The sequence below is a fragment of the Lytechinus pictus genome, chromosome 2, assembly GCF_037042905.1.
Source record: "Lytechinus pictus isolate F3 Inbred chromosome 2, Lp3.0, whole genome shotgun sequence".
Classification (NCBI taxonomy): Eukaryota; Metazoa; Echinodermata; class Echinoidea; order Temnopleuroida; family Toxopneustidae; genus Lytechinus; species Lytechinus pictus.
In genome coordinates this window covers 36,532,463-36,784,536 of record NC_087246.1, presented here as the reverse complement: position 1 = coordinate 36,784,536, position 252,074 = coordinate 36,532,463, and the positions used below count along the sequence as shown (strand labels likewise).

The 252,074-nt window shown below is 36.4% G+C and overlaps 9 protein-coding genes across 17 annotated transcripts; 5 read left to right on the top strand and 4 right to left on the bottom strand.

Annotated features, from left to right (window-relative positions):
- The first annotated feature begins 23,290 nt into the window (after window positions 1-23,290).
- Window positions 23,291-109,014, top strand: LOC129254298 (dynein axonemal heavy chain 5-like). 2 transcript variants are annotated; one of them, XM_064115674.1, is made up of 73 exons: window positions 23,291-23,423; window positions 24,367-24,454; window positions 26,659-26,691; window positions 28,045-28,202; window positions 28,965-29,105; window positions 29,966-30,181; window positions 30,802-30,978; window positions 31,519-31,635; window positions 32,091-32,198; window positions 34,019-34,328; window positions 34,725-34,861; window positions 35,500-35,585; window positions 38,438-38,759; window positions 40,086-40,292; window positions 40,536-40,707; window positions 41,503-41,648; window positions 42,052-42,211; window positions 42,511-42,789; window positions 43,167-43,351; window positions 43,770-43,887; window positions 44,882-45,018; window positions 46,367-46,568; window positions 47,629-47,864; window positions 48,344-48,562; window positions 48,801-49,102; window positions 52,324-52,564; window positions 53,818-54,017; window positions 54,909-55,062; window positions 56,033-56,196; window positions 56,598-56,805; window positions 57,318-57,479; window positions 57,953-58,177; window positions 59,195-59,367; window positions 60,080-60,258; window positions 61,203-61,390; window positions 61,832-62,026; window positions 62,839-62,973; window positions 64,270-64,678; window positions 65,507-65,748; window positions 66,355-66,495; window positions 67,226-67,469; window positions 68,496-68,638; window positions 68,927-69,061; window positions 69,572-69,694; window positions 70,663-70,876; window positions 72,143-72,252; window positions 73,350-73,636; window positions 74,044-74,236; window positions 74,536-74,666; window positions 75,583-75,736; window positions 76,003-76,167; window positions 76,573-76,799; window positions 77,110-77,332; window positions 78,225-78,326; window positions 79,154-79,396; window positions 79,833-79,961; window positions 82,976-83,062; window positions 83,750-83,887; window positions 84,695-84,822; window positions 90,322-90,490; window positions 91,366-91,521; window positions 93,352-93,507; window positions 94,023-94,205; window positions 94,747-94,990; window positions 95,252-95,366; window positions 96,573-96,763; window positions 97,492-97,779; window positions 98,503-98,732; window positions 99,942-100,094; window positions 100,809-101,051; window positions 101,586-101,878; window positions 102,281-102,803; window positions 108,160-109,014. In XM_064115674.1, exons 1-73 carry the CDS (start codon window positions 23,352-23,354, stop codon window positions 108,544-108,546), a joined length of 13,851 nt encoding a protein of 4,616 aa, XP_063971744.1. In that variant the 5' UTR covers window positions 23,291-23,351; the 3' UTR covers window positions 108,547-109,014. The 2 variants fall into 2 exon arrangements, with proteins under 2 accessions (XP_063971744.1, XP_063971745.1); XM_064115675.1 differs by lacking the exons at window positions 23,291-23,423; window positions 24,367-24,454; window positions 26,659-26,691; ... (7 more) ...; window positions 34,725-34,861; window positions 35,500-35,585 and adding an exon at window positions 36,498-36,536.
- Window positions 109,015-115,936: 6,922 nt separating this feature from the next.
- LOC129254301 (guanine nucleotide exchange factor MSS4-like) lies at window positions 115,937-121,611 on the bottom strand. Its single transcript, XM_064115672.1, has 2 exons — window positions 121,395-121,611; window positions 115,937-120,299 (listed from the first exon to the last, which is right to left on the bottom strand). The coding sequence occupies exons 1-2, from the start codon at window positions 121,605-121,607 to the stop codon at window positions 120,060-120,062; spliced, it is 453 nt and encodes a 150-aa protein (XP_063971742.1). The 5' UTR covers window positions 121,608-121,611; the 3' UTR covers window positions 115,937-120,059.
- Window positions 121,612-123,170: 1,559 nt separating this feature from the next.
- On the bottom strand, window positions 123,171-134,114 carry LOC129272119 (protein FAM210A-like). The gene is made up of 3 exons (XM_054909354.2): window positions 133,896-134,114; window positions 127,281-127,768; window positions 123,171-126,428 (listed from the first exon to the last, which is right to left on the bottom strand). The coding sequence occupies exons 2-3, from the start codon at window positions 127,748-127,750 to the stop codon at window positions 126,131-126,133; spliced, it is 768 nt and encodes a 255-aa protein (XP_054765329.2). The 5' UTR covers window positions 127,751-127,768; window positions 133,896-134,114; the 3' UTR covers window positions 123,171-126,130.
- A 35-nt stretch (window positions 134,115-134,149) lies between these two features.
- On the top strand, window positions 134,150-158,606 carry LOC129254304 (uncharacterized). The gene is made up of 10 exons (XM_064115671.1): window positions 134,150-134,273; window positions 139,317-139,500; window positions 140,335-140,554; window positions 143,066-143,120; window positions 144,540-144,584; window positions 148,735-148,834; window positions 150,718-150,875; window positions 152,419-152,586; window positions 153,404-153,546; window positions 155,611-158,606. The coding sequence occupies exons 2-10, from the start codon at window positions 139,317-139,319 to the stop codon at window positions 155,669-155,671; spliced, it is 1,134 nt and encodes a 377-aa protein (XP_063971741.1). The 5' UTR covers window positions 134,150-134,273; the 3' UTR covers window positions 155,672-158,606.
- Window positions 158,607-163,043: 4,437 nt separating this feature from the next.
- LOC129254305 (cytochrome c oxidase subunit 4 isoform 1, mitochondrial-like) lies at window positions 163,044-178,526 on the bottom strand. 3 transcript variants are annotated; one of them, XM_064115667.1, is made up of 5 exons: window positions 178,087-178,498; window positions 176,406-176,472; window positions 170,025-170,254; window positions 167,477-167,608; window positions 163,044-163,805 (listed from the first exon to the last, which is right to left on the bottom strand). In XM_064115667.1, exons 3-5 carry the CDS (start codon window positions 170,242-170,244, stop codon window positions 163,669-163,671), a joined length of 489 nt encoding a protein of 162 aa, XP_063971737.1. In that variant the 5' UTR covers window positions 170,245-170,254; window positions 176,406-176,472; window positions 178,087-178,498; the 3' UTR covers window positions 163,044-163,668. The 3 variants fall into 3 exon arrangements, with proteins under 3 accessions (XP_063971737.1, XP_054748731.1, XP_063971738.1); XM_054892756.2 differs by lacking the exon at window positions 176,406-176,472 and having other exon boundaries at window positions 178,087-178,526; XM_064115668.1 differs by lacking the exon at window positions 176,406-176,472 and having other exon boundaries at window positions 178,046-178,127.
- A 171-nt stretch (window positions 178,527-178,697) lies between these two features.
- On the top strand, window positions 178,698-185,562 carry LOC129272141 (protein SYS1 homolog). 4 transcript variants are annotated; one of them, XR_010298428.1, is made up of 5 exons: window positions 178,714-178,804; window positions 180,735-180,907; window positions 182,007-182,074; window positions 182,400-183,130; window positions 184,401-185,562. XR_010298428.1 is itself a non-coding variant. In XM_064115670.1 (4 exons), the coding sequence occupies exons 2-4, from the start codon at window positions 180,746-180,748 to the stop codon at window positions 182,635-182,637; spliced, it is 468 nt and encodes a 155-aa protein (XP_063971740.1). In that variant the 5' UTR covers window positions 178,698-178,785; window positions 180,735-180,745; the 3' UTR covers window positions 182,638-185,562. The 4 variants fall into 4 exon arrangements, 3 of the variants coding, with proteins under 3 accessions (XP_063971740.1, XP_054765350.1, XP_063971739.1); XM_064115670.1 differs by having other exon boundaries at window positions 178,698-178,785; window positions 182,400-185,562; XM_054909375.2 differs by having other exon boundaries at window positions 178,711-178,799; window positions 182,400-185,562.
- Window positions 185,563-191,802: 6,240 nt separating this feature from the next.
- On the bottom strand, window positions 191,803-219,964 carry LOC129254306 (snake venom 5'-nucleotidase-like). 2 transcript variants are annotated; one of them, XM_064115665.1, is made up of 16 exons: window positions 219,563-219,964; window positions 218,072-218,169; window positions 214,847-215,000; window positions 209,869-209,955; window positions 209,483-209,622; window positions 206,905-207,030; window positions 205,883-206,005; window positions 204,770-204,935; window positions 199,147-199,242; window positions 198,426-198,593; window positions 197,006-197,178; window positions 196,271-196,473; window positions 195,397-195,632; window positions 193,802-193,992; window positions 192,964-193,116; window positions 191,803-192,378 (listed from the first exon to the last, which is right to left on the bottom strand). In XM_064115665.1, the coding sequence occupies exons 1-16, from the start codon at window positions 219,660-219,662 to the stop codon at window positions 192,166-192,168; spliced, it is 2,427 nt and encodes an 808-aa protein (XP_063971735.1). In that variant the 5' UTR covers window positions 219,663-219,964; the 3' UTR covers window positions 191,803-192,165. The 2 variants fall into 2 exon arrangements, with proteins under 2 accessions (XP_063971735.1, XP_063971736.1); XM_064115666.1 differs by lacking the exon at window positions 218,072-218,169 and having other exon boundaries at window positions 192,076-192,378; window positions 219,563-219,644.
- Window positions 219,965-224,465: 4,501 nt separating this feature from the next.
- LOC129254307 (UDP-glucuronosyltransferase 1A8-like) lies at window positions 224,466-232,369 on the top strand. Its single transcript, XM_054892759.2, has 5 exons — window positions 224,466-226,040; window positions 227,549-227,605; window positions 228,041-228,206; window positions 228,796-229,015; window positions 230,950-232,369. Exons 1-5 carry the CDS (start codon window positions 225,177-225,179, stop codon window positions 231,221-231,223), a joined length of 1,581 nt encoding a protein of 526 aa, XP_054748734.2. The 5' UTR covers window positions 224,466-225,176; the 3' UTR covers window positions 231,224-232,369.
- Window positions 232,370-232,920: 551 nt separating this feature from the next.
- Window positions 232,921-239,655, top strand: LOC129272151 (UDP-glucuronosyltransferase 1-2-like). Of its 2 annotated transcripts, XM_064115663.1 has the most exons (7): window positions 232,945-233,130; window positions 233,966-234,043; window positions 234,609-235,548; window positions 236,535-236,591; window positions 237,355-237,520; window positions 238,158-238,377; window positions 238,747-239,510. In XM_064115663.1, the coding sequence occupies exons 3-7, from the start codon at window positions 234,685-234,687 to the stop codon at window positions 239,018-239,020; spliced, it is 1,581 nt and encodes a 526-aa protein (XP_063971733.1). In that variant the 5' UTR covers window positions 232,945-233,130; window positions 233,966-234,043; window positions 234,609-234,684; the 3' UTR covers window positions 239,021-239,510. The 2 variants fall into 2 exon arrangements, with proteins under 2 accessions (XP_063971732.1, XP_063971733.1); XM_064115662.1 differs by lacking the exon at window positions 233,966-234,043 and having other exon boundaries at window positions 232,921-233,130; window positions 238,747-239,655.
- The last annotated feature ends 12,419 nt before the right edge of the window (window positions 239,656-252,074 follow it).

The following is a 252,074-nucleotide window of genomic DNA, read 5'->3' as shown; positions in this document are numbered from 1 at the left end:
AAACCATTTAACAAAATAATGTATCATACAATATATCAGGGTCACATTCAAATTGTAGGCCTAATTAGTATCTTCAAAATTTATAACATTTTTAATATTCTTTATGATAAGATACATATACTCTCATCATTTTATTTGTCTTCTCTAAATATCCATACAATTTTCATTCTGCTCAATCGAAACTAAAAAAAGTGGGGGGAAAATCTCAAACATGGGATATGAGATCGTAGATGGGAATTCAGTCAAAGCTGCAAAATGCATTGTCAATCAATGTCGCTGTTTCCTGAGTAATTGTGGTAGGATTACATTGATGCTAGGAAGTAAGAAACACGTACAGACATTCGAAGACAAACACAAACCAATGATATCATTGAAAAGGTGAAAGAAGCAAACTGGAGATGGGCAGGACACCTATAGGAAAGGAAAGATGATAGGTGGTCAAAAAGGGCCACAGAATGAATGGGCGGAAATCTCAGGGGGGCGTGTACCCCTCACCTTCTGGAAAGGGGGGGGGGACACCATATCAAATGTCGCCCCCTCCACCACTTTTTGTGGTCTTTTACGATGAAAACTGCATCTTTAAAAATTGAAATAACGTAGTCAAACTGCTTACATTTTGCCAAATTTGCATTCTAAAAATGCAAAATTTCTCGCGCGGGAGCGGAAATCCATTCCTACAAGACTTTTGCCATGACAAATCCTACGTTTTATACCCGGGGGGGGGGGGGCACTCGACCAAAAAAGTGGTAGGGGTGTGCCGCGGGCGAGGCAAAAAACGGGGGCCTTGGAGCGGGCTTATTGTAAAAAGGAGGGTCCTCGGAACGGGCTTCGGAATTACAAATGTTTGTGAAAACGGGGGTCCTCGGAACGGATCTCCGTATCTCTGTGAGTGCGTATGCTATCCCTATGGAACGGGCAATCGTGCATGACGCAGCTAGCGCGGCCTCCGCCGGGTGCGCTCGGGCTTAGGCGATGGTCGAAAAGCGCTCTACGGCCGCTTTTCACCAAAATTGCAGCTCCTTGTAGCAGATCATTGCGACCGGAACGGCGTAACGAAAAATATGCGAAGCTTTGGAACGGATTTCTCTCTTCTTTTTTTCTCGATAAGAAGGAAATGCTATGCCTTGGAGCGGCTTTCTTTGTTCTTTTTCTCAAAAAGACAAAAATGCTATGCCTTGGAACGGAAATTTGAGTGTAAAAATGGGGGTCCACTATGCATTATATACTGAGTGCCCCCCCCCCCCGGGGTTTTATATAGCGTATTGCAAATTTAAGGTTATATCCGCTGCATCATGAAAGTATACGTCCATTTTTTAATTGTATGATACCAAGGACTTTTAAATGTGGTTATAAATTCGATCATAAACCAATCAAAACATTCGAATAAACTGGCGTGATTGTGGGGGGGGGGGGGGAGGGGGCACATCCTAGAATCTTTGTGGAAATGGGGGGCCAAAAATATAGGCATACCCTATACTTTAAGTTGTGTACGATATGTTACTGATGACATCGACCAGATCAATTATGTTAATGAAACACTGAGGCAAGTGAAAACAACAATATTTCTGAACTTTACAACTTCATCCGTTTATCATATAGGAGACTTTAAATCACATTTATTCTTTAACAATCTAATAGATATTTCAAATATGAAATTTTTAACAAAAATTTTAACGTTGCATCATCTCCCGATTTAATCTTAAGGATTATTCAAAATATTTCCTTAATGCAATTTTTTTTCTTTTAATTTTCATCCTTGTACTATTTCCACGTTTTTGGTATTATAATGGCTTGTACTCAATCATTCATATAAGCACCCGTAATCCCGATAATCATGATCCCTTTGTTTCATTCTTATATCTCACCTTTAGCAAATGAGTTTTCAATGAACAAAATATGGATTGTTTAATGCTTATTTGCTCTTTATATTTCATTTTCCTTTTCTTCTGAAGTTTAATTCATTGATAATTTTACCTTTATCACCCTCTGTAATGCATGCACATCATTTCAAACGTCTGAAGCAACTTTTTCAAGGATCGCTCACTACACTCACTCGCTGCATTTCTCCCATAATTAGTTACACACCTCTTGAAAGACGATTTTGGTCATCATTCTGTCTTCTGACTACTGACAATTCGCTCGCCCGCATTTTGATATTTTCTTTAATTCATGACTTTATATCCCAACAAATCCATCACAATATAGCCATAGAAAAAATTGTGATAAACCTGTAAGAAGATAGTAATGAACCTACACATATATACGTATATATTGCCCGTGACCTACTTACACACCATTTGAAAGAGGTTTTTGGACACCATTTTATTTTCCAACTACTGAAAATTGGTTCGCCATCTTCACTAATTTTGCTCGCATATTGTTATTAATCGTAATTCATTACTTTATATCACAACAAATCAATCCAATACCTATATAGCCATCGAAAAAAAAAAAATCGTTATATATAGGCCTTGAACTGAAAGATGGTAGTATGGTATCCCCAAATTTTGAATTTTGAGGTCAATATATTGCTATCACCCCCCCCCCCCTGCTCGGAACGGATTTACTCCAACGCAATGTAATGTGGACGAGTTCGCAGTAGACGAATCGGCAATTTACCAATTAGACGGGATGGTTGCAATGGCAACAGGAATGCATTATGGAAAATCCATCAATTGAAATGTAGGTTTTCCCGCTCAATTTCACATTTAAATCACCTAATTTATTGTTAAGGCCATTCAATTTCGCGATAGCCATGATTGCCTCTGTTATTTTTCATTGTATTTCATTATTTGTTACTTGAATGTGTTTTCCGCGCCAAATAACTATTATCAAACAAGTCACTAGAATTTAGATAAACATCAAGAATAACCATTTTCCGTGCGTGGGTTCAGTATCTCTTCAAAACATTCTTCAATTAAGTGAATCAAGTGATTTTTTCATAAAGAGCATGCAGTTTAAGGAATGGACATTCGAAGTAATTTTTCCACATGTGAATTATTATATTTGCAAAATATTTAAAAAATGTGTTATTTATATGCTTCAAATGGGCATTCAAAATCAGATGTTGCATGGCGTGGCAGCTGTTAAGTCAAACGAATTGTGGTATAGGCAAACATGTTTTAAATTAGTGCGTATCAGGACAACTACCCCCTGGACAATTACCCCCGTACAATTACCCCCTGAGGACAATTACCCCCCCCCCCGGACAATTACCCCCCGGACAATAATACCCCCGAGGACAATTACCCCCCGGACAATTATCCCCGATGACAATTACCACCGAGAACAATTACCCCCCCCCCCCAGGACAATAACCCCCAGACAAAATTGAGTGCACAGAGTCATATGACGGCCGTACATTTGACGTAAGAAGTACTCAAGGCATTCTCGAGTATCTTGGAATCAAACGAACACCAGTAAGAAAGCTGTAAAAAAGTGAGCTCCATCTGCAAATCTTTACAAAACCCAGTATTCGATCATAATTTTTATGTCACACCGTAGCATAAGATCATTCGTTTTTGCAATCTTCGCAGTGGCGTAGCTACGGTGGGCCAGGGGGCATGTGCCCCCCCCCCCTGAAAAAAAATTGGGCGGAGCAAAAATAAGGAGGGGAGAAAGAAAGATAGAAGGCAAAAGAAGAGCAAAATAAGAGGAGGAAGAGGAGTGCATAAAATATGTTAAAGGGAAGACTTTCTTTTTATGTAACTATATGAAATTTTCGCTCATGCTTCGCGCTCGCATTGCCTATTCGATGAGATTCATATATCTTGCTCAATATAGGCTGATATGGAGCTTAAAATATACAAAATATATTTCAGCTCTGAAATCGATCTTTCATTACTTTTTTCATTTACAGATTTATTTTTTCAAGTACTCTGTAAAATGTCCAAATATTATTATTTTCAGCTCACGCTGAGCGGTCGCATTATTTGATTTGCCAAGTTCCTATTGTTTATTTATAGGCCTACGTCTTTATAAATTCTTACAAACCGTCCTTAAAATGCACCTTAAACGAGTTGTATATGCTAAACACTATCATTATTGCCAATTTTGTATTTAAAAACACTGTATATGATTATGTCATATTGTTTACAATTTAGTAATTTTGGTACTTAATTTCCTTCTTTAACGTTTAATTGCTTTCACCCTAAAATAATACACACAAGAACACCTTGTAATTTTACCATTTAGGGCCTAAATTGTAAAATTGCAAGATGTTCTTGTATGTCTGTTTGCATAAAGTTTTTTAAAGCTTATACTGTATTAAGTTATATAAAGCCATATCTTAATCTAGAATGTGCACCAATTGTTTCATAATTCTTAGCTTCTTGTTAGTTGAATTGTTTTAAAATAGCAAGTTTATAGGTCCTACTTGTCAGCGTTAGTGTTGATGGTTGCGTTATCGACTTTCGATATTTCTACCTATGAAGTTGTCTTTTTAACGTTTTATCTATTTGCCTGATTTTTTTCCAGAAATTAAACCCAAAATAAATACGAAAATCAGATCAGTTGGAATCAAAGATATTCAGCAATTGTGATTATCATGTCTAATCGTGTCCTTTCATGAATGTTCAATTGTTCTATGAAAACTTAGTATGAGGGCCAGATTACATATTTTCTGATGCATATATGCGTAGCCAAACGGGAGATTTGAGGCGCAAGCCCCCCCATTTTTTCATGATGCAGAAGGCGCCGCTAAACAAAACAAAAGGAAGAAAAAAGGCGGAAAAGGAAGAAAAAAGGAAAGAGCAAGGGAAAAAGAAGAGAGAGAGAGAGAAAAAAAAAAGGAGAAAGAGCAATATAAAAGAGAAAGAGGAAGTTAACATAATTTATTTATTTATTTATTTATTCATATTTCACCAGGGTAGCTCATTCAACAAAAGTTGATCTTCCATGAGGCCCTGGATAACAAACAATACAAGTATATACAATTAAAAACAATCAATGGTGATAATACATATACAATCATCAGTCCATATGATATTGTTAAAATACAGACGTATAAAGTGATAACAGTATTATATAAAATAATATATCAAAAAAGAGATGATAGTTCATAGCATCAGTCCTGAAAGGGGAATGGTATTGCATCCCAGTTGATCGGCCTAGGCAAGATTGAGGAAATGTCTTTTAACAGAGAGTTTGAAATTATTGAGGGTTTTAACATTTTTAACACTTTGTGGGAGACTATTCCATAGAACGCAGCCATCATAATATAAAGCAGTTGTATAATAATCAGTACGGCATTTACCTATAACTAAATCATGATGAGCACTTTGTCGAGTATTTACATTATGAACTTTAGAAATTTCTTTAAAAACATTTTTAAAACAATCTGCTGATAAGTCATGAAGACATTTATAAATAAATATACACCTGAAATATTCTACTCTTTTCTTAAAAGGCATCCATCTTAAACGAGTAAACATTTCATTAGAGGGGGTGTATATATATTACAGTTTAAAATAAGTCTTGCTGCCCTCTTTTGCAATTTAGTCAACTTATCAATTTGACCTAAATATCTATTCCCCCAAATTTCACAACAGTAATCCATTTGTGTTTGAATGAGGCATACATATAATAATTTCATTGAAGCTTCATCAACATATGGTTTGACTCTTCTGAGCATGGCAAGTCCTGCAAATACTTTTCTACATACATAGTCAACATGATTGCACCATAACAAATTATCATCAATAATAACACCAAGACATTTAAAACTATTACACTTTTCAATTTCAATACTTTCATACTTAATAGAAATTGCACTATCTTTTAATACATTTAGTCTTTTTTTACTCCCAATGATCATATATTTGGTTTTATCAACATTTAAACATAGCTTATTTAACTTGATCCACTTAGTGATTGCATCAAAATCATTCTGAAGTTTTACTTGTATTTCATAAATAGACGTAGCACTTACATATAGTGTAGTATCGTCAGCGTACATTACTAACTTTCCATGATTCAAAACTTTTAACATATCATCAATGTAAATCAAAAAAAGTAAGGGACCTAATATAGATCCTTGTGGAACTCCATGGGAAATACATCGATCATTTGATTTAGCATTTTTTATCGCAACATATTGTTTTCTGTTATTTAAATACGAATCAAACCATGCTAAAGACAAATCACTTAAACCAATATTCTTCAATTTATTCAACAAAATAGACGTATTTACAGTATCAAAAGCACGTCTTAAATCAATGAAAAGTGCTCCTGTAATTTGACCTTTGTCTATAGCATTTAACCAATCATCAGTTAAAAAACCGAGGGCCGAAGCTGTGGAATGGCCCGGTCGAAAACCGAATTGTGCTATGCTAAGAATATTATTGGAAATCAAATAGTCATATAACTGCTGATGGACAATTTTTTCAAAGATCTTGCTTATAGTCGGTAAAATAGAAATTGGTCGAAAATTGCAAACAGAATTAAAGTCACCTTTTTTTAATAATGGAAAAACCTTAGCATACTTCCAGTCATCGGGAAAAACACCGGATGCAAAAGATAAATTAATCAGCCTCGTTATTGAAGAAACTATAAAAGCTTTAGATTTTAGTAAATATGTTGCATCAATATCATCAGATCCTGTTGCTTTATTAATATCCAACTTTGAAATCAATTTCTCAACGCATTCTTCTTTAACAGGCTCAAAGTTAAAAACACTTGTAAAAGTCGGATCCAAAAAAGTATTAATACAATTATTTTGATCATTTTCAACATGTGCATTCATCTCTTGTTGGGATTTAGTATTAATTCGAATGAAATAATCATTAAAAGCATCAGCAATATCATTATCTGAATAAAAAACCATTTCATTGTCATATATAATAGATGGAACGGACGAACGTTTAGTAGGCAATAAAGATTTAAGACATTTCCACATTTTATGCATATCATTAACATTATTCTTTATTTCATTTTTAAAATATTCTTTTTTACTTTCAAAAAGAGAAATATTGACCTTGTTTCTGAGCCTTTTGTAAGTATTCCATAATCCTTACACAAAATATTTTTCGAAAAATCATTTTGTGATGTAATCTTTTTTTTCATTTTCAAAAATTTACAATGAACATTGTCACGTTGCCTTATCATTTTTCTGATGTCAGCAGAAATCCATGGGAGTGACCGATTTTTAACTCTTACCGACTTCTTAGGAGCAACTTTGTCCAAAATATGAATAAAAATTGTTTTCCATGTTCTCCAAAATTCATTTACATCACAAATATCCTTTAATTTAGACCATTGCGCTGAATCAAGAAGATTAAATAATTGATCTTCGTCAAAATCTTTTGGACGGTAAGTTATCGTTTTAGGAACAGAAATACTGGTATTAGAATGTAATTTACGTATTAAATAAATCATATAATGATCACTAACAGAAGTGAAAATGCAACCATGCTTGATTATTCTTGAAGAACGAGTTGTAAAAGCGAGATCAATGATTGTAGATGAATTACTTGTGACACGTGTAAAGGTGTCAATTAACTGAACGAAACTGTACGAGCTCATCAAATATTCTAATTTATGATACAGGTACAAATCCTTCAATTGACTGTAATCACAATTTAGATCTCCTAAAATGAGTACCTCGTCAATTGAAGTATTGTACGAGCAAATTGATTCCAAACTTTGTTCAAAGCTTTCAAAAAAAGAAACATCGCTTGACGGGGGTCTATATATACTAATGACTAAGATACTTTTCTGAAAAGATAAAGTGATTTGAAGACATATCATTTCTAAATCTTGGTTTTCAAGGTCGTACCTTCTGGTACAAAAAATCTTATCAGATACATAAACGGCTACTCCTCCACCGTGACGTGTTCTATCCTTACGTTCAACCCTCAAACCATCAAGAGAAATCTCTTCATCAGATATTGAATTATCACAAAAGGTTTCATTAACACAGAGAACATCAATGGAATTGTTTGACAAAATATAACGAAGTGACTCGATTTTATTGACAAGACCCCTGATATTAACATGCAAAAACACATTTCCTTTCGGTAATTTGGGAACTTTGCCATCCACAAGATTGAAAGATTTTGAACATTTATCAATAAGGTAATCCCGGGAGACAGTAGGTCTATCTAAAGCGGTAACAGACGTAATCTTCAAATTATTGGTAGCGTTATTATCGTCTAAGTCATGAACAGAATTAGTTTTGTTGTTATTATCATTTAACTCGTTGGGTACATTTAAAGTAACCTTGGAGGCACTCTCTTCTTGGCCACTATCTTAGTACATGTTAAATGGGCAGATTTTATGCTTGTGACCAGGCTGTAAACATTGACGGCACAACATAAGATAAAGTAGAAAATATTTCGAAAACCTGTGCCATCGAACAAGACTTACAATGGGTCCCGCTTGATTCTAACATCGATGCAGAAGAGAAGGGGGGATTTTCCGGGGGCAATTGTCCTGCGGTATATGTCCTCAAAGGTAATTGTTTTGGGAAATTGTTGGGGGTGATTGTCCGGGGTAATTGTCCGGGGGTTAATTGTACGGGGGTAATTGTCCAGGGGGTGATTGTCCTATTTGTTATTATTGTCCTATTCGTTATTATTTCTGCTATTTCCACAATTAAAGTTTGGTCAGGGTGAACTTCCCCTTCAGGTTTTTCTTTTTAAATAAATGACATTGAGCACAAATTCATGGGCCTGCACGAAATTGCTGATCAGCTGTAATCTGTTTTTTTTTCCAGAGGATGTCGATCAAGAGGAAGAATCGGCAACGGTCATTTCTTGATTCGGACTCAGGTTGCATTAATGATTTCTTTATAGACGTACGTTGAAACTCAAATAAAAATGAAGGAAATCACCCCTTCCTCTTAACCCCCCCCCCCCCCGGAACTGAACAAAACAAAGAAAAGAGAGAATGATGCATTGCGGGGAAGCATGCAAAATGTGAGCCTGAGAGATAAAAAAAAGAATAACAAACAGAGGTCATTCTTTGTTGTGAAGTACATATTTTCTCTCTCACTACAGGGGCCGCGGAACCGGGGGGGGGGGGGGGGCTGGGGGGGCTTCAGCCCCCCACTTTTTTCCAAAACCGTGTACAAAAACGTAAAAATGACCATATGATTGTGATTTTTAGCATGGTCAGCCCCCCCACTTTTGGCTCAGCCCCCCCCCCCCCCACTTTGAAAACCGTTCCGCGGCCCCTGCACTATATTCATACCCAAAGCAATTACAGTCTTCTTCTTGAGACCTTGGGCTTAACAAGCAGCTTTTTACTGTCGCCGCCCCATCTTAAAAAAACTTTTGGTCAATCAATCAATAAACAGCATTGAAGTGATAACGTCAATATGTGAGTTTGGACGAATTCACTTTAAAATAGGGTAATACAATTTTTAGATTATTATTTTTAAATTATTTTCCTGACTTATTTCAATTTAATTCATTTATTTGGATTGAATTGAAATATGTGCATATTTCAAAAGTCAGGTAAAATAAAAATTGACTTTATTATAATTATTACATTAATAATGTTTTTTGTATCTATAAGTTTTTACCTATTGATTCAATCGACGAGTCTATTTACTTTTTATTATGCAAATTTCGGTCTCGTTGGAGATTGTACACAATCGATTTCAACATGGCGCAGAAGTTACGCGATAATTTCTTTTAACGTCTTTTTAAATTGTTTTCTGTAAACTTTGTAATGCATGTGAAGGATAAATATTGAACATTTTGGAGAGAGTGTCGTTCTTGACAGGATAACACTCTTTGGATAGCAGTCATGGCTGATACAGAACCAAGTAAAACGACGACAAATCGGATAAAACAAAGTTCGAAAAGACATGGACCGGGCAGTGCTGACCCGAAGAACAAGACGCGTTTGGCCGCCTTGGCCCCCGGGGAGAACCTGAAAGAGAAGCAGGTAAGGATTTGAGCCGCTGCGAGCAACAAATTTTAGCATCATGCCCATGTTCACATCCACTGTCAGTGTCAGTTTAATATTGGGTCATGGTCAAGATACATGTAGTCATCATTCATTTACAATTCGGAATTAATTAATATCAAATCAAACATCTAAGTCAATTATTTTTTTCTTTAGGCCTTGTCCTTTTTGGGTAGGCCTACTACTACTAGGACAACAACAAAGTTTAAAATTAAAAAGCTCTTGACTTGAGTCCTGACTAATTTGTCATAAAAATAATCCTCGAGTCCTAAAAAAATAATAAAAATTACTGACTAATTTGTCATAAAAATACATAAAAATAATCCTCAAGTCCTAAAAAATATTAAAAATTACTTAAAAGTTACAGAAATTTCATATAATAAAGACTTTATTTCTCGATTCTCCCCAGTCCCAGAAATGCAAACCTTACATTGTCCGTGTCCTTGGCTTGTGATACAGTTGAGTTGGTGGTGCTCAAGAGTTAACCTGACCAGAAAATGGACATATTTTAAGTGTTCAAGTTCTGCAAATGTTTTTTAGATATTTAATTGTGAAGTCGGGTAAAAAAAATAAAGCAGCTGGGGTCAGTAAATGAACACCACTGCTCGATGATTATAATAATTAATAGAAATGGGGTTGACAGGCTTACCTTGCAGTGGAAACAGGAATTCAAAGGAGAGTTTCCTAACGTCTGTTCCGTCTGTTGCAAGCCAATAAAGTCAAATTCACCGCAGCATGGTTGCTGACGTCACAGTTAGACATTTGGGGGTGGGGTAGGGAAATACGTCGCTACTACAGACCCCCCCGTTTTGAAAAATTTTGGTCATATTTCCAAAATAATTAAAAATGTGGACAAAATTCGGCCACCCAATTTGGAGCGACTATTTCCCGTCGTACCCTCCATAAATTTCCACTGGAGAGCACTATTAAAAAAAAAAATTTTTTTTAAAAAAAAAAAAACCTCCCCCCAAGAACACAGGGGCCGAAACTCTGAAAACAAATGTGGATCAAAACGATCCAATAGGCCATATAACAAATCAAATTTGGAAACCAAAATAACACCAATTTAGTATCCAAAAATGGCCAAAACACATTGGGAATTTGGCGAATAAATATTATTTTCGCCTTAACATTCCCTCATAGAAAGGAGAATTTTCTAATGGGCAATTTTCAATTGACCGCCAGAAACCAAAAACCTAGCTTTATCTAAGCGGTTGCCCTAATGACCAGATCACAACGCCAAATAGCGTTGCTCCGAGTCTCCCGAACAATCTCCGGGTATTTTCCTCAGAGATAATCTATCTCCGAAGCAATCCCTGATCCAAGTCAGGGTTTCCCAAGGATTTCATCTTGGGGAAATCTGCTAATTCCAGGATCCCATAGTCTTCTCTGACGGGTGTCAGGCAGTGCCACTGGCTGTCCCTTCCAGGAAGGGAATCCTGCTGAAATACAGCAGGACGAGTGCATATTGGCTATACCAGTATGGACTGATCCTGGATTACAGAATTCTAGCTGTATCAATGGGTCAGCTTGACCCAACAGCTCAAAAGCCATTTTCCTATGCTTAATGAGCCGCCTATCCTGGGAAACCGCATCCAGGTTTTGTGAGACGGACCCAGGAGTTTCTGGGCTAAGCATACAGCTTTGCTCCTGCCCTACAGTATTGGGCAGGCTTAGAGGAAACTCCTCCAAGTCTTCACTTCCGGAGTCTCCGGAATGGCCTCCTGATGACATATGTATAAAGGCCATGGAACTGGTACTAAGGCGGCAGACAATAACGTCTACTGGATCCGCCTCCAGCTCTTTCTCTGACATATTCACCAAAGATTCACCGGCTTGTATACTCTGATTCAGAGTAACCGATGGAATTGATTCGAGAACTGTTGAGAGATCTATGAGATCACCAAGATCTGTATTGAGATCTATGAGGTCGTTCAGATCTGTATGGAGATCAATGAGCTCTCCAGGATCTGTATTGAGATCTATGGAATCTCCCAGATCTGTCTCGAGATCAATTAAGTCACCAGCAATCATCTGTTCTTCAGGATTGCCGGGGCTTGTGCACCATAATGATACTTCAGCCACAGCATCTATACCCTGTTGGTCGCTTACTGGTGTAGCCGGATCTATTCTTGACCCGGATTGGCCGATCTGTTCCTGGGTCGAGATTCGGCCATCATTCCCGACCCCACATCGTTTCCCTCGAGGTCAAGGAAAGAAACTGAGGGCATTTTATTCCTCAGTGAATGGTCTCCGGAAAGACGCGTCTTCATTGCCTCGATGGATTTGCATAGCTTGGCCACACTACTGGAGATCATATCCAGTTGGCCTTCATACCCATCCAGTCGTTCGACCAGATTCCCCATGCCGATGGGGTTGAACTGGTTGGTTCTTGTACCAGTAAATGTAGATTTTGGAAGGGCATTCCCTGTATTGCTCTGCGGACAGTTAGGAATTGGATGGACTTGGTTTACTATCCGCTTACAGGGATTATCTGCACTAGTTGCAGCCACTCTTGCAGGCTTGGTTCGGCCAAACACAGCATTATGGGAGTGCTGGGCCCAACGGATGGCCTCAGCTGCCGATTCCACCGACTTGGGTCGGTGATTCAGGGCTTGGTACCCCGCATGGTGATCATATGCACCTTGGCACATGCGAAGTACCAGCTGCTGCTGGAGAAAACTCTCCGGACTACCCGGGAATGCGCGAACTGCAAGATCTTGAAGGCGATCCACCCATTCCTCCAAAGACTCACTGGCCTCCTGTTTGGCAGCCATAAATTCCAATTGGGAGGACTCGGGTAGTTCTGAAAAGTTGAACCGAGCAGCCATCTTCCGGATAACCACAGTGAAATCCATAGCTGGATTCTGTGCAGCCAATCTATCATAATAAGCAAGAGCTTTGCCCTCAAGGCACCAACAAAGATAGGCCAAGCTTTCCTGGCCATCCCATTCTTGGTCTGCTGCCAGAAGTGAGAACTTCCGAAAGAATGGATCCCATTTTGTATTACCGTCAAAAGAAAGGCCTTTTGGCAATTCCTGAAAGAATATGCCTGCCCGTGAGCGAACTCTAGCACTTGCTGGTTGGGGCATGTGCCCAAAGACTGGGGCATTTGGAGGCACCGCTCGAATATCAGGATAAGGCGGTGTATGCCCCGGGTTAACATAGTGAGGAAGATCAGGCCTCTCATTTTGAGGAACTGATGAACTCTGCGTGGATCCGAGGTTGTCATCTGAAAAGGGATTGTCCCGCCTCAGGAAGGAGCTCAGCGTTGCGCTGGCCCGTAAAGCATCACCAGCCATAGCACTGTTAAAACTTGATAACCTACTACCTCTAGTATGATTAGGAGGTGAGTGTAAGTCAAATGGAAGTGCCTGCTGATTAGAGGATCCACTAGGAGTATTAGCTACCACCGGATCTAATTCCGGGATAGTTTGAAACCCTGTCGAACTTTCAGCCGGTTTAAGCAGAGTGGCTCCGCTCTTAGCTGTGGTCGGCACAGCGGGAATGGAAAAATCCAATCTTTCCACCTGGACATTTCCCAGGCTTGGCAAAGACGCGAATAGGTCTGGAGTTATTACCCCATCATGCGTCCGGGTTTCCGCAATGACCGCGAGACCCGCTGTAGTCATACCGGGCACGGTCGCTAGCTCCAAAAGAGAGCACGAATTAATTGGTATATGGCCCGATTCAGCCATTTTGTGGGTTACTGCAAAGCCCACAGAATTTACCCAAAGAAAATCAATTAACAGTGACCACTATTGTTGGAGTAGAAGGTACACCAATGCTTGAATTACCTCCTGTCTATTAAGAACTCCAGCACGGTATGCTCGTAACAGAATCCTTAATATCCGTAACCTGCCCTGTATTTCAATCAGAAACTGTTGGTTAAGATTATCATTCATTTATTAAAACAATTAGATAAGTATGCAGGTTTAATTTGCTATCTATAAAATTCCAAACTTTAGTAAGTTAATCGGGTTCAAATACCCGATGATAAATAACCTGTTGTCAAGCCACAAACAGAAGGCTCAACCGTGAATGAGTTATCCCTCTGATATACAAAAACTTCTGATTAAATTCCCCAAAATTATTAATCAGCAAATTTAATATATCCAGTTAATAATCCCAAAGTCTTGGGCTTAGACTAGTAAATTGTAATGTAAAATATTAATCCCCAAAAGAAACTAGTTCAGCCCTGTAAATATTTTGTACCAGTAATTGAAGTAATATCCCAATTGATAAAACAATAATTATTTTAATTCACACCGGATAAATAATTGATCCGATTATAAATCCCCAAGCCTAAATCAAGGCTAACACTGGCCTGATTTTATTTTCAGCTTGCCAGTTGAATTAAATGTCGCTAAACACGTAGGTAAGTTTGACGTGATTCTGATCAGAATATTTTTATTTTATTTAAGTGACGATTGCACGACGCAGCTTTGCACAAAACAAGCCGACGCGCAACTTCCATAAGTTAGTTTTCACCCAAGCATACACACAATCACCTTTAATAAAACACACCACAAAATAATAGTTGAGCCTAAATAAAAACTAACACCCTAATTAGAATCTAACTAGACCCAGATCTAATTATTCCAAAGAATAACTGTCAAAATACTGACAAAGATTCACTGCTAGACTTCAGCAGTAGGCTGCTCCTGGTCACACCGTCCGACGGGAACACAACCTATAACTTTAGCCACCGAAAAATAATCAGTGAAACAACGATAACTCTGCCGGCCTCAGTCCAGTCTAAACCACTTCTGGGTCCCACCCATCGGAAGTAATTCACACCACTGCCAGGCCACAGAGCCACGCTAGAAACACTGATAATTCCTTCCGAAAAAGGCAATGTCAATATTCTATAAATAATTCCCCAGTTTTACCAGATCTAAATGTAAGTTAGACCAGAGTCTATAACTTTTATTTTATTTAAATAATGATTAATAAAGTCTGAAACCAAGACTACACAAACACACTAGTCCAATCACTCCGCAAACACACTTTAAACAATTTAAGTATCCCAAATATTAGACCTTAAAAACCCTAAACAGTTCCAAAATTTATTATTTAGATCCCGATTAATAATGATCAAAGTCTGTGGTGAAGACTAAGCCCCAAAAATCTTGATAACCGATTCCGATAATATCGGTCTAACCTGAACTAATTCAAGTCACCGCAATAAGACCTAAAATTACAAAAAACAATATTAATTTCCAAGATTGTCTTTCAAAATGTTTAAGTTGATGACGATAGTAATTAGACGATAGTCACCCCCTCCCCTCTCCTAAATTGAAAGGAGATATCCGCGGTCAAAAAACAATCACACACATCCACGAAACAACCACCACAAAATCCACTAAAATCACTGCAATCTTCAATAAAATTTCACTAAATACTAAGGCTCAATAAAATCTAGATTCGAAACTGTAAGATTAGAAACAAAACAATATCAATCACCAGAAAAGAATCTAAAAATAAAAACTTCAAAACTTACTCTAAAAACCACCCGAGAGGTCTTCAATGCCGGCAAGTCCGGATGCCCTCGGTTGAACGGCCCGCGCGGATCCCTACCGCACGGCGCAATCCTCCCTGTCTCCGGCCTACTTGCGGTGATGCAGTGAAGCACTCAAAACCCAATGTGGGTCCCCGAAAATGATTGCAAAATTACGGTTTGTCCATGACGCCAATAAAGCAGCTGGGGTCAGTAAATGAACACCACTGCTCGATGATTATAATAATTAATAGAAATGGGGTTGACAGGCTTACCTTGCAGTGGAAACAGGAATTCAAAGGAGAGTTTCCTAACGTCTGTTCCGTCTGTTGCAAGCCAATAAAGTCAAATTCACCGCAGCATGGTTGCTGACGTCACAGTTAGACATTTGGGGGTGGGGTAGGGAAATACGTCGCTACTACAAAAATATTAGATTCAACAATAAAGTTTGTTTCTCTTGACTCGCAGAACATTGCTTGGGTGATTTAAAGTCTGGGGTGGTATTCTGAAAATTGTCTTACATGTAAATATTCTTGTAACTTTTCTTGTAACTCAGTAAGATAACAGCTCGCTAAAATTGTCTCAAATCGGTATTCTGAAAATTGTCTTATCTCTGTAAGGACGTGCCCTATTTTATCTCTGACACGCCCAATATTTTATCATCAACCAATCCGAATGAATTCTTTATATGCTTAGGTCAACCAATAGAAGCGTCTCTTCTGAAAAATAATTTGAGCGCGTTGTTGATAAGAGGCGTAATTTCCTTGCGCCCCCGACGCTTATGCTTGTGCGCTTCTGTGCTAAAAATACTTGTGGCTCTTCTCAAAGACATGTGTTTTCTCTGGAAAGATTCTCGAATACCAATTTTTAATTGCTGAAAAGTCTACCAATCTGTCTTTATAATGTCTTTGGAATGTCTCCTTTTGTAGAACATGATGTTCTTACGGGATGTAGCAAGAAATTATTATTGCAGACGGACAAATATCGCATGCAACATTAAGTTACAATAGCCCCATTATTCCCCATACCTCTTGTTAATTTTCTTCTATTTTCCAAGGAAGTTAACAGTATGCAAAGATAAGAGAGTTTTCAGAATGCCTTTTATCTCGATAGGTTATCTTGTGCACATAAATATTTATGCGCCGTTTTTAACTTACGCATAATTCTAGCTCTGACATCATACGCGAAAGTTCCAAGAAAATTTACAAGAAAAGATACAAGAATTTACAGAATACAGATTTTATTGCAACTCTGAAGATACAAGAATATTTCTCTTAAGACAATTTTCAGAATACACCCCCTGGTGTTGGCCTTGGTGTTGATGTTGAAATTTGGATTGCTTCCCCCAGCTCCAAAACTTATTCAGAGTTTGTAAAACTGATCCAGATCACTATTGACATAACAAAAACTAGTGAGTCACTTTTCGGGACCATCTTCATTTTATGTTTGGTGTTATAATCGTGTAAAAATTGACCTAACATCAACACCAAAAGGTCAACACTGAACTTGATTATATTACCCATTGTACGACTGCTAGGTCTATTTGTAGTGTGTTTTTGTTTGTACTACACGAAGGGCTATCCAGATGAGTGCCTCAGCCTGGGGTTATGCCTGGGTGTCCAGAGCTTTACCATACAATTGGATTTTCTTGAGGCAGGGGTACCACAATAATACCTCAAAACACCCCCAAATTAATAAAAAAGGAAATCATGCACCAAACTCAATTCTACTGATGTTTGTCCACAGACTCTCTATCATCAATAAGTAGTAATTCAGGAGCTTGACCCTGAAAAAAAAAGGAAAATAGAGTCTGCTCTCTCCCGTTCAAAATTGCACACGAAATGGCAAACCGGTACCGATGGGCCCATGGGCGCATGCACAAATTCTGCACAAAGATGGGCGCATGCACAAATTCTAACTGAAGTTAGCGATCAAAAGATCTGCCTGTGGCCGCAGCAGCTCTCCCTTTTGTTCGCCTGATATTAGTCCATTTCAAAATTACGACAATTCGAAGTAATTTTTATATGGATTGAAGTTAGCGACCAAAAACATGCAAACAAACGGGTGAGCTGCCGCAGGCAGATCTTTTGATTGCTAACTTCAGTAGTTCGCCATTTTGTGTGCAATTTTGAATGGGAGAGAATGGACGCCAAATCATTTTCTGTTTGTGTTGTGCACATAAAATGCATTGAGAAACATCAGATAAATTTGGAAATGTCACAACTTGTTTTATTTACATTCCATTGTGATGTTTAATATATTTAATAGCATAGTGCTTGTTTGATACTTAAAAAAAAGACTTTGATAGGATGGACCTCCCCATTTACTGTAGGTTAAGGGGCAAAAGCAACAAACAATAAAAAAAACAACAATAAATTGGATACAAATAAAGCAGTACCGTATTTCAAACTTTAGCTTAGTTTTGCCTCTTCTATCTCTACTCATATTATTCTACTGAGCTACTCATAAAGTTATGCATACTACTAGTACATGTACTTGTACCACATACATGTAAAAATACAAAGTAGTATGCAAAGGAGAGAACAAAAACAAAAAAACCCATACAGCACAGTGCACTCCAATTTCAGTACATATAAATTCCATTTTCTCATCCCAAATTATTGTGAGTCAGTAGAGACCCTCTTATGAAATAGAAAAAATTGAACAAATCTTAAATGTACGGTAATAGAAAGTGTGTGACATAATGTTGACTCCTCACTTGCATGATAATACATGTACTTGTATGTGCCTGTTTATCATCTCACTGTTTTGTAAATATTAAAGAAAAAAATTAAAATGCCTTTAAAGTTAATTTTTTGTAACATTTTAGTGTTATTTTTGTTTGATTTTTTTTGGGTAATACATGTATATAGTATCATTCATTTCAAACCAACATTCTGATTGAATGGACTTCACAAATATACTTTTTGAATATTTAAGATTGTTGCTTTTTAGACATATATGACAAAAGAAAAGGAAACTAGAATTTTAATTTGTCATGAGGACGAATTAGGTGATCTGTCTCTGATTCTCATGATCACGAATACAATCACCTTGTTTATCCAGATTAATATTCTGATCATTATGATGAAAACTGAACTTTTATTATGAAACGAATGTGTTGAATACTTGGGAAAATGGGAAATGAGAAAGTTATGTGAAAAATTTTCTATATACATGTATGATACATGTTTTATGAAAAAAGGGATTTCAATCTCTTTTGTTGTGCAATATTTTCATTTTATACCTTGTAATGGTCATAAAAGACCATACATCCGAAATGGTGAAAAGAAAAAAAAAAAAAGAAAAAAGTTCACCCTTGGACTCGAACCGGTGCACCTACATGTATGACCTCTTGAGATGTAAGTCTGATGCCTTATCGATTGAGGCAATAATTCAGAAAGAGTTTGACCTCAGCTACAAAATATCGAAAATTGGGCGAAAATCAACTAATATTTACACAGTAAGAGTCAAATAAATTTGCATAATTACAATGACGTCAGAACACATAAAATTACAATTTTGGGTTCTGACGCCATTTTGATGACGTCATGACATTATGGAGGGTCAACTGAGATATTGAATCATATCTACGGTTCATACTCTTTCCGAATATGAAATAAAAATTGGGGGTCAAGTGACCTTCTGAGGAGCTATAATAAAGTAAGGAAATTTTTGCAATTTTTTTAAATGCTTACAATGACCTGAAACGTACTCTACTACTTTACTACAGTTTGAGCATTCTGAAATTTTGACGCATGCGTATGCATGTCATGACCTTTGATGATATGAACAGTTGACCCTTGTAAATATGAAAAATACTTGACCTACATGTATGAATGATTTTTAATTGTTTATAATATTAATGTTCATTATTGTAAATAGTATAAATGTAAAGTTATCTGTAAGACACTCCACCACATTCTTTATTCATATTATTATAGGTATTAGTTCTAGTGATTGTATTATATATATTATTTTATTGTTTATGAAAAATTGAATCACTTCTTTAAATTAAAGCAGGCTCATGAACAATTTAACTTTCACTTGTTGTACATTCACAATGCAAAGTATTGCCACCGTTCACTGCCACAAAATCTATTCTAGAGATGTACATCTCGTTTTTGGTGAATATTTGTTTAAAGCTTGATTTCGAGTATCTCCTAAGCCCTCTAACAATACCCCCAAACACAAAGACTTCGCTTTAAGAAAAGAATTGAATTGCAGGACAGACAATCTGTAGTTCTCTACTGACAACTGAATGAGGTTAACATTTAATCTGAAACTGGTAGATTTTTATTTAGTTAAGCTCTTGTAGAGTCATCGTGCTCTCTATTCTTTATCACAAGATCTGTGGAGTGCTTGCTGATGAGGTACATGTAATCAAATATCTTTCAATTTGTGCATCACGTAGCATCATGTCAATAGCAACAAAGGTCTGTTTTGCTTGAGGATGCCAATGAAAACGAGGTTTGAAAACAGAGGATTTGGAAATCATGAAAATAAGAAGAGCCATGGTACCAGATATATGATTTTCTTTGCCCCATTTAATGCCTGAAAAATCCCAGTACATAACACTTGTGATTTTGTTTCCCTAAGGAAAGCCATAAAGAGTCAGAGAATGCCGGATGGCAGCTGGTACTCTTACAAATTTGCTAAAAATATCTTAAGACATACACTTACATGTACAGTTGATATAAATGAGGTACATGTAGATTTTGATAATTTCAATGATGTGATTTTAAATGGATTGTAATTGCATCATATGGCGGACGATGTGTGTTTGAAACTGCAATGATCGCCTTGATTTAGTTTAATGGGAATGTACCCAAATGAAACATATTTGGTGAAATGTATGGATGAGTAACAGTATTGCAAGTAAACATTAAAAGTAAAGCATTACCAGTACTTAGCTTAGGTTTTGGATCATTGCTTCATCGGACTCTGCTTTACTTTTCACTTGAAGATGTGTGTTTTAAACCTGAGGGTGCATATTCTCGTTGGATAATGAGTTTAAGTTTGTTAATTTGGTTAGGAAAGTAGATTGATTTTGAACCCCAACTCATTCATAGGTTTACAATGTAAATGGCTAGACCCTATTGAGTATAGCCTACTTTTTGAACAATTGGAATATCAATTACTCAAAACAAGTTGATGCCTTGATTTTATCAAGGGTAGCTTACTGAAATATACATGTAGCCTTTGTTACCACATCAACCACATGAGCCTTAGTTTATATTAAAGCTTAAAGCTTGTTGGTGCTAGGCAACGCACCCAATCACTAAAGCATGCCAGAGCAAACACAATGGGTCCATTATTGATATTAACTGTGCAGCATTGGTATCAATGCATAGTAAGGTCGTTCGTGCATAGAGTACCTTTTCAGTATTGACAATTTGAGGGCTCTGAAAAAAATGCAATTTACGATATTAATTTACACTGCCTAGCGCATGAATTACTAAAGATGGGTCTGTGCATTTTACGGTGGGTATCTTTACAAAATATTGCAGGTGTGAATATAACATACAATATGTTTGAAGCTTCATGGAATCTCTTGTCTTGCTCAAAATAAAATGACAGATGCTGAAGTTTTGTTTAAATAATTTGAAATGATTTTGTTATTGCTGCGTCTCATAGACATTGTTCTAACACATGTAGCTTCTCCCCCCTCTGTTGCGAAGGAAATTGGTTTTACCCGAGAGAAATGGGTTTTGTTTTTATGATGCATTTCACTCTGATCAGTTCTTGTACCATATATATACAGGAAATTACACTCTCATTCATCTAGCCGTACTGTATACAGGGAAATATGAATTATGCCCTGAGGAATATTACTGGGATTTATCAATTTAGAATATATTTCTGATTCGAGAAGAGATTATATTTTGGAAATATTCTGATGCAATTTGTAATTTATCTTGTATATGATGGATAGTCATGCTGAAGAAGCATTTAGGCACTTCGCTGGAAAAACAAAGGTATCGTAAGTCTGTTGGAATTTTATAAAATGAAGTCTGCCGACTCTTGTTTACTTAAGTACATGATGACAGTGTACGTAACTATCACCATAACCACCAGTAATTAAGTGCAATTCTTGATCACATGGATTTGTGAGTAAGCAATTAATTTGCTTAAAGCAGAAATATTCAATTTAAAATTATAGTGAGCTTGTTATTGAATCATAAATCATTCATATCGTCTTTGATGTAAATTTAAGGTATGAGATAATGCAAATTGGTGATACAAAAATGTACTAATAGAAAAAAAAATTGTATAAAACTATGTCTCTAAAATTTTGAACAACCTTTCATTTTACAGTAAAAAAGTACAATGGCTGTTTCAAAACCAGTTCCTTACCTGATCGATGCTGAATTCATCCTGTCCTAGTGCTTTGTTTCTTCTTTTATTCAAATGTACTCTTTCTAATTTTATGTTTCGGGGTAATTTTAGATAATATATCAGTTTGTGTGTTTTATGTTCTAACTGGTTGCCACTATTATTGTGTATTTGTATGTTTTTAATTGGGAATACATGTACATGTACAGTGTGTACATGTTAGTATACGTGTATGAATTGAATTGAAAAAAAAAATACCAGGGGGTTAATATGGAACCATGGATTCTATTTCCGCACAGTATAACATGATTGAACTCACTCTGTTATGATTACAAGACCTAATTTATAGCATTCTTTGAAACACACCTCACTGGAAACCTTATTTCAACAGTTACATGTACAATTTACTTCTAAATCTGATAAGAAATTGATCTAATTTAAACAGTTGGGTGCATACAGATACAGTTAGCATGACTAAGCATTTATTGTTGATTACTACAGTGTATTATTTTGCCCAACTTTTATTCATCTTCAGTGATATTATTTTACCCATCAAAGCATCTATTTTTGCCCAGCCAGTACTTTGACGACCAGTCATAGACAAAGATTTTATAGATGATATAACCAGTCATATATTTTTGAAGTACTTGTTTGAGGGGTCATCATAAAAATGATTTGTATTCATTTATTTCATAAACAGACAATGCTTTGCCTTGAAAATAAAAAAGGGGATAAATATTGGTGAATATCCATGAAAGATTTCAAAAGTTATTAGAATTTTAATTTCTTTATTGTTGACTTCACATGCAAGCAGTTTCACATCACATGTATAATTAATTTAAAAAAATAAATGAAATGCCATTTTTTTAGTTTTAACTTTTTTATTGTACCTTTAGTATTTCAACAGACAAATTATTTCACACCCGTTTCTGTAAGAAGAAAATGTGTTGTCATCATGAACCATTAAAATAATTGAAAGTTATGCATTTTATATTACAAACATATATGTAGGGCAACTGTTCGTAGGACATCACAAATAAAATACTTAAAATTCTTATAACTTCCTTTATAATTCGTTAATGTTAATGTGAACTTCCACTTTAACAAGACACATTTGTTTTGGTGTTACTTATAAAGCATACTGTATGTAGATGTTGACAGTTGGTACATACATGTTTACGTACCTTTTAAATGTACAACTTTAACTATTTTCTCGAATATTGGTATTTCGTATATTTGTACAATTCTGTGCATTTATATCTTTTGACATTTCATGTCGAGGATTCAGACCGTATGCAAATTTTGTTTTCAAAGCACACAGTGAATTGGTTTAGAAATTGACAACATCGAAAAACTATTTTCGAAAATGAATATAACAATGTAAGGAATTTACTATCAGCGCCATGTTTTTATTTCAAATTGGTACTTTTGAGGGTTGATTTTCATAAATTGAGTACATTGTAAATAATCAACTCGTTAAGATAGTTCATGATTATAATAACATGGTATTCATTTCTTTTTTTTTCAATGAATATTGCAGCAAAAACTGAAAGAAGAGCGTGAAGCAAAGAGGGCTCAACTCGACGTTCGTCATGAATTTATCATGGAAGCCGTGGCGGATTCCCTCCATCTGGAGAGGGGCGATGTGGAGGATGCCATATTAGAAGGCAATAATGTAAGTTGCTATGGTTACTAGTATAAACATAGGAAGTAATCTGTGTCTGGTACTGTGTGGTAAAGTGCCTTCACTGTGAGACTATGCTGACAACATATTGAAAGTCTGAAACTGGCAGATCTACAGTATACAATATTCCCTGTATTTAAAGGTCAAGTCCACCCCAAAAAAATGTTGATTTGAATAAATAGAGAAAAATCTAACAGGCATAACGCTGAAAACTTCATCAAAATCGGATGGAAAATACAGTAAGAAAGTTATGACATTTTAAATTTTCGCATATTTTTCTCAAAACAGTTATGTGCACAACTCGGTGATATGCAAATGCGAGTCTATGATGCCCATCACTCACTATTTCTTTTGTTTTTATTGTTTGAATTATACAATATTTCAATTTATACAGAATTGACAATAATAATGTAAAACTTGAGTGAACTACATAATGTTAAACAATGTTAATTCCACAAGTTCAGGGAGGAATAAAGTTCGATTTCAAATGCCATGTGTGAGAAAATTTGAATATTTCATATTTCAGATAATAAAATACAAAAGAAATATCGAGTGCGTGATGTCATCAGTCCCCTCATTTGCATACTGGCCAGGATGTGCATATAAGTTATAACTGTTGTGAGAAATTAAGCGAAACATTAAAATGTCATGACTTTCTCATTTTACATCCGATTTTTATAAAATTTTCAGTGTTATGATTGTTGGATTTTTCTCTTTTTATTCAAATAAACTTTTTGTTGGGTGGACTTGTCCTTTAATTAATAAAGTGTCTATATTTTGCAGACTGAAGAGATTTCTTCTTATGATGGTTTCGAGTGTAATTGATTACCTTTCCTACATGTGTATTTTCATTTGTTCTATATTCCTCCCCTCATTTTTTTATACTAATTAAATCTCATTTTGGTTTTTATCTGTATTCATTTTTTTTACATAGATTGAGAAGATGAACAAATTCTTTGATTCTGAGACTGGTGTCAGTACACATCTCATGTTCTTCTATCAAGAGCCCGATTCTGGGGAAAGTGAGTATAGTTCCAGAATAAACGACTTCACTCTTATCATGAATTGCATGTTTTACCACATTGAGCAGGTGTAGAGAGGGAAGGGGACGTCAATACCAGTGTCTTGCTAGATCAATAATGTCCTTGCACAAGACTACCCTCCCCCAAAAAAATAAACCAATAAGAATACACCATTCACAAAGGCTAAGAAGATGTTTGAAGAGATGACTGAACAACATTAAAAATAAAAGAATATCAAATGCCTGCCTGTTGTATCTTGTTCCCATGAATTGTCTAAAATACATGTTCTTTATGTACAATGACCAAAATGTAGTAAAAAAAAAACTTTTGGCAATGATGACGATAATAGTTGCCATAGTGTTCAAGTTCCCATAATCATAAATTCTTTGGGCTTTCTTTTAAAAGTTGTTGATAAGAATGATAGAAGCTTAAAAAGGGGAAGGTAATTGAAAGGCAAGTCCACTCCAATAAAATGTCATCTGAATAAAAAGAGATAAATAAAACTTGACTAATGTTGAAAAATTCATCAAAACAATTGTAGTATGAGGAAATTATCATATTAAAAGTTTCACTTATTTTACACAAAGCGGTTACGTATTTACAACCAATTGATGTGCAATTATGACATACACTTGTTTGTTTGTGTAGAGGGTTGGACGTACATATTTTACGGAATTGCCCTTTTAAATCCAATTTTTATGAAATTTTTTTAGCAAGCAGTATGCTTATTTGATTTTGTCTTTTTATTCAAATCAACTTTTTGTTGAGGAACTTGCCAGGTACATGTATGCAGTGTTTAGAACTTTGTATCAACGGCTAAAACATGTGAATAAGGCGTATTATGATCATTATTGATATATTTATTGAAAAATACTGTTGATTGCTATACTGAAGACAGGTGGGAAGCATTCTATTGGTTAGAACTTCATTCTGTTTTTTATATAATGCACGTCTAGGGACATACTTAGCAAGTGCTATGCACTATAAACACACTGAACATATTCATTATTATTATTATAAAATACCATGTGCATGGATGTAGGTGGAATGCAATTAAAACCAAACTATGTAGTCTCCAGGTTTTCAATCAACACGATTCGTAATTTATTTCCAAGGCAGCTGCACCAGGGCTGCTTTTATGTGGTGATGCACATTCTTTTAAGACATGAATGATTGTGCAATCCTGTCTACCACTTTACATTAATGTGCTATTTTTATATAAAACCAAAAAGAGGAAAATGGATCGTCTGATGTATGCAACACCACCTGTCTCATAGATTGTAAATGCATTGAAATGATTGCAGGAAGAAGTTTGTTGCTTGAAGGATTTTTCATCTTCCGTTGCTTCAAGTCTCATTATTAAGTGGTTAATATGTGAGAGGAAGACGAGAGGAAAAATAACACATGAAGTTTGGGGCAAATTTTCTTCTGAAATACCAGAAAGAGCCTTGGAAAATTTAAAATAGAGCCCCTGAAATGTTCATACTTGTCGGTTCAAGTTTGATATGTAATACAGTGTAGCAAATTTTGGCCGGTGAGCTAAACAAAAGTAGCCCCGGAATTTTTTTTTTTTATTATCAATTTTTTCAACTGAGGGGTACATTTCATTTGTATGAGCTTTTGTTAATGGTTCAGGGATTCAACAGAAGATTTTTTTGTGTTCATCCTAATAGCAAGTCCATATTTTTAATCAACAATGTTGGGCCGGGACAAAAACTTCATACAGAACTGAAGAAAAAAATGGGCACACCAATATGGTAGATTTTTTCAGAGCAATATAGAAAATGGGGGAGAGAATCATTGAATTCTGTGTCTTCTGCCTGCATGTTATGACAAGTTTTTACACACTTTTGTATTAAAGTCAGTCAGGCACCACAGATAAGAAAGATCTATTAAAACAAATGCTGGATAGCAGGTGCATGTACATGTATGTATGTACTGGATTGTTTGTATTTTGAGAATTATGATTTTTCTCAATCCTTTGTGTTTTTACCTTGATATACATGTAATTCCTCTACTTTGTCAATGACATTCCTCTAAAGTTATTTTATGTATTTATATACCCAAATACATGCAATTATGATTTTAGGATGATATTTATAAAAAAATGATCAGTTAAAAGTTTTATACATGCACAAAAAAAGTCAGTAAAAAAAGAGGCATCATTATCAAAATGTTATTATGTTTGTTTTTGTTTTTTTTAGATGGAAAACATGCTTGGATGCAGGATAGTGCGGGTGAGTACAAGAAATTATAATGATGGATGAATAAAATCAATAATTCATTAATACCATTTAATATCAGTAGGTGACTGCAGGTGTTGACATGTACAGCTCCTGTTATTGACAGTGATTTTTATTCAATAAAAAAATGCTCATGTTTGTGACAATCTGGAAAACATTCTTTGATGACAACCGTTGGCAATCAATAAATGTATTTTTGCAGGTGTTGGCATTAGCTCTCATTTATTGAAATTTCTGTCTGTATTATTTTTCTCTTGACTACATATTTACGCGAGTTCTTTCACTTTTAGGAGAGTGGGTGTATAATTGATTTGAATGTGAGATGGATATTTGATAGAGTATTATGCTAGATTTATCTTTGATGAAGTTTTTGTCATGGTCTTCCACCCCCACACGAACAATAAGTCACCTGGGAAGGTTCTCTGTAAAGAGCCAAAATAGTAATTTTGTCTTCATAAAGTAAGAATGAGAAAATTAGTTAATGTGAAAGAGTTATTTTGCTTCATCATACTGTCAAAATTTGAAGTTGTTAAGTTAATAGATAGAAGGCATCACAGGCCTAATTCATTTCCCATAGACTCGTGTGTTAAAGTGGCACTTAAAAAGAATTCATAAAAAATAAGGAGGAATTAGAGGGTTGAATGTTTACTACCAGTGGATAGGATAAATGTCTGACATTCCATATCTGACTGGAAAAGGGTACCTCGACCTGCTCATTTAAAAAATAAATCAGCATTTATGAAGATTACACCTGACGGGATCAAATTCATCACTTGAGAGAGTAAAATGGCCCTAATTCTTCCGCAAGTAAAAAAATAGTTCCAAAGTAGTGATATATCTTTCCAATTTGGAAAAGGAAGTTCAGTAGGTACCCTCCCTAGAATCAGTGTTAGATTGTCAATCATATTCATTCATTTTTGTCAATCAGCAATATCAAATTTAAAAATTGAGCTATGGGTTGGCTCGAATGAATATCTTTTGCCTGCCAGTTGTAGTTAGGCCCGTGTGACCAGAAAATGAGATACAAGACTATTTTTTTCCTGACTGCTTTAGAAGTTTACTGAGAAAATACAGTGTGCACAGTTCATTCTTGAGTGATCCTCAAACTCCAAACCTCTGGTCACAAGGCCTGCAGCAAAGCAGAATTAAGATTTTATTTTTCCTGGCAATTTGCTGAACTACAAATGAAACGATTTCACCTCCTGGAAATTTTGAATTTAGTGCAAAACTTGATTTATTAGAAAAATTGCATCATTGTCGGATCATGTATTGGGCGACTGACTTGAGTATTCATCTAGATTTGAATCACTCTAAACCATGCATATTTTCCTGAATGTTTTCTTCCAGGTGAGCCAATGAGACTAGGTCCGCAAGGAACAAAGGCAAAGAACAATAAACCTAGGGTGTATGTAACTGATGGTACTGACATGCCTCTTAATGGAGTCTGTGTGTTCTTCCTCAGGGCCAATACTACCAAACCGGTCAACGAAGAAACCATTCATAAAGTATGCATCAATTCTTTTATGTCCTACATAAAGTAGTTAGTTAAAAGTAGTTTGAAATTGGTGAGACCACGGACATAGCTACCCTGTATAAAAATAACTAAATGAATAATTAATTGATTGAATGAATGAGTAAATAAATGAATGATTAATATAAATGAATGATTCAATAACTTGATAAATTGATGAATGAATTGATAAATAATCAATAATAAATAAATAAATAATTGAATAAGTTATTGAATAAATAGATAATACATACGTACATGTACATAGATTTTTTTTTTCCCCTCGTGTCAGAGGTTTTTATTCATTCAATAGCCAAGTTAACATGTATTAACATCCGAGATGTCGTCTAAAAGAATTTCATATTTAAACACATGCCATATAGAATAATTGTTGTATGGTTTACCTTGAAAATAATTAATCATATACATCAAATAGATTGCATATTGAGCATACACAAGCACTGTATTTATATATGTTGCTTGTTCATGTGTGAAATCAAAACCAACTATTAATAATTTTTCGTTTAATATAATTTTTTCTTTAAACATTAAATTAATCAAATCCACAATAGGTTTCCAGAAAAGCTTTACGCTTGGGCATTCTAAAACAAAATGAATAAAAGATTCTGTTGTTTTACAGAAAATACATAAGTTGTCTGTTACGATTTTCCACCTCCACATGTACATGTACATAGATAGATAGATAAATAAATAGATTAAAACATGATAATAACTGACCGTATTATTTCCTATTTAGGAGCTGATTTTCACTTCTCTGGATACCAATGGTGTTGGTTTACTGAATGCTGTTGAGAAGTACCTGGCTGAAATCATCATACCATTCCTCCGTACCAACACCAACGGATGGGGGCAGCTAGGTACCCCTGCCAATCAACAGGTGGGTCATATGAGAGCTGCCGTGGTCACCTAACCCATAGGCCTCCATTGCGACATAGGGTTGAAATCAAACTGTGGTCTTAAATTGTGGTTTAACTATCGATAGCCATTGTGACATAAACATCGAACAGTAGAGGTTCAGGTGATCTTTGTAGGTTTGCATGGTGGAGTCTGTAACATGGAGAAGGTTTGCGGTTCACCATGTGTAATATGAAGAAGGGAAGGAAATACAGGCAGAAAGGTTGAAATGGAAAGACGAGATAAAATGAACGGAGAAAATTAGAAGTATTCTTTTCTTGAAAATGAGTGAAGTCCTGAAAAGGACTGTAAACCAGATGAGATGAGCTGAATATGGCTTGAGTAGAGGTTCAATTTATCAGCTAATTCGACACTCAAATTATTGTTAAATGTCTGGGAATGATGAAGAAGATGATTGTCTTCACCATTGTAGAAATAGGAAAGAGCAGAGTAACCACAATAGATTTGCAGTGTCAACAAAATTTGAGTTCAGTTAACCATGGTCTAAGTTAAACCCGGCTTTAGAATACGGCCATAGAGCTAGTTTCTCATTATCCCGAATAATAGCAATTACAATAGGAGTGTGGTTTTAAAGAGAAAAAATCTAATGAACAGAAAGATGCCATTCCTGGTATAAGTATGGGGTGCCGTTCCTGAATAATTGCTGTTTAACTTGATCTAATCATTGCACACATTAACTTGGCAATGCAATGAAAGCAACAAAATCATTGTTACAAAATGACAATTGGCCAATTTTTGGTAGATTTGTTCATGTTTCATTAATTTTGACTCGTGAAATGTACCCCAAATGTGCATTTCCCACCTCTTTGTAATGGCTTGCAGTCACGTCAGGATTTCTTGCTGAGCCTGGAGGCTTTCGTCTCCATCCTGGGCGGAGCCAAGGACTCATTGGGAGAGCGCATGGATCTCAAGAAGTGTGAGACCTACGATGTCTCCAAGCTTACCAAGGCTTCTGATTACATCGCTGTGGCCAACAGCACCCACGACCTAGAGAAGGTGGAGGAGATCATGGCCGGGTGGATCAAACAAATTGAACAGGTTGGTATAGCTCTTTTTACAGAGAAATAATTGCCCATATACGGTACCGCAATGAAGATGATAATGATATTGCACATTTTGATAATGCCAACATTAACCATAGTGCTCAAGATGCTCCCATATTAACTTTATTGTATAGAGTACCTAAAGTGTGACGTCACAATGTCATGACCACGAACCATAAACAGAGTCATAGCTGAGGATCGTCTATACACATTTGTGTTTGCAAAAAATGGTGATGTGTTTTGTCCCTGGCTGTTACCAACTGCAGTTTTCATAGGTTTCCCCAAAGATGAAAGTGAAAAGCAAAAATGAATTAAGACAGTAAAGTTGGTATCAATTTTTAATGTCATTTTAGTGATCAAAATGATGTTGATCGAATAGCTTTTTGCTGCAATGACTTTGGCTCGTCTGAAAAATAGGTTGCAAGCGATGAAATTCCAATAGCAGCCATTTTCTCCTATGAGAAACATGCGCAATATAGAGCGATCATTTCTTTAGAACCAGGCCGCCGTGACACCATGGCAACTGACATCATCACTTTGGTACTCTATAGCTTTCATATGTCATTTGCGAAAACCTGATAGAAAATTTCTATAACATTCAAATGTCACAATTAGGTGCTAGCAGAAAGCGAACAAATGAGGAAGGAGGCAGACAACATTGGTCCGCGGGCTGAGCTGGATCATTGGAAGAAGCGCATGTCTCGTTTCAACTATCTCCTAGAGCAGATCAAAGGCCCTGAGGTCAAGGCTGTCCTGGGTGTCTTACAAGCTGCCAAGTCAAGAACTCTCAAGGTAGGTGGACTATGTGCACATGTGGTCTAGTGGTTCTAACTCTCTTCTTTTTATTAGTGGGTCGTGGTTCCAAATCCCAGCCATGGCACGTTTCCTTACCCACATTGTGCTGCATTCAACCCTGGCGGGTTGAATTGGTACCCGACAGGATTAATTCTGTGAATGCAGAATGCACTGAGTGCTAGAAATGGCCAGCTCGGGCTAGAACAACGGGTAATGATAATAGTTCACCTACATGTAAGATAGACAGTGCTATGTAAATACCTATTATTGTATCAAGTGGACTTTACTCCCTTTAAAGGAGAACAAGTTAGTGTATGTGAAAGCAGGAAAATCAAAGCATAAGACCAATGAAAGTTTGAGGAAGATTGGTCAAACAATAAGAAAATGATGAGCATTTGAATATTGGGATTGCTAATGCCATGTAGATCCTCCAATTGGCAATGCGACCAAGATCTGTGATGTCATGCAGGTACAACTCTCCCTTTTGGACACTGGACTAACTATATATGTGTGCACTTTTTCTTTTACTCCCTTCAGCAAAAATGGATGGAGCTTGATCGTCGTATCACGGATGCTGCAAATGAAGCCAAGGATAATGTCAAGTTTCTCTACACCTTGGATAAGTTTTGTGACCCCTTGTATAACAGCGACCCAGTAAGTACATGGACACCACTTTAGGAGCCTGAAACTTCAATGAATATGTGATATTTGTTTTGTGTAGTATACCCACAGTTGTATGTTCCAACAAACTAATGTCAGACATTATTACTTCGAACAAATTTTCCCACCTGTATGTGCTGCTAATGCACAGAGTTTTCTAAAATATGATCTAAAAATAGGTCTTATGTGGTTACACAGAAATTTGGTTTCCACTCGTTACAAATAATCAGAAATATATGACTAAAAACCAACTGTACTCACAAATGTAGCTGAACAAACTACAAAATTACCAATATGATGAACAATTATTGATTAACAAATTACTTGATAATCAAATCATACAGAATATTCAAAATCGTTCGTATCTACATCAACCATGATATGATATGATGCTTAGATTTTTTTTTCCAGAAGATTTAATATATTTGATGTATTCATTTTTTTTACAGGTTGGTATGGTAGAGACGATTCCTGGTTTAATCAACGCCATTCGTATGATTCATAGTATCTCCAGATACTACAACACATCAGAAAGAATGACATCGCTCTTTGTCAAGGTTTGCTTTCAAAATTATACACTGTATCCAGACATGGCTAACATTCCCTTTTTAGAGTACATGTATTTGTTCCTCTTTTTTGCTATGAATACACCAATACTTTTTTGTATGATTTGTTACTTTTTTTTTTTTAAATTTCCGATCATGGAGTATGTATTATACACAGCGCGTGACACTAGCGCCGATCTGACGGTCCCAGACCAGTAAAAATCACTGTCGGGCCGGTTACTTGTTGCATGAAAAGAACAAGTAAATTCTTGCCTACGAGCACATGTTTAAAAGGGTGAATTATCAAGTTTTCAAGTAGGATCATTTCACATGTTTTTTCACCGATCTCACTACAACAGGTTGGTGATTATTGCATTGAGACAAATTTTTAAAAATACTCTGTTTTGTCCAAAAAATACTTTTTTTTCTTCAAAGAATACTTTTGTTGTTGTAGAAGGTTGGCATGTCTGTCAGTATCTATCTATTATAATATATATTGAAAAGATTGTATGTTTGAATCGATATATCTGACATATATTCAGTGATAAAACATTAACCATGTCGGCTTCAAAATACTGGAATGACTTGCCACTTACAATTACTTCATCAGTAACTGCATGTCTTTTCAGAAGGCATTTATAACCTTACTCACTTGCAGTTTGTAGTTTGAAGATATCACGATTGTAAATAATTTTGATCCATTGTAATCTCTTCTGGCCTTATGGGAACAGCGTAGTATACAATAGTGATCATTATAGTAGAGTACCGAAGCGATGGCGTCAATTTTTGTTGTTGAATTTCTGTGTTTTTTTTTATACCATACCTCTGCGAGGCATGATGAAAAACATCCACAACCCAAATTTGATGGGAATTGGTCCATGGGGGCCCCAAGGTATGACCTTATGAATAAATAATTAGCATCACTGAAGTCAGTGTATTGTTGTTATGAACCACATCAATATATACATTGATTTCAGTGGGGCTAATTATGTATTCATGAGGTCATACCTTGGGGTCCCATGGACCGATTCCCACCAAATTGGGTTGTGGAGGTATTTCATCATGCTCAACCGAAATACGGTATCAAAAACGGTAAAATACCAAAAAAAGAAAATTGATGATGTCACACTTTGGTACTCTAAATTAACTAAGTGAAAATTGTCAAGATTTCAATATATTGGCCCTGTGTAGAAAGAGTTGCATTTAAACACAACTCAAAAAGTGTCAAGCGCAGTCCAAATACTCTCATTTCATCTAATGAAAGTCAAGTTGCATTTGATTTTTGGAGTTGCGTTTTAGTGCTGGGCAACATTTCAATATTATCAAAATTATGTGATACTGAGAAAATTTGTATTTGATAATGGTTTCTATATTATGTTTATATATCACGGTGACAAGATATGACCAAAATATTTTTGATTATGAAAAGTTAGTCACTATTTATTGACCAAAAAAGCAGGCACTCTGTATTGCTTTAAACCAACTCAGGACTTTGTAAGTTGATTCCCAAATGCCCGCTTTTAATGCACATGCACTGATGAAAGCCTTACTTTCATTTCTCCCTTCCCTGCTCTCATGGTACTGAAGCTCATAAAGAACACATATAATGAAGTTTCAGAGCTGGCGATACATCGTGTTATCGGCGATATTTTTCTGCCGATAATCGACTAACATTGAAATCAAATATTGACCAGCACTATTGCTTTTCATCGCAACTCTTTTTACTATTGGACCCAGCAAACAGCTGTTTTGAAAGGACAGTCACCCATTATATGTTATAAAACTTCTCTGTTGATCATCACCACATTTTCTCCACCTGCTAATCCCCACAGGTTACCAATCAGATGATCACATCTTGCAAGTCGTACATCACCGACGCAGGCACGGCAACCATCTGGGAGCAACCGCGAGAAGAGCTGATCCCCAAGCTCAAGAACTGTATCACCTTGAATCACGAGTACCAGGCCTGTTTTCAGAAGACCAAGCAGAAGCTGGAGAGCATGCCCAAGGAGCGCCAGTTTGAGTTCTCTGAGATGTACATCTTTGGCAAGTTTGACACCTTCGAGCGCCGCCTGGTCAAGATCATTGATATGTTTGATATCATCGAACGCTACTCCCATCTAGCTGATTCTCGTATTGAAGGTGAGTGCATCGTGGATTTACTCACGGACCTCATCCAAGAGCATCCCTGAAGTGCCCCGAAAATTTCATGGAAATACTAGAACAGAACCTTACAATATCCATCCATGCCAAGTATCCCTATTAAATAGGACTTTACCTATTTGGGGGAAAAGAAAATTGCCATTGTGTGTTCCTAATTCTGTGAAAAAAAATTGTAGTCTTGAATGGGAAATGTTCCTATTTCTGGAAATTTCTTCATAATTGTTTGTGTTTCTTTGCTGTCAGGGTTGGCAGGTTTGAATAATATCCATAAATTTCATGCAGCATATGACATGATACTAATGCCGTGGTACTAATATGTGCCTCCCGCATCCAGATGTAGACCAGTTTTGTGAGTTTTATTATTTTTCATTTCAGGTATGGATTCCCTGGCCAACCGATTCACCGTGGTGTACACGTCCATGAAGAAGAAACCTTATGATCCGTTAGACCAGAGGAAAGCGGAGTTTGATTCGGACTATTCTGATTTCAAGAGATCCGTCAATGACCTCCTGGTAAGACCCTTCATTTTGGCCTTTCCTAACAATGATGTACTGAATTAGACATACAGTGTAAATGCCAGTTGTGGTGACGATTTAAAAATATGTTTGAACAGATTCCTATAAAATGATGATCCAAGTGTTTGTATGTATGAATGAAAAATATGTGCAAAATTATTCTGGTGGAAAATGCATAATTGCTAAGGGAATTAGGAAAATTAGCATGACATTTCTTGTTGGTTTTGGGTCTATTTCCAAGCAATGATAATAATACACTGTCCCACATGTACTAGTATTTGTCTGTGTTGGCATTCTTCAGCCCTTGAATTTGCTATGAGTGCTACAGATTTGTGAAATTTTGACATTAGAGTGAGCAACAGAACATACAGATGCCATGGCTACTAAGAACAATAAGAATAATGAAAACATATTACCCATTCCAGAGGAAGACCAGTTTCTGTTTAATTTCATTTTGAATAAAACCTAAATTTACAAGCAAATATCGTTTGATTTGGGCTTCGTGACTGAATTTTATGATTGATTTTGCGATTGGTTGTTTAATGTCATCAGTGTAATCAATCACAACTCAAAATCCATTTTGAAGGTGTGTGTTACGAGGCATGTGATTAAAGTTCTTTTTTTTTCCCCTACAGGTATCGGTCAAGAATTTCATGGATAATATGTTGGACAAGATCTACAATGTACCCAGGGCACTCTTGACTCTACGCAAGTTTGAAAGGTAGTATGATATATAGTTTTTTAAAGGAATGTTAAGGTGGCATAAACAAATATATATGTTCAGGATATTACTTATCTACGCTAGTGAGTGGGATGATCATGAATGATGAATAAGTTTCGTTTCCCTTTTGTTGCTTTATTTGTGAAAAGAGGTGAACTTTTAGTATTTTGATGTCTAGTTTTCTTTTTCTGACGAAGTATCAAAATTCTCATGGATGCTTTTAAAGACCTTGGGTGTGTTTCCCCGAAAGTTTAGTTTGACGTAAAGTCAGGCTATGTGCCCAAGCACAGAATGTAAATGATTACGCAGTGGCACCCCTTCAGATAAATGGGCACTTTTGATTGGTTGGAAATGAAGTTGCATTTGATTGCAACTATTTCTGCAATGGCCCTGATCATTGTCTAATCATTGTGATGTGTTAGGTGTTGGCTACTTGGGGATTTAAATGCAAATTTGATCTCTCTTAGCGCTTAGTGAAATGGTCCTCCTGCAGGTTTAACAAACGCTTTTATATTCTATCCATCTGTTGGTACGTGTACAGTATTTACCTAAACTCTACTTACTCAACACTAATAAATGATATGTATCTAATCAAGTTGCTCTCTAAATTAACAAGAGAAAAATAATTTTATAGAAAATTAAATACATCAGCAGGTTTTTTTTCCATGAGGTGTCCATAACTTGCAAGTGACTTTATGCATGACTGGTGACTCTTTCTTGTGGTAATATATCCCTACCATGCTTATGTAGCTAGTTTAGCTCCTATATTAAGAACATGTTCCAGTCTCACATAAAGTCATGTGTAACTTTACAAACAGCATTATGGGTGGTGTCTCTTAAAGCACTTATCAAGCAATGTTTAGAATTGTGTTATAAAACTCCCTTTTTGCACATTTTTTTCATAAGATATTTACTAATATTGGAATTTGATGACCAAAGAAGGTTCCCAAGGTAAGGAGAAGTGTGCCAATGTCTTGATTGTTGCTTGGAATGGATAAATATTGGGTTCTTCTACTCAGAGAGTGTTTGGTATGGCATGAAAAACTGTTGAAAGGAAAACTTTCATTCAATTTCCAATTTTCAGTTTAATTTTCAATTCAATTTTATTCTATATTACAGTAGTAACATCAACAGGTATAAATATGATAATCAAAATACAATAATAATGCAATGATACATAAATAAAATTTGCATAATTAAATATAACAACCTGAGCCTGTGTTAAAAAAAACCCCACTTTATAAGGATATAGCATGCACTAATTGTCATGCTTAATAATAATATACTCTTTAGCATTTGTAAAGCAAGATTTATGTAGTTTCCAATACAAAAGCATGCTATATATTACCCTTGCTTTAGCTATACTAGGAACCACTGACCTCTTTGTTTATAAGATAAGCATTCGTATTGCATTTTATAACTTTGTGACATCTTAGAGACTGTCAGTTTTTCATGTCATATCTGAATGGATCCTGACTCTGGTTTCTTGGGTTTGCGAGTGCAGTGAAACGTGGTGGTTTAAAAGAAACACATTAAATTCAGTATGTGGGACTGGGTTTAGTGCAGTGTTGAAAGCAAGACTGGCGGCATCGATGTTGGGCAATATTGGTCCCCAATATCCATTAGATTGTAGAATTCAGTCATGAGATGTGATTTTTCTGCAAATCCTCTTCTGTATCATGTTTGTGCTCATGAATTCATATCAAATTCATGTTTGATTTATTTTCTTCATCCACTGCTATTTTATGGTTGATTGTTTGCACTACTCTATTATGTTCGTACATGTATTACATGTTTAATAGGAAGCTTTTGGTTACACCATATTTTACCTTTTGTTTAATTAAAAAAATAAAGAAATATCTGTAATAAATTTAGAAGTATTTGTTATCTCATCTCTCCAGAAATGCTGACTACCAGTACCAGCAAAATAACATGCTTATTGTGAAGAAAGGAACCACCCTTACAAAATGAGGGCAAATACTCTACTACCACATGAGACAAGCCTTTGGCAATTTTTATTCTTTCCTAGTTTGCACAGATCCACACATGTTCATTTTAAATAGCCTTATTTTGTTGATTTTTTTATCCTTTTGAAAAGAACTGTTTATGGTATCTTGGAAATTGTTGTATTGGGATTGCTTCTTGCCATCATCACATTTCAGAGTCCGTATGTCCCACTTTGTGAGGTTGGACGTTTCTTTTCCTTAATGGCACTCCTCCATACTGTCCTGTCATTTGGGTCAATGTGGGTAATGTTATTTTTTTCTATCTTCTTTGATGGTTTCACCCCATGTCTTGTGAGGTCTCCCATGTGAATTTCTCCCAGCAACTGAGAAATTTAGTATTCTTTGGAGCCAGTGGATCTCTTCTCCCCTAGCCACATGACCAAACCATCTCAGCCTTCTCTCTCTCTCTCTCACCACCTGTCCTATCCTTACCAGGCCCATGGACCGGAGAAGGTCTTATTTTCTCTTTCTCTCACATAATGATACCCTGCACATGTATCTGACCCTCCTCATCTCATCCTTTTCAATCACACCCACTTGATTTTGCTGCCCAGTTCTCTCTTCCATAGATCATTGCCAGGACGCATGGAAAAAATCTACCCTTTTTCTCCTGTCAGGTTATAGTTGCAGCTAAAATGTTGCAATTGTTGTCTGTGATAACTTTTTTCTTTCATCAAGATCATCTTGTCCTTGGACCTGTAACACAAATCTTAGCACTCGATAAAAGAACATATTTTTACGATTGACCGCATTAAATATAATGTACAATCAGTTGTATTTCATCATAAGATCGATTGCCAAGCTTTGTGCTACATAACCCTGTCCTATGAATTTCTCTCTTGACAGAGTCGATGTGCCAAACCTCGGTATCCACGAGAAGTATGCCCAGATCCTGCAGCGCTTCGGCCGGGAGATCGAGAACACCTCCAAGAACTATCAGCGCAACAAGAACGACCCTCCCATCGGACGCGACCTGCCACCCATCTCGGGCAAGATCACCTGGGCACGCCAGATGTTCCGTCGTATCCAAGAGCCCATGGATGCATTCCAACAACGCCCTCAGTTGTTGAATGGGAACGAGGCGAGGCGTATCATCAAGAATTACAATAAGTTGGCTAAGGTGCTCATGGAGTTTGAAGTTCTTTACCAGCGTGCCTGGTACAGACAGGTGAACAGAACTTGGTTTATCCTTCTTGTCTCTGACTAAATGTTTGTATTAATTGCATCAGGTAACGGTATAGTTATATAGGATCCTGTGGTATAAAATCTATGATGTCTAATATCCAATTGTGTTATTTTTAAAATAAATATTCTGCATTTTTTTCTCTCTCTGCTTGCCATAAATGATCATGAATATAATCTTTGGTACATTCTAAGTTCATCTGTGCCTGGATCCATACTTGATGACTGGGATTAGGGTAATGATATCTATGTAGAGCTGTAAAAGATGTCATTCTGATGCATTAAGTGCTATAAAAATTGTATATTATTATTAGTAGTAGTAGTATTCATTATATCCCTCTTATGAATATTCATGAATATTCTAGATAAACGATTGGTCAATTCGTGATCATGTGAAAAAATATGATTTCAATAGGAAAACATGCAAATAGCTCCATATAGTTTTCTTCTAGCTGGCAATGTAACTATTTTGCCCTCGGGGGAAAATAGTAATTACCAGACCAACCTCAGATATTTAATTCCCACTATATTTTTTCACAGCCCGATGTATTTGTATATTATTATAGGCTACCATAACCGGATCAGTCAGTACGATTGCAACTGCTGATAGTTTTAAAAGTTGTGCTATACCTTTGGAGTCTGGACAGGCAATATTCCATGCCTTTTCTGTTGGAACATGAACAAAAAACCCAGCATATTCAAACAGCTGTTGATAGTTCCTTTGCAAAGGCTGATAATCTAGTCTTATTCTTGATTTCTTTTCTGTAATTTCATTTCGTGTTTTCTTCCCCATACATGCTAAGGAATTATCTACATAACATAGAAATGTGTATTTGTATTTATATGTATTTTTTAATAGCCTATTTGGCTTGTGTAATAAAGTTGAATTGTATACAAATAATGCATGCAGCCGAGTGCGTTAGTAGTAATGCAGAGCACGCGAGGTTTCTTTAGATAGGTGCCGCACTGTGCACGAGCCGCTGGCGGCGAGTGCCCAGTGTGCACTATCTGAAGAAACCGAGCTTTCTCTGCATTTACTTTTATGCACGACAGAGCAAGTGCATTAATTGTTTTATAAAATAGCAACACAGAAACAAATTTTTAAAAGTTACAGTACAGTTTTGTTGGACTTCTCCCGGGACTCATACCGCACTGGTTTGCTTGAGTGTGCAATGTCAATTTTCGTTTTTCACCTTTTGCACTGCCGTGAAGTGCACAAAAAAAGTTGGATGTCATGTGATGCATATTGGCCAATCGCGATGCTTGAAATAATACACCTATTTTATAAAATCTTTTATTCCATCTTACCCAGGTTGAAGCTGTCAAGAGCGGCCTTCACTCTTCCCTCCTTGTACGTCATCCAGAAACCCAGGAGCTGTATGTGAACTTTGACCCTCAGATCCTCACCCTCATCAAGGAGACGGAATGCATGTACCGTCTTGGCTTGGAGGTGCCCATCGCAGCCAGGGCCATCTACCAGAAACAGAGCCTCTTCAAGGAGAACTACAACAAACTCAAGGTGATTATAGTTATGATAATAAACAATTCACATTATGATAGAATGTTCTAAGCACTTCCAAAGGTAGCCTGCTGCCTATTAATCAGTGAGATTGCGCATTGAATATCATGTGTGAGTCTGCACTTCAGCATGATTTGGAAGTCACACTGTACTATTTTTGAAACACTTCCCCACTTAAGTAGTCAAATTTTCATGTCCATTAATCTCATATTTATCTATTTTCATAAACTTATTCGTTTCCAGCTTCTTCTTGAGGAGAACAAGCGAGTTTGCAGCAAGATCCAACCAGCCTTTGAGCCCTTGATGGAATCCCACACCGACAAGCTTAATAGAATCCTAGATCCTGGACTTACTGCCCTGACATGGACCAGTATGAACATAGACCAGTTTGTAGATGAAGTCTATGCAGCTCTGGGTAAGTTGCGCCGCAATACTTGCCATCTGTCCTTATTTGATACGGGCAGTCCCTACTTGGGGAAAGAAAGAAAAAAATCATAATGACCCTGTGTCCCTACTATTGGGAAAGTTTGCCCATATGGTTGTGTAGAAAAGTGGGCAATGTCCTTCTTTTTCAATTGTTCTGTAATCCTTTGTACCCGTTTATGCATTGGCAAGGATTCTGAAAATTTGGTCTGAAGATCCTTTGAATAGGTTCCTGCAGTCTTTTAAATTTGCAGATGTGACATATCGTTTGATAAAGAGAGTGCATTACAAATTGACAATCAATGTGATTTCTAATCAATGGCATACTGGGCTAGTATTTCATTAACATTTTCAGTCTGGCAAATTGTCAGATATGTTGTATGAAAGGGATTTTGTTGTATGAAATATCTGACAAGTACTTTACCAGGGATTGTCTCATGAAAGTTGTCTGACAAGTTACCTCCCTGTGATAATTACCATAGTAGCAGTCAGAGGCTTCTGCTTCTTAGCCAATCAGAATCAAGGATTTCACTGATATTGTCAGCTCTGACAATTCAGCCAGTGCTGACAACTTTCATGATGTGCCCCTGGAATGCGCCCCATAGGTATTATATGATGGGGGCTTCGTGGTCTAGTGGTTATGGCTCTTGTCTTTTAATCTGAGGGACGTGGGTTCGATTCCCAGCCATGGCGTGTTTTCCTTCTGCAAGAAATTTACCCACATTATTATCATATTAGCTTATATGTGTCCATGTTAATAAAGGATTGACTTTCCATTATCCTCCAGGTGATCTGGAACTGTTGATGGACCGAGCCTCGGATCTGTGCCAGTTCCGCATCAACGCAGTCTTGAAGGAGATGAGTGAGACCCAGCTCTGTGAGCTTCCTGAAGATGAGTCCTGGACTACGGATCAGTTCCTAAAGAGAACTCAGGTAGGATCATCCTGACTTCTATAAAAAAAAAAAATGCAGTTCTCTTTGAGTCAGTGTTCCTTCTCAAGTCAAGGGGCTTGTTTTATAAGGAGTTGTGTTTGAGTGCAACTCAAAAATATAACTCGCAAGTCCTAAATGAGTGGTTGAAAATAAAGTTGCATTTGAGGTTTGCAGTTATGTTTGATTGAATCTCCTCTGTTTCAGTAGGAGTTGTGTTTAAAGACAACTCAAAATATTAAATTCGCAAGTTGGTAGAAAATCAGGTTGCAGTTGATTGCAACTCTTTTTGCAACAGCCCCAAAAAGACCTGGGTAATTTCCATTGTGGAAAAAGTGAAAAAAAAGTTGCATATCTTTTTAAAAGTTGACTTCCTTTCTCCATCTCTCCCATTTATCTTTTGCAGGAGTTATGTAATAAGGGAGCCATCACGCTCCAGGTGAAGAGTATCCAGGTGGAGGAGGCCGCTAATGAGCTCATCAACATGCTCCTTGCAGAGCCAGATGTTGAAGAGGAAGAAGAGGAGGAAGAGGATGAGGAGAGGGAGAAGGAAATTGAAGATGAAAGTAAGTTTCTCACTATCTTCTTTCTATTGTCTTTCTTTCAGAAAGGAATATTAGAAATGTAATTCTCCCACTGTTGATAACTTCCAATAATGCCTAAAATTACATTGTATTTCATACAATATAAGGATTCTTGCTACCCAGGTGGGTACCCATTAGGAATTTATTCCTCAAAAAGCTAACAAGCACTTTTTTTTGGCAAGCTATGCCAAATTGTCAGATTTGGCACAGTGTACAATACACTCAGCTACTGCAAAGGCAAATCAAATGATAATTAACGATATCTGTCAACTTTTATCCAGATGGGGAAAAGAAGCGCTCCAGCCCCACTCCTTCCCGCATGAGCATCCGTAGCCGCGCCCGCAGTCCGGGAAGCATCGCGTCCCGCTCTCAGTCTGCCGCGGCCATGACGGCAGCCAAGAAACGGCGGGAAAAGAGGGAGCACCTTGAAGAATCTGCCCAGGAGCTCCTAGCCCACTTCAACCATCGGAACCTCGATGCCCTTCTCAAGGTCACCCGCTTCACCATGGATGCCGTCAGGAAGAGGATAACCTCCAGCTCAGCACTCAGTTATATCACTGGTAAGTGCTCAGAGGGTGGTACAGCAGGTGTTGGTGTTGATACTGAAAAAAAGTGCATGTGTTGTTCAGCACTCAGTTGAATATACTGGTATTGCTGCTAAGTGCTTTATAGTGGGTGTCAAGTGTGGGTATTAATTCTGTGGGAAGGTGCATATCACTGGTGAGTGCTTAGTGGGTGTTAGGTTTTGGTGTTAATTATGTGGAAAAGTGCAATTGCTATTCAGCATGAGTGCTGATTAGTAAGGTTCTAGTGTTAATACTGTTGGAAGAGATCAGTACCAAGTGCTTATAGGTGTAGGTCCATGCAGTTACCTAAGCCAGTATTTCATGAATTCACAGAGTGTTGCATAAAATCTAATTTTGAATCACTTTTGCAGTCGAGCAAGGGGAAAACAAACGAAAGGAGAGTCCTTTCTTCCGCTGCGCTGTTGCTCTGGCCATCCCAAACATAATCATGCAGCCCACCCTCGATGAAGTACAACAGACTGTCAACAAAGCCGCACAGCTAGTTCTAGGAGTGGCAAAAGGAGTTGCACAGTGGAACAAGGAACGAAAATCCAAGGTATGTACACGACAGATGATATTAAATGAGGATAACAGAAATATTTATTAATGATAAAGGACATTTAGAGGCATTATGAAAATAAAGTAACATAGCACGTATAATACATGATTTTCTATACATAAATTTAATGAATATACATGATTTTTATTTATAGTTTAATTCTCATTTATGTTTTTTTAAATAAAATTATACGTGTGTGTGTAATGATTTTGTATTATATTTCTTTTCCTGTATTTAATAAAATTGAAATGAATTTGAATGAGAACAATCAGATTATTGGGGCCAAAACGTAAGTTTGAAGTAATTATTTTCATAAAATTGTCATAATATGATGTCCCAATCAGGATTGATCATGAATCGAATCATCAGCTTTTCCCCTCATTGCGATTATTTCTTGTATATTGTTAAATGGTAGGCTAAACAGGAAGCTGACATGCGTGCTGCAGCATTGCCTGACTCGGCTCGTCGCAGCAGTATCTCCAGTATGGCTGCTTCTGAAAGCTCCAGGAGTGATATCACATCTACCAAGAAAGGTAAAGACGTCTTCCATCTTCTTTTTCCATTTTGATTGGAAGGTTGAAAATATATCGTCATATCATTGTTTTCACAAAATGTCTCAAGAGGCTGAAATCAATGAAAACTTAATTTAAAATGAGTTATGTTTGATATTTGAATGAGGCTATCAAATATCAGTAACCTCACAAAATTGAATTCTCACTTGATTCCTTAGATCTTGTTCTATCGCGGTATAAATGATGTAATTCAATCACATACAATCAGAACTGGCCAATTCCATAAAGTATTTACATCTTGGGACAGTTTCGTCAATATTGTTGTCTGACAGATTGTCAGATCTGACAACTTTCCTTGATTTTGATTGGCTGAGAAGCAGTGTTGCAATGGTAACTGTCGGATAAAACTGAACTCATTGGATAAAACTTCTGACTCATCCTTTCATGAAATGCTTCCCTTACTTGGCTGACCTCCTATGGGACATTCCTGAAATGGTTTATCTCTGTTTCCTTGTTGATATAAATGGTTGTAATGCTCTCAAATTCTCATGGGTTGAGGGGTTTAAGTGAAGTACGAATGGGAAAAAATCGGGATATGGACGTACAAAAAAGGTTAATCATTTTATAGAATTGCACAGCTGCAAAACAAGACTTAACTCATTGCCAACTATGGACATAATCCCTCCTGTACCACATTTGATATAATGGTGCAAACTTAAGTGGGATTTTGAATGGACTATGCTTATTCAACCCACAATAATTTTTGATTGCTTTATTGTGAAGAAAATCTTTGTGTGTATACTGAATAATGTGATGCACACACATTACTATTGTGTATGTGTGTTTGTACAATGCACTCAGTGTTTGTGTGTGTGTAGAGAATGAAATTTTACTTTTTAATTTTGTCAAGTTGGCAGTCTGCTGTATGGTACTCTATTCAAACAAAGTGGGCAAAGAGTTTAAAATATTTAAAGGTGCTCTCATGGTCAGACCAATTTGCTGTTTCTCGTTTCAGGTCGTTCGGATGAGCTAGCTTCAGTGAACCTGGTACCCCAGGTACAGGTCAAGAACTACTTCAAGAATGTCAGCGAGAACAAAGAGATTGCCAAACTAGTCTCACTCCTCTCCACATGCGTCATGTCCACCAAGAAGGTTAGTGACATCAATTTTGAGTTGGTGGTGGTGGGTGATTTTATACCTGATTGCTAAAGGCCCTGTCACGTCGATCTGTGCAATCCTTGTGGATTATTTGCAGGGAATCACCCACAACGACGATCATAAGCTTGTTCAAAACTTTTCTGCAGGCAAATCAGACTTGCATGCGCTCCTGTGGGCAATTATGTGTGAGATATGGGATAAAATACTGTCAATATGGGTTACTTGTGGGTAGCAAACTAGTCATCCGCAAGTCACATGCAAGGATAGCATGGAGCAATGTGACAGAGCCTTAATGAAGCATGAAAGCTTTAGATTCTCTATGAGGGACCTGGCAATGAGGATTAATCATACCTGCCAACTTTTGCTGAAGAAAATTAGGAATCTACATGTATATCACGTTACCCCAGGACGCAAAGCGCCCTCCGAGCGTGCAGAGCATGCAAGGGGGGTAGGTGTGGGAGTTTCCTCCCTTCCCACGGTAGGGACTTTAAAAAAAATTAAGCTGAAAAGGGGCCATTTCCTGTTTTTTTTTTGTCATTTTCTCCGCACATGCCAATCAAGACCTAGCTATGTAAATGGTTTGCTGGCTGTCCTATGCTGCTGGCTATTGGAGCCAGCCAAACCCACAGCCACGGTCAGAGGACATCATCAGAGTGCTCCATCCTTCTTTTGTCAATACTTTTCTGCAGGCAAATCAGACTTACATGCGCTCCTGTGGGCAATTATGTGTGAGGTATGGGATAAAATACTGTCAATATGGGTGACTTGTGGGTAGCAAACTAGTCATCTGCAAGTCACGCGCAAGGATCGCAAAAAAACCCAAAACAAATCGTAACACATTGAACAAAATACCCAACGCGGCTCCGTAGCCAGTACAGCAGCGCGGTCATCAGCCCCAAGCACATCCCCAAGGCCAAGTGCCTAACCCGCAAGTTTGGCCGGGCGCTTGCATTTTGACACACTATCTTACTTGTCATCAACGCTGCTCATTCTCTGTTTTTTGGATGGTCTAGAGTAAGAATCACCTCTGTTACTGTGGCACTGGCACTGTGTAATCTGACAGACAAGTGAACCAGACAAGAACCAAGTGTCATATGAGGGCACTTCCATTAGATATGTGCATCCAACCTCCTATATGTTTGACATTTCTGAAAAATAATTGTCTGTGTTCTAGTTTATATGAAAGGTTATAATTCTCTCAATACATCATGGCTTGAGCAATTCATAGAGTGAAGTAAAAGTTTGGGGGGGGGGGGGATGAGGTTGGATGTACAAAAAGGTTCATCATTTTATGGGATTGCCTATTATCATCAGTAAATGTCTTTTACTTGTCCGCTTGTAGGAAGTGACTACTGCCCTGGAGCGGTTCGCGCGCTACCATCCTATCTGGCAGAAGGAACGGGATGAAACTGTCCAGGAATTCCTCAATCAGCAGCCGAAACTGAGTGACTTCCAGTCGACCATTGTCCACTATAGGGAGCTGGAGGACGCCATCTTGGCTGAGCCGGAGTTCTACAATGTCGGTGCCATTGCACTCTATACAGGTACTCATTAGCTAATAGTAGAGTTAGTACTTTTGGTGGTGTTTCGTATAGCTGTGTGTAACTTCTACATGACTTTACTCACTACTGATGACCTATTCTTGGGTTTTAATCAGATTCTTAATCATTTTCAGGCATGAGTAAAAATTTAAATGAAATCCATATTTTATTGTTCGAAATAGAAATCTGAAATAGAAATATTTCGAAAATTTTGCCCACTTGATCATGTGCCCAGCAGCCACTGTGCAGCATCAGATCGACGTTGCTCTATCCTCCAAATAGGCTAGCAGCAACTTCAATCTCATAACGTCTTTTTGTCTGACTCGGCTGGGGCTTGAACTACCGGCCTCCCAGTTGTGAGACGGACGCTCTACTAACTGTACCATCACACCGGTATCCTATTTGTTAAGGTTAAAATTCTTGTTCTCAACAAATATCTGAATGCAAAGTATGATATTTATCAAAATTTGATTGACCAAGTAAAGGTCCCACAAAGTACAATGTAGTGTTTCTGACTTAGCTCAAGAACCTATCATGCTAATGTCATGCGTGAGTTACAAAAAGTCTATGAAATGCCATCCAGTACCTGAAGTGATAGTTCTACTCAATGTTTTATATAGGAATATCCGGGGTCAATGATTTGTCTCAACATCTTTGGTATGGCAAGAAGCTATTTCACAACTTCTTTACATTGCATTTTCTGCTACTTTTTCTTTTTGCGTGTACCAGAAATGAAATTTTGCGGAACCATGTCACTGATTCTGACGTGGACATAGATTGTTGATATATCATTTCAAATATGTGCATATTTATATGTTTTTGCTTTCTAATTGCTTTAATTAGTATTCATATTCATGCCATGTCATTCAATGGGTTAAATGAACTTACAGTGTAGGGGTTTACAGTACATGTATAGGTGTTTAAAAGTGTCTAAGCTAGGTTTGGTGTTGTATCAACACCATCCTCAACCAGAATAACTTAACACTAATCCATGCTCCACCAATGGCAATACCACTAATCACCTACTAAGGTTCATCACCTAACTTTGTTCCAATATTGCCAGAGAAACTGAAGATCTCACTGACCACTGAGACCAAGGCATGGTGTGTGGCCTATGGTAAGGCCTGCAACGAGAAGTACCGCACCATGATGGAAGGTATCATAGAGTTCATTGATGACACCACTAAGAAACTCAACCGTCCTATCAAGGACTTGGATGATATCCGTCTGGCCATGAAGGCGCTCAAGGATGTGAGGGAGAATGAGATCCGTATCGACATGGCCATTGGACCTATTGAGGTAGGGTATTCAGGAGAGGTTTAAAATGGCCCTACAGATTTGTAGATTCTTTTATGCTACACCCTGTAAATCAAGAATTGAGAAGTTCAAATCTTGGAATCTTCACTGTGTTCCATTACATAAAGGTGTTTTGATCCCATGGATAAGTCCCCAAACTTTGAATCGCCGAAGGAGCAGTTCATGAAAAGTTTCGTCCGTAATTTTCAATCCTTGCCTCTGATTGGCTGGGAGAAAATTAGTTGGTGAAAATCAATGACAATGCTTGTGAATTAAGAATGGAGAAAAAGGGGGGTTGGACATAACAAAAAGGTTGTTTACATATATTTCATGGAATTGCTAAAAATTATATGATTTGGGGGTTCTGTGTCATCATCCCAGAATAGATCTGGAATTTTTTGAGTAATATATATTTTTTTAGATTGTTATGAGTTATGTGGATTAAATAGTGATCATGATTCTTTCTGTGCGTTTCATCTCAGGAATCCTACGCTCTACTGAACAAGTACGAGCTGCTGGTAGCCAAGGAGGACGTGGAGCGTGTGGACACCCTGCGTTACAGCTGGGCCAAACTCAGCTCCCAGGCCACGGAAGTCTCCCATCGTCTGCTCTCCATCCAACCAAACTTCCGCGGAGAGTTACTAGAGAATGTCCAGACATTCATTGTGGATTGCAACGACTTCTATGGCTCCTACCGAGATGTGAGCTCTTTTTGTAGTTATAAAAAAATATTTGTGCGTTTAACATAATTTGGTATCAGTGTTGTTAATAAGCTTTCTCATTTACTTGGTGTATGATAAAAATAGAAATGTTGAAATGGGGAAATAATGTTACTTGTATCCGATCATATCGGATATAATCCGGTGTTCCAGAATCTGTGACTTTGGCCTCTTCTTATTCATTGCTTTTGCCACTCGTCCTATTCTCGTTCTTTTCCAGAATGGCCCCATGGTAACAGGTCTGCCTCCCAAGGAAGCCAGCGACCGTCTCCTGATCTACCAGAACCACTTTGACAATCTCTACCGCAAGTACATCACCTACACTGGTGGTGAGGAGCTCTTTGGTCTCCCCGTGACGGACTATCCGGAGCTCCTGGTGATTCGCAAGGAGCTTAACCTCCTGCAGAAGCTCTACGGGTTGTACAACGATGTCATCGACCGCGTCAACGGCTACTACGACATCCTCTGGCTCGATGTCGACATTGAGAAGATCAACAACGAGCTCATTGAGTTTCAGAACAGGTAAGTCCGAGTGCTGTGTCAGGTGATGCATGTTTGAAATTGATATTAACATTTTTGCACTTCAATCGATTGATTTCTAATCTAGATGTTTGGGTTTTTGAAAGGATATTTCCATCCTAAAATGGTTTGTGTTTGTTAAATGTGTTCTCTTGGTTTTTTAAGATGCATGATCTGTTCATCAACATTTTATCAAACCAATCTTTGATAATATTGCATTTTAAAAGGCACAATTGATTTACAATTTTGATTTAATTCCATCACAAACCCTAGTATCATGATATCCTTAAGTATGGAACTCAGATGAGAGTAATTAGCACTAGAGTAAATGAGTAATCGCTTTAATCATGCATTTCACTTTTTGGGTGATTTGTTGTTGTTGTTATTTTAGTTGATACTTTGGTTCTTATTCTGAATTCTGGTTTCATTTAAATCCTGGTTTTAAGTTATGGTTTAGTTATTGAAAACCATACTTGATACAATTCTGTAACAGTACATGTTGAAGTTATCAGCTCATTTGACAAACAAATTGTAAATGTCTGGAAATAATATAATTAATCATTTTCTTCATTAAAGCATGAGGAAATAACAAAGTGAATGTATGAAAAAAATATGTAAACAAACTTTTGGAAGCTTTGTTTTTCCAATATTTTAGCAGAGATAGACCATGATCTAGGTAAAAATGGTCTTCAGAATACAGGCTTTTGAGTTTCTAATCTAACATTTTCTCACTCCACAGGTTTCATCTAATTTGTTTGTTTTTTAATTTCACAAGGTTGACCTGTTTTCACCCTTCATGGGTGCAAAGACTCAAAGTGATTCTATCTGCCTGAAAATATTGAGGGAGCAGTTATTTTTTTTGGCAAACGAACCGTGCTAGAAATCGTGGTCTGTTACGACTCGTTCAAGTGACAACAGACCGTGATTTCATGCTGTTCTTGTTGTATGCTTGAAAATTCTTCTACCTCAATAGCTTGAAGATGGGACAGATTTTTAGGAGTCACTTTGTGGTCTTTGCACCAAAGATCCCTCTAACATCCACTTCCTTCATGCACGTTGGTTTGCCCTGTTGCACTAATTGGTGGTGGGTTTGGATTGTGGGAGAAACCCTGTACTAACTCGTTTGCTCGTCACTGTGAAGACACGATTAATTTACATTGTCAACATCATCCCGTCACACATATACATGTACACACAGGGGCGGATCCAGCTTTCACCAATAGGGGGGGGGGCGAAAAAAATCATCACCCATATATTCTCAGATCGGGCGCCCAGAGATGATTTTTGATTGTTTCTTTTAGGGGTAGTCCTAACACTTCTTTTCTTTATTCTTTTATAACAAAATTAAAATGTAATAATCTCATATGCCCTATTTGAATATTGAGCGCAAAGCGCGAGCTAAAATTGTTGGAAATTTCATGTATTTTGTCTCGAAAATTGAACACTCTTGGCAGTGTTTGTGATCCTGAGCAAGATGCGTATGTAACTAGATAATTACTGCGAGCTCAAAGCGCGAGCAGAAATTTTTGAAGATGATAAATATTTCAACAATCCAATAATGCATGCGCGAAGGGCGAGCTAAATTTTTTGACATTCCGACCTAAAAAATGTGCATTCTAAGCACTTTTTGTAATCCTCTTTCTTTCCCCTTCTTTTTTTGTGTGCTCCGCCTAAAGGGGGGGGGGGGCCTGGCCCCCCTGGATCCGCCTATGTGTACAAACACACATACGATCTTGTAATTTGACAATCAGGGCCTCACTTATCATTAATCACCTAAGAGGGAACATGTGTTTGTGGTCTCATACACTAAATTTTTTTTAAATTTATTCCACTAACCAGGCTCAATTTGGGACATATGTGAGCATAGTTCACTAACTGGGGATGCTACCACCCTACATTCAAAACTTGAGTTTAATTGGCAGAAAAGGTACTTTTTACAGATCATGGGTTTATTCTATGAAACAGTTTGAAAGGAGATGAGGAATTGATTGGCATGGTTATCTAGGCCGGGGATGGCCCCGGTTTTAGGACGTCTTCGAATGGGTAAAATGCAAGAAAATGTCCTCAGAAGTAGATCATTGCAAACTCACATGCACACGCACAATAATCAATGACTCTGAAGCGTTGTTTTTATGGGGGCTTTGACACCATTTTCAATTCTACTCACTAATAGATGTTGTCCATGACACAGTATTGCTGGTGAAATGGGGAAAAAAGATCCTCAGGCTTAGTTCTCTTACACTAGTTTTTTATCCCTTTGCAATAAACAATTCTTGCCATTATTTGACTTGGTAAAGGTTTAAAATTCCTCGATTGGCACGCCTTTCAACACCTCCGTTACAAAGGTCATTTGAATAATAAATATTTCTCATACATACATGTATGTCTAGTCATTCCCCTACCTCACCCTGTTCCTCTTTCATGCTCTTATTCAAATATTACATCCCAGTTCAGCAAATAGACGTACACTTGGACCATTTCACATTGTTTGTCACTTATACTCTTTACACTTCCCCTGCAGGAAACATTTTAGATGAAAATGCAAGATTGCATGACGGAAAAGTTTTTACAAATATCTTGTTATAAAATTTTAATTCAAGTACATTAAAATTAAGGTATACACATTTTACAAACTCAATTTTCTGTCGCTCGCACCATTTCTTATGCAACATCACACATTGGTGATTGGTTCTTAACAAAATGTGCTGTTTGCTAACTTTAATGGTTTGATCCAAGAGTAAATAGTAGAAATTTGCATGTTTAGAGAATTTATTAAATTGTTGACGGTTTAGAAGTATATATCTTTCTATGATGTAGGCGTGACATCTGTGGAGAAATTAGTGGTTTGGTTTGATTTTGGGTGACTCAGAAGTTATGGAAACTTCTTTAGAGAGATTGATGTAAAGTGCATTGGTAAAATAGATCGTTCAGAATGATAAGAATTTTATTTGAAGTTACCTTGAAAAAACCCCAGACATGAATCTTCAACTTGAAAGAAATAGAAAGCGCATTGTGATAATGAATATGTTTTGTTAAGCACCTTATTACTTTTGAATTTATGCTCAAAGCACATGCGACTTGAAAGAACAGAGAGAGAGAGAAAGAGAAGTAAAACCAGTGATACACATACAACAAATGGAAAATATGATTAATGAAAACACAGAATTAGCCAATTACTTAAAAATATGAAATAACAAAAAAATAATAAAACCCTCCCCCAAAAGATGCCGCAAGCTGCCACGTGCACTGAAGGAGTGGCCCGCCTTTAACGATCTCAAGAAAACCATTGATGATTTCAATGAGACATGTCCACTCCTGGAGCTGATGACAAACAAGGCGATGAAGCCTCGCCACTGGCAGCGCATGGCTGATACTACTGGTCATGTCTTTGAAGTGGAGAGCGAGTCCTTCTGCCTCAGGAACATCATGGAGGCACCACTGCTACAGAGCAAGGAAGATATTGAGGTAAATTATCACTAATCTCAGGATTCCCAGCTCATCAGGGAAATCAGGGATGATTATTCTAATTTTTTCCAGTCAGGGAAGTTGATTAAAATGCCTCAAATCAGGGAAAAGTCAGGGAATTTAGATTGGCCCCAAAATCGAAAGCAAAAAAAAAATCTATACTGCAAATAGTTCACCGCAACTACATCAAAAACATGTGGAACTGGAAATGAGCTTAAATAATTATCATTTCATCAGGTAAAGAATTGGGTATTTTGTTTTCTTGATATGCTAGGAACACCTACGAACACCTAGTTCATCTACAAACCAGTTTTTCTATTAACCATTTGGTCAAGTTGCCATGGAGCCCATGTACCATTTAGTCTAATCTTCTGTTAAGCTGTACCCATTTTGTCTAATAACCAGTTGGTGTAACCCCACTTAGTTAAAATGACTAGAAGAACTATTTGATAACAAAAAAAAGTATACTAAGTGATTATTAGACCAAGCGATGATTTGAACAAATGATAATTAACTCATATCATAGTAGACTATTAGCCAAGATGGTGTTAAATGATCAGAGAATTAACAACTACTAGTATATGTGTGGATACAAACTGATCTTGAGGATAAAATCAATTTTGGAATACTATTTTAGGTTACATATACTTCAATTTTTTTAAACGATTGATTTGAATACTGAAGGAGAAAAAGGTTGTAATGGGATATTATGAATTATTTTTGTTTGAATCATCATCACCATACCATTATAAATATATGAATTTGAGCTAAACAATCCAAGATTCCTAATTCCTTGATAGATAATGCAAATCATTGTATAATTGTATCGTTTGTATCAATCTGAAGATTTTATACAAATCTTGCAATGTTTAATAGCAATATCGGTTTAGAACAGTACTCCTATACTTCTGTCATATGATTCCAGAGCCCTGTTATTCAAAGCTCAGTGATTGATCGTACAGTTGATTTGTACAATTGATAGCACATAATGGATCAGTGAAATCAATCATGAAAATCAGGGGGCTGATTCATGAAAGGACTTGTCGGACGATTCATCCGACAAGTCCTGTTTTATCTGACAGTTGCCATAGTAACAGTGCTCCTCAGTGAATTAAAATCAAGGAAAGATGTCAGATCTGACAACTTGTCAGATAGAAATGTTGATGAAACACTCCCCAGTCCTATGATCAATTGTAAATCTTTGTGTAACCTGGTCCAGCATGTCCTAACCATACCGTCTCCCAAACCCACAGGATATCTGTATCTCGGCCGTGAAGGAGAAGGATATCGAAGCCAAGCTGAAGGCCACCGTGGCCGAATGGAGCGCCAGGGACCTGACCTTCGGAAACTTCAAGAATCGCGGAGAGCTGCTCCTCCGGGGTGATAACACCACGGAGATCATCGGTCTGATGGAGGACAGTTTGATGGTGCTTGGTTCTCTGATGAGTAACAGGTAAATTGAAGGTGTACCCTGTGTAAAGATATCAGTTTCTGTTTCTTTGTTTCCATTTTCAAATAATCATTAAACACACTTAAATGAATAAACAAAACAGAATAAATGTCATTAAAAACACTCAATTATGAATGATACCATAGGAAAATGATTTGTATACATAAGAGGTGTTGCAATATACATTTAGATTATGAAAGAAATTACAATTTGCATATGCAAAGTGAAAATGCAGAGCTTGTATTGTTATGTCCTTCTGGACACAAATTGTAGTATACCAATAACCCTGTAATGTGTGTGGATGAACTATGCTGGAAGTCAAAAACTTCTAACCTGGCTATCAGTCATGCATGAAGGATTGTAATAAGTGTAATTGAAATGGTTTATTAAGAAAACTTCATCGCAGCTGAAGGCTGAATTGCGAAATTCTTTACAAGGTAAAATCCAAAATATATACAATATCAATAATCATAACAAAATGAATGTGAAAGTAATAAAATCGATTTTAAATGTTGAAATAAAAAAAAGGAATAGAGTACAATAATTGTATAAATGGGATAACAGTAATCTTGGATATTTGTAACCACAGTATGATTCTTTGGGGATAAAGTCAGTAATTCATGTGCTTGCATGAGTTAAAATAAAATTATAAACATAAGGTATTTCTTTAAAGAATTGAAGATGATATATAACTGTGCCAGAATAAGGGGGAAAATGAAAAGGATGAAATAATGCATATTTTTATACCTTTCTGTGATTATTGAAGTGTAAATTGCAATGTTTCAATGATCATGACTTTTTCTGAATTTTTTATGAGAGATGAGATAATATGCTTTAATTTCATTTCATATAAAATTCTGATGTGCGATATTTTTCACCCGTTGCGGCCCCTAGGTACAATGCTCCATTCAAAAAGAACATTCAGCAATGGGTGCAGAACCTCTCAAACACCAGTGAGATCATTGAACAGTGGATGCAGGTCCAGAACCTCTGGGTCTATCTGGAAGCTGTCTTTGTCGGTGGTGATATCGCCAAGCAACTGCCCAAGGTTTGTTTCAATCCACATATTTGTTGTTTGACGTTTTACATGATTTACCAACTCTCATGTCAGATCGCGAAGCCTGGCCTACCATTGTTGATTGATTGATTGATTGATTGATTCATTCATTCATGCGTCTGATTTGTAGTATAGTAGACTTTTAACTAAAAAAGCACATCCTGAACTTTGAAATGATATTAAACTTGAAAACTGTAAAGACTGAACAGTAGTTACCTACACAAGTATTGAATGTAGAAGAAATTCAGAGAGAGATTCTAAGAAGGAGAAAATAGCTCATTAGAATATGCTAATTTTTATTTTTTGAGGACCAAATTCCTATTTTGGCTATCTATAGAAAGCCTTCCTTGGCAACCAATTGTTGGTTTTGGGATAGTGGATCAGAAATAAAATATGACAATGGGTATATATCCCAACATATTTATTTGATCATCCAATGTGGCGCTTAAAATCTTAGAGCCATGGCATTTTGTCAGAGCCGTGTTATCCGCGTAGGAATCCTGTAAGCAGGTTATCATTGCCAGTCTTCACATTTCATCATAGAATATGCAGGAAAGTCAATATGAAAAGACACAGAGTTCCTTTACAGCAGGATTCAAGCTGCAAGGCATGGCACATATTATTGACATGGTCCCTTACCACTTCCCTTTAAGGCCTGTCACATCGTTCCGTGCAAGCCGTGTGTGTGACTTACGGGTGACTTTTTTTAGAGTATCTCGCACGCAGTTCAAGTCTGATTTGCATGCATAAAAGTTTAGAAAATGTTCAGCACTTTATTGTGGGTGAATTACGGGCAATGACAGAGCATTAAAGAAAGTGTAGTACTACATGAGTTGATATATCAAATGCGTACATGTGATTGTTGCTTTTTAAGAAAAAAGGGGAAAAAAGCAAAACAACCTTTTTGGGGTTAGTATATGGAAATATTAGTTCTGATTTTTTCATGTTATTTGTCTTTCAGGAAGCAAAGAGGTTCAGTAATATTGACAAGTCTTGGGTGAAGATCATGACAAGAGCCCATGAGAACACCAATGTAGTCCAGTGCTGTGTGGGTGATGAGACCATGGGACAGCTCCTACCTCATCTACTTGAGCAGCTAGAACTCTGTCAGAAGTCACTTACAGGGTAAGGATGGTGGTGGTGGTGGTGTTGGTGGTGATGGTGGTGATGGTGATGGTGGTGGAGGTGGAGATGGTGGTGGTGGTGGGGATGATAATGATGATGTTGATGGTGATGAGGATAGCAGTGATGATGGTGATAGTTGAAAATGATGATGAATTTGTTCATGGTGATGATGATGATGATAAGGATGGGGATGATAGTGATTTTGAAGATAATCTTGTGTACGTTTATTCAACACATTGCTATTATGAAAACATGTTTTTACAGGAAAAAGTTTAAACCTCAGGTGTGAATTAGGTTCATTAGATAAGTTTACTTGCGTTATGCAGCTATGCCCATATCTAGCTTTCATTTCGAATGATAATTTATGTGCTGTAATGTTTTCATACTTTACACTTTTACAGATATTTGGAGAAGAAGCGCCTCTTGTTCCCGCGGTTCTTCTTTGTGTCAGACCCCGCCCTGCTTGAGATCCTTGGCCAGGCATCCGATTCTCACACCATCCAAGCACATCTTCTCAGTATCTTCGACAACACCAAGACGGTCAGGTTTCATGAGAAAGATTATGATAGAATCTTGGCTGTGCAGTCTTCAGAAGGAGAATCCATCGATGTAAGTTTGCTTTGTGGGAAATATGAGTGTTCAAGCGGCTGAGTGATTAATGGTAGTTGAGAAAAGGGGATGTCCAAGTATTCCCTTCTCAGTATCCTTGACAACTGCAGTCAGGTTCCTTGAGAAAGATTATGACATGGTGTTAGCTGTAGAGTCTTCAGATGGAGAACCCATAGATGTAAGTGCTTCTGGGGGAAGGATGAGTTTTGACTTGCTATTGATTATCAAGTCTCTTGTAATATCCCCATAGATTTATGAAGATTGCTTCAATATCCCTCAGGATAACAGTCACTAAGTACTAAGTATTACCTGATCGAGTATTCCACCTTCAAGTTCTATAGCTAGACAATGCAGTAATGGCTTCATCAGGTAATGATGAACTGTGGCTTGCAATTGATTGACAAGTTTCTTGTAACACCCCCATAGATTTACGATGATTCCTTCAAATTGTCTCCTGTGATAACTGTCTCTGACTGATTATTTCACATTCATGTTCTGTCCTTGATCTACAGCTTGACAAGGCAGTGATGGCCTCAGGTAACGTTGAACTGTGGCTGATGCAGTTGATGGTGGTTGCCCAGAGATCTCTTCATGGTGTCATCAGAACCGCTGCAATGGCCATACAGGATTCCAGTCTGGAGATCATTGAGTTCCTCAACACATACCAAGCACAGGTGAGATATGGAGAGCAGTTCATGAATTAAACGAGTGATTTTCACTGATTCTGTGTTATAAGCTGCCAAAATCCTTGCATCTGATTGGCTCAGAGCGAAGTGAAAAGCACTTAATTTTTGATGAAGTTCTCTCATGACATCTGAAAAACTATGGCAAAGTGTTTTCCCTGATACATTCCTCTTTTATTGACACTAATCATTGAAAGTCTTCAAATGAATTAACTCTGATTGAAGCAAATTTATTCTTTTATTTCAAATCAGGGTTGTAGAGGCATTTTTGTGGTCATTGTAACAAAGTAAAAAAGGTTTGGAGATTAATCCTTTAGATTCCGTAGCACTTAAAGCAGTCTCAATTTGAGCCTTCATCAGTGAAAAATCAGGGAATTTAGTTTTCTGGAAGTTCTGGGGACCCTGACGTAATTATGAAAGATTGTGGATGATGATCTTCTTGATTCCTCTTGTCCTGTCTGCAGATTGGCCTCCTGGGAATCCAGATGATCTGGACAAGGGACGCCACCGAAGCCCTCAACAATGCCAAGTACGACCGCAAGGTCATGCAGCAGACCAACAACGGATTCCTGGAACTTCTGAACCTCCTCATCGCCCAGACGACACGTAACCTGACCAAGGTGGAGAGGCGCAAGTTCGAGACCCTCATCACCATCCACGTGCATCAGAGGGATATCTTTGATGATTTGGTGAGTCTCTTCTCCTCGGGTGCCATGGCTTTCTGTTTTACAAAGATTTACGATCAATGAAACGCTGTCCCCGCCCTACTGAATGGCTTCCTGTTCTATTAGCTATTTCATCTCTTTATGACAAGGGAGAAAACTCCCTTTTCCGAACAGGGCTTCCAGCCAATCAGGGAAATATATTTTGCTTTGTCAGGGAATTTTTATTGGCCAAAAATTGAAAGTCAGTCAGAATCTGTTATATTTTGTTGTATATCAAAATAACATCCAAAGGATGACTTGCTATGGTGGTTGTTTAGTATAGCCTCTTTGACTGCAGTACAAGTAGCTATAGTGCATGACATGAATTGGGAGGCCATTACATGCCTTTGTAATAGTGCTAATTAGTTTTAGATTACAGTGTGTTATACAGCAAACAGTTCGCTGAAACAATGTAGAAAACTTGTGAATGTGGAAATAATGTGAAATTATTATCACAGAATTTTGTGATTTCATCAGAGGAAAAAATCAGGGAATTTTATTTTCTTGAAATTATGGGAACCGTGCAAAGTGACTATTGGAGACTTGTATTATCTCAGAGAACTTTGGCATTCACGCATTTTTCAACAAAACTGGGATAACCCCTTTCAAGCTCCTTGCAGCTTTTTGGTTTTTTCCCATATTTCTCTTACAACATAAGTTTTATAATTTCAAATTCATATACCTATTCACTATATTATTGATTCAATTATTATGTTTTTATTGTTTGAACGTACATATTTTGTATTGGTTTTATCCTCAATCAATCAATCAATCAATCAATCAATCAATCAATCAATCAATCAATCAATCAATCAATCAATCAATCATTCAATCAATCAATCAAAGATTTGTTTAGAGTCATTTCTTATGATGCTTTACTGTTCTCTTGGAGGATTGCAACTGAATGCTAATGAAATATACATGTTTTCCTGCCAGGGGTTAATGAGACATAGCTTGGAATATTTCATGTAATGCTCATTGTAACACATTTACTCGCACCAGGTTCGTATGCATATCAAATCCACTTCGGACTTTGAGTGGCTGAAGCAGTGTCGATTCTATTTCAACGAGGACAATGACAAGATGATCGTCTCCATCACCGATGTGGATTTTATCTATCAGAATGAGTTCTTGGGATGCACGGAACGTCTTGTCATCACCCCTCTGACTGACAGGTACACTATCACTTCGGCAAAAACATTTTGAATAACTTGTTTGTTCTCCCCATACACAGACAGAAGGCCTGGGGTACTGCATAATAACAGTGCAAAATGGGTCAAAATGTTCTTAAACAAGGGATTTGTAATTGTCAGGCATTTTTTATTTGAATCACTAATTGTCAGCAAAATTTAGGTATCAGGGCACCTGTATTAACACTTAGATATTTATCAAAGCGATGCAAGTATAATAAAAAAAAAAATTACCTACTTTGCCAAGTTCACTATGTTCTCATGGTGTCACCACAGCATTCACTACGCGCACACACGTGCATGAACACATACTATGCAGTACTCTTCATGAGTCCCTTCATCACAATCTGGTATAGGCAACACTTCAGTCTCTAGATGAAGGTGGCCAGTGGAGCCAGACATAGTCTCAGCAAAACACCGACAACATATAGAGACTAAACCTTTCGGGTCTAAGTATCACTACAGATATAGTAAAATGTTATTCTTATAAACATGTATTTGGCATCACCTGTGCATGGGAGGCTGTGACCTGTGTGACCTAAATGTCTCACCTTGTATGTAACTGATCGGGGGTGTGCAGCTCGACCACTACGCTAGGGTATTACTCCTACTCTAAAATAGAAACAGTTATGTTGATTTTTATTTTGATTTTAAATGCTGATTAAAAATACCAACTGCCTTTAACCCCATCTCAAAGGTGTTACATCACCCTTTCCCAAGCTCTTGGGATGAGCATGGGCGGAGCACCGGCCGGTCCAGCTGGAACAGGGAAGACGGAGACGACCAAGGATATGGGAAGATCCCTTGGAAAATATGTGGTGGTTTTCAACTGCTCGGATCAGATGGACTACAGAGGGCTCGGTCGTATCTACAAAGGTTGGTTGATTACAAAAGATATGTGCAGTGTGATCTAAAAAAAACACACAATATGTTAGGTATAAAGGCCACCAGTGACCATTTGACAAACGAACAAATGAACCGATAACTGGATCGAATGAACTGTTGAGGTAGTGGATTGAGATGCATGTTTACCGCTCCTTGGCCACATTTCGTTAAGAGTTACAACTATGGTAATTTTGCCATTATGGCAACTACCATGGTAACAGGGCTCAGCAGCCAGTCACAATCAAGCTTTCCACGGGAGTTACAATAATGGCAGATTAATAATAGTCGTAAATCTTTATAAAACAGGCTCCTTGTGGATGGTTTGCAATTTGACTATTTGACTAAAAAATTAAAGTGTTATAATGATGTAACCTGTACTTGGGGTATACTATAGCTAAAAAGAATCTTATCTAAATCACAGTTATATTAAGTTTCAAACCTTTGTTTGGAGGAAAGGCCAAAGGGGATTGGCTCATTTTAGATTTCCTCAATGGATTCACTCCATGCTGATGAACAGACATCCAAGAAAGACAAAGTGTCTGATATCTGTCGGTCTGTATTGTGCTTTCATGGGAAGTAGATTATAGTTTGCTGATACCAAGCTTTGTGAGAAGCTAATAGACACCCCTGTAATATAGCTACAACCCTGTGGTTCAGCGAAACGTACTGCCTCACCAAATTGAATCACAGACATTTTATTGTTTGATTTGGCCATAAATCGGAGCAGGGGTAGTGAGGTAATGACTTTTACCTGATGAGTCAAAGAGGAGAACCAGTAACATAATATCCATTGTTGGTTACAAAAATCAATTTTACTCAGGGGGATAGAGTTCATCAGTTGATGGGTAAACACCCTGATTGGTGTCAAATTTTACATGAAAAAATAATGCTTGACAGTCATTTAGATTGATTTCTGATTTTACTTTCTTTCATAGGTTTGGCTCAGTCAGGTAGCTGGGGTTGCTTTGACGAGTTCAACCGTATCGATCTCCCTGTGCTGTCCGTTGCTGCCCAGCAGATTGCCATCGTTCTCACCGCCAAGAAAGAGAGGAAAAAGCAATTTATCTTCACTGACGGTGACAACGTTGATCTCAATCCAGAGTTTGGTCTTTTCCTTACTATGGTGAGTTCTGTAGCGATTCTGACTCTTGCCTTGTAATCATAAGGTTGTGGGTTTTGACATAGTAAAGGATTGATTATTTTACACCATTGCCCATTTATGTTGTGATTGTAGCCATGAAAGCTCAGTCGGGCAGGGGTTCCAGTGACCTTAGTTTGATTCCGACTTGATGCACTAGTGCCCTTTGGTAAGGTGTTTACCCTCATTACCAGGTCCCTCGGTTCTTAGAAGAGCATCTTAAGCCCTCTCTCCTCTGGTTGCTTGCTTACAAGCAGTCATGCTTTCTTGCATAGCATCCCATTCATTTAATCCTATAAAGTCTAAACCATAAACAGAACACTGCACTTAGAATCACCAGTAATAAGCACCTTATAAATGTTATGTATTATTATTATTATTATTATTATTAAAGAAATCCCCACCAATTTATCATCCTATTGACAGAATCCTGGTTATGCCGGTCGTCAGGAGCTTCCCGAGAACCTGAAGATCAACTTTAGGACAGTGGCCATGATGGTCCCTGATCGTCAGATCATCATCCGTGTCAAGCTTGCTAGTTGTGGTTTCATGGATAACATCATCCTCGCCCGCAAGTTTTATACCCTCTACAAGCTCTGTGAGGAGCAGCTTACTAAACAGGTAAGGTAATCTTGTGATGTTTACTTGGTGTTATTGATAATCACATAAAGAGCTTTATGGGACACTGTGTGGCGAGTCCTAGAAGGACTAAGAAATGTAGATAGAGGTAGAAGTGGGATGGAGAGGCGAGAAAGTGGAAGGTTCAAAGGTTGAGTATTCTCCTTTGAGACGAGTGTAGTCCTTAGAAGGACTCAGAGAAAATGAGAGGCTTGAGTGGTTTGGGAGATGAGAGGAGGCTGGCTTGAGTCGGCGAGTGGATTTGTAGAACAGAAGAGAAGAATCAATGTTGAATGTCCATCTTCAGGAGTGAGCCGATCTTGTACTCAAATGGGGCATTGCAAGGAAGGTTTGATCAATTACAAATCTAGTGGGATTCCCCAAGTCAATCTTATATGTCTTGGAGTTGTTTTGCAAATTTTGCAAATTTTGCAATGGGTTTGCTGATCTAGGCCCAGTCTTTTTACAAAGAGTTGTGAATGATCCAATCAATCACAATTCTGGAAGTCAGTCAATGTTAATTCTTCATACAAGAAATTAACACAATGCTCCTTTGGAAGCAAGGAGAGCACATAGATTTTCAATGAAATGATCCATGCAAGAGTATTAATCACAGTAAGAACACACTTTGAACTGACACGCACTCTAGATACTTCCGTCACCGATTTCCGAAGATGCGATTGATCAAAGCAATTGTAAATCTTTGCTATTTAGGGCCCTGTTCCTTACAACAGGGAGTGTAAACTTAATTCTGAGAGCTGAAAATGATCTACCAAATGTACTTAAGTCATTACCTCCATATTTGGCTTGACTAGGTTCACTATGATTTTGGTCTGCGTAACATCCTGTCTGTCCTGCGTACCCTTGGAGCAGCTAAGAGAGCAAACCCAGATGACAGTGAGAATACCATCGTTATGAGAGTACTCAGGGATATGAACCTGTCTAAACTGGTCAGTATCTTATCATAAGTCTATTTTATTTTATTGTAAATTGGTCAACTTTAACCATAAAGGTACAGTGCCACTTAAAGGAGACACTAATGCTAGCAATCACACATGATTAGAAAAAGAATGACATTCCCAGTGTGCTCCTGAATAAAAGCCATTTAAATGAATTGACAACAGATGAAAACAACACTTTTAAAAATACAAATTTACAATTTTTCAGAAAATAATCTTTTAAATCATTAATGAAATGAAAATGACTTTAAAAAAAATAGTTGTTGCCAATTTGAGGAGCAACAATAGCTGTGTACCTTTTAGTATTAAAGATTAGCCCTTCTGAACACATTTGCCAACAGGGAAAGTTAGATCAAGCTCAATTGCTGTGGAAAGGTGAAACATTTATGTTGGGCTTTCAAATAATTTCTTTTTTTCTTGAGGGAAAACTATATTTTAAAAAGGTCCACCAGAGATGCCCTTAGCAGACCTGCCAACCAGTACGTTTTAGCCGTATTTAGTACGTTTTTGCAACCAAAATACGGCAGTACGTTTTTTCTTTGAAAAATATGTTTTTTGTAAACTAAATCGTAATTTATTGAGAAAAATAATCTCTATATGTCTCTATTTCATAAAACGTGTACAAATATGGTTATTAGATCAATGTAATTTCAGGTAACTTGTTTTTTTCTTCAATCATTTCGTTCAAACCAGGGTGAAGATATACACATGTTTTAATTTTTTTTTTTCATCTGCAAGAGCAGTGCGCATTTTAGCTTGCATGCAGCTTGAGCGCCGCGATGAGCGAGTGCGCCAAGCATTTTATTATGAAATACACTTTTTTTTGGAAAAATACAGTTTTTTTTATCACAGAATACAGTTTTTCATTCCCAGAGGTTGGCAGGTCTGCCTTAGATTCAATCTATGATTAAGAAATAAAAAAGACTGTCATTTTCAGGCTGAAACATTTGCGTGAAGTTCCATTCAATGCATTTTTAGCTCAGTAGACTCTCAGTAGGCTTATAGTTATGGTGATTCTTAAATCTTTCAATTATAATTTTCTGCAGTGTATCTCCATTTTCCAATTGCTTTGAGGCAGTTCCTTCCATAATTCAATCCTATGACACATTGAAATTCATCTCAAATGGAAGAGGTGTGTCTTTCTCCATTTATTTGATATATCTTTAGAAAAGGAACCTGCAATCTTGATAGAGTTGGAAGAGGAACAAATATTTTTTTTTTCATTTTTGTTCCCCAGTGTAAAGCATCAAATTAGTTTAATTTTTTTGTTGTCTTGATGTTTAATAGGTTGATGAGGATGAGCCATTGTTCTTGTCTCTGATCAACGATCTCTTCCCTGGCATTGTCCTGGACAAGGCCGGCTACCCCGAGCTCGAGGGTGCCATCAGGATGAGAGTGGAGGAAGCCGGCCTGGTCAATCATCCTCCCTGGACTCTGAAGCTGATCCAGCTCTTCGAGACCCAGCGGGTCCGTCACGGCATGATGGCCCTGGGACCCAGCGGGGCTGGTAAGACCTGCTGCATCCATAACCTGATGAAAGCGATGACAGACTGCGGAGAGCCACACAAAGAGATGAGGATGAACCCAAAGGCCATAACTGCACCACAGATGTTTGGCAGGCTGGATGTGGCCACCAATGACTGGACTGATGGGATCTTCTCTACCCTGTGGAGGCGCACCCTACGAGCTAAGAAAGGTACTTATTTTCTTTTGACTAAGGAGACTTCTAAATTCAGTCGAAGTAAAATTTAACTTGAAATCATAACAGTCATTCACCCATTTTTCTTTCAAACATTGATACATTCCTCTTGGAGGCAATAATAGTTTGTCTCTAAAAAATAGGAAAATTAATGTTATTAATATCTAAAAGCATCTGACAAGACTTTAAAAGATTGTAATCAGTGATATTTAGGTTCTGAAAATGGCACAGTAATTAGAACATATGGTCATTTGATCTAAAGGTCATTTATTTCATGAAAATTGCTATTAATTGAGTATGCTAATATATGCCTAATAAGTATGCAAAATCATACTTTTTCATTTAACTCCCTAAATAAAGCTCAGAATGTTCTAATTTTTGGCATAGAAACTCTTTGTGGTGTTCTGTGCAAATGAACAAATGAAAAAATTGCGTTATCAGATCAATTTCTTGTATTATTTTTGCAATTTCTTATGGTTTTTTCTTCAATTAACTTTATCGGGGACTTGTTGAGATCATAAACAGCATAAAATAAATCTATTGAGACCAGCAAAAGTAAAAATAATTATACATAACTGGGTGTCGTAAATTTGGTTTCAAAAGATGCGTGTGACTTGAAAGTAAAAAGTCAGCAAGTGGCGCGGTCAAAAATTTTATCACAGCGAAAATATTGCGCGAAAATGTTAATCAATATGTCATAGAAAATACAATTTTGTTCATTGTTTAGCTTGCTCTTTTTATTGTATTTTCTTTGGTAATTTTTATGTGAAAAAGTTGCATAATTCAAATAAAAAAAATGAATGAACATTTAATAACCCTCTTCAGGTGAACACGTCTGGATCGTTCTGGATGGTCCTGTGGATGCTATCTGGATCGAGAACCTCAACAGCGTGCTGGATGACAACAAGACCTTGACACTGGCCAATGGTGATCGTATCCCAATGGCACCTAACTGCAAGATTGTCTTTGAGCCTCATAACATTGACAATGCCTCCCCTGCCACCGTGTCCCGTAACGGTATGGTCTACATGAGTAGCTCCGCTCTGGATTGGAAACCTATCGTAGAGGTGAGAGATTTATGAAGTAGGGACTTCCACATTTTTATGAGGATTTTTTTTTTTTCCTTTTGTATACATGCGCAGTGACAATAATTTTTGTGAAGTGTGAAGACTCTTCATTGAAAAAACACATCAGGGGGTGTTTCACAAAAATATAAGTATGACTTAGAGTCGCACTTAAATGTCTATTTGCATGCGGTATAAAAGGCAGGGGTGTGAGAGTTCAGATTTTTTTGTTTTGATTTTCAGCTTAATTTCAGCTTATTTTTGGCCTTCCTCTGTACAAAAAGTATGGGAGCTCTTTCTATTTCAGACTTTTTCAACACTCTTCAGCTTTTTTCAGATCTTTTTATTTGTGACCACTCACACCCCTTAAAAGGCATGACCGAATTGGTCAGATCATGCAAAGGGGACGCGCACTACTGCATATTGATCAATAAGATTGCGCGTTACATATCTTGTATGCGTCAGCATTTAAGTGCGACTTAGTCATACTTAAATCTTTGTAAAACATCCCCCTAGGTGACGAAAATACACGCAGCCAACAAAAGGAACACAACTACATTCTAAGATGTTTGTTAATGAAAGTTTGATTTACTTTTATTCTTCACCCAGGGATGGTTGATGAGCAGGAACCTATCCGAAGCAGAGACGCTGCGGAATCTCTTTGACCGATCCTTTGCAGCCATTTTGCAGTACACGGTTCAGAATCTTGTTTTCAAGATGAACGTCCTGGAATGCATGATCATTACACAGGTAAGTTATATATCAACACATGTGGATCAGAGTTTCCAGCCCATAAGGGAAATTGGGGAAGTGATTTTACTCTTTTCCAGTCGTGGAAATGTCAGGGAAATTTTTATTAGACAAAAAATAAAAATTAGTCAGTCAAACTTTTGTAGCATATCATAACAACATCCACTGGATGACTGGCTGTGATATTTTTTTTTAGTGTAGCCTCTTTGACCGCAGTGAAAGTATCTGTAGTGCATGATCTGAATAAGGCCTCTATATATGATTGTGTACACTAAAAAGCCAAAAGGGAGTAATGAAAATAGTTTTGAAACTGGAAATGAGTTCATCAGCAAAAGATCAGAGCAGGGAAGTTTGTTTTCTTCAATGCTGTGAATCCTGTTTATATTGTCACTATCCTTATAGACTTCAGTATTCAATGTTGATTGGAGAGTGTGCAGAGGAAAACCTTAAAATTTTATGTCCTAAGTTTCTTTACATGCTTTGAAATAAGTAAAAAAGTGATTGTATTCCCACCATGGCCAACAGTTTTAGGAACATGCGTCGTCATCAACATTGCAGCAATTAAGCAACCAAGATGCTTAAATATCTCAAGTGTGATTATACCATGAGCTGTGAGAGAAAGGAATATTTGTAGATCCTGAATGAAATATAAAAAAAAATCCCTTTCAGATTTCCATCTTCTGTTTCACAAAGCTTTATCATATGTTCCTTGAAATTTTCCCCAATGTAGGCCATCAATCTCCTGAAAGGTATGATCCCAAACAAGGAGGACAAGGACCAGGGTCTTTCTCCGGAACACCTGGAGAAGATCTACATCTTCTGCGTCATGTGGAGCATCGGGGCGCTCCTTGAGCTTGAGGATCGCTCCAAGATGGAGCAGTTCATCCGGGGCAACGAGGACATCAAGCTCAATCTCCCGAACATCCCGCCTTCCTCGGACCACACAATGTTCGATTATTATGTTGACGGTGAAGGTAGGGTCATGATTTATTTTGCTAAGGATTCGTCATTTAAATGTTTTTGTTTAATTTCTAGCACTATCCACTTCTGGCACCCTATCCATTGAGTATTCCTTTCTGGTTTTCAAAATTTGTTCCAAAAGTTCACTGCTTAAATTTGCATATAGCCAAAGTACCTTTTTTTGTCTTTTGTTATTGCGAAATGGACCAAGATTGAATATGATAGAGTGATAGAGTGAAATTTTCAAATGTTCTAAGTTATTCTCTACATCTACCCACTGTTGGTGTGTTTCGATTTCAGGATAGGTGAAAACATAATCATTTTCTTTAATATTGTTGACCTTAATACCTACATGTAATTAAAAGAATAGGAATTTTAATAATTTTCATAGAAATCGTAAGTCATTTGCTAAGTTTGATAACTTCTTCCATTGTTTGTCCATATTTCTTGGCTCTTATCAAAACTGGAGCAGGAGAGCCACTCATTAACATTTGCTGTCTGACAAAGTGTCAGATCTGACTAATTTTCTTGAATTTGATTGGCTGAGAAGTACAGATCCTATAGTAAATGTCAAATAAACAAAACTATGTCGAATAAAATATCCATGATTGTAATTCTGATATTATAATTTTCTTTCCTTTCATAAAGAAATCAAACAGCAATTAGATCAGATACTCCTGGGCCCCATAACACAAAGCTTTGCGATGAATAGAAAATATGAAAGAACGCTTCTGATTGGTTACCGGTCAGTATTTTGAGCCAAATGCGTGTGTAACAATGATCTTGATTGGTCACTTCCTTTAGCGATTGATCGCTAATCTTTGTGTTACGCTCCCCTGGAGAGTGTTTCATCAACATTTTTTCCTCACAAGTTGTCGGATGTAACAACGTTCCTTCATTTTGATTGGCCGAAAGGCACAGATCCTCTGGTAACTGTCGGATGGAATGTCTGACAAGTCCTTTCTTGAAAGGCTCCCAAGTTGTGTATTTTGATGACTTGTGGCGCAAAAATATGGAGTTCTGTATTCTGTTTCTTCTAGGTAACTGGTCTCATTGGGATAAGAGAGTAGAGGATTGGGTCTATCCATCGGACTCTACACCGGAGTACGGATCCATCTTGGTGCCCAACGTGGACAATGTCAGGACTGACTTCTTGATACAAACCATTGGAAAACAATCTAAGGTATGTAAGGGGGGAGTGAATTGAATAACACTGCTTATGTTCTCTCATTGACTGTGTGTTATGAAAAGCTAGTCTAAAAGTATACCTTTTTAGAAATCTATCAATAATATAGAGAATATATTAGCCTATAATTGTACATTTGTGTATAAGGAAACAAAATGTTTCGACAACTGACAACTCCGTTTCTGCACATTCCTATACCCTCTTAAGGAGAGCACTATGAGATTGTGATGTCATATGCATAAGGGCTATTGTATGAGTTTGCTGCTCCCTTCTCTCTCCCTATAGGCTGTGCTGTTGATCGGTGAGCAGGGTACAGCGAAGACTGTGATGATCAAGGGTAACATGGATAAGTACAACCCTGAAGTACACATGGCCAAGAGCTTCAACTTCTCTTCAGCCACAACACCTATGATGTTCCAGGTTTGTTATAGGAAACTTCTCTTTGAATTAAAGGGATTGAGCAATTTTTACTTTACCATCATTGTATTTTTGTATAAACTGTTGTTGTCAGCGTGTTTGTATTTTTTTAGTACTATCATTGTATTTTTGTATAAAATTTTGTTGTCAGTATGTTTGTGTATTTTTTTAGTACTTGATGGTTACACAAATGAATTGAAATGAGGGCAATAATATGATACATCAGAGAACAGTGTGAGCTTATTGGATATGCTTATGGAAACTTGGGCAGATTTATTAATTTGACTCTTAACCCTCTCAACATAAATTTTAAGGAAAAAAATATGCAACAAAGAAAAAAAAAGAAAGAAGGAAATTTGAACAAATAAGATCTTGTATGAATCATGGTCTGAAACGATTTAAAGTCTTTCTTGTAAATCTAATTGTCAGGTGATTTGACTTCTTTCTTGTACATGTAGTTCTATATGTTTAATGGCCAAAATGATTCTTTTTTTGTAATCGTGTGTTATACAGAGAACAATCGAGAGCTATGTTGACAAGCGAGTAGGTAACACCTATGGACCTCCCGCTGGAAAGAGAATGACTGTATTCGTTGACGACATCAACATGCCGATCATCAATGAATGGGGTGATCAGGTGAGTTTTTGTCTCACCTGCATAGCAGAGCGAGACTATACATGTAGGTGCCGCTATAGGTGACGGCGGCGGCGGGAGCGTTGTCAACATGAAATCTTAACCAAGGTTAAGTCTTTGAAATGTCATCAGAACTTAGAAAGTATATGGACCTAGTTCATAAAACTTTGACATAAGAGTAATCAAGTATTACTGAATATCCTGCCTGAGTTTCAGGTCACATGACCAAGGTCAAAGGTCATATAGGGTCAAGAACTTTGGCCATGTTGGGGGTATTTGTTGAATGGCCATCATGACTTTGAAAGTTTATGAATCTAGTCCATGAAACTTGGACATACGTGTAAGAGCAATCAAGTATCACTGAATATTCTGTGTGAGTTTCAGGTCACATGATTAAGGTCAATGGTCATGTAGGGTCAACAAACTTTGGCCATGTTGGGGGTATTTGTTGCATTGCTATAATAACCTTGAGAGTTTATGGATGACAGGCGCTTAAGCATTGAAGGAATTCCTGGCGAAGAAAACAAATCCAATTATTATTCCCAGACAGTTGTGAATGAAATGTGTTATGGATGGGCTGATAAACCAAATCTGTACTGATAGAGATATGTTTCATAATGGGCTTTCCACAGTTAAATCACTTTAGACCAGAGTTGAAATTAAAACTGACTTCAAATAATTGCTCCTAGTCTCTAGATTTCATTTTATTGCACATTTTATTTTCATGCCTATTCAAAAGATTTTAATGGAAATATCATATATGTATTTTTTTTAATGTGGGCTAATGTTTTTGTCATTTCAAATTCCAGTGTTTCATAAAGTCAAGTGTAACTTTAAACGACTCGGTGAAATTCCTGAATGTATGTCCCGCCAATAACAATCCTAATATTATAGCATGTATAAAGCAGTTTGTCTAGTTGCTTATTGGAAAGTACTGTTTATGCGACCCCTGTATTCCCTACTCCCACTAGATCACCAATGAGATTGTCCGTCAGATGATGGAATTCAGCGGATTCTACAATCTGGAGAAACCAGGAGACTTTACCATCATAGCAGACATCCAGATGATGGCTGCCATGATCCAACCTGGAGGAGGTCGCAACGACATTCCACAGCGTCTCAAGAGGCAGTTCTCCATCTTCAACTGCACCCTGCCATCCAACTCCTCCATCGATAAAATCTTCGGTAAGAATGAGCCTGGTGTTATGGGAGGGGAAATTGGTTCTGGCATGCAGACAAGTTGATCAATCTCATTTGCTCAACTTGAAATGAGGCTGGTATTGGAAGTAAGATCACTGCCGGTGTTTGGCCTCAGTTGGCAGAGCGTCCGTCTCACGACCGGGAGGTCTGGAGGGAGTTCAAGCCCCAGCCGCGTCAGACCAAAAAGACATTAAAAGATGGGAGTTGTTGCTATCCTGTTTGACGTTCAATGATTTAACCCTAATTCTCCCGGGGCGGGGGGGGGGGGGGGCCATAATGGCCCCCCCTCGACAATTTTCGCGATATATCTGCTGGGCAAAATTTTTTGACCTCGCCGCTCACTGACTTTTTACTTTCAAGTCTCGCGCAAATTTGTGACGCCTGGGTACGCGATTACGACATTACGCAACACTATGTAAGTGCATGTCAGACCCAAAATTGCTCATAAACGTGCTTTCATGTACAAATCCAATGCAAATTGTATATTTAGCCTAAATTCATAAATGTATCATTATTTCTACTTTTACTGATTAAACTTAATTAGTTTTGCCTTTTTATGATTTGAATTGAATAAAGTCTGGAATGATTTCCATCGAAAAAACAATAAAAAACAAAAAGTAAAAAACAAAGAAATACATAAGAAAAAAAAAAAAAAAAAAATACATAAGAAATCCGTCTTGGTACCATAATTTTTTTCATTCACAATTGTTAGGAATGCTTAAAAGAATATTTTTACCAAAAAAAAAGCATTCTAGGAGCTTTATTTAGTGAATCAGAGCAAAAAGTATGATTTCATGAATAAATTTGCATATTTAATTCATATTAAATAAAAATATATGAATTCAGTGAAATTTACCAATGCAACTGCGTAGATTATGTCATTCTTTACCATCATGCAAATTTTCGTTGTGATCGCGCAATCTGCGGCCGAGATCTTAAGGGGGGGCCATAATGGCCCCCCCCCCCCGGGAATGACCAGAATACCCCAGGAGATTTAGGGTTAAGGGATAGAGCAACGTCAATCTGATGCTGCACAGTGGTTGCCTGACCCATAGGGCAAAATGACTTTTCAGAGTATTTCTATTTCGAACTATAAAATATCAGAGACTTCACTAGGCATTGAGTTACATGTATTGAAATTGGTATTTTTTTATAAGCCCTTATTCATTGATTTGAACTTTCTGATTCATGCTACCATTGCATAACATCAAACTCGAAATAAACCGATCTTTGTATTCCTCTCAATTCTAGGCGTCATTGGAACTGGTCATTACTGTGAAGCCAGAGGTTTCCATTCCGATGTACGAGAGCTAGCCAAAGCTCTGGTTCCTATCACCAGACGTATCTGGCAGCTGACCAAGGTAAGCAAGCTCTCTCCTCACAGTATTTCAGCAGTGCACTGAAGACCTGTGTTTTTACCAGCCACTGTGAGTAATATGTGACATATTGTGGAAGCTTTCACCTTTGAATGCTTTTTACGGAAAAATGTTGCCATGAAAATATTGTTCATCATCTTCATCAATTACATTGTAAAAGAGAAAATTTATTTTTCATTTCGAAGCAGAACAAAGCACTTTTACAGATATTAGTTTACATTTTTTTATTGAAATAAAGGCTCATTGTGTACATGTACATTTTTTTTATGCGTAAAGACTATGAAGTGTATGGATTACATTTGCGAAAATCTATTTTTAAAAATCTGAGCCAAATTTTAGAAAAAATTCAGTGACAGCAATTGATGGGGCTCTCCTGCAAATTACACGGATTTATGTACTAGTTTTTTTTGGGCTGAATTATATCAGACATTTAGGAGGAGCATCTCTCTCAGCTGCCATGTAGTTTTTTTGGCTGAATAATGCTTGTTGACAGCAGCTCATGCTTCAAAATGTTGTACATATGCGTAGTTTGATAGTTTTCTCCCCTGACTAGAATTACTACACCCACCCCCAAATTAAAAATGTAAGTGCAGTCAAATCTGTCTTAGCAGCCAGCATGTCTATAGTAAGAACCTGTCTTTAGTGACCACCAAAATTGTCTCCTATTTGAAAGGAATATATGTTATAGAACCTAGTAAGAAAGGCCACCTGTAGACAAATTAGTGTTTGTAGTGGCAAATTATTCTGTTCCCTTGAGTAGCCTTATTACACAGGTTTGAGTGTACATAGACAGCTTTTCAAAATCAACTTGAAAGGAAGATTGTGTCGATAACAGTTAAAAGCTACTGAAATCCTTCAATCTGATTGGCTATAGAAATTGTGCATTTATTATTATAGCAAGTCTTTATTAGAAATGGGACCCAACTCTGGACATTAGTGCTCTGTACATTCAGAGTTCCAGCTGTACATTTAAATCCCATTAATCCCAACAATCCCATTTGTCATAAAAATCCCATTAATCCTAAGAATCCTGTTAATCCCTTAAATCCCATTTATCCCATTAATCCCATTGGTTCCTTCAGATCAAGATGTTACCAACGCCTGCCAAATTCCACTACATCTTCAACCTGCGTGACCTGTCTCGCATCTGGCAAGGGATGATCAACACCATGAATGAGGTGGTGACCAAACCTGAGATCCTACTCTCCCTCTGGAAGCACGAGTGCCTTCGGGTCATCTCGGATCGCTTCACCAACCCTCAAGACTGCGAGTGGTTCAATAAGACCATCGGCCGTGTCATCCAGGAGGAGCTGGGAGATGTGATGGCTGCCGTGTGCCACGAGGATCGTTTCTTTGTGGACTTTCTCAGGTTGGTTAACGTCATTTCATTATTATGATAAACATTATTTTAATATAATGAACTTTATTTTAATATGTAAATAGCCACCCCAAAACCAACAAAAGGCAACAGAGTATATTCTCTCTAAATGACTAAAAAATAATTTGGTCTTCAAAAAGTGAAATAAGAAAATTACTTTACTTGAAAGAGTGATTCTTCTTCTTAATGCTGCAAGATTCAGCAACTACTTTAGCAACAAGGAAGCATGTGGCATTGCTGGTGAAAGCTTCCCAGTTTAGTAAGATTATGATGAAAAGAATGTATTGACGTGAACTACATGTGAGGTTGATAAGGTGTTTCTCTGATATCGCGGTGGTCTTTTTTCTTCACGGCCTCCCACCTCCACTAATCAACGACCCTCTTCTCCCAATCCACAGGGACGCCCCGGAAGCAACAGGGGATGAGCCTGACGATGCCGACTTTGACATGCCCAAGGTATACGAGCCCATACCGTCTTTCCCGGAACTTGAGGAGAGACTGCAGATGTTCATGTCTCAGTACAATGAGCAGATCCGTGGGGCCGGGATGGACTTGGTCTTCTTCAAGGATGCTATGATACATCTTGTGAAGGTATTGTCGTCTTGTCTTGTTGATCCATTGGCCGCAGCGCATCAGTTTGCCTCTGCATTTTCCACTACCATGCCATTAGCAGCAACTCAACTATTTAAAGTGTTGAGCAGTTTGATGGTTTGATGATAAGTATGAAACTGAAATAGCTGAAATAATCAATAATCAAATAATGCACCACTGAAATAAGCCGGAATAGGCTGTGACAAATATTGATTGCAAAATTGCTTTTAAGAAGAATGTTCTTCCCAATTAGTGAATCAAAATACTTGACAATTGTCATTCTCTTTGTTTGATCTTAGATATCACGTATTATCAGCACCCCACGTGGTAATGCCTTGCTGGTTGGTGTCGGAGGCTCTGGAAAACAGAGCTTGACTCGCTTGGCATCTTTCATTGCTGGTTACAAGAGTTTCCAGATCACACTGACAAGGTGAGATACTGTCCTTCCATGATATCATCAAGGCTTTTCTTCAGTTCAGACATGAAAGTTCAAAGTTTGCTTAATGTTATTGAGGATAGTGAAGAAAGAATGTTTTTTCCATAGCTAATTAAGAGATGAAATACTCTCCAAGTCAATGTTGCTACAGCATGATCAGTCAAATCTTTTCATCCAAAGCAAACGAAAGTCAGAAGCTGCTGAATCTTCTACCGTCTTTGCCTACAACCTGTTGAAAGTGGCACATACGAGTTACTCGTTTGATACACACTGCACCACATTCTGCAAGAAACTCTAAGCATCCATGAAGCAGACTGCATCAAAGAATCATATTGAATGAGAAATTTAGAGGAGGGAGGGGTTTCACAAAGTTTTGAGTTTAATTTGAATCTATCACAACTCTTCGTAAAATGGGCCTGGGATTCTAACTTCTTTTTTATACAATTATATTATGCTTGACCATGGCCCTGTCTTACAGAGAGTTACGATTGATCCGATCAATCGTAACTATGGAAAGCCAGCTACGAAAACATCTAAAATACACGTTTGTCAAAAATATTTTCTGGAAATGACGTACATTCATACATGTACATTCACTGATTTCTGGACAATTCAGTATGCTTCTCTCTGTTTTCAAAGGACATTGAGCAAATTTACAGAAGAAAAATTTATGAATTTCCATATACTTTAGACTGATCGAATCAATCGTAATTCTTTGTAAGACAGGGCTCAGATGTGTATCTCAAATCATAAGCAGAAAGTTACAACCAAATGGAGATATCGATCATACACTATCAGAGCCCTGTCATAGATGCAATCAATTGTATGATTAAGTGTATTTGTAAGTCAATGGCAAGTCTTGTACAGAAAGTTACAATCGATTGCAAATATCGATCTTACACCCCCACAGATCATACAACACATCTAACCTGATGGAAGATTTGAAGACGCTGTACCGTGTAGCAGGACAGCAAGGAAAGGGTATCACGTTCATCTTCACAGATAATGAAATCAAAGACGAAAGCTTCTTGGAGTATCTCAACAATGTCTTATCGTCCGGAGAGGTGAGTTGCCCTTTTGTTCATTTTATGTTCATTGAGTTCTTTATTCATGCATGAATGGTTAAGAAAACTATTTTAGTTGTTATTCCACACAGTTGTGAATAACTGGAGTGCCAAATAAGCTGATGAATTCAACCTCTACTCTTTAGAGATTTGCGTCACGATTGGCTCTCCGTAGTTAAAGCACCACTTTAGACCAGAGTTTGAATTATACCTGAGCTCAGAATATGGGTGTATGATTGGTAACTGTTTATTGTCTTTCATCCTAGGTGTCCAACCTGTTCGCCCGTGATGAGATTGACGAAATCCAACAGGAGCTGATCCCGATAATGAAGAGGGAGTACCCCAGGAGACCACCCACAGGAGAGAACCTCTACGACTACTTCATCACAAGGTCTAGGCAGAATCTACACACAGTTCTTTGCTTCTCACCTGTAAGTAGTTGCCTGACCCCCATCCCCTTCAGGGAAAGAAAATTACATGGGGGCTCAGGGCTATTTATCCCCCAAAATGCCCGGAAAATCCCTTTCCACTGTAATGTTAATTAGGGGATTTTGTGAGTACGGATTTGGTTGCATATTTTAGTGTGTTAATCATTAATATTTTCATCATTGTTTTTTAACGTATCCAATTATCCATTTCTGTATTCTGGATGAGCAAATCATAACACACCCGGGTATGCACCAGATTGAATGATGGTAAGTCCAAAAATACAAAAGCTCCCTACTTTGGAGAGGGGTGTCCCCCCCCCCACCCCCGTTGCTCATGTCCCCCGTCCTCGCAATTAAGTGTTGGCAAGTCTGGTGTTGTACACTATTATTTGTGCTTCATGTTGCTAGGTGGGGGAGAAGTTCCGGAACCGTGCCCTGAAGTTCCCTGGGCTCATCTCAGGATGTACCATGGATTGGTTCAGCCGATGGCCGAAGGACGCCCTCATTGCCGTGTCCCACCACTTCCTGAAGGTCTTTGACATTGTCTGCACTGATGACGTCAAGAGACAGGTAGAGCAGGCTATGGGTACCTTCCAAGATGGTGTGGCCGAGTCGTGTGTGGATTACTTTGAGAGGTGAGTTCAAGATTTCAGATTTCAGAACTGTTGTTCTTCTCGTAACAATATTTACAAAATTATTGAATCCCAGCCATGGTGTAGTTTCCTTCAGCAAGAAATTGATCCACATTGTGCTGCACTCGACTCACATGAGGTAAATGGGTATTTAGTAGGATTCATTAAAGGAATGCACCGAGTTCTCCTAATATAGAGCAGAAGCTGGGGTAATAATAGTTGCGCTTTGTATCCTCTAGCGAAGAGCAATATACGAATCCAGCTTACCATTATCATATGATCTCGGAAATGTCTACCGATTTCCCCCATCTAGATTCCGACGTGCCACTCACGTGACGCCCAAGTCCTACCTGTCCTTCATTGAAGGCTACAAGAACATCTACTCTGCCAAGTATGCAGAGATCAATGAACTCTCGAGGCGTATGACTACAGGGTTGGACAAGCTGGTTGAAGCATCCGCCTCGGTGGCAGAGCTCAGTGTGGAGTTGGCTGTCAAAGAGAAGGATCTGGCAGTGGCCTCCAAGACTGCAGAAGAAGTAAGTGGTTTTTTGCAGGTGACCACATTGCATGCATTTATCCTTATGCATTTTAAAGCATAAGGGCTATTCCACAGTTACCCACGTTACATTTGGAGACACCTTGACTCATACTTGGAGCTGTAACTCCATTATTATTGATAAAAACTAAACATTTCTTTATCACAACAAAGTACGCAGTTTGACTATCCTTTGTATAAAAACAAAACTTTGGAAATTTATTATGCTCCTGGCAAATCTTTGAAGGGTGTCGGTTACTCATGTTACATGATTTGGACATGCATAAAATGAAAAGTCGACATAAGTGAAAAGTGTCCATATACAAGGCTTTTATGAAAGTTGATTATATCCATTTCAAAGAAGTATATTAGGGAGACAAACTTTGTTTATAATTCAAAAATAAAGAACACATGGTTTTTACTAGGGGTGCAGATAAAGTGGTTACTCACGTTACGGTTCAGATGGGCTATACAGTACAAAGACACATTGAGCTCATGTCCACCAACCTATGGAATTGCCCATAAGCATAAAATAGTCTATTCCAGCTCACCTTGTTCAATAAATATACATTTTGAATGAGTGTGTTTTAAGAGCAGATTAATGTGTATGTACTCATTGTGTCAATAATTTTAAGTAAGTTTGGGAGGTTAACAAAGTGCTATTTAGAACATGAAAACTGTAGACATTGGAATATGCTTATTAGCCTCACATGTAGTTAGTTAATGAGAGATTTCAGCCAATTGCTTGGTATTTTTGTTAATAACATCGCACATGAAATGACTGATCTTGACGTACTGGTTGATAAGTTTTAGCATTACTGATGAACCATTGGATCGGTTGGCTTCTCAGGCATTTGTGTACTTTCTATTAACTTCTATCCTTTGTTTTTCAGGTTCTTGCTGCTGTGGCAGTTAAAGCTCAGGCAGCCGAGAAGGTCAAGTCTCAGGTTCAGAATGTCAAGGATAAAGCTCAAGCCATTGTAGATGAAATCAATGTGAGTTCTCTTTTCATTTTCTGTCTTGAAAACTGCTCACCTGGCTCAGGACACCGCAGGGGCGCATTTCATGAGGACTTAAAAATCTTGTAAATTTGCCATCATTATAACTTCCATGGAAACCTTGATTGTGATTGGCTGGTGAGCCCTGTTAACTGTGGTACTTGCCATAATGGCAATGCTGTAATAGTTACAACTCTTCATGAGAGGCCCCAGGTTGATGCAGACAGTCAAAAAAATTCTTTTTACACATAAATGTTATCCTTTTAATAATTTCTTAATGGAATTGTTGTGTTGTATTTTTGTCTTGCCTGCATAGCAGAGCGAGACTATATGCGCCACTTTTCTGACGGCGGCAGCGTCACCATCAAAATCTTTAACCGCATGTTAAGTTTTTGAAATGTCATTATAACTAAGAAAGTACGTGGTCCCAGTTCATGAAACTTGGACATAAATTTAATCTTTATCAGTATTACTGAACATCCTGCCTGAGTCTCAAGTCACATGACCAAGGTCAAAGGTCACTTAAGGTATTGAAACTTTGGCCATGTTGGGGGTATTTGTTGAATTGCCATCATAAGTGTTCGGTCACTGGAGGTAAATGGTCTGTTTTTACTTAATTACCCTGATAAAAGGCTTATGTGTGTCATCCAGATGGGCATTTTATGAACGCATCAAATTTTTGCAGCCATTATTCTAACTTAGTCCATGATCAACCATATTTTTGGTAGTGTTATGTTACAAAATAATGTGATTTGGTTCATTCGTGAGAATCCAGCAATTGGGCAAACAATAATTGCTCCGTGTTTTTCTTCTTTCCTGAAAAGATTGACAAAGCCTCCGCCGAGTCCAAGCTTGAGGCTGCCAAACCAGCCCTGGAAGAAGCAGAGAAAGCCCTCAACACCATCAAACCGGCTCACATTGCTACGGTGCGTAAGCTCGGCAAGCCTCCCCATCTCATCATGCGCATCATGGACTGCGTCCTGCTGCTCTTCCGGAGAAGGATCAGTCCAGTCATTCCTGACCCTGAGAGGGAAAGCCCAACACCATCATGGGGAGAGGCCCTCAAGGTTAGTTGCTCGAACCATTTCCCTTTTTCCTGTGCTTGTGCTCATCAACATACATGTATTGAACAGTCGACTGTCACTTGCCAGTAGACCTGACATGTCGTTGTACTTAAATACGTTTGACAGAATTACTTGATTTCATAAAACGCTTTGATTTGGACCACATTGCAAGAGATCTACGGATATTTTTTTCTTTTGTTAGCAAAGAGACATTTCCTCTCTGTGTCAGAATTCAGAGCTGATAGAGTTAACAGCATTTCTTCAAGGTCGGCCGAACTGAACAGAGAACAGTATCACCTGAGAGTTTTGGACTCTCAATTCCTGGTACCATATTACACTCTTCCTGAAATGGCTCATTTCACCTTGGTTAATACTGGACAACCATTTGATTTAGAGATTCTTAGCACTAATCAAGAATTTATCTCTTTAACTCCTTTAGCTGATGGGAGGTTCAGGGTTTCTTCAGGGTCTGTTGAACTTCCAGAAGGACTCCATTAATGAAGAGACAGTGGAGCTCCTAGAACCATACCTCAGGATGGAGGATTTCACATTAGAGACAGCTAAAAAGGTAAGATTGACTCAAACCTTTGATTATAAAGATTTGTTGCAGATCAGATCAAACGTCCCTGGCCTTTCAAAAATACAAGCTCTTGTAATATTCTAAAAACACTGATTGTTTTTAATCTGTTTGGTTGTTCTTGGAAATCAGGATTTAATGAATGTTGAGGAAAGTGATCACATGGCTATTATTACCTGTGTAGAGTTGATTGTAGATGCTGCCCTTTATTATCAAATAAAGTACTGAAGTGGTGATGTCACAATACTCTTTGGGCCATTTCAGCACTTTTTAAACCATGTATAGCGACGGATGTTGATGAAAAGCACCCATAACTCAAATTCGTTGAGAATCGGTCCATGAGGGCCCAGGATGTGGCTGTATGAACACCAACTTATCCCCAATGAAATCAGTCACAATTGCGCTGCTTCCAAGCAATTATGAACCAGGCCAATCTACATTGATTTAGATAGGACCTAGTATATTTTTCATTCACCTGTACCTTGGGCTACCGTAAATAAATTCATGCCAAATTTGGTATGTTGAGCTTTTTCATCATTCTACCACGAAATATGGTTGTGAGAGTGCTTAAGGACGTTCCACAGTTAAAGTGAAATCCATGTCATTTTCACCAAACTTTGCACATAGATACTTTAGAACCTCAATATTCGAAATATGCAAAAATTAACATAGGTCCATGTGCTTGATTTTTGTCTCACCTGCATAGCAGAGTGAGACTATAGGCGCCGCTTTTCCGACGGCGGCGGCGACGGCGGCGGCGGCGGCGGCGTCAACACCAAATCTTAACCTGAGGTTAAGTTTTTGAAATGACAGCATAACTTAGAAAGTATATGGACCTAGTTCATGAAACTTGGCCATAAGGTTAATCAAGTATTACTAAACATCCTGCCTGAGTTTCATGTCACATGACCAAGGTCAAAGGTCATTTAGGGTCAATGAACTTAGACCATGTTGGGGGAATCAACATCAAAATCTTAACCTAAGGTTAAGTTTTTGAAATGTCATCATAACTTAGAAAATATATGGACCTAGTTCATGAAACTTATACATAAGGTTAATCAAGTATCACTGAACATCCTGCATGAGTTTCACATCACATGACCAAGGTCATAGGTCATTTAGGGTCAATGAACTTTGGCCGAATTGGGGGTATCTGTTGAATTACCATCATAACTTTGAAAGTTTATGGATCTGATTCATGAAACTTGGACATAATAGTAATCAAGTATTACTGAACATCCTGTGCAAGTTTCAGGTCACATGATCAAGGTCAAAGGTCATTTAGGGTCAATGAACTTTGGCCAAATTGGGGTATTTGTTGAATTACAGCCATAAATTTGAAAGTGTGTTGGTCTAGTTCATAAAACTTGGACATAATAGTAATCAAGTATCACTGAACATCCTGTGCGAGTTTCAGGTCACATGATCAAGGTCAAAGGTCATGTAAGGTCAAAGAACTTTGGCCACGTTGGGGGTATTTGTTGAATTGCCATCATATCTCTATAAGTGTATTGGTCTAGTTCATAAAACGTGGAAATAAGAGTAACCAAGTATCACTGAACATCTTGTGCGAGTTATAGTAGTTTTCAAAATCAGCACTGCTGCTATATTGAATCGCGTGATGCAGGTGAGACGGCCAGAGGCATTCCACTTGTTTGCTATAGAACTTCAAAGTTCACCCAAATTGAATTTCTTAAGAATTGCGCATTCAAAAGAATTTGGCATTTTTAGACCGCCCAAGATTACTTCAATGAGTTTAAACCTGTATTACTCAGTCAAAATACATGAAAAAGTCATCAAATTTCGCAAGAGAGTTGATAATCGTATTGTTAGAATGGAGAATATATTTATAGTGCTATTTGTTTGCAATTTTAAGTTTAACAGCACTGTCAGTTCTTAAAAATGGCGTAAAAGATAACAAAATCCCAATCTAAAAAATGTGAAAAATCAGTAACAAACTACAAAAGTACAAGAAATGCTGCACTTTATTCAAAATCCATGTCATTTTCACCAAAATTTGTAGAGTTGTAGAGGAAGGTATACCTAAGAGGAACAAACATTAAAAAATAGGGGTTCATGCGCTTGTTTTTAAACTATCAGTATTTTTATTAGAGCAAATGTGCTTTTTAAAACACCAAAAATGAGCCGAATGCTTTGTATCTATGTGAAGAAAAAATCAAAACCACTCTACCATTTATTCAAACTCGGGGTAATATTCGTGATTCTTGGCAGCACTGCAGAGTAAAGTATTTTGAAATTGTAGAGAATCTTTTTTTTTAATGGTCCATGGAATAATTCCATTTTTTAGCTTCATGAAATAACGCGTCGGATCTGCAGTTAAAGTGCAGAAGATGAGAAAAATCAGCACATACCCGCAGCTAATTAATCACCTGTTCATCCATTGTGACGTCAGCGCGCAGAGTGTAAACTATGCGCAGATCATAATGCGCACAAACATAACTGTGGAACGTCCTTAAATCAGACCTGCCAACCAGTACGTTTTAGCCATATTTAGTACGTTTTTGCAACCAAAATACGGCATTACGTTTTTTCTTTGAAAAATATGTTTTTTGTAAAAAAAAAAAAAAAAAAAAAAATTAAACTAAACTAAATCGTAATTTATTGAGAAAAATAATCTCTATATGTCTCTATTTCATAAAACGTGCACAAATATGGTTATTAGATCAATGTAATTTCAGGTAACTTGTTTTTTTTTTCAATCATTTTGAAAAAACAGGGTGAAGATATACACATGTTTTAATGGTTTTTTTTCATCTGCAAGAGCAGTGCGCTTTTTAGCTTGCATGCAGCTTGAGCACCGCGATGAGCGAGTGCGCCAAGCATTTTATTATGAAATACACTTTTTTTGGGAAAAATACATTTTTTTAAATCACAGAATACAGTATTTCATTCCCAGAGGTTGGCAGGTCTGTTAAATGCACGATAAGGATTGATGATGTCACACTTTGGTATTCTATACCATGTATTCATTATTCTCATTGTAGGTGTGTGGAGATGTAGCTGGTCTGTGCTCTTGGTCCAAGGCTATGGCATTCTTCTTTGAAATCAATAAGGAAGTACTGCCCCTCAAGGTAAATCGATTAATATACGATGAAGATGGTCAAGAGAAAAGTATTAAAGGCCAAATGAATCTAGTTAGAGCAAACAATTAATTCATGAGAAAGTCTTAAAAATCAAGGTATATCGTCACCTTTCCCTTGTAGATCTAGATCTGGTATCTCAGTGTAAACTTAACTTTGTGAAATCATGAAATTGTAGCTCAAAACTCATAACACCAAAGATCACCAACACATGAAAGCATGTATGGGGCAGTGTATTATTATTGTTTGGAAAAAAGACCAAACATTTTACTGGAGTGTCATGTTTGTTTTGGACATTTCTCAGCAATTACACAATGTCCTACAGGGCCGTTTGGAACATATTTTCTATCTATACATTTAAACACTTGGATGGTCATTTTAAGATGATAACTACCACAGGTATTTATCTTTAAAAGTAGAAGACATTATTTTATTAGTTGTCATAGAGATGTATCTTGAATTTGATAGAACAGACTTGCTTTATCTAAATAATGTCTCATTGATCAAGCTGTTGCATTCCTGTCAAGGCCTGTACAAACGGAATGTTCAACTAAAATATTCTGAATTAATGTCTAATTGACATATAACAGAAGGAATGAATCCTTCCCCAATTTTCTTGACATTTCATTGCAATTCTAGTCATTTGGTTTACATATTTTTTTTTATTTTTGCCAACAGGCCAATTTAGCCGTTCAGGAGCAGAGGCTTAATGCAGCCAACAATGACCTGGCCAAAGCCCAGGCTCAGCTAGACGCTAAACAAGCTGAGCTGGATGAAGCCCAAGCAGAGTATGATGCTGCCATGAAAAAGAAACAAGTAAGTCCTTCAGATAGGATGTTAAAAACTAGGTTAGAATTTGTTTGATCCTCAGCCATTTTATTCCCATCTGCTAATGGTGAATGTGGTTTTGTAGATGAGTGAAGAAGGAAAGCAGTAACATGAATAAGGAGGGTGCTCAAGACAGAGATAAGTGGAAGGAGGGAGTGTTATCTTGGCGCAAGAGTCAGTATACCTTCGTAAGAGAGAAAATGCTGGCTGAAATAAATGATGATGTAGACATAAAAAAAAGAATTGTTACTATCGAAATAGGATGCATTCAGGCTATCTCGTTCAGCACAAGAGCTTCTGAACTGTTGTTGAAATTAGTTAGTTGAAATGAAACTGGTTCAAGAAATACATGGCGGTCAGCAAATCTTGGGAAAATTTTTATTTTTTTGCTTGTATGTACGTGAAACTTATGGACAGCTTTTGAAATGGCGTAGTTCAACAAATACAAGGTGGTCATCAGGAAATGCAGGGTAATTTTATTCTCAAAACAATATTTGCTTGTGTGTAACTTGTGGACAGTTTGTGATAAGGCTTAGTTCACAATTATAAGAGGTCAGCAAATATTGGGTAATGTTATTCTAAAAATTGTTTTTGCTTTTGTGTAACTTATGAACAATTTTGAAATTGTTGAACAAATATACAATGGTAAGCAAATCTAGAGTATTATGTTATTCTCATAAGTATATTTGCTTGTCTATATCTTATGAACAGATTCTCCAATGGCCTCGTTTAACAAACCATCAGCAAGTGTAGGGTAATGTTATTCTCAAAAGAATATGTTTGCTTTTGTTGTAGGATCTCCTTGATGATGCAGAGAACTGTCGAAGGAAGATGGAGGCTGCCTCTACCCTGATCAGTGGTCTGGGAGGAGAGAAGGAAAGATGGACGCAAGCAAATAAGGAATTCAAGGCTCAGATTGGCAGGTTAGAGTTAATAAGAGTTACACATGAGGGGTGTCTTCATCAGGACCAAGTCGGTCCGATGAATCAGCCTCAACGGAGATTATCAGGCTTGTTCTCTGCTCCAGCTTGCTCTCTTTCTCCAAAAGTCTGCCCCATATATACCGGGCTTGTTACCAGTATAGCCAGTGTTAGAATTTTGCTCGCTTTTCATACCATGGTATGACGTTGTTCTGACGATGACACAATTTTGTGCTTAGCCGGTGATGAATGACCATGTTTATCTTTGAAGGAGTTTATTATTATAGGATTGTGTTTGTGGCAGTTATCCTTGTTGTTTTTATATCTTCGTAACGACTATTTTATTTTTAAATTTAAATTCATTGATATTGATATTTTAAGTTAAGATGAAGTGATATCAAGTAGACCTATGTTATTCTATTATAATTGATCTTAAGCCTTTTTGTTCATACTCACTCTTTTATCCGCTTCTGTTTTATGTAAGCACCCACTGGATAGGGTCAAATGGTCTTCATTGACTACAGTAATTCAGTTAACTTTATTTGACCCTGGCAGTCCAGTGGGTGCTCAATCTATACTATGTTTATTATGTGTTGTACTTCATTGTACCAATTTCTATACTTTTCACTGCCAAAATAAATAATAATAATAATAATAATAATAACTAGATTTTAATTCGTCATGCGGACGAATTAGGTGGTCTGTCATGATTTTTCATTCATTGTCGGCTAATGTTGTATAAAATGAATCCCGGGAATGAATCATTCAGATATGATTGATAATCTTGATCATAGACATCAAAGGAATACATTTTGACCATTGCTAAATGTGATTATAAATGTAGTGATGACAATCGTGATGATTATAATGATGGTGGTGATAATGCAATATGTTAAATACGAAATAAAGTTGGGAGCACGTAAAATGCCTTAAAAACTCTCCAAAAATCTCAGACGATTTTACCGAAATTGGCTTTCCAAAATTGCGCAATGAAAGGCGACTTAATTTTCACAGCAGCTAATTTTTAATCGACAGTTTGATGTTTTTTATGCAAAATCTTGTTAAAAATTCTTTGTACTTTGAGCATTTTTTTTAAAGATTTCACCCACTGACATTTCACAATGTCAGTGGGTATTAATTTCACAGAATACTTGAAAATTCATAGGTGATACTTTTAAAAAGCTAAAATATCTTAAATATTTTTGTTCAAATTTTCTGCTACATTTCAATAGATTTTAATGAGAAGTTCCACAATGCTATAATTTCACAGCATTCACATCAAAACTCATCAGTGATGTATTTGATAAAAGAACCAAGTAGATTTTTTTTGTAAATATTTGCCAAATTTCTGCAAATTTTTTAACATTTCAAATAATATTTTCCGTCAAAAATTTTCAATATCCATTTATTAATTGTGTATGACTTTGACATTTACTTGAAAATTCTTTCTTGATGATTTTTACTGAAAAAAGTCAGGTAAAAGATTCAAATACTGGCAATTTTCCCGCAAAATTTCGGGAACATGTGTAATTAACTAAATTGCACAATTTTTTCATTTCACAGAAGGTACCTGAAAATTTGTTATACGTTATATTTAGTAAAAATGAACAAACAGAAAAAAAATCCAGGAATTTCCGCAAAATGTCCGGAATAAAAATTTTCAACCCAATAGCGTTTAAATATTGCAGCGTTTACTACAAAAATACATAAATGATGTTTTACAATGTTAAAATTGCCCCTTAAAAAGTTCCGGCAAAATTACAAAATATGTCCTACATAAGTAACCGCAAAGCAGGTGGGCTTAACAATTTCAGCAAGACCGTACAATTGATTAATGAAGCATTTTCTTTAAAAAATTCCCAAAAATTAGGTCCAGAAAAAAATAGCAAAAACTTAAACAAGTCATAACACACTGATGCTGTGGTCGAAAGTGAAAATTACTCTCACGTTATTTGTAGAGAATTGTCTTCAATACATCATATCAAAATTTGAGAGAAAATCGACCACTAATAACGAAGATACAGCCAAATATAAATAAATAATAAATAAATAAAAAATGATGAATTGCCGAAAAAATGTTTTTTTACTTCGAATGGGATTTTGATGTCATCACAAAATCTCCAAACGAGATATTGACTATATCCAAGAGTGAGGAAAAATTGGGGGTCCCCGTTCGTTCTGAAGAGCTACAGTGAATTTTTAATAGGCATGTTTTTGCCCATATATGGCCTATAGTAAGAGCTCGCGCGCACACGTGCTGCAAACTTTAACGGGTGTTAATTTCGTTATTAATGATCGTAGAAGGTTGATCAAGGTATCAAATTGCTCAGAATTATATTATCAATGCAATGATATAAAAAACGGCGTTTCTGCGTTGCGTTGAAAGCGTTACGCGCGGAAACGCGCGCGCATACCTGTGCGTGCGCAAATTTTTGAAATGCTTAAAATGACCTGAAACGTACTTTACTTTGGTCAAAAAGTGATTTTGAGCATTTTAAAAATTTGACGAGCGCGTACGTGCGCGTCGTGACCTCCAGGTGACCTTTGATGACATGACCTATTGACACTTGACCTGAAGTTGATGTGATGTTAATTTGATTGATTTTTGATAATTGATAATGGAGATATGATCGACAATGTGATTTTACAAAATGGCGCCTGGATGACGTCATCATGACCTGATGACCTTGAAAAAGTTGATTTTACTTGAAATCATAATGCTTGATGACTGACAGAAATTTGAAGGAAATTGACCATGTCGATTTCGAGTGAACGTGTGTACAAAAAAGTGTACGGAAGAAATAAAAATAAATAAATAAATAAAGAATAAAGAATAAAGAAAGAAAATTCTAGCGAAATCAATAGGTGATCTGTCATAGACAGACCACCTAATAAAGAAATAAAGAATAAATAAATAAAGAATAAAGAAAGAAAATTCTGGCGAAATCAAGAGGTGATCTGTCATAGACAGACCACCTAATAAAGAATAAAGAAAATTCTGGCGAAATCAATAGGTGATCTGTCGTTGACAGACCACCTAATAAAGAAGAAAGAATTGAGCTAAAATATTTCCCATAGACTTTACACGTAAGGAAAATACGAGAATATCCAATCCAATTTTGCAAGTGAAATACGGGCATGATCCCGGCATCTGATCGAAAAAATAGGTTGACATTTTCGAAAGCTTAGAATCTCAGCTACAACATACTAAAAGCTCAGGAAAAACTGACAAGAAGAAATGGAGATATGGCTCACGAAATAGAGGAATGTCGAATCTAGTTTTGAGAAAAAGTCATGTCCCATAGAGATTACATGCAAAATGAGGAAAAATGACATGTCTTTATTATTTGCAATTTTTGAGGATGATCCGTTTATTAAAATGAAAATTAAAGGCAATAATTCAGAAAGAGTAAGACTTAAGCTACAACATATCGAAAAATGGGCGAAAATTGACCAATATTCACGGAGTTAGAGCCTAATTTGCATAATTGTTATGACGTCATAACAAGGAAAATGGATATTTTAACTTCCGACGCCATTTTGATGATGTCATGATCGAATTGAGGGACAATGGTGACATGGAATCAAATCTACAACTCATAACTCTATTGATATATGAAAAAAAATTGGGGGTCAACGGACTATTCAAAGAACTACAGTGAATTTGTAATAGGCATGTTTTTGCCCATATATGGCCTATAGTAAGAGCTCGCGCGCACACGTGCTGCAAACTTTAACGGGTGTTAATTTCGTTATTAATGATCGTAGAAGGTTGATCAAGGTATCAAATTGCTCAGAATTATATTATCAATGCAATGATATAAAAAACGGCGTTTCTGCGTTGCGTTGAAAGCGTTACGCGCGGAAACGCGCGCGCATACCTGTGCGTGCGCAAATTTTTGAAATGCTTAAAATGACCTGAAACGTACTTTACTTTGGTCAAAAAGTGATTTTGAGCATTTTAAAAATTTGACGAGCGCGTACGTGCGCGTCGTGACCTCCAGGTGACCTTTGATGACATGACCTATTGACACTTGACCTGAAGTTGATGTGATGTTAATTTGATTGATTTTTGATAATTGATAATGGAGATATGATCGACAATGTGATTTTACAAAATGGCGCCTGGATGACGTCATCATGACCTGATGACCTTGAAAAAGTTGATTTTACTTGAAATCATAATGCTTGATGACTGACAGAAATTTGAAGGAAATTGACCATGTCGATTTCGAGTGAACGTGTGTACAAAAAAGTGTACGGAAGAAATAAAAATAAATAAATAAATAAAGAATAAAGAATAAAGAAAGAAAATTCTAGCGAAATCAATAGGTGATCTGTCATAGACAGACCACCTAATAATGCAAACTGAAGCTGGTTTCAGCTGATTTACATGTACCTCAAAGCTAGATAGAGCAACCACTTTGCTCTGGTGACTTCATTTATAAATCGTTCTTTGCAAGTCAATCAAGTTGATGCTTTTTGGTGATACCATTTTAGGTACCATTTTAGGTACCATTTGTTCAATCATGTCCTCATTCTGTCCAAATATTTATGCATTCAGGCTATCTCGTTCAGCACAAGAGCTTCTGAACTGTTGCCTCCGACGAAGATTCTGCTAGGATCGAAAGCTTAGGCCCCCTTTTTGACTTTCTAATTTACTCCATTGGCTCTCTTTTATTAGATAAGCAGTTTTCAGCAGCTTCTTTTTGCCAAATATTTATTTGAAATGAATGCAAGAATTCCATGACAAATATGCTTTTATCCAGTCATATTGGACATATTACAACAGTTTTTCCATACTTTTAGAAATGTTTTTGTCTTGCCTACACGAAGTTTGGCAGAGGCTTAATCCTTTTCCTGTTGGTCTGTGACAAAAATGTTAAAGTTTTTGTTCAACTTGCCATCATTTCTTTATTTCTGCATCTATTATGTTGGCACTTGGTACATATGATCCTTGGCTAATACCACATGTGTGTCCACGAGGATGATTGGGTCAAAGGTCATCTAGGGGTCAAAAGGTCAAATGATATGAGGTCAAAGATCAAACAGGTAATATAAGCCTGTATTACCTGTTTGGTGTTTAGCTGTTGTTTAAATGTTGTTTTCATTGTTACGTGCATGCCCAGTGCTGATTTCAACCATGTGCATGTTCAAGTATTGCGCTTCTATTTGCGCATCGATTTCAGTGGCAAAGTGCGCATTCTTTTTACTGTGATGATTGTGTCATGAATGACTTCCTTTCAAAAGTCACTCTCAAAATGCAGGGTTTTGATAATAGTTCTATTCTATTGATTTCCCCTTTTCTGCAATACACGTAAGGGGCAGGGGCTGACGTACATTTAAGAAAATTCTTAGCCAAAAAAAGACAATTGAATAAAAAAAACGTGATTAAGTATTGCACTTAAGCACAATGCTAAGTAAAATACTTAGAATTCTGGCATAATCATTGAATTGAATACTGGCCCAGTCATTCACTTGAATCCACTTGATTCTTGACAGATTGGTTGGTGATGTTCTGATGGCTACCGGATTCCTATCCTACTCTGGACCTTTCAACCAGGAGTTCCGTAGCAAGCTACTCAAGGACTGGCAGAAGGAGATGAAGACTCGGAGGATCCCCTTCACAGCACACCTCAATCTAATCGAGATGTTGGTTGATAACACGACAGTAAGTTTTTAAAGGAGAATGAAACTCTTGGAGCAAGTTAGCTTTTGTGAAAGCAGAAAAATCAAAGAATAAGATCAACAAAAGTTTGAGTAAAATAGGACTAGCAATAGAAGAGTTATGAACATTTGAATGTCGAGATCACTAATGCTATGGAGATCCTCCCATTGGCAATGCGACCAAGATCTATGATGTCACAGATGAACAACTCTCCCCTTTTGGACACTGAAAATATACCCTAAAACATCTCTTTTTGCTCATTCTAATCATATGACAAACAATTCATCAATGATATAATGTTGTTAAACCTCTGTACTTGTCCTCTCATAAAGAGAACACCTTACCTTGTGATAGACTCTATAAAAGTGAGAATATAAGTGAAATAAGTACTAAAGTAATGAGGGAGTTGTATGTGTGTGACATCACAGATCTTGGTCACATTGCCAATGGGAGCATCTACATGGCATTAGTGATCTCAATATTAAAATGCTCATAACTTTCTTATTATTCATTCAATCTTCCTCAAACTTTCAACAATATGTTTTTTTGATTTTTCTCTTTGATATGGATTCAGCTGGTTTCAAGGGTTTCATTCTTCTTTAAGGCTTTAGATTTTCACTGAATGCTTCAGTCAATGTTTGTTTCATGGATAAAGGGTAAATGCTTAACCCTGAAAATTCTATGTCATAAGCATTATCCATGCTTCGCAGTAAGTAAAAAAGTGATTATTTCCGTCAATAGTGTACAGTGTAAACTTCAGTGTCCACTGTAGTTGTCATCTTCTTACCAATTTAGTTGCAAGGTAAAAAGTATTTTAAAATCCTGATTGAAGTCAAACAATCTCTTCAAGTTCTCCTAAAATTTCTTTTCTTCTTCAGATTGCTGAGTGGAATTTGCAAGGCCTTCCCAGTGATGAGCTGTCCATTCAGAATGGTATCATCGTCACCAAGGCATCCCGCTTCCCCCTCCTCATAGACCCTCAAGGTCAGGGAAAGATTTGGATCAAGAACAGAGAAGCTGCTAACGAAATGCAGGTAAAGAACCAATCTTAAAGCTGACCAACACTAGCAGGGTTCCCACAGTCATGGAAAATCCTTGAAAAAATTTTGGTCATGGAAAGTCAGAGAATTTGGAAAATTTGTGAAAAGTCATCGAATTGCATTTACATCTTGGGCTATGGCAGCTTTCCAGTTTGTCGAGTCTCGCAACTCTCATACTCTGTGATCATATTCTGCTATTGTAATATTGGTGTTCATGATTTCCATTTTTCCCAGTTTTGTGACATCCCAAATTCTACATAAATCCCGGGACGTCACGGGAAGTCATGGAAAGCAGCAATTTAGTCATGGAAAAGTCATGGAATTCTGTTTTCAAATTTCTGTGGGAACCCTGGATAGTCTTGAAGCATACCTTCTGAGATAACTATTGATGACACAGAGAATAAATTAGTCTATAATTTGTATTTGTATAGAGACACTAAAGTTTTTTGTCTCACCTGCATAGCAGAGTGAGACTATAGGCGCCGCTTTTCCGACGGCGACGGCGGCGGCGTCAACACCAAATCTTAACCGAAGGTTAAGTTTTTGAAATGACAGCATAACTTAGAAAGTATATGGACCTAGTTCATGAAACTTGGCCATAAGGTTAATCAAGTATTACTGAACATCCTGCCTGAGTTTCATGTCACATGACCAAGGTCAAAGGTCATTTAGGGTCAATGAACTTAGACCATGTTGGGGGAATCAACATCAAAATCTTAACGTACATGTAAGGTTAAGTTTTTGAAATGTCATCATAACTTAGAAAATATATGGACCTAGTTCATGAAACTTGGACATAAGGTTAATCAAGTATCACTGAACATCCTGCATGAGTTTCACATCACATGACCAAGGTCAAAGGTCATTTAGGGTCAATGAACTTTGGCCGAATTGGGGGTATCTGTTGAATTACCATCATAACTTTGAAAGTTTATGAATCTGATTCATGAAACTTGGACATAATAGTAATCAAGTATTACTGAACATCCTGTGCAAGTTTCAGGTCACATGATCAAGGTCAAAGGTCATTTAGGGTCAATGAACTTTGGCCAAATTGGGGGTATTTGTTGAATTACCATCATAACTTTGAAAGTGTGTTGGTCTAGTTCATAAAACTTGGACATAAGAGTAATCAAGTATCACTGAACATCCTGTGCGCATTTTAGGTCACATGACCAAGGTCAAAGGTCAATGAACTTTGGCCATAATGGGGGTATATGTTGAATTACCATCATTACTTTGAAAGTTTATGGATCAGACTCGTGAAACTTGGACATAAGAGTAATCAAGTATCACTGAACATCCTGTGCGAGTTTCAGGTCACATGATCAAGGTCAAAGGTCATGTAAGGTCAATGAACTTTGGCCACCTTGGGGGTATTTGTTGAATTACCATTATATCTCTGTAAGTGTATTGGTCTAGTTCATAAAACGTGGACATAAGAGTAACCAAGTATCACTGAACATCTTGTGCGAGTTATAGTAGTTTTCAAAGTCAGCACTGCTGCTATATTGAATCGCGTGATGCAGGTGAGACCGCCAGAGGCATTCCACTTGTTTAAGAGGAAAGGTGGTTTTGCTCCGTGGTAAAACAATTATGACAGTATGAATGTATTGAGTAGTCAATTGGTATGTTGTAATTCATGTGGGCCTATCTTACAATACTAGAATGTTGATGTGTTAGGAACCTTGCCAAATCTAGCAGTTTAAGGTATTGTGCTTGATCATTGAAAAGGGAACCACCCACTTTGTGTATTTAAGAAATATAACAAGCTTCTATCGAGAGTGGGGATAATCATGTTCTCTTTGTATTTCCTTTGAACAGGTGACCTCCCTGAACCACAAGTACTTCAGGACCCATCTGGAGGATTGCTTGTCTCTGGGACGCCCTCTGTTGATAGAAGATGTCGGTGAGGAGCTGGATCCTGCCTTGGACAATGTCTTAGAGAAGAATTACATCAAGAGTGGCAGCACATTCAAGGTAAGTAGTGATGTGTTTCTCTGAGGCAGTTCTCTTTGAACGTGTGATGCAAATGGGCTGTAGATCAAAAGGTAGAGGGCCTAAAATCCTCCTTGGACCCATAGGTCGTTTGGTAAATATCTGTGTCTCGCCGAACAGAGGCGAAGGCATGAGGGATCCAAAATGGCATTCATTCATTATCTATTGCGAATATTAAACTACTCCTGCAAAACTTTCTTATGACTGAAAACTTTTCATCAATTAATTGGATAATAACCAAACTTTGATTAGAGATGCAGGGGATACTTAGATGTTGTGTTGGTGGGCCATGCCATTGTCAAAGGTCACTTCAGGTTTTTTCTATTTTCAAAAATTCATTCATATTTGTAGTTGTTTTCAGCACTGCTTCTATATTTAATGACATAATGCAGGTTGAGACTGCCAGTGGCACTCCACTTGTCTTGTCTTGCATTTCAGTTATCTGCACATCGAAAAGATATGGTTTATTCACTAAATTTGTTCTGGTATTCGTCTAGGTGAAAGTTGGAGACAAGGAGGTTGACGTAATGGATGGCTTCCGTCTTTACGTCACCACTAAGCTCCCTAACCCGGCCTACACACCTGAGATCAGTGCCAAGACTTCCATCATTGACTTCACTGTCACCATGAAAGGCCTTGAAGATCAGCTCCTGGGCAGAGTTATCCTGACAGAAAAGAGTGTGAGTGGCCCCAGAGGGCTCCCTTTGGATTTGCTTTTTGATTCCCGAGTACTTGAGTTGTGATGTATATGTATCACATTGGGCATTTCATGTTATTAAAACGCATTTAGGATCAGACCTTTGACAGGTGTAGGGACAGCAATTAAAATCAGCTATCATGAAAAAAAATTATTCAACACAGAAGTTCTTGCAGATATGAAAGGTGGCCATTTTGTCTGTTCATTAACATTTCAAAACTGATATTTTGAAGCCTACATTTCTCCTTTATCTAGAGACACCTATGTCAAAGTATGACAATTTTCTTTATTTTGAATGCTAATGGTTTTGATGGGGATTTTATCAGACCCCTTTTGCAGCTGACTTTTCTACATAGAATCTCAATGTTATTCCTGCATTTGGCTGAATTTTTGAAATTTTTAAATTTTGATAATCAGCTTGAATTTGGAACCCTCTCTTTGGTAGACTTCAACCCCTTTTGAAAAATTGTGGCTCCTGTAGATTCTTCGTAAAAATCTCTTTTCTGCCCATTTGTCATCTCCAGGAGCTAGAAGCTGAGCGTACGAAACTTGTCGAAGACGTCACTGCCAACAAACGCAAGATGAAAGAACTTGAAGATAACCTTCTCTATCGTCTGACCAGCACGCAGGGCTCCCTCGTTGATGATGAGTCGCTCATCACGGTGCTTCAGGTCACCAAGACGACTGCCGAGGAGGTCAGTCAGAAGCTGCAGATCGCTGCCGATACTGAAGTCAAGATCAACCTGGCTAGGGAAGAATTCAGACCAGGTATTTATTACGTAGTGGTGATCTTTTTTATTTTTCTATTCTGAAACTTTGAAAATAAATATCAGTTATGGTACAGATTACAAAATATGTTCATACAGGATATCACAGATATCTAAAAAAACTCTGCTTAAATTTTTGTTTAATTTTCTTGTGCGGTATTCAGGATTCTCTATAAAAGACCTCTGTAATGATATCCAATGTTTTTAAAATGAGAAATACATCTTTTTTTTTTTTTCTCTCTCTCTCTCACTATCACCCTAGTTGCCACTCGAGGAAGCATTCTGTATTTCTTGATTACTGAGATGAGTATGGTGAATGTCATGTACCAGACATCTCTCAAACAGTTCCTTGGAATCTTTGATCTCTCCATGGCCAAGTAAGAATATTTCATAAATATGATAATAATCTGTACTGACTGCACAGAAATGTTGTTAGCGCTAACAATGCACTAACAAAGGCCCTGTTACAACGGGTAATGTGGCAGCGAAGCCTAATGTTACAATGATGCATTACTTACACATTGAAATGAATGTTTTGACTTCACGAATTTGAAAGATGTGACTGGGCTTACTGTAAGCGCTCCGTAATGCTAACAGCGTTTCTGTGCGGCAGGCACTGGTTATTTACAAGGCTTTAACGGCATACAATGTCCATATCTGAGTGCTTTTCTGATTTGTTTTTACCCTGGTTATTGGATTAAATGAGTCATTCCTGTGGACAATGTATGCACAATTGCACATCCTCCACTCCCTGCGGAGTATTTTAGTTGGTCGCCATTGAGGCATGCACAATGCTGCACATGCTACAATGACTTTCACATTCTACCGGGTACCTATTTAGCATCTGGGTGGAGAGTGGCAAAGTGTGGATTGATGCCTTTCCAATTAAAGGACAATAGGTGCAATGGGATTTGAACACACGACCCTCTGATTACAAGGCGAGAGTCAGAACCACTACACCACGGCTCTTCCATTGGTCTGAGTATCTTGTGAGTGATATGATTGAACAGAAAGATTAAGTAGAGTTAGAGCAATACCCTGTAATTTAAAAGATATAATTGATTGTTATGGCAGACTCCAGACAGCATATCTCATTGTTTTACACACCTGTCTGTGGCCGGCAACACAAAGCTTAGCGATTGATTCTAAACTTGATTTGCATGATACGTTGCACGTTGTGATCCATGTCATCAATTGTAAAATGAGTCTGCAAACCAATCGTTAAGCTTTGAATGTAAACAGGAGCTTGCTGTTTTTAAGTGAATAACTTTACAGTTATTCTTTGCCTACCACCTGAAATGCATAGGAAATGCTAGCAGATCTGTGCATTTCATATTGGAATTACGCAACCTCCCGTGAAATTGCAGTAACTCCTGACCAAGCTAGTTTCTTTATAGAAGTTAATAAGATAACAACAGTGGCGGACCGTGACCGGAAAGAAACAAATGATTGGAGGGGCACTGTATTCTTTGTGAACAATGCTGTGCCCCTCCAATGCTTTGTTTCCTCCGGGGGTCACGGTCCGCCACTGGATAACAACATTCTCTCTGTTAAACTCAAATCATTGATTTTGTCTTTATCAGCTCTACGAAGAGTCCCATCACGAGTAAGCGTATCAATAACATCATTGACTACATGACGTTTGCCGTCTTCAAGTACGCAGCCAGAGGTCTCTATGAAGATGATAAGTTCATGTTCACCCTCCTACTCACTCTTAAGATTGACCTCCAGGGTGGAAAGGTCAAACATGAAGAATTCATGACCCTCATCAAAGGTCAGTGGTAGTGTAGACTTCAAAAGCGGAGCCTTCTGAAAACGGGTTGTGTAAGCTTACCAAACACAGACCGTATTGAAAATTGGTTGTGTAGACTAACAAAACAGACCCTTTTGAAAACTTGTTTAGACTTACAAAACAGACCCTATTCAAACAGTGGTAGTTTAGACTTCAATACAGACCGTTTTGGAAATAGTGATAATGTAGAATCACAAAGCAGACACTATTGAAAACAGTTATAATGTATACTAGCAGAACTGACATTGAAAACAGTGATGATGTAGACTTCCAAAACAGACCCTATTGAAAGTGGTGGCAGTTTATACTTACAAAACAGAACTTCTTTTTAAAACAGTGGTAATGTAAACTTACAAAACAGACCCTTTTGATAGCAGTGATAATGGAGACCTCTGGATAGAAGAGGCTCAATCTCTTAATTCCCATCTTAAGATGGAATATGATCTTATTAGATCGAAATTATTGTTGTTAAAAAGCATTTTAATACAAATTTTCAAATCTTTATTCAAGTTATGGGGAAATTTTCCCCTTTTTGTTAAAACACCATGGACAATTTGGGTAAAAGTGTCAAGAATATGCTCTAGTCATGTGGTCAAATTGTGGGAAACCTATGGACAACTTGTTGAACACTCCCAGGCACACAATTTGCCATTTGTAAGCCCTTTTCGTTGAATGCTAGTATACATATATCCTGGTTGTGTTTGTATTAGGTGGTGCTACCTTGGACCTCAATGCCTGTCCACCCAAGCCTTCCAAGTGGATCCTAGACATCACCTGGCTCAACCTGGTGGAGCTCAGCAAACTCAAATACTTCACGGAGGTTATCAACCAGGTCAGCCGCAACGAGAAGCAATGGAAGCATTGGTTTGACAAGGAGGCTCCCGAGGAGGAGGCAATACCTGACGGGTACCACCAGTCTTTGGATGTCTTCAGGAAACTGCTGCTCATCAGGTCCTGGTGTCCGGACAGGACGTTGGCTCAGGCCAGAAAGTATATCGGTAAGTCGGTGAAGGTTGTTTGGATATGTGTGATTGAGGGGGTGTTGCAAGAAAATATTTGCAATTAATTGCAAATTTTCTGTTCAATTTACAATTGATTTATCTATTGTAGCTGTTGCAAATCGGTATGTGCTCTTCGCTGCTAGAAGCAGATCAGTAATGGATTGCAAATTTGCAAAACATTGCAATATATTGCAGAGCTGCCAAGTAGTACGATTTTTCCGTATTTAGTACGTTTTAGCAACCAAAATACGGTAGTACGTTTTTTCTTTTAAAAATACATGTTTTTTTTTTTACAAAATCGAAATTTATTGAGAAAAATCATCTCTATATGTCTCTATTTCATAAAACGTACACAAATATGGTTATTAGATCAATGTAATTTCAGGAAACTTGTTTTTTTTTTCAATCATTTTGTAAAAACCAGGGTGAGATATACACAAGTTTCAATGTTTTTTTTTTTTCATCTGCAAGAGCAGTGCACATTTTAGCTTGCATGCAGCTTGAGCGCCAAGCATTTTATTATGAAATACACTTTTTTGGGGAAATATACAAAATATTTATCTCACACGGTAAAAATACTGATTTTTTTGTCAAAATACTGATTTTGGGGGATAAGAATACTGAAAATGCTAAATACAACTTGGCAGCTCTGATATTGTCATTTGAAGCACTATTGATATTATTAATGTTTTTCATGATATTTCTATCCTACCCCTTCAGCTGACTCCATGGGAGAGCGGTACTCTGAGGGTGTCATCCTAGACTTGGAGGGAACCTTTGATGAATCTGACCAAAGGAACCCACTCATCTGCTTCCTATCCATGGGATCGGACCCAACCAACATGATTGAAGGTCTGGCCAAGAAGAGGAAGTTTGACTGTCGTGCCATCTCCATGGGACAGGGCCAGGAAGTCCATGCCAGGAGACTCCTGCAACAGTTCATGGCTAATGTGAGTACGCCCATTAAGTTGGCAGAACTGCAGTTAGTAACAACTGCATGTGACACCGTTTCTTAATATCGACCTGCCATGAGTCGCATATGCGCCGAAATTGAAGCAATATTTCAGACCAGATTATGCAAAACGAGCCTTTTAACTCAATCAGATATATTTGCCAATATATTATAGGCAAATTACCTGTTTTTTGTCTCACCTGCATAGCAGAGTGAGACTATAGGCGCCGCTTTTCCGACGGCGACGGCGGCGGCGGCGTCAACACCAAATCTTAACCTGAGGTTAAGTTTTTGAAATGACAGCATAACTTAGAAAGTATATGGACCTAGTTCATGAAACTTGGCCATAAGGTTAATCAAGTATTACTGAACACCCTGCCTGAGTTTCATGTCACATGACCAAGGTCAAAGGTCATTTAGGGTCAATGAACTTAGACCATGTTGGGGGAATCAACATCAAAATCTTAACCTAAGGTTAAGTTTTTGAAATGTCATCATAACTTAGAAAATATATGGACCTAGTTCATGAAACTTATACATAAGGTTAATCAAGTATCACTGAACATCCTGCATGAGTTTCACATCACATGACCAAGGTCAAAGGTCATTTAGGGTCAATGAACTTTGGCCGAATTGGGGGTATCTGTTGAATTACCATCATAACTTTGAAAGTTTATGGATCTGATTCATAAAACGTGGAAATAAGAGTAACCAAGTATCACTGAACATCTTGTGCGAGTTATAATAGTTTTCAAAATCAGCACTGCTGCTATATTGAATCGCGTGATGCAGGTGAGACGGCCAGAGGCATTCCACTTGTTTTAATTATCATTATGCAAATCATTCTTTATATTCTCTGACAGACAGTTGTAATACATGTATCTTCAAGATTTCAGAACCGCATAATATGACTGTGCAGTGGAAACTTCCCATTGATTATCAAGGTTAACTTATCATCATCATCATCAGAACATTTTTCTGTCATATGTAATAATTGTAAACACCTTAACATTTGTGTTGTTTCGTGCTTGTGACATTGCTCTTTTTATACAAATCATTTCTTTATTTCCTATTTATTTCACATATTGTTGGATCAAACCCTGATTTTCCCATACCCCAAGCATTCCAGCCCAAGTACATTTCCAACATTGCGATTGATTGGTTGATAAATGCTCTTCACACTGATGTTTTGTTTGATTTTGGTCAGGGTGGATGGGTGTTGCTGCAGAACTGCCATCTGTCTCTAGATTTCCTTGATGAGCTGATGGATACCATTGTAGAGACAGACACCATCCACGAAGACTTCAGACTCTGGATGACCACAGAGGTCCACAAGAGCTTCCCAATCAGTCTTCTGCAGGTTTGTTCATTGATTTATCCATAATCTGCTGCACTCTACCCTGGTGTAGTGATATTGATATATAGCATTTTTGTGGTGCTGATGATCTAGTTGCCTATTCAGTAGCACAGTATACGTGTGTATTATCCCAGCTTTAGCTCCAGCTGCTAGAAGGCACTTGGTGCATTCAAGGAATTAATTCTGCTGGGTACCCATTCGTGTCACCTGGGTTGAGTGCAGCACGATGTGGAACAATGATTTTCTGAAGGAAGTTACGCCATAGCCTGGATTTGAACTCATGACCTTCTGTTTCAAAGGCAAGAGTCAGAACCCCCAGACTTCAATGCTCCAGTTTAAATGGGTACTTGGTGGGAATAGTTGAATAGTCGTTTCTCGAAACGCTTGTGTGTCGAGATAACAGCCGGGGTAGTAATGACAATTGACATGATGATCATCGTGCAGAGTCGATGGGTGCACTCTATCATTTGCATATAGCATTCTTATTATTACAGGAATACTCCCCAGGGAGTGGAGATTGTGCATTGCATACACTGAAAGTGGGCAGGCCAGCTTCCAATGACCAGGATAATGACATAAGCTGTTAAAGTACTAAGAGATGTCATTTCGTTGATAAGAGAAGCATTCTATAAGAACAAAATATTACCCTTAGTCCCTCATTTTCAGTGATGACCATCTTCTTGATAACATCTATATCCTATCATTTGTCACCACCAGATGTGCATCAAGTTCACCAATGAGCCTCCTCAAGGTATCAAAGCCGGGTTAAAGCGTACCTATGCCGGTATCACTCAAGACCAGTTGGACGTCTCCAACATGCCCCAGTGGAAGCCCATGCTCTATGGGACGGCTTTCCTCCACACCACAGTGCAGGAGAGGCGCAAGTTTGGCCCCCTTGGGTGGAACATCCCCTACGAGTTCAATGCGGCCGATTTCAGCTCCACTGTCCAGTTCATGCAGGTAAGAGGGGTTAATGGTTGAAGTTTGTCTATCTTTAGTCCATGGCAGTCGTTATTTTCTTTGATTAAGACCTACAGGTCTAGGCTTCATTAATGTTATGAAAAGGGTTCATGAAAGCTGAAGCGAGAGCTGGCCCTTTAGCATGAAATCAACATCGATTGTGTCTTTTTGTAATTTTTTTGCCATAGTACAGTTAATACATGTACATTACTGTGCCCTTGGCTCCTATGACATAACATTTTAAAAGAAAATTACAGGCCTTTTCTTGTCAAAACTGCAGGCATTTAGGATATGTTGATTATTGCCAGGCTGCATCGCCAAAATTGTATTGTGTTATGTCTTCTTGAATTCTTAGTGATCATTATATTCCATTTTTTAAAGATAAATATGAACATTCAATACTTGCAATTCCAGTTCAACAATGTTTGCATATATGCATTCCAGAGTTGATTGGAATTTCATTTTCCTTCATTTCACACTGGGGGAAAAGATTGTTGAGTTATCAAAATTTTGTCATTATTTTCTCATGATCAGAATCATTTGGACGACATGGACATCAAGAAGGGTGTGTCCTGGTCGACGGTACGCTACATGATCGGTGAGATCCAGTACGGGGGTCGCGTGACTGACGACTACGACAAACGGCTACTTAATACCTTTGCCAAAGTGTGGTTTAGCGAGGCCATGTTCAGTCCGACCTTTGCATTCTACAAGGGCTATGCCATCCCCAAGTGCAGCAATTGCACTCAGTATATTGAGTACATCAATAGCTTGCCCCTTGCTGATACCCCAGAAGCCTTTGGACTTCATCCTAATGCTGATATCACGTAAGTTTCATCCTGTTCGCAATAATTATGGACATTCATGTAAACACACTTGTGCATGTGTTTAATCTTTGGGTTGATTTTCATATTGTGTGTGTAGATCCACTCCTGTCCATATGGCATATATACATGCTATAGAATCAATACAAGTGCCGTTGAACGTCTTGTGGAAGTGGACACTTGTAACAGTAAGTAGCCAACTCAAGTCAAAGCACAATTGTCTAGATGTCTGTGAAGTGAATAGTCCCTCTGATAGAAGTAAATATGGAAAGATGATTTCTTGTTGTGTCTGTTGGGCTTTCATTAATTTGTGAATCACACCATATTGAATATACATCAAAAGCATTCATTATACCTGTATTCAATGTTATTGTATTTTTGTATTCTTAAACACTTATTATTTAGATATCAGAGCAACACTGCTAAGACTGTGTTGGGTACCATCCTCAGCATCCAACCGAAGGACAGCGGTGGTGGAGGAGGAGAGACCCGTGAGGTCACCGTCACCCGCATGGCTGACGACATGCTTGATAAACTCCCAGACGACTACATATCCTTCGAGGTGCGCGACCGTCTCCAGAAGATGGGAGCCCTGATGCCCATGAACATCTTCCTGAGGCAGGAGATTGATCGCATGCAGCGTGTCATCTCGCTGGTCCGCATGACCCTGACCGATCTGAAGCTCGCCATCGACGGCACCATCATCATGAACGAGAACCTGCGTGATGCGCTGGATAGCATGTACGACGGGCGTATCCCGGTCACGTGGAGCAAGATCTCTTGGGCGTCGTCCACCCTGGGTTTCTGGTTTACAGAGCTTCTGGACAGGAACAAGCAGTTCCATTCTTGGTGCTTTGACGGAAGGCCCAACACCTTCTGGATGACAGGATTCTTCAACCCTCAGGGTTTCTTGACTGCTATGAGACAGGTAAGGTCCAGGGAATGCTTCCATTAGGGATCTCTGCAGTGAAATAGAACTCTGCATGTCTGAGGCTGTAACTTGGTTGAGTTATATCGGCAACAGTGAGAAGATTAATCTTCTTCTTACTTTATTATAATGTGTCCAATACCAAGTGATTAGTGAAAATGTTATGTTGATGTAGCTTACAGAAGCAATACTGAGGGAAGAAGATATACCGTATACCGACCAGAACTCGAACACCTGGCTCAACTGCCAGCGGCTGCGTCAGTGCGCCTTTCATTGCCAGCGCAAACGCGTATCGGGGAATGACAATACGCAACGGGGCTACTGCCGGGTAGGCCACGATCGTGCCTTTGCAAACATGCGCGATAAGCATCGAAAACGATAATTAAACTTGGCAAAAACTAGTCTTTTTACTTCACAATTTGAGTAGCGGTTGATCTTATTCACGATTTTCTACGGGGTGCCCGTAATCAGTATTTTTACGGAAATTTCACCTTTTTTAATAAAATTGGAAGAAGTTGACCAAAAAATATACAATATTCCGAAAGTGCTTCTTACGTCGGCTCGGTGTTCGTCAGGGCATCTCGTAATTACGGATAATTTTCGTTTCAGAAGGGGAAAAAGATGACACCAACATGACAATTTTTTCATGCCAGAACTCGAACACCCCGATTTATTGATATTTGCACTTCAACACGTAATTAATTAATGGTAGACTAGTCTTTATCAAGCATTAATTAAGATCTCTTTTCTTTTGATATCAATTTGTTTTCTTTTATTTTTTGACCAAATGCTTTTTTCTTGTGTGTTAATTTGCCCATTATAATACACATATTTTATTATTTATTTAGTCTTTTTTTTTGGGGGGGGGGGGGTGGCAAATACTAAGGATTTAAAATGACCTTACATTTTGGGTGAACCCCCCCTTTTTTTTTGCTTGTAAAATTTTTCTGTTAAAATAACATTACATTTTGGGTGATAACACTTTTTTTTTGCTTGCCATTTTTTTTTAAATGACCTTACATTATACTTTTGGTGATGACCTTTTTTTTTTGGGGGGGGGGGTTGTTAATTTTTTTTTTTGGGGGGGGGTTAAAAAGGCCTTACATTTTGGGTGATAACCTTTTTTTTTCTTTGCTTGTCATTTTTTTAATGACCTTACATTATATTTTGGGGGATTTTTTTTTTTTTTTGGGGGGGTTGTTAATTTTTTGGGGGTTAAAAAGACCTAACATTTTGGGTGATAACCTTTTTTTTTTGGGGGGGGGTCAGGTCCCCCTACCTTTGGGGACAGATTTACGCCCATGTCAAATCTTTCTGTTAAAAGTACCTTACATTTTGAGTGATCTTTTTTTTTTTTTTTTTTGCTTGCCATTTTTTTTTAAATGACCTTACATTATACTTTTGGTGATAACCTTTTTTTTTGGGGGGGGGGGGGGGGGTTGTTAAATTTTTTGTTGGGGGGGGGGGGTTAAAAAGACCTTACATTTTGGGTGATAACCTTTTTTTTCTTTGCTTGTCATTTTTTTTAATGACCTTACATTATATTTTGGGTGATTTTTTTTTGGGGGGGTTGTTAATTTTTGGGGGGTTAAAAAGACCTTACATTTTGGGTGATAACCTTTTTTTTTTTGGGGGGGGGGTCAGGTCCCCCTACCTTTGGGGACAGATTTACGCCCGTGGGAGGGTTTCCTTTTTATTATAATTTTTCAACCGTTTCCTTTTATTTATTTTTGTATAGATCGGGTGATTTTTTATCCTTCATATACAGACCTTTTTGGTCAGAATACCCCTATTTTTCATTTTTAATATTTCTTTATTGGGCGATTCTCCCTAATATTAAATTATTTTGATCCAATATCTAATTTTGGTCATATATCGAGAACCACCCCACGGATCCTTGAGACCTTGACTATGATTGATATATAATTTCATCTACATGTTGCTATTGTTGTCATCATTATCATTGTGACATTACTTTTGTCATTACTATATATTAAAATTATAATCATTATCTCGAACATTCTTACCTTTTTCTGTGATGGTATGGCCAGGACCGAATCCATTTTTTTCTTTCTCTACATTCTAGGCTGGGTATTTTGCTCACTGTGGGCATGCAGGCTATGTATGAACAGTATATCCAGGTTTGTATGCAACGGCAGCACCAAGATTTTGACTAGGAGGCAAGTGGGGGGGGGGGGGTTGGTTTCAAAGATATATTTGGGGCCAAGTTTGGCAAAAGCACATTACAATTTACTAAACACGATTTTCCAGGTTTATTTATTTTAAATTATCAGGGGACAACTGGGGAATGCCCCATAATGCCACCCCCCCTTGCAACCACTTTTAATTTGTATGCCATGGACAATGCCCTATTTTGATGGAATGAAGATTTTAATATTAACTATTTCTAAAAATTACAGGACTAATAACTCAACTAATACATGTTCTCTTAAGCTCCTTCTTATTCTTATTTCCCTTTTTTTCCTCATTTTATCCCTTTATGCTATCAGGGGGTAATTGTTATTTTCACAGCCACGACTCATTGAACCCCCCCCCCCCCCCCCCCGTTGTATACTTTCCTGCACTTTTATAAAATGATATTCTCTCTTTCTCTCCTATACTATAGAGGTGGATTTATTGTCATATTGTAGTCTGGTTGTAATTGACCTATTGTAGATTTGATTGTTCTTTTATGTTCTTGATTTACCATGTCATAATGTATATTTTGTATGTAAGGGGATCACTGTTTAGCAAGCCATAGGCTTTTGTTGTGATACCCATACACATTTTATTGTATATACGTATCTGCTTTGCATTTTATGAATTATTAATAAATTGAAATTGAAAAAGAAGATCTGTAGGCCTACCAAGTCCATAAAGATGTCTTCTGTGGATAGGCTATACCTAGCCATCAATGTTCTCTGCGGTTATACATATACTTTGAAATGTAGAAAAAGATGCTTTTACTGTTAATATGGAAAGTTTATTTGTTTTTAATGAACACAGTTTCACAGTGATCATATGATTAATAATGCTTTCACAACTGAGACTGATTGAAAGATGAACGCAAAAGATTTTGAATTGAAAAAGACTACATCATTCATACTCATTGTGCTTTTTATTGCATAGTATATAAGCGATACAATTATGATTTTGATTTTGCTAATCCATAAATGATTGGTCTCAAAATAAATATGTTTCATTTATGATTACAGCATTTCATCATTGTAGAAATATTTATTCTGCTTAATTAATAAGTATAAGATACAGAATGGATCAAGAATAAAAATAAGGGCTGCAGTGATCAAGGAAAAAAAATGTCTACTGAAATGATGCATGACAGGCAATAATTTTCCTGGTATCGCATCGCAATTTGCTCCACACTACGCATAAATTCTTTCGTAAAGCATATTTTTACATATAGGACTGTACATTACTTAGTTGAGAGCTAAATTATGACCAAAATGCTATTCGAATATGTAAGCAAAATTATTCCCTGCATGATATAACAATTACTTTTATTTGGTTGTCTCATCTTTCTTTCTTAAAAAAAAATGATTGACAGTCTATGATCACTAAAAACAATTTTTAAATCTCATTTTGGGACATGATAAATGTCTTTGTGTTATTATATTATAATTAATGCATTAATGCTCATAAGTAATTTATTGAAGTTGATGAAACCATTAAAAGTGCTTTATGAATATATTTTATGATTTTTTTATATTTATAATTCATTTATTCATTTTTATTTTTATTTATTTAAGTTGATAAAACAAATAAAAATTACTTATGATCTTTTTCAATTTTGTGTATTTATTTATTCATTTTTTTATTTACTATTACATGTATTTTTTATTTAGTTATTATTGTATTTACTGTATAGTTTCTGTTATGTTTTTGGAGATAAAGGAATCGATAATAAGGCAAGAGTGATCGATATATATATCATCAGTAAGTTATATTTTATTATGCAATCGGAATTGAGCGCCCATGCAGAGTGTGCTAAGGTAAGTGGTAAACTTCTATTTCGCACTTCTTTAGATGAACCAAGAAACCTGCAATAAAACACAGAAATCAAGTACCGGTAAGTGATATATGGAAATCAATAAATCAATAATGTTAAATCTCAATATGAATATAAAAAAAAAACCTGAAATACTCCTACTTGCCTCAATAAAAGTAGCGAGACAACAGACATGCATTGTGGTTATATCCTCCAAAATATATTCCCTACATGAATTACTCCATGAAATAAGTTCATACACTGGCAGAGAGAAATTATACCAATGTGATAATAAGTAATAATAACACAAATGATATAGGCCCATATGAAAGAAGATGCCAATGATGGTGATGATATTGATAACATTGATAATAGTAAATATTATTTTAATAATGACAATAATGAAAATGACAATAGATATAAAAATATAATAAATCAATAACAATATTAATAATTTTATAAGTCATAGAAGAATAGTAATTGAGAGGAATACATAAAAAAGCTATTGCAAATAAATGTATCCATTCTCATTTTTCTAAATAAACAAATTAGAAAATCTATATGCACAAAACTCAAAATAAAAGTAAGTGATATGACTGAAATTATTCTAAAATTGAAATATAAATTAAATGTAGCAGAAACTCATTCAAACAATGAAATTTATGATTTAATGTATAAATAGTTGAAGAAATTAAAAAATAACTACATGGAAATAGATAAAGAGGTGAATTAAGTCAATAAACAATGAATTAACAACAAACCAATCATTTAATTATCACAGAGCGAGGGGGATATGATCGCGCGATCATCAACAGGCAAATTGTATTGCGCCATCTGGTGTTCGAATTCTGGCATGTGGTGTACGAATTCTGGCAGGCTCGAAGCCTTCGGCGATCGCCGCGCCACGGCCACCCGAAACTTTCCCCAGAAAATCCAAATCGGACGGCACCTACGGAAAGCTTAGAATTTCGGCTACATCGCAAGCCCAAGAATGTAAGCCAGAAACACCGTAAATACATTTTATGCGACCTTTATTGAAAAGGTGTACGAGTTCTGGCGGTTATACGGTACATTCAAAGCTTAAGGAGTGGTGTTGTGTTTCTTAGCAGAAAAAAGCAAGTCATTGTACCGGTATTGGGAATTATATATCGAAGTGCTTGTGGGAATACGTTAGGTTGAATTGCCGTTGAACAGTTGCAATAAGAATAATACACCTGTGTGTTGAAAGAAAGAAAAATATACCTTGTAAATTTGAAATGATTAGATTTCTATAGTACAGTAAATGTTCTAAAGATTATGACTTATTTTTGACACTGCCATCCTCTATCATTCAATCATTTCATGTTGTAGGAGGTAACAAGAGCACATAAGGGCTGGGCGTTGGACAGTGTGGTCCTTCACAATGATGTCACACGATTTCTGAAAGACGACATCAGCCAACCGCCGCAGGAAGGCGTCTACGTCTATGGCCTGTTCCTGGAAGGGGCCAGCTGGGATCGACGCGGTTGTCGCCTCATCGAGCCGAAACCGAAGGTCCTCTTCGAGCCTCTCCCGGTCATCCACATATATGCCATCAACAGCACGATGGGTCGCGATCCCCGCATGTACGAGTGTCCCATCTACAAGAAGCCGGTTAGGACGGATCTTACGTACATCGCTGCTGTGGAGTTGAAGACAACCCAGAACCCAGATCACTGGATTCTTAGGGGGGTGGCTTTGCTCTGTGACATCAAGTAGATCCCTGTCACATACCTCATCATCTCCTTCAATGTATTCATTCTCATCTCATGCCCTGAACTTTGGCCTTTGAGATGTCATGACCTCATTCGGCATGTTATCTTCTGTGCCGTCTCTCCCAATAGCAGCTTTTGACATTTTTTTTTGGTTTGAATACAAATTGTTGATTGAAGCGGTACTATAATTCGTCTACCCCTCCCCATTGAAATAATTCTGAGTAGCCATTCTTGAGGTCATGATACAAAGGTCAAGTGCCATTCTGAGAATGTTCTCATGCTTAAGTGGTCATCTTCATATTATAGTCTTTTTACATTTACCTGTTTTATCGTATTTTCATACATGAATCTTATGCTCCGTGGAAGCCCCTGGGTTTTATTGCATAGAAGCAAACTACCATGGTAACTTACCTTGAGAACCTTGAATTTGATTGGTTTCAGAGCCATATTCTCATGGTAACTACTATAGTAATTTTTGTATGCAATTGGACCCTATTTTTCCTATCTAAGAACTTCCAAGTGCATGTCTCTTCTCTCATTCATATCACTCTGCCCTTGTATGCATACCCTGCTTTCTATCTTTGATGTAGATATGTATTATCATATCATAGTAGTGTGTAGTTAATGATATCATCTATTTTGAGCCAGTAGGTCGATAGTTCTTTCTGAAAGCATATGCCCCCTGGTTCCACCAGATGATATGAACAAAATACATTTCTGTGTTATCCCTGTCATTCTTGTGTATATATCTCAAATCATGTCTTATATATCAGTAGCTTAGACATATGTATACAACTGTAGCATAGTCCTAAATGTGCATATTCATGAACAAGTTTGCCTACCTTGAGTTTGCATGCAATTTCATGTGGATATTGCTGCAGGATATCCATTAATACACATTTTTATGAGCAGACATTTTCATGAATATACTATATATCTAATCAGCTTTTGCATATGAGCAGTGTGAAATGTATATACATGTAGCTGTAGCAGCTTGCATTTTCATGAACATGCTGTATGGTGCATCCAAGAAGATAAAAGGGATTTGTGTTTTCAGAAATTAAAGGTTTTTTTTTTTAAGATTAAAATACTGAGTGAATCATTTCCACATGGCAGTTACAACCAATGAAATCTGAGGTAATCTGCAATAAATGCATTTGGGATTGTGCATTCACTTTCATTCAGAGATTTAAAGAATGAATGGTAAACAAGGCATTAAGAATGTGTTAAGTGCCGTCATTTTCTGATGCAAGATCTCGGGAATATTTCTGCGCATCTTGATTTGGACATTGACACACTTCTTGCTCTGTGTGACCCTTTATATCATGAATATATGAGGTATCAAAATAGAGACAAGAAAATATTAAACCTTGTCATATGTAAATTATTATCCTTATGCTAAAAAAAAACTCTGAAAATATCATTTGCTTTTTTCTAGGATGCATTGTATGAATAAATCATGTTTTGCTCAGTAGTGGCTTATAATTTTAGGGCCCCGTAACAACGCTTAGCTATTCATCATAGGGCTATTTTTTTAAATGGTTGATCCTACACATTTATTAATCAATGCAATCATCGGCTTTGTGATTAAAGGAGAATGAAACTCGTAGAGCAAGTTAGCTTTTGTGAAAGCAGAAAAATCAAAGAATAAGATCAACAAAAGTTTGAGTAAAATAGGACTAGCAATAGAAGAGTTATGAGCATTTGAATGTCGAGATCACTAATGCTATGGAGATCCTAACATTGGCAATGCGACCAAGATCTATGATGTCACAGATGAACAACTCTCCCCTTTTGGACACTGAAAATATACCCCAAAACATCTCTTTTTGCTTATTCTAATCATATGACAAACGATTCATCAATGATATAATGTTGTGAAACCTCTGTACTTGTCCTCTCATAAAGAGAACACCTCACCTTGTGATAGACTCTATAAAAGTGAGAATATAAGTGAAATAAGTACTAAAGTAATGAGGGAGTTGTACGTGTGTGACATCACAGATCTTGGTCGCATTGCCAATGGGAGGATCTACATGGCATTAGTGATCTCAATATTCAAATGCTCATAACTTATTATTCATTCAATCTTCCTCAAACTTTCAACAATATTTTTCTTTTATTTTCTCTTTGATATGGATTCAGCTGGTTTCAAGGGTTTCATTCTCCTTTAAACACAAATGTATATGTTACAGGGTTCAGATTATATAGTTGTAACAGATCTATGTTCAAGTTGTTTTGCTTGTTTTCTTCCCCCACTTGAGAACAATGTTAAGACCAAAAAAGTATGTATTATGAAAATTATTTTGCTTAACCGACAAACCCCAACTAATCATTTCTGTTAGACATACCTCATTATGAAAAGAAAAAAATCTACCAAAATGCTGCCCAATGCACAAACATCTAGCTCAGCCCACTTTTTTATTGCAAGTTTTATATCAATGTTCATTTATAAATTACATGCACATTCCTATTCCTTGTTATCTAATAGTCCTCTACATGAACATATACATGTATCTATTTAATCATGCCACCAATTTTTGTAAATAGACTCATCAAATCTTCATGCTTAGACATTCCTGTCATTATATAGAACTTCTATCTACATATATTTTTGCTGTTGGTTGTAAGATATATTCCTGTGTGCTCCTATGGAGTCCATTGATTGGATCATCATCATATCACACTGAATCTATATTTCTAGTTGAAATCATTTTTTTTAAATTGATTACTAAAACCTATGCACAATTATTCAAATGCATTTTGTGGCCTTTGTCTAAAAAGCAATCACCTTGATCAAATTGTCTCGAACAATGATGAAAAATTACTATTTACTTCAAATTATATCATTTATTTATAGTATTTTCATTTTGAATTGCCAGGCTGTGTGATACAAATTATTACCAATTATTGTGAAGTTTTAATATATATTGCTTTATTGACTGTCTTAAAATGTTTGTTGTGTGTGTGCTTATTTTTCAATAAAACCCGCCTGTGATATATTCTGTTTCCTTTCGGCAGCCCGTGTATATTTTTGACCACTTCTGCCTAAATATCTATGCATACCTATTAGATATTTCATCTTTCATTCATATATACATATATATTCAAGTATATTCAATTCTTAAAACTATTCCTAAATGTTCCTCATCTCATAGTTTCTAGTTTCAGCCCATAAAAATAAATCATGCATTCCTAATTATATATTTTTTTCATGCAATATGCTTTTAATATGTATTTATCATCAGTAGTGTACCAAGCTTCACATGGTTGCCACACAATGCATGCGCTTATTTGACTTCATTATACCTGTCTGTTCATCTGGCTCATATTCCTGGGGTTAATTAGGGGGATATTTGACGTCACATGGTAATCTAACCCTCCTTCGAACCAAAGTTAAAGGACAAGTCCACCCCCACAAAAAATTGATTAGAATAAAAAATAAAAATAAAACAATCATAACACTGATAATTTCATCAAAATCGGATGTAAAATAAGAAAGTTATAACATTTTAAAGTTTCGCTTAATTTTTCAAAACAGTTATATGCACATCCTGGTCGGTATGAAAATGAGGGGACTGATGACATTACTCACTCACTATTTCTTTTGTATTTTATTGTATGAAATATTTTGATTTTCTAGTCATTGTCATGTGAAACAAAGTTTCATTCCTCCCTGAACACATGTAATTCCATTATTTTAACATTTTGTGGTTCAAGCAAGGGGGTCCTAATTGTCGAATTCGTAAAAATTGAAATATTGTATTATTCAAACAATAAAAAAAGAAATAGTGAGTGAGTGACATCATCAACTCTCTCATTTGCATATCACTGAGTTGAGCATAGAACTGTTTTTTGAAAAATAAGCGAAACTTTAAAATGTCATAACTTTCTTATTTTACATCCAATTTTGATGAAGTTTTCAGCGTTATTCATGTTTGATTTTTCTCTATTTATTCAAATCAACTTTTTTCTGGGGTGGACTTGACCTTTAATGACATTTGACCTAGCCAGGTTTGCTTCAGATCTACAGCACTGTACGTTTAAACCGGAGTAAATAAGTACATCCGTATGTGAAGTATTTCATCATTAGCTCAGCTCAAAAAGAACATGACTGTCTTTTTTCATCATTAAGAATAGTCTTTTATGAAGATATCTAAAGTGATATCGTGAACAACAAGGTAGTGATTGTTTGAACAAAGCTTGCAGTGCGCAGTGTTTGTATGTACATGTAGTTTTGTTTTATACCACTATGGTGTATATTATGTAGAACAAAGGCATCAGAAACCTAGAACAAAGTGATTTCTTTGTAAGTTATTACAACGTATCAAATTTGGAGTGCCGTATTTGTGTGTATTGAATATCAAGTAACATGTAGCCTAAAGAAGTACATTACTGGTTTAAGCACACTCTACTATTGCTATAGCTATATATAGTATTGTTAAAATTGCTGAAAATCCTCTAAATGATTGACAGAGAGAATATATTTGTGAAACTGGTTGACTAAAAAGCAGTATGGCCTTCTAAAAAAATTTTATTTAAATTATGAAATGAATTTGGTTGAATTGTATTTAGTATTGTGTGCAGAGTACTAACATTGTGATTCAATTTGTATTCCTGAGAAGTAATGCTATTACTATTTGGTCACTGATATTTTTTCTGTAACTTTGATAGATGTAAAGATTACAGCAAGATCTCCTTGCCATGATTTCAAGATGTACTACTAACAAAATAAAATACTTGTGATTTATAATAAATATTCTGTATTGTGTTTTGATTTATAAGATGGGTTAAGAGAAAAAGGGATTAGCAAACATAGTCTGTTGCAAAGAACAATGAAAAGCCAACTAAATGTTGTGCTAAACAGAATAAATTACAAATTTTATTTTCAACATTGAAAATCAACACAATTGGAACACCTAGTAAACAGGGTTACATGTTATCAAGTTATAATTAGGGGAAATATTACACCATTTTTGGAATACACTAATATCAAGAAGCATTTCACAGAAACCAACCTTTACAGGTGCACTTTGAAAACATGGAAATGACACTTTTTTCTCCACCCCACTCCCTCTCTCTTTAAATTTGACTCTTTAAAATGTGAAGAAAAAAAATTGTTAAAGGGCAGGTTTGGCCTAATATCAAGCTGATTCGAATAAATCTTAACTGGCATTAACATATATTGATTGATTGATTTTATTTCATTTCTGCATTCAAGATAAATGTGCAACATAACATCTATACATTTAAGTTTTACAAAACAATAAAGAAATAGTCGTAATAAAGCAATGAAAAATAAATATCAACAAGAAGCAATATTCAATTAAAAGAAAATAACAGTTTAAACGAATGCAGGAGACCGCCATCGTGAGCGGTTAAGCCTGAAAATGATGGCGGCCTCGTAAAATGGAATGAAAATTAAGAAAGTTTGTGCATTATAACTTTGAAGTTTAGAATCAAGTTTTACAAATATCAGTGATAAAAATAGTAGGCCTGTGGTCAATAAATAATTGAGTGAGGCATTGACGTCTTCTGTATCATAATCAGACGGTTAGGACTGAAAATAATCCGTGTCCTCTTGTCCAAATCAAGTTTCAACGACATGTCTTCTCATCTCATCTGGTTGGCAATTAAGTCTTCTGTACAATTCTACTCTATATCCATGCCTGAATGTATATATTAATACTTGCTGGCAAGAAACAGACTAACCTATTGTTGAGGCAGTAAAAACGGTGTTGAGAAAAGGAGTGGGATTTTGTAGCAAAATTTCTATATGTGAAATTAGAGAGAGATAGAGAGAGGGGGGAGGAAGAAATGAAAGGGATACTAGAGAAAAGAAGGGAGAAATCGGAATGCGAGGGAGGAAAGAAAGCAAGAGAGAGAAGTAGAAGGGGGAAAATGAAAAGGAAGAATCGAGGCCCGGCTGAAACGACCCTTTACATCCTCCTTCATGAAGGGCAAAATATTATTGAAAAAAATGAGATGTCTGGGGATGAAAGAGCCTCGTCCTCATGCTGGTTCTCCTTTCCAGTATAGATATAAACAAAAGTAAAATATTAAAAAAAAGAGAGGGAGAAAGGAAAAGAAGGGAAGTGAAATAGAGAAAGTAAGAGGAAATCATCTTTTTCAACAAAATTTTGAATCTTGGAGCCTTAAAATCCTTTGACTTATCCTGCACCAAATTGATGGACTAGAAGGTGGAAAGGTACAGATATCTAGAGGACTGAAGCAGCTGCAGCCCCTATTGGTAACGCATTTGTTTCTGTTTATTTCCCCTCTCCCTTTATTTGTCTTTTTCACCTTCCTTTGATTCTCTTAAATCATCCTATCTTTTCTGTCCCCTCTTCCTATCCCTTTCCCATCCTTTAATTCTTTCCCTCGTTTTTCTTCAGTTTCTCTTGCATATTCCCTTCCCTTTTTCATCTCCCTTATCCTTCTCTTTTTCTCTCTCCTATCATGCCTTTCCCCTTCCTTTTCTTGCCCTCTCTCCCTTTTTATTTTCTAAGGGGGGGGGGGGGGCTCCTCGTCCTACCCCCCCCCCCCTGGATTGCCAATCCACATCTGGCAGGAGTGTAATTAGAACTATGGAAGTTATTTTTAGTGTAATACTTCAATTTTGATGATGATAATAACCATCATAATTGAAATATTATAGTCGAAATTATCAGTTGAAATTCATTTAATGCAGTTACCATGGTTACTGTAGCGGTTAAACCACTTTATGAGTTTGTAATAATCTCTGTGTGTATGCTCTCTCTGACATCGTTCTCACTACCTTCCTAAAACTAGTTTACTGGAAACTAGTTTAGTGGAAACTACTTAAGTGGAAACTAGTTTAACGTGTAATGAGAATGGTCGAAGCGATTTTCCAAACCGGTTCAGAAAACCACCTCTCGATGTAGTTTTCAAGATCACTTTCCCTCATTAAAATGGTTTTAGCGTGAGAAAATAACTGTTCTTCAGGAAGCGATCTTCGCACATTTTGAGATTTTGAGTGCGCTACTCCACACGACAGGTGTAGAATGCCTATGCTGCAGTTTCGAATTTCGCACGCAACGTGTCACCCCACTGAGAGCATTTCCATAGCAACAAGATCGCTTTACATGAAGTGATTTTGAAAATCACTTTCGTGTGATCAAATGGAAACGCTAGCAATGTGATATTCCAAACTGGTTTACTGAACCGGTTTCCAGTAAACTAGTTTTAGAAAGCGTAATGAGAACGGTATCTCTCTCTCTCTCTGTTCTTTCTTGATGTCTCATTTCCTTGTACCCCTCCCTCCGAATCTCTGAAATCTTCTCTTCTCCACTCCCTTCCTCTCTCTCTACTATGCACTTTGCTTGACATTTAAATGAAAAATAAACTACAATTAAACTGAATGTTGCATTGATATTTACAAATATTTCTTTTGTTGGCACCAACAAGTCATTTTTTTTACAGAAAAGTTCATTAAAGTTACACTACAAGACTAATTTTATCAGGAATATTATGAAATTTCCAGCAACATTACATAAAAGTATGTCATACAACTGCACAACTTAAAATGAACAAGTAAATCACAAGTGTACTGGGTAATCAAAAAAGGAAAACCAACTTTCATATCTTTTCCTGAATAACAAAAGAATTGAGTGACAGTAGTGTTCAATAACAAATACAGTCTTTTACCTTTGAAAAAAATGGAAAACTTAGAAGTTCTACTTTTGGGTGATAAATTTTAAAAGTTATCAATTTGATGATGGTTTGTTCTCACTATCAGTCATGAAACTTGGGTTTCTTTTTTTAATACACCCCAAACGGTTTTACCACAATAGGCACAGCTGGATAAAGTTAAATTGCATAATCACAGTGAATTAATATTATAATAAATAATTAAACATCATTACACAAATATAATACATTTGAAGATAATTGATTTCTTTTTGAAATATTGTTTTTGAACTACACTCTCATGCTCATATTCTAAACTCCAGATTAATTTAAACTCTGGTCTACAGCTGTGGATTAACTATGAATATAGCTAATTGTGCCACAAATCTCAAACAATACAAGTTTGAATCAACGGCTCATTTTACACTCAGACCATTCATAACTGTCTGGGAATAATGACGAAAATAGTTTTCTTCATCATCGATGCATGAGGAAACAACATGGTACACATTATCCAAAGTAAACCAAATCTTGACATTTAGAGCTTCCCATAATTTTAGCATACAGTTTGACCATGGTCTAAATTAAACTGGACTTTAGAATACAGGCCCAGTCTATGCTCTGCAGGAAAATATACAAACATTTCTAAATTTATCACCAGCTACAATTTATGAATATGAAACATAGTTGTGGTAACAATCTCAAATGAGTTCAAACAGAAACCAATAAAATGGCCACCTAAGTATTTGCATCTATAATTGAAAATAAATAACAAAATATATGCCAAATAGCTCTAAAAGACGATGGGTAATTGCTGAGAAATGGGCAAAATAAACATGGTATGTCAGTGTTTTTTCCAAGCAACTGTCCCACATATGCATTTCTATGTTGGTGATCTTCAGAGTTATCGGTTTCAGCTAAGATCTCATGTTGTCACAAAGTTAACTTTACGTTAATATAATAGATCCAGAATAGATCTATGATAATATGGTGACAATTAACATTTATTTTAAAGAATTTCTTAAGAAATACTTGTTTAATGCAACTTCATGTTTTTATATTTAAATCCAAAGAATAAAATTAAACTAACCACATGGGTCTTAAAGATTTGCAGTAATAAGTAAAGTAAGTCAGCATAAAGTCAATTTCCAAAAGTAAATATATTCCTAAACCAAGGTAGTTTTTTTAAGACCAGATTCAAACAATACATGTATATGTTATTTACTTTTTCTAAGTTGAATTTTGCCCAGGAGATTTGGTTAATATTGATTTAACTTTGAAAAAAAAATCAGAGCAGCAAGGTCCCGTTTGTCACCTGTGTGTCTATATATGTTGCAAACAAGAAGTTCCACACAATCATGATGAGAACAATGAATAGCAGTCCTTACAAAATGATCCTAATTATGGCTTCATGATTGAATAACGGTTCTTTATTACAGTTTTATATCAAAAAAATTGTATTCATTTTGTCTGATGGATAGAACAGGCAGGAATCTTTTTTCATTCTTTAATTATGTTAACAGGACATTGAAGAAAAACAATTTTACTGATACCAAATGTTTAAAAAAAAAATACAGTAAATTGACAAGAAATCAGGAATGTTCAGAAATTAGGAGAAAGTACATTTCTCACAAATCCAACAACCACAAAAAATCCATCTTTTGTGTAAATGTTCATAGAAAAAAGCAAATGATTGCACAAAGCCACTCAGTTTTTTATTTTTCTTCTTGTCTAGATATGCTATTACTGCTATTTCAATTTTGATTAAGATGGTAAGCATTTATAACAAACTTTGAAACACAATCTTCAAGTGGAGGCCAATTGTTTCAGTGACACAAATGTTCCTCATAAAATAATATTAGCAACATCACAGTTATTACTTGTTTGAAAAATAGCTTGGAAATCAGAAATATTACTCGATACAATCAAAATCAAAGCCCATCCAAATCAAAATAAACTTCCTTTCTCTAAAAATGTTGCTACGTGATATCAATTTATTTTTTTCATAATTGATGTATACAGTGCGTATCAAAAAAAGTTTACACTTAGAAAAAATCCTGTAAAATTATATATTTGTAATATCCTGAAGATTTTTCCACATTTTAACATTGGTACAGATCCACTTAAGCAAATGACGATATAACTGTCGAAAAATATTTCCTCCTGAGCACCACTTACTTTTGAAAAGTTAGTGAAAAATGATTTGCGCAGAACTCTGGAATAGTTATGCGAATAAAAGTAGACCTTAATCATGAAGAACACGAGGAATTTAGCTAGTAAAATTGATTTGAAGATATCTTTTACCTTTTTTAACTTGTTTCCTAGGCCAAAACACTTCGAAGAGTGCATTGCGCCTCACCCCACTCCCCCACACACCGAGGCCATCGTGACGATGTTTGCTTTACACTGAGATGTGATTTACATAAAATGGCTTAGGCTTCATGTTCGTTTTGTTAATCATTGTCAAGCTTGGAAAAAGTGCGGAGAAACAAGTATTAAATGAAAAATGAAATGTAAACCCACTTTAAATGATACAAACTTAGTGAAAAAATGCTGGAGATGTCTGATATAAACTTTTGTTCAGATTCAGTTAAGTCCTCAGATCCAGCTGGCACAAAAAGGGTAAAGGTTGTGCTTATTAAAGTGCTGAAATTTCAATTTGGGTGGCAAAATTGTTACAAAATGCTTGAATGTATTCGTTTAATTTCAATTGACTAAAAGTGCAAGGGAAATGGATGAGAAATGTTTCGCAGGGTAAGTTTGATTTCGCCCTCTCCCCCTTTACACAGCGTGAAAACAAGCATTTCTGCGCAAACAGATTTCTGCGAGCTTTACAAAAATGGACAGTGCTCACTCAAGTGTAACATTCTGTCAAAACTTTAACTTGCATTAGATAGATGAGACCCAAACCCAAGATTACATGTGAAAAAATTACCCACATGTTGCATATTTTTTAATTCCTAGGGCTTTTTCAAAATGTAAACTTTTTTTGATACGCACTGTATAATACACTTCCTTGCTTTTCAAAAATTTGCTTGTTGACGTGTAGTAAATAGTAGGAACTGTCTGAAATAAGCTATAGCTGCTACATGTTGCCTCCACTACTTCCACATCACCCTCATTATGTGTTGGGTGTCATATACATGAAGCGTAATTTGTGCAATAAATTTAATATTAGGTATCTTCAGTCCACTTCATTATGCTTATAATTCAGCTGCAGAATGAGCTGTGCAATAAAAAACCACTATTTCATATTATAGCCCTCAAGCCAACTTAATACAATGTCAAATTTAGTACACCATTTCCACAATATGGTTGAACGACGATTACTAGAGAAACCAAAAATATTCAAACACTGCTCCATACGTGTATTCCTTTCAATACTTGACAATTGGTTTCAGACCAAAGAAAATGGCCTATATTTATGAGTTGTGTTTAATTGTAATCCAAATACATCTACAAACAGTTAAAATTACAGTCATTGCTAGATGCTGGAATTAATTTGGTGTTCCCTGGAAGGGGGTAATTTTTTTTTTTTAACGACTGATAAGTTATAGTAAATAAGATTGGCATGATTGGCATCACTGATATAGAATTAACCCATTGACTACTACTGACTTCTTTTATTCCCATACACTTCGTGCAGGTGCAACCCGGTTCCTGTAGCCAGCGAGTTAAGAGCCCCGGGTTAAACAGTTTAAAAGTTTCAAGCAACACGAGAGATTACATCAATTGGTCTGTAGAATTGCACTCAGATATAATGTACTGCTTCTGGATTACAAAAGCATAGTTGTGTGACCGCCAAGATGTTGATATAAGGCATGCAATGACCCCTGTCGCACGGTACACAGATTCTCCGGTCATGTCTCATTGGTGCAGCACCCGATCCAAGGCCACAAAGAACTTTGTTTTGTCAGTTACATCATGCCATCCGAGGGGTCCAACCTCACAGTCGGCACAAAGAAGATACTTGGCCGTGCCAACAGTGTTTGTGAAACCAACGTTCTCAAAGGTGAACATGTCCGAAACTACCCAATGCTTACTCAGCGTCTCCCCCTCCGTGGCGTTCTCTTGCTCCGACTTTTTCTTCATGTGCGGCAGGAAAATCTATCCAAAGAGGAAAAACAGGAAAAAAGGAAAGATAATAAATGGTTACATTCATGACAAAAAAAGGGATAGGTGGGGGACTCCCTTTTTTCCCTGCCGGTGCAGGGAATAATTCTTCTGGTGTTGCATTGCAACTTTATCCCCCTTTTTCATGACTGCTACTCATATTTGATATTATCCTTTGTGAAGCAAATTTGTTACCTGCCGGTCCCCGGTTCTACAATACTGCAAGAATCTTCAGGATTGAAGGAGGCAGTCAGTGTAGCTTGAAGAGCTTGATTTTCATTTTTTTGTCCCATAACATTAACAGTTAGACCATAATTATACACTCACACGTATTGCGAGGTTAGTATTAGTATGGTCAGTTCCCCCATGTCTGCGCGGTCTCCCAAGTCTGCGCACCCGCGTATCTGCGCGATTCTAGTAAAAGAAGATACGCAACGAGCACGAACTTTACACATGCAATACAAAGACAGGTATTCATAAAAAAATCCGACTCAAAATGGTGAAAAAATAATGAATTCAGGGCATTTCATGTGACGGCCTCAAAATACAGCCTTTCTCATCAAAATCTCCGAATCGTGTGCAAAGTGAATGAGTGCGCAGACATGGGGTACCATTTTTTTTTTCAATCTGAAAATGACTGCCCAAGGTTTTTTCAAGAAAATCCTATATTTTCTTTCATTTTTTAATGAGAAATTTGGTATACTTACTCTCAATAATATAAGGAACATTATTATCCAAAAGATTTTGTGAAATAAGAAGAAATTCATGTTAAATCTTAACTCAAATTGTTAGGTGCGCAGACTTAGGGCCCACCATCATATACTAATTATAGTCATACTCATACTCACTTTGTTCATAATCATAGATCTTCTTTTTGTCTTTGGATTACACTAAAAATATGAATTCAATAGTTGTAATCATCTTCTATTTTGTTCTTTATAATATTTCCTAACATTTTGTACAAAAAATTGAGAAACTTCGCTTGTAAATTTTTCTAAATAAACTTGATCGTGTCCAGAGTCACTATGTGACTATATGCACTGGCCACTGTGCACTACACAAAATGACACGAATGGGACTAGATCATACCTCTTTCGTCGCTACTTCAGCCACTCCTGGTAATAAAATTTTACTGTTGCATCTTTCACACATAATCGTTTTTGCATTTTTCCCATCTTTGATTAGCTCAGATATGTCTTGGAGTGATTCTGATTCCTCAGGCTCAGCCCCGGATTCATTAGCAGGGTTCGAATCTCTTGCAGCGTCCGTATCCATGATGGGAGTGGCAGTCTGTATGCACATATCAGCATTCCAATTCCAATATCCCCTATAGCGCAGCTAGTGTTAATGTTATCGATCCGGAGCGCGCGGCGCGGAGCTGTACTGTATCGCCGGCGAGGCACCGCGCCTTGCCTGGTAACACGCGTAGACCTAGTTCATCATCACCATATCGTCGTCATCATCATCATCATCATCACGTGATCATCAATCACCATCATGATCATGATCATCATCACATCATCATCGCCGTCATCATCATCACCATGACACCATCACATCATCATAATCAATCATGGTCATCATCACCACCACCATCATCATCATTGAATAATCCTAATCATGCATCATCATCTCATCACCATATAATCGTCATCATCACCACCATCATCTCATCACTACCATCACGATCATAATCATCATCATCATCACTATCATCATCACCATCATCAACGCCATCATAATAATCATCACTATCATCACCACCATCACCATCATAATCATGACCATCATCATTGTCATCATCATCATCATCAATCATCTCATCACCATTATACAGATAATTATCTATAATAATCTTCTGATCATTAAAGGAGAATGAAACTCTTGGAGTAAGTTAGCTTTTGTGAAAGCAGAAAAATCAAAGAATAAGATCAACAAAAGTTTGAGTAAAATAGGACTAGCAATAGAAGAGTTATGAGCATTTGAATGTCGAGATCACTAATGCTATGGAGATCCTCCCATTGGCAATGCGACCAAGATCTATGATGTCACAGATGAACACCTCTCCCCTTTTGGATGCTGAAAATATACCCCAAAACATATCTTTTTGCTCATTCTAATCATATGACAAACGATTCATCAATGATATGTTGTGAAACCTCTGTACTTGTCCTCTCATATAAAGAGAACACCTCACCTTGTGATAGACTCTATAAAAGTGAGAATATAAGTGAAATAAGTACTAAAGTAATGAGGGAGTTGTACGTGTGTGACATCACAGATCTTGATCGCATTGCCAATGGGAGGATCTATATGGCATTAGTGATCTCAATATTCAAATGCTCATAACTTTCTTATTATTCATTCAATCTTCCTCAAACTTTCAACAATATGTTTCTTTGATTTTTCTCTTTGATATGGATTCAGCTGGTTTCAAGGGTTTCATTCTCCTTTAATATCAAAATTTCACAAGAACTCCCTCTATGAAGCAGACATCGCAAACCTTTATGTTACGGAGTCCTGGGTCTCCTAACACAAAGGTTAGCGATTGATCGTACGCTTGATTTTCACGATTTATTGTACATTGTATTCAATGGAATCAATCGTATAAAACGTTCTACGATCAATCGCTAACCTTTGTGTTACGGGACTCAGGTGAGTGTTTCATAAACCTGTTCGTAAATAAAGAGCGACTTTAAGAACTGGTGATCCTTTCTTGTGGTAAATGGTATATTCATTGGCGATGGTTTGCCATGTAAGAAAGGTTCACCAGTCGTTCTTAAAGTCGCTCTTAACTTACGAACAGCTTTATGAAACAGCCCCCTGGTATTCTAATACAATAGACAGTTATGAAACCCCACAAAATATAGTATATATAATTTTTTGCACACTTGGTGTGATTTATGATATGCAACAGAAGACTTCTACTCATCCTTGCAAAAAAAAGATTGTCTAAGGATAGTGACACTTATGAATTAGTCATATTGCTGCTTTATGCAATAAATAATATTAGGCGCAACACATTTGTAATCAATTGCAAGTCAAATACTGACATTTGTAATCAATTGCAAGTCAAATACTGATTGAAAAACATAAATTGAGAGATTACAAAAGTGTGATATATTGTTGGTCAACTTCTGCCACAACAGAAAGAATCAGTAGATGTTAAACTTGTCCAGTAGTTGCAATTGTTATTTTAAGTTGATTGCAAAAGTTTTCCTTAAGAACATCCTTACAGATTTACTTTTAGGGCTACACATTTTACATACCGGGTATGTGGTATAGGCTAGCACAACAGTAGTAAGCTGAAAAGTTGATACACGTTCACCGTTTGTTCATATTACCTATTATGCTGCCTAGGCATGCAATGAAGATCAACATTAGAAAGGAAAAATCCTTAATTTATAATGCTGAGATATTTGTGATAATGAAGATGTGATAATGAAGATATGTACATACAATTTCATCTAATGATGGAAGTTCCAATGTAAAATATCAATATTGTCATATTGTTTATCCCTACTCACTGCTTTTTACATGAATAAGTTTACGAATACTTAATGCAGAAATACATTAAATGATTGATCAATGAAGATATGAAGAATTATATAGACCTTGGGTCTATATAACTCAAAATATAAAAATTATGTTATTTCTAATCACAATCATAAATTGTTCTCCATAACACAGAGAAAAATTTGTTTAGAGGGTGTTTGGAAATAATTTGGTCACACTTGTGTACAGCAATTCATTTGACTGCCCCCCCCCCCCCCGGGAAAATCACTGAGTTTTTCTTTTTACAAAACCATGGAATCATGATGCTTCTAGCACAACATGACATCTCGAGGCAAATGAAAAGCACAATAAGGCTTATTTTAGAAGCCTAATAATTGGAGCTATTCTTTAGCAAAATACGGCTTGTAAGTAGTGAAAATGCATAAAGCTTACATTGTATTTAGTAGTTTATGAGCTTTCCATTGTTATAACATTTCACTTTTGGTCCAGTCTGGGTCTTTAATATGAGGGGGTACGATGGGCATCTTTTCAATTCACACCTGCTTGTAAGAAATGTAACACACCATAAGTTGCAGTTTCTAAATAACCAGACATATTCTCGATTCGACATGGTCAATTTATGCCTCCGCCATTGCCACACCTTAACTATAATCTTAATATTGCATACTTTATTCTGATATTGTGAAAACCATCAAATTAATCTCATCACATTTATAATCTCATAGACATTTTCAATGCAAAAAAAATAGAGAAGTACTTCATATGTTCATGCGTATTAATGCATATCTCTCAAGAAATTCATTAAAATATATTGAATTTGTATAATAAAATTTATTTTCAATTTTTCCAAAATGTAGCTTTATATATGTATAGAGAGAGAGAGATAGAGAGAAAGATGAACATGATCTGAAAAAAACAATGCAGTGATACATTATATCAAGGAGGCTAAAGTAAAACCTCCTCGGTTATATACTGTATGCAACTGCAATCAAAGTGCAACTTTTATCTTTGTAAAACTTCCCCTGATCTATAAATCTTATAGTTCTATAGTCTAATAAAATTATAAAATCACATCATAATGATGATAATACAGTGCGTCCCAAAAAAAAGGAAACCCACTTTCAGAGATAGATTTCACAATTATTAAATATGTTTTTGCTATGAATTTTATACTCGTGGCAAGAGTAGGATCTCATCTCGAATTTGAAAGCAACAGCTAAGCAAATCGTTCATGCATGGCAGATTACAAACAATAAATATTGAGGCATATCAGAAACGATTTGCGCAGAAACTCACATGTGAATCCGAATATAGTCTCATTTTACAAAAATTTAGGGATCAGTGAGAGAATCTTAACAAAGAATACAAAAGAAATGCAAATGAGCCAATCGTTGATTAGGCACGGTCGTCGTATCTCGAACCAATCTTATCCAATTTTTTTCTGCGCAACCTGGTTTTGACATTGAAATTTCAAACTCGTCTTGCTCATTAATGCGTGAAGTGTTCGTCTCATGTTAGGTACCAAAATAAAGAGGAATAAGTGAATTATATGATTATGTCAATGAAATGCCATATTTTGTTTGCCTTTGAAGATAAAAGACATGGGAATCCTGGTTTCCTTTTTTCTGGGATGCACTGTATACGTGTAGACTACACTTACTCTCTTACTGGTGCTTTGATGATGGCAGGTGCTATTTCATGGCAAATTTAATGCTGAAGTTTATCGAAAAAATTGACAGTGCAGAACAGATTATCTTAAAAATTAAAAAACAAGTTCACGGATGTTTGCCCCCCCCCCCCCCCCTGGGATTTTCCACAGGGGGGGCAAATTTGTTTGCCAAAAAATTTGACAAGCAAAAAAAAAAAAAAAAAAGGTCTTCAACCACAAATAAAGGATTTCGTACCAGAAAAAAAAATGGAAAAAGTCTTAAAGACTCGTCAGGGGGAGCAGTCTGCCCCCTCTGCCCCCCGTAGGTACGCTAGTGCCCCCCCCCCCCGCTATGCAATCTCAAAATAGGGTTATAATGGTTCTTTCAAGGCATAAAAATTTCAAGTTGGAGGCTCAAGAGCCAAACATAACAGTACTGCATGCACTTAAAATCATAATTTTTCAGATATAATCTGAATTAATCATTTGAATGAACATTTGGAAGAATATTGAGTCTTGATGAATGTTTGATTAAGTTACCGAAAGACAGCATCATCCACTGCTCTTCATCAGAATGTGTTTTCACATAATCACACGTAGCAACATGCAGGTCACAAGCATCAACACTATTCAGAGATAGGGAGCCGGAAGAGCAAGGAGCTCAAGAATTCTTAGTTTCCCTCATGTCTGAGATCTTATCTTTCATCTCCCCCACCGTCTCCTTGAATGAGTCCCGGTATGTCTTTTCCTTCGGTGGCGTTGGCTTCATGTATCCCAACTTCCTAAGCTTGCGAATGGTGACCTCGGTGGCGCCGAGAGTGACGGTGTAACGTAAAGGTGTGAAAATCTTGTACAATGCATAGGCCATGAGGGCAGTGCTTGCCTTGGAGTTGCGTAGAGTTTCAACGTGGTGATCGCTGACTCCAATTTTTGTAAGGAATGGACCGATGTCAACACCCCTGCAAGAAACAAGATTACAAGAGCTTTCAATAAAATGTTTTATGCATAAGCAAATAATAATACAAAAATTGATAGAAAGAAATGAGATGCACAATTCTGTATAATTTATTAAAATAATGATTCTGGATATTTTTCTAATTCCTAATTTAATTATAATCATGAATATTTTATTTAAATTCTTGCAGAGGAAGCATGAATAAAAGTTAAAACACAAAAGATGATCAAACATTGCATACAGGACACAGTATAGAAGAAATGGCTAGGCCAATTTGACATGTTCAATTTGGTATCAGAAATAGACTGAAATTCACCTGAAATCATGTGTCAATTTTGGGAAGATATTGCACATTCAAGGAAAATAGACACTTTATTGAATCTAAAAGGGCATATTATCACATTACAGCGCAAGTAGAAAACTTGCAAAGTTTGCACAAATTGAAGGCCATTCATTCAATTGATGGCCTTGTGTTCATTTAGGCCACAAGATTGCAGATCACTATTTTTTTGCTGCCAATGCTGAATATGTCTTGATAACAAATATATTCTGTCAATTGTGAGAAATTTTATCCAAGGTATCTTCTGTGATCAGGTGGGTGTTTCATAAAACAGTTTGTGAGTTACAGTAGAAATGACTTTACACACAACCGAATGACCCATGCTTGTGCTAATGATACATGTATATCCCCTTGAAGCTGGCTTGGCACCTAAGAACAAGTTCCAGTTCCATGTTACATCATAACTTTACAAAAAGCTTTATTAAACACCCCATCTGGATTGGAATTTTGTTGGGCAATTCCGTATCAAGTGGAAACTGCCCCTTGTACATCCTTCTATGTCTACACATGACTTACATTTTGATAGTGTAGTAGAAAGCTCCAAACCATAGTGGTGCTATGACCCAATGTACAGGGATGATTACATAACCGTAGGCTTTCATCATGATCTTCATTCGCTTCCAATTACTCAGGGGTTTGCCCTCTTCATCGGTCTTTGGTATGATAGAGTCCTCCTCCATGCTGTCCAAATCTTTGGAAGCAATTTCACTGTCTTTGGTGTTCTTGGATGAAGAACTGGATGTCCGCAACCACTTTGTGAAGATGTTTCTTTGGCAAATGTGAAAGCTTTTGGAGGCACTGTTTCCTGGTCTTAGTACGCAGATGGCACCACTGTGGAAGGCGGGAGGACACAGAGGACGATGGTGGATACACGATGGAACAAGTCTGGTCTGGGACTGGGTGTGGAGGAGATTCCTTGATTCCACCCTGGGAAGCAGTCTTGCAGTTTCCAAGCAGAATCTACGTACAGTCAGACTTATCGCCATGGCGGCTGAGAAACTGACCTGGGGAATACAGATAAAGATGATACAGATTAACCCTAAAAGAGCCGGGTTATTTGGACCCCTCTCACAGCTGGGGGGGGGGGGGTGATTACGCCCCCCTCCCTGAGATCTTGGCCTTTGATTGCGCGAGTGCCGCAATTTTGCACAGTGGTAGTGCGCGATAAAATCTACAAGGCTGTATGGTTGATTTTTTGACATATTAAGATTTTTAATTTAATGACATTTCAAAAACTTAACCTTGGTTATGATTTCAATGTTAATGACGCTGCCGTCGCCGTCGGAAAAGCGGCACCTATAGTCTCGCTCTGCTATGCAGGCGGGACAAAAATCGTGCAAAGAAACTTTCAAAAGAAAAAAAAGACAACCATAATTTTACCTATGCTATAAGAGGTCAATTATTGATTTGAATATGTATCGAATATGTTTTAGGGCTCAACATGAAAACTGTTAACCATAATTTTTCTGTATTTTGTATTTATTTATATATCTATATGTTTGATTTGTAACTTTGTGTCTCACTGTAATTGTTCATATAAGTGTTTGTTTGTAAAATTGAGAATGATCCAATATGTGTGGATTTTGATCAATAAATTTTGAAACTTGTATGAATGATATTTGATTGATGTCTATTTACTAAATGGCGATTGGATGACGTCACGATGAGCTTTTGACCTTGAACTCGTTTTATACACAAAACATAGGCCTACCGTTAGATCTGCATAAAACTTGATAGAAATTGAAGCCTGAACTTTTGAAGAAACTTTCAAGTGAAGGAGGAATTCTGGAGATTTTGTGCTAAACATTAAAGAAACGGGTGGAAAAATAAAATAAAATAAAGAAGAAAATTCGTAAAGACGTAATAAATTAATAGTTGATCTGTCAATTGACAGATCACGGTCACCTAATATTGCGCTAATTGCGTAGATCCATCTAACATTACTAAAGTTAGATCTAGGCCTAATTTGTTTACACCAGCACCAGCAATATAAAATCTTTCCCATTCCCATGGCGTCACAATTGCCAATGGAAGTTAGAATTTTTATTTCGAAAGTTAGACATGATCAGGGGTGGTATTCGGGTCTTTCTGGAACACTGTCATAACTTTTGTCATAAAGACAAAGTTTGTCATTTCTTTCTGAGATGTGACACCGCTATGATTGTCACAAATCGGTATTCCGAAAAAATAAATATTCAGATAAAATCAACCTCTTCTTCTCTTTCAAACAATCACATAAAAAAAAAGCAATAGAGAAGAAATACCTACGCAAATCTTTCAGAATATTCATATTTTCCGATAAATTTATTTAGGCCGACTTTTTGAGGAGAAAAGGTCTCAAATCATAGGGCAAATTTGAGGCATGTTTTTGCAATAAAATAGCGTATTTTGAGAAAAAAATACAGGGTTTGGGAAAAATGTCACAACTTTCTAACCATAAATTTTGGTTGAAAATTTTATTTTATGATATACGAACGAGGATCACAGTTACCATACCATAACAAAAAACCATCTGCACTGTTTTTTCTCCAATGTCTAGTGATACTCGGATTTGGAGGAATTTAGGGCAAAATTCTCATTTCATCTCCGGAAAACGACGATAGAGTGAGAATGTGAAATTTATATGACACATGCTGATCGGTGGTAATCATAAGTTTACATTAAAAATCATCAATATTCATTTGATTTGATATGTGTCTTCAAGGTTTTATAACTTCAAACATAACTCCAAGCCAGATTGACATTTGTATTATGTATGGTCATGACATTGGGGTATTCTGTTTCGAGGGGGGGTGTCATTTTAACTTTTCTTAAATCATTGCTTCTTGTTAAAATATGAACTAGGCCCCTAATGTTTATTCTACAAGAATGATTTAGTAAATGCTGCTCTAATTGAGTTCTTTTTATGACTTTAAGATAATATTTTATTTAATTTTTATATGGCTGATGCAGGGGCATTTATTATCGTGAAAATTTGAAAATAGGTACATTATTTATTAATTAAGAAAATTCGATTTTTTTTTTTTAGCCTTTTACTTTATTGATGTAGAAAGACTCTATTTATCTACTTACCTGTGATACAGAATATTTTTTATTGACCATACTCTCCAATTTATTAATCTAAATATATGTCTGTAACCTTACAATTTAAAAAAAGCTTCTTTTTTTATCATGGCTGTACGCAACAGGGGATGGGGGTGGTATTACCTCAAATTCACAAAACATGTTCACAAAATCTTCCAATTTCACTTAAGAAATTTTGAAACTGCTCCAGCAACACAATTACTTATCCCCCTTTAAGAGTTTCTTCGAAAATTGCATGTGTCCTGCTGCATCCCCCCCCCCCTGGCCCCAGAAAATAATTTCTGCGTACCGGCATGGTTTTTAATCTAAAGATTTCGTAATTCAAGAACTGGGTCTACAGTTGACTGAAACCGTGTTGTTTTACTACTTAAAGCTTTTTGCTGAAGATGGTGATATATTTTTTTTTGGGGGGGGGGGATGTTGGTGGTGCAGCCTCTAGATTGAGCCAACGTAGCTGATGATGCTGATCATTTATGAGGATCAGTTCGGTAAGAGTGTGTTTACAGTTCTATGAAGTTCGACTGAAATACGTTGGAAATATTTTGTACATGTCATATGGCCCTTCACAGACAATGAAATCTTGATTTTTTTTCAATTGCAAAAATTCAACCCTCGGCCTTGTTAGGGTATATCACGTACACCTTTATTTCTGAACATGAGCAAGATGATTTAAATTTAACTTTTTTTTCAATTGAATAACAATTATTAACCTTAATGAATTACCTTAGTTACAGATTTACATTACCCAAATCTCTATTTTTATACCCTAATCCCTATTACCGTATTTTCCCCCTTTTTTCTCCACCCCCCACCCCCGCCCCGCTATTGAAAAGTCATAGCGGGCGTTTGCCCCCTGCCTACCTCCTTGTAACACCTCCGCTATTTCTAAGTATAAACAAAATGTTGAATTAATCAAGATCAGGTTAATTAATTGAATATTCAACAAATGAACAGAATAAAAACAAACACATTTGTCATTAAATAATTTAGGGAAAGGTAAAATTTATGAATAAATAAATGAATATACAATTGGGTAAAGCTAAAGATAAAATTAAATCATTTTCATCACTGTAATGAGACAAATTAAAGTGAATAAATAAGTAAGTGAAAAATAAATTAAGACAAAGACATTGGTTCACTCCATATTATGAGGTGAGTGCAGTGGAGTAGACATAGACTGTTTTGGCTGGATTGAGAGGGATGAATGGTGGATATCTGATTAAATGTACAACATTCCATCTAAATAAACCTAAAATCTAATGAAATTATTGATTCATGCAATGCTCTACAAATATCATTTAGCCATTTTGATTCCATAACCATGCATAAAAGTCAGAATCATTTTTCAACTTGAGCTCAGCTCCCGGGCTTAGCCGCACAGCTGGTTTACGACTTTACGTCCAGAAAATCATACAGAGAAAATAATGTATGGGACACCCTGAAACTTTGACCAGCAAGATCATGCCACTTGAAGGAAAAAAAATGAATTTAAAAAATCGGCGTAGATCTAGTTACAACGTGATCGTTCGGAACATGTTTCAAGATTGTTTTGAGGTGCTAGCTATTAAGAGGTCGCATTAATCAGGGAGAAAGACGCAGTATTATTGATTCATGCAATGCTCTACAAATATCATTTAGCCATTTTGATTCCATAACCATGCATAAAACTCAGAATCATTTTTCAACTTGAGCTCAGCTCCCGGGCTTAGCCGCGCAGCTGGTTTACGACTTTACGTCCAGAAAATCATACAGAGAAAATAATGTATGGGACACCCTGAAACTTTGACCAGCAAGATCATGCCACTTGAAGGAAAAAAATGAATTAAAAAAATTGGCGTAGATCTAGTTACAACGTGATCATTCGGAACATGTTTCAAGATTGTTTTGAGGTGCTAGCTATTAAGAGGTCGCATTAATCAGGGAGAAAGACGCAGTATTATCTCTGACGATGTTTACGATGATTGATATCTTCTCTTCAACCTCGTGGTGATAGCGGACGCCGCCGTGAACTTTTAAAGGTCGTATTACTAGACGGAGATCACCGCGCTACTCTCTTACATCGTTTATGATGATAGACATCTTCTCTTCAACCTCAATTTATTTGTCTTTGCAACTTGGTCGGAAGATGCTTCTTTTATATTTCTTCTTGGATATCAAAAGTTCATTTCTCAAGATTGCAATATATTGATTTGAAAACGGTAGCTCCTCAAAACATTTTAATAACATGTTCCGAATCATAGCGCGTTGTTGCGACTTCTATACCCAGTTGTTGTGTGTCCGGACAGGTTGTGTGTCCGGACGATCAATTTTATAAAGTCATTTGGAAAAAATTACAAGCGAAGTTACATCAATTATTAGTACAAAATGTTAGAAATTATTATAGAGAACAAAATAGAGGATGATTACAACTATTGAATTCATATTTTTAGTGTAATCTTAAGACAAAAAAGAAGGCTTCAAAAATATAAAGTGTCCGGACACCCGACCCCCCATCCTACTATATTTTAATTGCACTTGCGACTTTAATAAGATAATGCATCAAGAGATCATTCCAATAATAAAATTGCTAGCACCTAAAACTACTTATAAAAGATGTCCTGCCGATCGTTCATTAACCTGTGATCTATGAGACTTATTTTCATTTTATTTTCCTTTGCAACTTTCCTCGGAAGATGCGTCATTCGTTTATCTTTCTAATAAAAATCACTCTGTTCATTTTTAAGCAGTAACACCTCAAAACCCTTTTATAACATGTTTTGAACAATCGCGCATGTTGGCGACTTCCATTCCAATGCATTTGTCTTTGTGACTTTGTCAGGGAGATGTGCGCGACCGCGAATCTATTCCTAGGGTGTCTGGAGAAAAAAATTATTTTTCTTATTTGAAGAAAATATCACATTTTCTTTGTGAATTTGAAGAGAAATGACCTTCAGACTGACAGAAATGTAACATTTTTGAAAAAAATCAAATTATTGGCTGCAAAAAAGAAGAATGAAATTAGGTAAATTTTCAGCATTTCTCTGCCATAGACTGTGTAGTTAAGAAATGGACACACACAAATCCAAATTTTTAGCTTCCGAGAGCTGTTATAAATTTATTATTAATGCCAAAAACTTGTCCATAAAGAGTCCAATAGGATTTTTTATGCTCCATCTGATGGTATGATTTTTATAAAGATTTGGAAACCAGATCACAATGAAAAATTGCGACAAAGTGAAAAAAATTGTGCAAAACAGAAATGTCATTTTCCCATAGAAAACGCATGGAGAAATGGCAATCTCAACACACACAAAAATAAGGGTTTGCAATATATCTCTAAATCCTTATTTAAAATGATCATATAAACTTGTCCTTACTGTCAAAAGAAGCCCCTGAATTTTCTCTTTCCATACATGCCAAACACAAGTTAATAATCAATTCAGATCACATTTTTCTAGTAGCCTGAACTTCCCCGAAAAAATGTGCCATATTTTCCCCTAAATAAGCCTGTTTTATGCTGACACTTTTCAGTGTGGCTTCAGACACCCTACTATTCCTTTGTTTTTAAATATCGCCAATTCGATTTTCGATTCAATTTTGATTTTAGAACTAGAACGAAGCTTGCCTTAAGTATTAACTGCCGGCTGCCTGCCGATCCGATTTTCGATCCGATTTACAACATTAGGAGTCTCCCATATTTGATATTGGCCATGTGCCTCTGTTGCCCATCTCGTGCACATGCGTGATCCCGTCATAAATTTTGTCATATTTTTGCTTTTATTTTTATTTTTATAAAAGGATTATGCGCATGCCGCATTGTTTTTGGTGCACGCTAACATGGCTAAAAAGAGACAAAGTTTATGACAATTTTTGTGACAAAAGTTATGACATCCACAGTACCAGAATACCAATTTTGTAATTTTGTCATATCTCTGATTCTGAGAAAAATAAGGAGAAAAGACAATGCATGCAATGTTCAGAATACCAATAATAATATATTAAATTATGAATACCGCCCCTGACTTAATTTTATAAAAAGTAAGATTAATTAAATCATAAAATATTTACCAAAGACGATAAATTAGATCAGAGTAGATATGCAGAGACTAGACCCTCTAACTCAGAGCTCAAAGTATCTCAAGATACTGACAAAAATGGCATTAGCATTTTTTTCCACAGCATGTGCTTGATCTCTCTCTCGCAGCTCGCTGAATAGTGCATGCAGCTCGCTCTTGATCCCCGGTCCGGTCCCCTTCTCCTCCTCCGGCGGCTCCTCCAGTATAGCGTACCGGTTACCGCGCACGTACGTACGTGTCGATGTCGCCGCTGACGCACATAGCAACAACTTCTAAGATCTACGGTACAACAACAGAGTAAGAAGATGTCGAGGATAGAGGAAAATTAGACAATTTCTCAACACGTCAATAAATCGCAAATGTGGGAAAAGTAAGCCGTATACATGTGTTTTGGTTTTGACTTATTGTAGAGGGAATTTATCAATTTTGAAATTGTTTTAAACCAGACCATAGCTTAGTTATATCGTTGTCTGATTGTGACTGTTTATGTCAGTCCCATGTGCTAAATACCATGTTTGTGATTAAAAAAATCCGTGTGTGGCTGTGCTGTGCGTGCCTTTTGCTTTGGCCTTTGCATAATTGCCATGGCCCATGCCATAGCCTTATAGTTATACTTTATATTATAGGCATAGTTCAGTCATTCTCAGTTACTTTTGTTGAAGCTCCAAATTTCTTGTTGAGACTTGAGAATCTATCTGGACTGCTCCACTATTCAAGTTTCAACACGCGATCGCGAACAAGCGAAACATTGTGGTGTGGGACTGGGAGGAATGCGTGTGCGCGTGCAGGACCCCTGAACAACGAACAGTAGAGGCGCACGGCCAATATGGGAGACTGTTGAGAGAGATTTATATCTCCAATATCAGAGACTTTAGGAAACCAATTTGGTAAACCAATTTTCTTTGTTTACATTTGCTGCAAAACAAAAGGATTACCTTGGCGGCAAATAAAAATGTGATTTTATAAGCAGCATCAACTTTTGTTTTTATAAGGATCTTTGTTGTCATCCACATACAAAACAAATGGGGGCTTGGGCTTCTGACCTCAGTGAGACAAAACTTTGGGTGGAAAAAATCATCCTTTTGTTGGTGTTGTTTCTTTTGTTCTTTTGCAAAGCAAGTCTCCAATATGGGACTCTTGGGAGATTGTCTCCCTTATTGGAGAGAGTCTTCCATATTGGCCGTGCGCCTCTACTGCTGAAGCGCTTAAGGAGTAGGAAGCCTTTTTTATGGCCGAGAGGGGTTCTAAATTTCTAATTAACAGAAAATATAAAAATGCCATCATACTACACAATTTATATTTAGAAAATGATATAAGTGACTTGCTCAAATGAATGTTTGTTATTATTTTTCTTTTAAATATTTATTCTAAATTAAAAAGGGCTATTGTTTGGTCCAAATTCCAACCAACTTTACTTTCCACTTTATAGAGGGCCCACACAGAAATATGCTCAAAAGTTTTTGAGAGCTCTGGTGAATAAAAACAGATCCCCAAGTTTATTACCTTTACCTTTACCCGAGATTCTGGAAGAATGCTGATGATCCCAGCAGTCGTGCTTCCAGTTCAAGTCCAGTTCAAGTCCTTTTATCATGAAAAAAAAACATAAATGAATGGAACTGACTATTTTTGTATACAAAAGTGATGTTTTAAAAACTTCTTTAAATGTATTTTGTATGTTGCATAGATCTGCATACAGACTCACCACAGACAAGGTGGTTGCTCACAAGCAATATCTTTTTTTTTTCAAGTTGACAGTAGGACGTCGCAGACAAGTTCAAGTCAACTTTTGTGCATCTTTGCCACACTATTTGAACATTGTAGGCATCAACAGCATTATGATAAGACTGGTTGGAGAGTCTCACAAAAATTTGGACAGAAAAGTTGTATTTCCCCCACTCCCACATGCTATTCTCATTGTACTGAGAATGAGATGACATTGACACTTAATTTTTTTTTGTGGCATAGGAGGAGTTGTACTTGATTGGTTTTCATCTTATCTTCACGAAAGATCATAGGTTGTCAAGATCGGTGAAAACATGTCATCTGTTAAACTTCCTTTCGGCGTGCCCCAAGGTTCAGTCCTCGGGTCATTGTTTTTTGCCATCTATTCTAGTCCTTTGGCAAAAAATGCACATAAACCTGTGTATGTATCGGACGATACACAATTTTATGTTTTATTTAATCCAACTGACCCTGCTAGTGAGTTGTATGCCAGGTTTCAATTAAAAAATACGATAGATGATATGTGGACATGGATGTTAAAAAATGAGTTGAAATTAAATGAAAGTAAAACAGAGTTATTGATTATTAGTTCTAAATCACAAAGTCATTTAATTAAGGACCGCACTATCTATACAGGTTGGGGACTCCTTGATTAAAGCTTTGTCATCAGTTCAAAATCTCGGTGTTGTATTTTATGAAAATATGTCCTTGGATGCACATGCAAAGAAAATAAGTCAATCAGTATACTATGATATTCCTAATGTTAATAGCATTAGGAAAGTCCTTGACCATAAGGCTGCTGCTATACTCATTTGTACTATCTCGATTAGATGTTGGAAACGCTCTTCTTTTTTATATAACTTCACGCAATGTTAATCAACTTTAGTATGCTCAGAATAAAGCTGCCAGGGTTTTAACTATATGTCAAAATATCAACACATTTCACCAATTCTCCTAAAGTAACATTGGTTGCCAATCCGGAAGCGAATAGAATTTAAAATACTTCTTCTCACTTGGAAAGTGTTAAATGGTATGGCACCAAAATATCTACAAGACCTTTGTCATGCCTTATACACCAGCTTGTAGCCTAAGATCATCACACCAACAACTTCTTTAGATTCCCAAGACACGTGTAGCATATGATGCGCGAGTTTTTTCTGCCTCAGCACCTCTCTGGAATAATTTTTCGTTGAATTTAAGAATTATATCATCACTGGAGACCTTCAAATCTAAACTGAAGTCTTATCTTTTTTAACAGTATTAGTTATTGGCACTTTGACACTCATCCGAACTCTCTCATTCTTATTTTTCTTGTGCGCCTCGGAATAGAATACTTCTAGATGGATGGCGCTATATAAATGCCTATTATTATTATTATTATTATTATCATTACTACTCTGATCGGCAATCTCTGCTCTCTTCCTTGAGTAACTTGACCAATTACCTCAAAACAAGCAATCTCTATGGACCAAGCAGGTTTTCTTCTTGCGCTATTAAACTGACCACTTTCAATATCCCTTCTCTATACTGAATGATTATTTTATTTTGCAATATATTTTCATTTTAACAAGTACATTGTATTTCTATAAAGTTGCATAATTATTATTACATAAAGATAGAATTGAATGTAAGTCCGTTAATTCCTTCAAAAAAAAAAGATTGAAGCAATTTCTTTATCTGAAGTATGCATACTTATTTATTTACTGTAAATTGTCATATTTTTTTGGGTCTCAGTTTATCTTCTTTGTTCATATCATGTATGCATGTATTATCTTGTCATTTCTTTACAATCTACATAATGTTTTGGGAACTGTGCATGTACAAGGCTTTTTGGCTTTTTTGCAGTTCCCCGTTTCATTTTCATTTTTACTTTTGCTTGTAAATAATTTTGTTTATTTTGTATTATGTATATTTTTTTACCAAAAATTAAATAAATGAGAATTGAATTGAATTAACATTTCAAATAACAATCCATATTTAATACAATTTAACTTTACAATAAATGGAACTATTTGATCTACACTTCAATGTTGTAACACAACAAATGTCATCACCTTCTTGTCCAACTATTCAAAATATCTCTAAAAGGAGAAATCTTATTTTCCCAATGTACTATAGTTACACAATAAATCACATTCAAATAAAAAATTACAAATTTGTTCATAAATCAAGAAACAACAATTGTCGCAGTTACTACTGAATCAATTGAAATCTCGTAATCTTTCCTTATAAAATGTTAACAAGTCATTAATAGGCAATTCAACCTTTACTTTGGTCCGACACTTGATACTTTGAGTTTGTATATGTTAGCTAGCTTTCAATCCATAATTATAATGTTACTAAAATTCTCCAAAATGTCAAATGCTACTCAAGAAGGCAGAAGGTCCCATTTTTAAAGTCTTTGGCCTTGTTTGGCTGGGATTGAACCCCCCCCCCCCCAGTTCATGAGGTACATGTAGGTGCTTGCTAGTAATGTCTACCACAGAGTTACCATGTCTGGTCCATGTTTATTCATTTGTATATTTTGATTTGAAAGTGTTGCACTTTATTTTCACATTTTTGTCTCACCTGCATAGCAGAGTGAGACTATAGGCGCCGTTTTTCCGACGGCGACGGCGACGGCGGCGTCAACACCAAATCTTAACCTGAGGTTAAGTTTTTGAAATGACAGCATAACTTTATATGTATATGGACCTAGTTCATGAAACTTGGCCATAAGGTTAATCAAGTATTACTGAACATCCTGCATGAGTTTCACGTCACATGACCAAGGTCAATGGTCATTTAGGGTCAATGAACTTAGACCATGTTGGGGGAATCAACATCAAAATCTTAACCTAAGGTTAAGTTTTTGAAATGTCATCATAACTTAGAAAATATATGGACCTAGTTCATGAAACTTATACATAAGGTTAATCAAGTATCACTGAACATCCTGCATGAGTTTCACGTCACATGACCAAGGTCAATGGTCATTTAGGGTCAATGAACTTTGGCCAAATTGGGGGTATCTGTAGATTTACCATCATAACTTTAAAAGTTTATGGATCTGATTCATGAAACTTGGACATAATAGTAATCAAGTATTACTGAACATCCTGTGCAAGTTTCAGGTCACATGATCAAGGTCAAAGGTCATTTAGGGTCAATGAACTTTGGTCAAATTGGGGTATTTGTTGAATTACCGCCATAACTTTGAAAGTGTGTTGGTCTAGTTCATAAAACTTGGACATAAGAGTAATCAAGTATCACTGAACATCCTTTGCGCATTTTAGGTCACATGACCAAGGTCAAAGGTCAATGAACTTTGGCTTAATGGGGGTATCTGTTGAATTACCATCATAACTTGGAAAGTTGATGGATCTTTCTCTTGAAACTTGGACATAAGAGTAATCAAGTATCACTGAACATCCTGTACGAGTTTCAGGTCACATGATCAAGGTCAAAGGTCATGTAAGGTCAATGAACTTTGGCCACGTTGGGGGTATTTGTTGAATTACCATCATATCTCTATAAGTGTATGGGTCTAGTTCATAAAACGTAGAAATAAGAGTAACCAAGTATCACTGAACATCTTGTGCGAGTTATAGTAGTTTTCAAAATCAGCACTGCTGCTATATTGAATCGCGTGATGCAGGTGAGACGGCCAGAGGCATTCATCTTGTTAAAACTTAATATTTACATTTTTCAGATGGCGGCTGATCTAGCAAGCCATAGGCCGGGAGGGGATGCCCTGAAATCTGTTGCTGATGGCAAAAATTTGGAGATGAAACATTCTGATTATGATCAATGGCAGAGGAAAGGAAGGAGCCGAATTGGTACGAGGGGTGAGGTGTCATCAGGAGGAGGAGGGGCTTCAAGCCGACCTGAGTCCAGTGAGTTAAAGCTCAATTTATACGATTTGTTGGAGTTCCTTGGTTTTCAATAACAGCAAGGAAAATGCAAATATGCTTTTATTTATTTTTTGGAGGGCTTACAAACTTGCCAGTGATAAATCTGTTTGGCCAAGAGGACAAAATCAGGTTTGAGAATTCATAATTTCATATTGCCTATAAATATGTAAAAGCCAGTAAGCACATAATTATGCTAACCATGGACGCAATTGTAACAGTTAAGGAGTGGGTAATATTCCTGTTAGTCAGAATTTAGAAATTTATGACCATTACATCAGAAATTCACTGAAATTCACATTTCTTGGCCCAGTCTTACAAAGAGTTACGATTGATCCGATCAATCGTAACTCTATGGAAATCCAACAATGTCATAATTTTTTCTTTCGGAGATTTGTTTGATGTCCTTTGAAAACAAAAAGAAGCATAGTGAATTGTCAAGAAAACAGACCATGTATGAGTAGGCCTATACATCATTTCTAGTAATAATTTTGAACAAACGTGTATTTTAGATGTTGACGTTGCTGGCCTTCCATAGTTGCGATAGATCAGATCAATTGCAACTCTCTGTAAGACGGGCCTCAGGTCTCACACATGTATTGTACATGAAGGTTGTTAATAAAATTATGCATTTTTTCTGCTAAAACTGGAAACAAGGAGGGAGGATATGGCACAAATTATTTACATTTTAGATTTCATAATGCCTGTCACCAGACATTACATTAATTTTTATCTCTACTGTGCTTTAAAATCCATTATTATCATTGCCTTTTCTTTGCAGTTTTCTATTTTCTCTTCTTTTATTCCTGTTCATATTAGTACTGGATTTCTCCAAACTTCCAATCCAAATCAAGTCAACTCCGAAGTTCAACGTGGGTCCCGCTTGCAACCATAAACATGGCAGAGCTAAAAGCGCAACTCATGATGCTGAAGCAGAGAGACAGGCCAGGGAAAGACAAAAAGAAATCAATGTTCTGTCACTCCTCATAATGGCCAGACGGAAAGCTTTAGAGAGCTACAAACTAAGAGAAGAAACACTGTATCCTTACAAAGATTTTTTCCTTAAGCCTTGTTAAACTGGAGGGGGGTCAATTTGACCCCCCTCGACAAATTTTGTTACTACGTCGCCGCGCGAATTTTTTTGACCACGCTGCTCGCTGACTTTTTACTTTCAAGTCTTGCGCATCTTTTGAGACCAAATTGCGATGCCCGGGTACGCAGTTCCGAAATTACGCAACATTTTGTAAGTGTATGTCAGACCCCAAATTGCTCAAAAACGTGATTACTTGGGTAAAGTCAATGCAAATTGTATTTTTCAACCAAAAATCATAGATGTATGATTATTTTCACTTTTGTTGGTTTACATTGATTGATTTTATGCTACTTATGATCACAAAAGGGTCCCCGACAAAGTTCATTGGAAAAAACAATAAAAAACATAAAAATTAAGTATGTTATTGCAATTTTTGGGTAGATATTTGTTAGAAATGTAATAAGTGATACTCCCACCAAAAATTTGCATTCTACTAGCTATCTAAATTGAGTTAAAGGCAAAAACATACGCCAAAAAAACAAATTTAGGGCAAATTTCATTCACTTATTTTCATAATTGATCAATAAAACAAATATTGATTTTAAAAAATTAAAAAAAAAACTTAATTTTTCGAAAATTTTACTATACAGTCTTGAAGTTTACATCTGGCTCTACGCGCGTGCGAATTTTCGATCTGAGGGGGGTCAAATTGACCCCCCCCCCAGTGTATCCAGGGCCCCGTCTTACAAAGAGTTACGATTGATCCAATCAATCGTAACTCTATGGAAATCCATCAGTGTCATAATTTTTTTCTACAGGGAATTCGCACAATCTCCTTAAAAACATAAAGAATCATACTGAATCTTCAAGAGAACGATTAATGTATGAATGTACATCATATCTAGAAAATATTTTTAACAAATTTGCATTTTTAGATGTTGACGTTGCTGGCCGTCTATAGTTGTGATTGATCGGATCAATCATAACTCTTCATAAGACGGGGCCCTGGTCTGAAATAGCCCAGTTATGGGGTTAAACCCGTTGGAGACTGAGCCCATGTATACGCAAGGTGGAGTCTCTGGAAAACATTAAAGCTACGTCATTCAGACTCCAGGGGTTAAAACTATGAGCAAGAAATCATCATGTGGTATACATTGTATTGCGATAAAATAATGGATTAAGCATCGGGTATATGTGATCGATCCTCCATTACAGAATGGCCAATAAGTCATGTATTTGGCTTTCTTCTTTTGTAACTTGGTTGGAAAAGGAAGACTCTTTGCTTTTTTAGTTGTAAATGATAATCTGCTCTGGCTGTGTGGAGAAACCCTTTCAAATGGCACTGAGAATGTGACAAAGTCACACAAGGATAAAGGGTAGAATGAATCTAGAAATGGTGTAATCAGTCACTCGCACATCTATGATCTTGACTAAATGGGAGCCTGACACAATGACCCGTATTCTGAAGTGAGGTCTATTAAAGTCTGGTTTAACTAAGGAATGGTATAACTACAGAAAGTCAATAGTAACACAAGTCTAAAAGGTTTATTTCCAATTCGTCTCATGCCAATTCGTCCAATTGCCAACTCGTCTACTATCATTTGGTTTGCCATCAGTTCGTCCATTCAACACATGGTCTACTTTTAGTCTAATGCCATTCCGTCTAATAACCAGTTGGTCTAATAGCCATTTAGTCCATATACCATTTGGGTCTAATTGGACTAAGTTTTAAATTGTGCAAAATGAATGAATATTAAATGTATATTAGACCAACTAGTTATGAGACGAAATGGTCATAGATGAAATGGTGATTAGACGGAGTGATGATTGGACCAAATGGTTAATGGACCAAATGGTTTTAGACGAAATGTTGATGGATGAAATGGCATTAGACTAAATGAAAGTAGACCATGTGGTGAGTGGACGAGTTGGCAGTAGGCAAATTGGCAATTTACCGTCTAAAAGAGGTTTAATTCATCAGCTGAGTTGGCCCTCTAATGATTGAAAACTGTGTGAGAATTACCATTCATCATGCATGGATGTAGAACTCCGAAAACACAAGTAGTGTACAATGTAAACAGAACTTTTCATTTTTGGCTTCTCATAATTTTAGTACCGACTTACATGTAGACCATGCTCTAACTTGAACCTGACTTTAGAATACGGCTTATGTCCCTGACACTTCTGACCCAGTCGTCTTTTTAGCTGAGATACAGAGCCATCACAAATCAATGATTTTGAGACTTTAACGTAAAAAAAAAAGGACAGGAAATCTTACCATTTCTAGTCAGCTGAAAAGTGCAAATAAACTGCCAATATAATTCTACTTTTTTGAAAGAACATGAACTGTTGCATGTTATTGGTACAGCATTTATTTTATTTGGAAAATGACTTGACTAGGGCAGAATTCTGTAAATATACATGTATAGTCACATATGATGTGTTTGTGTTGTAATTTATTTGAAATAATGGATGTGATTCTCTTTGGGTATTGCTTCCTTAATGGCATAAATCCAGATTGATTGAAAATTCAAAGATGAGATTAGAAATAGAAAGCAGTGAGCAGGATGTGGTGAGTGTTACATTCCAATAAAATACAGTCCAGCGGAATACAGAATTTGCACTGAAAATACATTATGCTTAACTATGAATTATTATTCTTAAAGGGGATTTTCACCCTGACAAAAAGTTTATTGTAAAACGAGCAGAAAAAATAATCAAAAATATTGCCGAAGGTTTGAGAAAGATCCATCAAAGAATTAAAAAGTTATTAGAATTTTATTTATTTGATTTGTGACATCATATGCGAGCAGCATACCTACATGTACATAGTGAATGGCAAAATATCAATGAAATGTCATTTTCTCAGGAAATTGAAAATGGATTTTACTGTACCTTTTGTATATCAATAGACAAATCATTTCGCACCCGTTCATGAAAAGAAAACAAATATGATCAGGAACCATTAAAAAAAATGAAATTCATGCATTTTATATTGTGTAACGTATGGAGGAGCTGCTCGTTTATGATGTCACAAATCCAAAACTAGCAGACACATAGTGAAGATAACAATATCTTGTTTGGCAGATTTAATATGTACAATGCAGGAAACGTCAACAAACTGGGCATACCATTTACACACCCTAGCTATATGGGGAAAACAGGCCAAAAACGCATGATTTCTATGTACGCACCATGTTGAAAATGGGCTGAAACCACAGTCTATAATGTCATTTCAAATTACTGACATATATTTTCTAAAAGTAGAGACATAGACAAAGAGAATGATATTATTTTTGACAGGAAATATATCATAAAAAGTACTCTAAAAAAGAAAATTCTTATTTGATTTTTTGACAATTTTTGAAGCAAGAAATCTCCCAAACTGATAATATGCAAATTTCATGACCTAATTTGCATATGTAAACAATAATTTCTGGCGCTAAAATTTCGCATTCCTATTAAGCATTATATGAACAATATATTCTGAAAGTTTCATTAAAAAAACAAGCATAGTTTAGTTGAGATATTCTCCCTTGACTTCATGCTATGTCTAAAAAATGGTGAAATAGGGCCATTTTGTAGTGACATCATATATTACGTCATTTTGACGGGAAGACCACGGATAAAACCCGGCAGCAATGCATTTTTGTAAACTTCAGGGACCATGCCATCCAGCTATGGGGCCATTTACTTGTCCGACTTTAGGTTGAATAAATCTATTGGGCTGCCGGACTATGAATTTAATAAAGTAAGATGTTTGTACAGTAAATATGATTATAATCCAAGGTAGTAAATTACATGTCAGAAGTGAAAATATAGAAAATGCTAAGAAAAAGGTAAAGATCATTATATGAATGTGATATATTGCTTATGATCATTGCAATAAGCATTAAAATTACCTTAGTTTATATATCCCTCATGAATTGACATGCACAGAATTATGATGAGTTTTTATGGTAATATATTATTCTACATATCTTTGTTGCAGCATAAAGAAGTCAAGAATCTGCTTCAAAAATATGAGAGATATCGGGTGAGTGTTGCGCATGATCTTATTTTAGCATTTTTCTTGTAACTGACCTCAGAGTATTGGTTTATATTCACTTGGTCTACAGTCAGTTGGGCTACAATTAGATATTCTAATGGTTTATTTACAATTCTTCTAATGGCGATTCGTCCAATTGCCAACTCATCTACTATCATTTGGTCTACCATCAGTTCGTCCACTCACCACATGGTCTACTTTCCTTTAGTCTAATTCCATTCCGTCTAATAACCAATTGGTCCAATAGCCATTTAGTCCATATACCATTCGGTATAATTGGAAAATGAATGAAAAATTAAATGGAAATTAGAACAACTGGTGACAAAGTGATGATTGGACCAAATGGTTGTTTTACGAACAGTTGATGGATGGAATGGCATTAGACTAAATGAAAGTAGACCATGTGGTGAATGGACGAGTTGGCAGTAGACGAATTGGCAATGTACTATTCTAATACCTCAAGGGCTAAACCCATTTGCTTTACATTCAATGTGTTCTAAATGCTGATTGGTCTACACTATACTTTGTCTAATACCCATTTATTCTATTGCCAAGTAACCATACAGAGTAAGTGGTATTATACTAATTGGATATTGGATAAAGTGAGTATAGCCTAACTGGAAATTAGACCAAATGGTAAATGGGCTACATGACAATGAGACCAAATGGGTAGTAGATGAACTAGGGCTAGACCATGAGAGATAAGACCAGACGGGAAGAAAACAAAGCACATACCATTTTTACTCTTATCCCTTGGGAATAGTTTTGTAAACCATCTCAGAATTGTAGAACCCATCTCAGAAGTATCTAAACCCACTAACCTTGATTTTGGTCTTCCTCAAGGTTCGGTAGTAGGCCCCATCGGGTATTCTTTATACACCCTACCAGTTGGTAACATTATTACACATTGTATCAACTACCATCTTTATGCCGATGACACCCAATTGTATATTTCATTCAATCCGAAAATCCCAGGAGATTTAGTTGTTGCTATGTTTCGACTTCAGAACTGTATTTCAGATATTAGAAACTGGATGACAGTTAATAAATTAAAGTTAAATGACTCAAAAACAGAATTCTTCATAGCGGCCTCTCCACACAGCCTACGCAATCTGCCAGATCTAAAGTTAATAGTTGGCAATATATCCATAAGCCCTTCAGTTACTGTTAAAAATCTTGGTGTAATTTTTGATAGAGAAATGTCAATGGTGGACCGTGTTTCTCAAATATGCACTTCTGTAACTTTTCATTTAAGGAATATTTCTCGAATTAGAAGATATATTACTCAATCGGCCTGTAACAATGCAATTCGTTCTCCAGTTCTGTCCCGTATAGATTACTGCAATGGTCTTCTCTCTAACATCCCCATTACTCAAGTAGATCGCATTCAAAGCCTTCAAAATTGGGCAGCTCGAATAATTTATCAAGTAACAAGATTTCACTTCTCTAAACCACTCCTTGAATCGTTACACTGGCTTCCCATACGACATCGTATAGTTTTTAAGTTACTTTTGTTAGTTTTTAAGTCTCTTAATAAGCAGGCACCTTTATATCTGCGTGATTGTTTGACCTATACACCCCTCGCAGGAATGTACGAGCCTCCAGTGACCCATTCCGTCTCACATATAAAATCACTAGGAAACTGGCTGGAGACTGACTTTTACCATAACCACTTCAAAATATTGGAATCGCTTACCTTTTACTCTTAGACAATCACCATCTGTTGCTTCATTTAAATAGGGACTTAAAACCTTTCTTTTTTCCAATCCAGATTTTTAGGATTGTAAGGTTTCATTTTTATAGTTGTAACAATTTCTTTTTCTTGTTGTAAGCGCTTTGGGCCATTCTGGGAAAAGCGCAGTATATAAATAATAATAATGATAATTGTACAGGATTGGCATGGTTTAAACGGTGTGTTTTAAAACTTGTTTTAAAACACGTTTTACAAAAATGTTCAAGTATGTAAATTATACTGTATAGTTTAACTGATTTAAGTAAAATTGCATCATTTGTTGGGAAAAAAAGGGGTTAAAATGATTTAAAATGATTTACAAAGTTTTAAAACAATTAAAAAAAATTAAAACATTTTTCATAACAAAGGAGGCTCATTCTGACCTAAAGGTTGTTGCAATTAAAGCAGAAAAGACCCAAGAAAAATCTGATGGTTTTGCCCAAAGTCCTTCAAAGAATAACAAAGTTATTGATATTTCAAGCTTTGAATTTGTGATGTTAGATGTTTGACTATTTTCTCTCAAATAATTATGAAAATAGGTTTGATGCATGATGTGGTGAAGGCACTGGCGTAAATCCCGGGGGGGATGGGGGGGATATATCCCCCCCACTTTTCGAGGAGGGGGGGATGGCCTGTACAAACATCCCCCCCACTTTTTACGAAATAAATGGAAAAAAAATCACAAGAGATAATTGTTTTATTGGTGAAAATTCTTCCTAAAATACCGCTTAACAAATAAAACAATATTATTGAATTATAAAATGCAAATAAAGAGCCAGTTCACCATTTCCAAACGAAATACTTATGTCCTTATTATAACATTGAAGAGAAACCCCCGTTTCTTCCAATTCATCAATGTTGGGGTCTTTGGGAAGGGAATAAGATGGAATGTCAAATTTTTTAAAATGTAATCTCTAATAAAACCATTAAACCATCATGGGGTAAAACAGATAATAATATTGGAGGGGTATTTGCCATATGGACATACAGTGGCGTAACTACGGGGGGCATGGGGGCACATCCCCCCCCCCCCCATCGGCTGACCAAAAAAAAAACGGGGAAAGGGGGAAAAGGAGAAAAGAGGGAGAAAGGAAGAGAAACGTAGTGGGAAAGAAGAAAATATTATTCATTATAATGTTATATTATATTATAATTATGTTATGTTACATTATACATAAGAAACATTTTTATCATAATTTTATGAAACATAATTTGCCCAGGGCCTACGTCTTCATTGTTCCTAGTGCTCGCATTGTCTGTTTAACGAGATATATAATCCTGTTGTACTAAAACATCCCGTTTTCAAGTCAATATAAACCAAATATATTTCCTAGCACTTGAGTTATCATTGTTTTATGTAGTGACATATGCTTCTTTTTCATGACTAAAAAAGTGATTGCTCCATGTTAAGGTCTTCGTATATATGAAACATTTCCTGTCCGTGATTACGTTCGCATTAGTGGATTGGTGATATGTCTGCTCTTAATGAATTTCTAAAATCAGTCCTTAAAATGTCCCTTCTTCTGAACTGAATATATCAAAAATTTTGAGCTCGCGCTTCGCGCTCGCATCATTTGGTTAATGAAATACGTATGGTCCTAGTTAATTCCTACAAAGAAACCTTAGAATGCCCCACTTCAGGTCTGAATTATCTAAATTTTCAGCTCGCGCTTCGCGCTCGCATTGTTTAGCGAGACAGGTACATATCATGATTACACAAATTTGATTATAATGTCCCTTTTTAGGTGTGAATATAAAAAAATTCAGCTCGCGCTTCGCGCTCGCATTATTTGATCAGTGAGATACATACCCGTTTAATGACTCTGGCCCGTATTCTGAAGTCGGGTTTAACTTAAACTCAGGTTTAAAGTTGTGGTTTAAGTATGGGAAGCCAATTGTTATATAAATCACTAACGATAGAGATATCATATCTCAGCTCATTTGGCTCTCAAATCATTCATAATTGTCTAGGAAGTATATCAGATTATTGTCTTCACCATCGATGAATCAGGAAAGAGTACAGTAAACATAAGAAACGTACAACTTAAACAAAAATTTGATACTTTTGGCTTCCCATACTTAAACCACAACTTTAAACCTGAGTTTAAGTTAAACCTGACTTCAGAATACGGGCCTCTGTCCTTAAAATGTCTCTATTAGGTCAGTATAACTGACAACTGAGCGCATGCACTCACTCGGTGATTCAACAATTTTGCTGGTGCCCCCCCCCCCCCCCAATGCCGTGACCCACGATACGCCACTGTGGACATATCAATGACAATTCCTTGCATATCTAAAAACATGATTGCAAAAAAAATGCCAAAATATTTCAGTCATCCCCCCCACCCATCAACACGGATTTACGCCAGTGGGTGAAGGAACTATTAATTTCAATTTTATTTTCAGGGAGCCGTGTCAACGTTAACAACAAAGTTTGAATCTCATAAGGACATAGCAAACGCTGAACTCAAGCAGACTCAGGAAAAGATTGATAAAGATCTCCAAGGTAGGAGGGAATTATCTTGAAACTACAAAATCTAGCAACAATGAATCCTCATTTTCTAAGAACCATTGAAACATGGAGTCATGTATGTGTCTGCATCTTGTGTGTTATGGGCAATTCCAGAAAATACTCCTGTCTCCATTTCCTATTTTTTATCTCTACAAATGAAATTGAAGAAAGCAACTCCTGGAACCCCCCCAAAAAAAAAAAAAATATGATGCCACACTCTGGTGTAATTTCTAGATCGATAATTTCATTAATTTTGCCAGTATTAGATACTCCTTACTTGTTTATAGGGAACAGCAATAGCTTAAAGACTTTTTTGTTAAGCACTGTCTGTTTATCCAGAAATACAGGAAAAAATATGTATAAGGTAATGCTTTCGGGGAGCCTTCCCTCCTGTAGATTTGCGAGCCGTCTGTTTAATGATTTACCTTTATTATGTTACCATATTTCCTGGATGAATGATTTTGAATATACTTTTCTCCACCATGAGTGATAATTAATTCAAAAAATGTGCAGTTGAAATACTTGTTATTATTTTATATGTTCATTCAAAGGTAATTAACATTTCCTGAGATCTGTCGCAGTCATGCCAGAAGGAAAAATGTTGGATCTCACTTTTTAGCCCCGTATTCTCAAAAGAGGTTTCAGTTGTACCAAGATACAAGACCATTTACAATGCAGATTTTTGTACATAATTATGCTCCTTTCATCACTTACACTAAGAAATATCCAATTAGCTACATGATTTGTCAAAGGGTGCTATAAGGGAAGTGGATGAGACGAGAAATCTGCTTAAACCATGGTTTTGTACCACATTACAATTGAAGCTCTTGAGAATACGGACCAATATGTTTGATGGAGATCAAGTCAGTAAAAAGACATATTATATAATAATATAATGAGTATGAATATACTTCTCAAAGCTTATTGATCAATTAAAAACATTGTGATTATGTGTCATTATGTGCAAGCTCCGCTGAGCATGTATTACATATCCTTTGACAATGGTGTCACAAATGAAACAACAGTGCTTGTGACATCACAGTTAATATTATGATATTTGCTACTCGAACCAGGCTTTAAAGTTATTCCCATGCAAGAGATCCAGAGGATGGTTAATTTGATAAATTTCCGATATATAAAAAATTCTAGTATCACGTGGAGTTCCAAGAGTATATTAGTAATTTTGGATGACCATGATTCTTTTGTAGATTATGTAGAAGAATAGGCACTCGCTATAAAAACATATATTTGATTAAATCTTACGACACATCCAATATTTCTGCATATCCCACTCTAGTAGACCCCTTTTGTCTCGCCTGAACAAAGTTCAGTAGATACCTAGTATTCACTTCTCTTGTTAGTTTGTCCTGTTCCAAAATGTCAAATTTTTTGTTCAACTTGCTCTCATATTCATTTTTGCATCAATTAAGTTCATACTTGGTACATGTGATCCTTGGGTAATACCACATGTGCATCCATGAGGGTGATGGGGTTAAAGGTCATCAAGGGGTCAAAAGGTCAAATTTTTGTTCAAATTACTCTCATTTCTTTATTTTTGCATCAATTGTATTTACACTTGTACAAATAGCCATTGGACAATACCACACATGTGTTTATGTGGATGATTAGGTCAAAAGATCATATTGCATATATTTTATCAATCGAGATATCGGGTGAGACTAGTGGTTCGTGAACCAGCGTGTATAAGTTCTGCTTTCTCTGGGATAACCAAACCATCATAAAAATTAATATATTGTTCATTGGTCATACATTATGTGTATTACATGTGGATGATACTTTGATGATGGATGAAATAATTTTTTTTTTTAATCTTGAAATGTAATTAACTATAATTGATATTGATATTCTTCCAAAAGGCCTGCAGGAGCAAGTGGACGCTGCAGAAAGCCTGTTGAACGAGACTAAGAAAGAGCTGGCGACCTTGACAAGTTACAAGGACAAGGAGTATCCGGTCCGAGCTATGCGTATCAGAGAACTACACAAGCAGATCAAATACCTTGCCAAAGAATTCAAGGTGAGAATCTAAACACACCAGGGCTCAGTATCGTAAAGCTTAGTGACAGATCATGCAGCTCATATGTACAATTGATGGTGAATAGTGATGAATGCAAATCAGTCATAAAGTCAGTCCTTTGATCAATTACTAATAAAGGTTTTTGCTACAGAACCCAGATCAATGCCAGGGAATTCCCTTGGGGTGTGATAATTCTTCTAATGACAGCTGCTGTTTCGAAATGATAATGATGCATAAACCTACTCAAACTGTGAACTACTTTGAAAAGATATCTCTCGTTCTGTTTTCATGTTAATGTGATTTACACTGTACTTTCTAATTAATTATCATGGACACTTACATGTATAACAGACCTTGCTTACTTATGCATTTCATTTGTTTTATGATTCATCAAAACTACATCTTAATTTGGCTCATTTATTGTTACTCACAAGCTAAAATTAGAAAACCGTGTTCATTTTTGTTTTGAGGTCTTTACAAGTTATTGTCATGCCTTATACACCAGCTCTTATCCAGAGATCATTAAACCCCTGCCTTCTAAAGACCTCTTAAAAACAATTAGCTTATGGTGAATTGTGTTTTCTCTGTACCAGCACCTCTTCTTTGCAATAATTCATCATGAAATTCAAGAATTTTATTATTAGAAACTTTCAAATCACAATTGAAGTTTTTCAAAGAATATCCTAACTTGGCACTATGGCAATAATCAAAACTCTCTTAGACACCGTTCTCACTACCGTTCTAAAACTAGTTTAGTGGAAACTAGTTTAACGTGTATTGAGACGGTCAAAGCGGTCTTGGAAGCAATCTTCCAAACTGGTTCAGAAAATCAGTTTTGAAGATCGCTTTGCCTTGTTAAACTTGTTTTAGTAAGTGAGGACACAACTGTTTTTTTTTAAAGCAATCTTCGCACATTTCAAGCACGCTACTCCACACTCTGTATGTGGAATGCCTATGCTGCAGTTTCAAATTTCTCGCGAAACATATCACCCCACTGAGAGTGTTCCCATAGCAACAAGACTGCTTTACGTGAAGTGGTTTTGAAAACCACTTTCGGGTGATCAAATGGGAACGCTTGCAAAGTGATCTTCCAAACCGGTTTCCAGTAAATCAGTTTTAGAAAGTATAATGAGAACGGTGTCTTATTCTTTCTCTTTTTTTGTGCACCTCTAAATAGAATGCAGGTAAATCTGCTTAAGTCAAATATCTTGGGACCAGAGAAATCTGTTTGACTTAGAAGAGGTATATTACACATGTTTTTAATAATCTGGTCTTAAAAATTGCTTAGACTTAGGCGATTATTCGACTTATGGAAGGTCGACTTAGGTACAGTAACCTGTATTCTAGATTGGTGGCGCTGTATAAATGTGTATGATTTATTATTGTCATTGTCATCATCGTCATTATCATTGTCATCATCATTGTCATAATTATTATCATCATCATCATCATCATCATCATTATTATCATCATCATCATCATCTTTAGTATTACATCCACACTATATTTGGGCTTAAATGACTAATTTGATTATGTAATATAGGCTGAGCAAGATGAGCTCGAGAGGATAATCAACGTCGAGACCTCCAAGTACACCACACGGAGAGACGATAGGCTGAGAGAAATCCAATCCCAGGCAACAGACTTTGCTCAAGATCTCATGCAGGAAGGTGTCAAGGATATGGCCATACACAACATCACCATGAAGAAGGTTGGTGGTAAATAGCCACTGGGTCTATACACCCAATTTATCTACCTTTTGTTTGATCTCATCCAACATAGTCTAATCCTTTACAACTAGTTTGTCTACTAATCATTGGTCTAATTGCCCCTATACCATTTTGTCTGATTTCCAGTTAGGCTATTATGTTTAATATCCACTGATCTAACGCCACCTATTCTGTACTGTTTTTGAAGTGAACTTTCATTTGACAGTAAGTACAAAATAATCGATAGGGTAAGTTGAAATCAGTCCATCTGAAAAGAACTAAGGCTAAGTGGGTATTAGACAAAGTGGAGTGTAGACTTTATAGAAATTAGACCAAGTTGATAGCTTGAATTGGTATAAATAGCCCAATTGGTATTTAGACCAAATGGTCAGTAGACAAACTGGTTATTAGACAACTAGGATTAGACCATGCTGGATGAGACAAAGCAGGAAGTGGATGAAGAGGGTGGATACCAAGTGGCAGTTTTCTCTCTTAATTGCTCCAAGGCTGGCATCAGTTTTTGTGAAATTTTGCTCTCTGCCCTCATCACCTGACCAAAGTTCAGATTAATTATACAGTACTTTCAAAGTATTAGAATTGATTTACAGGGTATAATGACAAATAATTTGTTATGGAGAAAATCAAATCAGTTGAATTTAATTTGTTAAGATTAATTTGTAATAAAGAAATTTACATCCATTCACAATTTTTTTAAAATTTCTATTCTTAATTGGTGTTGTTGCTTATAAATGGTCTGTGTGTGTACTTGATTGAAAAGTTTCATTACCGTAATCGACATTTTTTCGTTTCTGATTTCAGGAAATTGAGGGCCACATAGTGGAGAATAAAGAACTAGAAATCATAATTGAGCAGCTAACAGAAGAAGTCAAGGCGTTAAGTACAGATCCTAAATGTGATGTCAGAAAACAGATGTTTCCTCATCTTTACAAAGAAGTACAAAAGTGAGTATCATTATTATACCATTGTCAGTACAGTAGTCTGTGCTCAAGTCAACCTTCCATTAGTAAAATAATTGCCTAACTCAAAGCATTATTTAAGACAAGAATAAGCAAAGAATATGTTTGTAATATCTTCTCAGTCAAAATTCGTGTAAGTCGACCAGATTTGTCTGGTTCCAAGAGATCTGACTTACCAGGTAGTTGTAATTATTTCATGTGTCATTATTAAGTATTTGACTTAACATATGGAACAGATATGAAAAGTCAAGCGATTCACTGTAATCCTGAATTTCTTCTGATATATTGATTTGTGTGGGTTTCCAGATAGACTAAAAGTCTTATTTATAATCGTAATGAATGAATTAATAATAATGACCTGTACTTTATTCCCCGAAACAATCACTTTCATTTTGCCTTACATCAGGAATCGTACAACTTTTTTTTAATCATGATTGGGTATTTGTGCCTGTAATAGTGGCAGATCCAGGGGGGGGGGGAACACATCCAGTCTGTGCCCCCCCCCCCCCTTGAGACCATAATCAATATTTTTAATGTAAATATGCCATCCTTACACAAGTGTGCTCCTCCTATTGATAGTCACGGCATATATTTATGATGGGAATATGTTATTCATACCCAAGTGAAGACCTTTTTTTTTGCTTTCAAATTTTCATCGGGAAAATGTGCCCCCCTCCCTTTTGAAAATCCTTGATCCGCCCTTGGGGCCCTGTTACTTACCCTATTGATACTCAAGGACACAGGCATACTTCCAAAAATTGGTCTAAGGCACCAAACTACACCATAGAAGTCCAGGGTGCGATTCCTGGCACTGCCTTTGAGCAAGGCATTCTATCACCAATGCTCTTTTATCTTCAATTTTTAAATGTGCATTATTAATACCAATGTGTGCATGTGTTTGCAATAAAAGTGCAAAAATTAGAGGGCTAAGAAACATAGATGGAAACCTAGCAGTATGAGAGATCAACCCAATCTCATGAAAGTATCATGTGTGCTCATGCAACACACAAATATAATATAGTCCCTGCCAAGTTTTTGACTTGTGACCTAGTCCAGTTGCTTAAAAGTTACTAAATTGAATAACTTTTCCATCTAACGGTAACTACCAGGGAGGAATAAATTTGCTTGAATTTGATTAAATTTGATTAGCACTTTTGGTTGTAATTAACAGAAAAGCTCTCAACTTTTGAAGTTTTATACCATCCTGTATAGAAATCTGCTACTTATGTGTAGTAGTCTTTAAAAAAATTGGGTGTTGATACCATGAAAATTATTTTCTTCAACTACGATGATGGTTATAATTCTAAATAGCCAATCAAAATCAGTGATTTCAGGGAAGTTGCCATTGGATGGTAGAGTTAATATAGTAGTTAATAGTAAATTCATTAGTAACTGCTATGGGTCCCAATTTTGCACGATATCAAAACAAAAAGACCCGAGGATCAATTGGATTTTGTATAGTTTACCTTGAAGTGGTATTGTTTCATGGGGAGAAAAGAATATCTGTTAAGACTGAAAATATAACTGAATTCAAGTATTTACCTTGAATATCCGCGGCTTTCTGCACATTAGATCGGTTGATGCACTTTAAATGTAGAGTTGTGAATAATTGTGATAAAATGTTTTTATTCACCTTTGCAAACATTGTTCAACAGTTGAATATTCACGTTGGGGCAGTCTGTAATTACTTACCCCCAGCATTTTTACATATAATAAACTGCTGTTAGATGACAAAAGGAAGCATCTCTGATATATATATTTTTTTTCAAAATTGACTCTCTTCATGCTTTGGGATATTTTCTGTATGCTCTACATGATGTTAAAGGAATAGGAGTCACATAGCCCCTGATTTCTGAAATACATGTACTGATGTTTAAAAAGCTCCGTACATTTCTTCATAAAACAATGACACATTTTCCTCATTTACTAAGAAATCATTCCCACAGTATTGTTTCCTTTTGTCATGGGACGGCAGATATTCTCTTACCAGTTTCCCCTCGTGTTTTATTTCCAAAATCTAAATATCTCTGCGTCTTTCCTCTTTCGCAGGTGCACCCCTGACATGGACGTTGAACTGGACATTCCTCGGCACGACTGGCTTCCGATATGATTGCCTTGTCATAGTTCCTACAATGACCCACTGATCTCTCTGGCTCCTGTTCCAATCTCTTGAGATCTGTCATCATTGAACTGTGAGGGCGCACTTTGACCATCGGGCCACGTTAAAGTGATTGGTTAACATTGGTTTGACTTTTAAAAAATCTGAGCTAGAAGGTCACACTTGTCACCTGTGTCTGTGATATGTTACAAAAATGAAGCCCAGAAAAAAATTGCGTTCGAAAATCATTATTTAGTGCTTCAAAAATTGAAATATAAAGTAACCGAAAACACCATCTTAATTTCATCCCATACACTTATGTGTACTATTTAGGTGTCTATTAGACGCCTATTTACAAAATCGGGGTTTGCCTTGTAGTTTTAGCTTTTCATTCTCAATAATGGTTGTTTTCAGGGTTTATTAGTTCAAATACATGCACTTGTACACATGTTTCATCTTGGTTTGGGAATTTTTTAAATCGGCTGCTCACAAAGTTAAACAATACCTTTAAAATGCATGATTGATCCAATGTGCCTGGTCTTGACAATCCCTCGGGTGTGATTTGCACCATGATGGGACTCTCTAGTGTCCAAGTTGAGCTTAAATTACAATGACAATGACTACTTGTACCAAGAGGTCTAAATGTCAGTCTTTAAGTATGACAGATGATCCATGCATTATTAGTGGATTTTGTTTCATAGCGTAACAATATTCCAATTTTCTGTATTCTGTTGTGTTGATCGGTCAATTTTCTTCCATCCAGAGAACTTCTATGTGAAAAAAATTACTGTTTTCCTTTGCTAGCATTATGTGTTACGTTAGCATGATTTAACTGCAGCATTGTTCATAAAGTAATATATAATTTTTTACTTGCGAATGTGTAAAAGTCGCAGGACATTTTTTTTTAATTTCAACTTAAGTGCTACAGATTTAATGTATATGAATGCTTATTAATTCCATGCACGTTTCTTTTGTTTTGTTTATTTTTTTTAATCACTTAAACAATAAAATAGCAATATCTAAATAGTACTATTCAATATTTTGTAGTACAGATACATGCAGAGCCATTCTAGTAGAAGTCTTGCTCATATTTTGAGTGCCTCATACTACAAGCTTGAATAATCCACAGGGAGTGGGAAATGGGGATTCAATTTGTAATAAAGAAATTTACATTCATTCACAAAATTTCTTGATTTCTATTTCTAATTGGTGCTTTTGTTTTTAGGTCACCGGTGGTCTGCGTCTGTACATTATTGAAAAGTTTCATTACAATAATATAATTTTTGTAAAGCCATTCTAGTAGAAGTCACGCTCATATTTTGAGTGCCTCATACTACAAGCTTGAATACTTCACAGGGAGTGGGAAATGTGTTTTTATTTTATGTGAGCAAGACTGATTGCATCCTATGACCTGGGTAATAATAATCTTTGTGTGGCGAGGGCTTGTTTGTTTTTTTAAGTCTGGTTTAACTTAGACCAGTCTTCTTCTGTGCTAAAATTAATGGCAGGCAGAAAATGTAATTTTGTTTACATTGTATGTTTCTTATAAAGGCAATTGCTTTAGATATTTTTTTTTCTAGATGGTTATGAATGAATTGGCCACCAGATATACAGTACTGCCAAATTGAATCTTTACTGATAGAGATTAGTGTCACAATCAAAATTTAAACCACAACTTGAGAGCAGAGTTTTAACTCAACCCTATCTGGCCAGAGGGGGAGAGGGGGGGGGGGGGGGTCTAAAAATATGAAATATTTCAGACCGAATTTGGAATATTGGTTCCAAGTATGGGCATATGTCTCACTCAACCCTATCAGAGGCCAGTTGCAGAAAGAGTTGCAATCAATTGCAACTCTAAAAATCATGCGCAAGTTGATTTTCAACCAATCAACAGCACGCATTTGGGACTTGCGCTTGATTTTTTGACTTTCGTTTAAACGCAACTCTTTCTGCAACGGACCCCTGGTCGGGAGGGGGGGGGTCTAAAAATATCATATTTTGAGACCAAATTTGGAATTTTGGACACCCAGGTAAAAAAAGAATTCTTGGATTACTTTCAGATTTAATGAGGGTTATGTTGATATTTATATGGTTTTAATGTAGATTTGAAAGCACTTAAAGGTGATGTTAATTGAGTAGCTGGAACAGAGACTACAGAAGCTTCTCTGTGCATGCTTTATTATTACTAAGCTTCCATTCACTTGTGCGTCATAAGTTGAATAGTGCACTTTAAAAAGATTCATTGTCTGTATTCTGCTCTATTTTCAAATTTTGTTCTACCAAATATCTAAATGAATTGATTTGATCTTTCAGTAGTATTGGTATCAAATTGCACAACATGTTAGCTCTTATTTAGATTTTGAAGTTGAAATCCATTTACATTTATATCAGGATTTATTCTCATAGAATGCTTTACATATAACATTTTATTTCTAGAATAGCATAAAACCACAATGTTGATTAAAAAATAATTATTTCTAAATAGTTTTGATGCACCGAAAGTGATTTATCCTATTAATGAATTAATGACGTAAATTCTTTCACTGCAAAGTCCACTGTAGATCCATTTTGCTGACAACTTGAATTTTGCCAAATTTAATGTCAGATGTAACATCTCTGCTTCAACGAGTCTTTCAGCATGATATATGTCTTACCACATTGAAAATATTGATTCTTGCAGCTATAGCTCTATTTTGTACCAATACTCTATCATTTTTCTAAGTATGAACAATTTATTGTGATGCATCTTGCTGCTCATTTCCTTATTCCATCCATTTCCATTGACCAAGTTTCATGGTCTAAATAACAGGGATATTGAATTCCTGTTGATTTTTTTTGTACAAAAATGTATAGAGATAAACCAATTTATTTATTGTACAGTATGTACATGTACCATTAATATTAGTGCATTGCACTTGCTATTAAACATGAGAAATAATGAAGTTCATATGTTGTGTCAATGATTTTGATTGGACATCTTTGTCTTTTGTGACTGATTTTATTTGAAAATATATGAAACCCACAAATTAAATTGTATTTTAGAAACAATACCCCAAAAATATTGAAGCATACCAATCAAACTTTTCAAATATTCTGATAGCAATCACTAAAAAAGCATGTTTTAAGAACATAATCTTTATCATTCAGGAAAATTTATATCAGCAATGTATTCAAATATGTTGAATGTATTTTGATGAAATTGTGCTTAACAATTCTTGAAGAGCACTAAATTGTATACCATGGGAGCGTTTCATGAAGTTTTGTTGGTGATTTTTGGTGATAGATGTTATAAGCTACTGAAATCCTTGCATGTGATTGGCTGAGAGCAACTTATTCAGTGGATATCACTGACAAAACACTTCATGAAATGCTCCCTAGAAAATTGGATTTATTTATCACATTTTACAGGGGTACTCCAGGCTGTGAATAATATGATTTGAACAGATTAAGCAAAATCAGACAAAACACTGAAAATTTGATAAAAATCGGACAAGGAATAACAAAGCAATGGCATTTGCATTCTGGTGAAAAAGTTCTTGGCGTGTCTTCGTGAATACTCATTGAGCAAACTGATGACATATTCCCACTTGTTCTTTAGTATTTTATTACATGAAATCTGATTTATTCAAAAAATTTCTAGCAAGAACTAAAAGAATTAGATTGACAACTGCATTATGTATTCATTGCTTCAACTTATTTCATTATAAGGGAGACATATCATTCACACATGTATGAAACAATTATGATTTCATGTAATAACGTAAGAAAAAGGAAAGTGGGGATGTGACATCATCAGCCCACCTAATGAATATTCATGACGACGTGTATCTTAAGCCCCGTTTTAATAGGCAGTGCCCTGGCAGAGGGCGGGTAGAAAAAGGAATTCCTCAATGAGGCAATAAAACCACAGACACTTGATAAAATGCTACCCTGGTAAGGTTTCCATGGTATGAATGCCTCCCTCCCCCCCCCCCCCCACCAAAAAAAAAAAAAAAGAGACAGAGGGAGAAGCTAATGAAAGAAAATGGGAGAAAGAAGAGGAAAAAAGAGAGAAAAGTTTAAGTAAAATAAAGGAAGGGGAGAGGGGGGGGGGGGGAATGAGGGGAAGAGAGAATTTAAGGGAAGGGAAAGTAAGGAGAGGGAGAGGAAGGAATATCAGAAAGGATTGAGAGAAAAGTAGGGAAAATGAGATGGAGAGGAAAGGAAGGGGAGAAAGAGAAAAGAAAATGTTGAGAGAATGAGAAGAAAAGGAGGAGAGAATGGGAAGAAAAGGAGAAAGGAATGGGAGGGAAGAACTTTTCAGACAGACTGCACCCCGATAGCATCATAACAAAACATGCGTCCGGGTGTTGGCGGGGTGGAGTTGTTTTTTCTACCCCACTTCCACCCTAGTTGGAGCAGGCCGCAACATGGAAAAATCCTTCCCGACACAGTCCTGCTTTTACCTCACTGGGAGCGTCTTAATAGGAAGGGATGATTTTTTTTTCACCCTGCCTTTGTTAAGACGGGACATGTCTTCACAAAATATTGCTAAACTTTAAAATTCAATAACTTCATTTGTTATCAGATCTTGATGAAACTTTCAGCAATTTGCTCTTTGAATTTTACTCTATTTAATTAGACTAAAAATATCCAGCCCGGAGTACCCCTTTAAGTTACTGGGGACCAATTCAGCTAACTGGGGGCAATATCATTCCTAAGAGTGATTTCTGGTCTCGTCCCAGGCTAATACCCAATTAGTCTAATTCTCATAAGTCTTAATTCCCAGATGGTCTAATTTCCACTTCATCTCATTACTTGCCTATATCTCAGATGCAAATTTGATTCATGAACAATACATCTAATCATATGAAGAAGAATGAGACCAAGTGGATGTTGAAATATGGAAAAATTGTGATGGGCTAAATGGCAATTAGACCAACTGGTTAATAGACGAAAAAGTGGGTTAAGAGTAGACCAAACAGATAATAGACAAAGCGGGCACAGACCGAGTGAAAATATATATTTTCACCAGAATAGCTTGGAACATTTTGTCTTCATTTTCATTCTAAATAACATGAAATTAAGAAAACTTACAAGGAATGTTTTTGCTTAATGGGTTCCCCATAAAAATAAACTTGTTCCCTTTTGTTTAAGAACGATAATAAGTAAGTTGAAGTTCTGGGACCTGTTGCAAACAACTGGAATGTCTCTGGCAGTCCTGCCTGCATCATGCGATTCAATAAAACAGCAGTGCTGACTTTGAAAACTACTGAATAATTATTCACAATAAACACCATTCATATGATGATAAAATACTATGTTCATTGACCCTAAATGACATTTGACCTTTACCATGTGGCCCAAGACTGTACAAGACGATCAGTGATACTTGATTCCCCTTACATCCACATTTCATGAACTACATGTAGACCCATAAACTTATGATAGCAAGTTAACACCCCAAAATGGCCAATGTTCATTGACCTTAAATGACCTTTGTCACATGACCTGAAACTCAAGCAGGATCTTTACTGATTCTTGATTACTTTTATGGCCAAGTTTCATGAACTAAATCCATATACTTTCAAGGTTATATTTCAAAACTTAACCTTGGTTCAGATATTGGGCCGTATGCATAAAAACAAGCAATTGCTTGTGCTAGCCTTTTGCTTGAGTCGGTATGCACACAAACAAGCAATTGCTCATAAGCAAAAGCTTTTGCTTACAAGCACAGACAATTGCTTACTACTCGTAAGCAAATGCTTACCAAACAAGCAATTGCTTAAAACCGTATGCATAAAACAAACCTTTTACTTGTTTTGATAAGCAATTGCTTGCGTTTTTTCAAGCACCTCCAGACCAGCTTGAGCTCTTGCTTACTCATGGCATTCTCGTTTAAGGATTAAACTTTCATACCGTTTCAAGCTCCATATTCCAGAGGTTATGTTGTGATTTCATATCTAATCAAATTCCTGTTATTTTAGACTTTTTACGGCAATTTTTGTCCATCGATCTACACAGAAACCCCCCCTGATGCTCTGCGCTGTTTTCCCCCTATTTGCGTAATAAAAAATACTTATGCCAGGTCGGGAACGAAGCGTCGTTGTCCTACTGTGCGATGTTCGCACAACCGTAACGATCCTTTGTCCAACACATAAGCAATTGCTTAGGCAGTGCAAGCAAAAGGTTTCAGCACAAGCAAAAGCTTGTGCATACGAATTTAAGCAATTGCTTGAACTTGCCCTTTTGCTTGACCAGCTCTTGCTTTTGCTTAAAGCATTTGCTTATAAGCAATTGCTTGTCTTTATGCATACGGCCCATTGTTATTGATCCTAAATGACCTTTGACTGGCACAGGATGTTCAGTAATACTATATTACTCTTATGCCCAAGTTTCATGAACTAGGTCCATATACTTTTAAAGTTATGATGGCAATTCAATAAATACCCCCAACATGGCTAAAAATCATTGACCCTAAATGACCTATAGCCTTCTTCATGTGACCTGAAACTCTGGCAGGATGTTCAGTAATACTTGATTAACCTTAATACCTTATGTCCAAGTTTCATGAACTACCGGTAGGTCCACATTCTTTCTTAGTTATGATGACATTTAAAAAACTTGACCTAATTTAAGATTTCAATGTTGAGGACGCCACCGCCACTTCCATCACCACAGTCAGAAAAGTGGTGCCTTTAGTCTCGCTCTGCTAAGCAGGCAACATTAAAAAAATGGAATCAAATGCAACTCGATTTTTAACAATAGCAAGTGTGCATTTGAAACTTCTGTTGATATTTTGAAGTGTGATTAAATGCAACTCTATCTGCAACAAGTCCAAGAAATTCATCTCACATACATGGCCAGTAATTTTCTGTTTAGAAAAAAAAGACCACTTCCATTTCTGAAAACCTGCAATTCCATTGCAAAATTGATCTAAAATTGATTTTTTTTTTGGTTACAGAAAATGTACACGGCAAAAACATGAATTCTGTTTTGCAAAGGTAAATTCAATGAATTCTTACATAAAAAGTAGATTTCCCTTTGATTTACCGGTCAATGCAAAATTTAATTTTGATTTCTAATTAAAATTTGATTTACTGGTAACATAAAATCATCGTCCCTACACATTCTACCATATTTTGAGGAAAGGATGATGTCTGAACTTCTTTTACAAAAATAAATGGCCTTTGGAGTGTGTTGGAGGGAATAGAAAGAGGGGAGGGATGGGGATATATAAATGGAGGCAGAACGGAAAAGGAAGCATTAAGCTAGTATTTTTTCTTTCACAAGCTACATTTTTATAAAATTTGATGGTAACAATTCATTTCACCCAGAAATGTCAATTACTTTCAGAATTCACAATACCAAAGCAACACATACAAAAAGGAACAAGACACATGAATTGGCATAAAATGTTCAAAACATTTTAATTTTGCATCTGATATTTCAAGACATCAATCTAAAACATGGAGAAAATCAATCATCCGGGAAAAATCCAACTTCAAAGAAAACCATTAAACACACATCACTATGGAAATATATGATTCTTTTCTATACCATTTCACCTGTTAATGTAATAATTACAAGCCACATTCATAAGTAAATTCCTTGTATTCAAAATGAAGTAATATATCTTGCACATCAAGTTATTGTGGATAATATTTGTAGCACTGTATTGACTTTCACACCAAATAGAAATAACTATATTTCAAGAGATCTTCACAAGTTGCCAATTTCAAACCTACTACTGTGTGATTATTAGAATTGTATCTCGATTAGTGTTGGTTTTGCAAACAGGCAAGAATCTTACCAGCTTGATACATATGAAGGAAGTGAATGTATATTTTTTCTGATCTACAAATAAATTTCCATCAAGATTTAATCACGACACTGATAGTAAGACACAACAATCCCATTTGCATTTAGATTAATGTCCTGAGGATAATTTAGAGCCTATCTAGCAAGCTATGAATATTTCTCATATCAAATATACAGGTTTGAGGACATAAGTTTGGTACGGCGGCGGTTTATTTCTTCCATTCGTTCTTCTCGTAGTCCCACTTGGATGCTGTGCCAGTGATTGGACCATTCCTGATAGCAATCTCGCGTCTGAGCTGGGCTTCTTGCCACTCGGGTGCCATGGTGTGTGGCAGGGGCGGCGAGACTAAACAAAAAATGAGTAATTATAGAAAAACAGCGATTTAGGATACTTTGTTTAGACCAACCTTGGAGAGTTTCATTTTTTTTAATCATGTTGTTGCCAAAAATATCAAACATTTGCCAAATGATCTTCCAACAGGAGAAGACTCTCTCTAATGTGTTTCAGTACATGTGTCATAACAAAAGAAGTGTCTATATTTTTTCCCTTTGCTATATAAATATATATATATATATATCTGCCTCCATTTTGAATGGAGAATGTGCATTTTAAAGTTTATTCTTTCTTTATCTTATTAATATCGAGAGTACCAGTAGTATTTTTCCATTGATAGCAAGCCGATACTACACTTTCAAGAGGAAAATCTACAATTTTACTCTCATGGAATCATGTTGATGACTCCTCATCACATTCACTACATGTTGTTGTTGTTATTATATGTTATTATTACTATGTACACTCCTCACTTCAATACATCTGTCTGTAAAAGCCTATACATAAATAGTTAACCTATTATAAAGGCTGTGCACCTTTATTTTTAATTTTCACTTTTGACTTAGGGCTGAGTGATTATGTTTATTTTAAACAAGTGGAGTGCCCTCTGCCACTCGCCTGCATTATAAGATAAGCAGCAGTGAATACTATAAAATAAACACCATTCATATGATACTACGTTCGCTGACCCTAAATGACATTTGACCTTGATCATGTGACCTAAGACTTGTCAGTGATACTTGATTACCTCCATGTCCACATTTCATAAACTATATCCATAAACTTTCAAAGTTATAATGGCAATTCATCAATTACCCCCAACATGGCCAAAGTTCATTGACCTTAAATGACATTTGACCTTGGTCATGTGACTTGAAACTCAGGCAGGATGTTTAGGGTTATACCATTACCCTTATGTCCAAGTTTTATGAACTAGATCCATAAACTTTTAAAGTTATGATGACATTTCAAAAACTTAACCTTGGTTAAGATTTCGATGTTGATTCCTCCAACCATGGACCTATTACGAATGGACATTCAACGAATCCCCTCCTTTGACACAGAGACCGTCGCCGCTAATCCTTTTATAAACAGAGCGCTGGCAGCTGACACCCATCAAGCCGGTCGTAAAACATGCTCTCACTGATTGACAGCGGAAATCAATTGTACGCTGCTCCTACCCATTGCGATGTTGTTCGTTCACTTTATCAAAAGCAACGCACAGCAGCGAACGTTAGCGCTATGAAAATGATAGCAGAAACAAGAAAACAGGCGTGCATAAACGTATTTTTTACGTACATCGCTAACAACCGGAAATGAAATGCATTGACATCACCTTGCAGATCCGTATATCTACGGCAAAAAAGCAGTTGAAATTCGACGAAAAAATCTGCGGAAAAACGTTAAAATCTCAGCTTTTTCGGACAGTATCGATGTCGATAGTAGCGCTTACCTTCGGTCAGAAGTTGATTTTCATTTGGGCATAAAATTCCACAGGATTGATGAAATTTAACGGGATTTTTTTTTATGGACAGACGACAATCGCACATTATAGAGAGCCTAAAATAATGTACTGAAAAACCGGATATGAATTGCGCATTGCATTCTAGGTAATGTAAGGACTTTCCCTATTGGCAATCGGGGCTACAACATGACCGTCTTTGGTCGAAAGAGGGCCAGTGATCGATCGGTGACGATCATCGGGCGAAAGGAGCTTGTGTAAACAATCACCCCGGGCGGTCGTTGTAAAAACCGCGTAAAGAGAAAGTTAAGGGTTAGACAGCAATTTTGACAGCTGGAAACAGGTGATGGTCATAAAATGCTCTCGTTGAATGTCCATTCGTAATAGGTCCATGCTCCAACATGGTCCAAGTTCATTGACCCTAAATGACCTTTGACCTTAATCATGTGACCTGAAGCTCAGGTAGGATATTCAGTAATACTTGGTTACCCTTATGTCCAAGTTTCATGAACTAGGCCCAAATACTTCCTAAGTAATGATGACATTTCAAAAACTTAACCTTGGTTAAGATTTCAATGTTAATGACGCCGCCGCTGCCGCCAGAGTGGCGCCTATAGTCTCGCTCTGCTATGCAGGCGAGAAAAAATGAAACAATTTTTCTTTATTTCGGATTATATTATCTAAAAAACATTTCTTTCCACAATTATGTTTTTTTTTGTAATTTTGGATGGATGAAACAAAAATAAAATCTTATTTTTTCTGAAAATTACGTTTGCTGCGAAAGAGGCCTACATGGCGTTTTCGCAAAGCAATTCTATTTACAGACGTAAGATTTCATTTTATTGTATTCTATCCCATCCAACATTTCAATAAAGGCAAAAGATTTTAGATATTATAAAGTGAAAAAAAATAATCGTTTCATTTTTAAAGTAAATTGACATTGAATAAATAGATGCCAGATTCCAAGATGGCTGCTCACATGAAAAAAAAAAAGGTTGATTTTAAGTGACATTTTGGATTATTTTATCTTTATTTGGGTAACTTAATATGCTGTTGAAAATGCAAATATTCCATCATTTTGGATTGATATATTGCATAGTTTTGCTTCATTTTCCATTCAAATTAGAAACATTTATTAGTGATAAATATATTCTTAATCAATTTCGAAGCAGTATAATGTGAATTAAGGGAAATTTGGTAAGTTTTAAGGTATTTTTTGTCAATTTGTCCCGAATAGTTTAAATATTTACCAAAATTTGTAAATGTTTTTCATGTTAATGGTCCTTTAAACGTTGGTTAAATGATTTGATCCTTCAATATCAAATCATTATGAGGAACAAATAAAACTGTAAAATATATTCTGGGAAATAGATATCTAAAAGGCATAAGCAATTTTGTGTCCCGCCCACTTATGAAAATAACCAGAAATATTGTGATTTGCGAAGGGACGCAACAGATTTGTATCAAAACTTCATTGTGAAATAACTGGGATGGAATAACATTTGTCATAAGAGTCTTGCATGTAAACTTTAATGTTAGATTCAAAATGAACTTTGACCTTACCATGTGACCTCCGAACACAATAACATGCAGGTCTCCTAAGTACAACTACAACCCAAGTTTGGTTTAAAAGTGACCTACGGTTGCAGAGTTATGTCTCATAACATTGACCTCAAAATGACCTTTGACTTTACCATGTGACCTCTGATTGCGCCATGACTTGCAGGTCTCTTCAGTACATCTATAACCCAAGTTTGGCTGAAAAGTGACTTCTGGTTGCAGAGTTATGTGTCATAAGAGTCTTGCACGTAAACTTTAATGTTGACCTGAAAATGACCTTTGACCTAACCATATGACCTCCGACTGCAGCATAACATGCAGGTCCCCTAAGTACATCTACCATCCAAGTTCGGTTGAAGAGTGCCTTACGGTTGCACGAGTTATGTGTCATAATGTTTGTGACAGACGGACGGACGACATTTGGATCCGTAAGTCTCGCCTTCACCTCCGGTGTGCGAGACAATAAAACTTATAATTCAAAGTTGATGGGAAGGCCTAGCATTACTAAAGTTGATGAAGGTAATTGCCTTGGGTGCCCACCTTGACTGTTTAGCTGCACTAAATATTCCTTTTTTTCGACAAAAATTGCCTTGCGCTCTTTAAGGGCTTATTCTGAGGCTGGTTGACAAATACTTACAAAAACACAATAATGTATACTTACTGTAAGCCTTCTGGAAACCATAGATGACAGCAGAGAAAGCCAGGGCTATACTCACTCCACCAATGACGTATTTCCATTCACCGGTGGGCGCCCTCATTTCAGAGTAGGTCTTGTTGAAGCTCATCCTGTACACTGTTAACAATTTGCAAATCGAAAAAAATGGGGAAGGAACCACATATGAATAAGGTATTGAAATCCATATCATCTAAAGGCGACCGCACACCTTACGATTGGTCTGCGACCCGATTTCAGAATAAAATGTAGGAGAATTTGATGCTAACATTGAGACTTGGAATATCTTACTGTGTAATGTTCTAAATCATCGTACGAATACCTATGTTCAAATCTGTGACTATGCTATCATCCTTCTTAGAATAAAAGAGAATTTAATATCTAGTCGTAATGACGTCATAGCAGTCATACGATTGGCTACGATTTGAAACTAATTTGGCCTTTACTCCGAAATAAAGGCTTGCAATCTTTCAAAATGGTTATATTAGTATTCTTTCAATTAATTTAAACTTCAAATAAAATGATATGTTCCATTCACATTTTCAGAAAATTAGGAAAGTGCAATTTGTTCCTAAATCGGATCGCGAACAGTCGTAAGGTGTGCGGTGGCCTTAAGGGGGGGGGGGGGGGGGAGGCTCAGCTTTTTCATACAAAGCTGTTCATAAAAATAGGCATTTGTTATGCCTCGGTCACACCAAAGAGATTGACTCTAAGCTGACCAATGATATGCCGTTCAAACTAACATAATATATTAAATCAGCCAGCGACCTGATTTGTTGGTGTGACAGTACAGAGCTGCCAAGTTGTATTTTGCATCTTCAGTATTCTTATCCCCCAAAATCAGTATTTTGACAAAAAAAATCAGTATTTTTACCGTGTGAGATAAATATTTTGTATTTTTCCCCAAAAAAGTGTATTTCCTAATAAAATGCTTGGCGCACTCGCCCATCACGGCGCTCAAGCTGCATGCAAGCTAAAATGTGCACTGTTCTTGCAGATGAAAAAAAAAAAACATTGAAACTTGTGTATATCTCACCCTGGTTTTTACAAAATGATTGAATAAAAAAAAGTTACCTGAAATTACATTGATCTAATAACCATATTTGTGTACGTTTTATGAAATAGAGACATATAGAGATGATTTTTCTCAATAAATTTCGATTTTGTATTAAAAAAAAAAAAAAAAAAAAAAAAAAAAAATCGTTTTTTTTTTTTTTTTTTTAAATACAAAAAACGTATTCTTTAAAGAAAAAACGTACTGCCGTATTTTGGTTGCAAAAACGTACTAAATACGGAAAAATCGTACTACTTGGCAGCTCTGACAGTACATGTAGCTTTAATAGCTATTAGATCCTGTTGCTTCTCAAAGTGGGAATGAAATCAATATTTTACAAATAGTAAACTTTGCATTAAAGGTATTGTTTAACTTTGTGAGCAGTCGATTTAAAAAATTCTCAAACCAAGATGAAACATGTGTACAAGTGCATGTATTAGAACTAATAAACCCTGAAAACAACCATTATTGAGAATGAAAAGCTAAAACTACAAGGCAAACCCTGATTTTGTAAATAGGCGTCTTATAGACGCCTAAATAGTACACATATGTGTATGGGATGAAATTTAGATGGTGTTTTCGGTCACTTTATATTTCAATTTTTGAAGCACTAAATAATTGTTTTCAAACGCAATTTTTTCTGGGCTTCATTTTTGTAACATATCACAGACACAGGTGACAAGTGTGACCTTCTAGCTCAGATTTTTTGAAAGTCAAACCAATGTTAACCAATCACTTTAACTGAAAAGTAATAGGATTTTGAAACAGTGTCTTACACTTTTTGGCAAAAATCTTTCCATAGGTTACGCATACTTGTACTCAAGAATGAGCTGAATAGGATTTCTCTTGCTGTCTTTCAAAATGGCAATGAATTTCTATATTTAACGCTTATTCACAATGACGGTTTAGATTTTATTTAAACTACAGCTGTTGGGAATTAACCTGATTAAAGTGATAATCTGACTGAGCGCAGGCCAAAGAACATTTTCTGTTTATATGTAATTGGACTTCGTATGAGATGAAACAAGCAGGAATAAAAAACAAAATTTGCATAATCCAGATAAACAAGTTCTGCCTGTCTAATAAAAATCAAATCAATTCAACTTCCAACAAATACTCAAAGGGATTTTTCATAATCACTAAGCTGTTCATAAAGTTAAAAAGTTAACAACTTCATGAAAGAATTGAAAATAGTTAGCCAGCAATTTGCTATATCAATTTCAAATGCAAAAGCTTTATCTGAAATAGAGGTATGTTGAATTTGACAAGGTATTAAGCAGTTGTTTCAAATCCAAAAGTGTATTTTTTGTCAAATTCAAATGAAGTTGTCTATAATACATTCACTGTCAGCAAAATAACTTGAGCTCTCATTTTAGCACTTCACATTCAAACCATACATAGAGTCATGCATTACTTTCCAAACAGTTGAAGGGTGGACAAAGAGATTGCAACAATTTCACATGTATGTATTCCTAGACTTACATTCTTTCTTTTCCGCTTGTGACAGGGCTTTCCAGTTACCCCTCTCTTTGACTTTGAGTGCTTGCATGTCTGATGAGAGGTCAGCTTCCTTCATGAATCTGCAGTTGGGGGCGGGGTAGTCCAGTCTGTCGGCATATAGTTTGTCATGGAAGTTCCTCTTGGGCGTTTTGGAGACATTGGAGGCAACCCTCCTCACACTTAACCTCATTAAGGATGCCATTTTGACTTCTCTGAAAAATGAATACATGTAAATATGGCAATCATTAAATGTGCATACATACGATGACAATTTCTTTCTTGCTCAATCCAAAATCGAGGTCTACATGTATGGCAGTGTTGGAATTACTTTTTACTTTTAGGGAGCCATTTTTCATTTTACCAGAGCCATTTTCAGTTTTTGAGAGCCATTCTTTTTTTCACGACGCATGGTTTAGCATCGCAGTTTACAGTTAATTTAAATGCTATTTATTTTAACATAGCATATTTAATTAACATGGTTTATTTATATTTTCTTCATTGTCATTAATTGTTAAATGATTAGTTAATTTATTGCTGTTCATTTAATGTTTATTGTTTGCATCTCTAGGGACAGTGATTTTCCGCGATCGCGGAAAACGGACGGAATTCACGGAAAGGGCCTTTTGAAACGGAAAATGGCATTTCAAACGGAAAATCACGGAAAACGTATTTTCTCTCAAAATACACAGAATAGCAACAGAAATTACTCCAAAATCACAACAAAATGAGAATATTAAATGGCCAAAAAAAACCAGAAAACACGATCTCACTTCGCTACTATCATGACAATTCACACATCGTGACTGCACTCGACATCAGCACACTCGATTGTACCCCGCACCGTACCCGTACCCGGCCGGCCGGCCGGGTTGGGCTTCACATGCACACATGTATCGTTCAACTACATGTACACAGTTGTGTGTTGCTGCCCTCTACGTTTGAAGATGTAACAGCACGATATCGTGGTCTTAAAATCCAAGATGGCGGATTGGGAAAAGACGATGACTGATGATAACGATGTCCAAAAACCCCCAAAATTATCGATGAAATATCATTTCACCGTGAAATAATGCTAATAATATGAAAGGTGAGGATGTATGCATGCAAAATGGGTGTGTTAAAATATTTTATTCACCCGCATAGATCCGATTAGAACGGATTTTATTGTGTTGTTGGTACAGCAGCAGATACAAATTTTGACCAGTGCGAGTGTGCATGTAAATGTGTAAACGGAATTGTCACTTTTCCGTGTGTACAAAGTCTATGGGGAAACGGAATTTCCGTTTTCTGACATGCTGAAACGGAATTTGAGATTTTCTGAAACGGAAAAGGCAATTTTTTTAAACGGAAAATCACTGTCCCTACATCTCATGTATCAAATCAACTGGACGTTCTTTTACAATTTTTTCAAAGTTGAATAGGATGAAGTTTCTTTCTCCTCCATTCAATTCTTTCAATTCAATTCTTTTATTTCATTTCCATTCAAAAAACATAATACAAAGTAATATAAAGTAATACAAATCAAGTACAATTTTACAGAAGGGCATTCTTACTTCGTAAAAAAAACAAAACAGAAAAAACAGTATAATATAGAGCATAAATGGAAATGGAAATGAGGGGGATCCACTAAATTCTTTTCTTTTGTTCTGTTTTATTTTCTTTTCCCCCTTTTTTATTCTTCTCATTTTGTTCCTATACCTTCTTTTCATTTTTTTTGGGTCTGTTTTCTTTTTCTTTCTCTTCTTCGTTATTTTTCTTCGTTTCTTTTTTTTGTCTCTAATTTTTTTCTTGTCTTTATCCTCTCTTTTTCTTCTTTGTTTCTTCATTGTTTTCGAGAGATTATGCACATGGTATCATACTACAAGTTTTTTTTTAATTATTATTATTATTATTGGAAACTGTATAGATATATGTAAATAAACAAGTGAAGAAATAAATGAACACTCATAGGAATATATTCGTTGATCAAAATTATTGAGTGATCAGCAAACCATCTCTTTAAGATATTGATGCCTATTTTCTGGAACCCAGCCTCTGATAGGCCTGTGCTGGCTTAGCCTAGAGGACTCCGTGATGTAAAATGATTTTAAAAATATCATCATGGAGTCCAATGCTGGCTCCCACATATTTTTATTTTTTTTCTCTCTCTTGTTATGTTTTCCATTTTGTTTATTTTGTATACTGTGCATGTATCCTTAATTTCAATTTGAAATGTATGTTGTATGTTTTAATGAGAATTTAAAATAAATAAATGAAAATATATGCAAATCTCATTATCATCCAACAACCATTTTCATACAATTGATGCCTATTAATTTGTATTATGTTTGAACGGAGATCATAAGATAGAGTATAGAATCATGAAATGTGATTATAATTTATATGTTTGTTTATAGATTAATATGTTATCTTTCATCTTGTTGGCATTTTTTAAGCTTCAATCATTGAGTATATAAATCTCTGCGGGATAAGTAGGGGAAGGCGGGGTAAGTTGTGACACTTTTTGCATTTTGCATGATAGAATTGATATGACTAATAATAATGTAGAAATAAGTACCTTGCCTTTAAATATGATTCTTGGGAAATCTTTTTCACCTTTATACAACTTTCTACCCCCACACTGAAAGTCGTTGTGACCTTTGAAAAAAACGATGTCAAGTGGCACAACTTGCCCCATCTGTGGGGTAAGTCGTGCCACCCTCGAGGGTAAGTTGAGCCACAAAAACTATGTACAAAATGTATGCGGGAAGAACCAGCATGTCAATTTTTTATTTAAAGTCTTTTCACTTGCTAATTCTCTAAAAATACTAACATTCTCTAAAAGTAAAAGAACTGTCATTTGAATTTGCTCTTTTCTGCCTACACACCGAAGACTTTTTAAGGTTTGATTGTGTTTTTATTTACATTACCATAAGGATTACCATGGCTCAACTTGCCCCATGTTTGCTGGCTCAACTTACCCCAGTCCGAACTTAATGCGATAATTTCGCATCCACACATTTCTTATGTATCCATCATGTAAAAGACTGTGACAAGAATGAAGATCCATACCTGGACTGACAATGTTGTTCTTATGCTTTATTATATGTAAAGAAGTGTGTGTGTAAAAAACACTTATCTATTTCACACCCTTTTTTACTTTTTTGGCTGAAATTTGTATTTTTCCCTCTAAAAAAAGTACTTTTTGTTTCAAAGTTGAAAACAATGTGGTGGGGTTAAGGGTTATGTAATGGGTCATCAATACATGACACCACCATAATGTCTGACTCATTCATTATTGGCCTGGGGGCGGTGGCTCAACTTGCCCCTATGCTCAACTTACCCCGCCTTCCCCTATAGGCCTATAATTACTAAGAATTGAGTTGCTCATTATAGGACGCATAATCCTGCTTGTCTGATTGTTTTCCTGGCGTCCAAGAGGTTTTTTTTTCTAAAGACATTCCATTCTTTATATTGTTTTTGCTTAAGAATTAATGAATAATCATAGTGACACTAAATCAGCTTAGATACTTCTACTACTATACAATAGAAGAATTGACGCAGAAATCAAATTTTGTGATAGATTTTGCCATAACATCCCAATACAAGTTAGGCCTTTATCATGCACCTTTTCCTTTTTTTTCTATAACAAATACGTAGCAAGGAGGCGGTGGGATGATCTTCCCCACCCTAACGCCCCCCCCCCCCAAAAAAAAAAAGAGAGGAGAAACGGTAATAGCGAAGGGGGAAACAATGGCGAAAAAGATCGCTTTGCGGGATTTTCTTTCTCATTCTCTCTAAACATTTGCTTCCGCGCATGTTTGCGAGAAAATCATAGTTTTTCTCCTTTGTTTACCTTTCTATACTACCCCGTATTTTCATCTCGGCTATATTGCTAGTGTGTTTCTTGGCGGCGTCAAGTTTTAAAGAATAATATTTGGGAAAGGAGTTAGTATTAAGATTATAGGTCAAAGTATATGAAGTCATATTTTCTTCAAATTGATCACACAACATTCCAGATCCTTATAGGGTCAGGGTGGTAATCTCTATAATAATAATGCCGTCAATTACCCATAAAGGCTACTTCTTCCGTTTTTTCAGCTCTTTACTAGTCAGTCATAATTTATTTGGGGACCGCGGACGGCCTGTTCCTCATTTAAAAGGGGCAGTTATAAAAATTGTGCCGTACCTCATATATAAAAAAAGAAAGTACAATATTACTATAGAATTATATGGAATCTCCTGTCGCCTATTTTGCGCCATTAATTTGATATTTAGCATGTCACTTAAGTTCCTAATCATCCAAATACACTGTTAAAACAAATCTAAAAACGCTGTTTACGATGTGAATCATACAGTAATTGTTTAAACAGTTTAAAATCTTAAAAAACACAGTTTAAATTCAAATATTTAATTATCAATAATTAAATTCAAATATTAATTTATCAATAATTAAAACATGATTGTTTAAGATTTTAAACACTTGCTTAAAATGTTTAAACAACTACTGTGCAATTCTCACAGTAAACAGCGTTGTTTAAATTATTTTTGACAGTGTAGAACTAGAAGCGCTTCATATAAATGAGTTCAATCAGGGGCGGATCCATGATTTTCCAAAAGGGGGGCACATTTTTCCAATGAAAAATTTGACAAGCAAAAAAAAAAGTTTTTCAACCAAAAATTAAGGATATTTCGTCCTCGAAAAATCGAAAAAAAAAATAAAAAAGTCTTCACTGTCAAAAGGGAGGGGGCACAGTTCGGTTTTAACACAATTTTTACATTACAAATTTTCATTTTGTTCTCAAAGGGGGGGAGCACGAGCCGGTTTTGCCCCCCCCCCCCCCCTGGATCCGCCAGTGAGTTCAATGTTTTGAATTTGACAAGCAAAAAAAAGGTCTTTAACACAAAATTAGAGGTCATTATAAAATTCGTACCAATTTTGTTTAGAGGGGGGGGGGCAGGTGAGGGGTTGATTATGCTACTGCCATGCGATGAATTAAACAACAAATGGTGATTGGAGATTATCAAAGCGGCAGAAATTTTTTAAAATTACAATTATTTATTCTTAACATTATCTTGATATTTCTTTTTAAAGCAGGCAAAATTGTTTTTAAGTATTTCCTTTTGTTTTAAAATCATATTCATTCCTTCATCATTGTTATAACATGTGAAAAGATAAATAACATGAAATCATTTACATTATTGAATCAGAATTCATATTTAAGAAAATCGTAAATTGGTTATTCTAAATGTAAAATTAGAATCCATTTGTAAATATTTCTTTGATATTTCATAATCACAAAGGGAATAATAATAATACGGACTAAAAATTTCTGATCTAGAAATCTTTGAATATAATGCACAAGCACACTATTGATAAATATTTTGTTCATTTTTAGTATCATTAAATCAAAATAATTTTAGGAAGTTATAAAAAAAACACACACCAAGCAAACACAGTCAAGCTTTACCCCCCCCCCCCCTTTCCCATAAACAAAGCATAAAAAGAATGAAAAGAAGGAGAAAGAAAGAATATAACAAATGACAAAATAAAAAAAAACTTATCATAAAAAACACAAAATGTAACAAAATAAAAATATATATGAAATAAATATTTTTTTCATAAATATAGATCTATTTTTTTTTTCATTTTAATAATTATTTTTTCATGAATATAGATCTATTTTTTTTCCAAATTAAAATGAAAAAATGGTATTGAATTATATGCCTAAATCACGATTTAATTGAATCTAGACGACTTGCCGAAAGTTTTCACTCTTCTGACATGCATATTCATTAAACTGTGCTGTAAAGGCATGCAGTGACGACATCTTATAAATATTCATATATGCGCATGCGCAGAATCTTCTTTCATGTTACCTCAAACATGGCGATCTCGCGATTGGGACAAAAGTCCGAAAATTGACGCTCTTTTGAAGAATTTAATGGAATTATATACATCATATATATTTCAAAGATATCCTGGCTTAGGAACAGTTTGTTTAGGTAAGATTGATCCTAATCGTTAGATTTTTAATTGATTATGATCATCGGTTTTCTAATGCCAAACATCGCAAAGTTTTGTACTCTGGTGATAATGAGTGGTTGTATTCAGGACCTCGACACTGTCTAAAGACGTGTCAAGGTCCCCGGGGCAACCTTCATCCCACTCACACAAGCATGCGAGGTTAGTTGTACTAACCTCGCACAACGCATGCCATTTCATAATGAATTTTGACGTTTTCATTCATCACACGAATGTGAGAGAATGATACACGCCAAAATCTTCACAATATACTAAATTTATTCATCTAAATCTGTTCATTGAATTAATTTTCAAACTATGCTCCAAAATATTCATAAAAAGAGATTTTAAACGCTTACCTTCAAATCTCAGCCAAGATACTCCGTCCGATCCTTAAAGAAGAATGAAACTCTTGGAGCAAGTTAGCTTTTGTGAAAGCAGAAAAATCAAAGAATATGATCAACAAAACTTTGAGTAAAATAGGACTAGCAATAAAATAGTTATGAGCATTTGAATGTTGAGATCACTAATGCTATGGAGATCCTCCTATTGGCAATGCGACCAAGATCTGTGATGTCACACACGTACAACTCTCCCATTTGGACACTGAAAATATACCCCAAAACATCTCTTTTTGCTCATTCTAATCATATAACAAACGATTCATCAATGATATAATGTTGTGAAACCTCTTTACTTGTCATCTCATAAAGAGAACACCTCACCTTGTGATAGACTCTATAAAAGTGAGAATATAAGTCAAATAAGTACTAAAGTAATGAGGGAGTTGTACGTGTGTGATATCACAGATCTTGGTCGCATTGCCGATGGGAGGATCTATATGGCACTAGTGATCTCAATATTCAAATGCTCATAACTTTCTTATTATTCATTCAATCTTCCTCAAACTTTCAACAATATGTTTCTTTGATTTTTCTCTTTGATATGGATTCAGCTGGTTTCAAGGGTTTCATTCTCCTTTAATACTGCGGTGGAAATTACGCAAACAACAATCGAAATGCGAATTTTTCCTATCGAACAGTCTAGATTCAAGTCGCCGGCGCATAATAGGAAATTGTACCCCAAAAATCAACAGGCATCTCACGTATAATCGCTGATGGCGCTACATCATAAAATAACGCTGAACGGCGAAAAAAATGCGGAGCGCCTAGAACGCAACCAGCAGTACAGCTGATCTGACGTAAACAAGCAAGTTTATTAAATAATATCGCGCGCCCTCTCTGTGCGTATAGAGAAAACCAGCGAATTGGCCGCATGCCTGCTTCGACATCAAGTAAAATCATCAATATTAAAGTACCAGAAAGACAGAGACAGAGAGGAATTGAAATTGGCTTCATATCGTTTGGTAAGTTTCATATCCAAAGCTTACTTCATGTAAAATGTAGATAAATTTCAAATTTTTACATAAGAATAAAAAACTTATTGCAAATGCCGTGCCAGCGGTTATCCTGGGGCCGATTGCACGAAAGGGTCTTTGCAAGGACCGTCTTTGGTGTCGCCCATTTTTTATGATGCGCCATGTGAAACGCATTTTAAATAAATTATCTGCAAACATATTTTATTCGTCCGCTAAAGTAAAATAAACAAAATATTTGTTAATAAAATTAGGTGATATCTCACAAAATTGTATAAAATTTGATTTAAAAGCAAGTTTACGAATTGTATTTGTTTATCATAAATTTCAGAAACACCCCGCTTATAGCGCATCATAAAAGATGGGCGACACGAAAGACGGTCCTTCGAAAGACCCTTTCGTGCAATCGGCCCCTGTGCACCGGTAATGTACCCAGAGTCCCAGACCATAGCATAGGCATAGCGCCTAGGTCATGTAGGTGGTGCAGTGCAGGACTGCAGCATCAAATTACATTCACAATCACACCCATGGCCATGTTTAACGTTACTTAGAGTTAGACTGAATTTCCACGCAATAATCAGAATCATCAACCCAGAATGTGTTGAAAAACAAAAACATTTTTACATCACTGTATCAATTCGTTGGTTTATAGCTGATTTTCTCACCCCTAATTTCAGGCTTGATCTTTACTGCAGGATACCGGCTACCGGAACTTGATACTGCGAAAAGTATGCTCGAGGTCGATCAGTACAGTCGAGGGTCAAATTAGCCGCACATATTGTTTTAATAGTGAAAATACAATATATCTTAAATAATTTTTATAACAACCTCAATTTTTTAACATAAATAATTTAAATTTGAAAATAATTAATAAATTGTGAGTTTAAAAAGTTTTTTTTTTAATATAAGATTTAAAAAAATTCATAACCAATTAATAATCTTGAATTTTAGTGATCACTTTACGAAAAGTAGGCAACAACACCGCACGTACACGCTCGACGCTCTCGATCGATCTCCAACACCGCGACGTCGCTAACTCATCGCCCAGCCCGGCCCCGAACCACTGGCTGGATGAGCGCTGAGCAGTGCAGCATGCAGCAGCAATGAGCTAGCAGCGCAGATGTATGCATCGTACGCACGAGTATTAGTGCAGCGCGCGCGGAGACTTTCGTGCGCGCCGCGCCGTGGCACAAATGACGTGCTGCGCTTCTGCTCAACGTAACTTCATGAACTTGTACGTACTTGTGTATTTCCTTCCTCCGGTTTTGATCTTCGGAGATCGGCGGCAAGCAGTGGATTGCTTATTTTTTCACTCAGCTCTGATCTGGATGAAGAACAGGAAAGGTGTAACAACTTATTTTCGGGTAAACTGGAAGTGGTACGGTAGGTAGTAGTAGTAACGTCGTTAGACATGTCATTGAATTTGAAAAATCTCCCTTTTTTTTTATTCAGACTCAGTCTCAGACTTACTTTTAGTCGGAGATTATTTTATCTATCTATCAATTAGGCCCTATCTAGCTTTAGTTTAATGATGTGCCCAGTCTACGCACTTAACAATTTGAGTTGAGATTTATCATGAATTTCTTTTTATAGTATACCCAGTTGTTCTGTGTCCGGACAGGTTGTGTGTCCGGACGATCAATTTTAGAAAGTCATTTGGAAAAAATTACAAGCGAAGTTTCATCAAATTTTAGTACAAAATTTTACAAAATATTATAGAGAACAAAATAGAAGATGATTACAACTATTTAATTCATATTTTTAGTGTAACAAAAAAGAAGGCTTCAAAAATATAAAGTGTCCGGACACCCGATCCCCCATCCTACCGCCTACCGGGTAATCTGTTCAACGTAGAGCAAAAAGTTCCAGGATTTAGCTCCTTATCTTATAGTGAAAGACTTGTTAAACTGAATCTGTACTCCTTACATTACCGCAGAGGACGAGGGGACATGATACAAGTATTTAAAATGTTGCATGGTATAGACGGAGTCAATCCAGAATCCCTCTTCATGAGATCCCAATTCCCAGTACCAGATACCAGGGAACAAAAGGTCATCCCTTCAAACTGTTCACTGCACTACTCACTGTCGGTTGAACGCCCGCAGCAGCTTTTTCAGTATTACGTAATGTAATAAGGACTACCGGTAAGGTGTCAAAAACACTGAAATAATGAAAAAAGGGTATCTATTTCGCTAGGAAAGCTAGTATGTGTTACTTTAGGGTCAAATTTGCGAGGGAATAAAGACTAAAATCTTTTATAAAGGATGTACCTTTTACCCCAACAGTCAACACTACGTCAGTCACTGAGAAACGTAGGAAATTTTTTTACATTGAATGAGGAAACCTTGGATTTGGAATAGTCTATGTAATGAATTAGTTAATGCACCCATTGTCCACAGCTTCGAGAATGGACTGGATAACTATTGCAGACCTGCCAACCAGTACGTTTTAGCCGTATTTAGTATGTTTTTACAACCAAAATACGGCAGTACGTTTTTTCTTTGAAAAATATGTTTATTTTATTCATGAGTCCACTGTTTAAAAAAAAAAAAATAGCGTATCTATCAATGGTAACAGGCGTCAATATGGCGCACTGTGACAAAAGTGCGCATCAGCATTGGACATTTATTTATACGCGCTAAATTAAGCGTAATTTATACAGGAAATCTGCATAAACCATGGATTCAACCGCGGGTTTTTCAAAACCACCTTTAATCAAGTATCACTGAATATCCTGTGCAAGTTTCAGGTCACATGGCAAAGGTCAATGGACTTTGGCCATGTTGGGGATCCATATTTGTTGAATAACCATCATAACTCTGCATCTGAAAGTGTATGGATCTAGTTCATAAAACTTAGACATAAGAGTATTCAAGTATCACTGAACATCTCATGCGAGTTTCAGGTCACATGACCAAAGGTCATAAGGTCATTGAACTTTGGCCATTTTGGAGGTAATTATTAGATTGCTGTCATAACTTTCAAAGCTTATAGCTATAGTTTATAAAATGTGGATATTAATCAAGTATCACTGACAAGTCTGAGGTTGCATGATCAAGGTCAAATGTCATTTATTGTCCATGAACGTAGTATTGTATCATTATATGAATGGTGTTTCTTTTTGTGAATAATTTTTTATAGTAGTTTTCAAAGTCAGCACTGCTGCTATATTGAATAACGCGATGCAGGTGTGACTGCCAGAGGCGCTCCACTTGTTATTTAGTTTTGGTGTCAATTTTCCCCATGAATACTGATGATCTAATGTAATATTAACTTTCAAAACATTTTTGTGATTATTTTTTCTCCTTTGCAGATTATTGAAGGATGGGGGCATCATTCAGAAGTTATGTGTGGGATCCCATGTTACTCATCTCACAGATCATTGCTATGCAGAGTGTCTTCTATGTGTGCTTTGGAATTTGGTTGATTATGGTTGATTACATCTTGGATCATCCTAAATCATTAAGCCAGATATTTGGTTATGATGTAGGTTGATTTTCTTGTTCAAGTTATTCTTGCTTTTACCAAATCTTGCCACTTAAAAGGATCTATCGAATTCCGATTTCTCAGTAGATCAATTTCAAACAGTCAATAAATTTCTGCTAATCCTATCCAAAAAGCTTCATGAGAGAAAAAAGTGTAGATTCAAGTTTGTGGCTTTTGAAAAAACCTATGTATGTACAGTATGTACATGTTTGTCTATATTTTTTGATTAAATTTACCATAAAAGTTCAAATGAAATTTAAAGGAGAATGAAACCCTTGAAACCAGCTGAATCCATATCAAAGAGAAAAATCAAAGAAACATATTGTTGAAAGTTTGAGGAAGATTGAATGAATAATAAGAAAGTTATGAGCATTCGAATATTGAGATCACTAGTGCCATGTAGATCCTCCCAACGGCAATGCAACCAAGATCTGTGATATCACACACGTACAACTCCCTCATTACTTTAGTACTTATTTCACTTATATTCTCACTTTTATAGAGTCTATCACAAGGTGAGGTGTTCTCTTTATGAGATGACAAGTACAGAGGTTTCACAACATTATATCATTGATGAATCGTTTGTCATATGATTAGAATGAGCAAAAAGAGATGTTTTGGGGTATATTTTCAGTGTCCAAATGGGAGAGTTGTACGTGTGTGACATCACAGATCTTGGTCGCATTGCCAATAGGAGGATCTCCATAGCATTAGTGATCTCGACATTCAAATGCTCATAACTCTTTTATTGCTAGTCCTATTTTTCTCAAAGTTTTGTTGATCTTATTCTTTGATTTTTCTGCTTTCACAAAAGCTAACTTGCTCCAAGAGTTTCATTCTCCTTTAAAGTTGTAAAACATAAGTCTGAATGATTAATGGTACTTTTGAAAATCATTGTTTACTCCTCTGTTACTAGATCTGTACGTATTCAGAGAAAAATATTGTTTTAACACCTTGATCATTCTTAACTTCAGAAGTAATTCACACGGTGGTTTATATCAGAAATCAGGTTTGTAAGTAGAAATTGAAATAAAAGTGAAGTATTTTATTATTATAAGGAAAGTTAATTCATAAAAAAATGTGTATTTTGTTTTCACAGTGCCTTGACTTCAGCAGTTCAGGAGGAAGGATGATTGTTGCGGTCTATGTAATGAATGCACTCACCTGGTGAGTACCGTAATATTAAGTAAATTTTGGTGGTTGTGGTTGTGGTGATAAGTGTTGTTGATGATGATGGAGATTATGATAATGGAGATGATGGTAGTGATGATGATGATGATGGTAGTGATGATGATGATGATGATGGTGATGATGATGAAGGTGGTGGTGGTGATGGTAGTGGTGATTAAATGATATATGATGGTGATAGATAATGAGGATTGTATATTGTTTCTTTTTGATGATGTGGTCGTGGTAGTAGTGATGATGATGATAATAAAAATGATGAAAATAATGAGGATTTTGTATTTTGATTTTTTTTTAATTCTTTCAGTGCTATTGGACTGTGGTGTATTGTGCAGAGGACAAAGCAGTGTACAGACTTCTCTGTTACAATGCACTTTTTCCACTTCATTGCCTGTTGGATGTACAATTCATGGATCCCCAGTTCGATGGCTTGGTGGTTTACGAACATTGGTTGTATAGCATTGACGACAGTGCTGGGAGAATACCTGTGTATGAGGACAGAGTTGAAAGATATTCCCCTTACGGGAGCACGGGCAGACTTATGACAGCAGTAACATGAACGGTTGGCCATCACTGTTTGCAACAAGAGGAACATGTTGCAGCGACAGTAAGAACTTCTGCCGTGGAACCTATATCATCAAACAATTGTCTAAAACATATTGCGAAGAGTACAAGTTCATTTGGACTGCAATTACAAGGACAATACATTGTACCTGGAGCAAAAGTTGACTTCTTAATGGACTGTGTCTTAGTTGAGTTGATTTGCAATATGTACTTGAGACCACCAAGGATGCATCTTCATGGAGCATGAAAGCAAGAAATGAGGACTGGCAGCTTTACATTCTTTCCAAGGGATGTGGTAAGGAGGATCAGTACCTTACCTCAGGCATTGATTGTATGAAGATAACAGCAAATAAATCAATATTGAAAAAATATGAACATACAAGCATACAAGAGTGTGAATCCACCATGATATCGTCTTGGTATTGATGTGCAAAGGAGCAGCAGACACGATGAGAAAATGATTTGCATGTGAAGGTGCGTGCAAGTAAAACTAGAAAGTTTAATACAGTGGCAAATGCGGGGTCACTGTACTTTCTATTTCACACATTGTTGAAATGACTAATGTTTTCTAGAGTGTATATTTCTGTTTATACATTGAAGATCAGGCTAACGAGAAAATCTATTGATGTACAAAAACATATATGCAACACTTGGCCTCATGGACCCTCCCTTCCAAAGCTTATAGATGGATTACATATATTTCATAGAGTTCCTGTTTCTATGAAAAATGCACTGTAGCAAGGTGATTTTTGACTCGCCTAAACGAAGTTCGGCAGAGACCTAATCACTTTTCCTGTTTTTAGTCTGTTGGTCTGTTCCAAAGTGTTAAATGTTTTGTTCTACTTGCTCTCATTCCTTTATTTTTGCATCAATTATCTTCATACTTGGTACATATGATCCCTGGGCAATACCACATGTGATCCAATGAGAGATGGGGTCAAAGGTCATCTAGGGGTCAAATGATATGAGGTCATGTTCACCCTTTTTTGAAGTTTTTGTTCAACTTGCTCTCATTTCTATATTTCTGCATCAATTGTGTTCATACTTGGTACAAATGATCTGTGGGCATTACCACACCTGTGTTCTTGAGGATGATAAGATCAATGGTCATCTAGGGGTCAAAAGAATATTACATATTTAATTGATCGTGAAATCAGGCGAGACTCGTAGTTCGAGAACCACCTTGTTTTTAAATCATATGAAATTCTGAAGAACTCACTTATCAAATCGAATGCTTTGATTTCTGTAGCTTTTAACAGTTTTTGTAAATTAGTTGTTTTAACAAGTTGTATGAAAAGAGACTACTGGTAGGTAAAATGAAAGGAAGAGTACAGTAATAGAGCAGTCTAATGAATTTTGTCATTTGAATTAATGGTTTTGATTTTATTATAAATGAGAAATCAAGTTGATTAATAGTGAACGAATAGAAATTAGATAAAAATGTTAGTAGACGTTTGTAGAAAAAGTAAAAAATCAAAGAAGAAGAGTTATTGATTTGTAAAGGGGAAGTCTACCCTGATGTGAGGGGAAAAAATGTTATCATTTGATGGATTTTCACCAAACATCCATTGATATCCTTCTCTCATATGTCTGTATTTATTATAACCAACTTTTAGACTGCTCCTTTATGATGTTAGGCATCAAACACACTATTTGCAGTGTCATGACATGATATGTGGGCTCACTTTTCATTTATCTTGTGCACATTTTTGTGTTATTTTGGACAGTAATTTTCCCATTCCAGGAATGTTTGTACTAGGCACCTTGCAGCGTCTTTTGACAGGAATCTTGCAAAGCATCCGTCACAGCAACTTTCCTGCATTCCCAATTGTTTTGTCTAACGCTGAAGTAAGAGGATTGGTAATGAAAATGACACTTGTGGGATTAATGCAGAAAGATGTAGCTCCGAGTTTTGTGGAGGTGCCTGATAAATTTTTGGTTTGTTTGCACGTAAAGGTGATCATTTGATATGCTTGTGTCATTTTGCCCGTAGCCAATTGTGGAGGTATCTTGAGGTGAAATTAAAAATAAGTTGATTTGTAGACTTGATGGCACATATTGATCAATGAAATCAAATCAGCCCAACAATCTAGCTAATATTAAGAAAAATGTTATAGGGCCCACTTGTCTAGTCTGGTTTTACAGGTAATAGTGGTCCAAAGATATCTGACTAGTACTTTAAATATAAGTGTCCATATTTTTGGTTTGGTGCAAACAAGAATATTACTAATATTTATTAATCATTGTATCAGTACCTTTTGTCATTAAATTTTATTTGCAAAATGTTAAAGATAAAACCAATAAAATCCTTAAATTGGCAACACAAAATAAGTGGGAAAAAAAGTTGATCTGTTTTATTCAATTACATAATTTTAATGCAAAAAGGAAAGCAATATCGATTAAGGCTACAAATGATTTATTGCCTTGAATGAGCTAATTACAAGATTGCCCAAGATATAGATATTTCCATTAAGTAATTTTGCTAAGAATATAACAAGCAAATGTACTGGTTAGGTCTGTATTTAACACATGGAATTCAAACAACTCAAAAATATTTCATACTGAAGTGTCAAGGAAATATTTGTTGTTGTAATAAAGGTGATCATTGGCCCACTTTATAAAGGATTTTCAACTGTGGTAACTGCCATAATGGTAACTACCATGGAATGTTTGATCTTGATTGGCTACTGAGTCCTGTTACCATAGACATAGTAGTTACCCTAATGGGAAAGTAGTTACCCTAATGGGAAAATATTTACCATTATTGTAATGATGTCCTTGAAAATAGTCCCTTATATATGTTCAGAGGTCATATAAAGTATAAAATGTACATAAATATATTACAAGAAAAAAAAAACTTTGTAAATGTATAATTTATTTTTTAATAAAGTCTTATATAATAAGAATTTGAGTACCATGTATTTTGTAATTTGACAATATCCTTGTACTTTTCAGCCATGAGTGAATTATTCATGTGTTGTGCAAATCTTATAACTCATACACACTGGCAACATACCAAAATTATTATATTCAATGGATTTATTTGTTAGATAATCATAAAGAATACAATTCTTTGTTAACACACATTTGCTGTTTTCGATCAAAGTATTAATATTAACATAAACACAATCAGCATTACAATAAATTGAATATACATATTGGCAAGACGCTGGTACATGTTACAGAAGGAATTGATGCATAGATTGAAAATTTGCTTTTTACTGTATTGCTTCGATACTAGCGTGCTTCACTGAATTTTTTATTACTGCATACATGTATCTTGATATTAAAAACATGACACCTGGGTAACATTCTCTTACAATAACAAAAAGATATTCTTGTGACTATTCTTAACAGGATTTTTACTTTGAAAATTTTCCAGTATTTTCTTCTAGGTGGTATTGTATCATAAAGCTGTTTATAAGTTTTGAATGACTTAAAATGGATTTACACACAACTGATGAGCCTTTCTTGTGCTAAATTAGATGCTCCAAATATTCACCTGTTTCAATGTAATTGGGGGGAGTGCATGTCCTATGACCCTATTCAAAGATTGAAAAAAAAAGAATTTCCATGGAGACACTTGTTAAAAATTAGAGTCTTATCCTACAAAGATCATATTTCTACTGTAGATGCTTGGAATCAAAATGATAAAGAATATGATTTAGAACCCAAGAAAGGGTCATCAGTCATGTGTACCTTCCAAACAGTTATATGACACATTACCCAGGGGGGGGGGGCGTTTCATGAAATGACCGTTCAGATGTTTTATCTAACAAACTCTTAAAGGGGCCTACCATTGACAAATCATGGGGAAATTGAATCGGTACAAAATTTGCAAAAGGCCAATTGACTTGCATAATATAATCCGTCCGTCATGAGAGCCCGTCGGACTAATGCAATAAAAGTTCGGACAGCACAAATTTGACCGAACTCGTGATCATTATTTACTTCAGGTTGTCGCAGTTTCCAAAAATCCCAATTCCTATACTCTTAGGTCTCTTGATTGCTAATCCGAAACAAATATTCTCTGAAGTTACATGTTTCAAAGTGGAAACATGCAGTTTACTTCTGGTGGGTTAGTCTACTATCTATCGCTCTCCTATTAGACCTCCCAGACATGCCGACATCTATTACATAACACCCCCAGGCAGTCTGGAAGCATGTCTTGTAATTACTCTTCCATATCATAAGCTGTTTTTTCATCGAGCGAACTTTGAAATGGCAATAAATCATGGCACTTGGAATAGACTATCCTTATAGTGAAAGCCGAATGAAAGACTTGAATCCCTTTTCTGTTCTGAGACAGGCCTTGATTTCCCCATGATTTGTCAATGGTAGGCCGCTTTAATATGTATCTGTTAGTTGTCATAGTAACACTTTCTCCTCAGCCAATCAAAATCAGTTCTGACAACTTGTCAGACAAAAAAATGTTGATGAATTAATAATAAATAATATAGGGTATTTATATTGCGCACATATCCACCTTGTTAGGTGCTCAAGGCGCTCCTATATTACCCGGCTAAGCTAGGGGTTCATAGCGCACACAGCTTTTTAAGGAATTACTTCCTACCGGTACCCATTTACCTCACCTGGGTTGAGTGCAGCACACTGTGGATCAGTTTCTTGCTGAAGGAAATTGCCCCCCAAGTGACCTATTTCAGACTTTGTAATTGGCGTTCTTTAAAATCATAATTCAGATTCAGATTAATCTATTATTCTCATACATAAATGGTTGTGTCAATGAAAATTTTCAGCCCAAATACAAACATGAATCATGGTTCATATTTGCATATTTTGTAATGCTATTTCTCCCATGAGCATTCATGCAATTTTTTTGTCAATGCCAAAATTGACTCCGTTGGATTTGACTTCATCAAGCATGATTCTAACATAATTGAAACAGATCTTTTTTGGGCGTCTGATAGTGCATTTTCAATCAAACTACAGTATACTATGAGGCAGTGTGGCCATACTTCGAACCCATCGGCCTTGGGGGTATATGAGTGCAGTGATGAAAGACTGCTAACTTCAAATTAATCTGACAATCACGATTTTCGCAGAACCACTTATAAAACGTTATCTTTTCTATTCATGTGTGCATTTTCAAGCAAACCTGGCAGCGACTGGATTCATTGACCTATTAATCAGCTTCGGTCACACCAGCAAAATTAACCCCAAACCAACTGATGGTATGTCATTGGATTACAATTGGTTTGGAGGGTGACATGACATTTGCTCCAACGACAATAACTCCAGACTTTATTTCGTCTAAGATATAGGGTTAGGTTTAGCGTTGCAATAGGGTTTTATGTTAGGGTTAGGTTTAGGATAGGGTATAGTGTTAAATCCAAGGTTAAGATTGGTAATTCCATTAGTGTGTGGAATTTATAGAGGAGCAATTGTCGCCGGAGCAAATGTCATGGAAACCGTTTGGAGTCTGTATCTCTGGTATGGCTGTGGCATAGTGAATCGAGCAATCCTGATGAGTAGAATCAAGTTTTAAAACATATTTTTTTTACCATTTGTGTTCTCCATCACCATTTTATAAGATAATTTTTTAAAGAAAATTTGCATGAATGCAACCATAATTCTAGGAGGAAAATTGTAGCTTCACATGAATCTGAAGTACAATTCAAAGAGAAAACAAACTAAAATCCAAAAGGGGTGAGTGATCACAAATAAAATAAAATGAAATGAAATGAACTGAAAAAGCAGAAGAGTGCTGAAAAAAAAGCTGAAATTAAAAGAGCTCCCATACTCTTGTACAGAAGAATGATATATAAGCTGAAATTAAGCCAAAACTAAAATATAAAAATGCTGAAACCAGCTTAAAGGCTGAACTCTCACACCAATGTATATTGTAAGCACTTGGAGAGCAGAACTTCTGTTGTTTTATATTGTAAATAGCTTTGGGCATGGTAATATGGAAAAGTGCTAGATATCAATGCCAAAATGCATGTATGTATGTTGTTCCCACAAGAATCTCTGGAAACCCTACTCTATCAAGTCACATTAAACATGTCATATACTATACAAATACAATTTTTCATACATTTATCCAAGATTAAAATGTATCTTGAATTTCATATTATATCTATGAAATATACATACAGTATAAATGAAAATGAATATATATCAAATATATTTGAATGATTGGATGGAATCAGATACAACAAATTCAAGGTTTGAAATAGTACATTTCATAACAGTATCAATATACAGTATTAAGATGCATAGAAACAGTTGGCAATACAATGCATAGGAAATTCCAGCCAAACAACAATAAAGAACACAAATTCATGTAATCTTGCAGCTCCTTCATTTCTCTCTATCTCTATCGCCTGTTTATTGAATCTTATCAATTCCAATTTGTCAATTTCCTTAACTTTTTTTCTGTACAGGAACAAAAATATGAAAACAGCCCTGAAATAAAAATCCAGTATAAATTTATGATCATCATATATGAAATGTTCAGCCTATTCAGTACTTGAGATTTGGTTTTATATCGGCCCTCAATCAAAATAAATATTCTGGTAAAATATACATCTATTCACACAAACTTGTCTTTATCTTATTAATATCATCCACATATAACAACTTTCAGACCTATGCTTTGGTATAATCGAGTAAAGAACTGGAAGAGCGACAGAAACTTATAGAGGATGTACCGAAACTCAAAAGAGAAGCTTTAATCATCACAACTCGTACACAGTTTTCAATGGAGAGCTTCATAATTATAGAATCTTGAAAATAATAAGTTATGCTTTAACACACATTTCACTGCACCTGGGTTGTTCAGTGTTAAAAAGAGAAATTCTGAATGGTATTTTGATCAACCTGATCAAAATAGTACAGTAGCTAAAATGTGGATGAAAAAGGAAAAGCAGAACTACTGTTCATACTTACAAGCAAGGTGATACATACATGTTTTACTACAGGAGATCCTCAGCTGGTAAAATAAACAATGAAACCTGAGAGGTAATAAATGCCCATCTAAAGACAATCAGGGTGAAGAACATATAGCATCAGAATACCCATGAATATAGATATGAATGAAACCAACACACCCTGATGCATTCTGAAGAATGCTGCAAATAATGCACAGGTGTTGGCGATGCAGCCTACTTGAGGGTATTTACAGGGAGCACAAAGTTTGCCGGGTGCTTTTGCACAAATTTATGAATACGCGTGATGCATGGCCACTTGCATCGCAAACTGAGGCCTGTGCATTATTTGTTTTATGAAACCTGTCAACGAAATGCATATTCTGTACGGCAAAAATTCACTGATTGGCAACGAATTGTAAAAGGCTCTGATTTAACTTTCTGTAAAGAAAATAAATTTATTTCTTCAAAGGAGCCTATTTGGCTTTTGAGCAGATGGAATGTTAAAAAAGAATAATAAAACTTGTACCATATTTCAACACATGTTTAAACTATATATAAAAATTGATGTTTTAACACAAAATGCATATTGCACATAATACACAATAAAATAGATAAATGAAACACATTCTCCAAATATGCAATTGAAAAACTTGGAACTGCTATGCAACACTATTTCATATTTGAATTATATATATGTTATTATAACATTAAAAGTCTTCATTCAAAGCAATCACCATTTCATTCTTAAGTATGCATGTTCACTTTTATGAAGTGCCTGTTGTCAATTCAATTATTTGCTTTCGCCAATAGATACCCCATCAAAACAAAAGTTGTACTTCAAAGATCAATTTTGTAATCTAATAAGACAAGGAAAAAATATAATGAGTATAGAAATAATTTTGTTTGTAAACTATCCTTTTCATGAATATTGGAAGATGGAATCAGCAATATATAAGAGATTGATCTAAAATTCTTGCTTAGTCTGCAATAAAACCTGGGTTTTACCACAAAGTACAGTGCATCCCAGAAAAAAGGAAACCGATATTCAGTGAAATTTTTTCCTATCATGATCATAAATTTGCTTAATGAAATGTACATGAATGGAAAGATATGCTTCTCCTCTCTCATTTGAAACCCATCTCAACATTCATACTGCACACATGACTGAGTTAGAACGATGGAAAGTGATGCTACCAAACTTTTATTTGCACGAGCATATTAAGATTTTGAGTGAGTTTTTCTGGCCTTTATAGCTTTCTATTTGGAAAAAAAAATTCATAACTAGAATATCCGTCTTTTCCTCTTCCATATGAGATCTTATGCATAAAATATGAATAACGCGTGGTCGAGAAAAAGTTGCATGAAAACATGCTTATTTTCTACCGATTCGACGAAAGTGAGCATTTTGTTTTTCCTACAAAGCAGCAGACAATAGGCTTAACCATGCTAACGGTGAATGTTGTTCAGGCCGGGAGAAAAATTTGTTTATTGCTGCGGACTGGAGTCTATGGCTATGGGAATTCAATGTTACAGTGTTGATAATTTTGATCTCAAACTTCTCTCAGTCGTTCCATTTGTTGCTACATTTCACAGGGGAGGCGGAACATGTTTGAGGGGGGCAGGGCGAAGCAGAAAAGGGGTACATCACTTTTTCCATGTGTAGAGAAGAAAGCCATTTTTTTACTCATAGGTTGTTGTTCTGTAAGTGGGTCACCCCCACAACCATCCAACATTTCAAGCGATATTACAAGTTTTACAGAAAGAATGTTTTATAAGCCAACCACAAAATCACACTCACTGCGCATTCACCGGTAGCCCATCGTTTGCCACATTGATGGAAATGCTTGTTTTTTTCTAGCTAGAATTCAAGCATGTTTTCATGCAACTTTTTATCGACCATCTGTCAATCATATTTTACGCACATGGTCTCATATGAAAGATGAAAAATTGACATTTAAGTAATGATCTTTGTTTTCCGAATAGACAGTAGTAAAAGCAAGAAAAACTCACGTAAAATCATAATTTGCTCATGCAAATAGTAATTTACTAGCACCACTTTCCATTGTTCTAAATCAGTCATGAATACATTATAAACGTTGAAGGGCTATAAATGAAAGAGGGGAAGCATATGTTGCCATTGATGTACATCTCATGAAGCAAATTTATGATTACGACATCAAAAAATTACACTGAATTATGGTTTCCTTTTTTCTGGGACGCACTGTATTTTCCATCGCACCCCCTTCATATTTTGTTAATAGATCGATTTATTTTCATCAATACATTAATGAATTAATTCCTTGCACCTGCTTTCGCCAAAAGATACCAAAAACAGAAAAAAAAACCCAAACAATTGACTTCTAGAATCCCTCGATCACAGCACATCCATCACCAACCTCCTTTTTGACAAGGCCTTATGATAAACTTAATATTTTCTGTGTGACTAAGTGATAGAGAATTACCAATAGCCAATAGTAAATATGCCCATTCAAAAGGCCTTTTGGATTCTAGCACAGAAAGAAACAGCATAAAATTATTCAGTAGTTTGATGAGCCAGCTTTGACCTTAAGTTCCCCCTTGGGTGGTCACTTTATGCACGTTTCACATTATCTTTTTGGCTCAGATGCGCGCTTGATCGTCTCCATAAAGTCTTTCACGAGACTCCTTAAACTCTTTGATCAACTTGTTCATGTCTTCAGCGTCCATCTCCCTGGCCAGGTCCAAAGCTGAGCGTCTGCTCTCATCCTCTTTGGTTGGATCTGCTCCTGCACCCAGAAGCAACTGGACAATGGCAGCGTTGCCTCTGCAAACAGCTTCCATCAGGGCATTTCTCTGCAGAATAGGTAGTTAGAGATATAGAGTCAAAGCTGTAGCCACCTGTCTACAGCAGTCACCTGCCTACAGTGACCAGGGAATGGATTCTAATGAAAGCACTTTACGTGTACCAGAACCTGTCTATTAAGGCCACACTTTGTATTTCCCTTCTGTGGTCCTGTCTGTACAGGTTTTCAATTTACTGAGTAAACATAGATTATTGGATACCCTGATTACATAAATGGGCAGTTTTGTAAAACAATCAACTTTTTTGGTTGTCTGATCCCAAATTTTTCTCCATATTTACTTCACTTCAAGAACTACTCAAGCTATGAAAAATAAGAGTGTTACAGTTTGAAAAAGAAATACCCATAACGGGGGTCAGGGGCAATTAGGGACTAAATATGATTAATATGTCACCTAACGGAACTGGGTGCTCCCTGTACAAAGAATATGGGAATTAAGTAATTCAGTAGTTAACAGGTTAACACACTGCCTACCGGTACTGGATGATCCTGTACAATGCATATGGGAATCACAGAATTCAGTATTCAAGGGGTTCACAACCTGGATTACTAGTTATTTTACAAATTACTTCCTTACCTTGCTTTCGTCAAGCTGTATGTTTGGATCGATGTTCATACTGTGGAGCAAATATTTGACTGTTTGTACTGAATCATGATGGACAGCTAGGTGAAGGAGAGAACCATCTTGGTCTGGAAAGTGCCCACCTTGAGTCTTTAATAGTCTGGTGACCTTGTTTGAAGAGAATTCAAAGCAAAATTAAAAGAAAAAAATTATTAAAAAAGAAAGAAGACATTCCTCATATTAGGGTCAGAAAATGGCATGCTGCTAAACCATCAGATTGAATTTTGTGCATCATTTTGACAGAAAGTACACCCAATGTGAAGAAATTCATCAAATGAATGTCATATTAATAACTGGAAGACAAAAAGAAGGAATCATGCAATTGGTTACAGAAATATTTAGAGAATGTAAATGTATATTATGTATGAATACAAAAATATGTTTAGAGTGCATATTCAATTGATTAAAGAACAGATCGGGCAAACAGAGGTGAATGAAAGGAATTGTTTTGCCCAAGTATAACAGAAAGGGATGATTAGATAATGGCACAAGGACTTCATTTTTTTAAAAGTGAAAATAGGGGGGGGGTAGGATATGGGAGGGAATTCTGAGCAACAAAAAGGTTTCGGGCTTTCTTTGAAGAAAATCCTGACCGATAAGAAAGGCAAGTGCATATAGCAACCCCTTTTAGTGGAATACCAACCCCTGTGGAATACATGTACAAATTAGCATTCTGTAACATTTGTTATCTTGATAAAGTTCTGAATCCTTGGTATGTATGATTAGGGATTGACAAACTTTCTACACCCTCTCGTTTATAAAATGCTGGGTCCATCCAACTTTTATAACTCACTGTATCGATATCATCCATCCTGATAGCACTGTGCAGTGTTTCAATACCCTCCTCCTCGGCACTGAATGAGAGCATCGAAGCGGAAGCCGCACTTCCCTTGCTGTTGGTCTCCTCGTCCACATCGTCAGCAGATGCTTCAGTGATTATCACTCGAGGGTACAAGGAGGGATGATCTGTGGTATGGGAGATGACTGAAAAAGAGGGAAAAGGAAAAGTCAGTGCCCACAGTTTTAGCATGATAAAGTTGTGGATTAGATTACATCTGTTATCAGCTGTGGTTGGCACCCACAGTTTAAGCATAATAAAGTTGTGGATTAGATAACATCGGTTATCAGCTGTGGTTGGCACCCACAGTTTAAGCATAATAAAGTTGTGGATTAGAAAACATCTGTAATCAAGTGTGGTAAGCACCCACAGTTTAGCATAATAAAGTTGTGAATTAGAAAACATCTGTTATCAACTGTGGTCAGTGCCTACAGTTTAGCATAATGAAGTTGTGGATTAGATTACATCTGTTATCAACTGTGGTAAGCACCCACAGTTTGGCATAACAAAGTTGTGGATTAGATTACAGCTGTTATCAACTGTGGTCAGTGCCCACAGTTTGGCATAATAAAGTTGTGGATTAGATTACATCTGTTATCAACTGTGGTCAGAGCCCTCAGTTTGGCACAATAAAGTTGTGGATTGGATTACATCTGTTATCAACTGTGGTCAGTGCCCACAGTTTAGCATAATAAAGTTGTGGATTAGATTACATCTGTTATCAACTGTGGTAAGCACCCACAGTTTAGCATAATGAAGTTGTGGAATTTAAAACATCTGTTATCAACTGTGGTCAGTGCCCACAGTTTGGCATAATAAAGTTGTGGATTAGATTACATCTGTTATCAACTGTGGTCAGAGCCCTCAGTTTGGCACAATAAGGTTGTGGATTAGATTACATCTGTTATCAACTGTGGTCAGTGCCCAAAGTTTAGCATAATAAAGTTGAGGATTAAATTACATCTGTTATCAACTGTGGTAAGCACTCACAATTTGGCATAATAAAGTTGTGGATTGGATTACATCTGTTATCAACTGTGGTCAGTGCCCACAGTTTAGCATAATAAAGTTGTGGATTAAAAAACATCTGTTATCAACTGTGGTCAGTGCCCACAGTTTAGCATAATAAAGTTGTGGATTAAAAAACATCTGTTATCAACTGTGGTCAGTGCCCACAGTTTGGCATAATAAAGTTGTGGATTAGAAAACATCTGTTATCAACTGTGGTCAGTGCCCACAGTTTTAGCATAATACATTTGTGGATTAGATTACATCTGTTAACTGTGGTAAGCACCCACAGTTTAGCATAATAAAGATGTGGATAAGAAAACATCTGTTATCAACTGTGGTCAGTGCCCACAGTTTTAGCATAATACAGTTGTGGATTAGATTACATCTGTAATCAACTGTGGTCAGTTGATCAGATCAAGAGGGTGCTCTGAATTTGGCTGATCCCTCAAGTGAACAGCTTTGATGAACGTTGTCATTATCTATGGTCTTTGTCACATAAAAGTGAAAAATGAAATGAAATTGAAATGATAACTGCATACCATTGTGTGTGACTTCTGCATGGTTGTTCCCTTCTTCAAGCCGACAGAGTCTCTGCCACTCCTCCAGGACCTCTTCATTGGAACCATTGAGGAAGAGTTTTCTGTGACCTGCTAAGATATCCTTCCAGTCTCCAACCTCATCCATCACAGTGATCCTCTCCTCAAGTCTGGGGGCGATGCGAGATCTAGCCTGCTCCACCTCCACCAAGCTGGCTGACTTCACAAGGCTTGGTTTACTGGGAATAAATAAAGAATTCAACATAACCAGTCATGGTGGCTCAGTGAGAGAACAACCACTTCATGTACAGGAGATCATGGGTTCAAGTTATGTCAAAGACTTTTATTAAAGTTGGGACTTTTTGCCATCCAGCTCAACAAAAAAGAGTAGGGTACAGATAAGCTACACTGCATCATGTGTCATAGTCTGCAGGCTGCCAAGAATAAATAAGAGTTATCATTATTACATGTAAACCTGCAAAACTATTTACTTGAAACCAAACATCTCCTTCTAATTTTTTTTTGTAATGCATAATGTTCTAATCATGCTAAAATCGTCTTCCTCATATCATAATATAGTGTACCCAAGAACAAGCGATTTTGACCTAAACATTGTATGGATGATGGCTTCTTCCTTGTAATTAAATCATTGCTGTAAATATTTCTTTGCTTTATTTTCAACAAACTATGTACAAAATATACTTCCACTCAATTTCAGTGGAAGTAAGTAAATGCTTATATGAACTGAACTGTTTCTTAAGATGTTCAACGAAAAAGAATTTGAAGAGGAAAGAAAATTAAAGAGGAATATGCTGCTGCTCACATAAGAACCTCGAATGAGAGGATTCCCACAGACAGATCCCTGACCAACACTAACCTTCTCAGACTGACCAGACTCTGCCTATGTCCTGACCTGCATGGCTTCAGACCCTGGACGATTCCAGCCGAGTGGAAGTGATTCTGGACAACTGTTGTAAGTACAGGCCCTTCTTCCGCATTGACCAGAACAGGACAAGTTGAGAAGACCTTGTAGCCATCTTTACCATTGGCAATGTATTCCTTGGTACATAAACGGTATCTCTAAAGGAAAAAGAGTGACATATATCCAATACATCATTTACATTTTTGAGCAGTTTGAAGAATGTAGAGCTGTCGACTAGTATTGATTTTTAGAGTTTAATACTGAAAAATGAGAAGAATACTGATGGTTTCATGCCAAATATGGATTTTTAAAGTTTCAGGTTCATGTGTCGTTGTATGGTATTTCTTCAAAAATATTGATTTCCTCACTATGCTGATTTTCAGCTTCCAAAATACTGAAATTTTCTTGGTCAAATTGGCAGCTCTAAGAATGTATAGTACACCTAACATATGACAGACAGCATTTTCCAAGATCACCATAAAAGTAAAATGTACACAATTTAATATGTTTCATCCTCTCTTGGGTATTTGTTAAGCCATGATTGATCTGCTTCTTTTGTTTTTTTTCTCTAGTTTTTATTTAAAAAAGAGTATGCAACTTCAGTGTCAAATTCTAGATGGACTGCGGCTTGTGTTTATTTGGTACAAATTGGTGACAGAATGATGTTAAAGAAATTAGTTGAGGCCTCACCTTATCTGGTAGAAGACAATGACCATCCACGACAACGGTAAGAGGGTCAACCCTCTGACCAGGGGGAGCCGAGGGGTAAAAGCCATACCTCACACCAGAGATCTGGGGGAAACGGCCCTCTCTTTTGGGGTACTGACTGACACCATTCTCAAGGGCTTGGTACAACTCATCTCCTGATTGGAACAAGGAAAAGGACATTAGGTAAATACTTGAAAGGGGAAGTTCATCCGGCATAAAATTGACTTTTCATTTTTTTTAAATGAAAAACGTCAAGAAACATAATGACAAAAATCCATTAAAAATAAGAAAGTTATGAATTAGTTAAATTTAAGTTTTATGCTGTCACATGTGAGCATTTGTCAAATGTTAGAAATCCTATTTCCCGTTTTTCAAAATTTTGTTTACAGTTTCTGATGACTGAAAATATTTTTATAATATAAACATGTTTGAAATGCATCCGATGATATATTGAATGGTCAGCTAAAATCATTTTCTGAGAAATTTTGCATTATATGGAATTTTACCAGATGACAAAAGTGGGATCTGCTTACAGAGGCTTGTGAGTTCGAATCCCAGTCATGGCATCAATTTACTTCAGCAAGTAATAACAATTTGAGATAGAATTAGATCACCAAACATATTTGTGCTTGCTCCTATAACGCCAAAATATTGCAACAAATAATCCACTCATATGTCCTGCTTTACTGAAGAGCTCATCGCAAATGTCAGGAAATAGATTAAAACCTCCATACCTAGACCACGTGTGGTAGACAAAAATGAACATTATGAACAGGTAATCTTTATAGACAGGGCCCTTTAATACATGTTGAATGAGGAAAACTTTACAAGGGAACAATTGTGCTGTGTTTATAGACTTGCAGTCCTTTTATCCAGGTGACCACTAATGCAGGTTAAGGCGACCGCACACCTTACGATTGGTCTGCGACCCGATTTCAGAATAAAATGTAGAAATTGATGCTAATATTGAGACTTTGAATATCTTTCTGTGTAATGTTCAAAATCATCGTACGAATACCTATGTTCAAATCTGTGACCATGCTATCATCCTTCTTAGAATAAAAGCAAATTTAATATCTATCCGTAATGACGTCATAGCAGTTGTACGATTGGCTACGATTTGAAACTAATTTGGCCTTTACTCCAAAATAAAGGTTTGCAATCTTTCCAAATGGTTATATTAGTATTCTTTCAATTAATTTTAACCTCAAATAAAATGATATGTTCCATTCACATTTTCAGAAAATGAGCAAATTTGCGATTTGTTCCAAAATCGGATCGCGAACAGTCGTAAGGTGTGCGGTGGCCTTTAGACTCTATTGCCAACTTCAAGGAAATTTCGTTCTTTTTTTCAAGGGGAAAAATATACTTTAGTTACCGAAACACTGATTGAATGACCTACCTGTGACCTCAAGTACCATCAGAGGATCGATGAGGGGTAAAAGGGTCAAGAGGTCACGCTTCTTGAAGTCTCCAGCAGGATGTATTCTGTCTGATCGGAATGTTCCAGAGTTGAGAAGCGCTACGTCGGCTTCCAACACAGCCAGCATGATATCTGTAACCAGGTTACCTGCATAAAAAGGATTATCATCAGTAACATCATCATTACTGTCACCATCGTCACTGTTCATTTCAGGACTGAATTCAGTGATAAGGACAATCACACAATTATATTCAAGGAAAGATAAAAACCTTTTCTTTCTATAAACCTCCTTGTTAGCCTAATTGCCAAATCAGAATGTTTCCATAACTTCTTTGTAAACATAACACATAAAGTTCCCTCTAAATGAAAATGGCATTACTTTTTGACATACAGGCTTTGAGGAAATTCAAACAGAGTATAATAAAATGCTGCCTACACTAATTGACAAACTTCTGAGTAAAACAGACATTAGTCTATAAGGTCGTACTTGAGTGAGCACACTCAAGGCAAATTGTCATTATATTAAAATATCACAGGAGATTAAAGAGACATATTTGGTACCATAATTTTCTCTTTCCTTTTTTTTCTATTTTCTTTTCTCATAGCATATATATATCTATGCTTATCTTGTTTTCTCTCTCTCTCATTTTCTGTTCTTTCTATTTGACTTCTATTCTGTTCTTACTATGATTCTTCTTACCTAAATTAGTCTCTTGGGTCCTGATGGAAGCAAATCTCGCATCCAAGTCAACCTCGATCGTTCCCAGTTTTCCTTCCATCTCCTTTTTCATTACATCTTTAATATGGAAATATATTTCAAAAGTTACCATATGTTGTAGCAGAATCTGTTACAATTACTTTTCTTAAATATTCTATTTTTAATTGTAATTGTAAAACACAAATTGTATTTATTCTTTTTTGTGTTTTTTTACCCCCTCTGTAATAAAAGAAATAATACTAAAGTCCAACAGTTTCTGTTGAATGGATTACACAATGTTGAGCATTATATTTATGCTTATATCATTACCATATTATAATCATCATCACCATCATTAGCAAGATCCTTAACTTAATAATCATCACAACATATCATTTATCACTACAATCATCATCATCGTAAAAATAAAATGTACCCAAGGTTTTTTTCCCCTTAACAAAATATATTTACTGCTTTATCCAGTGGTTTTTTTTTTTTTTTTTTCGATTTGATTTCATTTATTTTCCATTAAAAAATATACAAAGTCAAGAATATACAAACAAACATTACAAAGTGTAAAAAATGAGACATTATACATATGACGTATCATATACTTACTTTAAAAAAAAAATAAAAAATACACAGCAGTTCGTTATATGTATATATATATATCAGGAAAATTGGATGCCCATGAAAGCAATGTGCTTGTTAAGTTGGGTCACCCCAAAAAAGTATATTAATCGGTAAATGATAGAAAACAAAATACAGTTATTTGAAATACTGAACGGATAAAACTTCTATCAATGATAAAGATATATTGCATTTATATGATACTTAGAACTAAAAAAACCAACCCACCCGCCCCCCCCCCCCACCATGCATGTATTTATGTAAGTATGTAAAGAATAGTTATGTACATATTAATAAGCGTCAAGGAGTTGCCTTTTTAACTGTTGTTTGAATGAAGATAATAAAGAAGAGTTTCTAACATTCATTGGTAAAGAATGCCATATGTCTGGACCAGTGTGGCGAATAGACTTATGTGCTGAGGTTGTGATTGGATTTGCTAAATGAAAATTGAGTGAATTTCTTGTGTCATAGGAATGAATATCACGATTTAGTGTAAACATGGTATGAAAATAATTGGGTAGCATATTCTGTGTTAGTTTATACATGAATATTCCGATTTGTAATTTATTAATGTCGTGAATTTTTAAAAGACCGAGATTTTTTAATATAGGATTTGTGTGTGCTAGATAATGTGATTTTGTGCATAGTCTAATAGCTTTCTTTTGGAGTAATAATATTGAATCTAGGTGTGTTTTGTTCCCAGTTCCCCAAACGATATTGCCATATGACAAATATGATAAAATAAATGATTTATATAAAAGTAATAAAACATTTTGTGGGAGCAAGTCTCTTATTTTATAAAGAATTCCAACAATGCGAGATGCAAGAATCGATATATTATTAACATGGTTATTCCATTCAAAGTTTCATCGAAGGTAATGCCCAAAAACTTTACATGGTCTTTCCTTTCTACGACTGTATTATTAATGTTAATATTAGGGCAAGAAGCGATTTTCTTATTTTTGGAGTGAAATACAATGAAATTTGTTTTGTTGATGTTAAGAACAAGTTTATTTAATTGAAACCAGTTAACAAGTTTTGGGAGTTCGTGGTTGAATGTGTCTATTGTACGATTTAGATCAGAATGAGAAAATAAAAGTGTTGTGTCATCTGCAAATAAGAAGTGGGATAATTTTTTTGAATTGTTCACAATATCATTAATATATATAAAAAATAAGAGTGGTCCCAATATTGATCCCTGTGGAACACCCGTCTTTTGCTTCACAATGTTTGATGATAGATGATGATAAGTTGTAAATTGTTGTCTATTAGTTAGATAGTCGTTGAACCAGGATAGTGGTGTTCCCCGTACTCCGTAATGTTGGAGTTTACTTATCAAAATCGAGTGGTTGAGGGTGTCGAATGCTTTACTAAGATCGATGAATAAAGCAACTGCAAACTGTTTGCGAGAAATAGCATTAGAAATTCTGTCATATAAGTCAACAATTGCTAATTCCGTAGAATGGTGTTTACGGAATCCATACTGGCAAGGTGTTATAATCTTACATTTTTCCAGAAAATTAAACAATTGATTGTAAATAATTATTTCCAGTATTTTAGATATACATGGTAATATAGATATCGGACGGTAGTTCGTACATTCATTTGTGTTTCCTTTTTTGAATATTGGTATAACACGTGCAAGTTTGAAACTTGAGGATATTTGCCGGTGCGTATTGATAAATTAAAGATATGACACAAAGGATCAACAATGTAGTGAATAATCTTCTTTAAAAGAAAAGTGTTTAATTCGTCGTGACCTATCGCTTTGCTATTCTTCATCTTTTTAACAATTAATACTACTTCATGTGGGCTAACTGGTTTGAGAAAAAGAGATTCTGGATTCTTATTACTAAGGGTATCTAAATAGGAATATGAATTATTATTATGGATTGGTGCTACATCCTGAGATAATTTGACACCTATATTCACAAAATACGTATTCAAATTTGTGATAATTTCTTTTGGGTCATTAATAATCTTACCATTATCCTCCAGCTTATCTGGAAATACTGAAAGTTGTCTTTTGCCTATGACGTCATTTATTACTTTCCAAGTTTCTTTACTATTTCCTATAGCATATTGGAATTTATCAGTATAATGTTTTTTTCGTGATGCTCGAATGACATTGTTTAATGTATTACGAAATTTTTTTAACTTGTTTAGAATATGTATATCGTTTGGTCTTTTTATATGATTTTTATATAATTTGTTCTTTTTATGGATTGATTTGAGAATAGATCTTGTAATCCAGGGTTTACGGATTATTTCTTGTCTCTTTTGCTGTTTTATCAGAGGTATATTTTTATCAAAATGTTTTTTAAAAGTATCAAAGAACAATTTATATGCAAAATCAACATTTGAATCATGTTCGTACACGTGATTCCAAGATTCTTCTGCTAAATCGTGAGTGAGATTAATTATATTTTGGTCTGTCATTTTCCTAAACGGTATTTTATCATCAGGTTGCTTTCTCTGATTATAACTTTTAATATAGTTCTTTAAGATACAGAATATAGGTAGATGATCCGAAATGTACGCGTATAATATTCCACTTTGAATATCCTCAACATTAGTAAATATGTTATCGATAAGTGTAGCACAATTGGGAGTTATTCGGGTTGGTAGATTGATTGTGGGAATTAGACCATGAGCCGACATAGATAAAAGTAACTTTCTGTATGGAGCACTTTCGTTGAGCATATTAACATTAAAATCGCCCATCAAATAAATGGCTTTACCGCCTTTAGAAACAAGGCTTAGACAAGATTCCATATATTGAATGTAAGCATCCAGAGACTCGTTAGGGGGTCGGTACGATAAACCAATAATAATGTTTTTGTTTGAAGCATTTTCAATTTCTAAAAATATTGTCTGGAATATTGGAGAGAAAGGTATGTCAATTTTTTTATAGGTTATTTGTTTTGTAATGTAAAGGGCTACGCCCCCTCCTTTCCCGCGTACACGATCGCATCGTAAGAAATCATAACCATCTAAATTAAAGATTGGGGGAGACTTGATATGAAGCCACGATTCGGTGATTCCTATGACAGAAAATGGATTTTGGAGGGAGTGTGTGAGATTCAATAGTTTATCGTAATTACGTGATAAGCTTCGGATATTCATATGTAAAAGGGTTAATTCATTATGGCGGAAGTTTATGTTGCTATTATATTCATTTGGCAAGTAATATCGGCAATCTCCTACTGGATGAGACTCCAGAATATCATTTTCAAGTTCTGTATCAAGACTGTTCATAGAGAAGGATACGCTTGAGTTTAATTACGTTTTTTTAATATAAAAGAGATGTATTGGTATGCATGGATACATTAAGACTAATCATACTACTATAAAAACTACTATAAAAACCAGTACTGCTATTGATAAAAGCATCACAAGTACGAATACGAATACTACTACGATTAAATAAATAACATACAAATAAACAAATGGTTGTAATTAAAAGCGTCATGGAAAACGGATCATTTTACCCTGGAGGCATAAGGAGGAAAAATGTTGAACTACATGTTTATATTGAATTATGATTATTATTATGATTAGGGTCAGTGAACACTTCAATTAACGATTATGTTGATTGTGATTGTAAAAGTAAATGTAAGACGTGTTGATTTAGTGTTGATGTTCTGTAACTTACTGTTTTGTTCATATTGTATATTACATGTATGTACATGAGTATAAGTGTATTTAATTGTGTGTATTATGTGTATTGCTATCTAACATACTCATATATATATATATATATATATATATATTTCTCACTAATTACCAGGCAATTTGATGCAGTTTTTGAATGCATCAAATATCTGTTCTCTTATATTATAAGAGAACCGCTTTTAATAGGCGAGCGCTTTGTTGCAGTAATCGCGCGAATTTCTTTTATTCCACTCAATTGAATGTTTGCTTTTTTTTTTGCTACAGGGTAATTACGTGAGAGCAAAAGATAAGTGGTCATGTAGTTTGATGACAGGAACGTGATTTGTCACATTTGTTATTGGTGGCGTAATTTCATGTTTGGTGAAAGGGAGAGAGAGCGAATGTAGACAGAAGCAATTCTCGCCGCTTGTGGAGAAAGTAGGCCTACTGTTTTGCCTACCCAAGGGAAAGGAGTCTGACTGCCAGAGAGAGGGAAACTGGATGTGCGTATGAAAGCGTATATTTTCCCCATTTATTTCTTGCCAACTCTCTTGCTGTTTATGGAGCTAGAGTGAGCAGATTGTCGGCAGTTGACATGATCATTTCAGGAGGCGGCAGGCAACGGGATCTCCTATAGACAGAAAAACCTCTGTATATATATATATATATAGGTTGGCTTTTTAAGCCGTCATCAAAGGATTGTTATCCAGGGAGATATTGGCTGTGATCGAAGGCATAGGACAAGGACTCGATCATTGGATACACATAGTCTACCATCTACGAGGACCAGCTACATACAGCGACTCAGAACGACAATTTGATTCATGGTTTACAAGAACCAAGAACATGAGAACTGGTCAGTTATTTATAATACTTTAATTATAGTTAAGATCATCACTATGGAATTTTCATATGAAATTTGAATTTAATAGTCTGCTATGGAGTGAAGACCCTCAGAAGTACACAACCAAGCTTTCCAATAATTTTCTATATTTAGGATTACTGTTGTCAAATTATGTATATTATCTATAAATTTGCTTTAATTATGTTGATTTGAATACAAGTTAAAGACGATTTGTCTACTTGAATCAAAATCTAATCTAACTTTTCAATTTCTGAATGAATTTTTATTTGTGTATCGCCATATAAAATGAATTCACCTACATATCTGTGACAATCATCATCATAACCACCACCACCACCATAACCACCTTCATCATAATCATCATCATCATTACCATCACACCATCATCATCATTTATCACCATAACAATCATCATCACCATCACCACCACCAGTCATCATCATCACCATTGATTGGCATTTTAAAAGGTAACATTACCTCCGTACCGGTCGACGATCACCTTCATCTCATCATCCTCTACCACCTCCTGGTCGATGACGACCTTCTCGATGTTGATGTTGATGTCATGAGGTGTGAACTCCAGGGTTATGATGGACAAGCTCTTGAAGTCTGAGCCACTCTTTACTATGTACGTTCCATTCACCTATAGAGTTCAAAATGGCTTGTCTAAAATCACTTAGTCTAATTTCCAGATGAGCTTTGTTCACTTGAGATAAACCCCCTTGTCAAATAATTCAGTTGGTCTAATTGCCAGGTCTATTGACCTCACCTCACCAGGCAGAGTTCATCCACAGTTGGATGTAGCCCTCTTCATGATCCTTCCATGATTTTCCGTTTTGAGCCAATCTGCTTATTTTGTGATATCGTCCCAACAAATTCTCTCTCTATTGACTACTTGATGTAAATGCCAGATGGACTATGATGCTGTTCTCATTACGCTTTCTAAAACTAGTTTACGGGAAACCGATTCAGGAAACCAGTTTGGAAGATCGCTTCCAAGATCGCTTCGACCGTTCTCACTACACATTAAACTACATGTAGTTTCCACTAAACCAGTTTCCAGTAAACTAGTTTTAGGAAGGTAGTGAGAACGGTGTCTATGTTTATTTGGGCTAAACCACTTTGGTCCATATTTTATTTGTGACTTGCCACCCCAGAACCAACAATGTAGTTGCCCAAAATCACATTTGGAGTATTCATTGAGCTTGAGAAAGCACATCATAAGCTTTAAAATGGCATATAACTTAGAGAAATGATCAATAATAACACATACAAGTTCTTGATAGAATGTAAAAGAAATTCAGTGAGAGCATAAAATATAAGGAGAAAACAATGTTTGAAATTTGGGGTTTACTCAAGCATGAGATGTGCACACTGTTAAATCTCAGTTAAACTTCTAAGCAGTCCAGAAAAAAAACTGGTAATAAAAACTCCTTTACCTCATATTTTATTAACATTTACATTTTAGGCCTACATTTTCCATTTATATGTGGGGACATTTGTATGTTGTAAGAAAATAGAAATTAATCCTAAAAATAAACAGCCAATTGATACCATATCATAGATTAATGTTTGTGAGGCATGTCCTACCTTCTGTAAGCTGTAATCATGATCATGACCAGCTAAGATGAGATCGATGGCTGAGGTTTCTGATGCCAGTCTGATGTCATTGGGTAATCGCATGTGTGTTAGCGCAATGACATAATCGGCACCCTGGTAGAAAGAAAACGGGAAGAATGGAAAGCAGTCACAGGAGGGCTTAAAACAGACATCATATGGCCTGTTTGAACTTCATCAGTTCTGTACTAATTATTAAAAGATGAATTCTCACAATAAAAACAAACCTTAATTACTTTTATTATTATAAATGATATCAATAATGATCATAATCATAATGATGAAAAAGATAAAAATGACAAAGCTACTACTACTACTACTACTACTACTACTACTACTACTACTACTACTGCTACTACTGCTACTACTACTGCTAAATAAAAAACAATCCATCATTGCTTTTATTATAAATGATATTAATAATGATCATAATCATAATGACAAAGATAAAAATGATAAAGCTGCTGCTACTACTACTACTACTACTACTACTTCTACTACTACTACTACTACTACTTCTACTACTACTACTACTACTACTACTACTACTACTACTTCTACTACTACTACTACTACTACTACTGCTACTTCTACTTCTACTACTACTACTACTACTACTACTACTACTGCTACTACTACTACTACTACTACTTCTACCACCTCTACTGCAAATAACAACTTCAACAAAAAGAAGGAATATATGCAAAAGCTATCTATGTAAAAATAATCTATTCAGAAGTGAAAAATTATTATTACCGTGATTTTAGCTGGAAAAAACAGAAGTTTTCAGCATTAGGCTGGTTTGATTTTACTCTTTCACTCAAATCAAGTTAATGCTGGGGTGGACTTCCTTTTATAGGAATTATCTGTTATCATCGGTTGTCAACAGCAATGAGCAAAATAGCTGGAAAATAGAACTGATCCACGGCTGATTTTATATAAAACTTTGAATATCTTTTTTCAGATAAAAGGACCATCTGAAACCATTTTCTGACCTGTTCTTTCAGTTCTGTTGCAAGCTTCTGTCCTCTCTCTACATAATCCAGATAGGTGACATTTTCTCTATCTACAGTTGCCAAGGTAACAAGCCACTCCTCCTCCACAAGGCCAATCAGACCAATCTAGGTAGGAGAGAAAGCAAGATGGATTTCGAAAATCTCTGTTTTGCTTGATAAAGCTGCCTTTGATTAATAGACTTCACATTCAGACTTCTTAAAACCTGACAAAAGCATAAAACTAAATAGGCTTCTTTATTCACATTCCATTTTCACACATACTTTATCACCTCAAAAGTCGGAAGGTGGGGGGGGGGAGGATTATGGCCTCTTCTCAACATTTTGCACAATGAATTGGTAACATGAAAAGCTAAAGTTGCAAAAATTTCCCGACTTAATTCTGTAAGACTTGTGCAACATTTGAGGTCAAATTTGTAATGCTGTTTATTCCTGTTTCCAAGCTTATGAAACAATTTGTAAGTTCATGTCAGACCTAAATTGCTAAAAAAAACATGATTCCATGTCCAAATCCGATGCAGATTACTGTTTTGGGCCAAAATACATAAAATATATTATTTACTTTTACTGAATGAAATGTGAACTAAAACTCAGGCAGGATCTTCAGTGATACACCATTACCCTTATGTCTAGGTTTAATGAACTTAAACTTGTTTAAGATTTCAATATTGACAACGCCGCCGTCGGAAAAGCGGCGACTATAGTCTCGCTTTGCTAGGCAGGTGAGACAAAAACTTTAATAGCAAGTTCTGGGCATTACCATTTCATGCATGAATTAGCACAAATACTTCATTAAGTAGCCACCGAAAGAAAATTCACGATAAGTGATAATTATAGACAAGTTATATATGGATGAAAAGGTTTTGTCTAGTTTTGTCTTTTTTTTTTTTTTCTATCAGTAATGAATGTAAAAAGGGAGTAGCCTAGATAGGCCAATGGCTTTTTGTTACTCCGTCACATCCCATTCATTACTTAATGTGTTTTTTTCTTGTTATTTGTTGTTTAAATTGTACAACTGTCATTGTTGTTTTTACTCTATATTATATTAATTCACTATGTATTGTACCCTGTTTTTTAAGAGATGTGGAATAAATGAATTTGAATTTGAATAAGTTATTCACAAATATGTCACTAAAATGCCTTTTAGATGTCAAGGAAAAGAGAGAACAGCAAGAAAATAAGAGACCCCTCTCAGCCCCTTGAACACAGAAAAAACGTTGACCAGACACAGTCTCAATGATGACGTCACACAATTGGCAACCGACCTACTCCACACGTATGCATGCGTGCATTTTCCTTGTTGGTTTGTTTTTCCTTCAGATTTTTCCAGTTTTTTTCCATGTAATTGGATCCCTGTTTTCGACATCTTCACGCACTATAGTACATAGTAGTTGTGTTAGTTTACCTGTTTTATTATAAACTGTAAATCCCGAGATTGGACTTGACAGTATCGGCTATTTTGCATCAGTACAGTGCAGTCAATTTATTGAAAAAATTCAAGTGCTTGCCTGTGATGTGTATGCTGCCATGTGCTGAGCTGCATGTAACACACACAGCACATGGTTTCAGCTAGCTAGCACATACAGACACCGGTTGACGCAATTATGTGCAATGTGAATGACACGTGTATTAGCTGCTGTCAGCTGTGCTCATGATGGGAGCGTTTCATCAACATTCCTTTCCGACAAGTTGCCAGATCTGACATCTTTCCCTGATTTTTAATAGGCTGAGTACCTCTGTTACTATGGTAACTGTCGGATATAACAGGAAAGTCTTTCATGAAATGCTCCCGTGGTGTGACGTCACTCACAATGTAGCTCAATGGAGAACCGATAACGCAGAAATACAGACTGAAAATATATCAATATTGAGAGCTGATTTCTGCTAGCCTCATTCACTATTTTGAAAAGAAAAGTGAAACTAGTAAAAGTTATATATGTGATTGGTAATACTTCCCCTTTACAATGATGAAAGAAATTATTTATTATAAAATACTTTTGATTCTTCGGGGGTCTACTAGAAATAAAAACAATGAAATTTATCAATGGAACCCTGTAGATTACGTCTTTTTCCTACCAACATGTGGATGTTTTTTTCAAAATTAGATGGCTTTTCTTTTCTTAAACTCTGACCCTTTCACATAGGTTCTATGTAAACTTATATTCAACTGAGTATTTAAATATAACGGATCCTAAATTTTTTTTTACTCCATTCCATGCATATTATCATCATTTTTCTCCAACTAGCTCTGAGATAAAACTTCTGTCAAGTCCTTTCATGAAATGCTCCAAGGGGAGCGTTTTTGAGAGGGGAATCTCATGACCATCATTGTCCGACAAGTTGTCAGATCTGATAACCTTCCTTGATTTTGATTGGCTGAAAAGCACTGTTTCACTATGGTTACTGTGGCTAGATTTGTAGGTCAATTTGCAGCATGATTTGGATGATTGATGACGATACCGCACAGTCAATTGGAAAATCATGGATATACCCCTGAACATCACATTTTGAAACATTTTTTTAAACAATCGCAATCACAATATAAGAGAGGCTAACTAACCTTTTTATTTTGCCAAGTAAGGAGTCTGGTCACTATCCCATCAGCCAGCATCTGGCCGGTGAAATCATCAATCACGTTGCTTAGTAACCATGGAAACTGAGTTTCTTTGACAATGTCCTCTAGATCATCAACACCAAAGTCTGAAAATAAACAGAAATGACCATTCATAGACGAAAAGTGAGTTGTACTGTACCTTGAAATTAAGTGTTCAATAAGCAGGAGAGGCATGATATTCCCCTCAGAAAAATAATACAATGGGATAGACTAGATTAGGGCTTGATGGATATAGCCTTACACAAAACATGAAACATATTTTGACTTTTCACATTTTGATGATTAAAAGTTTTGAAACAGAATCTTCTTGATGGTATTTTACATCAACTCACCAAAATCATGATTGCCGTAGACAGCTGTATTAACTCTCAAGGCATTGAGTATTGGTACCATGTGCTCTCCTTTGGTAAAAGTACTCACTATAAAATCAACAACAAAAAATAAAAAAAAGATCATCCATTGATTCCATGGAATACTTTCATTTTACAATCAGAATATTCAGGATATTCAAGCAATTGAATAAATTCATTTTATTTCATAGCTTAATAAATTCTAATTTTTACATTTAGCAATCAAAAATACAAATATGTTTCTAGATATTGAGCTAACTGACTTCTCTAGCCATGCAGGAGAAAATTTCATCTTCTATATTTCATTCTAAATAGTTCCTTTCATAAACTTGATCTAATTTCTAGCAAACTGGTGAGCAGTGAATTAAAAGCTATGTCACTTTTGGACTGGAAGATATTTCAACTACTTGAACTTAAATATCTTTGTAGACTGAATTTCTTGTTGTTAAACATTTTTATGCAGCATTTTTTTAATGTCAACATTTGATAAGAAATAGTCCCATTCTCTTGAAAACAGGAATATTTGGCACAAGAACATGTGATGTCCCCATATATAAGTACAGTCATGTCAAGTATTCACTAACTTAACAAAAAAATTAATAAAATTGTTATCAAATCTGAAAAACTGTAATTGATTCATATCAGTTCGGTGTAAAAATTACAAAGGGAAAAATGGCAGAAGTAATAATGCCAGAGGTAAAAATGGCAAAAGTAATATGGCAGATGTAAAAATGGCAGAGGTAAAAAGTGCAGAGGGAAAAATGGCAGAGGTAAAAATGGCATAAGTAAAAAGGGCAGAAGTATAAAGGGCAGAGGTAAAAAGGGCAGAGGTAAAAATGGCAGAGGTAAAAATGGCAGAAGTATGTGTAATGGCAGAGGTAAAAATGGCAGAAGTACGTGTAATGGCAGAGGTAAAAATGGCAGAAGTAAAAATGGCAGCCTGGGTAAAAATGCCATGTTTGCGTAGCCATCATTATCATATATTACCTCTACCCTTTTTACTTGGCAATTTCATATCAACTCTGATATCTTGAAGAATGCCTACGTATTCATTTCAAGTTTATTTTTATATAGTTAATATTGAAAAATTGTCATGCAAACGAGAACAAACAACATGAAATTCCCTTTCAATTACATGTACATGTATCTGAAATTAATGTTTCCTGTCAAACCTTATAATAATATTGAACACAAAAATACTAACTGATTCCTGATTTAGCAAACATAATTTGTGTTTAGAGTACCGAAATATAAAACAATAATCAAAATCCATTATCTAAATGCCATTTTTGATTTCGCTAAAACTACTGACATTCAGTCATTCAAAGCCTTTTGATTGATTGGCTCTATTTGCCATATAACTCAAACAAACAACAAAATTTAGCAACAAATGGATACATAGTGCTCACTTACAGCATGAAGCTATTATGTGTTTTATATAGCTCCATGCTTCCAGTGTATACCAACAGTACATGTAGCCAGTAATTAGATTAATCAGACAAATCAGAAATGTACTTCTATTGGGTCAATGCATTATTCTAATATGCAAATTTCATTTACCAGGAGATCGGCACTTCATTCAACAATTAAATTTTGATTAAGATTACTATAGTGACTGTATTGATATTTGATTACAAGTAAATGCGAGATGAGAGAGTAGTGGAGGATGACGGACATTGAGGCTGTGTTTACGCAAGTTAGTACAATGTAACGATAGCAGGTTGGTTATGTAGTGTGGTTTGACTGCCATTTCATAACTGGCTATCACTAAGATGCAGTAGTAGTAGTCATTTAATCTACTAATAAATATGAAAAATGACATGTGGACTTTGGGGGATTTAACAGGCTATGAATTCTGCCTCACATTGTCTCTTGAAATGATATCACTGGGGACACTGAAAATATTGGTAACTACTTGGCATTCTAAGGTGATTCCTCATTGCTATCAAAAACCAGGATTATAATTTGAAGAAAAAATACCTATTTTCTGTCCTAAAATATTCCTAATCCTAAACTTCATTTGTATATTAAATAAAAAATCAATTTAATAGCAGCCAGTTCTCTACGCTACTGAACCATGAGCTTATGTAGCCTTGAGACATATTGATTGCCTAGGTAAATAGCAGGTAGCCCAGACTTCATTAAATCTTTACGCTGAAAAATCAGGCATTATGTTATCCTCCGAGTAGGTGAGCTTTCACACCTATCCAATTACAAAAAATGCATGCAGGGACTAAATCATGTGAACTTGTTCGAGCATCAAAATGTAAAATATTTCCCATAACAATTTTTTTTCTCCACATTCACACCTGCATGAAGCAGATACAGATCTTTGAATTAGGAGTCTGCAAGAAGAATTACATTCCTACAGCAAATAATATATGCTACACATTTTTCTTGGAAAACACTCAATTTTTGTTGGTAATTCTTTATATCCCTGCAACCTTGGAGAACTCCCTAAAAGTTATCTTATTTAAAAAAGGACAGGTGTACTACATTATATCTAGAATATTTTTCTCAAGGAGTTATCAGCTCCTTGATTTCTTCATTTCAGGGGAATCATATGTAGGCCTACTATAAAGTATATATCAAATTACAAGTATTTTTTGTGACCTGGGTGGTATGAAATCATCCAACGCAGAATCTGACATTTGCTCCACACAATACATGTATCTCTGTGACATTTGAAAGGGTGAATGATACCCTTGAGGAATGTTTTTGCATCAAAATTCATTACTAGTTTTTATTTGATTTCAAACTTTGATGATACGATCACGATGTAAAATAAGAATATTTGATATCCAACTGTTTTATTTAGAAATAAAACAGTCGGATACAAATATTTTTATAATACATCGTTTTCATATAATCAACATGTGTTTTATTCAACATTACTTTCGTCTGAATACACCAGTTGGACATTGCATACATTCAAGGAGTCCATTATTTTCTACTAGCTCTCATCTTTGGTTGGATATGATCAAATAGTCTATTTGTCATATATATACTGTCCTACAATAAAAGTGAAAGAGGGGAGGAGAGATCAGAGACACATGCCAGCTAAGTGTGCATTCAAACCAGTAATTAACCCACCCCCCCCCCAAAAAAAAAAAAAAAATGATAAAAAATAAAGAAAGTTAAAAAAAAAATTGTTTCCTCTCTATTATGACAATCAAAATGTTAGTGAAAAAAAAGCTAGTTTTCACTACCGTAATTTAATAATTCTTCAGCATTCTATCTCAATCTAATATCTATCACAGTCTGATGAATAGTGTAAAATCATAAAATTGTGGCATCACTTCAGATGTTAATACATGTACATATGTATTTTGAAATGTTAAAATATGGTCTGTGCCATAGAAAAAATAACAACATTCCACTATTCAGATATTTAAAACAGAATTCAAGAGCAATTTCACTTTATCAATGAATAAACAAGAAAAAGATTAATTAAATGCAGATAATTCATGCAATAACTTAAGTTTAACAGTATCTTGTCAGCCATTCCATTGTGACTTGCGTGACATTTACACAAAATTCCAACTTCTTAAGGTTAATAACTTGAAAATCGTATATTGCACACTGTTTTTCCTATCTATTTCCATCAAAGTATTGATAATACACATTTTTCCAACAAAAATTTTGAATTTACAGTCGTTTTTGTAGGAGATATTTCAATATGTTTGTAGTGACTCATGTGACACGACACTAAAAGATTCCTGACCTTACTGTATTTGTCTGTAATTTCCTCAGAATATACATGTACTCAACAGATTTCGATAAAACTTTCTGAAGAGTATTTTGAAACATCTGGAAATATGTCAAAAATTCATTAACGCCTCACTTTTTGTTTTGAATGGATTGCCATTTGAAAAGTTTTATTTCGGACTATATGTTCTTCAATAAAATGGGCCAAATACCATTCACACACAACATTTATGGTCATTTGCATTCCATTTTTCTTTAAAACAAAGGAATTCTAAAGTCAAGCTCTGATACATCTACTTACACAAAAATTAAGTTATTAATAGTATTAAACAATGTTTTTTCTAAATAAGAGTAAAAATTCAGGCCAAAAGAATTGACATCTGCCAAAAAAGTCCCGATCATTTTCTTTCCCCCCAAAAAAATTGCTCATTCTGTGATGTGTGACTTGCGTGAATTAAAAATACCTTAATTTGACTTGCATGACAGCACTTCAGGGTGTTTTTTCATAATGAAGGGGTTGGCAATCTTCTTTGCTGGTTTGATTTAGGACCTTATGCTCCTTACTTTATCAACTAGAAATAATACTACTTAATAATAGTTTACGAACTAAAATACGGATCCATGTATTTTTGTGACTCGCGTGACACATTTCGAGGGTGTTTTTAACTTGAAATATTGTCAAGCCTGGTTTAAAAAAAGTGCAAAAAAAGGTGATAAGTGAAAATAGCTATCAGATTGGACAGAATAGAAATATTATGTATTTAAACACAGTACACATTTTTAAGTGTCAATAAAAAAAGTTACAAAAAGACATACTTTTTTATGCAAATCTGACATCTCTTTAGGATTGTGTAACTCCATCACTTGTAGGTGAAAGGCAGTGAAAAATCATATTAATACCTTTTGGACATGTACCTAGCCAAAAATAAATATACTTCATTGATTGGTTTAACTTGGAAATTGAAGCCTAGTGTGTCTAGTAATACATGGAATGGCTGTTGTAACTTTGTAGAGGTTCTTATTATATAAATCCTGAAATTTTATCAACATGATGACATGAAAAAGAAAAAAAATAGCAAAACTTAAGTATAAATCAGTAGTAGATGCTAACAAATATTTTGATAATAAAATAGTTCAACTAGACCATATATGTGTACTTGCCAAAGTATAAAAAAAAACATTTATTAAACCTTTACATAGTTTAGCAAATTTTGTCTGGATGGGTCTTAAAATTAATACGAGTGTTACTTACAGATAGAAGGATTCAGGCAGTCCCCACTAAACAGCACAAGTGGGTTGCAGTCTGAATAAGCCTTGACAACTGTAGCAAACCTAGCAGCTCCACCACATACCCCATCTCCAGATTCAATGTTGTAGACATCATTAAAATGGATTATTGTTAGCACCTGCAAAGAAAAATAAATGCACATTCATTCATTATAAAATATAAAAGCAGCAACACCCCTCGAAAAGGTTACATTACATTATACCTGGTGCTGCACAATGTAGGCTAGTATAGATCTTAAAAATGTGTTTTACATGGTGGACAGGTCCAAAATTTATGACAATATCCCAATGGCAAAATGTGTAATATCAGGCATGATATTCCCCTCTGAAAAAAAATCTGAAAAATAGCCAAGGGTTGCTATAATAAAGTCACCAACGAAGTCCAAGGCCATCGGGGTTATAAGCCCTTGCATAGTAAAGAAATCGAAAGTGATTTTTCAAGGTGAGTCTGCATGATAGTTTTATCATTTGACGTTGAGAAGCAGTAACAAGAGTGTCGTTAAGGCGAGCACATAATACGCCCGCCCGTAATGCGGAAAATGGAGTTATTAGTCAAGCAAGAAAAGTGGAAGGTGGCGACTTCACCTTTGACCTTCTGACCTCAAAATCAATAGGCTTCCTGGGATCTATGCTAGTATCATACACACCAAATTATATGAGCCTAGGTTAAGTTCAACTAAAGTTATCACGTTACCAAGGACTTCAGAAGGGTAAGATGAAAACATGTCACTGTGATCTTGACCTTTTGACCTCAAAATCAATAGACTTCCTGGGATTTGTGCTAGTATCACACACACCAAATTATATATGAGCCTTGGTTAAGTTAAACTAAAGTTATCGCGTTTACAAGGACTTCAGAAGGGTAAGAAGATAACATGTCGGTGTGACCTTGACCTTTGACCTTTTGACCTCAAAATTGAGAGGCTTTCTGGGATCCATGCTAGTATTATACACACCAAATTATATGAGCCTAGGTTAAGTTAAACTGAAGTTATCACGTTAACAAAGTCTGCAAAAGAGTAAGATGAAAACATGTCAGTGCGACCTTGGCCTTTGACCTTTTGACCTCAAAATTGAGAGGCTTCCTGGGATCTATGCTAGTATCATGTATACACCAAATTTTATCAGCCTAGGTTAAATTAAACTAAAGTTATCGCGTTTACAAAGACTTCAAAAGGGTAAGATGAAAACATGTCAGTGTGACCTAGACCTTTCACCTTTTGACCTCAAAATCGATAGGCTTCCTGGGATCCATGCTAGTATCCTACAAACCACATTATATGAGCCTAGGTTAAGTTATCGCGTTTACAAGGACTACAGAAGGGTAAGATGATAACATGTAAGTGTGACCTTGACCTTTGGACCTCAAAATCGATAGGCTTCCTGGGATCCATGCTAGTATCATATACACCAAATCATATGAGCCTAGGTTAAGTTAAACTGAAGTTATCACGTTTACAAGGACTGCAGAGGGGTAAGATGAAAATATGTCACTGTGACCTTGACCTTTGACCTTTTGACCTCAGAATCACTAGGCTTCCTGGGATCCAAGCTACTATCATACACACTAAATTATATGAGCCTAGATTAAGTCAAACTGAAGTTATCGCGTTTACAAGGTAAAGTTAAAGGATGGACAGACAGACGGACGTTCTTGGGCAAAGGATTTCATGTAAAAAATCTGGAAAAAAAATTATTAAAAAAAAATCAGAATATCATGCCAGTAATACTGATCTAACAAAAAGAAATTATTACAGAAAATTGTTTCTGCAATGTGCTGTAGAATGCAAAACATAATTGTTCACAATCTGTGAAATATTAGGGCGTATTATCTTCGTATATTACAAATCATGCTGGAGTGCCTAAAGGCACAAAATTAGGCCCGATATTATTTTTGATCATGTTTAATGATGCATGTCAGAATGAATCTTTATTCTTTACTGCACTTTAAATACATGTACATGTATGTTGATCATCTTACTATAGTTAAAAATCTTTCAATATAAACTCCTTAGAACTGTATTACAATGTCATCTAAATGCACTTGTTGCCTGGTCATCTGATAATCATATGTGAAACCAAATCCGAATAAATGTAATGTAATCAGAGTTATTTTTTTCTAAAAACCCACTATTACCTAATCTATTGCATATTGGTGACACTTCTCTGCAATATAGAGAAACTGTTGAAATACTTGGTGTTTATATTCAGTCAAACTTAAAATGGGATAAACAAATTTCAAAAGGTGTAACAAAAAATTGTATATGTTCAGACTTGTCAAACAATATAAACTCCCTATGTCAGACCTTGTTCAAATTTACATTGGATATATTCGTCTAATATTGGAGTATTGTGTACCAGTATTCAACGGAGCACTACATGTAACTGCTAAACGAGTAAAGGACTTGGAAAAAATATTTTAAAAAAGAAGAGTTTCTAAAATAATTCTTGGTTCAGATTATATAGACTATGAAAATGCACTAACAAAATGAGGATAAGAATGTCTAGAAAGAAGACAAAAAAATCTGTGGATGGAGTTTGCTAAATCTCTAATATTGTACAAAACCCTCAATAACTGGCTTCCAAAAAGGAAAAATGTCTCAATCTCATAAAGAAGTGTTCCAAACTTTGCTCAGATAAAATGCTAAACAGATCGTTTTAGATAAAGTGCAATACCATATTTCATAGATTTACTAAATTCTGAATAAATTTTACTCTCATAGCCTTGAAATCAACTTAAATTTTTGTCATTGTTTTAGTCTCCATTTAAATCCAATTAGGCCTACTATTTGAATATTTAATTGTATAATATTCATCATCTTTTAATTTAGTATTTTTCAAATTCTATTTTATTATATTTTAATGAATTCTTATTTACACTTGCTCTTTAAACATTATTTATTATCTATGTACATCCCAAATCCTTGCATGTACATGTTTAAATTGTAATTGTTGCATTTACCCATGTATGACTTGTGAACATTTTATTGTAAACATGCTAATTTCAGCCATTTTATACAAAATGAGCCATGATTGAATTGACTTGAATTCACGAAATTAAAACCCCCGTGAAAATAACAGCTTCTACAGTAGGCCTACTGGAGAAGTGGAGAATCAAATAAAGACTGAATTACCAAATTGAAAGTTGTAGGTTAATAAAACATCACACAAATTGATGATCAATATTTACCTCCACTTGGTTACAAGTATAGAGAGCCTGGATTTCATCAGTGAGACGTTGGCGAGTAGGACTGATGCTACCAAGTGAAGGATTTGAAGAATCTGGACCTAAATGTAGAAGGGAAGCAGGGAGGTGAACAAAGCAGGTTTGATACTTTTCAGAAATATGTCCGGTAATTGATAATCTTGTTCCTTTATTAATATAAACGGCAAAGAAATAAAACCAATCCAGCCAATTAATAACAAAACAACACTATGAAGAACAAAATATCAATAATGATTCTTCCCATTGTTTCTTCTCTTGGTTACATGAACGGCAAAGAACACTGCCGCAGCAAAGGATGAAGGGCTGGAGAAAGTGGTAATTGGCAAAATTTTGAGGGGGTCTGTTATATATAAGTAAAATTGTAAGAGCAATTACATTCATTTATTTAGTTATTTCCTCTTTAAGGATATTTATAGCATACAATGATCAAGAATGTTCCAGTACAGCTTTGTTACACATGAGTAATCTTTGAATAATCTTTGTTATTTCTGGAATTTACAAACAATAGAATAAATGTAGACAAAAGACTTAGTGTTAGTGGAAATGAACAATAGGATTATCTATTTTGTTTACAATTGTTAATTTCACTGAGGTCATTCAAGAGTCTTCTAGAATTTGATTGCTCCAGAAAAAAGGAGAATATTCTATTTGTAGACAATACTAGAAGCTTCCAGAATAGTGAATAATTTGTATATAAGCTGGCAGTTTCTTCAAGGACATCATCATATCACATCACATCATATTAGAACTCAGAGTTTCACGCCAGACTTTATTTCAGAGCAGAGTTTATTTCCACCTGGAATATTTATCTTCTGTGGAATTATTTGCACGCCATCAATGAACTGTGAGAGAGAAATTCTCAGTTCTCGAGATCGTCAAGCTGTTTTAATGAACACTTTTCAACCCATGGATTGCTGAAATTGACTGTTAATCATCATCAACATCGTCTTCACGGACATTTCAATACGTTACAGTGACTCTTGTTATTCATCGTGCTTCAACATCGATTTCATCATCGCCATCATTGTGAACTTTAATTTAAAGAATCTTCGCCAACCAACTGTGATTTTATTTGGATAGGGCCTATACTATTTTAACCTTGGATTGTGCATCTGGCACTTCAAGAGATGTAAGATATTTTGTTTTAATTCTGTTGATCGATTTAAATATATTTCCTGTAATAAAAACTACTTCATTGTTATTTGTTGCAGTATCGTAACAGGTCAAACATGGTCATGGCATAAACTAGCGCAAAATTTAGAACGGAATCAGTAATCCTGGGTTTTAAAAATATATTGCTATGATGGTAGGCCCCAAGTCTGCGCACCGAACAATTTGAGTTAAGTTTTGGTGGCCATGCCCGACGATGGCCGGATGGCCCAAACCCCCCCCCCCCCCAACTGTACGGCAGTGGAAATGGTGGATGGAGGTAGAACTAAAAATTGTAGAACTTACTTCTGTACAGTTCATGTCCTCTCCAGCGCGTAACTTGTTCATCATCCAACAATGATTTTTGTCGAACAGTTCCAGCGGCAAATGAGCAGCCGACCCCCATATGTGTCAGCCTTTCTCCCGGGTCTGCTGCGGCCCAGGGATCGACCGCAAGCCGGGGTCCGTCCAAGTTCTCGTTCGTCAAATTGAGCACATCTTCCTCAATTTTATCGGGCAGTTCCCACCTTTTCAGTTGCTAGATGATGTATTCCTTCATGACAATTACCGGTACTCGGGGCACAGTATTTCAGTTCATGGGCGCTGGTGCAATGAATTTAAAATAAGACAATATAAACTAATCAACCTTGGCCGCGATCACCAGCCTCGGCTTTTTCCTTTTTCGCTCCTAGATTCCAAAACAGTCATGAGCGCGCGCGGCGTAACTGCGTAACAGGGGTCGCGTCGGTGACCACGGGGGGGGGGGGGGGGGGGGGGGGGGGGGGGCAAGAGCCAAAAATTTCCCGGTCATATAACAGTTTTGTTTTTTGTTTTGAATACCTCGTTATGCTTATGTTGTATTATTTTTTTTCTTATGTTTCTTTGTTTTTTATGATAAACTTTTATAACAGGCGTATACTAATGGTGTAATGAGACGAAAATTTTCTTGAGGGGGCCAGATATTACATATCGGGCAGAATTTGTCTTTTTTTATTTTTATTAAGAGCGAGCGAGCAAAAATTTTATTTTCATCCCCCTTTTTCTCCCTCCCTTTTCTCTTTTCCCGTTAAAAAAAAATACTTTCCCGGTAAAGTCCGCCAGCTAGGGGGACAGCTTGCCCCCACCCTGCCCCCCGCCTGTTACGCCACTTCATCCGCATATAAACCCACGTGAATCAGAACTTGCTCCGGTCGCATTTCTTCAAGTCTGAGAGCTAGAGCACTTTGTTTTATAAATGTTTACCATAATGTGCTTTGATATATTTAAAGACTGCTTGAAGATATACAGACTGTTTGCAGATATGCATGCAGATTGGTTTTTTTTCTTCAAAGAAAGTCCTTATTCAATATTTCTCCACAAATCATATTAATCAAATGCAAAGTGCATATAATATACAGTATTACAAACGATATTATACATGTATAGCAAAAGAAGTAAAGAAAAAATAATAATTAAGCTCGATGTGCCTCGGCCCATTAAGACGAACAATAAACTCATTTTTTGCGTGTTCACAACGCGTTCTATCTTATGCTGATATCTTAATTTCTTTGAATTGATGAAAACGATAAATAACCATTTAAAATATATCATATTTATCATGTAAAATATCAAAACTAAACGAAAAATAGTTTCCACCTGGTATACCAAATACAAAATCACTAAAAAATTATTTTATATATATTATTTCACTTTTGAGAGTGAATTTTTCAAAATCATCTAAAAATCGACGAGTGAATGGGTATTCCCAAAATAAATGGGCAATAGTTTCAGACTGTTTTCAACAAAAGAAACACAAATCAGAATTTAATATACCAACAGTTTTCAGATACTTGTTAACACCAAAGATGTTATGAAGAATTTTCTAAATATTCTTGATCAGTGGCGGACCATGACCCGGTCACCCGGAGGAGACAATGACTGGAGGGGCATTGTATTGTTTGTGAACAATGTTGTGCCCCTCCAATGCCTTGTCTCCTCCGGGTCACGGTCCGCCACTGTTCTTGATAAAGAACATTTAAAAGGAATCATATAAATTTCTCCCAAGTAACAATTGGTTTTGAAACAATGTCCCTCCATTTTTTGTGTGAAATAGGAGCTTTCATCCTTTTCTCAACACATATTTTATAACTAAGTTGACATCCTTTACCTTGTTCATGCTAGTTTCTTCTTAGTAATGAACATTTTTTTAAGGGTTTTTGCAAAACATTTTTTTTCAATTCGACACCGTCCTATTATGACAGAACAATAACCAAGAAAGTTACAATGAATATCTGTTTCGGTAGTATCTGCAATATGAAACATTTTTAAAGAAAGTGCTTGGTTTAAAGATGACAGCTATTATTCGGAAATGTGATATATATGGATAACGTATATTCTGTGGATGCTTATACCATGCATACGTATATTTGTGGCCGTGTGACCTATAGCATTAGCCCCCATGGATCACTCTAAATTACAAAGATTTAAAATAAATCCAAATCGGCCGTGGATGCACTGTAAAAAATAGTGGGTAAAATTTTAACCAGCACGAGGGTATATGTGTCCAACCAATTTGGGCAGTATTTTACCCAATGCAGGAAGCTTGTTGTCCAGTAAGGTTAAAAATTAAGCAGCAATAACTTTACAATGGGCAAAATTTTCATCACACTGGATAAATAAAAATGCCGAATGTTGGTTGAAATTTAGAGTGGACCGATTCTCACTGAATTTTGGTAGTGGGGTTTTTCATCATACTCTATCCCCCCCCCCCAAAAAAAAAAAAAAACACACACACAAAATGTTTGATAAACTGTCTTGCGGACTTGCCTGCCATTGATTTGAATGAAAAGAGAACTGAAATCCCACAAGCATGTCACTAATTATTTCATCAAAATCGGATGTAAAATAAGAAAGTTATGACATTTTATTAAAGTTTTGCTTTATTTCACAAAATAGTCATATGCACATCCCGATCGGCATGCAAAATGAGGGAACTGATGACATTTCATTTCGTTTATTTCCATTTTCAACAAATACAGTTTGTTTTGTACATTTTGACATATAAATAAAAAAACATATTTCAAGCATCCATGTACAAAAATTATATTCAAGATTATTACATCAATCATTTACTATTTCTTTTGTATTTTATTATGAAATATATAATTTTCTCCTCATTGTCCTATGAAACAAAGTTTTATTTCTCCCTGAACATGTGGAAATAACATTGTTTAACATTTTGTGGTTCAGTCAAGTTTTACATTATTGTAAATTCTGTAAAAATTGAAATATTGTATAATTCAAACAATAAAAAACAAAAGAAATAGTGAGTGATGGACATCATCGACTCTCTCATTTGCATATTACTGAGTTGTGCATATAACTGTTTTGAGAAAAATAAGCGAAACTTTAAAATGTCATAACTTTCTTATTTTACATCCGATTTTGATGAAATGTATAGCGTTATGCTTGTTAGATTTTTCTCTATTGATTCAAATCAACATTTTTCTGGGATGGACTTGACCTTTACGAATGAGTATACGCACGACTGGTGACACTGCCTTCTACTAAATGCTATACCTATGATAGCACCTAAGAACATGTTCCAGTCGTGCGTAATGTCGTGCATACAATCATTTACGAACATCTTAATGAAACGCCCATTGGTGATGGAAATGTCATAGTTTCTTGGTTTAAAAATATTGTAATTACAGCACTATATAAGCATATTTTTTGCTCACGCATTATTTTAATTATTTCATTTTGCTGGATAATCCACGACCCCTATTATAAACTTGGTGAAAATCGTCCTTATTTGGCGGCCTTTTTATTTTTTGTCTACCCCGAGTTTATGAAAAATTACCTGGGACTAAAAGCTGCTATAATGGTAACTTTTCCATCCAATGTTAACTTCTATGAAATCCTTGTCTGATTGGCTGTTGAGCCTTGTAACCATGGTATCAACCATTTGGTGGCAAATTCATATTCATGTTATCTGGCCTGGTCCTCGGTTATTCTTTCTCGTATCATGATCTTGACAATTTTGAGAGGCGGCGCCAGAGTTTTATATGATACCTACATGTACGGGGGGGGGGGGTGACATAAAGATGACGCAAATTTTTCCCAATTTAATCACGGTCACTATACACTTTAATAATGGTACTCTTCTTTCTTCGCTCACCAAATTTATGCCAATTTTCGTTTCACGTACTTCTTGGAAATCAATGGGAAGACGCTTGCCTCTCCCCCTGTAGCACCGACTCTGAACATTTAACCTTATGCCCCCTACCAGGGTACGTTAAAAATATTGCCATCCGCTCCCGGACGTGGCAAAGGGCACGAGTCTCGAATTTCGATCTGAATCGGAATCGCAACTTCTGCATTTCCCTACATTGGTTGCTTTAGTATATACCCGGGGGTATATATTCAATTAAAGTAAATCAACGGAATTTACATAGTTCGAATGCTTTAAGATAAAAACAGAATGAATAAAAGAAGGAAGGTAGACAAAATAACAACAAACCGTCATTTGAAAAAATCAAACATAAAAAAAAACATACACATGTAAGGATTCCCCGGGAACAAAAGCCCCCGAATATTATATAGAGGCCCCGAAAAGGCAAAAAGAAAGGAGTGGGTCAGAGCTTATTCCGACTGTAACTAAATTATGTTCTTCAGTTGTATTAATTTGGCTTGTTGTGATCTTCTAAACATTCGTGATGAATATTCAACATTGCCAATTTCATGTACTTACCACCGGGATGAGGATTCAAGTTTTTTTGTATTTCTACTCAAAACTATGAAATAAATCAAACTCATTTAATTGGAAATTCTCTACAGTATTCACAACTATCGTAAACAACTAATCTGCAGACATATAGACCATTGGTTTTCGCATAGTGGACAATAGATTCACTCTTATTTTGTGGCTGAGTTTGGAGCCTAGTCTTTGCTCTAGACAAAAAATGACCTACAAATAGATATACTGTTGTTGACTATAATAGTCTGCAAACACAGACTCAAATTTGCCAGTGGACACATTAAACCCTCTAGAGTCTAGAGGGTTTAATGTGTCCACTGGCAAATTTGAGTCTGTGTTTGCAGACTATTATAGTCAACAACAGTATATCTATTTGTAGGTCATTTTTTGTACATGCCCGCTGCATGCGCATGCGGCGATAACCACCATTCTTACTGTACTATTCACATTGTCTGTTCAGCCTCAATAAACATTATAAAATAGGGGAAGTCCGGGGAAAGTCATGATCTTTATGGTCTATTCATTGTGTCTATAAAGGAACCATTGACACACACGACTGACAAAGATATGGTTGGGTTCTCTTTTTTGGCGTTACTTAAATATCACATGCTGTCAGTTCCTATTTTTTATATTCACTTTGAATACCTACATGAGATTCCAGTACAAGTACCAGAAGATATTGATCCGTATAGTATCTCGTATATGCAATGTGATGTCAATGTCAGTCAGTCTGCAATGTCAGTCAATCCCGAGTGACAAGGGTCCTCTATAGTCTTGGAACTCCGATAGATCGAGGGAATGACAATGCAGTGATAATGTTTCTGTTGTTTCTGCCCTAAAACGCCATAATTGCGATGGTGTAATATAATTCTGGGGTCCTAGCTGTTAATCATCGGCAAAACCCATCAGGATGGTTTGAATTCATTCCAACGATATAAACACTGTGAATGAGCTATTGTGGCTGCAATTGTGAATATAAAACTCCTTCGAGGATGTGCATTTCGAATAAAGGAAGTTCACGGTTACCCCCTCAGTGAAATGTCGCGTCTTAACGAGTTAATGGACCCTCATTCCCTAATCATGCTAATAAACATTCACTGAGTGCTACTACTTGAATAGACTTGACACTTGATCGAGAAGTAGGATTACTTCAACTGGCGCCGTAACGCCGAGGAAGTCACAATGAAGATCTGGATCAGTTTAACGGTCACAGTATTCACCATCCATGTCGTATACATAGTGAAGGGTGCTAACATTGTCGTATCATTACTTGTACCTGTACCGAGTAGCCATGCCAGAGGTTTATCAGACATAGCAGGAACCCTAACCAGACGCGGCCACAATGTCACCATCATCACAAGTTCTTCCGAAGGAACAAACGGGTTTTCGGATGACACCTACAGCCGGTCCATCCAATACAAATTCGAGTATCCTCAAGAACTGCCACCGAAGGAGGAACTTGAAAAGGAGTTCATTGATCTTGCTTTTGAGTCGAGTGGGACAAAGCAAATTAAGGTGTTAAGGTGGGTTTTTACCGTGATACGACATGGTTGTGAGTGTCTCTTTGACGACTCACGTACACTTGCTCTGCTCAAGGAATCAAGCTTTGACATCCTCATCGGTGATGCCTTTGACAGTTGTGACGTGCTGCTTAGTAGTTACCTTGGATTGCCCTACATTGCCGTTACAACTGCTGAGAGATATCCATTATTCAACGAACGCGTGTATGGTATCCCCATGCCACCGTCGTACGTACCATTTGGTAATTTCCCTCTGCCAGATAGGATGTCTTTCGGAGAACGCATTTTAAGTTTTATTGAACATCACGTTTTTATCAACATCATAGGGTGGACCCATTTCAGAGCTTTGGACACGGTCAAAATAAAGCACAATATCGCTCCAGGGAAAAGCATTCCTGATCTTCTAGGTCGGGCAGAGTTATGGCTGTGCATGACGAACTTTGCTTTCGATTTTCCCCATCCCACTGCCCCTAATTGGGTGGCCGTCGGGAATACTGGGGATACTCCCGCAGAGCCACTCGAAAAGGTAATTGATGTCCGACTAATCTGGATTTTTTGAAAATATAATAAAAACTGAGGTTGTTTCATAAAGTTGTAACCACTGATTAAAGGGATGGTCCGGGCTGAAAATAAGTATATCTTAATACATAAAGTAGAATTCACAGAGCAAAATGCCGAAAATTTCATCAAAATCGGATAACAAATAATAAAGTTATTGAAGTTTAAAGTTTAGCAATATTATGTGAAAACAGTCATCATGAATATTAATTAGGTAGGCTGATGATGTCACATCCCCACTTTCCGTTTTCTTATGTTATTAAATAAAATCATATTTTTTTCATTATTTCATAGTCTTGTGTGAATAATTATGTCTCCCTTATAATGAAATAAGTTGCAGCAATAAATATCTAATGCACTAAATCAGTTGTCAATCCAATTTGTCTAGTTCTTGGAGGAAAAAAATTGGATAAACCTAATTTCATATAATAAAATACAAAAGAACAAGTGGGGATGTGACATTATCAGCCCACCTAATGAATATTCATGACGACTGTTTTCACATAATATTGCTAAACTTTAAAATTCAATAACTTTGTTATTTGTTATCCGATTTTGATGAAAATTTTGGCATTTTGCTCAGTGAATTCTACTCTATTTATTAAGCTATAAATACTTTCAGCCCAGACCATCCCTTTAAATGTCAATTCTAAAAGTATAGGCATGGATCCTACCATGGATCCTAGGATCTATGGTATAAGTGAAATCTTGATTGTCTGGGAAGCATTGGTCTCTGACTAATTGTCGCCGGAGCAAATGTCATGGAACCCTCTGACTGTCCATGTCAGAGATTTGCAAATTTCATGACCTGGTAAATCGTGAAAAAAGGAAACTATCAGAGAAAACTTTTGTCGGGAAAGTGTTCTACATTTGGCAAATGGCCTTGATCATATATATATATATTCTTACGTGATACTACAAATCAGCTATTCTGTGTTGATCAGCTTGCTTTGCAAACCCTTCACTCGATGGAAGTGGTCTGAATATGCAGCCAAAATTACCCGCCAATAACCTGTGTACCATTGTGCAGGAGATCCCTCATTCAGAAATGGAAACAGCAGTTGTTGTTTTAGAGACGTCGTGCTTTCAATAATATAATATTTACGTCTTGTCGGGCCAAGACTTTTATTTGACTTATGTGAAGACCCACTCTTGATGATAAAAGTTTCAGGAGCTTTGTCTATCGACTAAGTTGACTCAAAGTGGAAATAAGTCAGTTTTATAAAAGTAAAAACAGTTTGTATTTACTAATAAGAGAGGGTAGCCATTGTGATGGTGCCAAGTCACAAATAATGGATTTAAAAAAAGATAATATGCTTGCTGGCTTTTTTTGTGGTTATGAAATGGTTATATGGTTAATGAAATAAATATTTTAATGTAATTAAACTATCGTCTATTCCTATTTTTGGAGATAATCGTGAAGAATTTTTTATCATTTTGATGATTAATCCTCTTCTCTTTCATCATTTTCTTAAGGATTTCGAAATCTTCGTTCAGGGATCCGGTGAACATGGATTTATTTTGTTCTCTTTAGTGAGTATTATTACACACCAACTAGTTCTCTACACTCTTCAACATCTTGTTTGTTCGTGGTTCCAAAAGTTTCAAAAATTTTGGGGAAAAGATTTAAAAAAATCTGTTGAGTCTTTAAAAAATGTTCTTAAAACCTTTCTTTTTACTTCTTAATTTATGTATGCGCCTTGAGCACTCTACAGAGTGGATTTATAAGTCACATTTATTATCATTATCATCATCATCATTATCATTATTATTGTAATTTATTATTGAAAAGCTAATTTGCTTTCACGATATCGTTCATCATTTCCTACACGAATTCATTAACATTCTTACTAACCAAATCATTCATATATTGTATGTATGCCAGTGTACATAATTACAATATCCTTCAAAACTTTGGAAATTAAGATTGAATACATGCTTTGTTTTGTTCTGTCAATCTTCCGTTAGGGTACTCATTTTACTGAGCTTCCTAACCCAGAAATGACCGAAGCCTTCGCGAGAGTCTTCAGCGAGCTTCCACAGAAAGTCATCTGGCGTTATACCGGACCACGCCCTCATAACCTTGGTAACAACACAATGTTGGTCGACTGGATGCCGCAAAATGACCTTGTTGGTAATAATTGTTTTTTCCATCATTAGTCCCATATTCTCGTTTATCCAACTCGTGTAAGTTGGTTGGCATGTGCTACAGTATTCAGCCCCAGCTCATTACTCGGGTGGGCATTTTCGCGGTAACTGACGTTACACAGCACAATTTTACACACTTTTCATTGTGTGTATGATTATCTCTAAAACAACAAATGATGGGAGTTTTCTTTTAAGCAAACTCCCATCATTTGTTGTTTTAGAGATAATCAAGCAAACTCCCATCTGTTGTTTTAGAGATAAGCAAACTCCCATCATTTGTTGTTTTAGAGATAATCATACACACAATGAAAATTGTGTAAAATTGAGCCATTTAACGTCAGTTACTGTGAAAATGCCCAGGCATTAAATAATTGTTATCAAAATAATAGATACTGAATAAGATATCAAAATATCAAGCATTGATGATATAATATGGAAATTCAAATACCATATTAAATCAAATGTCAAGCAGTCAGATATCTTGCAATATCAGGAATTCTAGGTCACCCAATAGCCCGATCATAATCAAAGATCAAAATAAAACAGATATCTTGTGATATTGTCATGAATTCTAGGTCACCCAAAAGCCAGACTGTTGGTATACCATGGTGGCGCTAAAGGAATCTTGGAGGCCATTTATCACGCTGTTCCCATGGTAATCATGCCAATCTTTGCTGAACAAGAATCTAATGCTGTCAAGGTAGTCGTCAGAGGAATAGGGAAACGGCTTCAGAAGGATGCGATCTCTTACGAGACAGTCAACACTGTGGTGACGGAGGTGCTTTCAAATCCAAGGTAGGTTGGTAGGTCCGGATTTCAAATCCCGCTGGACCTCCCTTTACTTCTGTAAAATGTCAGTCAATATTTGCCATTCTCCATGACATTTGCCCCGGCGACAATCGCTCCGCTGCAAATTCCACACATTAATGGAATGACCAACTTTAACCCTGGATTTAACAATAACCTAACATAAAATCCTATTGCTCTAACCCCACATCTTAGACGAAATAAAGCTTAAAGTAATGGTCGCCAGAGCAAATGTCGTGTCACCGATGTTAAGTGCGTACCAGGTGTGTGTTCCATAAACTTTAGACCTGTTCGCAAGTTACAGTGACTTTACGCATGACCCCTTTTTGTGCTGAATGATATATCCCTATATATTTGACTATGCATCTGACCTGAACTTAAAACATGTTCCACAGTCGTTCGTAAAGTCGTGCGTAACTTTACCAACAGATTTATGAAACACCTGCCTGATAATGATATTTTATGATATGAACTTTATTTCGACTCCTATGGAATGATAATTTTTCGGAAAGAGGTACCGAGCACCACTAGAATACTCAGAGCTCACCAATGATAACAATGCATCCGATGGCGCCGGGGATATGGTACAATCACGAAAGGTTTACGGTGGCGGATCTATAGCTTCTAGTAGAGGGGGTTGACAAGTTGGTTTGACCCAACGATGAGCTGCAACGTTATGCCAGCCTCCTAACCCCCCCCCCCCCCCACCGTAGACCCACCACTGTTCTGCTTGCGCGACTCTCGTAAACAAGGAAGGGTGTTGGAGTTTAATCACACACTCCTTTTTTTAAATCATTTTTAGAGAGCCCGAGGTGGGGGTTTAAACTCCTAACCCCCCCCCCTAGATCCGTCACTGGCTTATGATTCATTCTTTAAAAAAAGAGGATTGGTCAAAATAATAACAGCTTTAGTGTCCGACCGATTTTTTTTTTTTTTTTTTTTGATGTATTTTTTACTGGATTGGACACCATCATATTTTCACGAATTAAGATTTTGTCTCTTTGTACTTTCCTACCTGGATATTCAGTGTAGGCCTAAATCATGGCGAGCAAAGCTAAGCCGTCTCGGGTGTGTCAGAAAATTGAAATCGCATAGCCCTTGGCATAGTTCACGATCTTGTTTTCATCCCGATTACCTGCTTGTCCTCGTTGCGTTCAGCCATAGAGCTATAGCTCTATGGTTCAGCTGAGGTCAGACTCTAATTCGCTTGTAAACAGAGATTGTCCTTCTATTACGTAACGGTGGGCCAGACACTCAGTCGCGTGCGACCTGCATTGATGAAAGATCTCTGTCGCGTGCGACCAAGGAGCTTCCATGGTGCGACCTATAGCTGACCTCAACCTGAGGACAAACCTTTTATTCTGTTTTGCGTAAGTCTTGCTCGTAAACAGAGTCTACCCATGAGTTATATAATCATAATACACGAAAGAGAAGCAAGGACGGCTCTCGGGTGAACAGAAGATACAATGTTGTTCTTTGGAGAATGGTAGAAACATTGAGCTATTAACACAGATAGCTCCATGGTAGAAACTAGGTCAATGATGCTTTGCTCAATGACATAGTTCTATCTGTCTATCAGTTATATATTTCGAATATGGAAAGAGAAGGGTTTTTCGGTTCAAGTCTTGGAGTTAAAATCAACCGATAATAGTTGGATTTTGTCAATTTCTAACTTATAAAACGTTGGAAGAGACAGAGAATAGCAAATTCTTCCTATACTTGCATTTTGCTGCGAATTAACATATGGGATCATACGGTAAGGGGAGGGGGGGGGGTAGAAGAAGGCCAATTTTCTCATATTCATGCGTTTCATCAGTGGTCAATTTCTTTTTAGCCGATTTAGTTTACTTCGCAAATAATCATAATAGAGGGAGAAGATCATAATTATTTACGGCATACTGTATTTACGTTTTAATTTCCAGCTACAAAGAAAACGTCCAACGAATCTCTAGAATCTACAGAGATACTCAGTCCAATCCAAATGATGTTGTGATCTACTGGGTAGAACACATCCTCAAATTTGGAGGGTCACACCTGAGAACCAGAGCCTTGGAGCTAAACTTTATCCAGCTTCATTCCATCGACGTCCTCGCTTTCATTGTCGGGATCTTGCTCGTTATCGCCTTCCTTCTCGTTTCATGTTTTAAACGATGTATCGCTTGTTGCTTTAACAGAGAGAAATTAAAAGTTGAATGATAACTTCAAGAATTGACATTACCTTGCAGAGGTGCTGCGCTCCAGTAGATATTTCCCAGGACCCTTGCATCACAAAGTTCGGGGTTCAAATCCCATTACGGCACTATAGGCAGCGTATGTCCTTTGGCAAGGTATTGATCTACATTTTGTCATATACGACTCCGGTGAGGTTAATGTGTATCTGTTAGAAATGTTTAGTTGAAACTAAAGCGTCTTTTTGGCATAGCGCCACGCATCGACAGCCACAGCCACGTTAACATCAAGGCCCGGTTGCATAAAAGTTACTATTATGGTAACTTTGACATTCAATTGTATTACCATTGTAATGTTGATCAACCACAGTCAATCAAAATCAAGGATGTGGTAGAAGTTACCATAGGATGGCAAAGTTACTACCGCCTCGACATTGAGCGCAGTTCTAAGAACAACAATCATTTTCCCACAATGCATTTTTTTTTATAATTTGTCACAATCTGTGCCAACTCAGGGTGAAGACAAACCTTCTTCCGGATGGTCAAATAGTCATTATTTTAACTTTCTCACACGCCAAAAAGAAAGAAATCTAGTTAACTTTGAAGGATAAGAGATTCGATGAGCTGTAACCTGACTACGATCTCTTCAGAACTCGAGTAAAGTGTTAAGATTATTTCGGTGATTTGAATTATATCATTATCTTTACGAAAGCTTTTAATTTGACAAGTATCTAGTCATAAAAACCCTTTGAAGTTTATGTATCTCTGCGATCACACTCTTACCGTATCTTATCAAAATTTGACTTTAGATTGTCTTGAAAAATGCAATTAAGTATGATTGTATTGTTAACAACTTCGTATATTTTTTAAAATATCTTTCTTAAGGGTTAAACATTAAGTGTTATTACGTGATTGAAAAAATCTTATAAGGTTTGAATTATTTGAAATTAAATCTGAAATCATAAGTATTTTTTTGTATTTCATTATATGAAATATGAAATATTCTAATTTTACCGTTTCAAGTGAAACAAAGATTAATTCCTCCCTGAACATTTGGAATTAGCATTTATGTTTTAATGCTATGGTTCAGTCACGTTGATCCTTATTGTCAAATCTGTAAAAAAGAAATGAAATATTATATAATTCAAACAATAAAAAACAAAAGAAATAGTGAGTTAGGGACGTCATCGACTTCTCATTTGCATGTCACTGAGTTGTACATGTTAAAGGTTTTGTAAAAAAAAAAACACGCGAAACTTGAACATTTTCCTGGGGTGGGTTTGACCTTTAACGGGTAACCAGAACATGCAGAATGTATCTACTCTCCCCCCCCCCCCTCTCTCCCATACCATGGGTAGGGTCCATGCCCATACCCCCTCTTTCTCTTCGTCTCTCTCTGTGTCTACCCTCTCTACCTCTCGGTGAAATACACAAACGTGCCTTTGTTTGAAAAGTGAAATGTTATCGTGAAAAATAGAAGTTTGAGGGTGGTTGATCATGCTAATTTTTGGACTTCGTTCTGTTTGTTTCAGTCTCGAGAGAATGATAAATATTACTCATTTCTATGTCAAGAGTGCCCTATCATTATTAAGCAAATCATTTGCCGATCCGGCCCATACACCATTCCGCCCGATTTGCTACCCCTTCTTGGAACCTCCCCCCCCCCCCCCCCCCCCACACACGCAACTATCGGAAACCGAGTCGTATTACATACCTGAATACGTCATACATGAATGTAAAAAGCATATCATTGGCATTCGGTGTTACTCAGTGGGTCAACAGTTCATTGTGTGCTCACGTACAACATGTACAAGCTACAATCAATTTCTAAGTGGCTATATATGCACGTATAGCATCCATGAACTCAATTCTTTAGCTTCAACTTTCAGCTAATTATGACTTGGATCTCCATGTAGATCAGCAATTTCAGAATTGGTAAGTATGCTTACTCAACTATAGTATCTCAATATGATACACAAAACAATTATTATTTAGAGACTTGAACTTTAATATTACAAAAGGAAATGGGCTGGTAAGAGATATTTTGAAAAATAAAACTTGTGCAATGGCACTGAACATTGGGCCTGCAAATTTTATAAGTCATATAACATTGCATGAAATATTAATAAATCGGTCTCTAGTTCAGACACTCGACCTGGGTGAACGTGCAAGTTTTTTATGGACATGAAATGATTGTGGACACTTCTTGGGTTAAATTTTTCGCATAATCATCTTCATTTCATAATCACTATGAATGATTCACTATCGTCTGTAATAAGATTGCTCACAAACATGCATACATTTTGCCTTTTTTAAAGTTTGAAATGTGCTAGATGTAGGTTGGAAAGGCTCAACGGGGGCCATATAGATTAGGTGTCGGTCGGGTGTCGGTGTAGAGTCAAAAGACTGTGACAGTCTTACAGTTGCAACAACAGTTGTAACTTTGACAGTTCGAGAGAGGTTCGATTTGTCTAAAACTTGCTCTAGTTGACCAAAACATTGGACTATTCGAATATAGGATGTAAGATGTGTAGATTATCGCTTCCCCAAATGTGACAAAGCAAAAAACACGTACCCTAGCTCCTGCACTCTTGGTCTGCAGCCCTTGGATTTGAAAGGTCACCTGGTTCTCACCTTCTCTGGATCCGGCTCTGATATGGAAGGGAAGTCCTGTGGAAGCCATAGGGATCAAGCGATTGGCTCATGCAGGGTCGCCGAGTGTCATTTCATAGTAATAATAATAGATTATATTTCTATTGCGCCTTTTTAGAAAGATACAAAGCGGCTCTGGGATGCCATCCCTTTGAATATAGGCCTATATGAATTACCAGGCAGAGACTTTATCGATGTAAGTCTAGTGTACATAAGAGATTATGGCCCATTTTCTGAAGTCAGGTTTAACTTAGACCGTGGTCTAACTCTGTGCTAAAATTATGGGAAGCCAAAAGTGTCAAAATTTTTATTAAGTTGTATGTTTCTTAAGTTTACTGTGCTCTTTCCTGATTCATCGATGGTGAAGACAATCATCTATTTATACTTCCTAGACAATTATGAATGATTTGAGAGCCAAATGAGGTGAAATATTATATCTCTACTGTTAGTAATTTATGTAACAATTGGCTATCCATACTTAAACCACAACTTTAAACCTGGGTTTAAGTTAAACCCGACTTCAGAATACATGCCTATTATGTCTTCAAATGTTGTTTGCATTGATCAAATAATGGTGACGATTTAAGAATAGGGAGGAGCTTATATATTCCACATCCTGACCGAGTTCAGTAGAGGAAAAGCTGAAGCCAACGTAATAAGAGCAGCGCTTTGTATCCTCAGGCAAAGAGCGTTTTATCAATCCAGCTATTATTACTACTTATAGATTATGAATGTTCTTTTTATTCGATTACCACTTTCAGAAGGAGAGGAATCAGAAGATAAAAGATAGATATAACCCCAAAATATCGAACCTGAAGAAACTGATGCCATTACACAATGAAGTTAACCCTGGTATCACTTCTACTCGTCATCATCAGTACCACTCCTTTGATTATGGGTGCCAAGATAATCATAACTGTTACCATGCCGATGGCCAGCAGTCATGCCCTGGGTTTGGCCGCCATTGGGAGACACCTTCAACAGCGCGGCCATGAGATCACCATTTTAACCAGCTCTTACGCCGGAACTAAAGGATTCAAGGATGATGACTTCAGCACCTCCGTCCAATATCACTTCGAGTTACCACCTGACTTACCACCAAGCGAACAACTTGAAAAGGATTTCAACAACCTAGCGTTCGAGCCAGATTTTCGGGAAGCCTTCAAAGCCTTCGGAATTGTTTTCTACTTGATGCGATCCGGTTGTCAGAGTCTCTTCGAGGACTCTGCGGCACTTGCAAAGCTCAAGGAGGCTAAATTTGATATCCTCATCGGTGACGCCTTTGATGGGTGTGAAGCCATGCTCAGTAGTTACCTAGGGATTCCCCACATCGCGGTAACAACCGGGACAAGATATCCCCTGTTTAATGAGCATACCCTGGGCATCCCCAGCCCATCATCCTACGTCCCCTTCAACCTTGTCTTTCCATTTACTGACAAGATGTCCTTTCTAGAGCGTGTTGCAAATTTTTTCGAGCACAATCTAGTCAGGCACATATTTGAATGGCCACACTTTCGCGCTTTGAACGAGGTTAAAGAAAAACATGGGATTGCACCGGGGAAAAGCATCCAAGAGCTACAGGCAACGGCAGAACTGTGGTTCGGCATGTCGAGCTACGCCCTTGATTTTCCCCGACCAACTGTACCAAGCTTCGTTGGACTAGGAGGTCTAATAGACGTACCTCTAAAACCCCTACCAAAGGTAAACATAACTCCTTGAATGCAAAAGCCTATATAATTATAGTTCCTAATCACTTTCATTTCGGGTGATACTAGGGACCAATCCCACTGGAGTGAACTGAACATCCCTATATAGCATGTATAGAGAATGTCGAGAGTATGTAGCTCCATCTGGTTAGATGTGCATCTTGTAGACACTTTCACTCCAAAAAGATGTAAAAATTCACTCTGAAAAGATGCAAATATCACTCAAAAAGTACTGAGATCGTCTCACTCCGAGGGGAGTGTGCTTAATGAACCAAATGAGCTCTTTTACATTAAGAAAGGCATATCCAGTATATTGATCACACGTTCAATACATTTTCCATTTTATTTATTTCCTCAAAAATAGCAAAACGAATGCAGTTTGTCACATCTCAAAATCAATATGAAAAATACACATTACATATGAAATATGATAATTCAAAACATATCAAAGTAAAAACAAACAAAAAACACCTTGTGAATTAGGTTTCCTAACATCTCCTAGACCTAAGCACCCCACATGCATGCACGTATAGGTTAAAAGTATTCTCATTGTACCCCTATATAAGAGGTCGCGGTGGAATTATATTAGGAAATTTTCGCACTGCCACTTAGAATGTTTTCAAGATTAAAGAAAATTTAATGAAAATTCTCGTCAAATAACAACGAACAGCTGGGGTCCTTTGTGAACCGGAACTTCAGTTTCATCCTTAGTTTCGGAGCTGACGAAAAATTGCAAATATTTGTCATCGGAAGGGCAATTGACAATAAATTTTCTATGTTCTTAAAAGCGTTCTGCGTACCGGTGTGAAAACTCCCTACTTTCGCTAATGTAACCCAACGAATCAAATTTCCTTCAATATAAAGGTATATCATAATTAAACGATCCAGTGCATTCTTTGAATTTCTAGTTTTCTTTTCCGTCTCATTCCTTATTTTTGGTTTTCTACTACCCTTCCTTATTCCTTTTATCTCTAATCATAGCAATATGCAGACTTTGTAGAAGGGTCGGGGGAGCATGGCTTCATCCTCTTCTCATTGGTGAGTAGTATAGCCAAGCTTTCAGATAATTGATTAAAAATATCTCAAATATTATTATCAAAGCTAGTCATGTTTAAAATCAGGGCATACGTATACGCCTATGACTCGTCGATCTTTAACCAACCATATCGCCACCGAGCAGATAGAGGATGTATCGCCCAGAGTAACGAATCCTGAAAACTGCAGTAATGTTTGGCTTCGTCCACCCAATCTGACGAATGTTACAAACACTTTTGAACATTCATGACATTGTGACAATGGGTGGATATTGTAGAGGGGCCGCATGGTCACGTGGTTGCACGTGTTCAAAGGCTTAGGACTGCAAACGTTAGTAACCATATGCGGAGAAAGAGATTGTCAAAAATTTCTTTCCGACGAATTTTCAAAACAACTGCTTGCGAGAACGGAATTATGAACTTTTCCCCAACATTTTACAAATTTTTAGAACCACAGTGAAATCTAAAATTCGCCACGTTCGCAAGCATTCGTCGTTTCTGTTGATATACAGCCACTGTGATCATCCCTATCTTACTCACTTGGGAAAAATGGCCTAACAAAGCTGATACAGAGACTTTTTTCAATTTCCTTCACAATTTGTCCCATGCATTGTAATATCGAATTTGAAATATGTGCTGCGACAATGGCACACGAAGGACAAGGCTTTAATAAAATATGTAACTAGCAAAATAAACAAGTCATTGCAAATGTCAATAAAGCCAAGAGACTGCGATATTTTACGGATTTCTTTTTAAAACACGTGCAGGGTACGCATTTCAGTGAGTTCCCGAGACAAGAAACGGCGGAAGTTTTTGCAAGAGTTTTCAGTGAGCTTCCACAGAGAGTCATCTGGCGTTATACCGGACCACGCCCGCGTAACCTTGGTAACAACACCATGATTGTGACATGGATGCCACAGAACGACCTACTGGGTATATATAATTGGATTCAAACTACCATTAGAAAATAACAAATTGACGAAATCATCACATTTTCATGTCTCAAAGTGTAATGGTGTAGTGGTCCTGACTCTAGCCTTTGAATAAGAGGGTCATGGGTTCGAATTCTATTTCAGGCATTAATTTCCTTCAGCAATATATATATCCACATTTGCTGCGTTCGATGCAGCTGGTGAATGGGTACCCGGCTGGATTTAATCATTGAATGCTGGGGTAATACCAAGTATTATCTGCAGTAGAATATACAGTATGTGCGCGATATAAATTTTTATTATATTTAAACGATATTATGCAACTTAGCTTTTATGAAGAAAGTTAGAATTAAAAAACATTATGATTGGAAAATAACAGGTATTCTGTCAAGTTTTTCTGTTTTCTGTCTGGTGATAGATGTAGTTTTGAGTTGAAATTGTAGAAGCTTACAGATCGATCGAGAATCCGATTTTATCACAGTCCAGATTTTGTTTCAAACTGCCGCATTCTCTTTCCGACACTTATAAACGTGTACCATCGTCCGATTGTGAATCAAATATAATAACAGAAAATACATCATGACAATGAAAACAAAAGGTCACAAAATATAAAATCCGGAATATTCACCTTCTATTAGGTCACCCAAAAGTTCGGCTGCTGATGTACCATGGCGGTCTAGCGGGTATTTATGAAGCCATTCGTCACAAAGTGCCCATGATCGTTATGCCAATCTTCGCCGAACAACCCGCAAACGCCGCCAGAGTCACTGCTAAAGGAATGGGGAGACTGCTAAGAAAGGATTCCATATCGTACGTGACTGTCAAAGAAGCGATAGTCGAAGTTCTCGAAAACCCAAGGTAAATGACAAATTGCTTATCATGATTGTGAAAACTCTGCCAAATCACATTAATATTTAAGGAGTTTTGACTCATCGCTTGAAATGGTACTTTTCGCATATAATTATCACCTACATAGGCTACACATTTGAAAAAAAGTTGGAAGTTTGAAAGTTCAATCCAAAGTAATGGAGTTAATATCCCTCGCGAATCTCTATCATGTCTATGGATTATTGTTTGTATTGTAACATTCAATCATGTTTATTGTCAACGTTTGTTCACTAATATAATGATTGTTCAAGGTCAATCAAAATTGTCGTTTTCTTAACCTTGATCAAATTCATTAACAATTTTATCAGAACGATGGCTTTCTTTCATTTACCTCTTCAGCTACATGAAGAATATACGACGGTATTCGGATATCTACAAAGATAGGCAAAATCCGCCAGGAGAGACTGTGATCTTCTGGGTGGAACACATCCTGAAATTTGGAGGGTCACACCTGAGAACCAGAGCCTTGGAGCTAAACTTCATTCAGCTTCATTCCATCGACGTCCTCGCTTTTATCGTCGGGATCGCACTCGTTATCGTCTTCCTTCTCATTTTAGGTTGTAAACGATGTATCAGTTGTTGTGTGAAAAGCAAGAAGACTAAATTAGAATAGATCGTTAATATGCTTAAAATGTTCCCAAGACCTCTGAATACCATATAAACTCTAGATATTCGCTAATTATGATGTAGACTCATGCATGCATCAGTGTCATGGCAATTCATTGTGCCTTTTGTTTCCATAAGGACGTCTTTACATTTCCTGTTTGAAGATGGCATTGACTGATATCCATAGTTGGGGTTGATTAGATCAATCACAACTCTTTGCAAGACGGGGCGGTGGTATTTTAAAAGATGACGGGAATTATCTGAAATAGTCACAAGAATACAGAATTGATAATGATATATGAATAATGCATTGTATTTTAGATTGTTTGAATGATGATAGTGACATATCTTATTTACTTTGAGGCTAACCTCGATTACCATTTTGATAAAGCTCCAATTACCATGTGTTCTGTATATATGATTGTGAATGAAATGTGTACTTGATGACAGTTTGGTCACAAATTATATTAAATTAAATCAAATTGTTTTTTCACAAGAATACTTTCTGTGAAGGTTTTGTGAAGACTGATATACATGGTGCATCACCTGTTGATCGGCGCTAAGACTGACCAAAACCAGTTTTATACCTTCCTAGATCACTCTAAATCGGTTTAAACCGACAAAAACCGTCCAGAAACAGTTGAAGCCGGTTTAAATCGTTCTACTTACTTTTTTGTTAATCCATTTTCTTGCGGGGGGGGCACGATGTGAATCATATTCGGTGGCACCTATATGCAAATTTTCAAGCAGCTACAACCCCCTTCCCTACAAAAAAGGGGGGATGTAGCTACCCTCTTAAAGGTCAAGTCCACCCCAGAAAATGTTGATTTGAATAAATAGAGAAAAATCAAACTCACATAATGCTGAAAATTTCATCAAAATCGGATGTAAAATAAGAAAGTTATGGCATTTTAAAGTTTCGCTTATTTTCACAAAACAGTGATATGCACAATTCAGTGTCATGCAAATCAGTCAGTCGACGATGTCCATCACTCGCTATTTCTTTTGTTTCTTTATTGTTTGAATTATACAATATTTAATTTTTTACAGATTTGATAATAAGGACCAAGTTGACTGAACCATATAGTATTAATGGTAATTCCACATGTTCGGGGAGGAATTAATTGTTGTTTCACTTGACAATGAGGAGAAAATTAGAATACTTCATATTTCATGTAATAAAATACAAAAGAAATAGTGAGTGGATGACGCCATCAGTCTCCTCATTTGCATAGCAACCATAATGCGCATAACTGGTCTATGAAATTAAAGCGAAACTTTAAAATATCATAACTTTCTTATTTTACATCCGATTTTGATGAACTTTTCAGTGTCATGCTTGTTTGATATCTCTCTGTTTATCCAAATCAACTTTTTGTTGGGCGGACTTGTCCTTTAATCTACAAATGCTCATATATACTACCGTGGAGGTAACTCCATTTTTTTTATTCCCAACACCGTGTGCAGTGGGAGTGTGTTGAGAATGTGGCGCATTCTGTATCCTGACCACGCCCCCTTCCGGTATGGACAGTGACAAAGTTCGTCTGCCTGTCGGGCGATCGAGGGTTTTCTCTCGCTCTCTCTGTTTGTCTGTTTCATATTGATCATTATCGATGAATAAGGCGGGTTCAAATGCTATTGTGAACCTGCTCGGTCCAATAGTTCAGAAACGGCGTCTGGAAGAAAGAACACACGGGTATAGATTCTCGGGTGAATAACAAACCATGAATAAATATAACCTATGTACTGGACCTGTTCAACTCTGATCAAGTTCTTGTATTGCACGTGCTTGTGGAAGGGGTGAGAAGAGTAAGTATATGACAAATCTTCTTATTTTTCATTTATAATTTATGCTGTTCTTCATATATGCCTAATGGTCAATGCAAAATTCGACTTGTGCTTTTAAACTGGATATGAATAGCCTTGAGGTCTCCGTGTTGATATTTTTAAAGACAGTATTTGTACATATACACATCACGGATGTAAAAGTGATGTAAAATATATATGTAAAAATACTTTAAAAATATCATCACGGAGTCCTCAAGGCTAGGATATGAATATCCAAGTCACAATCTGATCGGAGCGCAGCTGGGAAACCAATAGGCCTATTGTTTATTATGTACCAGCGTTAAACGGATGACAGGGGAAATTATTATTGACTATAAATTGTGGGAGGGGTTGCATGCAGGGCCGTCGCTAAAGGGGTGTGTGGGGGTGCGACAACCTTGACCCCCCCCCACATGTTGTTGTTTGTTGGAAATTAATGGCGACCAGTCATATTTGACTATTACCGCCAACTCGTTTGGTCAACTATTATTTTCTTTCTTTTCTTTGACGTGTCCTTTATAATCGTTCCTCTCCTTTCTTTGTTTGTTTTTGTTTTTTGTTTTTTAATAATAATTTTTATTATTATAAAGGCTATCGTATCTTACAGGTTACCGCATGATCCCGTCCCTTCTAACGACACCGTCCAGACATCGTCCTGTCTCTCCGGTGTAGACAGGGGGCTCCCTTTGGGATACTCTATAGTCTTGAAACTCGGAAAAGAAATAGAGCAATAAACTGTTAAAGAGTCTTTTCCCGTGAAATGATCTCGCATATAATTACCAATCAAATACATGTATGTCTGTTTTGTTTTGTAAAGAGAAAATATAAAATTTGATATGGGGAGGTTCGGATTATTCGAAATTTATGGGGGCATCCAAAATGAGGGCTTTTATAAATGAAATGGTGCATTGTTAAATCAAGGTTGTAAGTTAGATGGATATGATCGAGTTAGTAAAAAAAATATATATGTATATACACACACATGCATATACATTTTTTTTTCTTCAATTTCTTCATCTTTATTCTTTTTCCTTTCATTTCTTCTCCTCTTCCTTCCATTTTCTTCTTTTTTTTTCTTTTCTTTTTTCCTCCTTCCTTTCCTTTTCCTTTCTTTTCCCTTTTATTTTTTCTTTATTTCCTTTGTCTTTCTCAGTTTTTTCTCTTTTCTCTTCTTTTTTTTTTTTCTTTTTTTTTTTTTTCAAAATGATAATGAGCTCTACTGAATACAAGGAATATAACCCAGAGGGAAGAGAGATACATCTTATTCTAAAACAAACAGAACAATAACCATCGTCTAATGTGGTCATCATACTCATATAAATGACACATATATATATATACACAAATACACATATATGTACCTATATGAACAAATAAATAATTACATACTAATCAAATAGATATATTTCTCCCTTTCCTTCACGGATAAAAAAAAAAAAAAAAAACTTTCCTGCTATCGAATTATTCTTTTTGGAAGCGTTTCGTTCTTTGAACGAAACGAACCAGTGCATTTTGGACACCTGGGTCCCAAGAATTCAGGAGCCTAAGGATTTCCTCGGGATCGGCGATGTCTGCCTCGACAAGAAGCATCGACCTTTCAATTATATACTTAGGGCATTTTACAATGTAGTGTTCAATTGTTTCTTTCTCCGGACATGAATTGCACTGTCCCGTTGGGTGTATTTTCATTCGCCAGAGATCTTCATTTAGTCCTATATGACCTAATCGGAGTCGACGAAATATCTTTTCTCTTGCTCGTTCTAATGAGCAAGTCGGTGTTTGTAAGACCGACCTTTGGATTACTTTATAGTGGGTATTAGGGGAGTTTTGCCATCTGGACTGCCATTGATTAAAAGAAATTATCTTTAAAATGTTATTCACTTCGGACGTACATAAGTGATTTGTTATTTCTATGGGTTTATTGAGAGCTGCTTTGGCGTGAAAATCGGCACGTTCATTACCCATTATTCCACAGTGGGAGGGGATCCATTCAAAACTAACATCAATATTTTAAAATTTTAGATGGGACAAACTTAATAGTATTTCCGAAATGAAATTTTCTTCTTTGTTATTCTTTAGTGCCAGTAAAGCACTTAAGGAGTCTGTGAAAATAACAGTACCTACATAGATGTTATCTAACTGGTGTAGCCAATTAAGGGCCAGCATGATACCTGCCAGTTCGGTCCTGTAAATAGAAGTACCATCTGACAATCTCTTTGATTGTTGATAAGAGAATGCTGGAACGCAAAATGCTGCAGAACTGCGCCTTTCCTTGGGTGTTTTGGATCCATCAGTAAAAATGTGGAGCTGATTATTCCATTTCGTATTAATAATTTCTAAGCTTGTTTGTAGCAAAAATAATGGATTATCTGATTTACTTACCTTGTTTGTCAGTTCCGTTGATATAACTGGTTTCGTTAGTAGCCAAGGGGGAAAATTTATGGGTTTAAATTTTTCTATACATAAGTAATTATTCGAATTTGCTGTTCGATACCCGAAATGTTTATTGCAATTCTTACCTTCCATATACTGATATTGCCAGCAAGGTTGTAAGCTTGAGAAAAGAGGATGCTTAGGTTGAAGTTCTATACTATGTTTGAATTTATGAGCTAGCTGTTGTCTTCTGAGATCTAGTGGAGTTTCTCCCATTTCTACTTGTAGAGATGCTAAAGAGGTAAGTGGAAGTGCACCTGCACATATCCTTAAAGGAGAATGAAACCCTTGAAACTAGCTGAATCCATATCAAAGAGAAAAATCAAAGAAACATATTGTTGAAAGTTTGAGGAAGATTGAATGAATAATAAGAAAGTTATGAGCATTTGAATATTGAGATAACTAGTGCCATGTAGATCCTCCTATCGGCAATGCGACCAAGATCTGTGATATCACACACGTACAACTCCCTCATTACTTTAGTACTTATTTCACTTATATTCTCACTTTTATAGAGTCTATCACAAGGTTAGGTGTTTTCTTTATGAGATGACAAGTACAGAGGTTTCACAACATTATATCATTGATGAATCGTTTGTCATATGATTAGAATGAGCAAAAAGAGATGTTTTGGGGTATATTTTCAGTGTCCGAATGGGAGAGTTGTACGTGTGTGACATCACAGATCTCGGTCGCATTGCCAATGGGAGGATCTCCATAGCATTAGTGATCTCAACATTCAAATGCTCATAACTCTTTTATTGCTAGTCCTATTTTACTCAAAGTTTTGTTGATCTTATTCTTTGATTTTTCTGCTTTCACAAAAGCTAACTTGCTCCAAGAGTTTCATTCTCCTTTAAAGATTGGTATTGTATTGAGTCTAAAGTTTTCTTAACACTTTCTGAAGCACTATCATATGCCTCACATCCGTAGTCCAGGAGGGATCGGATATAGGATCTATATATCATCAATAGGGACTTAGAAGAGCTTCCCCATGACGTACCAGTTAAACATCTGAGGATATTCATTTTTTTCTTACATCTGGTTGCAATGTTCTCTATATGTTGAGTCCAGGTAAGTTTCTTATAAAAAATTATTCCTAAAAAGCGATGCGAATCTTCACATTTTAAAGGTATGCTATTTATAGTAAGATTTATCTCAGATAATTTTCTGCTCTTAGTAAAAAGTATGGGGATAGTCTTCTTTTGGGAAAGCTGGAGGCCCCATGAGGAGAACCAATCATATAGAACATTCAGATAATTTTGTATTTTCTTGGTAATGAAAGGGATGTTGCTGCCAGAGATCCATATTGCACAGTCATCGGCATACAGTGAAATTTTAATCGAGGGATCTGTAGGGATATCATGTAACATAATGTTAAAAAGTGTGGGACTGAGGATACTACCTTGGGGGAGACCTCTATCCATCTTGAATTCTTTTGATAATTGCTTATCAACACGTACTTCATAAGTGCGGCCTTTCAAAAAGTTGTGGAGAAAACTAAGCAGGTTACCTTGTATACCTATTTCATTCAATTTACGAATTATAGGCCTTCTATCCATATCGTATCATATGCTTTGTTTATGTCCAAAAAGATAGCTAATGTATGTTCCTTGTTATTTATACTCTTTTGAATGTCGTTCTCAAGGTTCACTATACTATCTATGACACTCCGGTTTCTTCTGAAACCGTTCATGAAGGATGGTAATATTTCATGTTTTTCGAGGAACCAATCGAGCCTTGACTTGATCATGGTTTCCATGATTTTTATCAAGCATGATGATAAGGCTATGGGCCGATATGATGAGGTATCACTTGCGTTTCCATTATGTTTTAAAATTGGGATCATTATTGAGTGCTTAAGCTGGGATGGGATTTGTTGAGATTCCAAAATCGAATTGAAGAGCAAAAGTAAATACTCTTTTGCTACGAGAGGAAGGTTTTGGTATACTACATAAGGTATTTTATCCTTACCCGGAGCAGAATTTCCTTTCTTTTCGATAGCTCTATTAAGTTCTGTAATACTGAATTCCTCATTCAGGACATGCGAGTTTATTTCCTCTGGTCTATTATTTTCCCTCTGTTTATGTTGTTCGAAAATAGATTTCTGTTTGTTTTCAGTGAAATCCGTTGCTTTTTTGGTAAAAATCGTGTGAAAGAATCTCCCAAACAAATCTGCCTTGTCTTGGTCAGATTGGACAATTGTGTCTTTGTCTTTCAATACTGGGATTCTCTTGGGATGGGATTGTATACCGTTAAGTCTTTTAATGCACTTCCAAATAGTGGATTCTGGGACAAATCGATTAAGGTTCTTACAAAAATTATTCCAGTATTGCTGTTCACTTCGACGGAGAATTTTCTGCGCTTCCGCCTTCTTTTTCAAAAAATTATTCAAATTTTCAATAGATATTGTTCGGTTTAATTTCCTTTTGGCTTTATTTCTCTCCTTTATTTTATCCGAACACTCTTTATTCCACCAAGGGATCGGCTTACGCTGTTGTTTTTTCTTTTGGGGGGAAATTTTATTTAACACCCCAGTGATTTTGTCTACAAACTTACCATATAATTCAGCTGAATTTTCTTCAGTGTTTTCTGCATGCTTAAAAACCTTTTCACATTCAACTGAAAAAAGTGCCCAGTTCATAGTTCGGAAAGGCCATCTGATATCCTCTTTTTCTTTTTGCATAAATTTATTATTATTCAGTAATTTGTCGAGAGTTATATCAATAAAAATTGGATAATGATCACTGCCGAACTGGGTTGGCGATGTGGACCATTCGCATTTGCCAGCTAAAGAAGGTGAAGTTATTGAGAGATCTAAAGCTGATGTTTTGGCATTCCTCGGGTCCATTCTTGTGGCAGATCCATCATTCAAAAGAACCATATGTGTGTCATTAATAAGATTTTCAATAATTTTCCCATTATGGTCTGTTCTTTCACCTCCCCACAGGGTGTTGTGAGAATTAAAATCTCCTACTATTATATAATTGCCGTGGTCTAGTATACTCAGTTTGATTTCTTTAACTATATCATCGTTTAGTTGTTTACATGGATTATAAAAATTAACAATTCTACAAGTAAGACCTTCAATATATATATCTAGTATTTGTAGTTCTAGGTCCGTTTCTATTGAGGGGTAGGCATATTGAATTGAATCATGAATGTATATTGCACATCCACCTCGATATTGGGAGTGTCTATTTTGGGGGATACACACTGTAAAAAAAAATTAGTAGAAATTACTTAATAAAATTGTGGCAAAAAATTGCCTTAATTTTTTCAAGTATTTATGACTTTGGCAGTTTTAAGTAAAATTTACTTATTTTCTTTGCTTCCATTTTACTCAAGAAAATTAAGTTACAATAACTTAATTCAATTAAGTAAAACAATCAACAAAATATTTGAAAATATCAAATGGGGGAGTGGACTTTCGTGATTCGAAAGTCCGCTCCCCCATCGTCCCACTTTTGGTGGCATCATTTTCATTTTAGACATGTTTTATCCAAATATTAGACTTTGTGAATTGTCACTTACCTGTACATGTATAGGTACTGACATTTATATTTATACGCGATCGTTTCATTCTTACAAATAAAACAGTGAGAATAATTTTCTGCTAAATGACTATTTAATATTGCCTTTTCATTGATTCAACAAAAGAATACAATAGTTAGCACACCCTTATCCAAAACAATTTCAAACACAAATAGATATGACAGTTATTTAAAAAAAAAACATTTACTTGCTCTAATGAATATTCATGCATTATTTAAATATGGCGTTAATTGAAAAATATAAGTACATTCAACATGATTTTATAAGTAACAATCATCTTTGCCTAATTGAGTTAGATTTACTCAATCAAAGCAAGCTATCAATACGTGAATTTTCTTAAATGTATATTGAACCCAAATAAATCAAGTAAATCAAGTAAATTAAAAGACAAGTTGAAACTACTTAAAAACAACGAAAAATAATTACAAATTGTAAATTCTACTTAAATACATTAAGTGTTAACTACTGATTCAAAGATTTTTTTTACAGTGCAGGTATATTCTGGAAAGTATAAATTAATATTGTCATTAAACCACGTTTCTTGTACACAAATAAGATGGACTATTTCATTTGCTTTATTTTTGCTATTGACAAATTTCAAGAGCTCAGCTCCATGAGCTGGTAGACCTTGTGCGTTCCACTGAATAATGGAAAGCACAGCTAATAATGATGTAATAGAACTAGCTCTGGTCGTCAGGCTGAACTGGGCCTGAGCCCCTGAGTATAAGTCTTTCTGATGACACCTTAATTAGGTGAATGATATTCTTTTCACTTATATCTTTGGAAAAAGATTTCAATAATTCAACTATGGAAATTATCAACCTCTCACATGCTTCTGTTGTTGGTAACATCTCTGTTGGGGGGTTGTTCACATCATTTTCAATATCTAGACTCTGGGGGTTCAAGTATGTGCTAGATGGAACTTTCCTCGGTGCTTCGTAAGGTGGGGGTATAGATCTACTTGAAGTTTGGGTTGGGGGAGCGCTGTTGGATGGGGGAGCTCTATTGGATTGGAGTTCGGAAGGCCTAATGGGTTGATGAGGTCGATGAGAGCCCTGTTGTGGGGGATCTTGGTGAACCTGTTCTGGGATTGGATTTGAGTTAGGAACAGATTGGTTTTGCCTTTCGCCCCAAACTTTCGTAGCTTGAGCGTATGTTAATTTACTTTCATATTTAATTCTCTGAACTTGCTTCGCCTTTTTTGCTTCTTTACATCCGTTGTAGGCAGCGGAGTGTGCCTCTCCGCAGTTTGGGCAGCCTGGATTGTCTTTTCTTGGACATTCATTGAAAGAGTGTGGTTCTCCACATCTTACACATCTCAATTTAGATCTACATTGAACAACTGTGTGCCCAAACATTTGGCATCTGTAACACCTAGATACTGGCGGAATATAAAGTGCAACTTTAAATGATTGAAAACACATTGTAATATTTTCTGGAAGTTGCTTATTAAATGTTAAAATAACACTCCTAGTTGGGACGAAAATGGGTTGGTAATCGTTTTCATTATTTCCAGTTCTTTTTGACATCTTTCTTTTTGCTGCTATTACATTTTGGTGTTTCAATTCTTCTTCTATTTCTTTATCTGTCATATCTATAGGGATTCTTGAGATTATTCCTCTAGCGCCAACAGCTTTCTCTTGGACTTTTACCGGAATATTACCAATTGACTGGATTTGCTGTAGGCTTCGATGTTGTTTTTCGTTTTTACATTGGACTAGAATTCCAGCGTACACATGGTTGATCCGCTCAATAGGAGACAAACCAACACATTCTTTAATTGACTTCGCAATATCTTTTGGGTTTACATTCTTCAATGATTTTTTCTTGTCGATTGGGACAATTAGAGTTTTCAGATGATTGGTGCTATGAATGAAAGTGCTGCGGTTAGGAGAGGGGGTTTTGTTTTGTAGTCAGTATTTCGTGATTCAGAATCGCTGGAAGAGGAGTCCGCTCTGAGCGAGATAGATTCTACCGCCAGACTTCCTTCACGTTTGCGTTTATTTTGGCGTTTTTTATACGTGACAGTCCGGACATCCTCGTCCATGTCAAAAGGGTCGACTTCCGGAGCGGAAGTCGACGCCATATTGGGTGCGGTGGGAGAGGCGGGAATTTTAAATTCCGCCACGTGTGTGCGTGAATTAGTACTAGAGTGCCATAGGCGGATCCAGCTTTTGGCGAAAGGGGGGGGCGCACTGCCGAGCGGCGCACATATTTTTACACTTCACCGGCGCCATAAAAGAAAATGTTGAAAAGGGGTAAAGTCTGACCCTGTCAAATACTCTTTTCAAAATATAGGATAATATCTTCGGGGGGGGGGGCAAGACTCGAACATATTTTTGAAAAAAAAAATAAATAAAAACGATAGAGTAAACGGACCGAGCTATAAAAGTATTTGGTGCACATCTCACATTTGCACATTTTTCATAATTTTCATGAAATGTTAAGGAAAAAATGTGTTTTCACAACAGCTGATCAGGAATTTGCCCCCCCCCTTCCCCCTTGCTGTGTACGACCATTCCCTGAAGTTCACTTAAACATATCTCATTATAACAGAAAATATACATCAATTTAAACATATAATCTTTTTAAAACATATAGAGAGAGAGATTTAGAAACTTATTAAAGAAAGAAACAAGCATAAAGTAACACATATTTATGTTATGTGCGATTTCAAAATCTCGTGTACTTACACTTTTATTGCGATGAGGCCATTATTTTTGTATATTAATTGAGATACAAATGATTTTTTTCTTAACTATATATATACACACACAGGGGCGTCCATCCTTTTTTTCAGATTGGGGGGGGGGGGGCAAAATCATGAATCAACTTTCCAAAGGCGCTCGATCACACAAAGCAAACTAACTCACACACATGACTCATGAGATAGAGACACATATCTCACCGACAAATTAATGCGAGCGCGAAGCGCGAGCTGAAATTTTTATAGGATACTGACCTGAAAAACAGGACTCCTCATGAGTTACTATAATAGTAACTCATGAGGAGGATACATATCTCACTAAACAGATAATGCGAGTGCCGAGGGCGAGCTGAAATGTCTTTATATTCTGACCAGAAAGCTTGATATTCTAAGCATTTTTGGTACCAATGATTAAGATGGGTATTTAAAAAAAACAATAGATGCCAGCGCGAAACGCGAGCTTAAAATTTTGATATTTCGATCTGAAAAAAAATGAGTTTAATGGACGTTTTTAATAAAGAACAAGATTATATCCAACAAAAAATTATTGCAAATCGAAGCGGGAGTTCTTTTGAGGTTCAGAACTGAAAACGGGACATTCTATTCACCTATCTAATCATGAAAAGTATGGGGTTTTGCTACGGAAATGATGCGAGCGCGAAGCGCGAGCTGAAAATTTTTATATTCCAATCTGAAAAGCGGACAATTTGAGCACGATTTTAAATAAAGAACGAGTTGTGTAGCTCATTCTCGTTTGCTGATTTCTGCGTAACATTACCATCTTATTGTATTTTTGCACATGCGGAATTATTGGGTGCCGGGTGCCGCTGATCATTCTTGACCGGCGCCGATCTAGATTTGGTTAGCAATAGGCCCTTCTTCATTATTCTACCGGCGCCTATTTATTGGAATCAGGGGACGCTGATCATTCTTGACCGGAAACGATTTAAATTTAGATGACGCCGGTTAAGACAAAGGCAGCACCGATTTGTCTTGACAGGCGCCGATTTAAACAAGTAGCGCTGATTATTTTTACCGACGTCACGTAAGATTCAGACAGCGGCAATTCATAATCGACTGGCGCCGATTTAGAACCAGGAGGCGCCGATTATTCTTGACTGGCGCCGATTTATAACCAGATGGCGCCGATTATTCTTGTCTGGCGCCGAATTAGATTTAGGTGGAGCTGATTATTCTTGATCGGCGCCGGTTAAGACTCAGGCAGCGCTGATCTCGGCCGATCTATAACCAGGTGGCGCTGATTATTCTTGACCAGCCCCGATTTAGATATAGGTGGCGCTGATTATCCTTGATCAGCGCCGGTTAATAACTCAGGCAGCACCAATTTTTCTTTACCGGCGCCGATTTATAACCAGATGGCGCCGATTATTCTTGTCCGGCGCCGATTTAAATTTAGGTGGAGCTGATTATTCTTGATCGGCGCCGGTTAAGACTCAGGCAGCGCCGATTTACAACCAGATGGCGCTGATTATTCTTGACCAGCCCCGATTTAGATAATAGGTGGCGCTGATTATCCTTGATCGGCGCCGGTTAAGACCTCAGGCAGCGCCGATTTTTCTTTACCGGCGCCGATTCATAACCAGATGGCGCCGATTATTCTTGTCCGGCGCCGATTTAGATTTAGGTGGCGCTAATTGTCCTTGATCGGCGCCGGTTAAGACTCTGGCAGTGCCGATTTTTCTTGACTGGCGCCGATTTGTAACCAAATAGCACTGATTATTCTTGTCCGGCGCCGATTTAGATTAAGGTGACGCTGATTATTCTTGATTGGCGCCAATGAGATACAGGCAGCGCACTGCTACCGTCGAAGTTGTTTGGAAAAAGGTAGTTAAAAGAAAAGATAAGGAAGATGATATGATTGTGCTTTGCTGGGGGATAGTCTTTCCTTTATTGTTGCTCATATCAGTGTATAATTTTTTTAAGCAGCGCATTTTCTTTTCTTTCCTTTATTTTTATTTTTTCAAGCGGCGCCTTTTCTTTCTTTTACTTTTCTTTTATTTTTTATTTTGAGCGGCGCCTTCGGCGCCGCTCAGATATTAGGGGGGGGCGCGCGCCCCCTGCGCCACCCCCCTGGATCCGCCGATGAGTGCAGTTAAAGCCCAAATCTTAAATGCTACATTATCTCGTAAAATCCAACTCACCCATGCAGTCTCTGAATCTCAATTACAAGAGTATATGCACATGAAATCAACTTCCAGAAGAAAAGTAAAAAATTTCTGTCAAAAGGATGAAATTTTCTCCAAAAATTGATCCGATCGGGAGAGTCACTTCAGCACGTCAGCTAGCCTTTTTTCAACTCTGTACTCTGGATAAGATTCAGAACCCCCGCTTCCCAGGCCATGGCATGTACTACCTTTTCGGAAAAAAATTCTCAGACCAAGATGAAGCATGACTGTGTATGAGCACATGTATCAGAACATGAAAACAATCAACAACGCAAACCACGATTTTATAATTCGAGTCGTTATATTAATAGGACAATGGAACTCCTACTCTGCCAGAGTAGTAGGTCCGTGCT

Bases quoted from the DNA above. Each gene is read 5' to 3' on its own strand.
- LOC129272119 (XM_054909354.2), bottom strand. From the start codon at position 127,750: ATGGCGATAAGTCTGACTGTACGTAGATTCTGCTTGGAAACTGCAAGA. The intron at 126,429-127,280 runs GTAAGTCATGTG...TGTTTCTTGCAG, and splicing joins TTCTACTACACTATCAAAAT to GGGTGTTGACATCGGTCCAT.
- LOC129272141 (XM_064115670.1), top strand. From the start codon at position 180,746: ATGGGGGCATCATTCAGAAGTTATGTGTGGGATCCCATGTTACTCATC. The intron at 180,908-182,006 runs GTAGGTTGATTT...TTGTTTTCACAG, and splicing joins GCCAGATATTTGGTTATGAT to TGCCTTGACTTCAGCAGTTC. The intron at 182,075-182,399 runs GTGAGTACCGTA...TAATTCTTTCAG, and splicing joins GTAATGAATGCACTCACCTG to TGCTATTGGACTGTGGTGTA.
- LOC129254301 (XM_064115672.1), bottom strand. From the start codon at position 121,607: ATGTGCATACAGACTGCCACTCCCATCATGGATACGGACGCTGCAAGA. The intron at 120,300-121,394 runs GTATGATCTAGT...CTCTTTGGATAG, and splicing joins CTGAAGTAGCGACGAAAGAG to ATTTTCCTGCCGCACATGAA.
- LOC129254307 (XM_054892759.2), top strand. From the start codon at position 225,177: ATGAAGATCTGGATCAGTTTAACGGTCACAGTATTCACCATCCATGTC. The intron at 227,606-228,040 runs GTGAGTATTATT...ATCTTCCGTTAG, and splicing joins GATTTATTTTGTTCTCTTTA to GGTACTCATTTTACTGAGCT. The intron at 228,207-228,795 runs GTAATAATTGTT...CATGAATTCTAG, and splicing joins GCCGCAAAATGACCTTGTTG to GTCACCCAAAAGCCAGACTG.
- LOC129272151 (XM_064115662.1), top strand. From the start codon at position 234,685: ATGAAGTTAACCCTGGTATCACTTCTACTCGTCATCATCAGTACCACT. The intron at 235,549-236,534 runs GTAAACATAACT...CTCTAATCATAG, and splicing joins CTCTAAAACCCCTACCAAAG to CAATATGCAGACTTTGTAGA. The intron at 236,592-237,354 runs GTGAGTAGTATA...AAACACGTGCAG, and splicing joins GCTTCATCCTCTTCTCATTG to GGTACGCATTTCAGTGAGTT.
- LOC129254306 (XM_064115665.1), bottom strand. From the start codon at position 219,662: ATGGGGGTCGGCTGCTCATTTGCCGCTGGAACTGTTCGACAAAAATCA. The intron at 197,179-198,425 runs GTAGGTCATTCA...TGTTCCAATCAG, and splicing joins GATGGTACTTGAGGTCACAG to GAGATGAGTTGTACCAAGCC. The intron at 193,117-193,801 runs GTGAGTTATAAA...TCTTCAAACAAG, and splicing joins GGATGGATGATATCGATACA to GTCACCAGACTATTAAAGAC.
- LOC129254304 (XM_064115671.1), top strand. From the start codon at position 139,317: ATGGCGGCTGATCTAGCAAGCCATAGGCCGGGAGGGGATGCCCTGAAA. The intron at 143,121-144,539 runs GTGAGTGTTACA...TCTTTGTTGCAG, and splicing joins AAAGCAGTGAGCAGGATGTG to CATAAAGAAGTCAAGAATCT. The intron at 150,876-152,418 runs GTGAGAATCTAA...TATGTAATATAG, and splicing joins ACCTTGCCAAAGAATTCAAG to GCTGAGCAAGATGAGCTCGA.
- LOC129254298 (XM_064115674.1), top strand. From the start codon at position 23,352: ATGGAAGCCGTGGCGGATTCCCTCCATCTGGAGAGGGGCGATGTGGAG. The intron at 40,293-40,535 runs GTGATTATAGTT...ATTCGTTTCCAG, and splicing joins AGAACTACAACAAACTCAAG to CTTCTTCTTGAGGAGAACAA. The intron at 42,212-42,510 runs GTAAGTTTCTCA...ACTTTTATCCAG, and splicing joins GAAGGAAATTGAAGATGAAA to ATGGGGAAAAGAAGCGCTCC.
- LOC129254305 (XM_054892756.2), bottom strand. From the start codon at position 170,244: ATGGCATCCTTAATGAGGTTAAGTGTGAGGAGGGTTGCCTCCAATGTC. The intron at 167,609-170,024 runs GTAAGTCTAGGA...AATTGTTAACAG, and splicing joins ACAAGCGGAAAAGAAAGAAT to TGTACAGGATGAGCTTCAAC. The intron at 163,806-167,476 runs GTAAGTATACAT...TTTTTTGTTTAG, and splicing joins TGGTTTCCAGAAGGCTTACA to TCTCGCCGCCCCTGCCACAC.